Source organism: Cibotium barometz, chromosome 9 (genome assembly GCF_041138505.1).
Source record: "Cibotium barometz isolate CiBa-2024 chromosome 9, ASM4113850v1, whole genome shotgun sequence".
In the NCBI taxonomy this organism is placed as follows: Eukaryota; Viridiplantae; Streptophyta; class Polypodiopsida; order Cyatheales; family Cibotiaceae; genus Cibotium; species Cibotium barometz.
Window position 1 is genome coordinate 46548412 of NC_141054.1, and position 288358 is coordinate 46836769.

General features: G+C 38.6%; 1 protein-coding gene across 1 annotated transcript; it reads left to right on the plus strand.

The window, feature by feature from the left end:
• Positions 1-188166: 188166 nt before the first annotated feature.
• Positions 188167-191037, plus strand: LOC147635638 (transcriptional regulator STERILE APETALA-like). The gene is made up of 2 exons (XM_086802295.1): positions 188167-189000; positions 189871-191037. The coding sequence occupies exons 1-2, from the start codon at positions 188167-188169 to the stop codon at positions 190978-190980; spliced, it is 1944 nt and encodes a 647-aa protein (XP_086658421.1). The 3' UTR covers positions 190981-191037.
• Positions 191038-288358: the final 97321 nt, after the last annotated feature.

The following is a 288358-nucleotide window of genomic DNA, read 5'->3' on the forward strand; positions in this document are numbered from 1 at the left end:
TAAGAAACTTTTTGAGCATTTTTTTAATTTAAAATATATTTTTAATACATTTTTGTAGGTTTTTTTCGCGGGTATGTGATCAAATTTCTATCAATTTTTTGCTGAAATGCAGTAGGGGACAGCATGTTGATGCATGAAATGTTGTCCCGTGTGCGTGGGGTCCTCTCCGCCTCTCAAATCTGATTTTTCCTTCTTTTTTCGTGAGAAATTCTCTTAAAAAAGATTTTTTTAAACATTAATCATAATTAATGTTAATTATGATTAAGTAATGTTTAATTAAAAACTTTAATCAAATGATTAAAGTTAACCCCTCTGTTAACAGAGAGGGGAGGAGAGAGAGAAATGGAATTGAGTAAGAGAGGAGTGAAGGAGTGGAGATGGAGAGGAAATTGTTTTTTTCCTCTCCCATCTTTTCTACACGCAGGCGGGAGGGGGGGACTGTGCAGCGGCCGCGCCGGCGAAAAAAAACGCCCCCTCCCCTAAAAAAATCAAAAGGTTATAAGCTAATAAAAGCTTATTTTATTTTTTTATTTAAAAAATTGAGTTTTTTAATATATAAAAAAAGCTTTTGATAATATTTCAAAAAAAAGCTTGAAAAAAGCCTGAAAAATAGTGAGAAATTATGGGATTTGAGGAAAAATCTCTGAAATTTTTTTGGAAATTTCTTCTTGAAACTTTTTAGCTTTTCATCTTCCGGAAAACCTTTGGCTTTCCATTTTTCCGAAACCTTTTGGCTTTCCGAATTCCAGAAAAACTTTTGACCTTCCGTATTCCGAAAACTTTTGACCTTTCACATTCTGAATTTTTTTTTTGTCTTTTCATTTTTCCAAAACTTTTGGCTTTCCATATTCCGAGAAAACCGTTGGAATTTTGAAATTTTTTGACCGTTCGTATTCTAAAATGCGTTCGAGGTAATTTAAAAATTTTAAAAAATTCTTGAAATTAGTGAAAAATTAGACAAAGGTTATTTTAAATTTCAAAAAAATGTGGGGTTAGTGTTTGGCATGTGGTGTGTCCATTCGGGCGCCCGTGACCATTCAAATTCCTTTAAAATATATTTTTTGACCTAGACACTTAAAAAATCTATTAAAATTAAAAATTTTCATTGGATTTGAGAATTGTCGGGCGGAATTGGAAATTTCGTGAAGAATGATGGGATTCTCTGGAGAAATTTAGAATATTCTAGAAATTATTTTTAAAAATCTTAAAAATTTGATATTTTTAAAATATCAATGGTATTTTGGTAAATTAAATTGCTAAAAATATTCTGAAAAAATATAGGTTTGGAATGCCATAAGATAGGTTTGGTGGAATTCAAAATTATTATATTATGAGGTCCTAGAAAATTAGGATAAATTAGAAAAAAATCATGATAATTCTTTCTCTCGAGAATTTAATATTTTCGAGGGTTATTTAATGTTTAATTTAATATTTTCGAGGGTTATTTAATGTTGAAGTACGTTTTCTCGTGGTGACATTAGATAGATGCGGGTTATTCGCATATTATTAATACGATTATACCTCGTATTAATGGATATTTATGTTTGGATTAATTCTAAACCATGTATTCATGATTTTTTACCATTGTTTAGCTATTCTTTTTGGACATGTTCCTTAATTTCTTTTGATGGCTATAATTTGCGTTCAAAGTGTGTTTCACCTTTGATACTTTTCCATGATAACTTATTTTGTACTTGTTTAAGTGTGGTTTGTGCTTAATTTCTTAAGCCTAAGACAAATTCTATCATGGGTTAGTTGATCGGTTTGTTTTGGTGGATTTTATTAAATGTTTTCCAAGTTTTATATGGACTCATCAGGTGTTGCCTAGATCACTTATGTCTAGGGGTTTTTTATTGAATGCTACACACATGTGTTTCACTTGCTTACTTTGGAGTTTTGCTTGAACGACACAGTGTTCATATACTCCGGATTGATGAGTTGGCCACCAATTTTTAATGCTTCTTTTGGCATGATTAATGTCCATTAGATGGTATGCATTGATTTTTATGATCAACTATGGTCTTTATGGATTCGAGGAGCTTCTATGCTTTTATCGATGGTTTTATAAGGATCTTTTGATCTTTTGAATAATTACATGTGCTTTGAATGTAGCATTTGCCTTCGTTTTTTGCATGTAATTTTGGAATACATTTCTTGTACTCTTGTACATATTCCAACTCGGATACCTAGTTGCTTATATATCTAGGTGAGTTATTTTTCTACCCTAACTTTATTGTGTTTTGGGTAGTTATCATTAGAAAGGTGCCAATAATTCAAATTCTTTTCTAATGATGTACTCAGAAGGAGTTATTCCTTGATGTAGTCTCAAGTATATGGAGACAGGTTTAGTATGTGAAAGTCTGGATAAGGCCATCTTATTCCTTTTATACAGGATTTTATTCATATTTCCTAGACGGCATACTAGGGAGTTTCAAATTGTTAAGGTATGTATGGGTGGTATCATGGTGGTATGGGACGCTAGTGATCCCTCACATATATTATCTTATGGGATAATTTGGGCTCAAGATTGTTGCTTTGCTTACATCACTCAGCATGTTGTCCTCAACATTCAAAGACAATCTCATTTTCTAAATTCACTAGAAGTTATAGTGTGGGCATTCTTCTAGATTGAAAGGGAAACTGGGAGGTGAGGATAACACAGTTACTCCTCAAGAACTCGTTGAAGTCAAAGATTTATCATATGTTCCACATGAACCTGATAAGGTTCTTGAATTCAGGGAAAGGAAACTTTCTAGTTGACTAATCCATGAGGTTAAAATTAGGTGGAAAGATAGGAAAATTGAGGATTCGACTTGGGAGTCGTTGAGATTGTTCAGCGCAGTTCTCCTTCTTTTCATTGCAAGAGTGCAATGTTTTGAGAGAGGGAAAGTATGTTATATGTACATTATGTGTGTTATGTTATATGCACATTATGTGTGCATATACTAGGAGGCTAACCCACATTAGGCTTGTGAGCATGGGAGCATGGGAACAAGCTCTAGTGGAGCATGGGTTAGGACTAACCTTAAGGGTTAAGGTTAGGGTCAGGCATCCAAGGGTCACACATGGGAAATGGAGAGTCAAGAGTCACTTGAGGGCCCTCCTATATAATAGGGGCATGGGGCACACTCAAGGGAGGCTTGGAGGCTTGGGCCTATGAGGCCAAGGCTATGTTATGATCTCTTGTGTAGAGGTTCATATCTACTCATCTACCATTTCACACTATAGCTACATGCTATTGGATTGGAGTTATACCTCTTGATGGTATGGGACATCAAGGCAGAGGTATGATGTATTTCATTATTATTCATGTGTGCATCCCTTGGGCTCGGGGGTGGTTGGGTGGTTAAGTTTATGCCTGATTTATGCATGTTTATGCATAACAATTATCTAGAGAGATCTTAGGGTTTTAACACTAACCTTCTAGGCCAATGCTTCATTTATAGACAGATGGGTCATCTAGCTTGCCCTCGACGTCAATCTAGGAGACCACCCCCAGGGGGTCAAGGGAGGAGTAGGTTCCCAGGCAAAGAGCACTAGCTTGCCCTCGACGTCAATCTAGGAGACCACCCCCAGGCAAAAGAGCACTAGGTACCAACCATGGATGACCCACTAGGGAGGAGTAGGTTCCCAGGCAAAAGAGCACTAGGTACCAACCATGGATGACCCACTAGCCCCGCAAAGTGGTGGAAGGTTGGCCCCCGCTCGGGTCACGAGCCGAGCACCAGAGCTTAACGTCGATGCGTACCATGCGTGCTAGGCTAGTAGCATGCAGGAGGATTCGATTCTATTAGAGAACCATTATGCGCATTTATCTCAAGATTTTCCCATTGGTGACATGCCCTTGCCAGTCCCGGAGCGCAGTCCCGGAGCGAGCCCCTCTAGACCCACCAGTATGGCGACCGTCCCTCATCGAGATCCCCCCCAACCCCTAGTGTTTTAAGAGGCTGATCCTCTTACAGATACCTTTATTGTGATAGATGGAGTTCGGAGCATGCATACGCCTGCGCTCATATAGAGTGGCATCACATGGAGGATAGGATTAGTGCCCACTAAGCATGCTTTCGCCCCCGCACCACAGATTGTGAGTATTCCCTGTCTAAACCCTTGCCCAAAACTCTTCAAGTGAAGGGCAGTTCCGCTAGTGCCACATCACACATAGACTGATATGTGGATTGTTACATCATTAGGAGACCTTTGGACATCTTTTGGGCCTTATAAGGATCCTAATTTTTAGGAATTAAGGCTAGTTTTGTGCTTTCTTAAGGAGACAAGGTCAATCAAGAGGGCTACTTGGAGCCTATAATTTGAGCTTTCTAGCTCGTAACTCCCCTACAAAAAGAGGGTCTAATGTTGTCATTCTCTCTCCTCTTCTCTTTCTAGTAGCAAGCTCGTAACTAAGGGGGGGCCTAAAATGGACATTTTTTTTTTCCATTTTGCAAGTTTTATACTTTGAACCCCAAACCCATATATATGTAAAACATTCAATTTTTAACCTTGATTTCTCCCTAAAACCCACTCTATCTCATCATTGAATGCCTCCACCTTTTTCTCCTTCATTTAATGCCTCCACTTCCCCACACCAAATCAACCAAATTAGAGATCTCTTGTCACTTTCCACATCATCAATCTCGCAACTAAGGGAGGGCCAAAAATAGTGATTTTTTTCTCTCATTTTTGAACTTTTTTGCTTTAAAAGTTATCCCAAACCCATATATATGTCAAAAAATTAATTTTCAATCTCTTTTTCCCCCCAAAATTGAACCAACTCTCTCTCTGTCTCTGTCTCTCTCTCTACTCATCTCTCTACTGTGAGCTAGCCTACATAGCCTCACACTATCCCTCTCTCTACAATCCTCTCATCTACTCTCAACTCTCTCTTTCTCTCTCTACTGTGAGCTAATGGCCTGCAAACTCTCTCTCTCTCTCTCTCTCTCTCTCTCTCTCTCTCCTGTGACTACATCCTCCCTCTCTCTAATCTCATCTCCTTGGAAGGTTATGGAATGCACTCACTCCCTCTAATCTCAACTCCTATCCCTCTCTCTCTCTCTCTCTCTCTCTCTCTCTCTCTCTCCCTCTCCCTCTTTTGATCTTAGGGCCTCCATCTTCTTTTCCACTATTGACTCCTTTTAAGCATGGCATTACGTGAAATCACTAACACACTAATATGCCATTGCATCGATGCAAGATGGATTTGCATGTGAGGATGTTGGAAAAGTATGCAACTTCGGGCAAGGTTCATCTCATAGAATAGGAGATGAATGTACGTAAACAAGGGGGTCACACTAATGTGAATCTATGGGTTGATGGGCATCTATACCCAGCTGACCCGGAGAGCGTATTACCCACCCACTTTCAAAGACTTACCATCATTTATTCACAGTATGTGGGAGATGGTGAGAATGGGATGCTCAGCTACTGTACTTGTCATCACAGTTGCATACGCTCCAAATTAACCTTGCTAAGGCCTACTTCAGGCTCAAGCAAAAATCAAGGAGGGTGTACATAAAGAGAGAGCAGCGTGTGTGGAAAAGCTTACGCAAACCATCTCCCACATGAAAGGCACTCCTATTGGAGCTAAGGAGCGTAAGAGGCCACTCAACCACATCGAAACACTTGCCATTGGGGGGGGGCGCTCGTAAGTGGAGAATTCAAGCAGCGTGGTATGGCTCCTCTTTCTTATTCTCTAACACTTTCAATTCAAAATGCCAATGTAAATTATGTGTGCACTTGTGTAATGTCAATGTAATTTTGATGGTTTTAGAGTATTACTTCAAGATGCCACATGTTCTGATTAAACCGAGGATTGTAAAAATGAGCTCTTGCACTCTTTCACAATGAGGGATCATGTGCTTAAAATGATTAGGGATCCCCATTTGCAAGAAGATACGTATGGCTGTTTCCAAGAAATCATACAAGAGGTTTCCCAAAGTATTAGTAGTGTTGATGTTGTTAATGTATGTGATGAGATAAGCATTAGCACACGAAGGGCTGCAAAGCTCTTCATCAATTTCTAGGAGATGCCCTTCGTAAGAAAGGTATCATGCACAACCTTTTCCCACCACCAAAGAGGGTTCGTCTAGTAAAGGGAGTGAGTAATGAAGATGTAAAATGCAAGATTGGGGATTACTCTACCACACCAACGATACACTTTCCATTGCAGCATGGGGAAAGAAGAAGACCGCGGATGGTAATGTTTCATTCAAATTCAATGAGTTTAATAACATTTTTGTTGAAATGTGAAAGCTACAAAAGGCAATGATATTATTCTATGGGTTGCCTATTCTGGATGTAAGTAGGTTTCATAACATTGCACGCATTATGTCTGTGCTCATTTATAGGGAATGACTTAACATTTTATTTGATTTCCGTCTTTTATAGGTTCTAAGGTCTCCTTCGTGCTGAAGTTGGACGAGTGCCAAATTGTGAAGGGAAGAAGGCTAGAAAGAATGAGTGTCACACTCATGAATCACGCTACGGCAGTAGCCTTTAAGTTTCCATTTGCTACCACTGTTGCAGAAGGGCCCGATGATGAGCGAGAGAACACAATTGATTTTCAAGAGCAAGGGAATGACAATATTTCACACACTAAACCATCGTTTAGTGTTCGATCAGAGAAAGATATGTGGTGGTTAGGAGCATTTGAGGTTCCCAAAAGGAGACACACGAGGTGTTAACATGGGTCTTTGAGAGGTTGCCTTGGGTTAGTAATGAGATAAAGTCACAAATAGGAGGTGAGAAGCTGGATGTTGATGGTTTAGGGAGCTTTGACATTGATTGGCATCTTGGCGGGGATTTGAAGACAATAAAGTTTATGCTGGGTTGCACTCAAGGTGCAAATACAGCTCACCTATGCCCTTGGTGCATGCATGGATTGAAACAAAAAACCAAGAAGAAGCGCAGGGGGACGGCCAATGGTGAAGAGGAATGCGAGGGAGAGTGGGACGGTGGTGTCCTTTCATCACCTATGTTGGCTCCTCCAAATAGGGACTTAAGGGATAATATCTGGAACCCCATAATTCCTTTCCCTCTTAAGAATGTTCACTTTTGTACTTTGCATGCTTTCATGCGTATCTTTGACCACCTCTTGAAGTGTCACATAGACTATGCGTTCACTATGCCTGGTAAAACTCGATAGGATAAGGCGATTACTAGAGTGGAGAAGATTTTAAATGACATTGGTTGCCATGGGGGAAACGTGGAGATACGAGTTAACCAAAAGACCTCTGGAGTTTCACATATGGTTGCTCAAAAGGTTTCAATGAGTGGAGGCAAGGCGAGAAGGTTTCTCTAGAAGCCTTTCAACAAACGGGACAAGGTTCAGAGAAATGCAGACAAGCAACATGTCGAGGAAGGTGAAATTGTTCCTGCGAAGAGATGGGCGCTGTGGGAAGACCTTTGTGCTTGTACTACTTTGGATTGCTTGGATGCAAACATTGTTGTTTTGTGTGAGCAAGTGTGGGAAAATTTCAATAAGGTAGTGCGATTGATGAATCAAAGCAGAGTTGCAAGCAATTTCAAGCAGAGTTGCAAAGCTTCATTGAAGCTGTGGTCCGCACATGTGGTGAATTAAATATTGTGTATTACATGGTAATATAATGCTTTTAAAGGTTTTACAAAATAGATTTCCTCTTCTAATGCACTTTTCCTGAATGGTGGTTTTGTTTGGTATCTGTAGCACATCTTGTACGCTCATGGTGCATATTTCATGAACATCTACTGCTCGCTTGACATGTGGAGCACCCAAGGAATGGAGAAAAGTCATTACCGTGCAAGGGGACTTTATTTCAAGAACACAAGACATGGAGGTGGCAGGACTCGATCAAACTATCTCAAAGAAATGTTTGATTGGTTCTTCCTTTATACCTTTGGAAGAACACAAGACATGGAGGTGGCAGGACTCGATCAAACTATCTCAAAGAAATGTTTGATTGGTTCTTCCTTTATACCTTTGGAAGAAACCTTTCAAGGGAGAGGACTCGAATGTCCAAATTGGCTCAAATTGCCAAAATGAAAAAATAAGGGTCAGAAAACATCAAGGTGGAGGGCAGGGATAGGACCTGCATGTCATGCGGCATGGAGGGTTACACGTAGGAGAGTTGGTAAAGTATGGTCCCTATAGACTTGAGTGAGGCGTAGGGTTGATGTGTAGCTGATCTATGGGGATATTATCTATTGAATGTAATCACGTGTTATAATTGAGAATGTAAATGGTTCTTTTTTGCCGAATATGAAACCATGTTATCTTTCCTGTTTAAAAACCCGTTTTTTTGTTGCGTGACATTTCTCTAAAAACTAGGGTTTTATGTAATGATTATGTTGGCCACTATAAATGAGCACCCTCTCTCTTTTTGTCCATTTTGTACAAGCACTTTAAGAGCACACAAGCACTCAACTCCTTATGGGCACAATCACTGCTTCTGAACTTGCACGATACTTATTCTCTATTGAGGTCCCCATCCAACCTGATGAGGATGCCCTCTCAGCCCAGGAGCTAAAAATCAGGGATTTACACAACCTTGCCGCCCAGATATCGACAATTTTATTTTTACATGTAGCATTAGCAGAGGGCTTAGTTTCCATGCTGACGAGCAAGAGGCCACGTAATGACCCCTCCATACCACAAGCGGACCGCACGAGGGCATTACAGTTTGCTAGGAACATTGCAGAGCACCGACAGTCTATGGTGCAAATTTTGTTGCAATTTTTGGAGTCCCCCTTGGTTTCGAGGACCATGAATTCATGCATCATTACCAATATTGCTAGATTGATATACTTCCCTTTGGTAGTAAAGGAAGCTTTGTAATACCTTCAAATATAGTTTTTTGTTTTTGATGACTTGAATTGTATCCCAAAGATATACATTGCTTTGTAATACTTGAAGAAGTCTCAAGATGTTGATTTTTGAAATATAACACATGTTGTATTCCACATATTCGGTCGTGTGTTTTGATGCTTTGTGACAAGTGTCCAAAAGGGTGCGAAAATTCATTGTGCAATTTGGCTGGAAAGGCTATTTTCGCACCCTTCTAGACCAATAAAAAATTTCCTCGATTTTTTCAATAGTCTCCAGTGAACACTTATTCGAATGATGTGCCATGCATTTAGCATGCGTACAATTTGTTTGCACGTGTGGTGACCTCTTAAAATTAGGGTTTTTTTAGGGTTATTGAAATGATGGCATTTTCTTGTATAAATAAAGGTTGACCTCTATTTTTGCCCATTCCTTACCAGCGAGAGCCTTCCCATCCTTATCTCAGCTCTCTCACCATGGCGCATACAAAGCAAACAATGAAGAAGATGACCGAAGAACGACACACCCGATTGAAGGCCAACGCAAATAAGAATTTGGAGCGTTACAATCACAGTCTCAAGAAAAAATTGACAAAGCAAGCTAGCTCATCCCAGCCAAGCAAACAGGTAAAGTTGGTGGATTATGGCACGGAAGATAGCAACACAACAGACACCGACAGCACAACACCGACTAGGGGGAGCCTACATGGGGTCACACATGGAGATTCCCAACCACCCAACCGTAGGAGCAAAGACCTTACCATGCATCACCACATAACAGTAAGAGCAGCAAGGGGAGCAAGAGGAGCAACAGCAATAGCAACAGCAACAACAGCAACAGCAGCAAGGGGCAAGGGGAGCAAGAGGAAGAAGCATTGGCCCCAAAAAGAAACAGAAGGAAGTCGACCTATTACAAGCCTGACCCGCTACAACCACATCTTGTCCATCATCTTTCTTGTGGCCCCGCTCGCCAGGGGACGCTCAGGGGACATGGCTTTCCAGGAGATACAGCACTACCAGAAGTCGTAGAGCTTCTCATTTGGAGCGAACCTTTCTCACGAACGTGCAAATAAATTTTATGGGAATACAAGATGGAATGTTGGATGTAGTCGGTTGCCCTTGAGGCCTTGCAGGAAGCTCTTGAAGTGTATCTTGTTAGTGTATTTGAGGATACCAACTTGTGCGCTGTCAGGTAAAATTTTGCAAAAATGTTTTTGGCCTGTGTACATATGGGATGCATGGCATGCAAAAAAGCTTTGCCCTGAATGCCCTGGCAGGTGTATAGAGTAGATGGTTTTGTAGTAGGCTAGTACATGCATGGTTTTTTTCTAGGAGTAGGTGCTTGAGGTTCTTGAGTGTTGTGGAAGGCTTGTTCAAGAAAGAGAATACAGGGAGCCCTTGTATTTGAGCCACGTGTTCTCTTGCAAGATGTAAAGAGGATCTCACAGTAAGCGTGGGAATGTGCCTTTGGATAGAATAAGTTGAGGACCCTTGTGTTAGGTGGGAACGAGGGCTAAGGCGCACTTAAAACAAATGTTTTGTTACTAAGGCTTAAGCCTTATCCAAGGCTCGATCTTGGGTTGAAGATTGATGCCTCCACGTGGAAGTATATGGGAAGTGCAATTGGCATGATGGCTGGTTGATCCTGGGCTAATTCTGGATGTCGTTCTCTGGCACCTATAGTATGTGGGTGTTGGCCATGTTTAGTAAGCATGTGATGATGGTCGGTAGTGCATGGCACCGACTGCAGTAGCCATATTTGGTATTTTATGGTGTAGCTGATCAAGAACGTGTGGCGGTTCATCTACATGGTGATCCTTGTTGTATTGAGACTATGGGCTACAAAGGTACTCCTCTCCTATAAAGGGAGTGATGGCGATGGCAATAGGGCTACTGCTCTCAGCCATGGCCTAGGTATATGTGCCTTGATGATTGGGTTGTTTGGAAGGTTTTTTGTATGTGAGATGGTGCGAAGCAAAGCTTCTGTGTGTCGAAAGAAGCTTGTATGGAAGTGTTGGTTGGGAATTCAAAAATGGATGATATTGGTGATGTATTTGGCTATGGTTTGTGTGTTTTTTTCTTGTGTGTGTTGATTTGAAGGAGAAGGCATGATTGACGTGTTTGGTGGTGTAGTCCACGGGTTTACACTCTCACAGTGCACCTTGTGCCAGCCTTCGACTACCTCGTCATGCACACAGTGGAAGCACATGTGTTTGTTGGGTGATTACTTTGTCTATGTTGCCCCTGTTTTGTGCTAGCGGTTCCAAGGTTGGGGGAGTGGGAAGCTATAGAGGCCTGTTTCCTTGTTTTTTTTCCACTCCATAGCGCCATCCATGCAAAGCGGGTCACCATAATGGTAAAGGATATGCAATTGGCCCACCGTAATGGTAAAGGATATGCAATTGGCCCACCGTATTTGTCCACGGAGAAAAGGGGAACAAAAAATGAGGAGTGTTCAATTTTCGATGTATCTCAATTTTTGATATTAATGAATTTTTGATGTGTAATATATCTTCTAATTGTCGATGTGTATGTCTTGAAATTGTCGAATGTGCACTCTATCTTGCTATTGTCTATTTGATTTAAGCGTGTATGTGCTTTCCATCACGTTTCAATAAAGGGCCAGAAGGGTGCAAAAAGGCCCCTCTGGGCCGCGTGCAATGGCTATTTTTGCACCCTTTTGGCCCATACGGTTTTTCTAGTAAGATGTGTCAATTCAGGATAAACTCTCATCGCGAAGGGCATGGGGTGGCTCAAATGGGGTTAAAAGTAGGAAAGTCATGATGGCTAGAGGGGTGCAAAAATGTTGTGTATGGGGGCCTCGTACGGGCCACTTTCGCACCCCTCTGGCCCTCCTTTCTTGTGTGGCACATTGTCTTGTGGTGGTAGGTGGAGCTAAGGATGGACGTGGAAGAGAGAAACAGAGGACTTTTTCGAGCAATAGGGCCATTTTTCCCAACAATTCGAAAAACCTTTAACCTCAAATTTTTGTAGTTTTTTTCCTAAAATTTGAAGGTTTTTATCAAAATTAAAACTCAAATCCCTTAAAATCAAACATGGTATAACTCAAGCTAACTAAAATTTAAAGGCACATATTTCTTCGGGGCCTCGGACAGCCCTTTCTCGCACCCTTCTGGCCCTCCTCTTTTTTACATTACAAATCAAACACATGTACTTAAAAGCAACTTTCAACATTGTATTGATATAAAAATTTACATGTGGGATTTGCGATATTTTACATTATCTAGCAAAGCTAGTGAGCAATGTGCTCTTGAGAATGAGTGAAAAACACGCCACTTATACAAAGATTCTCTCAACAAGTCACTTACAAAGACTGCACACATTCTCGGCGGCCATGTCATCAAGGGAAAACACATTTATTTCACTTGAAAACAACCTAAAATTAAATAGCAAATATTTTTACATTACAAATCAAACACATGTGCTTAAAAGCAGCTTTTAGCATTGTATTGATATAAAAATTTACATGTGGGATTTGGGAAGACTCTTTACAAGAGAGGTTCGTCGCTTAGCTACGGGGAGCTCGCCGTCGCCGATAATAACAGTGGCAATTTCTCGATGTGAATCATGGCCAAGCGACTTGGCAATTCCTAATTAGGCAAGCACCTTGCCTCTATTGCCACTCCCAAAAGTGGTCATGATGACTAACACCTTTTTAACCAGGATTACAAAACTGACCGACCGACCAATAGTGGCCACGTAGAGTTGCTTTGAGAAGGTCTTTAATGCAAAAAGGGGGGAGTTGGCATTAGGTGTGAATTCTTTGTGAATAATCACAAAGTCATTGGGTGGGAGGTGTACGATGTAGTGGGCAAGAGTCGGATATGGTCGTGTAGTAGATCACATTCCCCTGCCCCGCATAATAGCATAACTGTCCATCTCTAGCACCCTCTCTTATCATCTTTGCCTGCATCAGCCTTTCGCCTCTCCAAGTCAATGTTGGACTTGGAGTCATTGTCGATATTTTGTGTTGGAGTGAGTGTCCAAGGTACAATTGCACGGGATACACTTTGTTGCGTCGCTTGGAACTCCTCCTCGGTGACATTTGCTTGCTCTGCATTCCTGGCTGCCTCTAGAGCAATGACCACCATCTCCTCCACCGAGTCTGTGAGTGGGAGGAGGTTCTTTCCATGTTACCTATGTTAGAGTCGTCCAATGGGAACTCCGGCTTCACCTTGAGCATGCTCAAGCACTCATCCATGCGGAGGCCACATGACTTTTAAATGTCATGCAAAAAAATGAACAGCTCTCCCCCTACCACAACCGGACATAGAGTCAATCTCTATCTCACGAAGGGGGGTAGAGTCATCTTCATCTTCAATTGCTGTGCCACTTCCACTAGCCTCAAAACGGCGCGGATTTTCTGCGAGCCCCAGTGCATCTCCTGGAAATTGTTTTGCGAACGATCATGCTTTCACTCACACCTGTGTGCGCTACACCCTGAGACTCTTCTTTGTCGTCGTGGATGAATCCTCCAAGGCATAGTTATGGCATTTCGAACTCCTCTTCCTGCTCTCCTTCTGAAAGGAAGAAAACAAAGTAGGCCAGCCATAATAGGAAGCGATGGCCAATGGCACCTATGTTGAGCTTGTGTACTTGCTTCTTGTCAAGCTCTAGGAAGTGTCCAGATTTCATTGCCATTGCTTCAAATCTTCTGAGCCGCTTTTGGAAGGGCCTTTCTTTGTGGTTGATGTACTCTAGGAGGTTGGAGGAGGGCAAATACACCCAATCTCCCTTTTGAAATTGTTTTTCAACCCAAGCACCATTTTTATCCCTAGTATTGTGCATGAGCAGAGCCCCAACCTTGTCCCTTGGCCTTCTCCTCGACAAAGATGCATTACCCTCCATAGTGTGTTCTACTAGAAAGGTTTTAGAGGGGAGATAGAAAGAAAGAAGCTTGCACACTACAGATTAGAGGTTATTGGGGAAAGGGAGGTAGATGTGGGTGTGAGGAAATTCGAATGTGTGCACGCGCGTGTGATAGAGATAGAGAAGGCTGAAAATATGAGCACAGTAGAGAGAGAGAGAGAGAGAGAGAGAGAGAGAGAGAGAGAGAGAGAGAGAGAGAGAGAGAGAGAGAGAGGGTTGCACAATAGAGAGATACGTTGAAGATCTACTCACATTATTTATATATATATATATATATATATATAGATAGAGAGAGAGAGAGAGAGAGAGAGAGAGAGAGAGAGAGAGAGAGAGAGAGAGAGAGAGAGAAGGTTGCACAGTAGAGAGAGAATGAGCTATGGAGATTTGAGGTTTGGGGTGAAGAGGATGATGTTGGAGAGAAGAATAATGTGTAGGGAGAGAAATCTAAGGTGAAAAAAGAAGTTTTTTAATATAATATGGTTTGGGTTAGGTTTTGAGAGGGAAAAATGCACTTTTGATTTTTTTTTAAAAATCCCTATTTTTAAAGGGTTTTTTACCCACGAGATTGATGGGGATAAAATTGGTGGAGCCCTCTAGTTTTTAGAAGCTACCCCCTTGCTTTATGGCACCCTCCTATTTTTTGCACTCCACCTCCCTAATTTATGAAGGCCACTCCCTACTTTTTGAACCCCACAAATGTAGTAATGAGGGAGACAAGCCTAGTTACCCCCTACTTTTGGAGGAGACCAAATGTGCACACTCCTCTCTTCCTATTGGTCCAGTGCTAATGAAGGTCATTAGCAAAGGGCCCAAAAGATGTCCAAAGGTTTCCTAATGTGTAACATTTAGGGTTTAGGGGGGTCTCAGTGCTTTTAGAGATGAGGTGTCCTACGAGCCGAGCTCTAGAGAGCCATGGTTGGGGGACCCATAGACATTTTATTCCTCCAAGAGCATCACCTCTCAGAGGGGCGCACCTGCAAATGTGGGAAGATTCTTCCAAGCAGGAGTCACACTTTTCGGTCCCCATCTTTCGGCCCCTTCGGGACGCAGGGAGGGGTGTGTATTTTTGTCAATGAGCAGCTGCTGTAGTGAGACTGGCTCAGGAGTCATTGTCCCCGGGCGTGCACAGTGGATTACCATTACTATTGGAGAGGATAGCGTTGCTTCCTTAGTGTTTACGCTCCGAATGCTGATACAAGTAGAGCCCTCTTTTGGAGCTCACTTAGGTAGGCCCTCCCTCAGGGTGACTTTTGGTGCATTCAACATGATAGAGGCAGCAGAGGATAGACTTGGGAGTGGCACGGCCACAGTTTTAGAAGCAGAGTATTCAGCCTGGGGAGGAGATGGTTCTTGCAATCATGGGACAAGACCCTTGGCATCTTCCAGAGTTTGGGCGTAGCCTTGGGAGCCTTCACTTCTCGAGATTAGATAGAAGGAGCATCGGTCCCAACCTCTCTAGACTTGACAGATTTTACGTGGATGAGTGCGCTTGCAACAACCGGGGTGTATGATTGGTATTTTGGCAGGCACTACATTTTCTAACCACACCCCAGTTATTTTGTCCTTAGGACCCCTGGAGGCAGGCAGATGAGCTCGAGGATCTCGGACAACCTCATTCAAGACCCAGAGATTTGCAGCACGATAGAGCAGATATGGGAGGGATTGGATTTTCTTTTAGGCTCTGCTTGCGTGCATAGTGGATGAGGGCTTAGGGGAGATTAGTTGTTTCTTATTGTAAGAGGCAGCCCAGAGCCAATTAGAGGGATTCCGGTAGTAGGAGAGGAGTTTGCAAAGGAGTCTTACCTCTCTTCAAGCGGCTTCAGGAGAGGTCCCCGGATAGTCAGTGGATCAAGAGTCAGCTTGATGCCGCTCGCACGGAGATTAGATCCATAGAGGAGAAGAGGGTGGAGTACAGGTATCATGCCAGGGCCTCTTTCTGGACTCAGGTAGGCGATAGAGCCACATGGGATTTCTTTGAGATAGTCGACCCCCACAGGAGGAGAGACAGTATTCGCAGGTTGCGTGGCCAGGATGGAGCTATTTTTTCAGATCCCCCCCAGGTAAGAGCCATCGCCGTGGACTTTTTTTGATCCCCCTAGGTAAGAGCCATCGCCATGGACTTTTTTTGATCCCTCCTCATTGGTGCCCCAGTATCTCCACAGGTCGGGGAAGCAACTTCAGCCTATAAGATCTTGGCCAAGGCCATCAACACAGGAGACTTCATCCTTTTCTCCCAGACTTAATCCATGACACTCAGATCGGCTTTATTCAGGATCAGAGCATTGTGGACATCATCTTCACCTTCTGGGTCTCCTCTTGTGGGGGTCGACTATCTCAAAGAAATCCCATGTGGCTCTATCGCCTACCTGAGTCCAGAAAGAGGCCCTGGCAGGATGGAGCTATTTTTTCAGATCCCCCCCAGGTAAGAGCCATCGCCATGGACTTTTTTTGATCCCCCTAGGTAAGAGCCATCGCCATGGACTTTTTTTGATCCCTCCTCATTGGTGCCCCAGTATCTCCACAGGTCAGGGAAGCAACTTCAGCCTATAAGATCTTGGCCAAGGCCATCAACACAGGAGACTTCATCCTTTTCTCCCAGACTTAATCCATGACACTCAGATCGGCTTTATTCAGGATCAGAGCATTGTGGACATCATCTTCACCTTCTGGGAGTGACAACTTTGGCCAGGATGCGGTAGCAGGACCTCATTGTGCTACTCTTAAGACTTTGAGAAAGCTTATAATAGGGTGGATTGGAGCTTTCTGGAGGGCACTATGAGCCGGATGGGATTCCCCATGGAGTGGTGGAGTCTTAGGACTTTACTCACAGCCTCATGTAGCTAGGTTCTCATTCAGGGAGCCCATGGCGAGACAGATTTCCCCTCTCTCGCTTAGTTAGACAGGGCTGTCCTTTGGCACCTTACCTCTTCCTATTCGTCATTGAGGCCATGAGTAGTTTTCTCTTTGCCCAGGAGACTGGGCTTTAGGGATTGTGTCTTCCCCCTTGCACGCAGGAGGAGCTGCTGGACTCAGAGTTTGCAGATGACACAACAGCTTTCCTTGTAGGAGGTGTGGGGAATCTACAAAGATTTGCGGAGGTGATCGAGGTTTTCTGCCACGCTTTAGGAGAACAAATCAATTGGCACAAGTCTTGTGGTTTTTGGGTAGGCTCAGCACCCGCCCCAACTTGGGGACTAGTTGAGGATTTTCAATAGATCTCGAGGGGCACTCCAGTTTGATATCTCAGTTGCCAGGTTGGCATAGATATCTCTCCCGAGTAGCAGCTTGCCCCGCTTCTTCTGAGTATTTGGAAGAAGCATTTATATTGGAGCTCGGCGAGGCTCTCTCTAGGAGGGAGAGTGGTGGTGGCGTACAGGTATTGTTAACCACCATGTGGTACATCACTTCGTCCTAGGCCTTTTCTCGGGCATGCATTAGCAGGGAGAGTGGTGGTGGCGTACAGGTATTGTTAACCACCATGTGGTACCTCACTTCATCCTCCTAGGCCTTTTCTCGGGCATGCATTATCTAGGTTCAGCGAGAGCTAGCCAGGGCCAAGGTGGCATGGCAAGTGATCATTCAGCCACGTAGAAGAGGGAGACTTGGCCTCATTGATCCTGCTATTCAGAGCCGTTCCCTAGTCATATGTTATGTACACATTATATGTGCATATACTAGGAGGCTAACCCACCCTAGGCAGTGAGCATGGGAACATGTTATAGTGGGGCAAGGGTTAGACCTAACCTTGGGTTGAGGTTAGGGTCAGGAAACCAAGGGTCACATGTGGAAATGGAGAGTCAAGAGTCAATATGTTATGTGCACATTATATGTGCATATACTAGGAGGCTAACCCACCCTAGGCATGTGAGCATGGGAGCATGGGAACATGCTCTAGTGGGGCAAGGGTTAGACCTAACCTTGGGTTGAGGGTAGGGTCAGGAAACCAAGGGTCACACATGGAAATGGAGAGTCAAGAGTCACTTAAGAGCTCTCCTATATAATAGGGACATGGGGCACTCTCGAGGGATGTTCTCTTGTGTAGAGCATTGTATCTACTCTCTTGCCATTTCATACTAGAGTCATGTGCTGCTGGATTGAAGACTTACCTATTGGTGGTATGGGACACCAAAGTTAGGTATGTGGTTCTTCATTATGTTGATGTGTGTGCGTACGCACCCTTGGGCTCGGGGGTGGTCGGGGGTGGATGAGTATATGCCTGGTTTATGTGTGTTTATGCATAGTGATTAACTAGAGAGATCTTTAGGGTTTGAACATCAAGGGACTCCTTCCTGATGGTGAGCCCTGTAAGGATTTCTTATTGGCCTAGATTTTAGCCCCCCGCACCTCGAGCCTTGGGGGCCTGTGGCCACAGAGTGCCCGATGGATCTTCACAGAGATGAGAGCCCGTGGTTTTAGTCCAGCTTTTGAGGACAGATTTGTAGCCAATTTACTTCGAGCTTAGGATTGTCTCAGGCTAGCCCTTAGATAGATAGTTCTAGTTACCTAAGAGGAGTGGCTCTAATAGCCTTTGGTCACAGGAATCCCTTGATCCGTTTACCTAGTGGCCACATGTTGGGGGCCCAACCACATGTATCTTGGGGAGCCTTAAGCACGGGACCAGCCAGGTCTCTTGGAGATTGGATTGCACATAGGCAGCTACCCCTAGAGGAGCAGGAGAGAGCCCTGACAAGGATCCGGGGTCGAGATAGGCTCAGCATCGACATTGACTCAGCTATCTCTGAGGAGTGGTTGATGCCTATTCCAAACCTGACCCCCAGTGTGGGGTTAGGAGTGATGTGATGTGATGTGATGTGAATCGGGATAGATGTGAATGGATGAGATGTGATGTGGATATGGGTAGATGAGAATGGATGAGATGTGATGAGGATAGATGTGGATAGATGTGATGGGATGTAATATAATGTGATTGGATGAGAGTGGATGAAGGACGATGGGAATACATATGATTGGATAGGGATTAAGCAAAGTGAATTGATTTAGAAGAATGTGGAATAACGGGAAATGATGTGGAACGATGTGAAAAGATGAGAGTTTGTTAGAAACTGTATTTATGACCTGTTTTTAAATGACTGTTTTATGTCAAGAATGCTGGGGAAGCATTTTGACCATCTTGTTGAATGAGGTCGTGTGATGAAGACCTAAGTGATAAAGTTACAACAGCTGATGGAGAGTCAACGGAGGACGTCTCGCGTAGCAATGTCGGCCAAGGTCTTGACTAGCCTCGGTTCGATTTAAATGGTGAGCTTCCGATACGGTGGATGAGGGACCAAGGAAGCGGCCTATGAGTGAAGCGCTAGGTGACCTGCGAAGGATCCTAGAGGGTGCTGACCATATGGTGCTCGAGCTCTGGGTTGCCGAAGATACCCACGCATGCATTGAGGAAGAAAATGGAACAAGGTGTTAGAGTTGTTTTCTGAACTCGGTCATGGATTTGGTTGATTGACCTTGCTGGTTCTCAACGGATGAGTCCATGGCTCTTTTATATGGATCTGTTGGTTGATCTTGCTGATCTTCACGGAGATTCCATATGGATTTTCTTATGTGATTATATTACTGGGTACTATGAGCTAGGAACTATTGAAAAGGCCCCTGAGTGAACAGGTGGTGAGCGTTCTGGTTACCAATGATGCCATAGGTACACGGATGAAGAAATGATTGGAAATTAGAATTCAACTAGATATTTTGGAGGATTATGATCAGTGATACTATGGTTTCATTAAAATATTATTTTAAAGACAGCTGAATCTGTGAAAAAGGCAATTTCATATTGGGTGTGTAAGTGGTGTGACTATCTTGAAGTTTGCATGAAGCGCCCGCTAGGGGACTTGGGAACTCTTTCCCCTAGTACCTGGGAACTCTTTCCCCTAGTACTTGGGACAAATTCCTAAATGGATCCTACCACTACAGTGGTTAGGCGGTTGGCTAACCCATGGGACTGGATGGGGTTAGGCTAGACTGATAGATCCCTAAAATGAGACTCAATTCTGTTATGGTATGATAGATGAAGTAAATCTTGGATAGTCCTTATTCTATGGAAAAGAATCAACGGCTGTGCCTCTCGATGAGGAAAAAAGCATTGGTCTCTATGATCAAAGTGTAAGTTTCTTCCTTGATCTGACCATGAGACTTACGGGTTCAGTCTGATCAGTTTGGTTAGTGAATGACCTTGACTACATTAGAATAAAAATATCCTGGAGGAATCGCCCGTGCTTTCTGGGTTTTTGTAATAGAACAACATAATTGGTAATATGCTTACCTCTCAAATGTGGATTGGATAGTGCGTGTTCGAAGTAGATCTGCAAGGTAGGACACACGTGGAAGAAACAAATCTACACACACATTGCATACATTAGTAATAGATTCACATACACAAGCTCTCTCACTCTCTACATCTCTCACAACACACACATACAAATCTTCTCTCCATACATAATTAAGAAGGTAAGAAGAAGGATAGAGAGAGGGGAATGAGATATACACACACATCACACATTTAACCTAATCTCCATTTACCCTAATCTCTCCACACACACACACACACACATAAGAAGATGAGGAGAGAGGGAGAGGCAAAACGCCATAAGAAGATGAGGAGATGGGTAGAGGAAAACTGCCCAAGGAGAGAGAGAGAGAGAGAGAGGGAGATCTACACACACACTTCACTAAGTCTCTCCACACACACACACACACACACACACAACAAGAGTGGGTTGAATGGAAGAAGGCGAACGCTTGAGGGAGATGGACGCATACCTTCTCTGGATGCAGTTCGACGCCCAACACTGGCCCCAACCAGGCTACCTTGGACAATGTCTATCTTGTCCCTAATTTAGGTCTCAACCTTCTTTATGTATCCCAGCTGACCCAACTCAATCGTGGTGTTTACTTCAACAAACGAGTTGTTGAGGTAACTGATGAAACTACTGGTCTTGTTGTTGCCGGAGGTCAAGCTCAGAAGGATGGTTAGTTATGACAGGTTTTTTTGAGCCCTTCAAATTATTCAAATGGTTATGAATTGATCCAAATATGTGTGGTACATATGCAACTCCATGCCAACAAGCTCCATATAGCATATCAAGCCCATATGAGATGTGCACATACCATAAACATTAAAAATGTTGCTGTCTGTTTTGCTTGGACAAGGCTATACACCTGATAATCCTCTTCTATTTTCTTCAAATATGGTCCAAATACTGGTTGTAGGCACTCATTAGCTCCGTAACACTTTGCTCCATCACCTTGTAAAAGAAATTTAACTAATTTTGAGTAATGTGAGAGTAATTGCTTAATTAGTGATGCCTTGTTTCACTAATTACAATATACAACCCTATTAATCTTGCTTAATCCAGATCCTTTTTGATGTTTCTAGATCCTAGATGCTCTAGGAAGATTCTCCACACTCACAGACACGTGTTTACAAAAATGTATACTCCATTTGGTGGTATAGCTCAAATGAGCTCCAGCGGCAATGTTAGCAAGGCCTAGATTCCATTGGGAAGCTGGAACTTGCTAGTTTGGTGAGAACTATGGATACTACCTAGTTCTATGGGCCCATGCTAGTGCAGTAAATAAGCCCACCCTAATGCATAGACATCCCTTAGAGGAGAGGGAGGAGCAAGAAACAGAGCTTGGTTGAGAGGGAGATAGGTCAGCTTACGTTCTTGCCACCTACCAAATGATGAGGTGTAGGGATTGCCTAGTCTATGGAGACCGGAATGCCAAATTCTAGATCATCAGTAGAATAAAACATAGAATTAAAGAGCCTAGATTTGGCTATAGTTGGATTTGAACCTTTGTAATTAATTTATTTATTAATTCCTTTGTTTTCTAGTATTGTTGTATCATTGTTTTAGGTTAAGAGGTTGTCTTACTGAACATCATGTTAGATCCCTTATTAATGAACTTGTCTATATATATATCACACAGTGTAGTAGGATTAATTAGAAAACAAAAATGACGGGTGAGTTGGGTGGAAAGTGGGAGAGTGGATCACCTTGATGGAACCATCATATGGACAGGTGGACCCGATTAGTCGGGTAGCTTTCCAACAAATCTAATCAATCGCACTGTGCTAGGTAAATAAGTTCCTAGGCAATTCTATTCTTGAGGACTAGATCAATGGCAGTGTCTCTCATAGATGGAAAAAAAGGCATTTCTAGGAATCAAGGATAGAGGTTTCCCAAGATAGGTCGATCACTCTATTGGTGATTCTATTTTTACAATTATTTAGAAGACCAGGCTTCCCCTGCGGACCTAGTAGTCATATCCTCTTATCTCTACACGGTCGAGGTGTCGATGACTAGGAAATTCTTTTAAAGACTTAGTAGGCTATCTAAAGGATTCTGCTTTTTAGGTTGGGGACCTTACAAAATACGTTGCATCACAAATACATACTCACTTCTATCATCACTACCCTATTTACTTGATGATGCATAGACAACTTTCCACTTTAATATCGTTCTACTTTTTACTTGATAATGCATAGACAACTTTCCACTTTTAATATCTTTCTACTTTTTACTTGATGATGCATAGACAACTTTCCATTTTTTATAGTAGTCCTTTGCCATGTGTTGTGGTTTTTCATAGTATAATAACACTCTATATCTGCATTTTGATTCCTTTGCCAACAACCACCTTAGCCCCTTTGGCTCCCCTTGCCTCTAGAGTGGCCTCTGCTACCTGTTTGTACATTTGAATCATGTTATTATTTTATAACCATGATTTATGTTTCCAAAATGGCATCCACCTTAGCCTCTAGATGATGATCTCCCTCTTCCTCTACCTATATCTGAGTAGGATCCTTGTACATTTGAATTTCCAGAGGATGAACCTCCTTAATATTCATCTCCTCACAGATGAGAAGAGTAATCAATTCTTGAAAATCAGGAAAGTTCTCTTGAGCTCCAATTGAGGTCTGAAACTGGCTATATTCTTCTTTAGCAAGACCATTCAAGGTCATGGTGGCTGCTAACCAATCCTAAAATGGGATTGATCATGGTGATAGACATAGATTAAATAATATAATTAAGGTGGATTAAGCCACACTAAGAACTCCATAAATGAGAGAGAGATTGCACACTCAACACAAATTCTCTTGCATATCTCAAGTGAACCATACAATGATATAGGCTTTCTAGCCTTATCCCACTTTACATGTCATAATCCATGTGGCAACTCGTTTTCCACTCTTTTGGTCAACACTCACACACCATACAATATCACATATGGCATTCTTATCTTACCACAATATCTTGCACCTCTAGGGTGCTTTCTCACATACACACAACACCGCGATTATATCTCTCAACACCCCCTCTTAATCGAGGTGTTCTACAACTCACCCATATCGATGTAGCATTGCACAACCGCAATCGCTATCTCTCAACACTCCCCCTCCAATGATACATCGGAGTGTCCATCAAACGAACATGTGTGTGCTTGTCTACTATCTTAGACACCTAGTCCATTTTGAGCCAACTCGCTTAGCGGAACCACTGAGTCTGATTTGAGCATAGAAGTTCGGGTAGGAACCAACCCATGCGCATGCACCTCACACGTGCATTGCTCACGCATACATCATGATAACCATTTCGAGCTTCTCGGTAAGCTTGGGCAGGGCGGAAACCCTCATACCAATGGGTGAGAAGAAAAAAATACATATCTCTTTTTGAGCCTCATGGGCAAAAAAATACAATCATTTTGGCCGAAGCTAGATAGAGGACCCAATGTAAAAAATCATCCACGGCTTTGTTTTTGCAAGCCGGTATTTGCTCGATTTTTCAAGGCTATTGAGAAATTTTCTAAAACAAATATTTCAAAACCGTCGCAAAACACATGTGAACAAAGGCTTAAATTTGGCCTCTTTACACCACAAAGTTTTCATATTATCGCTTTTTAAAATAAACCTTATCTTAATATAGTTTTTTTTTTCTTCACACCAGTGACTGCACGTCTAGACTTGCAGTCTGCGTATGTCATGTTAAACATCTTGCGTTGTAGCTTTAGGACCCGATGTCAGTCTTCATCTACACTCTTCTCTACTTACAAATGTCATATAGCCCAAGAGCTTGCATTACCGCCATAGATAGACCTTTTGGACTCATGCTTCTCAACTTGTGTCTTGCTACCTTGTAGCTGTTGGCCATCTTCTTTTGACTGGTACCAGCTGGTTCGTGGCTATGGTAGAAGCATTATTAGCCTCTCCGGCTGATCGTCAACAAATCTTTCATAGTTTCACACCAACAGATTCACGCTGCCTGAACCTTTGTATCCTGACATGGCTGCCACACGCCATGCTCTCTACTATATAAGTTCCCTTCTCCCCAGATCAGTAGTTCTACTACTCTTTGTTTCCACGTGCTTGTGTTTTTCCCAACACTAGCTTCTACACTCTTGATCCCTTCTTTAACTCCACAGTTAGAGAGATCTTGGTCTTCCTTGCCACCATGTGAAAATGGGCGGTAGAAGAGGCGGTGAGAAGAGCCATGGGAGGTGCAAAGAAACCCTTCCATCACTGCGACAATGGACAAAGATCTTAATGCACCTGCTCTACTCTCTTTTCTTGTTGTTGCTACTACTTAAAGCGTTCGCCTGCTCATCTCTCAATTGTGCTAGTTGCCACTGTGTTTGATGATGGTTTTGGCGCTACCTGCAAGGCCAAGCGCTTTGCTTCTTGCTTGCAGTTTGCAGCTTGCCTTCATTGCAAGTTCCAATATCTGTTCTCTCTAGTATAGCCCTTGAATCTCTTGCGCTCCTGATCCTTAGGACATAGATTCTTTTGGCTTGTTGTCCGCCATGGCTTAAGCATGGCTCCAATATGATGCTGAGAGCTTCTCCATGCTACAATCATGTCTTTAATTTGCCTCAACAAACCTCCCATTTGAGGTTTACACACAGCTATCATTATGGCTATAGTAAGCTTCTCATTGAGCTCAAAAAACTGCATGCTTCTCCCTTGCATGCACCACTCAAAGGTGCTTCTCTAAAGAAACCAAGGTGCAAACCAATGTGAAAACTCCAAAAGCTTCTACCAAACATTGCCTATCTACCATGAGTAGAACCATGAGAATCACTCTTTCCAATGTGCTCAACCATGGACTTCTTCCAAGCCCATAACTGCTTGTCCCTTCCTAGACATGCATTGCACCTCTACACTCTTTGCCCAAATGCAAAGAACCATGGGATCTTCTGATCCCATAAATCAACAACCCTTCTTTAGAATTTCATGAGGCAAAATTCATAAAACCAATCTTCTTGAGACACCTTTGTCTCCTTAGCATCTTCCTTGTTGATACTAAAGACTCCATAGTCTTCATACTTGTTGAAAAGTCCTTATTTCAGCTTGTTGATACCAAAGACTCCATAGCCTTCATACTTGTTGAAAAGTCCTTATTTCAGCTTCTTTGATGATGAGAAGGCTCTCCATGTTGTAAAACTCCCATTTGCAACTCTTTTGGGCAGCTTCTATGTAACCTCCTTGTTGCAAATCTCCTCTCAAACTTGAGAATGGCAGCTCTAAATCTCTCTCAAATCCTCACAAATTCAAATCCAAATGATAATATGAGTGTGCTTAATTTTTTTCATAATAAACTGAAAATAATGCTTAATAAAATAAACACATAACACAAAAATCTATACATAAATATTCACCATGACCAAGAGCCCACCCAAGCTCTCATACCATGCTAAACAATCCTAAAATGGGATTGATCATGATGATATACATAGATTAAGCAACATAATTAAGGTGGATTAAACCACACTCAGAGCTCCATAAGTAAGAGAGAGCTTGCACACTAGTCAAAACAAATTCTCTTGCATATCTCAAGTGAACCATACAATGATATAGGCTTTCTAGCCTTATCCCACTTTACATGTTATCATCCATATGTGGCAACTCCTTTTCCACTCTTTTGGTCAACACTCATACACCATACAATATTACATGTGGCATTCTCATCTTACCGCAATATCTTGCACCTCTAGGGTGCTTTTCCACACACAACACCGCGATTACATCTCTCAACAATGGCGCCATATCATCATCATCAAACTAGTGATCCAATAGATGCAAGGGTATATGCAAGACCTTTGATCTTCATTGATTAAGTAATCATTTATACTTAGATTTCCTCTAGTCACATTATATAACCCTTGCTTTAGCTACATCTTTCAAGCTTGGGAGTTTGTGTTATGTTGAGATATCGAGCTCGTCTAGTGAGGCGATGGACACTGATGACCCGCCTGGGGGATAGGCCCCACACTTACACCACTGGCATGGTTGGTGAGATCATGGGAGATATGCGGCCAGTGGGATGACAGGCTGTGTGACAGCCATTCTAGAGACTGGGATAGTTATAGCACCAGCTCATTTAGTCGGGTTCACACTATAGAGAACCCGTGTATGTATTTGGTTGAGTATCTTTCATATTGTGAGTACTCTTATTCTTGTATATGGTGTGTTGAGTGTTGAGTGAAGAAGAAGAAGATTTTCAGCCTCTCACCTTGTGTGTTCTCTATTAGGGTTTTGTGAGTATGAGTGTGTGTGTGCTTGCAAGAGCTCAAGCTCTCTTCCCCCCTGCATCTTTTCATGGTATCAGAGCCTGGTTCGTGCTAAGGGCTGAGCTGCAAGCAAGAGAACCACAGGAAGCGGTACGAGGGTAAGAGCTTCAACTACTCTTCCCTATTTGTGTTGGTGACTACACCCTTGTCGGGAGCTCTACGGGAGGCACCGGCAATGATCTCTGATTGAGGAGCTTTCTTCGCGGGAGTAAAGCTATAAGGCAACTATATTGTCCTATCGGACTTAATTTTCTAGGCCGAAAACGCGTTTCGGGCGCGTCTGGACCTCCGTTTCTCAGAAAGCAGGCGATTTCGAGCACTGCGAGTAAGTCATCAATTCTTTGCAGAACTCTGTTTTAAGAACTGCAGGAAGACAGATTGACTGTGCAGACACTGTGGGTGCTGCAAAGAGGTCTACAGTTGCCATTGGGTGTATGTATGCACATTGAAGTCACTGGTTGTGACATTTGAGAGTACTACAGTACCGCTGCAGAAAATACAGCAGTTTGTGCAGAAAAACCAGAGTGCTGTTTCTGGTAAATTTGTGTGTTTGGCAAGATGTCAAATGATGGGATAACCCAGATTGTGGCTGAGAAGCTTGATAAGAATAACTTCCATGCTTGGAGGTTCAGGTTAACGAATTTCCTAATGGGAAAAGGCTATTGGGACTACATAGAAGGTGAGCATGAAGAGGCACCGGAGATACCGGATATAAATCCGACTGCTGCAGATGTGAAAGAATTTAAAGACTGGAACCAAGGAGCCAGGAAGGTTATGTATTGGCTCTCCATTATAGTATACAGGACACTATGATTGGGCACATTCAGGATGCCAAGTCCCCCAAGGAGGCGTGGGACACCTTGGTAAAGCTTTATGAAACAAATACCAAGGCACACAAGATACAGTTGAAGAATGAACTTCATACTGTGGAGAAAAAGAGCATGTCTGTGAATGACTATGCATTGAAGATAAAGGGTATTGTGGAATCCCTTGCATCTATTGGTGTGTCAGCAGATGATGATGATAAGGTGGAGGTCTGTCTACGTGGTCTCGGGCCACAATACAAGGCGTTCAAGACGTCTATTCAGACTCGGGAAAACATTCCCAACTTTACAGATTTGGTGTCTATGCTGATTATCGAAGAGAAGAGCTTGGGAGAAGACCAACAGTTCACAGAATCAACAACAACAACAACAAGCACGCAAGTGGAAGAGGCAAATTCAGAGGTAGGGGGAGTCAGAGGCCGTGGAAATTGGCAAAGGCAGTATAATGATGCACGTGAATGCTATTATTGTGGTAAGCCTGGACATGTGCAGGCAGAATGTTATAAGAAGCAAGCTGACATGCAAAATGGGAAAGTGCAGCAAAACAACTATGCATCCTCAAGCAAAAATAATGAGGATAATGAAAGGTTGTTTGTTATGCAGCATGTCGTGAATGCCATGTCTGAAAATGTTGATGCAGCACAAAAAGATAATGTATGGTATATGGATTCAGGAGCTTCGAACCACATGACAAGTCATGGGGAGTGGTTCAAGGAGATGAAAAACCTGGAAAGACCAGGTTTTGTAGAAACAGGGGATGACACTGCTCATCCAATTGCCCATGTTGGAGATGTGCCATTGTCTATGCAGGATGGCAAAGTGAAGTACCTTGCAGATGTACTTCATGTACCGAACATAACAAAGAATCTGGTTTCAGTTGGCCAGATGATTGAGCAGGGTTTGCAGGTTCGGTTTAACCCTGATGGTTGTTATGTTGAAGACTTTAAAGACAAGTGCAGGTTGGTTGCAAAAGGCAACAGAGTGGGCAGAATGTTTACATTGAATGTAGACATGCCTGAAATGAGTGCTGCGATGTTTGCAAATGGTTCAGGAATCATTGCAGACACAGATATTTGGCATAAAAGGATTGGACATGTAAATGTGCAGAGATTGAAGTCTATGCAGACAAAAGGAATTGTGACAGGGCTGCCAAAATTTAAAGTGGAAGGTATGCAAAAAATATGTGAAGCATGCCAATTTGGGAAGCAAACAAAGCATGTGTTTCCACGTAACAGATATGTGAGCAAAAATGCACTAGATGTTGTGCATTCAGATGTATGGGGTCCTACGAAGACCATATCTATGGGAGGCTGCAGGTATTATGTGACTTTCATTGATGACCACACAAGGAAAGTGTGGGTATATTTCATGAAAGAGAAGAGTGAGGTGTTCACTCACTTTCAAAATTTCAGAGTTTTGGTTGAAAAGCAAACAGGGAAATATGTAAAGTGCCTAAGGTCAGATGGAGGGGGAGAGTACTTCTCCAATGAGTTCTCTGAATTTTTGAAGAAGAATGGTATTCGGAGACAATTTACATGCAGATACACTCCGCAGCAAAATGGAGTTGCTGAGCGGAAAAACAGGCACATTGCTGAGATTGCGCAAGCATTGATGGAAGAGAAGAATATGCCGCATTGCTATTGGGCTGAGGCTGTTTCTACAACAGTATACATCATGAACAGAACTCCAACTGCAGCCATACATGATGTAACTCCAGAGGAGAGGTTTACTGGCAGAAAACCAGATTTGTCTCATCTGAAAGTCTTTGGATGCATTGCATATGTGCATGTGCCAGATGAGCTGAGAACTAAGCTGGATCCGAAAGCTGAAAAATGTGTGTTTATTGGATATTCCCTTGAGCAAAAGGGATACAGGTGTTATAACCCTGCTACACGTGAGTTGAGGGTAAGCAGGGATGTTGTCTTTGATGAGATGAGCAGCTGGTATGCTACTGAAAAAGAAGCTGTTGGGGCTTATGTGAGTGGAAGTGTGGTTGCACAGAATGCAGGTTAGCAATCACAGTCTTTGAGTGGACCAGGAGAGTCCTCATCTAGTGGGTCTATTGATAGACCATGGAGTGGCAGGCTGCGTCATAATACCAGCCCTGCAAATGTGATTACTACATCACATAAAGCAAAAGAGAAAGTGGTTGAGCCCCTTGCTATGCCTGACATTTTTGCAGGGCATTCTCATGTTGATGGAGAGTCTAGTGGCTCAGATATGAGCCTTGATGAGGAGCTTGGGATCCCAGCTATGAGAACACCTGGTGTAAAGAAGGCTATGGAAACCATGAATGAAAAGCTGCGAAGATCTGGGAGAGTGAAAAATCATGTGCAGAGATTTACCTATGATGGTTATGTGGCACATCACTATGCATATATGGCAAAGGTTGTGCAGGTTGTTGAGCCCACATGCATTGATGAGGCTGTTGGAAATGTGTGTTGGGAGAAAGCTATGGATGAGGAGATGGATGCACTATATGGAAATGAGACTTGGGATTTAGTGCAATTGCCTGAAGGCAAGAAAGCCATTGGATGCAAGTGGGTGTACAAAGTAAAACATAACAGTGATGGAAGCATAAACAGGTACAAGGCTAGATTGGTAGCCAAAGGATATGCGCAGACATATGGCATTGAATATGAGGAAACTTTCAACCCAGTTGCCAAGATGGCAATAGTGAGAGTTGTGATAGCAGTGGCTGCGTCAAAGCAATGGTCTTTACATCAGATGGATGTAAAGAATGCATTCTTGCATGGGGATTTGCAAGAAGAGGTGTACATGTTGCAGCCACCTAGTTATGAGGATGTGGGTCACCCTGAGCATGTTTGCAGATTGAAGAAAGCCTTGTATGGCTTAAAGCAAGCACCAAAGCATGGTCTGACAAGATTTCTGAATATCTTGTCACTATTGGCTTTCATGTAGCCAATGCAGATTTCTCGCTGTATGTGAGACATGGTGATAGAGTTGTGCTTGTTGTCATCTATGTAGATGACTTGATCATTACGGGGGACCATGATGCAGAGATCTTTGATGTAAAGATCTTGCTTAGACAGAAGTTTGAGATGAAGGATCTGGGGGAGCTCAGATATTTCTTGGGCATTGAGGTGATTAGGTCACCACATGGTATTGGATTACTGCAGAGACTGATGACCCCTGGATCGAAGCCATTTTTAGCAATTTTTAGGGTTTAAATAGGGTCAATTGTGGTTATTTTAGGTACATTTCCATGGTATTTGAAAGCATGTGTGTGTGGAACGTCATGGTATTTGCATGCATCATGATTGTCGATGTTGTCCATTGGTGTAAGCACATTACATGGATATGGTGACGATTAACATTGTATTGTACATAAAGAGGAGGTTGTATGTAAGAGTGAAGAGAGAAGAGAGAGATCGAGGGGAAGAGAACGAGGGCTAGTATGATGAGTTTCGAATTCAAGCTTTGAGGATGGTTAGGTGGGAACGCAAGTTTGGAGACCTTAATGTGGTTACAAATGAAAAGTTTCAAATAAAAAATGGAAGGGTGGGTAGTTTTAGCACCTGTTGGTACTCGTCACCCTCTTGAGAGCATATAAAAGAGAGAGAGAGAGCGCTTCTCTCTCTGGCAAACGAGCAAGAACAGGAGGAGGAGGAGGAGGTAAGCCTGCTTATTTGTTTGTTGATTAATATGTGTGTGTGAACTCTGTACATAAAGAGAGAGAGAGAGGCATAAGCATACAGAGAGAGAGGTATAGGCTACAAGCATAGGAGGGCTTGCGTAGGTGCAGGCAGAAGGAGGCGGAGGCCTATGTGGTCGACGACTGCCATGGCCAGAGATGGCAGGTGCATGAGAGGGCCCGTGCCTTGAGCACGTAAGTCAGGCCGATGCACAGAAGGCGCAGAAGGCACCATGGCCTTGCGCCTAGCTACTAGTACAACATGAAAAGGGCCGAGCCCATCATTTGGGAGTTGGAGTGTTGGCCTCTTGCGCATCACAACGAGGAGTCGGCCACATGAGAGCGCTAAGCGCTGAAGTGTGGTGCCGACTAGAGATGAGTGTCATGCACCTCGTAAAGCAGCAGTGTGCTAAAGGGCTTCAGGCCTAGGGTTGAAGGTCGTGAGGTGGGGCGCCTCATAGAGCCGACAAAGACCTATGAACACCAAAAACGTAGGGCATTGGCCAAGCCCAATGGATGGGGCTGGCCAACTTTGCAATGCTCAGGCGTGCTTGGAGAACAGGCATGGGGTAGCTAGAGCGGACCGCCTACTAGATAGGAAGAGCGTCGTGGTCATGAGGCTAAGGCCAAGCCAACGGATAGGCTGGCCGCCTGAGGGTGGCACTCGTGTGCATTCACAAACGCTAGAGAGCAATGGCTTGCCAGGCGCCATACCTCATAAACGGCCAAGAGCCAAGCGCCTTGCACATGGGCTTGGAGCCTTGCGTTTGGCCTATGCTTGATGGGCTCGACCCAAGGCGTGTGTGCCTTACGGGCTGGTTGACAATTGGCTGTGTGTGGAGGCAACCATGTGGGCCTTGAGTGCTAAGACAAAGAGATGGCTGGCGTTGCATGGAGTTGGCCGACCATATGCTAGCGTCGCCATGGGATTGATGGATAAAGCCAAACCGTGATTCTCATGGAGTTGGCTGACACATGTTAGAGCTCAACGGAATGAGCCGGGCATAGGCTTTAAGTGCGGGCTGAGGCCGAGTGGTCTTAGGGCGGGATGGCCTACACATGGGCAAGGCACTGTGGAGGCGGTCCTTTGGCTGCACTGCTAAGAGGGCCACATGGGTAGCGGACTAGTCGTGTGGGCAGTGTGTGTAAGCAAGGGTAGAAGAGAAGAGAGAGAGAGGGAACTATGGTTGTTAGTGGCTGGTCACCTGTAGGAGTAAAAAAATAGATAGAAACGTGGCTCTGCAAATGTGTGTAATGCAAGAAAGGAGGTAGTGTGGCTATGCTATGTGTGTACATGCAAAATAGGAAAGAGAGAAAACTGCCTTTTCATCAGAAACTGCATTTGCTGAATCTTCCACACACTTGTCATAAGAATTGAGCCTATATAGCCCACGAAACAAGGTGCCAGATACAATAATCGTATCACCAGAAGTCAAATCATGAACAGTACATCTGTCATCCACAAATTTGATTACAAATCCAAGTCTAGCAAGCGCAGAGACAAACAATAGATTCTTCTTTATCCCTGGCACATACAAAGCATCTGAAAGTGTGAAAGCGCTACCATTTGCAGCAGTAAGCATAATTTTACCAATGCCCTTCACTGGGTGAGAAGCATTATTGGCACATGTGACAGTATTCCCATTAGGGACAGCCTCAAGAGAAGTGAACATATCACGATGCGAGGTAATGTGCTTTGTAGCACCACTGTCAAAATACCAAACATGAGAGTCAACAGAAACTGCCAAACATGCATCATGTACAGATGGGTCATACTGGCAATACATGCTAAACGCCCATTCTGTATCCTGCACAACATTTGCAGAATCTGCATTTGTAGAAGCATCCGCTATTGTGGCTGCATTTGACTCTTTCTTCTTTGCCTCTTTAGCCTTTAGCTTAGGGCAATTCTTAATGACATGATCATTTGCCTTACAATAGTTACACCTGGTCTTTTTCTTGCCTTTATCAAGAGCCTTCTCAGACTTATTGTTGCTACCTGTGGAAGGAGAAGAAGTTGCAGACCTACTAATAGGAGAAGAAACAGTGGAAGGGGCTGCCTTACCACTTCTTCTCTGCTACTGGGCAGTAATAAATGCTTGATCAACTGCACGCTGCCTGGCCCTGTTTTGCCTGGACTGTGCTTCTTGCAAGAGCTTGTTGACTAAAGTATCATACTTGACAGCATCAGGTCTGTCCTCATTAAGAAGTCTCCACATGGAAGCAAAAGTTTGATATATCTCAGGTAAAGCATCAAGAACAGTCTGCACAAGAGAATGATTAGGAATAATCTCACCTGTAGAAATCAACTGTTCTTTGAGATCTTTAATCTCAGCAAGAAAAACATTCATGTCATCATCTTCTTGCATAATCTTCAATTCTAGCTCTTTACGCAGGTAAGCGATTTTTGCCTCGTTACGACCTGCATACAAACCAGCTAGAATATCCCAAGTTTGTTTTGCTGTTTTAGCTCAACGAATATGTGGGGTGATGTTACGTTTGACAGAAAGTGCAATCAAGGCATGAGCCTGCGCATCTTTACCATCCCAACGAGCTTGTTCAGCAGTGGGTAACAGCAACAGTAGAGCTGCTAGAACCTGCAACGTCCTCAACAGATCCTACATCCACAGAACCTGGACGTACATCCGTACCCTGCACAATGTTCCACACTCCTTTTGCAACCAAAACATGCTGCATCATGTATGCCCAAAGTGGGTAGTTGCTGTCTCCATCCAGTTTGTCTTCAGCAGACAACATGCGAAATACATCATTACTGTTATCAGCCATGGCCACTGACTGAAACTGATGCAAAAGCTACCTGTAATGAAGCAAAGACTGAACAGAAGACAACTTGTGCTATGTAGCACGGTCCACAATAGAACACGTATGCCTGTTTTGCAGAAAACTGTACTGTCGAAATTTCTGTAGAAAATGAGGAAAACACCTGTGCTGCAGAACTTGAAATGCAAAAATGGAGCCCGAAACGACCTCAGATGCAAATTCTGAGAACGCAAAGCCCTATAGGCTAATTTGCAGAGTATAGGGACCTGCAAGCACTCGTGAAAACTCACCTCAATCGGAGAACATGAATCGGAGGGTGCTGGCGATGTAGCCCTGGGAGCCGATGCTGCTTTGATACCAATTGTTGGAATTAGGGTTGCAAGAAAGCACACAAAGCTTGGAGAAGAAGAAGCAAGAATGCACACAACACAAAGTGTATTAGATTGTGTCAATGTACAAAAGATAAGTTAGCCCTAGAATGACGGGCGTATATACAAGCCGGGGGAAAAAACCTCCTAAAGAGGGAAAAAGTGCCCCGGCGGTCCTAAGTGTGTTCACACACATCACTGCCTATATATGTAGCAACCGAGAGAGCAAGAACCGAACGTGACACAAGGAAGATCCTTGGATAGCGGTCAATTTCAGGTTAGCTTTCTTTCTAGTCTAAGTGGGGAAGATCTTTCGTGTGATGACCAAACAATAAGGGATTTAGGAGTCAGCAATCGACCTGTACAAGTTGATAGCCCAATAAGAGAAGAAAGAGAGACTATTGCAGGCACTAGTGGTAGTGTGCCTAGAGGACTTAGAAGCTATCCGCGATTACCTAGGGTAAGACCTAGAGCTTTAAATTTCTGGGACGAGGTATTACCATTTTTCCAAATGGCTGTTCCAGCACAAAGAGCAACAATCCGGTTAGCTGACTTTGTGCAATTTGCGGGACTTTGGGATGAGGATCCTGATGCGCATTTACAAAAGTTTGAGGTGACATGTGTTGCTAACGAGATAATTGATCAAGATCAAAAGCTGCATATCTTTCCGGCAACTTTTAAAGACGAAGCAGCAAGTTGGTATGGCAACTTGGATGCAGCCTCCAAGGCCACGTACCAAAATCTATCAACATCTTTTTTGGCCAAATTTAGAAGGCAAGGTTTTCAAGATAGATTGGCCCAGCAATTAGACTACTTGTTGCAAGGAGTGAACGAGAGCATTGACCATTACATACAACGCATGGAGACCATTGTGAGGAAGATGGGAGTAGCAGCCCCTAATGATGACACACAAAAGCGTCGTTTGATTGATGGTCTAAGGGATCCAGAGGCTCAGAAGTATGTTGGGCTTCGTCGGCTTGTTGATTTGAACGCGGCCAAACAAGAAGCTAGAAACTGGGAAGAGGTACAGTTGGGACAGCAAAACGACGGAGGGAATTACTTTATGGCCCTATGGCGACATCACCTATGGTTAGCTCTATGAGACCCCAGGAGGTCTCAACAATTGCCGGTCCCTCACAACCACAAGTGGTTGTTAATACAAATCCAGCATCATACATGCCTCCAAACCCATATATGACTACACCGGCATACATGCTTCAGACCGGAACACCACCACCACCTTTAGTGAGCGAGGCAAGGGTGGGGGACATTGTGACAAGTGTGTTGGGAAAATTTAAAGAGGAGATCTTAAGTGTTGTGCGAGCTCCAGTAAGGGACGTTATGGCTATAGAGCCACAGCTGCCTACTATGCACGCCAGTGCGCAAAGTCCACCCCAATCGAATATATGGTGTGGGAAATGTCATGGCTATGGCCACTTGGCTACAGAGTGTCCTACTGTATCTCGAGTCGTACCTGATCAACCACAAATCTTGTTTTGTACTTATTGCTTGAAAAACAATCATACAGAGGAAAATTGCTTCATTAAGCAAGCACATGAGAGAAGGCAAGCGTAAGGGATGAACACTAATTTTAATTGCATGGATAAGAATAATATTACTTATGAAATTGGACCTCCACCTCGACCTTTCATGCAAAGAGGAATCCCAGAACCCTATAAGCAACAATTGCAGCAAGGATTACCCGCACAAGCCCGACCTCCATTTCCACGAGGGCGAGGGCAAGGTGAAATGAGGGGACAAAGGCCAGGGTCACCATATCAGCCATATTTTGGCCGGGGTTATCAAGGATATGGAAGTCCTAATACAATTACCCAAGGAACAGTGATTTGTTGGAACTGCCACCAAGAAGGCCACATTGCTGCATATTGCCCGAATGCAAGGGCACACCAAGATTATGTTCCTTTATGCAAGCAATGCAGTGAGGAGGGCCACGAGGAGAAAGATTGCCCTAAAAGTAATGCAAAATTAATAGGGGACAAAGGGAAGCAAATTGTAGATGAGGGTCCAAGTACTTCAGCAAATTTAGTGGAAGTAGTCCCTATAGTAGGTGCTAGGAAAGAATCGGCAGACAGAAAATCTAGAAAGGTGACATTCTCTCATAATCATCCAATGGTGGGAGTTGTCACTAGATCCCAGGGGAAAGTGCAAAGGACTGCGGAAAGCTTGCCAAAATCAACCCAATTAGAAGGAGGAAAAGTAAGCATGCTTAAGGAGGCATCTTTAGAGGAAGTTGCAGAGAGTCAAGAGCCAGTGTCGGATGAGCAATCGTCTGATCAACCTCCCATAGCACGCATAGGAAAAGGCCCTCACTTCCAACTTGGTGTAACACCTTTCCCTGATAGATTAAAAGTACCACGTGCTAAGAAGGTCGGGATAGGTGCTAAAGTTGATCCAAAACCTCAATTTGATTTATGGGATATATTGGGACGGTGTGAGGTGTCTATTAGTCTACCTACATTAGCGGAGATCTCTCCAATATATCGAAAGCAGATGTATCACGTCGACGTTTGCGGGTGAGAAAAGAAGTGACCCCTAAAGAACCTTTGGAAACAGGAGTGCAAGTAATTGATATGTTTATGGATTCTGAGGCTCCGACTATTACGGTAGAAATTGGACATCATCAGGTCATGGGGGTATAGCTAGATGGAGGAGTTGCGGTGAATCTCATGACTGAACACACAATGGAAGAGTTGGGCCTAAAGGGTTTAGAGCCCACAAATATCATGTTGCAAGTAGCAGATCAACGTCGAGTGAAACCATTAGGTCTGCTTCAAGGAGTAAAGACTATAATAGCCGGATTGGAATTTTGCGTTACCTATCTAGTAGTGCGATCGCATTCCTATGGTGCAGCGTTTCCAATCTTGGTAGGACGACCTTGGTTAGTACAAGCTCGATGTGTTCAAAAGTGGCATAAAGGGATAATAACCATAGGTCCACGCACGGATAGAGTTCAATTGAGGGTTGTGTCTAAAGAATTCTTGAGGGAGTTCACTAAACCACCTTCTACAACCAAAGAAATGACGGGATATGGAAGTGATACATCCGTTGAGGAAGTAGTCCAAGAACGCTTTGCATTAAATAAAGATAAGTATGCTCGTTTTCTTCAAAATGGGTATCAAATGCAAATGGTTGATACGGAGGAGCCTATAATGCAAAAGAGAGAGTGCTGTAACTTTGCTTTGGATGCTGGTATGGGAGAATATCGAGTGCATTTTTCTTCGGAGAATGACTCTGACAATGACATTACCGATTGGTTGTCATCACCAAAGGAGTGTGTAGTGGATTGCTTTTGCATGGATACAATCAAGCAGAGGAGAGCAGACGATGGGGATAAAGCAAGGCACCAAGAGCTATATGCCCTTATTGAGAAATTGCAAGAGCAGTTAGAGCTAGAACGAGTTTTTTCTAGTGAGTCGATGGACGCATTATTAAAGAAGGTGAAGCTGCTAGAGGAAGATAAGGGACGAGCTAAGATAAAAATTAGACATTTGCAAGATTTGACCTTGCAACTTGAAGAGTGCCGTCATGAAGAAGAAACTTCTTGGGAAGCCTTACTTCGAGAAAAAGATCGTGAGATTGGTCGTTGTCGACAAGAACTCAAATATAATGCGAGGTATACTCGAAAGTTGCTCAGAGAATGTGAGAGATATAAGCAAAAAGATAACAAGTGAGGATGGCTCGTCGTTGCAAAAGATGAGTAGAAGGAAAAATAAGTCATTTTCCAGAGAGTTCTTGGAAGCACAATACAATGAAACAATAGGAGGTGATAGAGGAGAGTTCAATGATTGGACTGATTCCAAGATGATTGAGGTAGTGAGGGATGCTTTTATGGTCCAAATTGAGGAGCCTATCAATGATGAAGAGGAAATAGACCCTTTAATGGTGATACCTTATACCCATGAAAGTCTGGTAAGTGCTCATTCTTCGCACGAAGAGGAGGAGGAGTGTAACACCAAGCAAAAGTTTCTAGAAAATGTTCGTTTCAAAGTGAGAGACCATCCACCTATACAAGCTAGATCTCGTCGACGATCAGCCTTTGTTTTTGATGCATTAGAAATTACTCAGCGCTGGGAAGTTGAAGAGGGAAAATGCTTTACATTGGGGAGTCAATTGCAAGAACGAACTTTAACTAGATTGAGAGAGGTTCTACAAACATACAAACATGTCTTTGCTTGGTCCTATAAAGACTTGCAGGGAGTGAAACCTGAGATATGCCAGCATTACATCGATTTAGAGCCAAACGCTAGGCCGGTATGCCAACGTCAAAGGCGCACAAACCCTGTCTATGCAGAGCTTGTGAAAGCAGAAATAACAAAGCTGTTAGATGCGGGTTTCATTTATCCTGTGGTATACAGTGAGTGGGTTTCCCCAATTGTAATTGTTCCAAAGAAAAATCGTAAGATTAGAATTTGTGTGGATTATCGAAAGCTAAATGATAAGACTAAGAAGGATCACTTTCCATTGCCTTTCACTGATCAAGTTCTAGACCGAGTAGCAGGGCATAAATTGTATTCCTTCTTAGATGGTTTTAGCGGTTATAATCAAATACAAATCCACCCAGATGATCAACCAAAAACCACTTTTACAACAAAATGGGGAACTTATGCTTATCGAGTGATGCCATTTGGATTATGTAATGCTCCATCTACTTTCTAACGGGTGATGATGGCTTCATTTCAAGAGTTTTTACAAAAGTGGATGGAAATCTTTTTGGACGATTTTTCAGTTCAAGGGGATGAGGAGGATATGCCTGAGAAGTTGGCTAAGGTCTTTGATCGTTGTCAGCAAACCGGTATTTCCTTGAATCCGGAGAAATGTGTTTTTGGCATTAAGAAAGGAATCTTGTTAGGTCACGTGATTTCATCTGAGGGCATTACTGTGGATGATAGTAAAATCAATAAGATACGTCATCTGCCTGCTCCTACAACCATGAAGCAATTACGAGGGTTTTTGGGACATGCTAATTATTATCACCGAAACCCTTTAACTACTCTTCTTTGGAAGGATGTACCCTTTGAATGGTCACAAGATTGTCAGGAGGCTTTTGATACGATCAAAGATCGATTGATAAAAGCACCAGTTTTGATACCCCCAGATTGGTCTAAACCTTTTCATATTCATGCAGACGCTTCACACACAGCTGTAGGAGCAGTTCTTTGTCAAGCGGACGATAAGAAGGTAGACCATCCGATTTATTATGCGAGTCGCAATTTGACAGAGACAGAGAGAAATTACACTACAACGGAGAAGGAATGTTTATCCATGGTATTTGCCATGAATAAATATCGACATTATTTATTGGGCAAGTTTTTTACAATTTATGTGGATCATCAAGCACTAAGATACCTTTTGAACAAGACAAATCTTGCGGGGCGAGTAATTCGATGGATGTTACTTTTTCAAGAGTTTGATTTTGAGGTGGTTACTCGTCCTGGAAAATCTCATGTATTGGCGGATCATCTTTCTCGGCTTTTGACTGAGGATATTGAGGAGGGAGTGGATGATGAATTGCCTGATGTAGCATTATTTTTGACCAATTGTACACTTCCTTGGTTTGCGGATATTGCAAATTTCTTGAGCACTGCTCATTATCCAGGAGGCACCAGCAAGTATGAAAAAAAGAAAATTTTATTGCAATCTCGCCACTACACCCTCTTTGGTGGTTATTTGTATCGTTATTTTCCTAGGGAGGGGGTGTATCGTCGTTGTGTGCGAGAGGATGAGATACCTTCTATCTTACGTGCACTTCATGATGAGCCATGTGGAGGTCATTTTGCGGGGGAATTAACCGCTCGCAAAGTATTGCTAGCAGGGTATTGGTGGCCAACTGTTTATAAAGACTCTTTTGAGCATTGTAAACGTTGTGATAAGTGTCAACGGGTTGGTCGACCCACACCACAATTTGCGACCCCTTTAAATCCAATCTTGGCTTTAAAACCTTTTGAGAAATGGGGAATTGATTTTGTGGGTCCGATTGATCCACCCACTCATTATCGATCCAATCGATACATTCTTGTGTGCATGGATTATGTGACCAAGTGGGTTGAAGCTAAACCTTTGAAAACGGATAGGGCATTGGATATCGCCAAATTTTTATATGAAAATATCATTACTTGTTTTGGTTGTCCGTTGGAGTTGGTGAGTGATCGTGGTTCTCATTTTTTAAATGAGACCATTACGGAATTAATGAAACTTTACAAAATCAAGCATCGGAAATCCACTCCGTATTATCCTCGAGCTAATGGTCAAGTGGAGGTGACCAATCGAATACTGGGAACGATTTTAACCAAGACAGTATCAGAAAATCGACGGGATTGGGATGAGCGATTGTTTGAGGCTTTGTGGGCATACCGTACCACATTTAAGGTTACGACTCAAAATACACCTTTCACTCTAGTGTATGGTACAGAAGCAATTTTCCCAATAGAGAAGGAAATATCCACATTACGCATTGCCTTGGAATCTCGACTAGGTGAGAAGGAATCTTTAGAGGCTCGATTACTGGCCTTGGTGAGGTTGGATGAGATATGTTTAACGGCTCTGCAAAATGTTGAGGCGATGCAACATAGACGAAAGGCTTGGCACGATCGTCACATTAAGGTGAGGGAGTTTCAAAAGAATGATCAGATTTTAGTCTATGACAATCGATATTATAAGTTTCCTGGAAAATTACAAATGAGGTGGTTAGGCCCTTTCAAGGTGTTAGAGGCCTTTAATAATGGTTCTTTGATTGTCCAAGACCCTGATACTGTAATAGCTCCTTTTCGTGTTAATGGTCTTAGGGTGAAACATTATTTTGTTTAAGTTGGTAATTACGTGGGTCAAGTTGGTTCATTGTATATTTTTCACATGAGTTTTGCTCTTTATTATTTTGCGTTGTTTTGATGGGATTGGTGGGTTTATCAGGTTTTGGTGCGATCGATTCGATCTTCTTTCATACAGGTGGTATGGAGTTTTCTCTCAATGCTTTGTTTTATTTTCTTCATCCTTATGTGGTTTGGTTTGGGTGGGATGGTATTTTAGCATTAGTTGTAGACCTTGATTGGGTTGATGAGTTGGAGTGGTTGTTTCGGTGGTTGGCTGCCGGGGAATCTCTTCCAATTGCCGAGAGCGACTTTGGTCGCATGGCCCAATCTTTGGCTGTTATTGCGCCAGAGATTTTTGGTTCAGGTGTGGACACCTTAACCGATGCGTCCGATGATTCTTCGGATGATTCTTTTCATCCTGAAGATGTTGTGGTAGACTATCTTGATGAGGAGGATAAGGATGAGGATTTGGGCTTTGGCCTTCCTCATGGCTTGTATCGGATACTTCTACCTAGAGAGAGTAGTTTTGTTTCGAGAGCTGTACTTTTAAATGAGATGGAGGGCCATGGGGTGACACCTCAACTTTTGCCTTTTCGTGTAGTGAATGCGCCTGTGAGTTTTCGCACCATTTTTTCTGAGTCCCATGATGTCAATTAGTTTTGTTTTTCTTGTTATTTATTTCAAAAAAAAACTTTAAAAAGAAACAATTGTTTTGTTTGTGTGATTTGTTATGTGTTTTTGTTGTTTGTTTTGGTTTGCATGTGGATTGGTTTTTTGTGTTTGTTTGTTTTCAATTTTAGGTACATTATGTTTCTTGGAAGTTGTAAGCTAATTGTTTGAATGGTTAATATGTGCAGATATGGTATTTTCTTTGTATTTTTGCATTGCTAGGTGCAAGGAGATGGGGGAGTAACTTGGGAACAATGATATCATAGTATTGAAGATTGTTTTTGGACATGCAATTTTTGCTACTCAGAGGATATGCAGTGTTCCACAGGTGTATTTTGTCCAATATATTTGGTTATTTTTTTGGTATCACTTGCATGGTGTGTGTAATAATGGGGATTGTGAGTTGTGTTAATCCAGTTGTGTTAATCCAGTTGCAATTGCTTGGTACTTGACTTATATGATTCTTTCTTTTGGAAAGATTTGGGGTTTATTGGTCAAGGATACTAATTCTATGAGTTTCTTGCTGAGCTCTGTAGTAGAAATTGGTCATTACCACATTCATCTTAACTAGGCATGTGCTGCATTGACTATATTTTTTCTCTTTAATGGTAGGTAACAGCTTGGAAGTGCTTAAGAACTCTAGTGGAAGGAACTTTTCTCCCTTATTCCTGGGTTATAATGACCATAATAGTCGCGATTTTCATGATGAGCCTGGGGACGGTTTTCAAATCATTGTCTTTGAAAAATGATTTAAAAAAAAGAAAAAAAACGAAAGGAAGAAAAATAGAAATTCAAATGTATGTAGGTGGTATATGTGGTCTATCGCCTTAATGGTTCTTGGTAGGTGAGGAGAGTCATGCTGGCAGGGTTGTTAGTACTCTAAACCGATGCCTTGGGCTATTTTGGGAGGCTGTTTTGGGATAGCCATCGTCATGTGAGCTTGGTAGGTTCTTGGAGTCAACCTAGCGGGGTGGCAAGGTCTGAGAATCGCAGCCTAGTTTCATATGGGGTGGTTGCCATTATGGTGTGCATTTGGTTCCAAAAAAAAAAAATTAAAAGAGAAAAAAAATTGAAACGAGAAAGGCATGGTTCTGATATAAGGGAATTACAATCAGGCAATGACTTCCATGGTTAGTTGTGCTACTATTGTCTTTATGAAATATGGAAGTGAGTGGAAGGTAGTTTTCCTAGAGTTTTGTAGTTATGGATGGGTTGTTTCCTATTTGTTAAAGTGGAAATATTATAGACATAGTGAGGATGTTGTGGTAGTTGCTAATTTTTACTGTTTCTTGGGATTTGATGTTTGCTTAATAAACCTTTTTGGTTTATCTATTGGTAAGTGTTATATAAGTTCTTGTAGTGGTGTTTGCAACTTGGATTTTCATTCACTCATTTATGTGTGCTGATGTGAAGGTGTTGAAGGTTTGTTTTTGTTTTTGTTTGTTTGTTTGGTACGGTGTAATTCTAGTGTATGGTTGGTGGTTGTTTTAGAGTGATGAAGTGGAGATGTGATGCTAGGCAGTGATGGTGAAGAAGTTAAGTGTGGGGAAAGCTGTAAAGTGAAGTTGCTGCTGTGTTCGCGAGGACGCTCACATTTCAGTGTGGGGAAAATGATGACCCCTGGATCGAAGCCATTTTTAGCAATTTTTAGGGTTTAAATAGGGTCAATTGTGGTTATTTTAGGTGCATTTCCATGGTATTTGAAAGCATGTGTGTGTAGAATGTCATGGTATTTGCATGCATCATGATTGTCGATGTTGTCCATTGGTGTAAGCACATTACATGGGTATGGTGACGATTAACATTGTATTGTACATAAAGAGGAGGTTGTATGTAAGAGTGAAGAGAGAAGAGAGAGATCGAGGGGAAGAGAACGAGGGTTAGTATGATGAGTTTTGAATTCAAGCTTTGAGGATGGCTAGGTGGGAACGCAAGTTTGGAGACCTTAATGTGGTTACAAATGAAAAGTTTCAAATAAAAAATGGAAGGGTGGGTAGTTTTAGCACCCGTTGGTACCCGTCACCCTCTTGAGAGCATATAAAAGAGAGAGAGAGAGAGCGCTTCTCTCTCTAGCAAACGAGTAAGAACAAGAGGAGGAGGAGGAGGTAAGCCTGCTTATTTGTTTGTTGATTAATATGTGTGTGTGAACTCTGTACATAAAGAGAGAGAGAGAGGCGTAAGCATAGAGAGAGAGAGGTATAGGCTACAGGCATAGGAGGGCTTGCGTAGGTGCAGGCAGAAGGAGGCGGAGGCCCATGTGGTCGACGACTGCCATGGCCAGAGATGGCAGGCGCATGAGAGCGCCCGTGCCTTGAGCACGTAAGTCAGGCCGATGCACAGAAGGCGACATGGCCTTGCGCCTAGCTGCTAGTGCAACATAAAAGGGGCCGAGCCCATCATTTGGGAGTTGGAGTGTTGGCCTCTTGCGCATCACAACGAGGAGTCGGCCACATGAGAGCGCTAAGCGCTGAAGTGTGGTGGCCGACTAGATGAGTGTCATGCACCTCGTAAAGCAGCAGTGCGCTAAAGGGCTTCAGGCCTAGGGTTGAAGGTCGTGAGGTGGGGCGCCTCATAGAGCCGACAAAGACCTATGAACGCCAAAAACGTAGGGCATTGGCCACCTTTGCAATGCTCAGGCGTGCTTGGAGAACAGGCATGGGGTAGCTGGAGCGGACCGCCTACTAGATAGGAAGAGCATCGTGGTCATGAGGCTAAGGCCAAGCCAACGGATAGGCTGGCCGCCTGAGGGTGGCACTCGTGTGCATTCACAAATGCTAGAGAGCAATCGCTTGCCAGGCGCCATACCTCATAAACGGCCAAGAGCCAAGCGCCTTGCACATGGGCTTGGAGCCTTGCGTTTGGCCTGCACTTGGTTGATGGGCTCGACCCAAGGCGTGTGCGCCTTACGGGCTGGTTGACAATTGGCTGTGTGTGGAGGCAGCCATGTGGGCCTTGAACGCTAAGGCAAAGAGATGGCTGGCATTGCATGGAGTTGGCCGACCATATGCTAGCACCACCATGGGATTGATGGATAAAGCCAAACCGTGATTCTCATGGAGTTGGCTGACACATGTTAGAGCTCAACGGAATGAGCTGGGCATAGGCTTTAAGTGCGGGCCGAGGCCGAGTGGTCTTAGGGCGGGATGGCCTACACATGGGCAAGGCACTATGGAGGCAGTCCTTTGGCTGCACTGCTAAGAGGGCCACATGGGTAGGACTAGTCGTGTGGGTAGTGTGTGTAAGCAAGGGTAGAAGAGAAGAGAGAGAGAGGGAACTATGGTTGTTAGTGGCTGGTCACCTGTAGGAGTAAAAAAATAGATAGAAACGTGGCTCTGCAAATGTCTGTAATGCAAGAAAGGAGGTAGTGTGGCTACGCTATGTGTGTACATGCAAAATAGGAAAGAGAGAGAAAGAGATTTGATCGCTTGACATGGTGCATACTTAAAAGTAAAAGCATGAGAGTGTGAGAGAATGTATTAGATTGTGTGCATTATTCTTGTGTTTGTGTTTTAGGAGGAGGAAGAGAAAGAAAGAAGAAGAAGAAGAGAGTTCACGAGAATAGTGAGTAGAGAGAGAGAAGAAAGAAAGAAAGAGTTTTGAAGTGTGAAAGAGAGAGAGTGAAGAGTGGAGTGAAGTGAAGATTAGCCAAATGTTGAATGCAGTAATGCTGTTGTTGCAGATTGACTAAAACGTGGAGGTGTTGGAAATATTGGTTCTTTTTCATTAAATTCTTGGAAACAATTTACACAAAACCATTTTGACATTAAATTTATTTATTCAGTTTAGAATGGTGAAGTTGTGTCTTGATGATCTGTTGGGTCATAGTAGTTTGTTCTTTTCCATTTGTGTGTCTGTGTGGGTGTGTGTAAATAAAACATTGTAAATTATTTCATACAAAAAGATGTCTTTTCGGTGTGTGTTTCTAGGATTTAGGCTATGTGTGGTTGTTATTTAGGACGCATTCACTGTTTTAGTGGGTATTTAGTGCGTTGGACTAGAGAGTAGGAAGGCCAGACAGAGACAGTATGGCTTGGACATGTTGTCCAAGTATGGTATGACAGGCTGTAAGCCTATTTCTGTACCATTGGATCAGAATGGCAAGTTGAGTGCAGATTCAGGAGAGATCTTGGAGGATCCTACTATGTATAGGCGCATAGTAGGAAACTTGATATACATGACGATCACCAGGCCAGATTTGAGCTATGCTGTTGGGTTGGTGAGTCAGTTTATGCAGGTTCCACGGAAACTGCATTTGGATGCAGTGAGACGCATACTGAGGTATGTGAGGTCTACTTTGCATTGTGGACTATTCTATGAGACTGGGACAGAGATATGTGTACATGGGTACACAGATGCTGATTGGGCTGGTAGTATCTCAGACAGAAGATCTACCAGTGGCTTTATGTTTTCTTTGGGGAGTGCTGCTGTGACTTGGAGCAGCAAGAAGCAGCCTACGGTTGCTCTATCGAGTACAGAGGCCGAGTACAGAGGAGCTACTATGGCAGCATGTGAGGTAGCTTGGTTGAGGAAGCTACTTGCAGATTTGGGTCTATCAGTGGATAGACAAGTTGTCATCTTCTGTGACAACATTAGCAGTATACAGTTGGCCAGGAACCCAGTCTTTCATGCTCGTACGAAGCACATAGAGGTCCACTACCACTTCGTCAGAGAGAAGGTCTTGGCAGGAGATCTTGACCTTGTTTATGTCAGCACCACAGAGGATCAAGTAGCTGACATCTTCACCAAAGCATTGGGTACAGAGAAGCTCCGCAGATTCAGGGCTTCGCTTGGTGTACATGAGATGGAGTTGAGCTCGAGGGGGAGTGTTGAGATATCCAGCTCGTCTAGTGAGGCGGTGGACACTGATGACCCGCCTGGGGGATAGGCCCCACACTTACACCACTGGCATGGTTGGTGAGATCATGGGAGATATGCGGCCAGTGGGATGACAGGCTGTGTGACAGCCATTCTAGAGACTGGGATAGTTATAGCGCCAGCTCATTTAGTCGGGTTCACACTATAGAGAACCCGTGTATGTATTTGGTTGAGTACCTTTCATATTGTGAGTACTCTTATTCTTGTATATGGTGTGTTGAGTGTTGAGTGAAGAAGAAGAAGATTTTCAGCCTCTCACCTTGTGTGTTCTCTATTAGGGTTTTGTGATTGTGTGTGTCTACTTGCAAGAGCTCAACTCTCTTCCCCCCTGCATCTTTTCATGTTATACATCTTTACACCAAGGTGTCTCAAGCCTCCTTAGGCATTTGTGCATCTTATATATACACAATTATAGAACCTGTCACATTAATAGACAACCAACACAGTAGCTTTCTTGCTTTTTCATGCCATGCTTTATATTCTTGCACTTGTTTGCTGAGGAATCAAATTTTCTTTAGCAATCCCCAACTCCTTCTCATTACCTGTGCTAAACTCCTAGTATCCTTTTCTCATAAGGAACTTGGTCATCCTGAACTTGCATGCTTGGAGGTTATTCTTGTCTACCTTTGCACTCACAATCTGTGATAGATTGTCAGACATCCTTACTTGCAAAAACTTACCAAATAGTGCCTGCAAAAAATCTTATGCACTTGCAACAAATATGTAATCTTCTATAGCAGTACTGTAAACCTGTTATAATGCCACTCTAATGTGAACCAGTCATATACACATACATCCATCAATAGTTGTTATAATACTTAGATTCTCTACATAGATTGTCGTATAAAACCAAATTTCTACTACAACTTTACACCAAACTTGAAATTGGGCATATATAGTCAAAATCAACACTTCATAGGGTGTCTACAAAAAACTTGTAGAGCCAAAATAGGGCCCGAAAAATGCTTGAATCATGCCAAAATGCTTAAAAATTCACCGTCACAATAGGACATAGTGGATTGTTCATACATAGTTGAGCTTAAATGCTATGTGGGTGATCTTGTATACATAGTACGAGCTAATTGAAGAGTTTTGGATGTATTTCTCAGATTTTGTGAGCGGCGCCAAGTTGTTTTCAGCTTTTGCAAACAGTGTTTTTGAGTCTTGGAAGTTATTGCCCATAACAATTGTGGGATGCATGGACAGCATTGGTGCCGAGGTATATGTATGTATGTGTAAGTCTGAGTTGATTGTTGGAAATCCTCAATGAATATTGTGCTAAGAAAAATGAGTGACAATCTCGATAAAATTGTTGGTGAAAAGCTTGATAGACACAACTTCCACATCTAGAAGTATCATATGACAAATTTCCTCAAAGGCAAAGGACTATGGAACTTGGTGACAGGCGAGAAGATTCTGCAAAGTCTTCTACATAACAGCCATCAGGGTTAAAACAGACCTGCAAACCCTATTCAATCATCTGGCCAACATCATCTGGCCATCTTTGTAATGTTCACAACATGAAGTATATATGCAAGGTACTTCACCTTACCATCCTGCATGGACAATGGCACATCCCCATTTCAACAAAACGTGGTCTTTCAAGACTCTTCATTTCCTTGAACCACTCACCATGACTTGTCATGTGGTTCAAAGCACCTGAATGAACATTCTATACGTCATCTTTACATGCTACTATATCATTTCCAGACACAACATTAACCACATGTTGCATAACAAACAACCTCTCATTATCCTCATTATTTCTGCTAGAGGATGCATAGTTGTTTTGCTGCACTTTTCCATTTTGCATGTCACTCTGCCTCTTAGCAATCTGCCTACACATGTCCAAGCTTACCACTGTAAAAACACCCTCGTGTATCATTATACTATCTTTGCCAATTACCATGACCTCTTTGACTCCCCCTACCTCTAAACTAGCCTCTTCCACCTGTGTGTTATTGTTGTGTGAATCATGGGACTGTTACTTCTATGGTGACCATAATTGTGAGTACCTGTTCAGTCATCACTACCTTGGCCACGTCTACTACGACCTCTACCTCGTCCTCTACCTGCACTTGTGTAGAACGCATGCTGCTCTAAATTGTTTTTGTTTTGTGAATACGGTTGATCTTCACCCAAGTTCTTCTCTTCAATGATCAACATTGACACCAAATCTGTGAACAGATGTCTTGAATGCCTTGTATTGTGGCCCGAGACCACGTAGACACACTTCCTCCTTATCATCATCATCAACAGAAACATTAATTGATGCAAGGGATTCCACAATGCCCTTGATCTTCAAGGCATAATCATTTATAGACATATTCTTCTTCTCCACAGTATGAAGCTCATTCTTCAACTAAATCTTTCATGCCTTGGTGTTAGTTTCATACAGCTTCACCAAGGTGTCCCATGCCTCCTTAGGTGACTTGGCATCCTTTATATGCCCAATCATGGTGTCCTGTATACTAATAGAAAGCCAATACATGACTTTCATTACTCTTTGATTCCAATCCTTAAACTCTTTTACATATGCAGCAGTTGGATTAATCTCCGGTGCCTCCTCATGTTCACCTTTAATGTAGTCCCAGTAACCTTTTCCCATCAGGAAATTTGTCAATCTAAACCTCCAAGCATGGAAGTTTTTCTTGTCAAGCTTCTTTGCAACAATCTGGTTTATTCCATCATTCGACATCTTTTCTGCAACACAAATTTATCAAAAATAGCACTCTTGTTTGACCTGCACAAACTGTTGTATTCTCTGCAGCAACGGTACTATACTGCACCCAAACTGTCACAACCAATGACCTCTGCATATATACACACAATGACAACTTGAGACCTCTTTGTAGTACACACAGTGTCCGCACAGCCAATTGCCCTTCCTGCAGTTCCAAAAACAAAGTTCTACAAAGAATCAAAACTTACCCGCAGTGCTCCTGTGAATGCCTGCAAGCTGAAAAACGGAGGTCCAGACGCACCCGAAACATGTTTTTGGCCCGAAACTTTTTGTCCAATGGACTGTCCAACAAATAGTTTCTCTATAGCTCTCCTCTCCCACGAAGAAAGCTCCTCAAACAAAGTTTGTTTGCCGGTTGCTTCCAAAGAGCTCCCGACAAGGGTATAGTAGCCAACACAAAGGGGCAAGAGTAGATAAATCTCTTACCCTTGTACCGTTTTCTGTGCTTCTCTTGCTTGCCACTCAGCCCTTAGTATGAACTAGGCTCTGATACCATGAAAAGATGCAGGGGAGATGAGAGCATGAGCTCTTATTGCAAGCACACACACATTCACATAAACCCTAGAAGAGAACACAAGGTGAGAGGCTGAAAATTCTTCCTTCTTCTTCACACAACAAAAGAGGTCTACAAAGAAGATAAAGTTACTAACACACATAATAGAGTATATACAAGCGGTCCATAATGTGAACACGCTAAGAGAGGTGGGTAGGTGTGGACTAGTCAGTGTAGTCCAGCTATAGAATCTCTGGTGCACGAAGATATGTCGGTGCCAACTACCAAATCTGCCAGTGATGTAAATGTCGAATGGTCATGCGCGCCTCGTGAGTGTCAGGTCACGTGATCCTCTTCTGCAGAGATCCCACACGATCTTCGCAAGAGAGATTTCACTCGTTGGATTAGAGCAATTGCCTTAGTGTGACAACAACGAGTGCAGGAGGATAGCGGCAAACGAGCAGCTACGATGGAGCCCTTGAGCCTACTCAAGCTCGGCCGATAGGCAACTTCCCACGGCATGTTATGGTAGAGTTTCCTTAACAGTTCTGCTGAAATTTTTTAGATTTTGGGGAAAGCCTGCAAAATTCATGGGAATTTAAAAATTCCAGTGATACATGACTGGAATGACTCAAGATTTGGAATGACAGCCCGTTATCATATTCCACACAAGCATGCACAACCTTGTCCCTATCTAAGACCATTCACTTACATAAATTTAGATAGAGTGCATAGTACAAATGATGTGGGCTCATCACAAAGTGAAATCACATTTATGTCAGTCTCGGTACCCTCCAAAGGCCTACCAAATCTCATACCTATTGAAAGTAATTTTGTATATCCTATGCATGGGTATCAACTCCAACTCATTTTTCTTCCCCGATGAACCCTCTAGGCTCCTTCATCACAGGTCACCTAGCGCTTCACTCATAGGCTGCTTTCTTGGTCCCTCATCCACTGTACCGAAAGCTCACCATTTTAATCCAACCAAGGCTGGTCAAGACCTCGGCCGACCATGCCACACGAGATGTCCTTCATTGACTCTCCGTCAGCTGGTTGCAACCTTATCACGTAGGTCCTCATCACAACCTTATCACATAGGTCCTCATCACAACCTTAATCTACAAGATAGTCAAAATGCTTCCCACCATTCTTGACATAAAAACATCTTTTAAAAATAAGTTTCATATAAAATTACAGTTTCCAACAACTCGCATCTTTCCACATCGTTCCAGGTCATTTCTCATTATTCCACATTCTTCTATATTAATTCACATCGCACATTCCACATCCATTTATATCCATTCCCATCATCCTACATCCATTCTCATCCATTTACATCCACTCACATCATATCACATCCATTCAAATCCATTCATCTCACATCACATCTATTCACATCACATCTATTCACACCATTCAGATCCATTCACCTCACATCACATCTATTCACATCCATTCATATCTATTCACATCACATCACGTCCATTCACATACATCCACATCACATCACATCCATCCATATCTCATCACACATCACATCACATCCATTCACATCCATCCACATCTCATCACATCCATTCACATCACATCACATCCATTCACATCCATCCACATCTCATCACATCCATTCACATCCATCACATCACATCACATCCATTCACGTCTATTCACATCCATCCACATCACATCACATCACATCCATCCACATCACATCATGTCCATTCACATCCATCCACATCTCATCATTCACATCCATCCACATCACATCACGTCCATTCACATCCATCCACATCTCATCATTCACATCCATCCACATCTCATTACATCCATTCACATCACATCACGTCCATTCACATTCATCCACATCACATCACATCCATCCATATCTCATCACATCCATTCACATCACATCACATCACATCACATCACATCCATTCACATCACATTCACATCACATCACATCACATCCATTCACATCCATCCACATCACATCACGTCCATTCACATCCATCCACATCACATCACGTCCATTTATACCCATCCACATCCATCCACATCTCATCACATCCATTCACATCCATCCACATCTCATCACATCCATTCGCATCCATCCACATCACATCACGTCCATTCACATCCATCCACGTCTCATCATTCACATCCATCCACATCCATTTACATCTATCCTGATCCACATCACATCACATCCATTTACATCTATTCAGATCCACATCACATCACATCCATCTACATCTATTCAGATCAACATCACATCACATCCATTTAGTACGGTTACTCTGCTTTCGATATTGATATAACTTTTCTAAGTTTCTGCCAATTGCTTGGCTTAGTTGAATGTAACTTTTTCTTGATCCCATTAAATCTACATATCAGAGTGTTGTTAAAGGTTTGAAAAGGAAAAGTGAACTTTATCAGAAATTTATAGTAAAAACTCAGAAAGAGCATTTACGTATTGTGTTTTCATTCCTTAAGCGTCATTAATGAAAACTAAACCTAAACTTTTGTTTACTTATTGGATTCTTGATCCTCCTAGGATTCCAGATTCCCTTTTTCTAATTAAGAATTATCCAAGTTTTCTCGATGGATATTTTCACATTCTTTCTCAAATTTCTCAAAATAAGATATATTCAATATTCTTTTTTTTAATAAAAGATTCATGGAATTTACAAAAATTAATTATATTTATATTTCTTAATAAAAATGATAATACTTAGAATTCCACTTTTGATAAATACTCATATTTTGAATTATGCCAAAAATTCCTCTTTTAACACTTAATTGTTTGGATCTCGAATATCATGGGAAATCCTCTTTTTACATCAAAATTCTTATGCATAAAAATAAATTTATCAAAATTACCTCTTTTCTCTTAATTAAATATTTATGTGTAAATACTAAAAAAGTATTTTTCCATGAATATGAAAAAATCATTCTTTTTGCATAAAATATCTAAACCTAGAATATGGTAGGCAGTCCTCTTTTAGTATTATGCATAAAAATAAGATATGTATTTTTTTCTGAAAAATTGCCATAGCTTCGCTCTGCTATTACTGATAATTCTCAATTTTTCTACTTGAATAAAAACTTGTAATGAAAATATGATAGAAGTTCTTCTTTTAAGCTTAAAATTAAATTATGTATACATATCATAATTTTAACCATAATTAAGCATAAGTTTAACCATAATTAAGCATAATTATGGTTATTCTTCTTGATTAAGCTAAATTAAATATTTCTCTTTTTCCAATCATAATTAAGCATAATTATGATTATTCTCCCTGATTAAGCTAAGTTAAACATTTCTCTTTTCCCAATTTGTTAGGATAATCCTTTTCTCATTTTGAATGAGTTAAAGTAATTTTTATCTACTTATAAACAATCTAAAAAGAAATAACCATTATTTTTACTAACACAAAATCATGAAAATATCAATTCTTAATCTCTAGCTCATCAAGCCTAGAGTTTAGTTTTGAAATAAGAGATTATCATTGAGAAACAATCTTTTGCTAAAGATTTAGCCATAAAGATGACTACTCTTTTTAAGAGAGAGATTTACGTAAGGAAATCATTACAATTAAGCATAAAGATTAACTTAATTCTAATTAGACATTAAGAATCTTAGGGAAAGCTTGATTTGAATAAAAACCATCATTTGGATAGCTTCTCAAGCTTGAGAGGGGTTAAGAAGAAGAAAGTCATTGAGATAATTGAAAAAAACGTAAAAATTAGTCTTACCTCTAAGTTTGGCTTGATTCTTTAATTAGCAGTGAAGCCCCTAACCAATCAATTGGCCACCAAGAGGAGAAGAGAAAACTTCAAGGAAAATTAGTCTTACCTCTAAGTTTGGCTTGATTCTTTAATTAGCAGTGAAGCCCCCAACCAATCAATTGGCCACCAAGAGGAGAAGAGAAAACTTCAAGAGTTGTTGGAGAGAGAGAGAAGCTCCAAGCTCCCCAAGAGAAGAGGAAAATTAAGGGGGATAATAGAAATATACTTATTTTAAGATAATACTGGCATGGCATAGCTCAAAGATGAAAATACAAAGGAATGAGGGTTTATTTATAGGTGAGGGAGGCCACTAACCAAGTCCAACTGGGTTCCAGAGCTTTCCAGCTTCAGTTTGACCCAATTTGGACAAGATTTGGATCAGTTTGGCTCCATTTTTTATCTAGTTTCTCCAGGAGAGAGGAGAGATAAAAATATCACATTTTTTTGAATTAAAAAACCCAAGCACTCATGAAGAAAAAGGCACCTACCTCAAGAGTCTCCCTCTCCTTTACCAAGGTGTCAAAAATGCATCATTTCATCAAAATATCTCATTTTTTTACTAATATACCTTAGTTTTTAACTAATAAACCTTGTACTCAGTCATGCATTTTTTTTGGGTATTTTCTTTTATTCTTTGCATTTATCTCATATCCCAACACTTGGATTAATCCTATTAGCCCATTGGAACCTTAATTTGGACCAAAATCTAATTTTTTTTGAAAATGTAGACCCTTAGGCTAAGGTCCCTTATACACATTTTCAATTAGTTCCTAATGCACATTGGAAAGTTCATTTTGAACTTATGTTTCAAGGGAATCCATTTTAGACATTAGGAGAATTTTTGTATCCAAAGATATCTCAATTTTGAATTACCTCTCTGTAGACATTTTCTCTCTCAATGCCAAAACTGGTAAAACAAGATCTTTTTCCATTTCTGAGGAGGGGATGATTACAAGAGACTAAAGGGGAGGTTCTTACACCTGTACCTCTCAAAAGCTTGGGGGAGGAATCTTATATATACGAAGCAAAAATTTTGACTGCCTATTTTTAGATAGTATCATTTTTGGACCAAAATTCCATCTGAAACTGGTCAGAAAAGTACCTTTTTTTGACTACCTCCTGCTTTGGAGCTATCATTGTTTCCAGAAGACTTTCTTTCGAAACCCAATCTAAATTCTTTACTTGCACACCCGTGGAAGAGTGTGAAACATTTAGGCAGGGGGAGGGGTATCTTGTGAGTCTCCAACACTCAAGATTTTTGACTACCTTCTTCAATTAGAAGGGTAAAGGGCCATAAGAACTCACCACACAAAAGTGGAAAAATTTTTAAATTTTATATAAAATCCCTGTCCAATTTCTGTGGGTTTTGGGGTAGAAGAAACTTTATGGGTTGCATCTCATTATCAGTACTTTCTCACTATGATTGAAATAAGAAAATTGTTGACAGAAACTTGTGAGAGAAATCATGTCTACCAAGACTTACGAAATCTGCCCGTCAGGCGTTTTTCTGAGAGGTATTTCGGGCTCGTGTATATATGTGTGCATGGCCTGTGTGGAGAGTTTGGTTTTGAGGGCGTTGCCAGGTGTACAGGGTGGACGGATTTGTCTTGGGCTTGTTGCAAGCCTGTCCGGAACGTGATCAGTTGCAGGTGCTATTAGCCGTTTGATGGCTCTGAATTTATGTACGCATCCCTTTAAATGAGTGGGCATGTTGGGCAGCTGCTGGGCGAGAGGAAAAGACCCTTGAAGTGGAGGGGGTGAGCGTGAGACGCAAAGTGGGCACGAGGTTGTATTTGAAGTATGTGGAGATTGGGGAAGCAACTATTGATGTGGCCAAGGTAGCAAAGCATGGTGTGAAAGCTATTTTGGGCGGCCACCTTGTAGGCCTTGAAAAATAAAGAAATAATAGTAAACATGGCAACTAGTGGAAATAGCCACGTGGGAGCTTAGCAGTGCTGCCAACGTGAATTCTTGAAGGGTGGCAAAGAAGCCGTGGGAGGCACGAAGGCGAGCTGGCGGGTTGAAAAAGAGGTGTGGCCGCCTCGTATGGGTGCGCCCTGTTCATTCTGCAGAGAACACAGTGGACAGAGAGTAGCCGGGCTACAGAGAAAGTGAAGAAGGGTTGCTGGTGGGGCGCCCTCTGGAGATTGCAAAGACCGGGAGATAGAGGCTTGGTTGTCAGACGCAAGGGGGTATTCCCTTGGCAGTAAATCCTGGTCAGAGTCCTGGTTTTTGGTATATTTGCTGAGTTTGTACAGTGTGGTTGATGCTGGGTATCTTTTTGCTGGATAATCAATTGTTTTTCGGGGTTTTGAGCTGTCTTTATGGTGTGGGTGGGTGGTGAAGAGTAAGAACTGTTCCAGCCGGTGGGGCTAGAACAGTGGTGCCCCTTGTGTTTGTTGTGTCTTCCAAGGCTATTGGGTAGGTAGCTGTAGAGGCATTTCTTCTTTTCCCAGCCTCCCGACACCGGCAAGCTTAAAAGCAACTATGAAGAAGAGGAGGCCAGAATTACCTGATCCGTCTACCTTGGATGCTAAAGGATGGGCTGTCAAACACAACTATTCAAAAACCTAGGCTAGGTGATGCGAGTGAAAGCGGAGAGAGAAACCATGTGAGACTGATGAAATATGGTCCTCTCACCAGCAATTATGGGTATGTATGCTACTCAATTCTACAAGAGCCTAGAGTACAAGAGAAGCTACAAGCCATTGGACTTGGTCATTTAGCAAGCTCCTAGTCAGAAGATTATGATCCTATTCAAATTTTAAAATTCCTCAGCACGTATGATGCAAATTTGAATATAGGGACAATGGAATTGGGAGGTCACACACTAGAAGTTGCCATTGATAGAGAACTCATCTTAGAAGCCCTGTAATTGCCAACTTCACCACCCTGATACATAAAACTCATAATGGAAAGCTTGGATTTAAGCAGGTACTTAAGGAATCGGAAAAGGTCAAATGCAGGAGTACCTTTTGACGTCGTCACAGATCCAGTGCTTACAAAAGCAAGCCAGTCTCTATATATGGTTTTGCAAGTTAAGTACACAAACAAACACAATAGAATTAATCCAAGACCACTATACATGTTAGCAGCTAGAAAAGTAGATGACTGGGATTTTCAAATTCACAAGGATCTACAAGCTTACTATAGATAACATAAGAATACTATAGCCAATCCATTCTTACACTGCATAAGATTTTTTATCTTTGGAGGAGCAAAGGGGTCTACAGATTATACCAACTCCTAGGATGGAAATCCAACACAAGAAGAAGCTGCTGAGTAGGTGAACTTTCTAAGGAAAATCCATAAGAGGAAAAGGGAATAGAAGCTACAATTGATAAAGGAAAGGGCAAACATGTGGAAGAAGATACAACTGTCTTAGGAACTTTGCAAGGTGGAGGAGCAAAAGACACACAAAGGCTTGACATCCGATGGATTGAAGAAGTGGAAACCTCTACAAGACCTTGGAAGAGGCTAAGGACTAGAGACAACAATGAAGATCCTGAGGTGGATAGGATTCAAGAACAAGTAATAACTCTGCTGGGATTGGAAAGCAAGGATTCATAGGAGTATCCAAATAAAAAGCTATTGAGGTTAATGAAATCCTTAGTGGAAACTATAGAAATATTTTACAAGCAAAAAGTAGACAAAGATAAAATTATACAGCACAGCAGGAGGAACATATTACCAGGTTGGAGGCAAGGATAAGGGATATTGAACAACAAGATCAACTCATAGTTGACCTCCTGGCACATCTTGAAAAGAAGAAGAAAAAAACATCTACATTATGGGCTACAAATTGCAATAAGCTTAAGGGAGATAAGGAGCGACTTGAAAGGAGAAATGCAAATTTGACAAAAGAGAAAAAGGCAACAGGTAAGGAGGTAGTTGCTGTGAAAAGTGAAAGAAGTCAGCTCCAGGAGGTATAGCAAAAATCTCTCAACATCAACTCAAAGAGACAGAAGCCAAGTTAGCAGAGGAATCACTCAACACACAGAGACTAACTTCTCATTTTGCAATGAAATGGAAAAACAACTTCGTGAAGCCAAATAAAACTTTATCACACACAACTACAAAAACATCATGAAGAAGAAAAGAAGGATATATTGAGAAGTATTGAGAAGTATTGAGAAGTAGAAGGCACTTTCTTCCCAACTAGAAAGAGCACAAAAATAATGCCTCAAGTTCAAAGCAGAAGTAAAAGAAAAGAGCAAAGAGCTGGAGTCCTCTCAGCTAGGACTAGCAAAACTCAATGAAGGAGACGTTGAGATATTGAGCTCAACTAGTGCTAGGGCGGCCATTGACCCACCTAGGTGTGCCAGCTTCCACACTTATGCCACTGGCATGGTTCAGAGATTTTGGTCAATATGCCGCCAGAGGATGACAGGCTGTGTGACAACCACTTTGGAGTACTAGAGTTATGGCATAGATATAGCGCCAGATCATATAGTCAAGTTCACACTGTGTAGAATAGACAAGTTTTCTTTAAAAAGCTTGAGACCTTTTGGGGTCTCCATCCTTTGTACAATAAGAAAAATACATTAATAATTGATGATAGCTACTATAAGGTGTTTAAGAATGAGCGAGGAACCTGGTTAATAGTCCCAGAATTGTACCATCAACCTTCCAAGGAAAGGTATAGTTTTTTGATAGAAGATTTAAGAAATTGGTTGTTTTTATGGCTACAGAATGAAGATCGGCAAGAGTATACATGGGATAACGCCTTTGAAGAAAAACCTAACCAATTCTCAGATGATGTGATGAAGAAATGGCTTGAAGAAGAGAAATTGGGAATTAGAGAATAGGAAAAAGGCATAGGTGTGGAAGCGACAGCAGGAGGCTGATGCTGAGGCAGAGAGGCAGAAACAACTTGAAATTCAAAGAAAGCAACAAGAGGAGGCTGAAGCTGAGGCAGAGAGGCAAGCAGAGAGTGAAAATCAAGCAAAGCAACAAGAGGAGGCATCATGAAAGTAATACACCACCATGAAGCTCATTTTGTTTGTCCCTAATATAATCAAATGTAGAGGATGCAAGTAATTTGGCCTTTTTTTAATGTAATAAAAGTCCATATATTGAAATATGATATTGTAATCAGGCCTATTATGGAGCATACTGTTCAAATGTTTGCCTTTGCAAAGCATTGAACAAATTCTAGCACAAGCAATAAATTCATGTTCATTTACAATGTCTTATTATAATTGAGTCATAAATGGAGTGCATCCTTCTCTAAGGGGACTTCTTTTATCCTTTTATCTTTTGGTCAAACTTTGCAAATTATTATTTTTTTAGTAGAGTAGGTGAAGACTTTTAACTATCATTTTGACAAAGGGCATCCTACTGCAATAAATTCATTTTCATTTACAATGTCTTATTATAATTGAGTCATAAATGGAGTGCATCCTTCTCTAAGGGGACTCCTTTTATCCTTTTATCTTTTGGTCAAACTTTGCAAATTATTATTTTTTTAGTAGAGTAGGTGAAGACTTTTAACTATCATTTTGACAAAGGGCATCCTACTGCAAGGAGACTCTTTCTATCTTTAATAATGTTAATTTGTAGTAGTTGTGTATATAAGGAAACTTTCACCATGTCAAATTATTTAGTCTTTGTTCATTACAATGCAGTCTTAAAATTGGAGAGTGTATCCTACTCTAAGGAGACTCTCAATATACAATCTCTTGTATCAATGTTTTTACTTGGGGGTCTAGATTGAACAAATAGTAGATCTTGGTTCTTTCAATGCGTGCTGGCTCCACGTGGTAGAGCTAGCTCAGAATTCTAGCTCTACCATGTGGTAGAGCTAGAATCCCTTAAAATCAAGCTCCACCATATGGGATGGTAGAGCTAGAATTCTATGTCTATATCTACCATGTGGAGCTACCATCCATTGAAGTCTAGCTAGCTCCACCATGTGGTATCTTATTGAGCTCTAGCTCCACCATGTGGTGGAGGTAGCAAGCATGGTCTCTTCATGGAATTTTGGCCTTACCACATGGTGGAGCTAGTATCCATGTGTGGTAGACCTAAACCTTTGGAAGTCATACAATACGACTAGAATTTTGAGTCTAGATCTACCGTTTGGTGGAGCTTGCATCCACTGAAGTCTAGCTCTATAATGTCCAAGTGGTGGAACAGGATCTAGAATGGATAAGTCATGGATTAAGAAATCCTTTTCAGCTCTATAATAGACAAGTGCTAGATCTAAAGTGAAGAGATAAAGTGATTGACGTTGGACTGCTGGCCATGCTAGACACCTCAATATGAGCAACAAGGCAAATATCTCGCTACATTGTCCATTTCAGACAAATAACTACACGAGTTTTCTTAAAAAAAGTTCAGATGCGATGGGGTTTCCATGTTTTGTACAACAATAAGAATACATTGAAACTCGATGATAGCTACTACAATGTGTTCAACAATCAAGATGATAATCAAGATAATAATTGAGAGAATAATCTAAGTGTGTGATCTTGTGAGTACACAAAATGAACATGCTTAAAAAGAAGCTCAATACCTCATTCAACCAATACACCCCCATGACACTAGCACATTTTGTTACTCCCTTTTGTAATTGAATGTAAATGGTCTTTGTAAATGGTCTCTATTATAATAAAATATAAAGGGTCTTTGTAATCTGGCCATCTTTGGGAGCGTGCTGTTCAATTGTGTGCCTTTTGCAAGGCATTGAACATATTTTAACACAAAAAAATAAATTCATGGGAGGTTGCAAGATGAGGGTACTCACTTTCGTTCAATCTCTCTAAAATTGGGACATCCATGCATCTTGGGCGGAGTACCTCGATTGTGATAGTGCCATGAATTAAAACACGACACGTGCCTCCCGAGCCTAAATCGACATATCTCGATCGAGATGACAACTAATGCCACACTAGCAGGTCCGGGTTTCCAGGCGTCATCCATGTCACCATTACATGTCACCCACCACATTATCTCGATCGAGATATCTATGCCACTCGGATCCACATCAGGGCCACGCTGTATCCCCCTAGGCGTATTTGACTAGCACATCTCCATCATCCACGTATCTCGAACGAGAAATTAACATCAAATCGCGACCATTCATTGTTCGAGGTAATGGGATACAATCTCCACCGTCCCCGTATCTCGAACGAGATACTGAGATCAAATCTCCAACATCCAAATAGCTCGTTCGAGATACAGAGATACAATCTCCACCGTCCAAATATCTCGTTCGAGATACAGAGATACAATCTCCACCGTCCAAATATCTCGTTCGAGATATGTAGATGCAATATCCACCGTCCAAATATCTCGTTCGAGATACGTAAACGCAATCTCTACCGTCCATTCAGGTACATTGGAAGATGCGATCTCAGCCGTTTAAATATCTCGATCGAGGTATATAATGAATCTTGACCGTCGACATACCTTGGTCGTGGTAATAACTTTAAATCGTAGCCGTCCATGTACCTCGAACGAGATAGTAATACCAAATCTCAGCCGTCGATCCTTCACCAACCCTAAAATTAAGTGTGTATCTTGGCCGTACGTTGCACTAACCCTAGTATCCAGAGCGTTAATCTTGCAAACCCTAAATTGCATGATGCTACCGAACCTCGATCGAGGTTATAAAATCGAAAAACTTTTTTTTTTGCCTCATTGTCACAAGTCGTTTTCACTCTCCTTGCTCTCTTGATTTGGATTAGCATTAGTGAGCCCATTAGCATTATTTTATAGCTTCATTAGTGCTACTTAGCATTTAGCATTAGACCCTTTACATTAGACCCTTTAGCATTAGACCCTTTACATTAGACCCTTCACATTGGACCCTTGTGTTTGGCTTAGGTTTTAGCATGGAGGGCCACGAGGAGGGCCGCTCATCTATTTGCGGACCTCATCGCGAAGATAGACCGCGAGTTAGCGGCTATCCGTAGGAGTGCTAGAGACACACCGTCTACATTACATATCGTGGCAGACTTGGAGGCAATGCTTTCGTCCCTTCGTAGCCTTCACGATATTGTTTATGTAGATGAGTGGATAGCCCACCATCGCACTGCTCCTGTGTCACATGGCCTGACATATCGTCAGGTCTGTGATCTTGCTCCGATTAGGGATGGAGCGTACTTAGATCTTTTCCTCGATAGTCGTGGGATGAGGCCTGGGGTGGGCAAGCCCCTTACTATTTCACGGTGTTCGCATCCTCGTATGGTGGCACATATCTATAGTCGATATGTTGCCGCATATGGGAGGATGCCGAACAACCGCCAGATTCCCATATACTTCGCAAAGCAATTATATGCGGAGTTTGTCTTAGGGGAGGAGGTGGATTACACCAGCCCCATCGGCCGGGTGGTGGTGCTGGTCGAGGTCGTCTCTAGGACCAGGGTAGGCGGCCTCCACCCGCCCTTCGTGTAGCACCTACTACAGATCCTTCATTTGTGCCATTGTCGACAGTAGAGGCTCTTGGCACCCAGGTCGGCATCGACGTATGAAGTACCACGGAGAGCATCCAGCACGTGCTGCGCCTGTTCTCACGATCTATACCGACGACAGATGTCGAGGTATTTACATATATATTACTTCTTAAGTTTTTTTAGTCATTTATTTACATGTTTATATGTACTTTTCTATATTTTTACATGAGCGGCATGGTTGATTGTGTCACGTAGGGTCCCACACCTACCACTGAGAGACTCACTCAGGAGTTGGTAGAGGCGAGAGCGGAGATTGACCGCCTCAGAGCTGCATTACAAACGACAGAGGCAGCTACTGCAGAGGCACAACATCTGAGAGAGTCCAACATCCAGCAAGTAGGTTTCTCTTGCACGTAAAAGAGTTATAATTAAGGTCCTAAGTTATTAATTTCTTTAAGTAATACCTAATGAGAGACTAATGAATTATTTTAATGCTTTACTTTTTTTGTGTAGGCTCGGACCGAGGTAGAGAGCTCTAGAGCTGAGGCACAGCATCATCAGATTATGGAGCAGATTGCCCAGCATAGGGCAGAGCAATTGATGCTGCATGTTTGAGAGTTTCGCAGATCCTCGGACGTGACAGTGCCTTACCTACCTTTATATCCACGGCCCACAGAGGTTTTTCGACGACCTCTCCCGCAGGATGCACCACCTTTCGTACGTGATGCGTGCTGCACTTTATGTATCGAGGACATTGATAGTACTGACGGATATGCCCCGGGATGTGGACATTTTTTCCATTTGTCTTGCATCACCCAGGAGCTAGTACGTTTCTCAGCATGCCCCTCCTGCCGTGCACGCATCGACCTAGCGACATACAGAGTTCTGGGCATCGATGATCTTCACCCAGGCCTCGTTCGAGTAGATGCTAGGACAGGCAGGCCTATTGATTTTACATCAGCTATTGACTTGGGATTTGACGCCTTCGACGATAGAGATCAGGAGCCTGAGGTGCCTCCAGAGATTGAGTGGAGCTCACATGAGTTTGATGCATACCAGAGAGTCCTACATGAGAGCCAGATCACAGCATATGAGCACGTGGGTGGTGCTGGTCCTAGTGGCACCTCGGGTGATGGTGCTAGCAGCAGTGCTGCTTCTCATGAGCAGCGTGTCCTTACAGAGCAGAGGAGCTTACACGAGCAGAGTGGCAGACACGTACTCTTGTAGATTATAGATTTTGGGTTTACAGACAGAGACGTCTTGCATTAGCACGACGTAGAGAGAGAGAGAGGGCTATAGCAGCTTTTGGGACTCGTGAGCTCTCGAGTACACCGGCACCAGCTCACGATCTTGCCTTTGAGGCAGACCTCCCCGCGCAGACATTCGACGACCCCCGCAGCCGGCACAGCCTCCTCGACGTGCACAGCAGCCTCGACGCGCACGACGTCGATCGGCAGTTAGAGATGACGATTTTGATTGGGTTGCCGTTGATAGTGACTAAACTCAGACTAGTTGGGTTAGCTCACTTACATTGTACTTAGATTTTTGGGCAGTGACTAACCTCAGACTAGCTGGGGTAGCTCATTTTCATTCTGATGTACTTATTTGATGTTTATATCATTATGAGTTTTTTCATTATTGAGTATCATTACATTTTAGTTGATGTTCTTGATTTTATTATATTTTTTAACACTTTGGCTATCATATTGCTTGTTGAAAATCTCCATGCCATCGTACCCAAACATGCTCCGATGGGGACCAAACTTTGCAAGCATGGGGGGGGACCCACCCCCACATGCTTGCAAAGTTTGGTCACAATCAGAGTATGTTTGGATTGGTAATTAGTGCCCAGTGTGGGTTTTTGAGGTCTCTTGGTGCTTAAGAGGCCAAGGAAAATCCGGGCCTTTCCCATACGATCGTACCCAAACATGCTCCGATGGGAACCAAACTTTGCAAGCATGGGGGGGACTCACCCCCACATGCTTGCAAAGTTTGGTCCCCATCGGAGCATGTTTGGATTGGAAATTAGCGCCCAGTCCAGATTTTTGATGTCTCTTGGTGCTTAAGAGGCCATGGAGAATCCGGGCCTTCCCCATACCATCGTACCCAAACATGCTCCGATGGGGACCAAACTTTGCAAGTATGGGACCCACCCCCACATGCTTGCAAAGTTTGGTCACAATCAGAGCATGTTTGGATTGGTAATTAACGCCCAGTGTGGGTTTTTGAAGTCTCTTGGTGCTTAAGAGGCCAAGGAAAATCCGGGCCTTTCCCATACGATCGTACCCAAACATGCTCCGATGGGGACCAAACTTTGCAAGCATGGGGGGGGACCCACCCCCACATGCTTGCACAGTTTGGTCCCCATCGGAGCATGTTTGGATTGGAAATTAGCGCCCACTACGGATTTTTGAAGTCTCTTGGTGCTTAAGAGGCCATGGAGAATCTGGGCCTTCCCCATACCATCGTACCCAAACATGCTCCGATGGGGACCAAACTTTGCAAGCATGGGGGGGGACCCACCCCCACATGCTTGCACAGTTTGGTCCCCATCGGCGGAGCATGTTTGGATTGGAAATTAGTGCCCAGTCCGGATTTTTGAAGTCTCTTGGTGCTTAAGAGGCAATGGAGAATCCGGGCCTTCCCCATACCATCATACCCAACAAACATGCTCCGATGGGGACCAAACTTTGCAAGCATGGGGGCGGACCCACCCCCACATGCTTGCAAAGTTTGGTCACAATCAGAGCATGTTTGGATTGGTAATTAGCGCCCAGTGCGGGTTTTTGAAGTCTCTTGGTGCTTAAGAGGCCATGGAAAATTCAGGCCCCCCCACATGCTTGCAAAGTTTGGTTCCCATCGAAGCATGTTTGGATTGGTAATTAGCACCCAGTCCCGATTTTTAAAGTCTCTTGGTGCTTAAGAGGCCAAGGAAAATCCGGGCCTTCCCCATACTATCGTACCCAAACATGCTCCGATGGGGACCAAACTTTGCAAGCATGTGGGGGTGGGTCCCCCCCACATGCTTGCAAACTTTGGTCCCCATCGGAGCATGTTTGGATTGGAAATTAGCGCCCAGTCCAAATTTTTAAAGTCTCTTGGTGCTTAAGAGGCCATGGAAAATTCGGGCCTTCCCCATACCATCGTACCCAAACATGCTCCGATGGGGACCAAACTTTGCAAGCATGGGGGGAGCCCACATGCTTGCAAAGTTTGGTCCCCATCGGAGCATGTTTGGATTGGTAATTAGTGCCCAATGTGGGTTTTTGAAGTCTCTTGGTGCTTAAGAGGCCAAGGAAAATGCGGGCCTTTCCCATACGATCGTACCCAAACATGCTCCGATGGGGACCAAACTTTGCAAGCATGGGGGGGGGACCCACCCCCACATGCTTGCAAAGTTTGGTCCCCATCGGAGCATGTTTGGATTGGAAATTAGTGCCCAGTCCGGATTTTTGAAGTCTCTTGGTGCTTAAGAGGCCAAGGAAAATCCGGGCCTTCCCCATACCATCGTACCCAAACATGCTCCGATGGGGACCAAACTTTGCAAGCATGGCACATGCTTGCAAAATTTTGTCCCCATTCGGAGCATGTTTGGATTGGAAATTAGCGCCCAGTCCGGATTTTTGAAGTCTCTTGGTGCTTAAGAGGCTATGGAGAATCCGGGCCTTCCCCATACCATCGTACCCAAACATGCTCCGATGGGGACCAAACTTTGCAAGCATGGGGGGGGACCCACCCCCACATGCTTGCAAAGTTTGGTCACAATCAGAGCATGTTTGGATTGGTAATTAGCACCCAGTGTGGGTTTTTGAAGTCTCTTGGTGCTTAAGAGGCCAAGGAAAATCCGGGCCTTTCCCATACGATCGTACCCAAACATGCTCCGATGGGGACCAAACTTTGCAAGCATGGGGGGGACCCACCCCCACATGCTTGCAAAGTTTGGTCCCCATCGGAGCATGTTTGGATTGGTAATTAGTGCCCAATGTGGGTTTTTGAAGTCTCTTGGTGCTTAAGAGGCCAAGGAAAATCCGGGCCTTCCCCATACGATCGTACCCAAACATGCTCCGATGGGGACCAAACTTTGCAAGCATATGGGGATGGGTCCCCCCCCATATGCTTGCAAAGTTTGGTCCCCATCGGAGCATGTTTGGATTGGTAATTAGTGCCCAGTCCAGATTTTTGAAGTCTCTTGGTGCTTAAGAGGCCAAGGAAAATTCGGGCCTTCCCCATACCATCGTACCCAAACATGCTCCGATGGGGACCAAACTTTGCATGCATGTGGGGGTGGGTCCCCCCCACATGCTTGCAAAGTTTAGTCCCCATTTGGATTGGTAATTACTGCTCCGATAGGGACCCACACCCATATGCTTGCAAAGTTTGGTCCCCATCGGAGCATGGAGATTTTCAACAAACAATATGATAGCCAAAGTGTTAAAAAATATAATAAAATCAAGAACATCAACTAAAATGTAATGATACTCAATAATGAGAGAACTCATAATGATATAAACATTAAATAAGTACATCAGAATGAAAATGAGCTACCCCAGCTAGTCTGAGGTTAGTCACTGTCCAAAAATCTAAGTACAATGTAAGTGAGCTAACCCAGCTAGACTGAGTTTAGTCACTATCAAGATAGAGATCTAGTCAGCAGCAGCTACCCCAGCTAGTCTGAGGTTAGTGACTGCCCAAAAATCTAAGTACAATATAAGTGAGCTAACCCAGCTAGTCCGAGTTTAGTCACTATCAAGATAGAGATCTAGTCAGTAGCACCCTCTCTAGCTCTCAACTGCTCTAGAATGCTCTCATGGTCATCCACTCGAAGCCAAAAACGAGGGTGAGAACTGTGTTTTCGGCTTTGTACTCGAACAAGAGTGAGCCTGGTAGCAACCACTAGATGAGAGAACTGAAATGCCTCTAACTCCCACTTCCACTGCTGGAACCGATGAAGTCGAATCTGCTGGTAGAACCGGCCTGCCACAATCATGCTATGGGCGTCATAAGAAAACCCATGATCATCCACTGTATCCTGGTTAAGGATGCACTTTGGCCTAGTGCAACTCATCAGATAGTAGTCTACTCCCTCGCTATTTCCCTCACTAGCAATAACAACAAATACATCACCCTCCTGTAGCAAATCTGTGAGGTCATCATAACTGACCATGAACGCAGGACCCGTGTGCTCATCAGACAGCACTGGATGTGAAGGATGCTCGGGGGAGATTAATGTCTGTATCCATGCATCTGCCCATCCTCTCGAGGCACAATGTGACCAATCGCCATCCATACATGCTCCACAGAAGCATGCAAACCGTCATGTGTAAATAGTGGGGGCTGCCATGCACGTGCTCCTGATGGAATGTAAGCCCAAGGTGCAAGCTACTGTGTCACAATCATGGGAGGCTCTACGGTCAATCATGCCACCATCCACATGCCAAAAAAATCTCCTGACAATTCGAGCATCACGTTTGGGGTACAATGATGCTGCACTCCCACACAAATGTTGGGAGCACCACTCGACTACGTGGCCCGCATCTCTGAACCGCTGAGCATCCTGCCCGCAGCAGCTGATGACGCCTCAAGGCACGTTTCACACACGCGCCCGCACCATCATGCTCTCCCTTCCCGTGATCAGTCTCAAAGAATGACCAAATCACTGGGATACTAGACTGCATATGCCACCTATAAATCCATAAAAAGTTAGTCTTCGTTATTGTTTTCTTTAAGATGTTCTAGTGAATTTAGTTTAATTGTAAATGTAAGAAAACCATAAGTACTATCTGTAGAGCCAATAGAATTGTCGTGATGACTTGAACTGTGCGCCACAACCATCCGACCAAACCCATCGCTGGACATGTTTGATCCCACAATCTCCTAAAAAATCGTCATGGAGACGAAAACAGTGTTGCACAAAATGTGCATCATGTGAACGATCATCACTGATATAGAAATGATACTCTCGAATAATGACACGGGTCTCGGGGGTACTCGCTATCCCATCTACATGAGCCTCTGCATGTCGATAGCTAATGTGGACCATAATAGCAACCTGGTGAGATAAGCAATACATATGTTTAGGACACAAAAAATCAAATGAGTAATGTAGCTCAAACATAAAACAAATATTACAAAATATAACCATTACCTGCTTTGAGAAGTAATACTCAGATTGTATCTCCTGAAAAGGTGTGAAAGTGTAGTTCTCTGCAAAATCAATCACAGAGATGACCACACCAATAGGAAACTCTGCGAGGCATGCTCGGAATTGACGATCCTGCCACTTGGTACAATGACTGTGTCGTATGTAGGGGTAGATCTGCTCCCTAAATGTGGCTGTGAAGTGACAACGTGGTGTATGTTTGTCCACGAGCGGCAACTTCCTGGACTGTCCACCACTCTGGAGCTGGTGTGTCACATACTCATAACATTGCCATGCCACTATCTCTTGGTCACTTGCATCAAGATCTACCATCTAAAGATGTGCAAGTGAACCACATGATGTGCAATTGCTCTCCACACAAGGCATCCTATGGAACTGGGCATCCTCCGTGCGTGCACACAAAAGAGAGTGGATGAAATCACGTGGACTACGAGGCAACTCTCCATGCCCACTAAGAGAACGGAACACATCATAAAAAAGTTTGAACTCAACATGGTAGCGACAACAACATGTGTCACGCTGACGTGAGTACCTCACAAACCAGGCTTACACCCCTCAAATGACCTTTGCCCAATTTTAAGCTCTGGATACGAAGCCACAAACTGAGAATACAACTCAGTTTGGGTCATTTCAAGAAAGCAAGCACCGTGCTCAATGAACACTCCTCTTGTCACTCTCTTACGCAAAGCTTTCTTGAAAACTGGCGAGGCACGACAATTCTCCTCCCAAAAACTTTCTATCAAGGTTCTAGTGGTTTCATCTAGTAGGCGATCATGCCTAGCTACACGACCACTACTCGCCCACAAAGCACCAACCTCATTGGCATCTAAACTTTGTCGTCTAATAGACCCAACTCTAGGTGCGTGTGGTGCTATGGAAAGGATGCGAGATGTGGCACTAACCTTACCCTTCATTTGGGAGCTACTTATGGCTGCCACAATAGCCCGTCGAGCAGCCAAAGCGTCCGCAGAGTTCCTCTTCTTGTTAACTATATAGGAATGACGAACACTTTGTAGCACCGCCATGCCAGCTCTCCTCTCTCTTCGACCTCCAATGTCGGAAAGCGCCCTGCAGTTGGCCATGTTGGGCAGATCAATCAAAGCATCAAGCACACATGCCTGTGATGAAGGCGTGAGGTCTTTGAAATAGGAATGGAAGATTGCATGGGCACGACGATGTGCCCCTGACTTTGATAGTTCTTTCCTATCCACACGAAGGGTGCCCAAAGGAGGGGGGGTGGGTTCTTGTAGAAGAGAGGACTCAAGAAGGGCGGGTTCATGTGGATTATCTAAACTAAGGGGTAGTGGGGGGGAAGAGGGCGAAGGGAGAGGAAGTGGAAGAGGAGGAGCAAGGCTTGGATCATCGCCAAAACGGAAGGTGTTGCTCGTTGACGTGCTCTCCACTCTCTCTTTCTCTCACGAGCTACCCTTCTCCTCTCCTCCTCTTGAACTTGGTGGATGGGGGGGAGTCTAGTCCTATCATGTTTCCGACTCTTATGACTTTGAGAACCCATTCTCAAGGACGCTAAGAGAGAAAATATTATAAAGGCTCAATGATGGGATAGTACTAGAGATAAGTGTGGGATAGTACTAGAGATAAGTGTGGGATAGTACTAGAGATGTGTGATTATATAGGAAAAATAGGTTATCCACTTCAAATCTCATTGGATTTCCTATCTAAGATTGATTGGATAACTAAGATAAACATAAAGATAAACTACTATCCACTTAAAAATCAATATTATTAATAATATTTATTAACAAGTCTAAATATTTATCATTACTAGATATATAAATATATCTTTAAAGATATCTTTTATTTTATAATTATGTAACTGCTTTTTTTTAATAAAGTATTTTTTTTAAATTTTATTCAAAGGTTTATTCTACATAAAAAATTTTCAAGAAATATTAAATTAAAAAATTTATTATTTTTAAATTAGTAATATGATCTTTAATAATATTATTATTGATCTAATCCCAAAATATAATCCTTTAAAATTAGTGATTTTAAATTCTTTTATTTAATAAGCTACATATATTTTATTATTTAAATTTCTATATTCTATTTCTCTAAATTACTAAATTAACTTTTTCAAAAATATGTTTTTGAAAAAAGAGGGGAGGTGGGAAGGAGGTGCCACATGTCACATGCGTGCATGACACGTGGCATTCTCTTGACATGTGGCACTATTATGGTTGATGTGGCAATTCCATGATGTGGCATGCCATGTCACAAAGTGCGAGGTGGCATGCAAAGGTGGCAAGATGATGTGGCATTAATGATGACTAGGATGATGAGGTGGGGAGTCAACTAGGTTGACCATGTTGACATGGAGGGTGGAGGTGGCAAGCTGAGGTGGCAAGCTGCTTATGTGGATCCTCTCGATGCTCATGTGGACATAAAGTGGCATGCATATATAAGATTTGTGCCTACCCAAGCCTCACACATGGAATGAAACCTAAGCTATGAAGTTTACCAAGCCTAGATTTCCAAACCTAACTAGGATTGGTTTTAGACTTGAAAAGGGGAGAGTGGACACAATATGGGAATTTTCACTTGGGAGGATTGAAAATGGACCTTCCCATACTCAAATCAAGCCAGTTTTTTTTAAATAAATTCATGGCAACAAGAGTATTGATCCCTTGAGTTTTTAGATTGAAAGATTCAATATTTAATTTTTTAGAATTAAATTACTATTGATTTAATGGGCCTCTCACAGTCATAATAAATTTTCCAAAGTAAATCTACAAAAATCCAACCGTTAGATTTGTAATTTTACCTTATACCCACATTATACTAATCTTTCCCAATCTAATCATCACTAGATCCATACAATTTGAGCATTTTAAACGGTAGATGTGGTGGGAGGATAAAATAGTATATTTTTTAACAATTCTAATACCTTTTAAATAATATATAAAATAGTAGAACACATCAAAAATTACTCGATAAATCAAGTTAAGCTCTATGTTATTTGTATTTGTGATATGCAAAGTGGGAACATCAAATGAGTAATAATGTAAAAGTTATAGGCAATTTACTCACATTCACTGTACCTATCTAAACTTACGACAGGGCCTGTATACAAACTTGGTTCCCAAAGAAAAGGGGATTTGCAATTATTGGATATTCGATCAGATTATATTTTTAGGTGCCCAAATTTGCATATGATGTTTCATTAGAAGACCTTGAAGTGAAACTCCTTGGCTAACTATGAGAGATTGGCTATTCTTCTTGAAAAAATGCCTGTTTTCCAGAGCTAAAGCCAAGGGTGCCCACTACATGAAACTAGATAACCTCATCTTGCAACCACCCTCATTTTCATTTACAATGTTTTATTATAATGGAGTCGTAGATGGAGTGCATCCTACTCTAAGGAGACTCCTTTTATCTATTGACAAAGTGCATCATACTTTAAGGGGACTCTTTAGTAGAATAAGCTTCATCAAAATGAAATCTTTTAACCGTAATTTTGACAAAGTGCATCCTACTCCAGGAGACTCTTTCTATCTTTAATAATGTTGATCTGTAGCGATTGTATATATAAGTATACCTTCACCACCTCAATTTATAAAATCTTGTTCATTTTGTCTTGTTCATTACAATGAAGCTTTAAAATTGGAGAGTGCATCCTACTCTAAGGGGACTCTCAATATACAATCTCTTGTATCAATGTTTGTAATGGGGGTCTAGATCAATCAAATGGTATATCTTGGTTTCTTATGGACTGTAGAATGGCCAAGTGGTGGATCTAAAAATCTTTAAATCCTGCACATGCTATGCTTACATATTTATGAGTGACCCCCCGAAGCAGTTTCCAGAATGTTGACTTCTTCTCATCCTCTAGGTGAGTTTTGGTCATGGTCATGGCAGGTAGATCTTGGACTTTGAGATCTAGAACGCAGAAATTGAAGGATACCTTCCATGAGATGAATTCTTGGAAGCGAAAATTTAGAAGAAAGATCCTGGGTTAGTACTTACTTCTTCCCATGCTGCTTGGCTAGTGGTGGATGTCATCCCTTTCTTGGCTGGTTGCTTTGTTGTTTGTTGGAGGACATTATAATGGTGAATAGTTGATTTTGGAGTTGGTCATAGTCCTTTTGGAGAGTTGTTGAATAATTGTCCAGAGCTTCCACAATAGCTAGAGCCTCCTTATGTTGGTAGGTGAGGGGATGCTTTCTTCGGGTTAAGGTGAGGATGGCTCTGCCTCTTCTAGTGATATACCCGCTACATCTAGTAGGAGTATAGAGATGGGCAGCAGAGGAGTTGCCCATGATCTTTGAATATGATCCGTCTTGTGTTTTTGTCCTTTAGCGATTGTAGTGCTATTGGTACCCATACTGTCTTCTTTATACTGTTTTGCTGGTGTCATTGGTAATTTGTATCTTCCTCGTGCAGGTTGCTAGTTTCTTTGCCATCTCCTTTCATGGTAACTATCTTTGTCATTCAAAATTTGACTATCGAGGTATCCAAAAGTGAGTTTTTATACTTCATGCCTTGATCTCCTGTGTGGTGAGAAAAATGGTTTTTTTTCTAGTTGCTTGTGGCTTGTCCCTTTGTTGCAAGGATACTGCTTGGCGTCCCTTGATGGTTGTCCTTCATTAAAGAAACTGCTTTGAGATTGTGGACAACCTTGGTATATGTGGTGGGTTTCTTTTTAGGTTGATGGTAAGTGTGGCTTGGGGGAAGAACAACAGAAGGAGCTATGGACTCTGGGGATGTGGGAAGTGTGGGGTTCTTCAGGAGGGGTGGGTGTACATTCAAATGGTACTTTAGTTGTAGGTTTGGGGGTGAGATTTTCTAGAGTTGGAAGATGGCTCTTGGGGACATAGATGGTATTCTTCACATGACTGTGTGTGCAGAGCAGATGGAAGGGAAGGGAAAATGTAGAGTATGGTTGGAGGTGAGGGCTTATAGCTTGTGGTGGAAAGGGTTGTTGGAAGATGGCTCTTGGGGACATAGATGGTATTCTTCACATGATTCTGTGTGCAGATGGAAGGGAAGGGAAAATGTAGAGTATGGTTGGAGGTGAGGGCTTATAGCTTGTGGTGGAAAGGGTTGTTGTATGAAAAAAAACAAAGACATTTGTATTAGTTGTATTCTATGGAGGTTTAAAAATAGCTACCATGTAGCATTGGCATGGAGTGAATGTCGATTCTTGATGGGATTGCATTATGTCGGTGAGCACTTGAGGTGAATCTTCCATGATTGTTCGGAGAGGGGCGACGTTATTGAGGTGATGGACACCCAACTAGTGGATTATTGGGGTTGTCGCATTGATGAATTGATTCAGACTGAGTGGAATAAGTGCATGGTAGGGCCACATGTGATAGCCGTTGAAACTGTCTTTTGAAACTGCTCACTGTTGAGTGTGTCAAGAAGAAAACTGCCATCATAGAACTTTTTGACGATCCAAAATGGTCTTGTCCATCTCGAAGCTCTAATTTTTTGGGATGGGGTCCATTCGAGACTAAAATAAGAGAACTGGATCTTCTTCTTTAAATATTTGAAATTGGATCTTCTTCTTTAAATATTTAGAACTTGGAGTGATGGTCAACCCATTTCTTCTTTCTTTTCTGGATGACCTTGTTGACGAAAAAACTTTGGAAGCGTGCTTCATCCAAGGCAAGGAGTTGATCCAGGCAATGCTGTAGGGATTCTTTTGGGCTTAGCTTTTCTGAAAGAGCAATGCGGAGAATTGGTACTAGGAATTCCATTGGGATGACTGCTTCTGTGCCATAGACTAATTTGAATGGAGTCATTCTGGTAGAGATTTTGTATGTTGCTATGCAGAAAGCCCATAAAGCTGAATATAGCTTTTCATCCCAATCGTCGTGGTTTTCATTGACCAATTTTGTGAGAATCTTCTTGAGAATTTTGTTGGTTGATTTAGCTTGACCATTGGCATGGGGATAGTACACTGTGGATCATTTGTGGATGATGAGATGTTGGGTGACCAACTATTTGATGACATCATTAACAAAGTGTTTACCTTGGTCACTAATCAACTTGATGGGACATTCAAAATGAGTGACGATCATCTCATAGAGATATTGGGCAGTTGATTGTTCTGTGTTATCCCGGAGATCATGAGCTTCTATCACTTGGTGCTGTAATCTATGGCTACTAGGATATACTTGTGACTAGTAAAATGGGATGGAGGCTTGAATGGCCCAACAAAGTCAAGGCCCAATTTTTGGAATGGTTCTAATGGGAGTACCAGATTATGTGGCATTTTGTCCCTATCTGTTGGCTAGCCGAGACGTTGATAGATGTCATACTGTTTGGCCCATTTATAGGCATCACCAAGTACTATGGCCACCAGAGTCCTGCTTGGAGGATTTTCCTTTCGGTGATATCTCTGGTGTAGTGTCCTCTGCTAATCCCTTGTTGATGAGCTTCTCTGAGCACAGCTTCCTGCTCATGTGGTGGTATGCATCTTTGAATTATTTGGTCAATCCCTTTCTTCTATAGCTATTCAGCTATTCTATGACTTGGAAATGCCTGCTCTCTTGAGAGCAATCCGCTTCCACTAATCCCTGGACAAATCATTGTCCATCAGACTTGGCAAAAAATGTTAGCATTTCATCATACCATGTGAAAGATTCCTGTCCCCACTCCGCAACGAATTCAGGGGTGCTAGCAGTGGAAGTAGCACTTCTTGCATGGGGCAGGGTCCCTCACTCGGGGCCTCGCCCACGAATATCCGAACAAGAGACTAATCCCTCAGTTCTTCCAAAACCGAACCCGAAAAAACTTCCCTCACCCGGAAAGCACGAGCGATTCCTCCAGGATAATTTTACTCTAACATAGTCAAAAGCCTTAACTAACTGAACTGATCTGACCGAACCCGTAAGTCCGATAGTTAGATCAAGGAAAAGATTGCACTTGGATCATAGAGACTAATGCTTTTTTTCTCATTGAGAGGCACAGCCGTTGATTCTTTTCCATAGAATAATTTTTATTAGGGATTTACTTCATCTTTCATACCATAACAGAATTGAGTCTCATTTTAGGACCCATCAATCCAGCTGTAAGGTTCCCCCCTTCCAAAAATAGGGGAAACACTTAAGATAGTCCACTAAGTCTTATCTTAGAGGAAAATTTCCTACTCATCGACACCTTGGCCATGCAGAGATTCAAGGATATGATTCATAGGTAAGACCTAGTTCTATCCCACAGGGGGAGCATGGTCTTCTAAAAATCAAATCACCCATAGGGTAATTGATCATAAATTGGGCAACTACAAGACTTGATTTCTAGAGGCAACACTTTTTTCCTCATCCATGCAAGCCACAGTTCGCTGGCCTAGTCTTCTAGAATAGAGTTGCCCAAGAACCTATTTATCTAGCGTAGGGCTTTCACTTAATCTGTTGGAAAGCTACCCGACTAATCGGGTCCACCCGTCTATAGGATGGTGCATTCCATCCTCCCACTTTCCACCCTACTCACACGTCAATTTGTTTTCTAATTAATCCTACCACACTGTTTGACATAAATAAACAAGTTCCTTAATTAAGGCCCTTTTCACAAGGTTTGTTAAAATAGCCTTTTTACATAATACAATAATGCCAAGACAAGATTTATAAAAAAAAAGTTTATACATGAATCAATTTCATACAAGCCAAACTGGCTCTCTTATTCTTTTCCTTTATACCGCCGATGATCTAGAATTTGGCCTTCCAGCCTCTACATGCTGGGCAAAACCCTACGGGACCATACACCTCATCGTCGGCGGTCGGCCGGCGAGGACTCCAGCCGGCTTGTCGCCCTCTCAGGCTCCATCGCTCGATCCTCCCACCCCTCAGAGGGATGTCTGCGCACTAGGGTGGGCTAATTCACCGCACTAGCCTGGGTCCTCAGAACTAGGCAGCATCACAATCACTCGCCTCAATCGGCAAACCTCATTCTCCCAATGGTATGAGGGGTACCATGGGCCAACTCCGGGCCTTACTAACATCTCCGTCTCATCGGCGGGCTACACAAGCACAAGAACGAGGCAGCGTCAAGGCAGGGAGAAGTTGTACCTGTACCTTAATTTAACCAAGATAACAATCCATTTACTCAACTAAACCATAGGACTAGAATCCATGTGACCTTCTTAAGAAAATAATCCTTTTCACAAAGATTTTTGCATTTCAACTTGAGATTGCGAGATAAGACATTCTTTATTAAGGCATATGCTGTTGTTTAAAAGAATGCAAACTTTAAATAGTAAATCAATCAAATAGATCACTATTAACAATTAATAGAAAAGCCGGGGCCATACCTCAACCCCTAAGAATGATATATAATTGAAAAACAAAATATGTATATACCTTATAGAAATTTGTCGTTTATCGTTGTCTTTGCTCGTTAACAAGAGCTTTAGAACTTGACATATGAGAATAGAGTCTTCTAATACCTTGTCTTACGATTGAAATCATCCAATCATCCCCAAGCTTTATCTCCTCTTACTCGTACTCTGACTCTTCTCTCTTTCTAAGGTCTATGGCAAAATAGCCTTCTCTTGCTACTATGGCATACTACTCTTTCTCTAAAAGAAAAGCTATGGAGTTTTGGTCTCTTCCTCCAAAAGACCACAGAAATCTAACCTTCTCTTCTAAGATATTAGATAAGAATGAAGGGATATATACATCTCAAGCTCTAGGATTACCTTGAGACTACTTGCTGCCTTCTTACAGTTTTTCCTGTGTAGAGACCCTGACAGAATCAGCAAATTGTTTTGGCCATAACTCTCTTGTAAAAACTCAGAATATGGTCATACAACCAGTCAAAAGAACGGGAACATATCTGGTCTATAAGCTATCGTAGGCAGAATAGGCAAAAACGTCTGTATATAGCCACAAACGCACGATATTTAGAAACACATTATTTTTCCACATTTTTAGTATGCATGGACTCTAAATGTGTACAAGTACTCTAAATATGACCTCTTATTACCTAAATTCGGAAATCTATTTCTGGGGATACTTATCTCTTAATAGAACTATCCTTATGTTCTTATTTCTTTTAGGATTTTTGGAGCTAATATTTTTATTCTAACACTTTCCTAATGTTTCTAGCCTTGTTGTCTCACTCTTCTCTAATTACACTCTCTTTCCTTATTGAAATCTATATTGAAAGAGACACATATATACATGGCTTGGGAGGGACCTTACAATCTCCCCCACTTAAAAGATTCAAGATGTCCTCATCTCGCAGTTGGGGTAGTATCTAAGTAAATCCTCCTGTCTCTTTCAAAGTGGTGTCCCCACTAGGTAACAATCTTCTTTTATCTAAATATTATTCTTAAAGATTCATTTATTTCATGTGCTTGGCTCGTTTTGTTGTGCCTCCAAAAGGTCTTTATTATTCTAAAGTTAATTGGCCTTATTATCCTAATTTCATGTATCCATATACCTCTCATATGGTATGAACCTTCAAATTCCTTATTCTATACCCCCATGTAATATGGTACTTAACAAATTATCATGGAAAAACGTAAGAGAATCAATCCTTTACGCAATCTAACCTATGATAGCAATTTCATAATCTTAGTATCGTCTTGTAGAATACCTCTATTCATCATACACATTACTTCACATAAATCTTGCACCAATCCTCTTCTATTTACTCATAGAAATACTTGTTAAATTTGATTATCTTTAACCCTGCTATCTCTATTTCTTGACCTAATTTTTGATCTAGCTCATGATTCCTTGTAGCCAAGGGTGGGCTTGACGTTCCTCTTGAATTAGGGGATCTCTTCTTGATTAACATGGAAGGACTCATGTCCTTCTCGACACTTTCTATATAAAAATTTTATCATAGTCTCTGGCTATAATTATGGCTTCTGAAATAGAGGATGGTTTCACATTCTTGATGAGTTTATTCAAAGGTAGATTAAGCTTCCAAATGAATCGATGGAGAAGAGTTACTTCATCTATCTCTGGAGTAAATCGGAGAAGTTTAACAAAAATTTGGTGGTATTATTTTAGAGTCTTTCCTTCTTGGGTTAGCTCCAAAAATTCATTCATTTTATCCTCTCGAAATCCTAGAGGACAAAACCTTTCACAAAGGTGTACTTTCATGGCATCTCATAACTGATTCTAGCTCCAGTGGTTAGATTGACAACAATGCTTCTAACTTTTTAGCTCCAATGGTTAGATTGACAACAATGCTTCCAACTAACTTGGCATTTTTTACGATTTTTAGACACGAGCAAGGGTGAGCTTGCTTCTTTCATTGTATCCATTAAAAGTTCAAAACTATCAAGTACTTATCATAGCATCACATTTGAAGGCAGTCAGGATTAATACATCTGAGATCTTTATTTTTTTGAGAATAACACATCTGGTGCCTTGGGATTGACACATCCAAAGATTATCAGGACTGACATATCTGAGATGATTAGTTTTCTAAAAATTACACACCTAGTATCTTGGGATTAACACATCTAAGAGCATGATCCTCTAGGAATTACACATCCGTCTGAGATGGGTTCTAGATCTTGGATAATCATCCTAGTGTAAAGCATCCAATGGATGACATTCACATGTCAACTATTCAAATCTTAATGGAGTTATAATCTTAATAATTTATAATATACAAATTAATGAGATATCCTGGGATTTTTGGAGCTAATATTTTTATTCTAACACTTTCCTAATGTTTCTAGCCTTGTTTTCTCACTCTTCTCTAATTACACTCTCTTTCCTTATTGAAATCTATATTAAAAGAGACACATACATACATGGCTTGGGAGGGACCTTACACCAGCCTAACCCCATCCAGTCCCGTGGGTTAGCCAACTGCCCAACCACTGTCGTGATGGGATCCATTTAAGAATTTGGTTAGGTTTTGTCCTAGGTAGTAGGGAAAAGAGTTTCCAGGTCCCCCTACCCGGATATTCATCATGCAAACTTAAAACTAGTCACACCACTTACACACCCAATATGAAAATGCCTTTTTTACAGAATCAGTTGTCTTTAAAACATTCGTTTAATGAAACCATAGTGCCTAATTTCTAATTTTTCCTTCATCGGTGTACCTATGGCATCATTGGTAACCAGAACGCTCACCACCTGTCCACTCAGGGGCCTTTTCGATAAATCGTAGCTCATAGTAACCAGCAATATTTTCACTTATAAAAATCAAAATGGAATCTCCGTTGAAGATCAGCAAGATCAACCAACAGATCCATATAAAAGAGCCATGGACTCATCCGTTCAATCAACCAGATCCATGCCCGAATTCAGAAAACAACTCTTACTCCTTGCTCTAATATCTTCCCCGACGCACGAGTGGGTATCTTCGGCAACCCAGAGCCCAAGCACCATATAGTCAGCACCCTCTAGGATCCTTCGCAGGTCACCTAGCACTTCACTCATAGGCCTCTTCCTTGGTCCCTCATCCACCGTACCAAAAGCTCACCATTTAAATCGAACCGAGGCTAGTCAAGACCTTGCTACGCGAGACGTCTTCCATTGACTCTCAGTTAGCTGTTGCAACTTTATCAGATTAGGTCTCCCACGACCTCATTCACAAGACGGTCAAAATGCTTTCCCAGCATTCTTGACATAAAACAATCATTTAAAAACATGTCATAAATACAGTTTCTATAACAAACTCTTGTCTTTCCATATTGTTCCACATCAATTCTCATTTATTTCATATGTATTCCTATTCTCATCACATCATTTTCCATCTTTTCTCATTTATCCGCATCAGATCTTATCCACTCGCATCTACCCATATCCACATCTCATCACATCATATTCGTTCACATCACATCATTTTCCATCTCATCACATCTTTTCTCATTTATCCACATTAGATCTCATCCACTCGCATCTACCCATATCCACATCTCATCACATCATATTTGTTCATACCATATTCGTTCACATCACACATAACATCTACCCATATCCACATCTCATCACATCATATTCGTTCACATCACATATAACATCTATCTCCATTTACATCACATCACATTCATTCATATCCATCACATTCATTCGTTCATATCCACCATATACATTCTCATAACCATCTCATCATATACATTCTATCCACATTATATCACATCACTTCTATCCACATCATATCTTATTCATACACATCTCATCTTATTCATCCACATCCATCCAATCGTTCATATGTGTATGACTTCTCACATCTATCCATACATTCATATCTATCACTTCACATCCACATATATTCATGTCACATCACATTCTTTCACATACACATCTATATCCATTCTTTCACATACATCCATATCCATTGTTTCACATACTCATTCAGATCCATTCTTCACATACACATTCACATCCATTCTTCACATACACAGTGGTTGACATCTCCATGAAGGCATTGGCATAGAGAAGCTCCATAGGTTTAGGAGCTGACTTGGAGTGCAGTGTGTGGAGTTGAGCTCGAGGGGGAGTATTGAGATATCAAGCTTAACTAGTGCTGTGGACATTGATGACCCACTTATAGCTTCCACACTTATACCACTGGTATGGTTGGTGAGATTGTAGTTGATATGCCACGAGTGGATGACAGGCTGTGTTTGGAGTACTAGAGTTATGGCATAGTTATAGCACCAGCTCATATAGACGGGTTCACATTATGGACCGACCATTGTATGTTATTGTAGGAGAGTACTTTACCTTTATGTATGTACTCTTATATTTTAGTTATACGATTGTAGAGAAGAGAAGAGGATAGAAGAAAATTCAGTCATCCATCTCTCTCTTATTTCTTGCACTCTTCTCTATGTGTATGTGTGCTTTCCTACAAGGAACTCAAGCTCTCCATCTCCCCTGCATTCTCTTTAGGCGCATGGTCAAATAAGATTGGGAAGTATCTTATTACTATTGGATTTAGATATCCAATGTAAATTTTTCACTTTATATAAAAAAGATAGATAGAGGGGTCATGCTATTAGCCATTTATGTGGATGATTTTATTACTTTATTCACTGGTGATATTGATGCTCACATACATGATGTCAAGATTATTTTGAAGTAAAAGTTTGAGATGAAGGATTTGCATGTGCTACGGTATTTCTTAGGTATAGGTGGTGAGATCACATCAAGGCATTTTGTTGTAATAGAGGCAATATATCTTGGACATGTTGTGGACATATTGTCCAACTATGGTATGATAGACTATAAGCCTATTTTCACAGATAAGGTGAGCCCCTCACCCACCCCAGATATCCGGACAAGAGACTAATCCCTTGATTCTTCGAAAACCGAACCCGAAAAAACTTCCCCCTACCAGAAAGCACGGGCGATTCCTCCAGGATATTTGTACTAGGATATTTGTACTCTAAAGTAGTCAGGGTTATTTACTGACCAAACTGATCCAACCAAACCTGCGAGTCACTTGGTCAGATCAAGGAAGAAACTTGCATTTGGATCATAGAAACCCACGCTTTTTTCCCCATCGAGGGGCATAGCCGTTGATTCTTTTCCATATAGAACAATTACTATTTGGGATTTACTTCATCTATCGTACTATAACAGAATTGAGTCTCATTTTATGGGTCCATCAGCCCATCCAGTCCCATGGGTTAGCCAACCACCCAACCACTGTAGTGATGGGATCCAATTAGGAATTTGGTTAGGTTTTGTCCCGAGTACTAGGGAGGAAAAGAGTTCCCATGCCCCCTAGCTGGATATTCATGCAAGTTTAATGCCAACCCCTATGGAAAAAGAATTAATGGCTGTGCCTCTCCATGGGGAAAAAAGCGTTGGTTTCTATGATCCAAGTGCAAGTTTCTTCCTTAATCTAACCAAGTGACTCGTAGGTTCGATCGGATCAATTTGGTCAATAATGATCCTGACTACATTAGAGTACAAATATCCTGGAGGAATCACCCATGCTTTCATGTAGGGGAAGTTTTTTCGGGTTCGGTTTTTGAAGAACCAAGGGATTAGTATCTTGTCCGGATATCCGTGGGCGAGGTCCTAAGTGAGGGATCCTGCCCCCCACGCAAGAAGTGCTACTTCTGCTGCTAGCACCCCCAAATCCGTTCGCGGAGGGGGTAGGGATCTTTCAGCTAGTATCAGAGCGAATTGACTAAAGTGGATCAACTGAAAAGCCAAAAATGTCAAAAATTTGTGAAGTAACAGTAAAAGGTTGTAATTGTGTGACAAAATTCATACAAATTGATATTTAGAATGAAGATTCATAAAATTGAAAGTGGGTCTTCAGATGAAGTACCGCAATTGTATGGAAATCCCTGACTTGTTTGAGGCCTAGTCTCATGATGGTATTTCCCTTATAATTCCAAGGATCGTGACTACCCATATATACCGAGGGTATAATTGTAGCTCTTTACTAGCAGTATACGAGTAAATCTAAGACCTTGAAATTATAAGTAAAAATGCTATCCAGATGATGAACTCGAATGTGGTTGATATGATTTTAAAATTCTGGTTGAGAATTGATGAGTTGATTTGGATTCTGATTGGAAAAAAAAAAAGATGATTCCTGAATTTTGGTTGAAAAGTGATCAGTTGAACAAAGCCACGATGAGGATGAATGGGAGGACGAGTCCCTGTGATGATGCTCGTAACTGGGAATGACGATAATGACTTTAGCAAATCACTACGATATTAGTGGATTGTGTGGACAGATTACTACTGTTAACACTTGACCTAGTGGATCCAGTTAAGGGATGACAAATTAAAAACCTACATAATTGAAACTTCCATGGAGGAATGGTCAGATGGAATTTTCGGTCTGATGGACCATTATTGTGTTAAGAATATGAATGATATGTTCTGAATGAATTGTTATCTGATAATGAGTTCTATATAAGGGATCTTTATCCCATGATTCTGTGGAGAGCTGACCAATCTAAAGAACCCCAGAATCAATTGGATCTAAAATCGGATTTGAATTGTAAATAAAAGGACTTAACAAGAATTTTTATATTGATAGGATCAGATCACGGTCGTCGTGGTAGGAATGATAACCCCCAACTCGATGAGGAAGAGCTCGACTTGGATGTTTGTAAAACTCTTCATAGATCGTAGCCTGGAGCTTTCAAGGGTGAAGGGGAAAACTTGGGCGGCGAGACTGTGGAGAAGTGGATCGAAGCAATGGACGAGTACTTCAATGTCATCGGGTACAATGAGAAGAGCAAAATGGCTCTTGCAAGGCTAAAGATAGTAGAAACAGCCAAAGTAACATGGAGAAACCACTGCAAGACAAACCGTGTGGATCAAAACACTTAGACATGGAATGATCTCAAAATTTACCTAAGGAAGAGTTTCTGTCCTCCCGGCTTTTTGGAAACAAAGATGAACCAATTCTTAGAGTTAACCCAAGGGAGCATAACTATTGAAGTATATCACCAAGCGTTCGCATGGATCAAAACACTTAGACATGGAATGATCTCAAAATTTACCTAAGGAAGAGATTCTGTCCTCCCGGCTTTTTGGAAACAAAGATGAACCAATTCTTAGAGTTAACCCAAGGGAGCATAACTATTGAAGTATATCACCAAGCGTTCGCTCTCCTCTTCAAATACTCGCCACCACCGGGGATGAAGAACAGCTGATGTCCAAGTTCATTTAGGGGACTGAACGATCCTTTGAATATCCTAGTGAAGAATTCCAAGCTAGTTTCCATGGCCGAAGCAGTGCGGATGGCGAAGAATTTTGCCAAGGCCTTTGATGTCAAGGTCCCGCTTAAGCCAGTACCATCACCTTTCAAAAGGTGATGTCAAGGTCCCGCTGAAGCCAGCACCATCACCTTTCAAAAGGTTTTTAGCTCCAGAAGGTGATTCTAACCTTCCACCGTCTAAGAGATATAAGGGTCAAGCCCAGGATATGGGAAGTTCCAGAATGGAAGAAATGTCCTTTTCTCGGAACTCAATCCCTTGGAATTCAACTTCAAAAGTTCCACCCTTGAACAAGGGAGTGAAATGCTATAACTGTCAAGGATTTGGACATTGCAGTATGGATTGCCCAACTCCTTTTGGAACAAGGTTTTCAGGTTAGGAAAATCAGGGATCAAGATTCCAAACTCCAACTCCTTCCTTCTAGAGTAATCAGGTTTCTTTCTGCCAAAATCAGGTTAGGAAAATCAGGGATCAAGATTCCAAACTCAACTCCTTCCTTCTAGAGTAATCAAGTTTCTTTCTGCCAAAATCAGAGAAATCCCAGAGGTAGACCCTCTAACCAACCCGCAGTTTTAATCCAAAGTAATGCAAGAACTCCGCCTCAGAATAGGGGAAGTCAAAGAGAGATGTTTCCAAATTGGCCGTCCACTTTCAAGGCAGTAATGCTGGAAGTGATTGAAGAAGAAGAAGAAGAAGATGAAAGAGATCATACTCCACCTACGAGATGAGGACATCTCGCATTTTTTTTAAGTGGGGTAGGATGAAAGATTCCTCCCTCCAGCTTTTGAGGTGTACAGGTGGTGTAAGAATCTCCCCTTCTGATCTTGTAATTATTCCCCTCTTTGAAATATTAGAAAGATTCTATTTTACCTTGTTTTGACCTAGAGAGAGAAAATATCTAGAGAGAGGTAATCCAAAATTGAGATATTTTTTGATATAAAAATCCTTCTAGTGTCTAAAATGTTTTCCCTTGAAATAGAAATTCAAAAAAAACTTTCCAATGTGCATTTAGAATTAATTGAAAATAAGTATAAAGGACCTTAGCCTAAGGGTCTAGATTTTCAGAAATTTTTGGATTATGGTCCAATTAAGGTTCCTATGGGACAATAGGATCAATCCAAGTGTGGGGAGGAGATAAATCCAATTTCTACAAGAAAAATACCCAAAAATGAGTAAATGCACACTTAAGATGAAGAGCTGACTAAGTACAAGGTATATTAGTCATCAAAAACTATGAATATTACTAAAAAAAATGAGATATTTTGGGTATAATGATTCAATTTTGACACCTTGGTAAGAAGAAGGGGGCTCTTCAAGGAGGCGCCTATTGGTAAAATCATTAAATGGATATTTACCCAAAACTAGATGTTTATCTGAAAGGAATCCTTGTAGAACTAAACCGAATGAATTTGGTTAGACTACCAGAGGGACGGACAGTAAACCTACTTATCTATTTCTCGATCTGAATCAAGTAAAAACTTTGTGACCACTTCTAGTTTTTAATCAAAGAAGACTACCAGAACTAAACTAGTTTTTTCTGATCGAACTCACCAAGAATCTAGTTGGACAATCAGACTGAATGATGGGTAGATTACCCTGATGAGAGATCAAGGATCTCAAATTGGAACCTCTGTTTTTTAATTCAAAGGAATGTTTTATGCCAGAATGTTGGAGGAAGCATTTGGCTTATATTTTTCTAAGAGGAGGTTTGTTGGAACAGCTGGCGGGGAGTCGTCAAGGGACGTCACTCGTGGCAAAGCCTTCCGAGGTCTTGACCAGCCTCGGTACGGTTAAAATGGTGCGCTTCCAATACCATGGGCAAGGACCGACGAAGCGGTCCCTGAGTGAAGTGCTAGGACACCTAAGGAGGATCCTAGAGGGTTCTGACCGGGTGATGCCCGGGCTCGTGGTTGCTAGGACACCCATGCGTACGTCGAGGAAGATTTCAGATGGACTAAAAGGAATGATTTTTGGGAACCAAATTTTGATACTGGATCTTGTTGGTTGGCCAGCTGGAGAGTCCAGAGGATATTATTGTAATACAATGGACTTAGAATTTTGGAAAATGAGATCAGAAACATTATGATTTCTATTGAAGGATTGTTTTAAAGCCAGTCAAATCTGTTATAAATGGTAATTTCATATTGGGTATGTACGTGGTATGCCTACCTTAATTTTTGAATGAATCGCCAGCTAGGGGGCCTGGGAACTCTTTTCTCGGTTCCCAGGCAAAAACACAACCAAATCTTTATAAAGGAATCCCGCCAATACAGTGGTCGCTCGGGTGGTTGGCTAACCCATGGGCCGGATGGGGTAGGCTGGATCAGAGGATTCTTGAGAATGTACTTCGGGGGAAAGGTCTTCCTTCATTTCGGAAGCTTCCCGTCTCCACATTCTGGTTAGGACCTTGGTGTCTCTTTGGAGGCGGAAAGTTGGAAGAACTTCCCGGTGTCTGAAATCTTTTAAAGGATGAGGGAGATGGCTTTGGCGGGACTTTCACGATGAAGGCTTTGGCAAAGTCCTTCGCCATTCTGATAGCTTCTGCCATGGACACTGGCTTGGCATTCTTAACCAGTGTGTCCAAGGGTTCGTTCATTCCCCGAATGAACCTGGCCATGAGTTGCTCTTCATCTAGAGGTGTTGAATATTTGAGTAGAAGAGCGAAGGCCTGGTGATATTCCTCGATGGTTTTGCTTCCCTGCTTTAGCTCTAAGAATTCATTCATTTTGGTTTCCAAAAATCCAGGGGATAAAATCTCTTCCTCGAGCGAATAGGTTTTAAGGTCGTTCCAAGACTAAGTATTCCTGTCCAGATGGTTGGTGTCGCAATGGTTCCTCCATGCTACCCTGGCTGTTTCCACTATTTTAAGCCTGGCAAGAGCCATTTTGCTTCATTGTAGCCTGACGTCAAAATATTCTTCCATAGCTTCCACCCATTTCTCCATAGCCTTGCATAGGTTATCCCCTTCTCCCTTGAAGGGTCCTCGCTGAGTTCTATGAAGAGCCTTGCAAACGTCGGGGTCAAGCTCATCATCTTCAGAGAGAGGGTATGGCTGACAGCCGGTTTCCTCGTCTCATGATTTTGCCAAAAATGATATATTATTAAATTTTTATTTTGATATCATCCACGAGATCCTAAGACTTAAGGGATTTGAAAAAAAATTCTTAAACAAGATAAATGATCTTATTGGCAGGGATTTCATATTCACGTGATCACAGCCTTTTTTCTTGTGATCACAGCTATTGTTCACAAATCTCAATGTTCACAAAATTCACAGTTCTCAAATCCTAGAGGGTGGGATGACCTAGTAACCCACAATTGGCCCGCCGGGCTACAAGTCTGGACCGCCGGGCGCGCAGAAGCCCGCCGGGCCCGCCTCCCAGCCCGGCGGGCTATATTGTAGTATAAAAGGGTGGTCCAGGGGGTCACTGTTCACAGAATCTTCCTTGTACTTGGTGTAGGTGGTGCTAGTGTGATCAATTTGAGGTAATTTTTAAGTTGAAAGTGTTGGTGTCATTTAATTTTTTGCATACGCTTAAGTTTAACGTTGTTTGTGATGCATGTGCATGTGTCGTTAAATGTTAAGAGGCCCGCTTGCAGATGGCCGAGCGATTGGCTAGGTCTGCTGATGTGCACTCTTAATATTTAACTTATGTAGAAGTTTTCGTTGTGGCACGGTATCTGCAAATGGTCGGTTTACTGACATGTGTGATGCTTTGCTACTTAGTACGGTATCTGCAGATGGTCGGTTTACTGACTAGGTCTGCTGACACCAAGCTATGTGGTGAAGTTTGTTTTTGTTATTTGGTTTGATAGTCATCTGCAGATGGTCGGTATACTGACTAGGTCTGCTGATGATGTGTCAAAGCATTTAACTTGTGCCATAGTTTTCATCTTAATGCGATATCTGCAGATGGTCGGTATACTGACTAGGTCTGCTGACGTCAAGTTAAGTCGTAAACTTGTGTTTTGTGTTTGTTTTTGACGATGAATGTGATTATTTAGTTTGCATGACATGAGTCATAAGTGTGTTGGATGTAGAAATCTCTTAGTTAGCTTACAAATAGCATTTTTTGTGGTTATAAATGTTGCAACAATTTGTCAATTATATTGTGCAGATTGATGGCGACGCTTGCACTTACTCCTGAAATCAAGAAATCAATTCGTATCAAACTCGTTACCTTCATTAGTTGCTTGTCACCTAATCACATCGAGGGTATTGTGTCTGATAGGAATCGATTTGAGCAAATATTAGGTGAGGTTGTCCGCGCAGTGAAAAATATCCATGTGGGTGCTGATGGAGCAGCCATCAAGCATTTTGTTACTAGCATTGTGGGCAACATGCCTAGATGCGCTGTTGACCTAGGTGACGACAGACCAGCGAAAACAAATGAATCCAAGCTGGAGCACTTCCACACAAAATGGAAGGTAGAGAAAGAGAGGTCCAAGCGTGCAAAGGCCATAGACACCCAAGCTATCCTGAGCAAGAGAGCTCACAAAGAGCTGGACCGGCCTGCTGATGAACAAGAAGATTTATCATCTGGTGCACGTGAGGTCTCTAAAGGCACCCACTTGCAGCGCACAAAGCATAATACTAACTGCAGCATGACAATTGGGTTGCCTGCAGAGACCATCATCACAGAAAAGAAGATGGGCTCTGGATCGTACGGCGTTGTACATAAATGCCATATTCAAGGTGTCTCCTGGTTTCCAGAAGGCATTTCTTATTGTGCAAAGCAATTCCTTGGTAGTCGAAGGGCTCAATTGAAGTCTTTTGCTCAGGAGGCTTCAATCGACCTAACCCACAGGGGCATAGTGCGCAGCATTGGGCACACAAGGAAGGAGCCATGGATACTGCTCTTCCCCCTCTTTAATGGGGGAAGTCTTGGAGATATAATGGAGTGTGTTCCGCCTCCTAAGGGGACCCTCAGTTCCATGCTTGCTGCAGGCAAAGGCAACAGATACAAGAAAAAACAAGTGGCTCCTCATGAAATGGAGCGATACAAGTCTTTGATTTTTCATGCTCCCGAGCTTATCTGTGCCCTTGTGAATACCATGGCCTTTGCACATGCTGAAGGGATCATCCACAATGATTGCCACCCCTGGAATATAATGATAGATTTCACCAAAGAAGGGGTGCCACGGGTAGGCATCATTGACTGGGGTCTTACATTGAGGGATGGGATTGAGTTCAAACCCACAAATATCGCCAACAAAGCAGAGCACGATCAACGCCCCTGGAGAGCCCCTGAGCTCGCAGATGTAAGGTCCCCTTGTCCATGGAGCAATGCATCAGATGTCTTCTGCTTGGCTTGGGTGATTGAAAAGTTTACATTATTTTGTGCTGAGTTTGCAGAAATGACCAAAGTGCCGTGGGTGGGTAAAACTGCCATCCACACAAATTTGATTAAGGAATGGACGGCTGCCTATATGACGCCATCAAAGGAAGATAGGAAGACCATGGCAGATTTTGAGGAGCAATTGAAGAATTTGGAAGTGTCACCTGCTGCATGCTTACGTCCACTATCTGAGATGACACCACACTTATTATAAAGCCTCTTGTAAATGATATGTTTTGGTTGGCTATCTATTCCATGACCTGCCTTTAATCGACTGACACTATTTTGGTCCCAATTGTTAAATATTATTTTGATCCCAATTCTCTCTCTCTCTCTCTCTCTCTCTCTCTCTCTCTCTCTCTCTCTGAGTATTTGAAAATAACAAGTTTGCAGTAAATAAACATTGATTTTATAAACTTATACCTAACATCTGAAAATAACTTTAAAGCTATTCCTAAATTAACATTGATTCTATAAACTTAAAGTGTATACATACTTTTTCTCAGATGGCTGATAATAATGAAGCCGCAAAGAAGGCATTTGAACGCTTAAAGCAAATCTCGGGCACTGGCACTGTGAATGATGCGGCACGTATTGCCGGACGCACCTCCAAATGGGCACCGGCCCATGGATTACAGTATGCCCAAGTAAATAAGAATGTGTCCAAAGAGATGGTCAAGAGCATCTAGCCTGACGTCTCCAATGATGCCATAAAAAAAGGGCGCTTGAAGCTAACACAATGTAGTGTTCCTTTAATTATCGAGCATGCGGAGTGCATTTTTGTGGATGTCATGGCCCAACCCATGCATCACGGTGACTGTCCCCTCTGGTTTGCTAAAATGCTATATGCACAATTTGTGCAGAATTCAGTTGTAGACTTTAGCTCTCGACCTCCTCATCTACATGTGGAAGACATTCGGAGTGAGTCAATCACTATGCCTTGAGATGAGTTGCAACTGGCCATTCTTGGAGTCTCAATGGAAGTTCATCACACGGTTGATGAGCTTCAAACTCAAATCAACCAAATTAGAGGCACCCAAGGCCCTCAACAGACGGAAGCAGCACCAGAGCGCGAGCAAGCACCTGAAAGTTCAAGCGCTAGAGATATACTAAGAGAGAACAAGCTCTTGAAGAGACGCATAACGCAAATGGAGGAGCAAGGCCATGCAAACTCTCCTATGACGGCATTTGAACACCCGAATAGTTTGGAGCAACCACCTCTACATGGGCAAGAAAGTGGCGGACCATGCCCTATTTGTTATAGTTTCTTTCACTCATGGTCTGGCCACTACACTGTCCCATGTGGGCACATGTACCACTTGACCTGTCTTTTGCAACACATGGTCAACAGTACTACGTGTGCTTTGTGCGGCAAAGAATTTCACAAAAATTTGTATATATGTTTTAAATTGGGTGCCGACTATGATCGGTTGACCAATGCACGACACATGGACGAGTTAGAGCCGCATTTAAACTTATCTCTCTCTTAAATGCAACCCTGGAATTTAACAAGATTCGGCAACTTTGTTCAAAAGATTTCCAATGCTCTCTCTCTCTCTCTCTCTCTCTCTCTCTCTCTCTCTCTCGCACACACACAAACACATGCACACAGATTACTTTGGAGTGTGTCAAAACTAACATGATTTCGTATTCTAAGTTTAACATGACATGACTAAAAACCATACTCTCTAAATTGACACTAACATGTTTGATATCCATTTGTTGCAAGACGGATTACTTTGGAGTGTCTCAAAACTAACATGATTTCGTATTCTAAGTTTAACATGACATGACTACAAACCATACTCTCTAAATTGATCACCAACATGTTTGATATCCAGTTGTTGCAAGACGGATTACATTGGAGTGTGTCAAAACTAACATGATTTCGTATTCTAAGTTTAACATGACATGACTAAAAACCATTCTCTCTAAATTGATCACCAACATGTTTGATATCCAGTTGTTGCAAGACGGATTACATTGGAGTGTGTCAAAACTAACATGATTTCGTATTCTAAGTTTAACATGACATGACTAAAAACCATTCTCTCTAAAATGTTCACCAACATGTTTGATATCCAGTTGTTGCAAGACGGATTACATTGGAGTGTGTCAAAACTAACATGATTACATCAAACGTGAGGAGCGTCTGCGGGTGGCTTTACTAACACCAAAATCGGGTTGCAAGTTTTCTTCTATCTCTTCAATAAAGCACAAGTTATCGCTCGTATGTGGGACATTAGGCTCTACATCTCCATTCTCTTCTGCATCATACTCATCCTGAGTAATGTCATATGTCCACTTAGGCATCTCTTCGTTGTAATCATCTGACTCAATTGACTTCACCAATTTATCATTACAATACATATACACCAACTTCTCAGCTCTATCACTCAATAAACGATTTCTGCTAATAGAATGCACATACTTGTAACTGCTCCAATTACGTTCAGAACTAGAATTTGAAGCACATTGCGCAAGCACTCTCATAGCTAAGCGTCGCAAAGTTGGAACACTTCCCCCATTCAACATCCACCATTTCCAAGCAGGCTGTTCCTTAGCAAGCTTTTGCACAAACTCCAAGGCAAATCTACCTTCTTTCAATTTATACTTGGTTAGCTCAATTACCGCTGTTGCTTGCTCATCTGGACCTTCATAAAATTGCTCCACAACATCATAGAAATCATCGATTACCTCCTCATCTAGGGCATTCACGTCCATATGCCAGTATTCTGGGTCAAGACAATATGCAACACTATGCAATGGACTATGTGCTCCTACCCACCGAGCGCTTACATACTTGGCCAAGATATTTCTCCTTGCTCTGGTGAATGGAGGACTCCAATGCTTGACAACAGTTTTAGTGGGCTCCTCTGGGTTTGCGAGGCTTTCTTGAATGGACCACCACGCCATCCAAACCTTCCCGATATTTGGCAATCTAGAATCCAACTGGCGCAAAGCAAGCATAACTGGCATCATAACATGATAACAATCTGCTGCTTCCTCCCATAAACTACGATCCGATATCAAAGATCGCATGTACCTCACCTTTTCTTTAACCTTTTTGGACTGGTCAGCCTCCCACTCAGAGAAGCCAGCACACACAAAGGTTTCCATGACTGCATTCCTATTTCTTAGGAGAGATTGAAGCATATAAAAATTAGTGCAAAATCTGGTTTCACAAGGCAACTTTAGCATAGTTTCCATGCGTTGACGATACATATCTAAAACACGTTGCCGTTTGAGCACAAATTTGACAATCTTACTTGCACTATCGATAATCTCCTTGAACCACTCTGTATCAGCATTTTTGTACCAATCTTGTAACACCAAGTTAAGGCTATGAGTGTTACAACCAAATGTATAGATATTGGAAAATCGAGATTCCAACATACGACCTGCTGCTCGACAATTAGCTGCATTATCCATAATCACTTGAAGCACATTTTCAGACCCAACTTGGTCGATAGCATCACCAATGATATCGGCGATAAATTGACCAGATTTAATTTCCCCGGAGCTATCAACAGCTTTGATAAAGCATTCCCCACGAGGACATACCAACATTACATTTATCAATGGACGTCTTTGGGCATTCGACCAACCATCACTGACAATTGTGCATCCAGACTGATTTGTGGTGTCAATTATGAGTCTTTGAACGCTTTCCCGTGTGTTGTCATAGCACTTGTCAAGTAATTGATTTCGCATGTGGTGATAAGTTGGTGGACAAAACCCAGGTCCATATTCTCCAATCTTCTTCCAAGCCATCTTCCATGAATCTTTCGTGACCATAGACAATGAAGAACCAGTAAAGAAGATCGCTTTCGCTAAAGCAAGTTGAGCATCCTCTAAAGCAGTGGCACGAAAGCTGTCAACTAGATTAGTTTGTCTGGTACGAGACATACCCACCTAAAACTCAGGAGATGCATCCATCGGTATTGAGACATCTGGACCTTGGGTGTCATTTTGGCAAGTAGTATGTGTTGGAGTCACTCCTTGGTTGGAGATCCCTCCACTTGATGCTGCCAAATTCGGCGATTGGTGATTTCTTGCACAGAGATTGGGCCTCTTGTTTTGTGATGCTTGTTTACTTATCAAAGCTCTAAGGCGCTTTGCAGCATCATCAGCTCCTGCACCCTTGCATTTACCTCCGAGATTTTTTGTGCTAGTGCCAAGCAAATGCTCCCTTATTCTGGGAGCACCCCCAGATTTTACCAAGCCACAAAAATTACACTTCCATTCGACAAATCTAGAAAGATTGGAAGCAAATTGCCATTCAGGTCCCGGTGATTTTCCTCCGCTCCTCCTCTTGCCACTTTGAGACGCAACATTCAAAGTTTGTGCTGTCATATCTCGTTGCAAGGAAACTCCACTAGTTTCTAATGGTCTGTTGCTTCGTTGGGTTGATGTGCCGCAATTAGAAGCAATCATTGTAACACCTAAACAACAATCATGCAAGATTTGAGATCCAAAACAGCCTGAGTAAAACTAAAATATGCAATTATAAAGTCTAAAACCCACTTCTTGCCAATGCAACCGAACGTTTGGTGAGATGCATTTGAGGCAATCCATCCCTAAATAGAGATGATGTCCCGAACATCTCACCACCTATATCCTCCTCTAGAGAAGCTCCTACCCAGACCAAATGGCACTCGAGTAGACCACCCAAGAGGAGGTATTGCTAGTCGACCTAAAGAAACCAAACATTTGGTGAGATGCATTTGAGACAATCCATCCCTAAATAGAGATGATGTCCCGAACATCTCACCACCTATATCCTCCTCTAGAGAAGCTTCTACCCAGACCAAATGGCACTCGAGTAGACCACCCAAGAGGAGGTATTGCTAGTCGACCTAAAGAAACCAAACGTTTGGTGAGATGCATTTGAGGCAATCCATCCCTAGATAGAGATGATGTCCCGAACATCTCACCACCTATACCCTCCTCTAGGGAAGCTCCTACCCAGACCAATTGGCACTCGAGTAGACCACCCAAGAGGAGACATTGCTAGTCCACGTAACAAATACGATAAACCATTTACAATCAAAATCTTATAAAATACAAAATATTATTAACAAGCTTCAAACAAAAATCCAGAATATTTATACTCACCTCTTGTGTCTTTTAGCCTGAGGTGAGCCACCCAAGTGCTTTGGTAAAGCACATTTGGAAGTGAGGGGAAACCCTTTATATAGGTCCCTCCAAAACAGCCAAGTTTTTGGCGCAAAAAAAAGGCCCCGGGGCCCGCCGGGCTAGATAAGTAACCCGCCGGGCTAAACAGTGGCCCGCCGGGCCAAGCTAGTAGCCCGCGGGGAAAACCGGGATAGCAAGTTTCTCCCGGTTGTGTGAATATCTATGATATTAACAAGTGTGTGAGAGTGTTATTAACTAGTGTTATTACCACTTCGCGGTTAACGTGATCACGTGAATGAAATCCCTGCTTATTGGTGGAGATCTATGACATATGTCCGGTAACAGATTTTTCTTTATCAGTTCATCCTCCATAAACAATCACTTATACAATAGGGAATTTTTCTCCAGAAAACATTTTTTAATTTATATAAAAGTTGTAATATGTACATAGAGTAGCTCGGCCCTAGAAATCAAAATCTCCTCTCGGGAGACGCATAAGACGGCGGTACATAGCCATGCCTTGATACAAATGTTCTCTTACTACCAAGGGAGCTATTATCTTCTCCTTAAGAATAAAGCGACTAAGGAGTCTGTAGATTTGGCATGAAAGTTTAAAATTCCGAGGCGTTGAATGATATAGAATGACACCATGTACCACGTTTAGCTTTATGAGAATCATGGCCAATGAGAGGTTCTGCCTCAGCGTTGCACGCAGGTCGTAGAGGCGTGGACATACTGCCCTGCAAACCACTTATGCTGTCGTCTCTCCGTTGGGTCAGGAAAATATAAATCCTCGAAATGGCATGCGATTCTAACTCAGCTTGTTCAAGTCGCAGCAGAAGAGATGAGATGCTCAAAGGCGAACGCAGTCATGTATTGTGATTGGGTGAGGTCGGGAACACCAGATAAGTATGGAACTTCCATCTTAAAAAATAATTTCTTTGATTAAATTTTTTTATTAATGAGACTTACGGAATGAAAATACATTATGAAAAATGCTTTTTCTGAGTTTTTTTTCAATTTTTGATAAGAATTCGTTTATCCTTATTAGCTTTCAACAAAGCTCTGATACTAGCTGTGAGGTCTCCGTCACTTCTGCTACTGGCATGGGTACCGTGAAGGGGGCAGGGACCTCACAGCTCCCCAACTTTGCGAGATGAGGACATCTCGCATTTTTCAAGTGGGAGAGGATGTAAGATTCCTCCTCAGCTTGAATAACAATTAAGCCTCTACTTCAATCCCTTGTAATCATTCTATGTTTCTAAATGCAAGAAAATATTATTTTTCCTTGTTTGGCCTAGTGAGATAAAAACTTCTAGAGAGTGGTAAATCAATATTGGGATATTTATGCCTTGCTGGAAAGGCTTTCCCCCTCTCTCATTCTTAAATTCAACCCTTCTTTATCCTAGTTAAGTAATCTAATTGTTGGAATTAAACTTTTCATATTGTTTCTCTTTTAAAAGTGAAATTTGATTAGTTTAGAGTGCTTAAAACCAATTGGGGATAATTTTTAAGTAATTTTAAGTTAGGAAAGTTTGAAAAATGGTCAGCCATACAAAGGAGGTTATGGCAAAATTTTCTAAAAATTGGTGAAATAAGTTTTATCTTTTACTATCCAAAAAGAATAATCCCCCACCAATTGTGTATTCTAAAAGTGTAATTTTGATTTTATGCATAGAAAGATGTATAAAGAAATTTATTTTTATTTCAAAAGAGTTATTCTCATCAATTTTCATTTTATGCATAGGAAGATGCATAAAGAAATTTATTTTTATTTCAAAAGAGTTATTCTCATCAATTTTCATTTTATGCATAGGAAGATGCATAAAGAAATTTATTTTTATTCCAAAAGAATTATTCTCATCAATTTTGATTTTATGCATAGAAAGATGCATAAAGAAATTTATTTTTAATTCAAAAGAGTTATTCTCCTTAAAATTGAAATTATGCATAAATAGATGTGTAAAGAATCTTTATATCAAAAATAAGGATTCTCTTGCATTCTAAGAATAGATGTGATGAGATGTGATGTGAATCAAATAGATGAGAATGAATGGATGGATAGATGTGATGAGAATAGATGTGATGAGAATGAGAGGTAAATAGATGTGATGAGATGGGATGCGAATCAGATAGATGGGAATGAATGGATGGATGGATGTGATGAGAAATAGGAGTGATGAGAATGTGAGGTGAATAGATGTGATGAGAAGTAATGTGAATCTGATAGATGGGAATGAATGAATGGATGGATGTGGATGTATGTGAAGAATAGAAGTGGATGTATGTTAAAGAATGGATGTGGATGGGTGTATGTGAAAGGATAGATGTGGATGTGTATGTGATAAGTATGGATGTGGATGTATGTGAAAGGATAGATGTGGATGTGTATGTGATAAGTATGGATGTGGATGTGTATGTGATAAGTATGGATGTGGATGTATGTGAAGAATAGAAGTGGATGTATGTTAAAGAATGGATGTGGATGAGTGTATGTGAAAGGATAGATGTGGATGTGTATGTTATGTGGATGTATGTGAAAGGATAGATGTGGATGTGTATGTGATAAGTATGGATGTGGATGTATGTGAAAGGATAGATGTGGATGTGTATGTGATAAGTATGGATGTGGATGTATGTGGATGTAAATGCGATGGATATGAATGAGAATTGCATTAGGACCTCAATGGAAGGCTTCTTGGGCCCTTTTATTTGGCAGTTTAAGGAGTCAAACCTTTTCTCTTAAGAAGAAACGTTTAAGCTTCAAAACGGCTACTTTATTCGAATTTGAATTTTGGAGGAAAAATGGAATTTAAAATCTAGCGGACAAAACCATATCATGTAACATATCTATGGAAAGCTCTTGATGCGTAGATCACGGATCTATAATCTCCGCTCAAATCGGAGCTTGTATGTAGAAGTTATGGAGGTCCGAAAATTGTAAAATTGCCTCCCCCCTTTTTGGGGGAAAAAGTGCACCCTTTGATCACTCTTACACCTCTCTTACAAACCCAACATTTCAGTCCACATGGCAACCCCCCATTTGGCTATTCCTTAATCACCTTGATTAGGCTTGGGCAAATTAAAAGGCCCAAGAAGACCCCATTGAATGATATAGGATGTGAATGAATGTGATAGCATATGAGTCGGGATGTGAATGAATGATATAAGATGTGAATGAATGATAAGGGATGTGAATGGATGTGATGTGATGTGAATCGAGATGTGAATGAATGATATAGGATGTGAATGAATGATAAGGGATGTGAATGGATGTGATGTGATGTGAATCAGGATGTGAATAAATGATAAGGGATGTAAATGGATGTGAATCGAGATGTGAATGAATGATATAGGATGTGAATAAATGATAAGGGATGTGAATGAATGTGATGTGATGTGAATGGAGATGTGAATGAACGATAAGGGACATGAATGAATGTGTTAGCATATGAATCAGGATGTGAATGAACGATAAGGGACATGAATGAATGTGTTAGCATGTGAATCAGGATGTGAATGAATGAGATGTGATGTGAAATGAATGTGATAAGATGAGATGTAAACTGGATAGATGTTAATGTATGTGAAGTGATCAGATTTATGGGTAGATGCAAGTGGGTGAGATTTGATGAGGATAAATGAGGAAATAAGTGATGAGATAGAAAAAGATGTGATTAGATGAGAATGGGAATGCTTATGAAATGAGGTGGATTGATGTGTGGATAATGTGGATTGATGTGCATGGATGTTTGGATGATGTGGATTGACGTGTGGATTGATGTGGATGGATGTATGGAAGATATAGATGGATGTGTGGATAATGTGGATTGATGTGTGTATGATGAGTGAATGATGTGGATTGATGTGGATCCGACGTGTGGATGGATGTATGGAAGATATAGATGGATGTGTAGATAATGTGGATTGATGTGGATGATGTGGATTGATGTGTGTATGATGAGTGAATGATGTGGATTGATGTGGATCCACATCATTCAAACATCCATGCACATCAATCAACATTATCAATCCACCTCATCCATACATCCATCAATATTGGGATATTTTTGGATAAACAAATTCTACAAATATCAAAAAAAGTTTTTTTGAAATAGAAAATCAAAATAGATTTTTCAAGGTGCAATTGGAATTAATTAAAAATGATTTAGAAGACCCTAACCTAAGGGTCAAGATTTTCTCAAAATTTTGGATTAAGGTTCCTATGGACCAATAAGATTAATATAAATAGACCCTCATTCTTTTGTATTCTCATCTGTGAACTAACCTATGCCGGTATTACTCTAAGATAAGCTTATTTTCTATTATTCTCTAAAAATCCTCTACAAATTGAAGAGATTGGAGCTTCTCTCTCTCTTCAATCTTCCTTGGAGACTTCATCAACATACCAAACCAATTGATTGGTTGGGGGCCTCTACTTTGATCAAAGAATCAAGCAATCTAGAAGGTTAAGTGTGGTTTATGGTCTTTTTTTTTTTAATCTCCAAATGTTTCTCTCTTCTCAACCCCTCTCAAGCTTGAGAAGCATTCAATTGAATGGCTTTTTAATACAATTGAAGTTCTTTAATGAATTGTAGTGATAAAATATATAAATTTTCATTTATGTTTAAATTAAATGTTTTTTTTAAAGCATGTCTCTCTATCCCCCAAAGAATGGTCATTCCTATGACCTATTCTATATTCAAATGAAGCTTCTCATGAAGCAATTCTCTAATCTAAAAGTAATTTCTATGCTTGTCAAATTGAGGCTAAATAAGTGGCTTTTTAATGCTTTTATGCTATTTAATTCATGGAAAAATTAGGAAGCAAGTCCATAATTGGATATTGATCCAGTTAATGGTTATTCTATTATATGATATTACTAAACTTTATGTTTTCAAAATTATTGAGAATTATCAGTAATAGCAGCGAAGCTATGGCAAATTTTTTAAAAAATTAACACATAAATCATTTTCATTCATATATAAAAAGAGGACTTCCTACCATATTCTAGGATTGATCATCCTAGATTACTTGAATGATTCTCATTATAATCATGGAAAAAATGATTTTTATGTTTATGCATAAATAATTAATTAGAAAAAAGAGAAATTTCTAGTAATCCATTTTTATGTTAAAAGAGTAATCCCCATGAAAATGGAAATCCATGTATTCCAATGAAGTAAGAGAAAAACTGTGATGCTAAAATAAAGTATATTTTATTTAAAAATTAAAAAAGGATTCTAGTTAAATTTATCTTTTTGTATAGATAAGTTTAAATGATGACTGTAAGATTCCTCCCCAGCCTCTCAAGATGTCCAGTATCTTCCCTTGTAGTTAAATCCCTCTTCAGAATTATAAAAGATCTTGTTTCTACCAGTTTTGGCCTAGAGAGAGAAAATCTTCTAGAGAGTGGTAATTCAATTTTTAAATATTTTTAGACAGAAAAATATCTCTTCTTATTAAAATAAGTTCCCTCGAAACAGAAGTTCAAAAAGATTTTCAGAAGGTGCATTAGAAATCAAGTATAATCTGTTCAAGAGGCATTATCCTGAGGGTCAAGATTTTTTTGAAATTTTAAATTAAGGTTCCTATGGGCCAATAAGATTCATCCAAATGTGCGGAGGAGATAAATGGAAGAAATAAAGAAAATTCTCCCAAAAATGAGTAAATACTCACATAAGATGAAGAGTTGACTAAGGACAAGGTTATTAGTTAAAAAAGAGATATTTAGAAGAAATGATGCATTTTTGACACCTCGGTATGGGAGAATTTCCCTCATGAAGGAGGCACCTATTTCACATGTGGGGGAGAGTTTTAAACTCCCAAATAATGAGATATTTTTATCTCTCCTGTTTCAACTAGATCCAAAAAGTGAGCTAAACTGACCTAAAAATGGTCAAAAATTGACCAAATTGATCTGGAAAATTCTAGAATCAGTTTGCTTGGTTAGAGGCTCACTTTTTCCTATAAATAGAAGCCTCCCCCTTTGTTGAAGCTTAATAGTGTTTTTTGCACTGTTACCCTGCTTCTCCCAAGAGCCAAAAACTGTGAATTTACTCATAATTCATTAGTTTTTGACCTTCCCTCTTCTAAAGATTGGTGGCCACTCTTGTTTCAAACAAGAGTAGATCCCTCAAACCATCGAGCCAAAGGAAAGCTCTCAAATTCTCCTTGTAAGTTGGAGATTCTTCTTCATTTTATGATTTTTATGATTTTTGTCTTCTCTAAAATGATTATGATGTTATGCCTCATTGGCATTCCCCTCTCTTCTTTAGTAAATCCAACCATTCTTTATCCTAGATGAATGATTAATGGATAAAATCAAGTTTTTCATAATGTTTCGCTTGATAAGTAGAAAAATGTTTACATTAGAATGATTTAAATACTCTTGGTGAAATTCTAATTAATTTTAGAGAATTAAAAATTAAAAAATGGTCAGCCATACAAAGGAGGTTCTGGCAAAATTTTCTAAACTTGTGAAAAATAAGTTTTAATTTTTTAATTCAAAAAGAGTAATTCCCATCGTATATGTATTCTTAAAGTGTTAATTTTTATCCTAGGTAGTATAAGAAAATGCATACTAAAAGTATTTTATTAAAAAAGTGTTACTTTCTTTAGAATTAAATTCCATGCATAGAAGGAAGTATATTGAAATTGTTATTTTGATTATAAAAGTGTGATTTTCATCATAAATGAATTTTATGCATAAATAGATGCATAAAAGAAATTCTTTTATATTAAAAGAGTTATTTTCATCATAAATGATTTGTATGCATAAACATATGCATAAAAGATATTTTTTTTATATTAAAAGTGTGATTTTCATCATAAATAATTTTTATGCATAAATAGATGCATAAAAGAAGTTCTTTTATATTAAAAGAGTGATTTTCATCATAAATGATTTGTATGCATAAACATATGCATAAAAGATATTTTTTAATATTAAAAGTGTGATTTTTATCATAAATAATTTTTATGCATAAATAGATGCATAAAAGAAATTCTTTTATATTAAAAGAGTGATTTTCATCATAAATGATTTGTATGCATAAACATATGTATAAAAGATATTTTTATTATTAAAAGCGTGATTTTTATCATAAATGATTTTTATGCACAAATAGATGCATAAAAGAAATTCTTTTATATTAAAAGAGTGATTTTCATCATAAATGATTTGTATGCATAAAAGATATTTTTTAATATTAAAAGTGTGATTTTCATCATAAATGGATTTTATGCATAAATTAGATGCATAAGAGAAATTCTTTTATTCTAATAGTGTAATTCCTACTAAATTGGATTTATGCATGGAAAGATGCATAAAGAATTTATTTTAATCCAAAAGTGTTATTCTCATCAATTTCGATTTTATGCATAAATAGATGCATAAAGAATTTTTTTTAAATTTCAAAAGAGTTATTTTCATCAATTTTGATTTTATGCATAAATAGATGCATAAAGAATTTTTTTTAAAATTCCAAAAGAGTTATTCTTATGAATTTTGATTTTATGCATAGAAAGATGCATAAAGATTTTTATTTTTAATTCAAAAGTGTTATTTTCATCAATTTTGGTTTTATGCATAGAAAGATGCATAAAGAATTTTGATTTTATGCATAGAAAGATGCATAAAGAATTTTATTTTAAATTCAAAAGAGTTATTCTTATCAATATTGATTTTATGCATAGAAAGATGCATACAAGATTTATTTTTATTTCGAAAGTATTATTTTTATTGAAATGAAATTTATGCATAGTAAAATGCATAAAAGATTTATTTTTATTTTGAAAGTGTTATTCTCATTAAAATGGAATTTATGCATAGTAAAATGCATAAAAGATTTATTTTTATTTTGAAAGTGTTATTCTCATTAAAATGAAATTTATGCATAGTAAAATGCATAAAAGGTTTATTTTTAATTCGAAAGTGTTATTTTCCTTAAAATTGAACTTATGCGTAAATAGATGCATAAAAGGATTTTTATAAAAGTGTTATTCCTACTAAAGTTGTCTTTATGCCTAATTAGATGTGTGAAGTATCTTTATATCAAAAAATTAGAATTCTCCTACATTCTATAAATGGATGTGAATGTGGATGTATGGATGTAGATGCAAATGTGGATGTGGAAGTATGAATGTGAATGTGAAAAATGGATGTATGGACGTAGATGTGGATGTATGGATGTGGATGTGGATGTATGGATGTATGGATTTGGATGTATGGATGTATGAATGAGGATGTGAAAATGGAAGTATGAATGTAGATATGGATGTGGATGTACAAATGTGAATGTGGATATAGATGTATGAATGTGGAATGTGGATATGGATGTATGAATGTGGAATGTGGGTATGGATGTAGATGTGGAATGTGGATATGGATGTATGGATATGAATGTAGATGTGGATGTGGATGTATGAATGTGAATGTGGATATGGATGTAAGAATGTGGAATGTGAAAATGGATGTATGGATGATAATGTGGATGTGGATGTGGATATATGAATGTAGATGTGGATGTGGATGTATGAATGTGAATGTGGATATGGATGTATGAATGTGGAATGTGGATATGGATGTATGGATGTGAATGTGGATGTGGATGTGGATGTATGGATGTGGATGTGGATGTGGATGTGGATGTATGGATGTAGATGCGGATGTGAATGTATGTATGTGGATGTGGATGTATGAATGTGGATGTAAAAATCGATGTATGGATATAGATGTGGATGTATGAATGTGGATGTGAAAATGGATGTATGCATGTGGATGTGGATGTGGATATGGATGTATGAATGTGGATGTGGATGTATGGATATGGATGTATGAATGTGGATGTGGATGTATGGATGTGTATGTATGAATGCAGATGTGGAATTGGATGTATGATGTGGATGTACGAATGTGGATGTGTATGTAGAATAATGAATGCGAATGTGTATGTGAAATGATGTGGATGTGTATGTAGAATAATGAATGCGAATGTGTATGTGAAATGATGTGTCGTCGATGAGTGAATGGATGAGATGTGATGACATGTGAATTGGGATGTGAATATATGATATGTGATGTGAATGAATCTGAGGTGATGAGATGGAAAATGATGTGATTGGATGAGAATGAGTACACATATGAATGGAATGTGGAATAAGTAATGTGGACTGATGAGTGGACTGATGAGGGATAATGTGGAAAGACGACAGTTCAATATAGAAACTGTATTTGTGACCTATTTGTAAATGACTGTTTTATGTCAAGAATGATGGGGAAGCATTTTGACCGTCTTGTGATTAAGGTCGTGAAGACCTAACTGATAAAGTTGCAACTGTTGACGGAGAGTCAATGGAGGACGTCTCGCGTAGTAGCAAGGTCGCGGCCGAGGTCTTGACCAGCCTCAGCTCGATTTAAATGGTGAGCTTCCGGTACGGTGGATGAGGGACCAAGGAAGCGGCCTATGAGTGAAGCGCTAGGTGACCTGCGAAGGATCCTAGAGGGTGCTGACCATACGGTGCTCGGGCTCTGGGTCATCGAAGATACCCACACGTGCATCGTGGAAGATATTGGAACAAGGAGTAAGAGTTGTTTTCTGAAACCGAGTATGGATCTAGTTGATTGACCTTACTGGTCCTCAAATGATGAGTCCATAGCTCTCTTATATGGATCTGTTGGTTGATCTTGCTGATCTTCAACAAGGATTCCATCTTGATTTTTATAAGTGATTATCTACAGGGTACTATGAGCTAGGAACTATAGAAAAGGCCCCTGAGTGAACAAGTGGTGAGTGTTCTGGTTGCCAATGATGCCATAGATACTACGATGAAGGAATGATTGAAAATTAACATTCAACTGGATACTTGGAAGTTTATGATCAGTAACACTATGATTTCATTAAATGATTGAATTAAATACATTTGAATCTAAGAAAAAGGCAATTTCATATTGGTTGTAAGTGGTGCAATTTCATATTGGGTGTGTAAGTGGTGTGACTGGAGTTAAATTTGCTTGAAAATTCGGCTAGGGGGCCTGGGAACTCTTTTCCCTGATACCCAGGACAAAACCTAACCAAATTCCTAATTGGATCCCATCACTACAGGGCGCTAACCCATGGGACTGGATGGAGTTAGGCTGGACTGATGGATCCGTAAATCGAGACTCAATTTCTGTTTAGTTCGATGAAGTAAATCCCGGACAAAAATTGTTCTATGGAAAAGAATCAACGGCTGTGCCTCTCAATGAGAAAAAAAGCATTGGTCTCTATGATCCAAGTACAGTCTTTTTCCCTGATCTGACTATGGGACTTATGGGCTAGGTCAGATCTGAGCTCAGTTAGTTAAGGCTTTTGACTACGTTAGGGAAAAGTTATCCTGGTGGAATCGCCTGTGCCTTCCGGGCAAAGGAAGTTTTTTCGGGTTCGGTTTTGGAAAAACCGATGGATTCGTCTCTTGTCCGAATATCCGTGGCGAGGCCCCAAGTGTGGGACCCTGCCCTGCGCAAGAAGTGCTACTTCCGCTGCTAGCACCCCTGAAATTGTTGCGCGGTGGGGATAGGGATCTAACAGTTGGTATCAGAGCAAATTGACTAATGAGGATCAACCAAAAAGCCAAAAATGTCAAAAATTTATGAAGTAGCACTATAAGATCAGAATTGTGTGATGAAACTCATACAAATTGTTATTTGAACTGAAATTCATAAATTAGTTATTGGGTCTTCAGATGGAAGTACCACAATTGTATGGAATCCTTGACTTGCTTGAGGCCTAGACATGATGGTCTTTACCTTATAATTCTAAGGACCATGACTACCCGTATATACCGAGGGTATAACTACAACTCTTTACTGGCAGTATATACGAGTAAATCTAAGACTTGAAATTATAAGCATTAATGCTATCGAGATGATGAATTTGAATGTGGTTGATATGATTTTTAAATTCTGGTTGTGAACTGATGAATTGATTTAGATTCTGATTGAAAAATGATGATTCTTGAAATTTGGTTGAAATGTAATAAGCCGAGCAAAACCACAATGAGGATGAATGGGACGAGTCCCTGTGATAATGTTCGTAGCTAGAATGATGTTAATGACTTCAGCAAATCACTATGAGATTAGTGGATAGTGATGGCAGATTACTACTGTTAACTTTTGATCAGTGGATCAAGTTAAGGGTTGATAAATTAAAAATCTATAAATTTGAAATCCCCATGGAGGATTGTTTAGATAGAAAAATTCAGTCTGATGGACCATTATTGTGTTAAAGATATGAATGAGATAATTCTGAATGAATTATTAACTAATAATGCATTCTATATGAGTATCTTTATCCCTTGACTCTGTGGGGAGCCGACCTATTTAGAGAACCCCGAAATCAGTTGAATCAAAAATCGGATTGAATCATAAATAAAGAGACTTAACAAGAATTTTCGTATTGATAGGAACATGGATCGAGGTCATCGTGGTAGAAATGTTAACCCCCAACTCGATGAAGAAGAGCTTTTTTGGATGTTCGTAAAACTCTTCATAGTTCGCAGCTTGGACCTTTCAAGGGAGAAGGGGAAAACTTGGGCGAGGCTATGGAGAAGTGGATCGAATCAATGGAAGAATACTTCGATGTCATCAGGTACAATGAGAAGAGAAAAATGGCTCTTGCAAGGCTAAAGATATTGGAGTCAGCTAGAGTGGCATGGAGAAACCACTGCGAGACAAACCGTCTCGACCGAAATACCCAAACCTCGACTGATCTCAAAATTTACCTAAGCACGAGGTTCTGTCCTCCCGGCTTTTTAGAAACAAAGATGAACGAATTCTTAGAGTTAACCTAGGGGAGTAGAACTATTGAAGCATATCACCAAGCATTCGCCCTCCTCCTCAAATACTCGCCTCCGCTGGATGAAGAACAGCTGATGGCCAGGTTCATTCGGGGATTGAACGAACCTTTGAATATCTTGGTGAAGAATGCCAAGCCAGTTTCCATGGCCGAAGCAGTTTGGATGGCGAAGGATTTCGCTAAGGCCTTTGATGTCAAAGTCCCGCCAAAGTGAGCACCATCACCTTTCGAAAGGTTTTTATTCCCACAGAAGGTGATTCCAACCTTCCTCCGCCTAAGAGATATCAAGGTCGAACCCAAGATATGGGAAGTTCCAGAATGGAAGAAATGTCCTTTTCTCGAAACTCAATCCCCTGGATTTCAACTTCAGAAGTTCCACCCTTGAACAAGAGAGTGAAATGCTATAACTGTCAAGGGTTTGGACATCACAACATGGATTGCCCAACTCCTTTTGGATCAAGGTTTTTAGGGCAAGAAAATCAGGGATCAAGATTCTAGACTCCAGCCCCTTCCATCCAGAGTAATCAGGGTTCTATCCGCCAAAATCAGGAAAATCCCAGAGATAGGCCCTCTATCCAATCTACAGTTTCAATCCAAGGTAATGCAAGACCTCCACCTCAGAATAGAGGAATTCAAAGAGAGTTGTTCCCAAATCGGCCGTCCACTTCTAAGGCAGTAACGTTGGAAGTGATTGAAGAAGAAGAAGATGATGAAAGAGATCATACTCCACCTGCAAGATGAGGACATCTTGCATTTTTTAAGTGGGGTAGAATGTAAGATTCCTCCCCAGCCTCTCAGGATGTCCAGTATCTTTCCCTGTAGTCAAATCCCTCTTCAGAATTATAAAAGATCTTGTTTCTACCAGTTTTGGCCTAGACAGAGAAAATCTTCTAGAGAGTGGTAATTCAGTTTTTAAATATTTTTGGATGGAAAAATATCTCTTCTTATTAAAATAAGTTCAACTAGATCCAAAAAGTGAGCTAAACTGACCTAAAAATGGTCAAAAATTGACCAAACTGATCTGTAAAATTCTAGAATCAGTTTGCTTGGTTAGAGGCTCACTTTTTCCTATAAATAGAAGCCTCCCCCTTTGTTGAAGCTTAATAGTGTTTTTTGCACTGTTACCCTGCTTCTCCCAAGAGCCAAAAACTGTGAATTTACTCATATTTCATTAGTTTTTGACCTTTCCTCTTCTAAAGATTGGTGGCCACTCTTGTTTCAAACAAGAGTAGATCCCTCAAATCATCAAGCCAAAGGAAAGCTCTCAAATTCTCCTTGTAAGTTGGAGATTCTTCTTCATTTTATGGTTTTTATGATTTTTGTCTTCTCTCTAAAATGATTATGATGTTATGCCTCATTGGCATTCCCCTCTCTTCTTTAGTAAATCCAACCATTCTTTATCCTAGATGAATGATTAATGGATAAAATCAAGTTTTTCATAATATTTTGCTTGATAAGTAGAAAATGTTTACATTAGAATGATTTAAATACTCTTGGTGAAATTCCAATTAATTTTAGAGAATTAAAAATTAAAAAATGGTCAGCCATACAAAGGAGGTTATGGTAAAATTTTCTAAAATTCTGAAAAATAAGTTTTAATTTTTTTAATTCAAAAAGAGTAATTCCCATGGTATATGTATTCTTAAAGTGTTAATTTTTATCCTAGGTATAAGAAAATGCATACTAAAAATATTTTATTAAAAAAGTGTTACTTTCTTTAGAATTAAATTCCATGCATAGAAGGAAGTATATTGTAATTGTTATTTTGAATATAAAAGTGTGATTTTCATCATAAATGATTTTTATGCATATATAGATGCATAAAAGAAATTCTTTTATATTAAAAGAGTGATTTTCGTCATAAATGATTTGTATGCATAAACATATGCATAAAAGATATTTTTTTATATTAAAAGTGTGATTTTCATCATAAATGATTTTTATGCATAAATAGATGCATAAAAGAAATTCTTTTATTTTAAAAGAGTGATTTTCATCATAAATGATTTGTATGCATAAACATATGCATAAAAGATATTTTTTAATATTAAAAGTGTGATTTTTATCATAAATAATTTTTATGCATAAATAGATGTATAAAAGAAATTCTTTTATATTAAAAGAGTGATTTTCATCATAAATGATTTGTATGCATAAACATATGCATAAAAGTTATTTTTTTATATTAAAAGTGTGATTTTCATCTCATAAATGATTTTTATGCATAAATAGATGCATAAAAGAAATTCTTTTATATTAAAAGAGTGATTTTTATCATAAATGATTTGTATGCATAAAATATATTTTTTAATATTAAAAGTGTGATTTTCATCATAAATGGATTTTATGCATAAAAAATAGATGCATAAGAGAAATTCTTTTATTCTAAAAGTGTAATTCCTAATAAATTGGATTTATTCATGGAAAGATGCATAAAGAATTTATTTTAATCCAAAAGTGTTATTCTCATCAATTTTGATTTTATGCATAAATAGATGCATAAAGAATTTTATTTTTTATTTCAAAAGAGTTATTTTCGTCAATTTTGATTTTATGCATAAATAGATGCATAAAGATTTTTTTTAAAATTCCAAAAGAGTTATTCTTATCAATTTTGATTTTATGCATAGAAACATGCATAAAGAATTTTATTTTTAATTCAAAAGAGTTATTTTTATCAATTTTGATTTTATGCATAGAAAGATGCATAAAGAATTTTATTTTTATTTCAAAAGAGTTATTCTTATCAATATTTATTTTATGCATAATAAGATGCATAAAAGATTCATTTTTATTTCGAAAGTATTATTTTCATTGAAATGAAATTTATGCATAGTAAAATGCATAAAAGATTTATTTTTATTTTGAAAGTGTTATTCTCATTAAAATGGAATTTATGCATAGTAAAATGCATAAAAGATTTATTTTTATTTTGAAAGTGTTATTCTCATTAAAATGGAATTTATGCATAGTAAAATGCATAAAAGGTTTTTTTTTAATTCGAAAAAGTTATTTTCCTTAAAATTGAACTTATGCCTAAATAGATGCATAAAAGGATTTTTATACAAGTGTTATTCCTACTAAAGTTGTCTTTATGCCTAATTAGATGCGTAAAGAATCTTTATATCAAAAAATTAAAATTCTCCTACATTCTATAAATGGATGTGAATGTGGATGTAGATGTGGATGTGGATGTATGGATGTAGATGCAGATGTGGATGTATGTATGTGGATGTGGATGTATGAATGTGTGGATGTGAAAATGGATGTATGGATGTAGATGTGGATGTATGGATGTGGATGTGGATGTGGATATATGGATGTGGATGTATGGATGTATGAATGAGGATGTGAAAATGGAAGTATGAATGTAGATGTGGATGTGGATGTATGAATGTGAATGTGGATATGGATGTATGAATGTGGAATGTGGATATGGATGTATGAATGTGCAATGTGGGTATGGATGTAGATGTGGAATGTGGATATGGATGTATGGATGTGAATGTAGATGTGGATGTGGATGTATGAATGTGAATGTGGATATGGATGTAAGAATGTGGAATGTGGAAATGGATGTATGGATGATAATGTGGATGTGGATGTGGATGTATGAATGTAGATGTGGATGTGGATGTATGAATGTGAATGTGGATATGGATGTATGAATGTGGAATGTGGATATGTGTATGAATGTGAATGTGGATATGGATGTATGAATGTGGAATGTGGATATGGATGTATGGATGTGAATGTGGATGTGGATGTGGATGTGGATGTATGGATGTAGATATAGATGTGGATGTATGAATGTGGATGTGGATGTATGTATGTATGTGGATGTGGATGTATGAATGTGGATGTGAAAATGGATGTATGGACGTAGATGTGGATGTGAAAATGGATGTATGCATGTGGATGTGGATGTGGAAATGGATGTATGGATGTGGATGTGGATATGGATGTATGAATGTGGATGTGGATGTGGATGTATGGATGTGTATGTATGAATGCGGATGTGGAATTGGATGTATGTTGTAGATGTACGAATGTGGATGTGTATTTAGAATAATGAATGCGAATGTGTATGTGAAATGATGTGCATGTGTATGTAGAATAATGAATGCGAATGTGTATGTGAAATGATGTGTCGTCGATATGAGTGAATGGATGAGATGTGATGACATGTGAATTGGGATGTGAAATGATGTGTCGTCAATATGAGTGAATGGATGAGATGTGATGACATGTGAATTGGGAAGTGAATATATGATATGTGATGTGAATGAATCTGAGGTGATGAGATGAAAAATGATGTGATTGGATGAGAATGAGTACACATATGAATGGAATGTGGAATAAGTAATGTGGATTGATGAGGGATAATGTGGAAAGATGAGAGTTCAATATAGAAACTGTATTTGTGACCTGTTTGTAAATGACTGTTTTATGTCAAGAATGCTAGGGAAGCATTTTGACCGTCTTGTGATTAAGGTCGTGGAGACCTAATTGATAAAGTTGAAACTGTTGACGGAGCATCAATGGAGGACGTCTCGTGTAGCAAGGTCGGTTGACAGCCTCGGTTCGATTTAAATGGTGAGCTTCCGGTACAGTGGATGAAGGACCAAGGAAGCGGCCTATGAGTGAAGCGCTAGGTGACCCTGCGAAGGATCCTAGAGGGTGCTGACCATATGGTGCTCAGGCTCTAGGTCACCGAGGATACCCACACGTGCATTGTGGAAGATATTGGAACAAGGAGTAAGAGTTGTTTTCTGAAACCGAGTATGGATCTGGTTGATTGACCTTGCTGGTCCTCAACTGATGAGTCCATAGCTCTCTTATATGGATCTGTTGGTTGATCTTGCTGATCTTCGCGCTCGAGGATTCCATCTTGATTTTTATAATTGATTATCTGCCGGGTACTATGAGCTAGGAACTATAGAAAAGGCCCCTGAGTGAACAAGTGGTGAGCGTTCTGGTTGCCAATGATGCCATAGATACTCCGATGAAGCAATGATTGGAAATTAAGATTCAACCGGATACTTGGAAGTTTATGATCAGTAACACTATGATTTCATTAAATGATTGAATTAAATACATTTGATTTCATTAAATGATTGAATTAAGATATTCCGATGAAGGAATGATTGGAAATTAAGATTCAACCGGATACTTGGAAGTTTATGATTAGTAACACTATGATTTCATTAAATGATTGAATTAAATACATTTGAATCTAGGAAAAAGGCAATTTCATATTGGGTGTGTAAATGGTGTGACTGGAGTTAATTTTGCTTGAAAATTCGGCTAGGGGACCTGGGAACTCTTTTCCCTGTTACCTGGGACAAAACCTAACCAAATTCCTAATTAGATCCCATCACTACAGCGGTTGGGCGGAGCGGTTGGCTAACCCATGGGACTCAATGGGGTTAGGCTGGACTGATGGATCCGTAAATTGAGACTCAATTTTTGTTTAGTTCGATAGATGAAGTAAATCCCGGACAAAAATTATTCTAAGGAAAAGAATCAACGGCTGTGCCTCTCAACAATGAGGAAAAAATCGTTGGTCTCTATGATCCAAGTACAGTCTTTTTCCCTGATCTAACTATGGGACTTATGGGCTAGGTCAGATGAGCTTAGTTAGTTAAGGCTTTTGGCTACGTTAGGGAAACGTTATCCTGGTGGAATCGCCCGTGCCTTCTGGGCAAAGGAAGTTTTTTTGGGTTTGGTTTTGGAAAAATCGATGGATTAGTCTCTTGTCCGGATATCCTTGGGCGAGGCCCCGAGTGTGGGACCCTGCCCCGCGCAAGAAGTGCTACTTCCGCTGCCTGCTAGCACCCCTGAAATTGTTGCACGGTGGGGACAAGGATCTTACAATGAAAGAGGAATTCTCACCATATTGGAATTCAAATATTTAAATGAGGAAAGTGTGATTCCTAGTGTAAAGGAATTAATGGAGATTTTTATTTAAATTTTAAGAGAAAATTTAGTTAAATTTATCTTTTTGCATAGATAAGTTTAAATGATGAAAGAGGAATTCCAACCATATTGGAATTCAAATATTTAAATGAGAAAAATGTAATTCCTAGTGTAAAGGAATTAATGGAGATTTTTATTTAACTTTTAAGAGGAAATTTAGTTAAATTTATCTTTTTGCATAGATAAGTTTAAATGATGAAAGAGGAATTCCCACCATATTGGAATTAAAATATTTAAATGAGAAAAGTGTAATTTCTAGTGTAAAGGAATTAATGGAGATTTTTATTTCAATTTTAAGAGAAAATTTAATTACATTTATCTTTTTGCATAGATAAGTTTAAATGATGAAAGAGGAATTCCCACCATATTGGAATTCAAATATTTAAATGAGGAAAGTGTAATTCCTAGTGTAAAGGAGTAAATGGAGATTTTTATTTAAATTTTAAGAGAAAATTTAGTTAAATTTATCTTTTTGCATAGATAAGTTTAAATGATGAAAGAGGAATTACCACCATATTGGAATTCAAATATTTAAATGAGGAAAGTGTAATTTCTAGTGTAAAGGAATTAATGGAGATTTTTATTTAAATTTTAAGAGAAAATTTAGTTTTTTTTTTTTTGCATAGATAAATTTAAATGATGAAAGAGGAACTCCCACCATATTGGAATTCAAATATTTAAATGAGAAAAGTGTAATTCCTAGTGTAAAGGAATTAATGGAGATTTTTATTTAAATTTTAAGAGAAAATTTAGTTAAATTTATCTTTTTGCATAGATAAGCTTAAATGATGAAAGAGGAACTCCCACCATATTGGAATTCAAATATTTAAATGAGAAAAGTGGAATTTTTAGCTTAATGGAATTAATGGATATTTTTATGTAATTTCCAAGAAGAATTTCAATTAGATTTAATTTATGGTAAAAGAGGAATTTCCATGATAATTGGATTGCACTCATTAAATTGAGAAAGAGAGGGATTTCAAGTTTATTAAACAAAATAGGTATGATATTTAGTTAAAAAAAAGAATTTTTATGATTATGAAAAGATGGATTTGAATTAAATTTTAGTGTCAAAAGATGAATTTCCACCATAATTCTACCCAATGAATTAAGGTTGAGAAATTATGTGATAGAAGGAATATCTTTGGATATGTTAATTGGTAAAATCATTAAATGGATATTTACCCAAAACTAGATGTTTATCTGAAAGGAATCCTTGTAGAACTAAAGCGAATGAATTTGGTTAGACTACAAGAGGGACGGAGAGTAAACCTACTTATCCATCTCTCGATCTGAATCAAGCAAAAACTTTGTGACCAATTCTAGTTTCTAATCAAAGAATAGAATCAAAGAATAGACTACCAGAACTAAACTAGTTTTTCTTAACCAAACTCACCAAGAATCTAGTTGGACAATTAGACTGAATGATGGGTAGATTACCCTGATGAGAGATCAAGGATCCTCATCATGAAACTGGGAAATATAGAAAAAGGGTTTTTGGAACCAATCTCAAATTGGAATTTTACTTGCATTGGAACCCCTGTTTTTTAATTCAAAGGAGTGTTTTACGCCAGAATGCTGGGGAGGAAGCATTTGGCTTATGTTTTTCTAAGAGGAGGTTCATTGGAGCAGCTGGCGGGGAGTCGTCAAGGGATGTCGCTCGCGGCAAAGCCTGCCGAGGTCTTGATGAGCCTCGGTATGGTTAAAATGGTGCGCTTTCGGTACGATGGGCGAGGACCAACAAAGCGATTGCTGAGTGAAGTGCTAGGACACCTAAGGAGGATCCTAGAGGGTTCTGACCAGGCGACGCATGGGCTCGCGGTTGCTAGGACACCCATGCGTATGTCGAGGAAGATTTCGGATGGACTAAAAGGAAAGATTTTTGGGAACCAAATTTTGATACTGGATCTCGTTCGTTGGCTAGCTGGTCTTCAACGGAGAGTCCAGAGGATATTATTGTAATACAATGGACTCAGAATTTGGAAAATGATGATTAGAAATATTATGATTTCTATTGAAGGATTGTTTTAAAGCCAATCGAATCTGTCTCAATGGTAATTTCATATTGTGGGTGTGTACGTGGTATACCTACCTTAATTTTTGCATGAATCGCCGGCTAGGGGGCCTGGGAACTCTTTTCCTCGGTACCCGGGCAAAAACACAACCAAATCTTTATAAAGGAATCCCACACCAATACAGTGGTCGGCGGCGGGTGGTTGGCTAACCCATGGGCCCGATGGGGTTAGACTGGATCGGAGGATTCTTGAGAAACAACTAGATACGATTAGTTACGTTAATTAGTTTAAATCCTGAGAAGACCTTGTTCTGTGAGAGGGGATCAGCGGCTGTGTCTCGTAAATGAGGAAAAAAGCGGTGATTCCATGGACCAAGTGCAAGTCTCTTCTTGATCTGACTAGTGACTTCAGGTTTGGTCAGATTAGTTTATCCAGTTAAGACTTTGACTCGTTAGAGTAATTCCCTCGTTAGAAGATTTTTCCCATGGCGGAATCGCCCGTGCCTTTCGTGCGAGGGAAGTCTTCCGAGCCCGGTCTCGGAGGGACCGCCTGGGCTAGCCTCTCGTCCCGGACATCTCCGGCAAACGAGGCCCTGAGTGTGGATCCCCGCCCCGCGCGGGAGGCCGATGCCACTCCCGTCGCCAGCATGGGTACTCTGGAGGGGGCAGGGACCTCACAGCTGGTATCAACATCACATCTCATTCATTCACATCCTCATTCATATCACATTACATCTCATCCATTCACTCACATTGACATCACATCCTTTTGCATACACATCCACATCCATTCTTTCACATACACATCCATATCCATTCTTCCACATACACATCCACATCCATTCTTCGACATACACATCCACATCCATTCTTCCACATACACATCCACATCCATTCATACACATACACATCCACATCGATTCTTCCACATACACATCCACATCCATTCTTCCACATACACATCCACATCCATTCTTTCACATACACATCCACATCCATTTCCATTACATCACATCTTATCACATCTTATTTTCATCTTATCACATACATTCACATCCATTCACATCCTATCACATCTCATACACATCTTATCGCATCCCATTTACATCTTATCACAGTCTATTTTCATCTTATTACATCCATTCACATGCTATTCCCATTTAGTAGTTTTTTCTAGTTTGATTCCGATAATGGGACTTTTTCTAAATTTCTACCAATTTCTTGGCCTAATTAAAGTTTCCTTTTCTCGAATGACTATTTCTATATTTCTTCTCAATTCTTCAATTGAGAAGGAATATAATTCAATTATTCAATTGAATTATGTTCAATATTCCTCTTTTGAATAAAAGAATTCATGGGGTTTACAGAAATCAATTCTACCCATATTTCCACTTTTGATAAATAATCATTATTTGAATTATACTAAACACTCATCTTCTTTCCATTATTTAATTTCTTGGATCTCAAATACCATGGGAATTCCTCTCTTTTTTTGCATTTAATTAGTTGCATTCCAATGTCATGGAAATTTCTCTTTATCATCAATATTTCTCGTAATAATAAAATACCCATTAATTCAATATGCTAGGAATTTCTCTTTTCCCATTTAAATGATGGAATTCCAAATGTCATAGGAATTCCTCTTTTACCATTTAAATATTTCTCATAGATAAAATAAATTTATCTAAAATTCATCTTTGAATTTAAATAAAATACCATTAATTCCAATATGCTAGGAATTTCTCTTTTCCCATCTAAATTCCAAATGTCATAGGAATTCCTCTTTTACCATTTAAATATTTCTCATAGATAAAATAAATTTATCTAAAATTCATCTTTGAATTTAAATAAAATACTCATTAATTCCAATATGCTAGGAATTTCTCTTCTCCCATCTAAATGATGGAATTCCAAATGTCATAGGAATTCCTCTTTTAATATCTAAATATTTCTCATAGATAAAATAAATTTATCTAAAATTCATCTTTGAATTTAAATAAAATACTCATTAATTTCAATATGCTAGGAATTTCTCTTCTCCCATCTAAATGATGGAATTCCAAATGTCATAGGAATTCCTCTTTTAACATGTAAATATTTCTCATAGATAAAATAAATTTATCTAAAATTTATCTTTGAATTTTAATAAAATACTCATTAATTCCAATATGCTACGAATTTCTCTTTTCCCATCTAAATGATGGAATTCCAAATGTCATAGGATTTCCTCTTTTAACATCTAAATATTTCTCATAGATAAAATAATTTTATCTAAAATTTATCTTTGAATTTAAATTAAATATCCATTAATTTCAATATGCTAAAAATTACACTTTCCTCATTTAAATATTTGAATTCCAATATGGTGGGAATTCCTCTTTCATCATTTAAATTTATCTATGCAAAAAGATAAATTTAACTAAAATTCTTCTTTAATTTTTAAATAAAATATACATTATTTTAGCATCCCAATTTTTCTCTTACTTCATTGGGATAAATGGATTTCCATTGTCATGGGAGTTACTCTTTTAGCAAAAAAATGGATTACTAGAAATTCCTCTTTTTTCTAATTAAATATTTATGCATAAACATACAAATTAATTTTTTCATGATTATAATGAGAATCATTCAATTAATCTAGGATGATTAATCCTAGAATATGGTAGGATGTCCTCTTTTCATATTATGAATGAAAATGATTTATGTGTTAATTTTTTAAAATTTTTGCCATAGCTTCGCTGCTATTACTGATAATTCTCAATAATTTTGAAAACATAAAGTTTAGTAATATCATATGATAGAATAACCATTAATTGGATTAATATCCAATTATGGATTTGCTTCCTAATTTTTCCATGAATTAAATAGCATAAAGGCATTAAAAGCCTCAATTTGACAAGCATAGAAATTAATTTTAGATTAGAGAAGTGCTTCATGAGAAGCTTCATTTGAATATAGAATAGGTCATAGGAATGACCATTTTTTGGGGGGAGGGGGGGGGAGAGACATGCTTAAAAAAAACATTTAATTTAAGCATAAATAGAAATTTATGTGTTTTATCACTACAATTCATTAAATAACTTCAATTGTATGAAAAAGCCATTCAATTGAATGCTTCTCAAGGTTGAGAGGGGTTGAGAAGAGAGAAACATTTGGAGATTTAAAAAAAAAGACCATAAACCACACTTTACCTCCTAGATTTCTTGATTCTTTAATCAATGTAGAGGCCCCCAACCAATCAATTGGTTTGGTATGTTGATGAAGACTCCAAGGAAGATTGAAGAGAGAGAGAAACTCCAATCTCTCCAATTTATAGAGGATTTTTAGAGGATAATAGAAAATATCATTATTTCAGTATAATACTGGCATGGTATAGCTCTCATATTTTTTTGAAAAGGGCTAAGGATCTATTTATAGGTGAGGGAGGCCTCTAACCAAGTCCAACTAGTTTCTAGAATTTTCCAGGTCCAGTTTGACTGAATTTGGACAAGATTTGGACCTAGTTTGGCTCCCTTTTGATTTGGTTTGATCTAGGAGAGATAAAACTATCACAATATTTTTGAGTTTAAAACTCCACCACATATGTGAAATAGGATCCTCCTTGAAGAGCCCCCTTCTCCTTACCAAGGTGTCAAAATTGAATCATTATACCCAAAATATCTCATTATTCATAGTTTTTTACTAATAAACCTTGTACTTAGTCAACTCTTCATCTTAAGTGGGCATTTACTCATTTTGGGTATTTGTCTTTTATAAATTGGATTTATCTCCTCCCCACACTTGGATTGAACCTATTGGCCCATAGGAACCTTAATTGGACCATAATCCAAATTTTTTTAAAAATCTAGACCCTTAGGCTAAGGTCCTTTTTACTTATTTTCAATTAATTCCAAATGCACATTGGAAATTTCTTTTTGAATTTGTGTTTCAGGGGAAACCATTTTAGACACTAGGAGGATTTTTATATCCAAAAATATCTCAATTTTGGATTACCTCTCTCTAGATATTTTCTCTCTCTAAGTCAAAACACGTAAAATAGAATCTTTCTTTTATTTCAAAGAAGGAAATAATTACAAGATCAGAAGGAGATGTTCTTACACCTGTACACCTCAAAATCTAAAGGGAGGAATCTTACAGTCATTTAAGCCTATCATACCATACTTGCACAACATGTCCAAGCCATACTGCCTTTGTTAATAAAAAAAATTCCATGAAGTGATCTCACCACCTCTATGCCCAAGAAATAACATAGCTCACTTAAATCCTTCATCTCAAATTTCTACTTCAAAATCCTCCTAACATCATGCATGTTAGCATCAGTATCATCAACATGATCCCTCTATTTGTCTTTTTCACATAAAGTGAAAAATCCACATTGGATATTTGAAATCTAATAGTAATAAGATACTCCCCAATCTAGGCTTTGGATTCTTGCTTCAAGCTGTATAAGGCTTTACGTAACCTACACACAAAATCTAGGTATGCATCACTCTCATAGCCTGCTCTGTTGCATCATGTATACACCTTCTTTATAGCCATCTAATGTAAAAACCAAGCCTTTGTTGTAGCCATTGAAATGATAGCTCTCACAATTTTCATTCTTGTAACTGGGCTGAATGTCTTCACATAGTCAATGCCATAGGTCTCCACATAACCCTTGGCAATCAATCTTACATTATACGTGCTCATTGATCCATCTTCATTATGCTTTACCAGTTACATCTAATTACCTTATTTTCTTTACGTAAATGCACTAGCTCCCATGTTACATTTGCATCCAATGCTGCCATCTTCTCATTCATGGCATCTTCTTATTTTTATATTTCCAAGTGCTTACTCAAAACACATGGGCTTCAATTCTTGTATTTCTTTAACAATGTAAGCTTAATGGTGATGGGATATATATCCATCATATCACAACCTATCAATAGGGTATCCAACCCTCATAGACTTGCCTACACTTGGTTTACTCCTAGGTGTCCTCAAAACATCCCTGGTGTTCTCCTTACACACCAAGGGTAACAACTAACAAAATGCCAACATCCTTATCAAGGCTCTTCTTAGAGCCTCTACTAGAGTCACCATACACATTAAGTGACCTACTGAGATTAACATATCAAGCATAAAAGTTTTATCTATCTTTTCATTTCCTTTGCGTGATATATGTGTACCTACATCTGTCCCCTCAACCTACCTAACCCCCATGGAATAACATTGGATCCATTGTTAGAGGACTCTCTAGGTCCACTAAGAATGTGTGATTGTGGGGCATCATCATTATTTCTTATATTTGCATCTTCTATTGCCTTCACTAGTGCATACTAGCTACTTATCTCATCAAAGGTAACATCTCTACTTACTCTCCTTCTTATCTCATTCTTAATGGACTCTCTAGGTCCACTAAGAATGTGTGATTTTGGGGCATCATCATTATTTCTTATATTTGCATCTTCTATTGCCTTAACTAGTGCATACCGGCTACTTATCTCATCAAAGGTATTTCTTATATTTGCATCTTCTACTGCCCCCTTCATGGGTGGTAGGGTTATAACATCTATAACCTTTCTTCTCCTCCGAAGCACAACCAATGAAGATGCATTTCTCTACCTTTGGATCTAACTTTATTCTCACTTCATTGGGAACATGCACATTTGCAATACATTCAAACACTATCAAGTGAGACACATGTGGTTCTATACCTTTAATCTTTTGTTTAGGAAACATAACATAATAACTGCTACAGTGAGAGTCCTATTCATAATGTAAACAACAGTTAGTTGCTACTACTTTAGCCCAAAAATAATCTGGCATATTCTTTTATGACATCAAGGCACCTGCCACTTTTGTAATGTTCCTCTTTTTCATTTCCAACACCATCATTAGGAGAAATATGGACTCTCCATTTTTTCCCTTAAGGGATTTCTCTCTCTTCCATGAATCAAGGAAAGTGGTAAAAAATTGTTTAAAATATGGCCATTATCTCTCCTCTTTAAGAATCAAGGAGATCTCTTTATATTATTTTTATAAGAGATTCACCTATTATTTTGTTGGAAAACTATCCCCCGTCTAAAGTTAGGATCACCTGTCCTCAAAATTCTCAAATATGAAATAATAATACTCTATTTGATCTAAAAACATGAAGCATGTAAGATGTGACACTCTTAAATACCCACATGACTTTTTAACTTCTAATTCTATCAAAATAGGATACATTTATTTTTTTCAAGATGGGATAAGTTAAAAAATGAGATAACTTCATGTAGATATCTTATTTTTATTTTTTTAAACCCATGCCTATGGGTTTATGATTTTTTTTCTTCATTTAGAGACTTCTCTAGATTTTAAAAATAAGAGGAGATGGGTTTTTAGTTTAGGACAATTTTAGTACGTTTGATGAGTTATGGATTTAGCGTTTTCAATTTCTCTCCTTTGTATAGAGAAAATTCAAGTCTCTATTTGTTTTCTTTAGTAGTTATGCTCAGAATATTTCTTTGCCTCCTAAACCACATCAAAAACTTTAGATATTCTTAATTTTGAGGTTTCTTCTCTTCTATAATAGATAAATTCAAGGATATGTTGATTATTTGGTGCTATTTAGTTGGAACCACATATTCATCTTCCCCTTCAATTATCTTTATGTTCATTAATCTCTACAAAAGAATCAAAGAACAAGATAGAAATGGACGTATGTCCAGCTTGTTGTGTTATGTTATTTTGTTATGGCTTAATTTTGTTTGAGTTATTATGTTTTCTTTTCTTTTCTTTTTGAGAAAAATATCCTTCTATTAGGTTAATTAAAAAATAGCCACGAAGGGCTAAATACAACCACAAAGGGCTAGACACAAACCTGCCTACATGTACAAGGTGCGGATCAAACCTGCCTACATGTACAAGGTGCGGATCAAATAATCAAAAGGTGGAAAAAGATGCACTTCTCCTCTTCCTAGCTACTCTATGAGGAGAAGGCTATCTCATACAAGCAGAGGGGGGGGAATAACCACACAAGCAATATGTAATGCCAAGTGGGATCTGTTGAGATTACAAACTCGATGACAACTGGAGCCAAGCACGATATGTGATAGCATGGTAGACAGTAGCATGTGTGTGTGACAATAAATGGCTGCGTCCAGCTAGCCACAAGGTGTGGACATTAGATAGGGTTATTTGGTGTGTGAACACAACGTAATCTCTATTAGGGTTTTGTGAGTGAGTGAAGAAGAGGGGAAAATTTGAGCTATCCATTGGATCTTGGAGCAAAGAGAAGCTTGGAGCACACACCTACTCAACATATTTCAAAGCTAAGGACCATAGGTAAGTAAAGCTAAACACCCTTGAGCGAATTGCAGGTGATTTGACACAAGCAAAGTAGGATTTGAGTTGCCCAAAGCAAGTGAAAATTGTGGTTTTTTGCAAGCTTTAATGGAAAGCTTGAGAGATTAATTGGAAAGGCAAATGTATGTAATAGGTGAAGGACACATGTATGTGGCATTGTGTGATGTAATAGCAACTAGGGAGCAAGCACAAGCATTGATTTGAAGCCATTTGATGCATTGAACAAGAGGGAAAATCTTTGTTTTTGGAAGCTTCACAAACCAAAGAGTATATGCCCAAAGTTTATGCCATTGGAGGTGATTCTTGCTCAAATTAGAAGCATCAATGTGTTGGGAGCATACATAGGTGGATTCCTAAGGTAAATGTTCACTCATTCATGATTGAAAAGATTCCCAACTTCACTAGGAGTAGGTGGCACTAGAAAAATAGGCCGTTGGAGCAGATTTTTTACCATTTTGCACTTGTTCGATGACTCTTTGAGCTATATGAGGTGGTTGGATACATATGAAGGTTAGAAAATATGTCTATGTGAGCTTGGAGAAGCTTTACAGAAGTTCATTTGTGAGAAACAACAATATTCGAAAGATCCCTGCCCCCATCGCGCAACAAATTCTGGGGTATCGGGGCCTCACCCACATATATTTGGACAAGAGACTAATCCCTCGGTTCTTCCAAAACCGAACTCGAAAAACTTCCCTCACCCGGAAAACACGAGCGATTCCTCCAGGATAGTTTTACTCTAACGTAGTCAAAAGCCTTAACTAACTGAACCAATCTGACCGAACTCATAAGTCCCATTGTCTGATCAAGGAAAAGATTGCACTTGGATCATAGAGACCAATGCTTTTTTCCTCATTGAGAGGCACATCCGTTGATTCCTTTCCATAGAACAATTTTTATCTGAGATTTACTTCATCTATCAGACCATAACAGAATTGAGTCTAATTTTAGGGATCCATCAGTCCAGCCTCCATTTAAGAATTTGGTTAGGTTTTGTCCCGCGTACAAGAAAAAGAGTTCCCAAGCCCCCTAGCGGGATATTCATGCAAACTTAAAATTAGACACACCACTTACACACCCAATCTGAAATTGCCTTTTTCACAGATTCAGTTGTCTTTGAAACAATCATTTAATGAAACTATAGTATCACTAATCATAATTCTCCAAAATATCCGGTTGAATCCTAATTTTCAATTTTTCCTTCATCGGTGTACCTATGGCATCATTGGCAACCAGAGAACGCTCACCACCTGCCCACAATTAGGGGTCTTTTTGATAGTTCCTAGCGCATAGTAACTGGAAATATTTTCACTTAAAAATCAAAATGGAATCTCCGTTGAAGATCAACAAGATTAACTAACAAATCCATATAAAAGAGCCATGGACTCATCCGTTCAGGACTAGCAAGGTCAATCAACCATATCCATGCCCGAATTCAGAAAACAACTCTTACTCCTTGTTCCAATATCTTTCCCGATGCACGTGTGGATATCTTCGGTGACCCAGAGCCCAAGCACCATATGGTCAGCACCCTCTAGGATCCTTCGCAGGTCACCTAGCGCTTCACTCATAGGCCGCTTCCTTGGTCCCTCATCAAAAGCTCACCATTTAAATCGAACCAAGGCTGGTTAAGACCACGGTCGACCTTGCTACGCGAGACGTCCTCTGTTGACTCTCCATCAGCTGTTGCAACTTTATCAGATAGGTCTCCATGACCTCATTCACAAGATGGTCAAAATGCTTCCCTAGTATTTTTGACATAAAACAGTCATTTAAGAATAGGTCATAAATATAGTTTCTATAACGAACTCTCGTCTTTCCACATTGTTCCACATCAATCCTCATTTATTTCATATGTATTCCCATTCGTATCACATCTTTTTCCATCTCATCACATCTTTTCTCATTTATCCGCATCAGCTCTCATCACTCGCATCTACCCATATCCACATCTCATCACATCATATTCATTCACATCACATCTACCCATATCCACATCTCATCACATCATATTCATTCACATCACATATCACATCTATCCCAATTTACATCACATCTCATTCACTCACATCCCGATTCACATCTCATTCATTCACATCCCGATTCATTCACATCTCATTCACTCACATCCCGATTCACATCTCATTCACATCTATCCCAATTCACATCACATCTCATTCACTCACATCCCGATTCACATCTCATTCATTCACATCTCATTCATTCACATCCCGATTCACATCTCATTTATTCACATCCCGATTCACATCATATCACATCTATTCACATCCATCACATTCATTTACATCACATCCATTTACATCAATTAAATCACATTCATTCATATCCATCACATTCATTCATTCACCTCCACCACATTCATTCTCATAACCATCCCATCACATGTATTCTATCCACATTATATCACATCACTTCTATCCACATCATATCTCATTCATACACATCTCATCTCATTCATCCACATCCATCCAATCGTTCACATGTAGGGCTACTCACATCTATCCATACATTCACATCTATCACTTCACATCCACATATATTCATGTCACATCACATTCTTTCACATACACATCCACATCCATTCTTTCACATACATCCTTATCCATTCTTTCACATACTCATCCACATCCATTCTTTCACATACACATCCACATCCATTCTTCACATACACATTCACATCCATTTTCATCACATATCATCCACTCACATCCCATATCATTCATTTACATCCTGATTCACATGACATCACATCTCATCCATTCATTCACATCTATCTGATTCACATTAATCCATCCATCCATTCATTCACATCTATCTGATTCACATCACATCTATTCACCTCACATCTATTCACATCCCATCCCATCCATCCATTCATTCACATTTATCTGATTCACATCACATCTCATCACATCTATTCACCTCACATCTCATCACCTCTATTCACATCACATCCATCCATCCATTCATTCACATTTATCTGATTCACATCACATCTCATCACATCTATTCACCTCACATCTCACCACATATATTCACATCACATCCATCCATCCATTCATTTATGCATCTTTCTATGCATAAAAATCAAATTTAATGAGAATAACACTTTTGAAATAAAAATAGTTCTTTTATGCATCTTTCTATGCATAAAAAACAAATTTAATGAGAATAACACTTTTGAAATAAAAATAATTCCTTTATGCATCTTTCTGTGTGCATAAAAATCAAATTTAATGAGAATAACACTTTTGAAATAAAAATAATTCCTTTATGCATCTTTCTGTGCATAAAAATCAATTTTAATGAGAGTAACACTTTTGAAATAAAAATAATTCCTTTATGCATCTTTCTGTGCATAAAAATCAAATTTAATGAGAGTGACACTTTTGAAATAAAAATAATTCCTTTATGCATCTTTCTGTGCATAAAAAATTCAAATTTAATGAGAGTGACACTTTTGAAATAAAAATAATTCCTTTATGCATCTTTCTGTGCATAAAAGTTAAATTTAATGAGAGTGACACTTTTGAAATAAAAATAATTCCTTTATGCATCTTTCTATGCATAAAAATTAATTTTAATGGAGAATAACACTTTTGAAATAAAAATAAATCCTTTATGTATCTTTCTATGCATAAAAATTAAATTTAATGAGAATAACACTTTTGAAATAAAAATAAATCCTTTATGCATCTTTTTATGTATAAAAATCAATTTTAATGAGAATAACACTTTTGAAATAAAAATAATTTCTTTATGCATCTTTCTATGCATAAAAATCAATTTTAATGAGAATAACACTTTTGAAATAAAAGTAATTCCTTTACGCATCTTTCTATGCATAAAAATCAAATTTAGTAATTAATATCAGTGATATCCATGCATATTCATAAGTGAATATGTACATGGAGTAATTAGAATATTTCTTTTAGATGCAAAAATGGTGGGAATTACTCTTTTGGAATAACATAAAAACAAACTTTCTTTTCCATAAAATTTTGGAAAATTTTTGCCATAACCTCCTTTGTATCGCTGACCATTTCTCATTTTTATCATTCTTTATTTAACCTAAATTAACCCAAATTAGATTTATAGAACTCTAATCTACACAATTTTCTAAATTAAAGAGAGTAAACAATAAAAAGAGTTTCTAATTAGATTTATAGAACTCTAATCTACATAATTTTCTAAATTCAAGAGAGTACACAATAAAAAGAGTTTCATTAATCCTTTAGTTAATCTTTCTAGGATTAAGAAAGGCTGGAATGTAAAGAACAGAAGGGGTGGCCTTTTCCTCAAAAGTATAGCATTTGAATTTAATTCAATCAATAGTAAAACATGAAAATCAAGAAAACCATAGATTTAAAATTAAATAAGTAAGAAAATTAACTTACATACATGAGCTTATAACTCTCCTTTGGCTTGAGGGATTGAGGGTTCTACTCTTGTTTGAAGCAAGAGTGGCCACCAATTCACTTTGGAGAGGATTAGGCCAAAAACAATTGAATTATTAAAAAATTTAATTTAGATGGCTCAGGACAGGAGCAGAATAATAGTGCATAAACACCATTAAGCTTTTACAAAGGGGGAGGCTTCTATTTATAAGAAAAAGTGAGCCCCTAACCAAGCAAACTGGTTCTAGAATTTGCGAGATCAGTTTGATCAATTTTTGACCATTTTTGATTAGTTCAGCTTACTTTTTGGATCTAGTTTTGAAATAGGAGAGAGGAGAGATGAAATATCTCATTTTATTGATTAAAAATTGGGAGAAATGATGAGAAAAAGGCACCTAATTCATGAGGGGAGATCCCCACACTGAGGTGCCAAAATTTAATTTTTTAATTGTTTTCTTTGGTCCTTAGTCCACTCTTCATCTTATGTGAGCATTTACTCATTTTGGGGGGTTTTTCTTTTATTCTTCAATTTATCTCCTCCCTACATTTGGATTAATCTTATTGGTCCATAGGAACCTTAATTGGACCATAATCTATTTTTTTGTGAAAATTTGGACCCTTAGGTTAAGGTCCTTTATACCTATTTTTAATTAATTCCAATTGCACATTGGAAAGTTCTTTTTGAATTTCTGTTTCAAGGGAAATCATTTTAGACACAAGGAGGATTTTTATATCCAAAAATATCTCAATTTTGAATTACCTCCCTCTAGACATTTTCTCTCTCCAAGCCAAAACAGGGTAAAACAGGATCTTTCTTTTATTTTTGAGAGGGGAATAATTATAAGATCAGAAGGGGAGGTTCTTACAGCTGCACACCTTAAAATCTGGAAGGAGGAATCTTACATCAATCTATTAGGGTTTGGTCTTATGTGTGTGCTCTCTCTCATTATCTGTCTTTTATCATGGTATATCATCAGAGCATGGTAATCTCTATTAGGGTGTTGTGAGTGAGTGAAAAAGAGGAAAAAATTTTGTTTAAGAGCTATCCATTGGAGCTTGGAGCAAAGAGAAGCTTGGAGCACACACCTACTCAACATATTTGAAAGCTAAGGACCATAGGTAAGTAAAGCTAAACACCCTTGAGCGAATTGCAAGTGATTTGACACAAGCAAAGCAAGATTTGAGTTGCCCAAAGCAAGTGAAAATTCTAGTTTTTTGCAAGCTTTAATGGAAAGCTTGCGAGCTTGATTGAAAAGGCAAATGTATGTAATAGTAGGTGATGAAGGACACATGTATGTGGCATTGTGTATTGTAATAGCAACTCCGGAGCAAGCACAAGCATTGATTTGAAGCCATTTGATGCATCGAACAAGAGGAAAAATCATTGTTTTTCGAAGCTTCACAAACCAAAGAGTATATGCCCAAAGTTGATGCCATTGGAGGTGATTCTTGCTCAAATTAGAAACATCAATGTGTTGGGAGCATACATAGGTGTATTGATAAGGTAAATGTGCACTCATTCATGATTGAAAAGATTCCCAACTTCACTAGGAGCAGGCAACACTAGAACAACAGGCCGTTGGAGTAGATTTTTTACTATTTTGCACTTGTTTGATGACCCTTTGTTGAGCTATATGCGGTGGTTGGATACATATGAAGGCTAGAAAATATGTCTATGTGAGCTTGGAGAAGCTTTACACAGAAGTTCATTTGTGAGAAACAACAAGATTGGAGAAGATTAGTAGAGGATTAAGCCTGTAATTAGCAAAACAGAGCTCACTAAATCATCAATTACTCACTCACTACTCAAAATTGGAGAAATTCCTCTTACATGGAGTTGGAGAAACATTACATAGAGCTAATGAATTCTTGGGCCTAGAATTTGGATCTCATTTGAAGCGATTAGAGCGGTATTACCGACTGAAAATCACTGTTTGCAGGTTTGTATCAAAACATAGTACAATATTTGGTAAGTGTTTGGAATGTAATGATGTCAGATGGTGTTTATATGCAACATAGAGTATGTATGGATGTCAATGTACATGGTCCACACTTGATTTGATCATTTCCCAGTGATTTAGAGGATTTGAAGGCTCAGCAAAACCCATCACAACATGGCATAGTGGACTGTTTCGTACATAGTTGAGCTCAAATGCTACTTGGATGATCTTGTATGCATAATACGAATTAATTGAAGAGTTTTGGAAAGTGGAGGACTATTTTGGATGCATTTCTCAGATTTTGTGAGCGGTGCCAAGTTGTTTTCAGCTTTTGGAGATAGTTGTTTTGATTCCAAGAAGTTATCGCCATAAAAATTGTGGGATGTGTGGACATCATTGGTGCTAAAGTATATGTGCATGTTTGAGTTGATTGTTGAAAATCCTCAATGAACATTGTGCTTAGAAAAATGAGTGACAGTCTTGATAAAATTATTGGTGAAAAGCTTGATAGACACAACTTTTGCATCTGGAAGTATCGTATGACAAATTTCCTCAAAGGCAAAGGACTATGGAACTTGGTGATAGGTGAGGAGATACGGAGCCAAGGGTTCCCCAAATGAATGCAACACCCGCCCAGCTTACAACACATCAGAATTAGATAGAGAGGGCCTTCAAAGTGTTGTATTATTTCTTGACTTGTGTAACAAACACCATATTATGCCATATACAGGACACACATAATCCTTGAAAGAAAGTGAAGCAAATAGAAAACACAAATGTAGGCCCAAGTACAAGACTTATAAATTTTGGAAACTGATGTTTATTGTTGAAAATGGAGCACGAGGGAAGCCCATAGGTTCTATACAATGATAAGAAGTAGTAGTAGCTGCTAATGACCTCAAGTGAGTAGCATTTTAAATGTTGAAAAATACCTTAAAAATGGTAGAAAATACTGGATAATATGTGCTAAGATATGCCAATGCAGGGCCTTATAAATGGCCACTTATAAATGGCCAATATAAGAATGAAAACGGTGATGTTTAGACCATCTAGACATGATATAATCCAATAATCCCAAGGATGCATGGGATACTTTGGTAAAGTTGTATAATATTACTACAACACCAAAGAAGATATAATTAAAGCAGAAAATACATGGTGTGACTTGCAAAAATAGAAGTATAAATGATTATGTGCAGGAGATCAAAGAATGTGCTGACGCATAAGCATATATTGGTGCCCCCATGGATGATGATGATTTGATATAGCCATTACATTGAATGCCTTGGATAAGAAGTACAAGTCATTTGAAACCTCTATCAAGGTTAGAGGTGGAAATTCCCTAGATTTTGATGAGCTAATTTCCTTGCTTATTGTGGAAGAGATGAAACTTGGTTTAGGTGCCTCATCTAGCACCAATGAAAATGCAAGGGATCCAATATTTAATACTTATCAAGAGCTACCTTAGCTGACAGGGGTTCTATGTGCCACTCATGTGCCTGAAATCCAATCACCCTCACCCTCTCTAAGGTACAACCCCCCTGAAACCTTCCAAGGGAGGGTCTGATCTCCCTAATCTACCATGGGGACCAATAGAAAAAGTGAGCAAACCACAACCCTCATCTGCTCCATGGACTGCCAATAGAATATCATGCCTAGTAAACACTCCTAGCCACTATGGGGGGTCGGGTTTGGGATAGTGTCAGCCACTCTTGACGGCGGATAGCATAGTTGATGTCGAGGTTGAGTTTGTCTCTACCTTGGATCCCTAACATGCCTCTACCCTGAACCTCTTAGGGTAGCTTCCTATGTGCGAGCCAATCTCTAAGGGACCTGGAAGGTCCTTTGCTCAATGCACCCCATGATACATGAGGTCAGGCCCCCAACACATGGTCACTGGGTAAACGGACTAGGGGGTTCCAAATCAGTGCTAATGAAGATGCTCCTTTGATGCTACTAGAGCTAGCTACCTAAGGGTTAGTCCAAGGTGCTCCCAAGATTAGAGTAAGCTCGCTGTAAATCTGTCCTCAAAAGCTATGCTAAATCCATGGGCTTGCATCTCTATGAAGATCCATATGGTACTTTGGAGCTAGCGCCCCGGTATGGGCTGAAATCTAGGCCAAGAGGGTGTCCTTCCAAGGCTCACCACACCGAGAAGAAGTCCTCTAACAATTAGCTTTCCCACCAAGGTGTGGCTCCTCTGAATAGTAGGTCAATGATGCCTAGGCCCCCTCTACACTGTGGTGGCTAAATGAGTACTCTCCATGCCACCTTGGCTCGAGCAGGCCTCCCATCACTACCAGCCCATAAGAAGTTCATGATCAATCATTGTACCTGGCCAATGCTTGCTTACAAGAAGGCCCAATAAGAAGTAATGTACCACATGGTGGCAAGAAGGACTTGGTTTGCCACCGCCACTTGACCAGCTAAGAAGAGCCTCAAAGAACTCCAATATAAAAGCTTCCTCCAAATGATCAGAAGAAGAGGGCCGAGCCACTGCTTTGGAGAGATATCTTGATGCCCACCTAGCATCCAAGATAGAGGACTAGAGTGATCCACTAGAAAGCCTCAGTTGGGCACCAAGTTGAGGGGCGGGTGTAGAGCCTACCCAGAAACCACATGAGTTGTGCCAGTTGATATGTGCTCTTGATGCACGACAAAAGATCTCGATTGCCTCAATGAGTCTCTAGAGATTCCCCACATCTCCTGATAGGTATGTTGCTATGCAATCTGCAAACTTTGAGTATAGTAGCTCCTCCTGTGTATCAAGGGAGCCCCATCTCATGAGTTGAGAGAAAATTTCTCATGGCCTCGGTGATGAATAAGAAAAGATAAAGTGCCACAGGACAGCCCTGCCAGACCGAGTGGGAAAGGAGGAATTTGTCGCCCCCTTGGGCTCCGTGAACGAGAACCTAATTGTCATAAGCTAAGTACAATCCTGAAACACCACAGATTCACCTTATATAGCAAACCCCATCCGGTGCATCGTGCCCTCCAGAAAGCTCCAATCAACCCTATCATAAGATTTGTCAAAGTCTAGGAGTAGCATTATAAGGTCCTGCTATCACATCCTCACCCAAGTTGTGGTCTCCTAGAAGGTGAAGATGTTGTCCAGAATGCTCCGATCTTGAACAAAACGTGTATGAGTGTCATGGATCAAGTTAGGGGGAGGAAAGGCTAAAGTCTCTGGTTGATGGCCTTGGCAAAGATATTATAGGCGGTCCCAAGAAGGGTGATGGGAATCCCCACTCTGTCACCACCCTTCTTTGGAATCAAGTGTACCAAATCCTCTAAAACTTCTCTAGCATGGCTCCTGTGGTTATGATCTTATCAAAGGCTGCTCTAAGGCCACCTTCCATGAGATCCCAATGGCAAAGAAAAAAAGAAACTGGAAGCCCATCTGCCCTCGAGCATTTGTCCCTAGGGAGAGCCATCAATGCCTCTGCCAGCTCCTTTTTATGTAGTAAAGGGAGTCAAAAATAAGGATTGTAGAGCTTGGGGAACCACCTCTCTCGTGTGCTGCCTAACCCTCTCGCATGCGTTCATCACCTGAGGGGATAATGGGGCATCCGTGAGGGAGGAGAGATTAGAAAAAAAAAATCAGTGGGGGTGATGGATCTCACTTGGGGGGGTCAGAAACAATGGCTCCATCCTAGCCGTGTAACGTACGAATACCATTTCTCTGCATGTGGGGGCTTGCTATCTCAAAGAAGTCCCCAATGACTCTATCACGCTAGCCTAGGTCCAAAAGGAAGCTCTAGCATTGTACCTGTAAAACACACTTCTCTCCTCGATGGACGTGATCTGGGTACGGGTGGCAGCAAGATGACTCTCAATCCATTGGCTATCGAGGGCTCCCTCATGAAGCCACTGGAGAGAAGAAAGATCCCTCCTTAGGCTCCTCTCCTTCTTTCACGAGTCACTCCAATCTATCTGTGCTACCTCTTGGCAAAAATCTACTAATCTCACCTAGGCCCACATCCAAGGTGCATGTAGTAGAGCCCGAATTAAAATCTAATCCCACCCATATCTACTCTATCCTGCAAATCTCGGGGTCTTGTATGAGGTTGTCTGAAAATCCTAGTGCTTGTGTGCTTGACCTATCTCCAGGAGTCCTCTAAGAACATAAAAACTGGAGTGTGATAAAAAAACGTGGTGCCCAAGATTCCGATCATGCCCCCATAGCCACAAGCCCACTCATCCACATAAATCTGGTAAAGTTGGGAGAGGTTGGGATCGGTGCTCCTCCTATTAGACTATGAGAGAAGCACATGCTACCAGGGCTATGCTCAAACTCTAGGAGATGCCAAGGGTCCTATCCTCTAAGTTCCACGATCGACTCCTCCCATTCATAGTACTTTGTGCTTGAGACTATAGCCATGCCTTCTCCGAGTCTATCGTCTGCTGCCTCAATCATGTTATAGTCTCCACCCATGCACTAAAAGTCAACCTAAGGAAGGGACTGACAAACTGTGCTCCAGAAGATGGTTCTACCTATTGCTGCGGTGTTTGGGGCATAAACATTAAGAGGGAGCCCACACAATCCTCTCCAATCATAATGGTTGTTGGGGTTGGATAGCCAGACCAGTTTGGAACACCATAGTCATGGCCAATCGAGAAATTATAAATGAATTCTCCTTAGCCATCATGGGTGTAACACAATCATTGCCTTGAGCATTATAAACTTGTAATGAGAATCAGAACAAGGTTGTTGTTGGTTGTTTCTTTTGGCTGGTTGATCAGTTAAGTGTCATCTTTGTACATCAATCTTTTTGGTAATATATCAATGCCCGATTCATCTCTTGTAATTGTATTTGTCTCTCGTGACTATATTTATGTTTTGTCTTCTGATCTTTTCTATGTATTTCTTTGGTGTTACACTGGTGTATGCTGCGTGCATAACCAGAGAAAATTCAGTAGGTTATTGGGCAGCGATCACCCAATAACAATGGTCACAATCGGCAAGAGCTACTCATCACTCTGTTGTGCTGATAGAAATACAAACTCCCCCAGTGTTCCTCCCGAGGGGCCAAAAGAGGGAGAGCAAAAAGTGTGACTCCTGCCTGGTAAAATCTTCCCACAGAGCAATGGGCACACCCCTTGGAAAGGTGGTGCTCTTAGAGGAAAAGAATGTCGATGGGTCCCCCAACTTTAGTTCTTTGAAGCTCTCCTTTGAGGATGCCTCGCCTTTGAAAGCATTGAGCCCCCCCTAATTCTTGACTATTCCATGAGGCTATCCGCATATCAATCTCTTTGGGAGGTGGAACTATCGGAATTTCCCTCCACTCGAAGAGTCTTGGGCATGGGTTTAGATGGGGAAAAATCACAATTAGTCTTGGGGAAAAGCCATGCCAAGTGGGCATGGATCATATCCTCCATGTGTTGCCACTCTATATGAGTGTGAGAGTAGGCATAATCTGAATTCCATTTATTACAATGGAGGTATCTATATGAGGGGGGGTGGGAATTGCAATTGAGATATGAAGGAACCCAAAGAGTAGCACCTCCATGCTAGGAGGCTACCATCTCCCCGCCAAGGTCTCTATGGCTTGAACCTCCAAGCTCCATCCTAACCAAGGGCTAGAGGTGGTGGGTAAGCATGTCAGTGATGCATAAATTATAATGGTGTGAGAGCTCTATTGCCTGCCCCTAGATGGCAATGAAATCCATCTAGTCGACTCTGAATCCTACTCTCCCCCTAGGGCCACACTCATGAGAAAGGATAAGATCATTGTGCCACTCTCTGTTGTAGAAGGTCTGGAGTGAGGAAACACCACACAAATATGAATGGGATCTACTGTCTCGTCCTAAAAAATTTATATCCCTTTCATCTGAAGACATCAAAAGAAATTGTACTCCACAGGCCCACTTGGGGACTCTGGTGGGAGAGCCCTCACCGAGGAAGTGGCGATGGCCATCTCTACTGGATCCGAGAATAGATGAATCAAATGTTATAAAGAGCTCATCGTGGCTGCCTTTGCTCCGAGTTGGGTGCTGGTTGGGAGGGCGACAGAAGTGCTCTGGTGGAGAGGTGAAGGGAGGGTGAGTGTGGGCTCAAAGGAAGAGAGTGAGGCAGAGAGGATTGTTGTGGCAAACAGAGTTGGAGGTGAGGATGGAGAAGGAGCAGGAGGGGGGGATGAGGCGGAGAAGATGGAGATGGGAGTAGTTGGAAGTGATCCATCGGAGAGGAAGGGTGCTAGGAGGGGCTCACATGGTTTCAATGGGGCTAGCTAGCCTCATTGGAAATTAAGAACTGGAGGAAGAGTCTTGGTGGGGTAGCAGCGGCCAAACCAAAGGGGTCGAAGGGACCCTCGTAGTGAATGGAGGGGGCCATCACCAATGGATGGGTGCTACAATAAATAATCAAAATAGTTCTCTGACAAAACCAAATCCTCCTATACTTTGCCACGTGGCACGTGTGGGGGGCGACTGTGCCTAGCTCTAGTAGTTGGATGACATCCCTGGCACGGGCCAATGGTCTGCCACTCTCCGACAATAGTAGCCGATTCATCCATGGGTGGTTAGGTCCTAGTGCTCAGCTACCTAAGGCCATGCGCTCTCTCTACCCCCCCTTGGTGAGGATCTGAATGGGGACCCGGGGGGACCACTGAAGGCGATCTCTTGGACTAGCACCAAGGGTAGGCTTTCGCAAGGTGTCCCATTTGCCTACACATGAAAAACTATTGGGAAGGTTGGAGTACTCCACTCGCTGAATAATGTGGTCTCCCCAAAGGCAAGGAATGGATATGACATGGGGTACTGTCTCTAGTGAGGCAATACACATGCGGAGGGATAGAATCTCAACTACCCATGTGAGGGATGAAGCAGCAATGGTGGGGGATTCCATCACTCTCCCAATGGCTCCACAAGACTTTCATGAGAAATCCTATAAATGCCAGAAGGAGGTCGAATGTAGGGTCAAAGCCGTGATGCCACCACACAAAGAAGGCCTGGGCTATACGCAATTCAACGGGGCTCAATTGCATGACTCGATCTAACATTGTTGGAAAGTCAAACTCAACGTGGTAGTAGCCATGCCCTAGAGGATGAATGTCTATGATCGTTTACAAGTCCACCAAAAAGGACGCTAGCCTACAAAAAATCTCTGAGTTGTCCACGCGCAAAGTGAATACCAATAATCTTGCATACCAGAGTGGAGGCCTCTAGGGAGTAATAGTTGTAGGCGATAAGAAGCTAAAGGTCCACTTCAGAGAAAAATAAGCAAGCTATGGCAGCCTCAGTTGGGAAGGATAATGGAGTGGCTGCCATGGATTTCTCCTGCGGGTGAAGACTAGAAGAGACTGAGACTTGCTAAATGACAAAATCCCAAGAGCTAAAGACGCTGCCAAAAGAAGATGGAAGGGATGATGAAGAAGTGGTGAGGCTTCGGAAGGGGAGAGATAAAGAAGAAAGGGGGAGAGGGGGCTGGGATTACAAAGAGAGAAAAGAGGGGGGGAGAGGGGGCTGGGATTACAAAGAGAGAAAAGAGGGGGCTGGGATTACAAAGAGAGAAAAGAGGGGGCTGGGATTACAAAGAGAGAAAAGAGGGGGGGAGAGGCTCGGGCTAAGGCAGAAGGGGAAGGCAGGCACTAAAGATGGGGGTGAGAACATAGGGGAGAAGAAAAGGGGGGTGGTGCAGTAGGGCAGTAGGAGGGAGAGGGGAGAGGGGAGGTGCAAGCGGGCAACAGGGGGTGGTAGAGTGAAGGCGAAGAGGGAGGGAGGGTCTCAGGCAACCAAAAGGAGAGGCAAGAGGGGGGGTGTTGGTGGGAGGTGATGGAGAGGGGGGGATATGTATAGAGCATGGTGGCACTAGAGCTAGGCGAGGCAGGGGGAGCTTCAACTTTGCTCAACGTTCTGTCGAACAAGGATTTGTTTTCTTTTTTATTTTAACTATCTTGTTGTTCTAAATGTGATTTAGTCATGTGTGAAATTGAAGATAATAGTCGAGTTTAATGATGTTGTTTTTGTGTTATTTGGATTGTTCATTAGTAATTTTCTAAGTACAACAAGTGTGTAAAATATAGTTGCTAGTTATGATTTAATTCTGGGTTATACTGAAGTCTATGTTATTCCCTATAATGTTATTTCTCTTTTTAGTTTAGTTGTGTTATTTGTTAAAAAATTTAGCTATACAAATGTATAAAAGCTAAATGTTTAATGATGTTTGCTTTTCTATTTTGTCCATCTATTTATTAGTAATTTGATTTACTCATGTGGGAAATTGAAGTCAATAGTTGCATTTAATGATGTGAAACAATTGTGTGAAAGATAATTGTTGATTAAACATTATGATTTAGTTCTAGGTTATATTGAAGTTATTTATGGTTAAAGTTATGCTCAATAATGTTATTTCTAGTTAAAGTTGTGTTATTTGTTGAATTTTTTAGTGATATAAATGTATAAAAGATAATTTTTGGTTAATAACTATGTTTAATGATGATATTGATTTTAGGATGTAGGCCGAAACAAGAAGAGAGACATTTAATTCCAATTCGAGGGCCAGTATGCACTACTATACAAGAGAACGACAACAAGTGAAAAGCAGCGAGACATAAAAACATGTTGATCTTTAGGTTGAGGGGTGTATTTATCCACCTGATCCAATTACCCAAAGACCTCCACAATTTAGTGGGCTTACATCTTTCATTAAGTATGTGTGTGAAAACAATGAGTGTTATTGAGATACACTAGTCTAGGCTTACAAATGCAAGCTCATAGCATTAACACATTTTCTTAGTGCACCATGATGGACATGGATGCAAGGATTAAGGAGCTCACAAAATCACTAAGTGAAAAGGAGAGAGAGTGTCAAAATCTGCAAGATGCGATGCATGTTATGGAAAATGCGGTACACATTGTTGAGGTAGACAATGTAGAGCTACATGGCAAAATGCATGGTTTGGAGAAGGAGAACAAAAAGATGATAGCAATGCTTTCAAAGGCCGTTGTTGCTGGACACTTGACGAAAACCAAAAAGACACATGAGTGCATGAGGTTGCTCAAACCACTTCATGAGTTGACCAAAAGGAGTGGGCAATATAATCGGCGAGTCTATGCACAATATGCAAACATAAAGAATATTTTTGCCAACCTAAGTAATGGCATTCATGATGCAATTGCAAAGGTGCTAAGCAAAGGTATGGTGAATTATGCATCAGAAAACCCCGTGTAAAACCATTGGTAGTGATGCTATAAGAGTATGCTTGAAGGAGGTAACCATATGTGACAAGGTAGAAATTAGCTCCGAATCCTATGCTATGATTTATACGAAATTGGATGCAAGGTTGAAGGTTGTTCTTAACAAGAGATAGGTGGTGCCCATCCCTAAACCGTTCCATGTGAAGTAGGCACGGAAAGATCTTAATGCAAAAGTCTTAGATACAATTGATGAGCCAATGCATTTGGAACATACAAAGATGCTTAAGTTTGGATCAAAGGAATTGCCCTTCAAATCGGGTGTAGACAATAAATTCATATTAGGTGTATGTAAGCCTACAAGCAGCAATGGTGAAGCTCTACAACATGACTATCAAAGAGTGTAAAGGTAAGCTTCAATTTATTTTGAAGCTTGAGAGTGATGTCATTAAGGGCCAAAATCTTAAACATGTTAGCTTGACACTAATTAATAGGGAATTTGATCCCAACTAATTCAAAACATTCAAAATATTTCAGTGTGCAATCAAATAATGAAATATGGTTAACGACTACATTTGAGGTACTAAAGGAGGACCATGACGTACTGAAGATATTTTTTTAACTTAACGAGATACCATATATTGTATGAAGGCAAAACAATGGTGAAGTTTTGCATGTTGATGGGTTTGGTGAATATGAGGTATAATGGCATCTTGCTGGTGATTTGAAAATATTGAAATTTATGTTTGGTGTTTCAAATTCAGTATTAGCTGAGTTTCCTTGCTTATATTACATGAAATCAAGAAAGAAAGGCAAGAATTAGAAATACCCTTCACAAGGGTCCACTTTTGCACCTTGCATTGCATATTAAGGTTAATAGAGAAGTTGGTGTTCGAGTACATGTGTTTTGCCTATAAGATGCAGCCTACTTGAGATGTTGATCCAAAATGCAAGAAGGTAGAAAAAGTCTTATTTGAAGTTGGATTGCACTGGGGCTAAGTAGAAATAAAAAATCACAAGAAAAAGGAAAGAGTGGAAATTTGCCGTAGAAACCATGTTTTTGGGGAGATGACTAGGATATTCTTATCTCCATCATGAGATAAAGATGGTAAGTTACTTGTAAAACAATGAGAGAAGAACAAATCATGGAAAAACTACACATGGCTGTCCCTGGTCGGAGCAATGGGGGACACATGCAGATAGCAAAGGCAAATGTGTGGATTGCACTCAATAAATTTTACAAAAAGATAACATTCAATTCCGATGATGCCAATGCTTTAAAAGAGGCGGTGGTAAAGTTTCATAATTCAATTATGCAAGCATGGACCTCAAATTACATTACACACTAAAATGTGAATGTAGTATTTTGAGCTTAATTGTGGATCTTGTGTTTTTGAATGTAGCACATACTTAAGGCTCATGGTCCATACTTTGTTGAACAAGGAAGTTTGGCGATATGTTCCACACAAGGCATGGAGCGATCTCACTGGCAAGCTCGATGTGGATTCCAAAAAGCAATGTTACATGGAGGTAGAATCAGTGATACCAATTCAATAAGGCAGTTACTCCAATGGTGGTATAAGAGAATAGAGACAAGGTATGAGGAAAATTTAATAAAGCCGAGATCCAATGATAAAGAAGCTATTCATAGGTTAATATATGAAGTGAGGAACGCAAGATATGAAAATAGCATGACTAGAGAACATCATATAGAATGGTTGAAAACCCAGGAGAGTGTTAGTAGAAAATGGAAACATTGAGCAAGCAAAGTGGTGAAATGGAAGTGATTCATAGTTATAATTAAGAAACAATAATAAGATTTTATGTTTATGAGAGTACTAGAGCGATCCAATGTTTTAAAGAAATAGGTATTTTCTAAAGTTAGATTTGGATAACTTTTTCAAAGTGTTCATAGTGTTGATATATTTTAAAAGTAAGTGTCAATAACTTATAGAAAGTCCCGATTACAAATGAAGGAACTTCTTTCATTTCTCTCCATTCCTCCATTTATTTCCATTCCTTCTAGCTTGTGAGTATGGCATGTACCAAGACACCAGTTCATTCATCTGGATCTAGTGAATGTACTATCATTAACAAATGATTAAGGTCAAGCTCCTCCAAATAGGAAAGACACGATAGATGTGTAGATAATGATTTTTTTTATTTCTCTTAAAATATACATAATTCTTAATTACACATAAGAGGAGAAGATGGGGACCAAGAACTGCCACTCTTTGTGAAATAGGAGGTTCCAGAAGAGTCCCGAGTTGAGTATACCCAAGGCATCTTTCTAGAGGTTGGTGCGAGAAATATTGTAAGATCTAAAAAGGGAAAATCACTATAGGTACTTTTCATGAGATCAAGCATGTAATGTGGAGCAGTCTAAAGGCTCACTATCTAAAGGCTCACATGAGAAATCTTGATTGGGGCAGAGGTAGTGCAGAGATGTTTGACATGAGAGAGAGTTGTGCTCACTACCTTCTTGTGGTTGGATCCACTCGTCATACCAAAAAGGAACTCTGAAGGAATGCAACTCAAGGTGGAGTTTGGGATAGAGTAGGTAATGTCATTGTGACTACATCGTAAAATGCAGCAAACAATGAGCTGTTAGGGTCCAAGGTGGAAATGGCAACCTCGAGGTCAAAATCTGGGGTAGATCTGGTCCCGAAGGTGAGCATAGCGAGTGCTGCTAATCCACACAATGAAAGTAGGGGAGGCGGCCATGATGAGTAGTGGAAAGCTAGCACACAAAAAATGGAGAGCTAGAGAATAGATAGTATGAATGAGTTTGATCTAGCTTATACTCATATTTATACTTATAATCAAATTTATCATATTTTTAATAAATTTATACTCATGTTTATTATTGTACTTACAAATAGCTATATACTTATATTTATTTTTATACCTTATATTTATAGACTTAGAAGTTAATGACACTTCATTAAAATATAATAAATCATAAATCCTACTTGTATTTCATGTTATATTATATTATTATTATTATTATATTTTATTATCTACATAGTTACTTATATTAATATTTTTACTTAAATATATACTTAAAGTTATATTTATTAAATTATACTTATATCTATAGACTTAAAATTAGCAACACTTTATTAAAATATAATAAATCATAAATCTACTTCTATTTTATGTGTATTATATTATATTATTTATATAATTACTTATATTATTATTTACACTTAAATATATACTTAAAGTTATATTTATTTTATACTTACATATACTTATATTTATTTTATACTTACAGTTATATTTATTTTATACTTACATATACTTATATCTATAGACTTAAAAATTGATGACACTTCATAAAAATGTAATAAATCATAAATCATACTTTTATTTCTAGCATAGTTAATTATATTATTATTTGCACTTAAATATATACTTTTATTTACATTTATACTTACTTATACTTATCATTATTTGCCTACATATACATGGGCTTAAGACATAGTAGATTTTAAAAACCATAACAATTTATTAAAATGTATAAAAGTTTAAAAACCACAACACTTTAAGAGAGCCGATTTCTTGTATTTACTTAGAAGAATAAAAACTACATTAACTCCACAATCTCAAGGATGTGTAGAGCAATACACTGCTTGCATGTTTTGTAATGTTCACTTCGACTCCCAACCTTCCTACTGTCCAGCTTGAAATAAAAGTTACAAGGGGGATCATTAAACATCAACTACATTTCCTGCCTCAGAAAACTAAGGGGTTGTAAGGTCCCCCCTTTCCTAAATAGGGGAAACCTTATGATAGTCTCCTAAGTCTAACTTGGGATAATTTCCTACTCGTCGACACCCTGACCATGTAAGATACAAGGATACAAATAGTAGGTAAGACCTAGTTCTATCCCACGGGGGGAGTGTGGCCTTTCTAAAGGATTCCTAAAATCAAACCATTCATAGAGTGATAGAACTTAACTCGGGCAACCTCTATTCTTGACTTCTAGAAACAATGCTTTTTTCCTCATCTATGCAAGGCACAACCACTGACCTAGTCCTCTAGAGTAGGGTTGCCCATGGACTTATATATCTAACGTAGAAGCTTCAATTACTTTGTTTGAAAGCTACTCACTAATCGGGTCCACCCATCCATAGGATGTTGCCATCAGGGAATTCCCCTCCCACTTTCCACCCAACTCACGCGTCAGTTTGTTTTCTAGTTAATCCAACCACACTGTTTGACATAAATAAACAAGTTCCTTTATTAATGGCCTTACACATTGTTCATTTAAACAATCTTTATCAATGATACAACAATGCTTACAAGCAAAGGATTTAATTTCCTTAAAAAAGATACAATGTCCAAAATTATTCATAGCCAAATCCAAGCTCTTTACTTTATTATGCAGATGATCTAGAATTCGGCCTTCCAGCCTCTATAAACTAGGCAATCCCCACGGGACCATACACCTCATCTATCATTGGGGTAGTTGGTGAGGACTCAAGTCTACCTGTCGCTCTCTTAGGCTCCATCGCTTGATCCTCCTGCCCCTTAGAGGGATGTCTACGTGCTAGGGAGGGCTTATTCACTGCACTAGCCTGGGCCCACAGAATTAGGCAGCATCACAATACTTGCCTCCATTGGCAAAGCTCATTCTCCCAATGGTATGAGGGATATCTTGTGCCGACTCCAAGCCCTTCTAACGTCGCTACGCAGCTACACAAGTACCCAGCTACACAAGAACAGAAATAGGATTAGCATCAAGGCAGGGAGAAGATGTACCTGTACTTCTTAACTTAATCAAGATAACGATTTCTAAACTAAACCATAGAATATGATAGATAACATCACTTTCTTGAGAAAACAACAATTGCACATAATTTTTGGTATAAAGAAAAGTGGCATTTTCTTTCTTAATTTCTTAAAGTTAACATTAAAGATTAATAAAAAATCTATTTTTAAATGATGACCAAGCTAACCTGGCCATTAATTCCTTGTGGGGCTCCGAAGGGGAGAGATGGGACCGCATATAGAGCAACCTCTCTAGGCTCGTTGTTGTGCACGTCTCTTCTTGAGGTGATATTTTGGTGCTTTTGTGAAGGAGACATTCTACCCACCTTCTTGTAGCCCACGTTGCCCCATGAATCCAATTCTTCAGTCAAATCACAAATCGGAGCTCGTTTGCTCAAGTTATGAGCAAAAAACTCCTAGGTGTGAACCACCTCTAAGAGCCAAAAAGCCCTAAAGTCACCGGCCGCTAATGGGGGGAAGGTGTCCTTAAATTGGATTTTCAAGGAAGAAGGCTGCACCTAGAGGGAGAGAAGGGATATTCCTCCCTTAAGTCTATTCACACACGCGGAGAGAGAGAGAGAGAGAGAGAGAGAGAGAGAGAGAGCAGCTAAGGACACTCTACCCAACACAAGGGTGAGATGAGGCAAATTTTTTTTGCAAAAGGGCTTACTTGGAGATGGGAAAAAGGGGTTGCTGGAAGAGGGGTGTGGAGGGCTGTCGGGTATAGTCCCACACAGAGTGTCGGGTAGTACGGACGGACTACCGGCACAACACAGAGTGTCAGGGTACTAGCCCTAGGGTACTGGGGGGTTTATATAGACACGAGTATGGGTGTAGGAAAAGGGAGAGCAAAGTAGGGTTGCAAAGGATGGTGTATAGGGAAAGTACACCGGCATGTGGCTTGCATGAGCCTGTGGAAAGGGATGGTGCCTATGCGTGGGCAAAAACTGAGGTATGCATGTACCTTCCAGTTCAGTGTGGCAGCATGGGCATCCACATTGTGGTCTGTGTGGACCGTACGCTAGGGCAGTCGGGGCCTTTGGTCCTTACGTGGGCATTGTACAAGAGACTCGGTGTGTATACGACATCTTTTTGGGATGGGAATCCCTAATTTGGGGCACTGGACTTGATATGTGTGCCGAAGCACCTGACAGTGCAAAAATGTTTTTTTAGAAATGTTTGGGGTGTCTTTCGAGTCATAGGAGTGCAGACCGTTCGTTAATCGGACACCCGGTCGTGCATTTTTTAAGGTTTAATTTTACCGCATTTTAACTGAAAATAACTAAAAATTTATGGATAGGCTCAATCCGGTGTTCGTTTTGGATGCTGGAAAATCTTTTATTATAACAAAATCCCACGCAGATTCCAAATTTGGACTCATAATTTTAAGATTCTAAGTGGAAATAGCTCGTTCATTAAAATTGTTGATTTTATACCACAAAAGACCATAAATTCATCTATTAAATAGGCATATGTTATTATTGAAGATGGGCATCTTACAGGGGGGGCCAATGACTCTCTACATTAATGCTAAAAGGGTCATGATCCTCTTGATGTATAACCACATCAATGAGTGTTGAATGCGTGCCATCTTGCATGCCTTGGTCCAAGTTGAGCCACTCTCCTTAGAAGTCGCCACCTCCTATACTTGAAGCGAATGCATAAAGTTTGTCTTGCAATGAGGTTCTTGTCCATTAAAAACAAACAAAAACCAACATAAAAACAACATTGTCAACATCTTTACTTATAAAAACTTGCTAAATAGTGCTTGCAAAAAAAGCTTCTATACTTTCACAAAATTGTAACCTTTTAGCGTTACTGTAAACCTGTTATGCCAATGTATGTGAACTAGTCACATACACATACATTCACCAACACTTGAAACAATTAGATTCTGTGCATTAGAATTTCTTGCAACCAATTTTCTCATGCAAATTTACACCAAACTAGAAATTAAGCATATACAGTTAAATGCAAAAAACTTTTAGAGCAGAAAAACCTTTGATACCATAAAGAGAACACGAGGGAGAGGGAGGGCTTAAGTTCCTTATAAGAAAACACACATATAAGAGGGAACAAGAGAGAGATGAAGGATGGCTGAATTTTCTTCTATATTTTTCTCTTCTCTACAACCATTAACTAAAGAGATAAGAGTGCATACTATAAGGGAAAGTACTCTCTTACTATAACATACAATGGTCAGACCTGACTACATGAGTTGGCACTATAACTATGCCATTTTTGTAGTACTCCAAAGTGGCTATTAGATAGCCACCACCAAGGGCATATCAACCATAATCTCACCAACCGTGCTAGTGGCATAAGTGTGGAACCATAATCTCACCAACTAGTGCTAGTGGCATAAGCAGCTCATCAATGTCTACAGCACTAGAGTTGAGCTTGATATCTCAACAATACATGGCCATAAGTGTTCACACACACTTAAATTGTGGCCGAGAAGGTTTCCAAAGATTTTATTTGGCCTATTTCTTGTATACTACTTTATCTCATAATACATTAATGCATTATAACACTAGGGAGCACATCCTAGCTCCCTACCACATGCTTTTGGAGTGGTGCCATCAGACCTTTATGTATGTCCATCCAAGTTTGAGATTTAGACACCACTGCTTCATGGCTTGTTTGTACATGAGTTGATGTGTCCATCCTTGACATTTGATATAGATTACTCATGTGTTTACATACAATTGGGTGTGGCAACCTATGTTAAACCATAAAATGGGTTAACATCCCCCCTTTCTGATGTCGATCATAGCCTTGTGATCGGATTGAAGACGTTCTCAAGGGGTAGATGTATGGTGGTGTTAATAAGTAAATGTTGCATGTCTTTGATCCTCCATAGGGTTAAAGAAACAATTAGTAAATAAAAATGTTAAAGTAGATGAGATCCTGATTCGGGTGGGGACCAGCAAAACATCCAGCAAGCAGGCTCCCAGGCATACGGCATACCATGATCCTTCCAGGAAAACCTTCGTTCTTGATAGATACATGTGTTTAATAGATGATTACAACAAATTTATCAGCATAAAATCACTAGAAATTACATTAAATCAAGGGTAACCAATTTGTACGGAATGGTTGGAGTATCAAACCAACTCCGAATTGCAATCTGAAGTTATAGGGATCTGTATCAGATACCTAATGGTTAATTTGAACCCTCAATTGTACCAAAATACAGTGATTAGCATTGATTAATCACTGATTAGCAAATTAATGCTCTATTTTGTGTGCAAAAAATAGAGTATGCGGGGAGTCCAGATCTGGTGCCTTAGACTTCAAATGAGCTCAAATGCTTTCAAAGGAATCAATAGCAATGAGTCTAGTAGAGGATTAAGCCAAGAAACACAAGATTTGACCAAATATTGAAAGCTTAATCTCTGTTTTACCAAAGTCACCCTACAGATTTGATGAAGAGCTTGGATCTCACTGTAGACTTGATGAAACTGAATTCTATCTTCACCAGCTTGTAGAGCATGCTTGAAAACCCCGAGAGCTAAGAGGAATTGAAGAGATTTGATTTGATGAAGCAGTAATGGTAGAAACTCCTCAGAAAATTGATGCCAGCGAAAATGACAATTTCTCCTAAACGCTTCGGCGATTTGCTGCGCCGATTTGATGAGCTTGAAGGCAAGTGGGTTGGCTACCATATGCTAGAAGGGTTTAAGCTAAATGTGAGTGTGCAAGGTAAATGAGATCCTTCACTAGCTGGGGGTACAGAAGTGAAGTGAAAAATAACTAAAATTTTGATTAATTATCTACTAATCTTGATTAATTAAATAATGGGCTCATAAACCTGATGGATTCTGGTAATTAGCAAATAGATTAATGTAGGCATGGATACTAAAAAACCAGCAAATTCTCATTAGGGAAATGCCTCAATTTATAGAGTTTACATCAAGCATCAAATCCCACTGATTTCTCCATGATTCACTCCACCTCTTTTCCCTGATTCTCTCCACCTCTTCACTTTTCCCAGAATATCTCCACACTTCCCAGAATATCTCCACACTTCCTAAATCTTCTCATGCTACCCTTTTTTCTCTCCCAGTAGATTCTTCTCACCTTTTCACAAGTTCTTTCACATTTACTCATGCTCTTTTACAGCCTCTAACCAAGGGCTTGTTCCCGCACACACCCTATTCACTTGTATATTTCACTTGAGGGGAGGTGTTGAAATATACAAGTGAATAGGGTGTGTGCGGGAACAAGCCCTTGGTTAGAGGCTGTAAAAGAGCATGAGTAAATGTGAAAGAACCTGTGAAAAGGTGAGAAGAATCTACTGGGAGAGAATAAAGGGTAGCATGAGAAGATTTAGGACGTGTGGAGATATTCTGGGAAGTGTGGAGATATTCTGGGAAAAGTGAAGAGGTGGAGAGAATCAGAGAAAAGAGGTGGAGTGAATCATGGAGAAATCAGTGGGATTTGATGCTTGATGTAAACTCTAAATTGAGGCATTGCCCTAATGAGAATTTACTGGTTTTTGAGTATCCATGCCTACATTAATCTATTTGCTAATTACCCACTAATTATGTCTTAATTATTTACTAATCACTTTATTAATGATGTTGATTCTAGTATTTGATCCACCATAGCTCATCACAATGCTCAAATTTCAACACTTTCTATGCATAGAAATTGAATCTAATGAAAATAACACTTTTATAATAAAAAAATATCCAATATGCATCTTTCTATGCCTAGAAATTGAATCTAATGAAAATAACACTTTTATAATAAAAAATATCCGATATGCATCTTTCTACTCATAGAATTTAAATCCAATGAAAATAACACTTTTATAATAAAAGAAAATCCTTTTATGCATAAAATAGGAATAACACTTTTAAAATAAAAAAGAATTTCTTTTAGAATGCACAAACAGCGGGGATTATTCTTTTTGAATAACATAAAGATAAAACTTATTTCCACAAAATTTAAGAAAATTTTACCATAACCTTCTTTGTATGGCTGACTATTTCTCAATTTTTACATTCTAAATTTACTTTAAAATTTATCCCAAGATGAAATAAAGCACTCTAATCTACTCAATTTTCACTTCTAAAGAGTAATCAATAGGAAAAGTTTAACTTAATTTATTTGTTTCTCATTTTAGGATAAAGAAGGGCTGAAATTCTTAATGAAGAGAAGGGGGAAGCCTTTTCATCAAGGCTTAACATCCATATTCACATTAAAAAGCAAAGAATTCAAAAAACCATAGATTAGAATTAAAAGAAAGTAGAATCATTAACTCACATGGAGTTTTGTGAGCTTTCCTTTGTCTTAAGGGATTGAGGGTTCTACTCTTGTTTGGATCAAGAGTGGCCACCAATTCTTTGTAGAGGAATTAGTCAAAAACAAGTGAATTATCAAATCAATTCGATGTTTTTGGCTCTAGGGAGGAGTGGAGTAACAGTAGTGCATAAACACTATTAAGCTTTTACAAAGGGGGCGGCTTCTATTTATAGAAAAAAGTGAGCCTCTAACCAAGCAAACTGATTCTAGAATTTTCCAAATCAGTTTGGTCAATTTTTGACCATTTTTGGGTCAGTTCAGCTTACTTTTTGGAACTAGACTTGAATTAGGAGAGAGGAGAGATGAAATATCTCATTTTTGGGTCAGTTCAGCTTACTTTTTGGGACTAGACTTGAATTAGGAGAGAGGAGAGATGAAATATCTCATTATTTGAGAGTTTGAAACTCCTCCACACATGTGAAATAGGCGCCTCCTTCATGAGGGGGAATCCCCACTCTAAGGTGTCAAAAATTTATTTTTTTAGTATTTCCTTTGGTCCTTAGTCCACTCTTCATCTTATGTGAGTATTTACTCATTTCTTTTGGGGGAAACGGGTTTCTTTATTTCTTCAATTTATCTCCTCCCTACATTTGGATTAATCTGATTGGCCCCTCAGAACCTTAATCTGAAATTTTCAAAAAATCTAGACCCTTAGGCTAAGGTCTTTTTAGCACATTACCATTTATTTCTAATGCACCTTAGGAAATTCTTTTTAAACTTCTGTTTCGGGGGAATTTATTTAAATAAGAAAGGATATTTTTCCATCCAAAGATATCTAAAAATTGAGTTATCTCTCTCTAGAACATTTTCTCTCTCTAGTATGGATTTTAGGAGCTTCTATGCTTTTATCCATGGTTTTATAAGGATCTTTTGATCTTTTGGATAATTTCATGTGCCTTGAAGGTAGCATTTGCCTTCGTTTTTTGCACATAAGTTTGGAGTATATTTCTTATACTCTTGTATATATTCCAACTCGGATACCTAGTTGCTTATATATCTAGGTGAGTTATTTTTCTATCCTAACTTTATTGTGTTTTGGGTAGTTATCATTAGAAAGGTGCCAATAATTCAATTTCTTTTCTAATGATGTCTCAGAGAAGGAGTTATTCCTTGATGTAGTCTCAAGTATATAGAGACAGGTTTAGTATGTGAAAGTCTAGATAAGGCCATCTTATTCTTTTTATACTGGATTTTATTCATATTTCCTAGACGGCATACTAGGGAGTTTCAAATTGTTAAGGTATGTATGGGTGGTATCTGTTGAGATATCGAGCTCATCCTGTGAGGCGGTGGACACTGATGACGACCCGCCTGGGGGATAGGCCCCACACTTACACCACTGGCATGGTTGGTGAGATCATGGGTGATATGCGGCCAGTGGGATGACAGGCTGTGCGACAACCATTCTAGAGACTAGCATAGTTATAGCGCCAGCTCATTTAGTTGGGTTCACACTATAGAGAACCCGTGTATGTATCTGGTTGAGTACCTTTCATATTGTGTGTACTCTTATCTTGTATATGGTGTGTTGAGTGTTGAGTAGAGAAGAAGAAGATTTTCAGCCTCTCACCTTGTGTGTTCTCTATTAGGGTTTTGTGAGTGTGTGTGTGCTTGCAAGAGCTCAAGCTCTCTTCCCCCCTGCATCTTTTCATGGTATCAGAGCGTGGTTCGTGCTAAGGGCTGAGCTGCAAGCAAGAGAACCACAGGAAGCGGTACGAGGGTAAGAGCGTCAGCTACTCTTCCCTATTTGTGTTGGTGACTACACCCTTGTCGGGAGCTCTACGGGAGGCACCGGCAAACGATCTCTGATTGAGGAGCTTTCTTCGCGAGAGTAAAGCTATAGGGCAACTATACAGTCCTATCGGATAACAATTTTTGGGCCAAAAACGCGTTTCGGGTGCGTCTGGACCTCTGTTTTTCAGAAAGTAGGCGATTTCGAGCACTGCGAGTAAGTCATCGATTCTCTACAGAACTCTGTTTTAAGAATTGCAGGAAGACAGATTGACTGTGCAGACACTGTGGGTGCTGCAAAGAGGTCAACAGTTGCCATTGGGTGTATGTATGCACATTGAAGTGACTGGTTGTGACAGTTGAGAGTACTACAATTGTGTGTTTGGCAAGATGTCAAATGATGGGATAACCTATATTGTTGGCTGAGAAGCTAGATAAGAATAACTTCCATGCTTGGAGGTTCAGGTTGACGAATTTCCTGATGGGAAAGGGCTATTGGGACTACATAGAAGGTGAGCATGAAGAGGCACCGGAGATACCGGACATAAATCCGACTGCTCTGCAGATGTGAAAGAGTTTAAAGACTGGAACCAAGGAGCCAGGAAAGTTATGTATTGGCTCTCCATTAGTATACACGACACCATGATTGGGCACATTCAGGATGCCAAGTCCCCCAAGGAGGCATGGGACACCTTGGTAAAGCTCTATGAAACAAATACCAAGGCACGTAAGATACAGTTGAAGAATGAACTTCATACTGTGGAGAAAAAGAGCATGTCTGTGAATGACTATGCATTGAAGATAAAGGGTATTGTGGAATCCCTTGCATCTATTGGTGTGTCAGTAGATGATAATGATAAGGTGGAGGTCTGTCTACGTGGTCTCGGGCCACAATACAAGGCATTCAAGACGTCTATTCAGACTCAGGAAAACATTCCCAACTTTACAGATTTGGTGTCTATGCTGATTATAGAAGAGAAGAGCTTGGGTGAAGACCAACAGTCTTCACAAAACAAAAATAGTTCAGAGCAACAGGCCTTCTACACAAGTTCAGGAAGAGGACGAGGTAGAGGAGGCCGTGGACACGGTCAAGGAGGTGGCCGAACAGGTAATCAGAATTATGGACAGCAGCAGCAGCAACAACAGTCCCAGAATACACAACAACAACAACAACAACACGTAGGTGGAAGAGGAAAATTTAGAGGCAGGGGGGAGTCAAAGAGGCCGTGGAAATTGGCAAAGGTAGTATAATGATGCACGTGAATGCTATTATTGTGGTAAGCCTGGACATGTGCAGGCAGAATGTTATAAGAAGCAGGCTGACATGCAAAATGGAAAAGTGCAGCAAAATAACTATGCATCGTCAAGCAGAAATAATGAGGATAATGAAAGGTTGTTTGTTATGCAGCATGTCGTGAATGCCATGTCTGAAAATGTTGATGCAGCACAAAAAGATGATGTATGGTATGTGGATTCAGGTGCTTCGAACCACATGACAAGTCATGGGGAGTGGTTCAAGGAGATGAAAAACCCAGAATGCCTGAAATGAGTGCTGTGATGTTTGCAAATGGTTCAGGAATTGTTGCAGACACCGACATATGGCATAAAAGAATTGGACATGTGAATGTGCAGAGAATGAAGTCTATGCAGACAAAAGGAATTGTGACAGGGCTACCAAAATTTAAAGTGGAAGGTATGCAGAGAATATGTGAAGCATGCCAATTTGGAAAACAAACAAATCATGTATTTCCACGTAACAGACATGTGAGCAAAAATGCACTAGATGTTGTGCATTTAGATGTATGGGGTCCTACGAAGACCATGTCTATGGGAGGCGCAGGTATTATGTGACATTCATTCATGACCACACAAGGAAAGTGTGGGTATATTTCTTGAAGGAGAAGAGTGAGGTGTTCACTCACTTTCAGAATTTCAGAGTTTTGGTTGAAAAGCAAACAGGGAAATATATAAAGTGCCTAAGGTCAGATGGAGGAGGAGACTACTTCTCCAATGAATTCTCTGAATTTTTGAAGAAGAATGGTATTCGGAGACAGTTTACATGCAGATACACTCTGCAGCAAAATGGAGTTGCTGAGCGGAAAAACAGGCACATTGCTGAGATTGCGCGAGCATTGATGGAAGAGAAAAATATGCCGCATAGCTATTGGGCTGAGGCTGTTTCTACAGCAGTATACATCATGAACAGGACTCCAACTACAGCCATACATGATATAACTCCAGAGGAGAGGTTTACTGGTAGAAAACCAGATTTGTCTCATCTGAAAGTCTTTGGATGCATTGCATATGTGCATGTGCCAGATGAGCTGAGAACTAAGCTGGATCCGAAAGCTGAAAAATGTGTGTTTATTGGATATTCCCTTGAGCAAAAGGGATACAGGTGTTATAACCCTGCTACACGTGAGTTGAGGGTAAGCAAGGATATTGTCTTTGATGAGATGAGCAGCTGGTATGCTGCTAAAAAAGAAGCTGTTAGGGCTGATGTGAGTGGAAGTGTGGTTGCACAGAATGCAGGTCAGCAATCACAGTCTTTGAGTGGACCTCTTTGAGTGGACCAGGAGAGTCCTCATCTAGTGGGTCTGTTGATAGACCATGGAGTGGCAGGCTGCATCATAATACCAGTCCTGCAAATGTGATTAGTACATCACGTAAAGGAAAAGAGAAAGTGGTTGAGCCCCTTGGTATGCCTGACATTTCTGCAGGGCATTCTCATATTGATGGAGAGTCTAGTGGCTCAGATATGAGCCTTGATGAGGAGCTTGGGATCCTAGCTAGAACACCTAGTGTAAAGAAGGCTATGGAAGCCATGAATGAAAAGCTGTGAAGATCTGGGAGAGTGAAAAATCCTGTGCAGAGATTTACCTATGATGGTTATGTGGCACATCATTATGCATATATGGCAAAGGTTATGCAGGTTGTTGAGCCCACATGCATTGATGAGGCTGTTGGAAATGTGTGTTGGGAGAAAGCTATGGATGAGGAGATGGATGCACTATATGGAAATGAGACTTGGGATTTAGTGCAATTGCCTGAAGGCAAGAAAGCCATTGGATGCAAGTGGGTGTACAAAGTAAAACATAACAGTGATGGAAGCATAAACAGGTACAAGGCTAGATTGGTAGCCAAAGGATATGCGCAGACATATGGCATTGATTATGAGGAAACTTTCAGTCCAATTGCCAAGATGGCAAACAGTGAGAGTTGTGATAGCAGTGGCTGCGTCAAAGCAATGGTCTTTACATCAGATGGATGTAAAGAATGCATTCTTGCATGGGGATTTGCAAGAAGAGGTGTATATGTTGTAGCCACCTGGTTATGAGGATGTGAGTCACCCTGAGCATGTTTGCAGGTTGAAGAAAGCCTTGTATGCCTTAAAACAAGCACCAAGAGCATGGCCCTGACAAGATTTATGAATATCTTGTCACTATTGGCTTTCATGTAGCCAATGTAGATTTCTCGCTGTATGTGAGACATGGTGATAGAGGGGTTGTGCTTGTTGTCATCTATGTAGATGACTTGATCATTACGGGGGACCATGATGCAGAGATCTTTGATGTAAAGATCTTGCTTAGACAGAAGTTCGAGATGAAGGATCTGGGGGAGCTCAGATATTTCTTGGGCATTGAGGTGATTAGGTCACCACATGGTATTGGATTACTGCAGAGATAGTATGGCTTGAACATGTTGTCCAAGTATGATATGACAGGATGTAAGCCTATTTCCGTGCCATTGGATCAGAATGGCAAGTTGAGTGCAGATTCAGGAGAGATCTTGGAGGATCCTACTATGTATAGGCGCATAGTAGGAAGTTTGATCTACATGACGATCACCAGACTAGATTTGAGCTATGCTATTGGGTTGGTGAGTCAGTTTATGCAGGTTCCACGAAAATCGCATTTGGATGCAGTGAGACGCATACTGAGGTATGTGAGGTCTACTTTGCATTGTGGACTATTCTATGAGACTGGGACAGAGATATGTGTACATGGGTACACAAATGCTGATTGGGCTGGTAGTATCTCAGATAGAAGATCTACTAGTGGCTTTATGTTTTCTTTGGGGAGTGCTGCTATGACTTGGAGCAGCAAGAAGCAGCCTACGGTTGCTCTATCCAGTACAGAGGCCGAGTACAGAGGAGCTGCTATGGCAGCATGTGAGGTAGCTTGGTTAAGAAAGCTACTTGCAGATTTGGGTCTATCAGTGGATAGACAAGTTGTCATTTTCTATGACAACATTAGCAGTATACAGTTGGCAAGGAACCCAGTCTTTCATGCTCGTACGAAGCATATAGAGGTCCACTACCACTTCGTTAGAGAGAAGGTCTTGGCAGGAGACCTCGACCTTGTTTATGTTAGCACAGAGGATCAGGTAGCTGACATCTTCACCAAAGCATTGGGTACAGAGAAGCTCCGCAGATTTAGGGCTTCGCTTGGTGTACATGAGATGGAGTTGAGCTCGAGGGGGAGTGTTGAGATATCGAGCTCATCTAGTGAGGCGGCGGACACTGATGACCCGCTTGGGGGATAGGCCCCACACTTACACCACTGGCATGGTTGGTGAGATCATGGGTGATATGCGGCCAGTGGGATGACAGGCTGTGCGACAGCCATTCTAGAGACTGGCATAGTTATAGCGCCAGCTCATTCTAAAGTTGGGTTCACACTATAGAGAACCCGTGTATGTATTTGGTTGAGTACCTTTCATATTGTGTGTACTCTTATCTTGTATATGGTGTGTTGAGTGTTGAGTAGAGAAGAAGAAGATTTTCAGCCTCTCACCTTGTGTGTTCTCTATTAGGGTTTTGTGAGTGTGTGTGCGCTTTTGCAAGAGCTCAAGCTCTCTTCCCCCCTGCATCTTTTCAGTATCATGGTGGTATGGGATGCTTCCCTCACATATATTATCTTATGGGATAATTTGGGCTCAAGATTGTTGCTTTGCTTACATCACTTAGCATGTTGACCTCAACATTCAAAGACAATCTTATTTTCTAAATTCACTAGAAGTTATATTGTGGGCATTCTCTAGATAAATTTCTTTTATCTATAGCCTACATGTTTTGATGAGGGTAATCTCATTGGCATTTTCACTTGTTGAAATCTCTTTCTTAGAGTTCAAACAAGTTTATCTTGTTGTGTTTGGATAAGGAAATTTGGATTCTTCCTTTGTTGGCATTTCTTTCTCTAGTTCTGTACTTTAGGTGATTTATATAATCAACCTGATTGTTTACGGATGGACATATGTCACTCATCGAGACGCTGATGACTCTCTATGTTGATATGGGTAACTCAGAACGTCGATTATTCCATATGCAGATGTGGGTATGTCGGGGTGCCAATGAATCCCTGGTTTCTGCTGTTAAAATGCCATGTTTTCCTACTTTTTTCCAAATGTTTTACAACAAGGAAGTTACTTTGAATGTGAATTGCTTTGATCATCCGCAGTTTGATGGGCAAACAGATAGTATGAATCATATTATAGTGTATATGCTTCGTGCATATGTCTGTAGAAAATCATCATATTGGAAAAAATATCTTCCAATGATGGAATTTGCCTATAACAGTTTTAAATATACGGCTATTGGTTTTAGTCCGTGCATACTTATGTATGGGTATCAACCCAGGGTACCTATTTTGATGTCGGTCTTAATAAGGACATCGAGCTTGATGCATCGAGGGATTTCTTGCGTGATATGTAGGAAATGCTGACCGAAGCTCGGGATTCTATCAGGAGGAGTGCTCAAGATAGGGACGATTTTTTGCTGATAGGGGACGCTCATCTCGGTCTTTTGCACCAGGAGCATTGGTTTATTTTAATGTTCTCAAAGATTCTCAGACTTTATCAATAGAAAAATGCTCGAATTTATCTCCTAAATATTGTGGTCCATTTTTGAGTTATACATCGGATCGGCACAGTTGTGTTTGAACTTAAAACTACCTCCACATGTTAGAGTTCATCCAGTCTTTCATATCAATAGATTGAAAGGAAAACTGGAAGGTGAGGATAACACAGTTACTCCTCAATAACTCATTGAAGTCGATTATTTATCTTATATTCCACATGAACTTGATAAGGTACTTGAATTCAGGGAAAGAAAACTTTGTAGTTGACTAATCCTTGAGGTTAAAATTAGGTGGAAAGATAGGGAAATAGAGGATTCGACTTCGGTTAAGATTGTTGAGCGCAATTCTCCTTCTTTTCATTGCAAGAGTGCAATGTTTTGAGAGAGGGGAAGTATGTTATATGTACATTATGTGTGCTATGCTATATGCACATTATGTGTGCATATACTAGGAGGCTAACCCACATTAGAGGCTTGTGAGCAGGGGAGCGTGGGAACAAGCTCTAGTGGAGCATGGGTTAGGACTAACCTTAAGGATTAAGGTTAGGGTCAGGCATCCAAGGGTCACACAAGAGAAATGGAAAGTCAAGAGTCACTTGAGGGCCCTCCTATATAATAGGGACATGGGGCACACTCAAGGGGGCTTGGGGGCTTGGAGGCTTATGCTATGGTCTCTTGTGTAGAGGTCCATATCTACTCATCTACCATTTCACACTATAGCTACATGCTATTGGATTGGAGTTATACCTCTTGATGGTATGGGACATCAAGGTAGAGGTATGATGTATTTCATTTATAATTCATGTGTGCATCCCTTGGGCTCGGGGGTGGTTGGGTGGTTGAGTTTATGCTTGATTTATGCATGTTTATGCATAACAATTATCTAGAGAAATCTTAGGGTTTTAATAGCTTACCACCCCGAGACCGATGGTCAAACGGAAAGGGTGAACCAAGTAATCAAAGATATACTTCGGTCATGCTGTGGTGGCAGGGAACCCAAGAAGTGGCTAAGCTATCTACACCTAGTTGAATTCGCCTACAATGCTTCTTATATCACCAAAGTATTGGGATGAGGCCTTTCAAAGCTCTGTATGGACAAGATTGCTTAACTCCATTAACTTGGTCCGACCCATTGATTAGGGTCAAGATGTCCAGACAGATGCTTGACGACATGGAGCAGCAGATGTAGTCAATTCGCAAAGATATAAAAGCTGCCCAGGACAGACAGAAAATTCGAATCTTAACTTCTTCAACCTAAGGGGCAGATGGAACTCCAACTTGAAGAAATCCTTGATGTTTAAGAAAAGGTTCTCAGGAATAGAATTCTAAGAGAATTGTTGGTCAAATGGAAGTTTTATCCTTTTGAAGATGCCACTTGGGAGAAAGAAGCCAAACTGTTTTGCAGGATTACCCCCAGTTATAGCGAGATGAGGACATCTTGCATTTTTCAAGTGGGAGAGAATGTAAGATTCTTCCCCAGCCCCTCGAGATGTCCAATATCTTCCCCTATAATCAAATCCCTCTTCAGAAATATAAAAGATCTTGTTTCTACCTGTTTTTACCTAGAGAGAGAAAATATTATAGAGAGAGGTTATTCAGATTTTAGATATTTTTGGATGGAAAAAAAACTCTTGTTATTAAAATAAATTCCCCCGAAACAGAAGTTCAAAAAGATTTTCAAAAGGTGCATTAGAAATCAATTATAATCTATTCAAAAGGCCTTATCCTAGGGGTCCAGATTTGGCCAATCAGATTTATCCAAATGTAGGGAGGAGATAAATAGAAGAAATAAAGAAAATCCCCCCAAAAATGAGTAAATACTCACATAAGATGAAGAGTGGGACTAAGGACCAAAGAAAATACTAAAAAAATGAATTTTTGACACCTCAAGAGTGGGGATTCCCCCTCATGAAGGAGGCGCCTATTTCACATGTGTGGTGGAGTTTTAAATTCTCAAATATTGAGATATTTCTTCTCTCCTCTCTCTTAATTCAAGTCTAGTTCCAAAAAGTAAGCTAAACTTACCCAAAAATGGTCAAAAATTGACCAAAGTGATCTGGAAAATTCTAGAATTAGTTTGCTTGGTTAGAAGCTTACTTTTTCCTATAAATAGAAGCCTCTCCCTTTGTAGAAACTTAATAGCATTTTATGCACTATTACTCTACTCCTCCCGAGAGCCAAAAATTATGAATTTCTTAATAATTCATTAGTTTTTAATCATTCCCTCTTCTAAAGAATTGGTGGCCACTCTTGTTACAAATAAGAGTAGATCCCTCAAACCATCAAGCCAAAGGAAAGCTTTCAGAAATTCATGTAAGCTAGAAATCCTACTTTTTCTTTATTCTTTTTTAATGGTTTTCTAATTTTTATTTTCTTTGAAATGTAAAATGATGATATGCTTTGTTGGAAAGGCTTTCCCCCTCTCTCATTCTTAAATTCAGCCTTTCTTTATCCTAGATAAGTAATCTAATTGTTGGAATAAAACTTTTCATATTATTTCTCTTTTAAAAGTGGAATTTGATTAGTTTAGAATGCTTTAAACCATTTGGGGATAATTTTTAAGTGTCTTAAGGATAGAAAAATTTAAAAAATGGTCAGCCATACAAAGGAGGTTATGGCAAAATTTTCTTAAATTTTGTGAAATAAGTTTTATCTTTTATTATTCAAAAAGAGTAATCCCCACCGTTTGTGTATTCTAAAAGTGTTATTTTCATTCTACGCATAGAAAAATGCATAGTAGAAATATTTTTATTATAAAAGTGTTATTTCCATTAAAATTAAATTCTATGCATAGAAAGATGCATATTGGTTATTTTTTAAAAGAGTGATTTTCATTAGATTTAAATTCTATGCATAGAAAGATGCATATTGGTTATTTTTTTAAAGAGTGATTTTCATTAGATTTAAATTCTATGCATATTGGTTATTTTTTATTATTATAAAAGAGTGATTTTCATTAGATTTAAATTCTATGCATAGAAAGATGCATATTGGTTATTTTTTTATTATAAAAGAGTGATTTTCATTAGATTTAAATTCTATGCATAGAAAGATGTATATTGGTTATTTTTTTATTATAAAAGAGTGATTTTCATTAGATTTAAATTCTATGAATAAAAAGATGCATATTGGATATTTTTTTAATTATAAACTGTTGCTTTCACCAATATTGATTTTTATGCATAAATAGATGCATATAAGAATTTTTTTTCTATTATAAAAGTGTTACTTTCACCAATATCGATTTTATGCATAAATAGATGCATAAAAGAATGTTTTTCAATATAAAAGTGTTACTTTCACCAATATTGATTTTTATGCATAAATAGATGCATAAAAGAATTTTTTCTATTATAAAAGTGTTACTTTTATCAATATTGATTTTATGCATAAATAGATGCATAAAAGAATTTTTTTATTATAAAAGTGTTACTTTCACCAATATTGATTTTTATGCATAAAAGGATTTTTTCTATTATAAAAGTGTTACTTTTATCAATATTGATTTTTATGCATAAATAGATGCATAAAAGAATTTTTTTATTATAAAAGTGTTGCTTTCATCAAAATGGATTTTTATGCATAAATAGATGCATAAAAGAATTTTTTTATTATAAAAGTGTGAGTTTCATCAAAATTGATTTTTATGCATAAATAGATGCATAAAAGGATTTTCTTTTATATAAAAGTGTTATCTGCATAGAAGTTGGATTTTATGCATAAATAGATGCATAGAGGAATTTTTTTCTAATATCAAAATGAGAGTTCTCTTTAATCATTGTTTAAATCCCATGATTATTGGTAAATGAATAAGTAAATACTCTGTGAAGGAAAATTCTACTGCTTTGATGGTAATGGGAAAATTCAGAAGATCTATCGAAGCTAGGATTTTAGATAAATGATTAATTTATTCCTCTCATAAAAATACGTGTTTAGTTTTGAAAGTTAATCAAAATACTCAATGAATGAGATTTAGTAAAGTAGTAATTGAAATATTACCCTTAGAGAAAGATAGTTCAGGGAGGAGAATCTTTCCAGACTCGAACCCTGAATCAGACTATGACCAATCTCCTTTGTCAGTTTCAAGAAAAGATGATGTGACCAGTTCAGGAAAATTCAATCAAATCACTCACCGAATCTGAAACTAAGTTAAGACTCCATAGACAAAAGCATTATGCAGATAAAAGGAGGTCAGAGAGAGTTTGAATAATCAGATATGGTCTTCATTCGAGTGCGACCAAAAAGAAGTTCCTTATCCTTAGGGAAGTACAAGAAGCTCTCTCCCAGATACTGTGGGCCGTATGCTATCATAAAGAAAGTCGACGATCTAGCCTACAAACTTCTTCTGCCTCCCCATGTCAAGGTACATGATGTATTCCATGTCAGTTTGCTTAAGAAGTATGTACCTAGCCCGAGTCACATGCTTGATGATGAACAACTGATCTCTCCGACTCAAGGCCAGATGGTACTCCAACCTGAGGAAATCCTTGATGTTCAGGAGAAGATTCTCAGGAGTAGAGTCCTCAGAGAATTCTTAGTAAAGTGGAAGTTCTTCCCTCTAGAAGACGCCACCTGGGAGAAAGAAGAAGAGTTGGCGAAGGATTACCTCCACTTTGCGAGATGAGGACATCTCGCGTTTTCAAGTGGTAGAGGATGTAAGATTCCTCCTCAGCCTGAATAACAAATAAGCCTCTACTTCAATCCCTTGTAATCATTCAATGTTTCAGAATGCAAGAAAATATTATTTTTCCTTGTTTGGCCTAGTGAGATAAAAATTTCTAGAGAGTGGTAAATCAATATTGGGATATTTTTGGATAAATAAATTCTACTAATATCAAAAAAATGTTTCCCTGAAACAAAAAAACCTTAGAAGACCTTAGACTAAGGGTTAAGATTTTTTGAAAATTTTGGATTAAGGTTTCTATGGACCAATAAGATTAATCCAAGTGTTGGGATAAGATAAATCCAAAGAATAAAAGAAAATATCCAAAAATGAGTAAACGCCTACATAAGATGAAGAGTTGACTAAGTACTAGATTTATTAGTTAAAAATTATGAAGTATTAATAAAAAATGAGATATTTTAGAGTAATCATTCATTTTTGACACATTGGTAAGGAGAAGGGGGTCCTTCAAGGAGGCACCTATTTCACATGTGTGGATGAGTTTTAAACTAAAAAATAATAGGATATTTTTATCTCTCCTCTCTCCTGGATCAAACCAAATAAAAAAGGGAGCCAAACTGGTCCAAATCTTGTCCAAATTCAGCCAAACTGAAGCTGGAAAATTCTAGAACTCAGTTGGACTCAGTTAGTGGCCTCCCTCACCTATAAATAGACCCTCATTCTTTTGTATTCCCATCTGTGAACTAAACTATGCCGGTATTACTCTAAGATAAGCTTATTTTCTATTATCCTCTAAAAATCCTTTACAAATTGAAGAGATTGGAGCTTCTCTCTCTCTCTTCAATCTTCCTTGGAGACTTCATCAACATACCAAACCAATTGATTGGTTGGGGGCTTTGATCAAAGAATCAAGCAATCTAGGAGGTAAAATGTGGTTTATGGTCTTTTTTCTTTAATCTCCAAATGTTTCTCTCTTCAAAACCCCTCTCAAGCTTGAGAAGCCTTCAATTGAATGGCTTTTGAATACAATTGAAGTTCTTTAATGAATTGTAGTGATAAAATACATAAATTTCCATTTATGCTTAAATTATAATGTTTTTTTTAAGCATCTCTCTCTCCCCCTCAAAGAATGGTCATTCCTATGACCTATTCTATATTCAAATGAAGCTTCTCATGAAGCAGTTCTCTAATCTAAAAGTAATTTCTATGCTTGTCAAATTAGAGGCCAAATAAGTGGCTTTTTAATGCTTTTATGGTATTTAATTTATGAAAAAATTAAGAATCAAGTCTTTAATTGGATATTGATCCAATTAATGGTTATTCTAATCATAGGGATATTACTAAACTTTATGCTTTCAAATGATTGAGAATTATCAGTAATAGCAGAGCGGAGTTATGGTAAAATTTTTGAAAAATTAACACATAAATCATTTTCATTCATAATATGAAAAGAGGACTTCCTACCATATTCTAGGATTAACCATCCTAGATTAATTGAATGATTCTCATTATAATCATGGAAAAATTAATTTTTACATTTATGCATAAATAGTTAATTAGAAAAAAGAGAAATTTCTAGTAATTCATTTTTATGTTGAAAAAGTAATCCCCACGACAATGGAAATCCATGTATTCCAATGAATTAAGAGAAAAATTGTGATGCTAAAATAATGTATATTTTATTTAAAAATTAAAGAAGGATTCTAGTTAAATTTATCTTTTTGTATAGATAAGTTTAAATGATGAAAGAGGAATTCCCACCATATTGGAATTCAAATATTTAAATGAGGAAAGTGTAATTCCTAGTGTAAAGGAATTAATGGAGGTTTTTATTTAAATTTCAAGAGAAAATTTAGTTAAATTTATTTTTTTGCATAGATAAGTTTAAATGATGAAAGAGGAATTCCCACCATATTGGAATTCAAATATTTAAATGAGAAAAGTGGAATTTTTAGCTTAATGAAATTAATGGATATTTTTATGTAATTTTTAACAATAATTTTAAATAGATTTAATTTATGGTAAAAGAGGAATTCCCATGATAATTGGATTGCACTCATTAAAATGAGAAAAAGAGGGATTTTAAGTTTATTAAAAAAAAAGGCATGATATTTAGTTAAAAAGAAGAATTTTTATGATAATTAAGAGCACTTAAGGTCATTAGTAGCTATTGCTGCTTCTTGTCATTGTACAACACTTATAGACTTCCCTCGTGCTCAATTTTCAGCAATAAACATCAGTTTTTAACATTTATAAGTCTTGTACCTGGGCCTACATTTGTGTTTTCTATTTGCTTCACTTTGTTTCAGGGATTATGTGTGTCCTGTATATGGCATAACATGGTGTTTGTTACACAAATCAAGAAATAATGCAACACTTTGAAGGCCCTCTCTGTCTAATTCTGATGTGTTGTAAGCTAGGCGGGTGTTGCATTCATTTTGGGAACCCTTGGCTCTGTCTCCTCGCCTATCATCACCAAGTTCCATAGTCCTTTGCCTTTGAGGAAATTTGTTATACGATACTTCTAGTTTTGGAAGTTGTCTATCAAACTTTTCACTGACAATTTTATCGAGACTGTCACTCATTTTGCTTAGCACAATGTTCACTAAGGATTTTCAACAATCAACTCAAACATGCACATAGATACATATACTTCCGCACCAATGTTGTCCACACATCCCAAAATTTTTATGATGGCCATAACTTCTTGGACTCAAAAAAACTGTTTGCAAAAGCTGAAAACAACTTGGTGCCGCTTACAAAATCTGAGAAATACATCCGAAATAGTCCTCTACTTTTCAAAACTCTTCAATTACCTTATATTATGCATACAAGATCATCCAAGTAGCATTTAAGCTCAACTATGTACAAACAGTCCACTATGCCCTGTTGTGATGGGTTTAATTGAGCCTTCAAATTCTTCAAATCACTAAGAAATGATAAAATAAAGTGTGAACCATTACATTGGCATCCATACATCCTCCATTCTCCATATAAACATCATATGAGATCATTACATACCAAACACTTGCCAAATATTATACTCTGTTTTGATACAAACCTGTAAACGATGATTTTTAGTCAGTAATAATGCTCTAATCGGTTCAAATGAGATCCAATTCAGGGACCATGAATTCATTAGCTCTATGTAATGTTGCTCCACCTCTGTGTGAGAGGAAGTTCTCCAATTTTGAGTAGTAAGTAATTGATGATTTAGTGAGCTCTATTTTGCTAATTACAAGCTTAATCCTCTACTAATCTGCTCCAATCTTGTTGTTTCTCACAAATGAACTTCTGAAAAGCTTCTCCAAGCTCACATAGAAATATTTTCTAACCTTCATATGTATCCAACCACCTCATATAGCTCAAAGAGGCATCAACAAACAAGTGCAAAATGGTAAAAAATCTACTCCAACCACCTGTTTTTCTAGCTCCACCTGCTCCTAGTGAAGTTGGGAATCTTTTCAATCATGCATGAGTGCACATTTACCTTAGCAATCCACCTATCTATACTCCCAACACATTAATGCTTCTAATTTGAGCAAGAATCACCTCCAATGGCATCGGCTTTGGGCATATACTCTCTAGTTTGTGAAGCTTCCAAAAATGGTGATTTTCCCTCTTATTCAATGCATCAAATGGCTTCAAATCAATGCTTGTGCTTGCTCCCGAGTTGCTATTACGTCTCATAATGCCACATACATGTGTCCTTCACCTATTACATATATTTTCCTTTCCAATCAAGCTCTCAAGCTTTCCATTAAAGCTTGCAAAAAACCACAATTTCTCTTGTTCAAGCAACTCAAATCCTGCTTTGCTTGTGTCAAGTCACCTGCAATCCTCTCAAGGGTGTTTAGCTTTGCTTACCCGTGGTCCTTAGTTTTCAAATCTGTTGAGTAGGTGTGTGCTCCAAGCTTCTATTTGCTCCAAGCTCCAATGGATAGCTCTAAAACAGAATTTTCACCTCTTCTTCACTCAACACAAACAAAACCCTAATAGAGAGCACCATGCTCTAATACGATGATAAAAGACAGATAATGAGAGGGATCACACACACAAGACCAAACCCTAATACATTGATGTAACCCTAATCATAGAGGGAAGCCATATCCACTCTTACACAATGCATAATAGAAGAAGACTACACACCACACACATGTGATGTGTTCACACACCAAATAACCCTATCTAATATCCACACAACACTGTGGACAGCTGGATGCGGCCATTTATTCTCACACACATGCTACTGTCTACCATGCCATCACATATCGTGCCTGGCTCTAACTGTCATGGAGCTTTTAATCTCAACAGATTCCACTTTGCATTAGAGACCACCTGTGTGGTTATTCTCCCCCTCCCCTTTTTAATTAACCTAATAGAAGGATATTTTTCTTAGAAAAGAAAACATAATAACTCAAACAAAATTAAACCATAACAAAATAACACAACACATAATAAGCTGGACATACCTCCTTTTCTATCTTGTTCTTTGATGCTTTTGTAGAGATTAATGAACATAAAGATAATTGAAGGGGAACATGAATATGTGGTTCCAACTAAATAGCACCAAATAATCAACATAGGTGTTAATTTCTCTAGTACAGAAGAGAAGAAACTCCAAGATTGAGAAGATCTAAAGTTATTAATGTGGTTTAGGAGGGAAAGAAATCTTCTGAGCATAACTACTAAAGAAAACAAATAGAGATTTGATCTGGTTGGATTGGAAATTGCAAATAAAATCACCACAGCTCAAGCACAGCTTTACCCAACACGAGAACACAATCTCATGACCCTCAAGCTATGGGATTTGTTAGGTCAACCAACACTCTCATGGCACATCCTGAAAGGAATACCTTTACACAAGACTTGAACATGCCATGTCTGGGGTACTTTGAACATACAATGTATATTGAAACTAACCCCTCACTTGCAAGTTTTTTATGGTTGAGTATGTGTTGGAAGCAGATTTGATCTTGGGGCATAAATGGACTATTGCTGCCCAAGCACCACTGTGCTTTGCTAGCAATAGAGTCATCATGCTGGTCAATAAAAAGTTGATAATACCATACTGTAAGGAAGAGGATCTAACTTTAATGGATATCTACGATGTTGAATGCAAAAGGATACAAGCCTCTTCCACAAAAGCCCCTCTACACAATGACCTACCATCTGTGTCAAACAACGACCGACTTCGATAAAGTAGCTACTCCTTCAACCCCATCCTCACCTACAAAGTTCGATGCCAAAACTGTGCAATCAGCAGAGCTATTCCTGATGAAGTTTCCAAAGCCAAACCATCTATCTCTAACAAGGAAATCAAAAGAAAGACCTCGGAGCCTATGCATCTTCATCGACAAACCTCACCAAAGGAGACAACCACATGCTCAAAGGCCTCGTCATTGACAACCACTCCACAAGAGACTCTAAGCTCATCACCCCATCAATAATGCCCATGAGTCTCAAACTTATAGCCTCAGTGCCAACCAAAGTCAAGGAGGGCCCCAAACCTTCCACATCAACTCAAAAGAAAACTCCACCAAGACTACCACAATCACGATATCTAAATAGTATCAAAATGTGGGTGGAGAAGCAGCTACTTGCTCAAGGCTACTATGAAGGTGCCAATCAATTTTGGGTGCCTCAACACTCAAAACCTCTTCCTCAACGTAGCACTCACAGGCCAAGGAAAAAGAAAAGTACTCCACAATACAACCTATACAAGTTCCTCAAAAATCTCCGCCAAGTCATCAGGTGTGTGGGTACCAAAAACACTACTGCACGCACAAGGGTACTACCAAAGAAATACCAAATATTGGGTCCCCAAGCACATCACAATGTCCCCTAAGCTTGCATCAAGAAGAAAGCAACAGCACCAAGTTTATAATGTTCATCAAAGATGGGTGCCTATGCATGTGCTTCAACAACAAGGATACAATGATGGTAATTCCATCATATGGTTGTCAAAATCGAACAATGTGAAGAAAGCCTCACCACCTACTTCAACCCCAACAGTTTCACTTAAAGTTCGACAAGAATGGAGGCTCAAGCAACAGCAAGCAAATCACTCAACCACTCTTGTGCATTTAGCATAACACAAGGAGCTTGTCTGTTCAAGCAAACACTTAGCAGTCTTCCCCTACTACCTTGACAACATTTGAGCAACAAATTCAAGAATCATTTTCCACGTCTGCAAATGGAGACTTATGAGTGCATCAAGAACAAACTAACAATGCTCTTGTCACCCTCTGGAAGTGAAAAATGAGTGCACAAGAACCTGTTGATTGCAAGTCACAGGACCTAGTTGCCCCATAAAATCAATATAAAATTTAAAAAAATAGTAATAAAATAATATTTAAAAAAACCCATCGAGATAAAAAACCTACAACTTCACGGGGTCAAAACCTGCAATCTAATGAGTTCAGGTTTCTCAAGAAATACAGTCTCACAACTTAAGAACCTGCACTTTCATGATTTAAGCCTCATCTCATAGATTAAGCCATCTCATGCATTAACACTTTCCCAACGATCTTCAATAGCCATTATATATTTGTTAAGCTTATAGCTTACTATTCTTTTGGCTAAATTAATGTAGCAGTTGCTCCATGAGTACATATCCATACTCATGCACTAGAGAACATTTGCACCAAAGCCTCACTATCGACAACTTCTAGGTACATCCCTTGATGGGGGGGCCATGGTGGGCGAAAGCCTGGTCAATGGTACAACCCTTTGCCTGGAACTTTCCTTCAACTTACAAACTCCTCCAAATGATGCCACCATCTTCATAAATCAATGATCTTCAATCCTTAGTGAAGATATCTATATTAGCCTCGCAAGTCGACGTAATTCTTTCAATCCTCACCAACAAGTATCTACTTCAACACAGAGCAATTCAATAAGAGTCTATATGACTTAATTCTGGTACTTCATGTAAATCGGCTTCATAAGAGCACTTAAATATACATAAAAAAATAAAAAGCACATGGGCAAAAGAAGACAGGAACACGTCCTTCTCAACAACATTTGACAAGAATCCTGCCACACAAAAGGACATCATAAAAAGCCAATTACTTCAAATGATGAACCCGCTTCAATGAATCAAATGAGGAACTGAGAATCACCATCTCATTTTGATGATTAAGTCTACATTCCTCCAAATCCTTCCCTCTCTTCTCTCCCATTATTAACATCTCTTAGTGTCCCCACTAACAAAAATCAAATGTAACCTTGCTGATGATTACCAAAAACAAAGTGAGCAAAAAAAGAGGGGGGGGCTCACACAAATATAAAAAATGCAACCATTTGCAAAAAATCCCACCCCCCACCCTGTTAGGAATTCCCAATAAACCACTAACCTCTTCATTCATTAACTATCTTTTCTTGTTTCCTCCGGAGGAACAAAGTCCATTGAACGTCATTCAACATCAAAACCATCGACAAAGCTTGTTCATTCTTCCCATACAAAGATCTTAAACGTGATCACGCGGATGCGATTGCCATCAGGAAGGGGGGAACGTTCACCCAATTCTAGGGTTAACAAGAGATACTGCCATTGTCTTACATCATCAAGGAGTCATGGTAGATACACCAAGGGGTCATACATTCAAGATATGAAGCAGTAGTGTCTAAAACTACAACTTCGATGGGTGCCTATAATAGTGTGACAGAATATTTATGGTGATTCCCGCTTCAAGAGCGTGTGGTAGCAAGAAAGGATGAAGTCCTAAGTGATGTACTTCATGGATATATTATGAGAATAGTCATTGTAATTGAATTAGGCCTCTTATGACCCTAAAGTGCTCGGCCGGCCATAGTTTAAGTGAATGTGAATACTTATGGCCATGTATATAAGTGAATATCTCTCATAATACAATATACTCTCCCATTGTGCAATTGAGTCTTGCTCTTGCTAATCCTCTTACTAATCTCTCTCCCTAATGCATACTAGTGAGTGTATGTGAGTGAAGTGAGGTGAAAGGAGGGACGAAGACCCATAGTGCGGCGGTGTGACAACGCTCGCGGGAGACGCGGTGGAATTGCTTCTCAAGGCGTTGTAGAGCTTGGAGACCTCAAGGGTTACAAGCTCAGCCATTGGAAAGATCCTCACGCAAGAGTTGTGGTTCACTAGGTTATCTCTTTTTGGATGTGTTTCAAGGGGGCTTAGGGTGACCCCCCATAACAGATTTTATGGTACCTGCGAATCTGTCTAACGTGGCTTCCTAGGGGCCTATATAACTAGCTCATAAGTCTAACAGCATAGCTCAAATCTAGCCTAGTAATGGTCATGTAGATAAAGCTACCCAATATGAGTCTGTACGTAGTGTGATGTCCTCTAAAATCTCACCTATATCTGTGAAAATAGGCTTACAGTCTATCATACCGTAGTTAGACAATATGTCTAAAACATGTCCAAGATATACTGCCTCTACTATAGCAACAAAATGCCTTGATGTGATCTCACCACCTATACCTAAGAAATACCGTAGCACATGTAAATCCTTCATTAATATCACCAGTGAATAAAGTAATAAAATTATCCACATAAATGACTAATACCATGATCCCTCTATCTATCTTTTTCATATAAAGTGAAAAATTTACATTGGATATCTGAAATCCAATAGTAACAAGATACTTCCCACTATTATTTGAGCATGCACCTAAAGAGAATGCAGGGGAGAATAGAGAAATGTCATATTTTATGTCATAAACTATTCTTTCATGTCAAATATACCTTGTCGTCACGTCAGCACATGGAAGTTTGAAAATCGAATTTCTTTTTTTTCCTTTTTTTTTCCTTTTTTTTTGTTTAACTTTTTACTTCCCCTCCTTTTGCATTTCACTACCTTTTCATTTCTCCCCTTTTTTACTGGAATTTAATTTTGCCATATCTTCTGCAACTCTAGTTCTTTCTTCACGAGATTTTACAGATATGTTGTTCTCCACCATAGCTCTCTCCTCATAAAATTTCATCTCATTTAGACAAAACCTCTATGAGTTATGTATGTTTTCTCACATGAACTTTCTCTTCTTTGCGCATAAATAGCTATCTTGATCTGTAGTGGTATCGAATTCTTATGAGTAATGATCATATGTTTAGGGTTTGTCTATGTTTTGTCTTAATGTAAGATAGGTTTGTTTATGTTTTGTCTTAATGTGTTGTTGTTTATTTTCACAGGAGCAAGGTTGTGAGCAACAAGATTATGCAAATCAAAGCAGTAAGTTGTTGTTTATTTCGTGTTGTTTTAATCTTTATTTGTTGCTTATAATCTTCTCTACACCAAAGATAACTATCTTGATTTTAAGTGGCATAAAATACTTGTTAGTAATGATCATAGGTTTAGGATTTGTTTATGTTTTGTCTTGATGTATTTATGTTCATTTTCATAGGTTGTAAGCAACAAGGTTGTGTGAATCAAAGCAATAGGTTACTTTTTATTTCTTGTTGTTATAATGTTTATTTGTTGCTTAAAATCTTAACATAGATATTTATTAATCATGCAGTCTAACTTTGTTAATTTAGTGCTTTGTTTTTTATTGTAGATGTCTTCAAGGAGGAGGAATATCCGTAATATTCACACAGTGGAGGTGTTTAATAGGAGAGATGATAAAGGTAATTGGACCCCTGATCAATACAGTAAGTTAAATTGGATTTTAATGAGGCAAGTACTCATGGGAGTTTCAAGGTCAAGCTCAAAGATGTAACAGACCCCAACAAATAATGGAAAGGTAGAATCATAGAGTTCAAGAGACGCTCCAATGGTGCAATAACAGAGGCTTTCATTCAGCATGTTTATATGCACAAAGAGATTAGAGTGCATCATGATAACTTTAGTGCGAGACATAAGCCTAACAGTAAGTTTATATCTCTGTGCTTTGTGTTCTTGTGCTTTGAGTCCATGGTTATTAGATAGAGTTTTAATATAAGCATGTTTGTTGCTTACAACTTTATATCCATCAACTTTGCATGAATGGCAAAATGCAGAGTGCTTAAGTGGAAAGCTAAATGTTTTACATGCAGAGATAGGTGCCTTGATCTATGACAACAAGAGTGCAAGCGAATTGGCATCTCAGAATGTTTACTTTTATGATTCCACATATGTTGTGGAGAGACATAATTTGGAGTACATTCCACTACCACCATTGTCTAGCCACCCAGGAATGGTATAATCCTAGCTTAGACATGTCAGAAGCATGTAGGGTAAAGATAAAAACTGATGTTCATGCTGCCATGACACCCTCCACAGGCTTTAGAGATGTGCATCTAAGTTGGTTTGTTCTAGTTTTTTTGTTTGCACATTTGTTTGGATCCTGTGAAGTAGTAAAGAAAACTAAGATTACGTGTCAATGCCCATTGAGGATTGGATGACTCAGTTACTAGGTGAGTCATGGCATCTCAAGAGAACTCACCATGATGATATCATTGAGTGCAGAATCACTGTGTCAGATGTTATCTTAAGGTAAGATTACACTGTTGTTGATTGTTTATAGTTTTTATTCATAAGTACTTCATTGTGCAAGACACCGATCGTTGATTGTTGTTATTGTTTTTATGTTTTTATGTTTTTATGTTTGTTGTTGATTGTTGATTGTTGATTGTTGTTTTTATGTTTTTATGTTTTTATGTTGGTTGTTTGTTTTTTATGATAGGTACTTCATTGCAAGACAAACTTTGTGCATTCGCTTCAAGTATAGGAGGTGGCGACTTCTACGATGGGAGTAGCTCAGCTTGGACCAAGATATGCGAGATGGCACACATTCAGCACTCATTGATGTGAATATTCTTTGGGACGGTCATGACCCTTTTAGCATCAATGTAGAAAGTCATTGGCCCCTTAGTTTTCTGAAGGGAGGCAGGGAATCCAACTCATGTCCAATGATCTCCCTTGTAATTTTTATTTCAAATTGGATGGTAGGAAGGTTGGGAGTCGAAGTGAACATTGCAAAACATGCAAGCAGTGTGTTGCTCCACACCTCCTTGAAATTGTAGAGTCCATGTAATTCTTATTTTTCTAAGTGAATATTAAAAATTGTTTCTCTAAAAGTGTTGTAAATTTAATTTTATTTCATTTTCATAAATTGTAGTGGTTTTTTTAAGTCTACTGTGTTTTGAACCCATTAATATGTAAGAAAATAAAGATAAGTATAAGAAGTACAATTGTAAATATAAGTATAAATATATATTTAAGCGTAAACAATAATATAATTAATTATCCTAGAAATATAAATATGATTTATGATTTCTTATATTTTAATAAAGTGTCATTAATTTTAAGTCTATGGATATAAGTATAAAAATAAATATAATTTTGTAAATAATATAATAATAATAATATGTAACAAGAAATAGAAGTATGATTTATGATTTATTATATTTTATTGAAGTGTCCTTTATTTACTAAAGTATAAACATAAGGTATTGAAATAAATATAAGTTTATAGAAATTTTAAGTACAATAATAAACATAAGTATAAATTGCATCCATCCAGCCTCACGAAACCCAAAGTCATGACCCACCACTAGCTTCATTGAGTGCCATCACCATTGAAGGGGTGGAGTACCTCCTCATGTAGGATGTGCTGGAGCTCTTAGAGTTTTATTGTAAGATCCCTGACCCCACTGGGCAACAAATTTGGGGGTGCTAGCAGCGGAAGTAGCACTTCTTGCACGAGGCAGGGTCCCACACTCGGGGCCTCGCCCATGGATATCCAGACAAGAGACTAATCCATCAGTTATTCCAAAATCGAACTCGAAAAAACTTCCCTTGCCCGGAAAGCACGGGCGATTTTCCCAGGATAACTTTTCTCTAACATAGTCAAAAGCCTGAAGTAACTGAATTGATTTGGCCGAACCCGTAAGTCCCATAATCAGATCAGGGAAAAGATTGTACTTGGATCATAGAGACCAACGTTTTTTTCCTCATTGAGAGGCACAACCATTGATTCTTTTCCATAGAACAATTTTTATCCAGGATTTACCTCATCTATCGTACTATACAGAAATTGAGTCTCAATTTACCGATCCATCAGTCCAGCCTAACCCCATGCAGTCCCATGGGTTAGCCAACTGCCCAACCACTGTAGTGATGGGATCCAATTAGGAATTTGGTTAGGTTTTGTCCCGAGTACCAGGGAAAAGAGTACCTAGGCCCCCTAGCCGGATATTCATGCAAACATAAAACTAGTCACACCACTTACACACCCAATATGAACTTGCCTTTTTCACAGATTCAACAATCTTTAAAACAATCATTTCTATCTTTTCTCATTACTCCGCATCCTTTCACATTAGACCCCATCTTTTTTTCATCTTACCTTAATTTTATTTTCATCATCGATCCCTATCACATCACATCATTCCTACATCAAATCACATCCAATCGCATCATTTACACATCAATCCATATCATCCATACATCCATCCACACGTCAATCCACATCATTCAAACATCCATGCACATCAATCCACATTATCCAAACATCAATCCACATTATCCATATCATCCATACATCCATCCACACGTCAATCCACATCATTCAAACATCCATGCACATCAATCCACATTATCCACACATCAATCCACCTCATCCATACATCCATCCACATCATCCACATCATTCACTCATCATACACACACCAATCCACATCAATCCACATTATCCACACATCCATCCATATCTTCCATACATCCATCCACATCAATCCACACGTCAATCCACATTATTCAAACATCCATGCACATCAATCCACCTCATTTCATAAGCATTCCCATTCTCATCTAATCACATCTTTTTCTATCTCATCACTTATTTCCTCATTTTTCCTCATCAGATCTCACCCATTTGCATCAACCCATATATCTCATCACTTCACATACATTAACATCTATCTAGTTTACATTGCATCTTATCACATTCGTTTCACATCACATCTCATTCATTCACATCTTGATTCACATGCTAACATATTCATTCATGTCCCTTATCGCTCATTCACATTTCGATTCACATCCCTTATCATTCACTCACATCCCGATTCACATCACATCACATTCATTCACATCCCTTATCATTCACTCATATCCCGATTCACATCACATCACATCCATTCACATCCCTTATCATTCATTCACATCCTGATTCACATCACATCACATCCCTTATCATTCATTCACATCCTATATCATTCATTCACATCCCGATTCACATCACATCACATCCATTCACATCCCTTATCATTCATTCACATCCTATATCATTCATTCACATCACATCACATCCATTCACATCCCTTATCATTCATTCACATCCTATATCATTCATTCACATCCTGAATCACATCACATCACATCCATTCACATCCCTTATCATTCATTCACATCCTATATCATTCATTCACATCCCGATTCATATGCTATCACATTCATTCACATCCTATATCATTCATTCACATCTCGATTCACATCACATCACATCCATTCACATCCCTTATCATTCATTCACATCCTATATCATTCATTCACATCCCGATTCATATGCTATCACATTCATTCACATCCTATATCATTCATTCACATCTCGATTCATATGCTATCACATTCATTCACATCCTATATCATTCATTCACCTCCCTTATCGTTTATATCTATCCAATTTACATCACATCTCATCACTTCAATTTTCGTTCATTACCATCACATTTACATCCACATATATTCTCCCACATACATCCACATCCATACTTATCACATACACATCCACATCTATCCTTTCACATACATCCACATCCATACTTATCACATACACATCCACATCTATCCTTTCACATACATCCACATCCATACTTATCACATACACATCCACATCTATCCATCCATTCATTCTCATTTATTGAATCATATCACATATCAATCTACCTCTCATTCTCATTACTCCAATTTTCATCACATCTATTCTCTATTCATTCTCATCTATCTGATTCACATCCCATCTCGTCACATCCATTCTTAGAATGCAATAGAATCCTTATTTTTTATATAAAGATTCTTTACACATCTATTTATGCATAATTTTGATTTTAAGGAGAATAACACTTTCGAAATAAAAATAAATCTTTTATGTATCTTTCTATGCATATATTCAATTTTAATGAGAATAACTCTTTTGAAATAAAAATAAATTTCTTTATGCATCATTCTATGCATAAAATCAAAATTGATGAGAATAACTCTTTTGGAATAAAAATAAATTTCTTTATGCATCTTTCTATGCATAAAATAAAAATTGATGAAAATAACTCTTTTGAAATAAAAATAATTTTCTTTATGCATCATTCTATGCATAAAATCAAAATTGATGAGAATAACTCTTTTGGAATAAAAATAAATATCTTTATGCATCTTTCTATGCATAAAATAAAAATTATGAAAATAACTCTTTTGAAATAAAATTAATTTTCTTTATGCACCTTTCTATGCATAAAATCAAAATTGATGAGAATAACTCTTTTGGAATAAAAATAAATTTCTTTATGCATCTTTCTATGCATAAAATAAAAATTGATGAAAATAATTCTTTTGAAATAAAATTAAATTTCTTTATGCATCATTCTATGCATAAAATCAAAATTGATGAGAATAACTCTTTTGGAATAAAAATAAATTTCTTTATGCATCTTTCTATGCATAAAATAAAAATTGATGAAAATAACTCTTTTGAAATAAAAATAATTTCTTTATGCATCTTTCTATGCATAAAAGGAAAATTAATAAAAATAACTCTCCTGAAATAAAAATAATTTTCTTTATGCACCTTTCTATGCATAAAATCAAAATTGATGAGAATAACTCTTTTGAAATAAAAATAAATTTCTTTATGCATCTTTCTATGCATAAAATAAAAATTGATGAGAATAACTCTTTTGAAATAAAAATAATTTCTTTATGTATCTTTCTATGCATAAAATGAAAATTGATGAAAATAACTCTTTTGAAATAAAAATAAATTTCTTTATGCATAAAATCAAAATTACACTTTTAGAATATACAATTGGTAGGGATTACTCTTTTTGGATGATAAAAGATAAAATTTATTCACCAAATTTTAAAAATTTTTTGCCATAACCTCCTTTCTATGGTCATTTTTTAAATTTTCCTAACTTAAAATTACTTAAAAATTATCTCCAATTGATTTTAAGCACTCTAAACTAATCAAATTCACTTTTAAAAGAGAACCAATATGAAAAGTTTAATTCCCACTATTAGATCACTTAACTAGGATAAAGAAGGGCTGATTTTAAGAAAGCCTTTCCAGCAAGAAGGCATAGCATCAGAGTTTTCAATTTAAACAAAACAAGATTAGAAAAACCATTAAAAGAATAAAGAAAAGATAAAATTACTAACTTTCAAGAATTCTAGGAGCTTTCCTTTGGCTTGATGGTTTGAGGGATCTACTCTTGTTTGCAACAAGAGTAGCCACCAATTCTTTAGAAGAGGGAATGGTCAAAACTTAATGAATTATTAAGAAATTCTAGTTCTTGACTCTGGGGTGGAGTAGAGTAACAGTGCATAAAACACTATTAAGCTTCAACAAAAGGGAAAGGCTTCTATTTAAAGAAAAAAGTGAGCTTCTAACCAAGCAAACTGATTCTAGAAATTTTCAGATCAGTTTGGTCAATTTTTGACCATTTTTAGGTCAGTTTAGCTTACTTTTTGGAACTAGACTTGAATTAGGAGAGAGGAGAGATGAAATATCTCAATTTTTGATGATTTAAAACTCCATAACACATGTGAAGTAGGCGCCTCATTCATGAGGGGGGGGGATTCTCATTTTGAGGTGTCAAAAATCCATTTTTTTAGAATTCCTTTGGTCCTTAGTCCACTCTTCATCTTATGTGAGTATTTACTCATTTTTTTGGGGGGATTTTCTTTATTTCTTCTATTTATCTTCTCCACACATTTGGATGAATCTGATTGGCCCCTCAAAACCTTAATTTAAAATTTTTTAGAAATCTGGATCCCTAGGATGAGGCCTCTTGAACAGATTATACTTGATTTCTAATGCACCTTCTGAAAATCTTTTTGAACTTCTATTTTGGGGAAACTTATTTTAATAAGAAGAGATATTTTTTCATCCAAAAATATCCAAAATCTGAATAATTTCTCTCTAGAATGTTTTCTCTCTCTAGGTCAAAACAGGCAGAAACAAGATCTTTTATATTTTTGAAGAGGGGATTGATTACAGTGGAAGATACTGGACATCCTGAGAGGCTGGGGAGGAATCTTACATTTATTGAAATAAATATTACTCCATTAAAAATTTAATAAAATATATATTACTTTATTAAAGTTTTAATGAAATAATATATAAAATTTATATTTATAAGTATAAGTAGGGGTTATTTTCATTCACTTCTATTGCATTCTCTATCTTTCACTTTATATCCACCTTGCTTGTTTCTCCCTTTACGCCTTCACCATAGCTTCTCATCATGATGCGTTCGCACAGTGGATGAGTGAAACCCGTACGGTTAGATGTGGGACTAGATTTACCCTAGGTTTTGTTATAGTGTTGAGCTAGAGAATATATTTAGGACTCTAGAGCCCGATAGCTCAGTGCTTGCATACTTTTGCACGAAATGTGATGATATCACATTTTTTATCCCTGAGTCCACTGCTCGGTGGATACCCCTAGAGTCCCTCTTCTCCATGAAGAGTCGTGACAACCATAGAAAGGTTGTGCAAAGAGAACTTGCACATGTCCCCCCCCCTTCCGATCTACCTCTGTGCCCCTCACTTTTGAGGAGGCAGATCCGATCGATCTCATCAAGCGGGATATTGCCTTTGCTACTTGTATATTATGCTCTGATTTTAAAGAGGAGAATGATGAGGAGCCAGTGGTGCCTCTTCTCACCTATGAAGAGAAGGAGTCAGAGGAGATAGTCCTGGACAAGCAAGAGGAGGAGGCACATAGCTTGTCTTTGGACTTGTCGACTATCCACTAGGATCCATCTCTCTCTTGTGTTTGTGTGTTTTCTTTTGTAAAAAGGAACTCAAGATCTCCCTCTCCCCCACATTCACTTATAGTATCAGAGCTCCGATTTGTGTAAGACCCGAGGAGGCAAACAAGAGGTAAGAACAAGCTAAGCAAGGAAGTGGTACACGGGTGAGTGTATTTTTATCTCTTTCCCTCTTTGATTTTGGAGCAACACCTTTAGTAGCTGATCTGTGAGAGCTACATACAAATAAGGAATTCACTGATTCAGATTGAGGTAAAGCTTGGAGAAAAATAGGATTTAAAATGATGATGTACGAGCTAGAGACGGAATTGTCATGGAAAGCCTTAGACCTTCAAGGATTCATGTGCGGAAGAGAAAGGTGGGGATTCACACTGCTAGAAAAAAAACTTTTTTCCTAGCCAGTGAGAAAAAAGACAAGTTGGAGTACAATCGGTTTCCCCTATTCAAAATCTCATATTTAACTGGTGTTTACAACTAAAAACCTATGAATTTTATTGGTTTTTGTAAAGACAAGAGTGAATTCAATCGGTTTTTTTAATAATTAGCTTGAATTAAAAAGTACATCACAACACACACCCATGCATGCCACCGCTTGCACAATGAAGGCTTGAACCCATAACCTTGGGACTCTCAAGCAACATCTCTATCCACTGCACTAACTCGCGGTCAGCACAATCGATTTTTTTGAATTTTAACCGGTGCAAAATACACTAAAGGACGATTTTTTTTTCTAACAAGGGTGGGGAATGTAATGCAAATACATGTCATGACGAAGAAGGGGCTTTGGACGAGGAATGAAGCATTGAGTGAGGGGCATGCAAAAGGAGGATAAGGGGCGGGGGGGGGGGGAATGAAATCCTTTGTCATTATTGAGCTCCTATGTGTAGGTTAAGACTACTACACGAGTCAGGAAGCATTAGAAGGTTGTGAAGTACTTATAGGGGGCGGTCAGCGGTGAGCGGTCCATGCACAGCGCACATGTACGGTCAACCGTTCTTTTAAAAATTATTGTTCAGAGTAAATAATTTCTGGGCTGCGGGACACACTGGAACACGCAGCCTTTCATTCAGAGAAGGGGGGCGGCGGGCCTTCAAAAACCTTGGGTTTGGGCTTCGGCGGGCGGCCGGGCGGGCTTCAAATTTGAAGGCTCATTTTTCCATTACGCATTATTCGGGCGGGTACTGTCAGCCTTTGTTGCGATTCGCATCTGCAGTATCAGGCCAGTTTGATGGGGCGAGGTATTCTAGGGTTTGCTTGCCCTAGGGGAAAATGGGACAAGGGCGCTCTGCTCTACAAGAGAGCATCAAATCAGCGAGGATCGTGGGTTCAAGGTCAAATGTATCATTTGCAAGATTTGGTTCCCGTCCGGCGTCGTGTCCGTCCGACCATAGAATACTCGCTACTCTCATTTTCTACATCGTACTGTGACCCATCCAAGGGACTCCGCCTTATTACCACAATACACTTAATACATTAGTTTTAGAGCTCTTTCCCACGGACTACATTGCAACTCACCATAGGGCTTCATAGAAATCCAATGCAACCTTTCAAAACAGGTGCCAAACAACGTCACATTGCTAAAGTTCTCAAGGCATATATTATCTTCGCTACAATGCAACATTGTGAATTTTAGCATTAGTTTGTGGAAGCCACAATCCAACCATGTTAATTTTAGCAGAGTCGTCTCTCGCAAATGCATTTCTAACTAGTGAAATCGTGCACCTCAAGGCAGTGACACTCTAGCACGAAGAACCTTTACACACTTACTCCATATATGGTTTACACATTTTCAGCCAATGGTCAAAAGGCACCTCATGAAATTTGTTCTAAAATTAGACCTTCACTTGCATAAATCTTGAAGTGAACTTAAGGTAAAAGTAGGGTAGGTGAGGAATGATTTTGGGGGCCATCACATTCATGGCCCCTCCATACTGGGAGTAATCATGGTTGCTTGAGAGGAAGGGGACAGGCTAAGAGTTGTTTTTTGTTCAATGAGTGAGAATGAAGCTGTATTTTTTCAGAGGCTTTTTGCTAATAAGGAATTTCTTTAAATGAGTTATCTAGGGTATGGGCATGTTTCCATGTGGAGGGTGGATACTAGAACCGCACAAGCTTTGAGCAACCAAATTCATACCAAAGAATTGGTGTTTAAGAAAGATAAAGGCAGAAATGCTTCATAAATGTGATGATTATTAATCTAGGCTCATAACATGACCTACGTAGGGAGTCTCCATAGTTTCTTTAAATAAAATCAAAGCAATCACATAGGTTCCATAAACATGTTAATGCAGTTTTCAAGGAGAGTGTATGGGATTCCCAGTAAACATACACAAGAGGTGTTGGTGTAGAACAAGAGGACTCATATTAAGGGTTGAGGCAATGGAGAGAACCCTTTTATCCTATTTAGTGTGTAACATTGCTACTTTTGCCAAGATGTGTGGGATAGAAAAAAAGTGCTTCCTAAGAGCTACATCATTATGCAGTTTGGAAAATACTTTAGTCACACAAAATGAAAGTAAAAATTCCAATTATGAGTGGAGTTGTCATGATTTCTTTATGAGAATGGGAAGGTCTTAGCAATGGAGTGACCCAATACTAGTGTCTAGCCCCTTACAAAGAGAGAGAGATACATTTTTAATGACTTATTCTTCCATGTTTCAAAAATTGGCAAACTAAAGAATGCCCTATTTTCAGAAAGCAAATTAGAGTACCAAACCAAGGAAGAAAATGGATTTTATGATCCACAAGGGTTTAGAAACAACCCAATGGTAGAGTGGAGCCCTTCATGGCTGAGAAAATTAATTGTGATTTAGCATAGGTAACTTAACAACCCAGAGTATGATTTAAAGTTAAAAGCTCAAATATTTGTTATCTGTGATAAAAAAATCAACATAGTCTCTCTCCATAAACTATATGATGAAGACCTTGCTAAAAATGTGGAGAAAAGGAACCTTTTATCCTTTACTTTTGGACTTTCATCATTGTCTGTGATGGGGTGTTTTGGAAGCTTCAACTTCCCTCCTTTGATGCCTTGAAGTAGCTGAAGATGTTGTAGAAGCACCAAGTGAAGTCTCTTTACAACAATAAACATGCCCAAGTATCTTGATTTTTGATGATTTATGAGCTTGATAAAAGAGGAAAAAATTGGGTTAATGGCTAATTAGGATGGCAATGATTTTGCTTACTAAAGTTATCCTAGGATGCATAGATGATCAAGGGATGCTGGTTGGCTTTGATATCAAGTTAAATTTCCTGCCTATAGATGATTAGGGTGTGTAAAAAAGGATTAGCATCAACATTTTAACATAATACGAATGCAAGAAATTGATTAGGGCTATTAAAAAAACTATGGCATAATGACAAGATAAGAGATTTAACAAAAAATCTCATATTACATTCCATTAGATAAAGGGACTTTACATAGGCTTGAGTACATCTCCATTAGCCAGGCTCAATTAAGCCATCCCCTAATCCTACCTACATTTGAGGACCACCTCCCTTGAAGGGAGCACCTACTTGGGTCTTTTCTCATCTACTTCTAGTAATTTGAGGACCAGCTCCCTTGAAGGGAGCACCTACTTGGGTCTTTTCTCATCTACTTCTAGTAGACGCCTTCTTTTGGCCACCCTTTGGGTTGGACATTCCACATACTCCTTCACATTTGGGCCTTCTTTGAGCCTTTAAACCTTTGAACCTTAATCCTATAACTAGTACAACTCTTACTTCATTTGAGGGTCACATATCACTCCCCCTTGCTCCTAACATTCACTTAACATCACTTGCATTTTTTTAACATTTATTTTTAATATAGATCAGAGTCCTTTCTTATTCAAAAAAATTCCATCCAGTGTGAAAATTCTTAGTACAAACTGTTGTGCAATTTTATCTACATGTGGCACACCTTTACATGTTCATTGGTTTTGGTGATGGTTTCCATACATGGCAAGTAAAGCTTAAATTTGTACTCATGAAGGATGGACTTTGGGAGATTGTGAGTGGAAGAGAGAAATGTCCCAGATTGGAAGGAGAAGAGAAAAGGTTTTTTGCTTGGAAGAGATGAGAGAGCCCTAGCCGTCATTGCATTAGGACTAGGAGATAGTTACATCCTTCATATTGCATCGGAAAAAAATTCAAAAGGAGCATGGGATGAACTAGATTTGTTTTCTGGTGCCAAATAAAAGAACTCAAAAATTAGTTTAAAAATTCAATTTTTGAGATTGGACATTAAAGAAAGTGAGTCACTTCAAGCTCACTTAAACAAAGCGAAAAGTGTCATGCAACAACTTACATTTTTTGGAGCTCCAGTAGATGAGAACACTGTTCAGACAAAATAGGTAATATTTCCTGAAAACGAGAAACATTTGGCATCTTTCAAAGATTCCAAGCAGAAAGTTCAGTTTGTTACCTCTTTTTAAAAAGTGGTCTACGCATGCGTACAACACTGCCAAAAAACAATAATATTTTGGGCACTTCACATGTTTCTTACAAAAATTGACATGATAAAAAAGACTTCGTTTTGCTTACTTTTTGAGATTATAGTTAAAGATCTAACAATAAGTTTTAAAAAAACATGCCAAAATAGAAACAATGTTTATTATTTCCATCTTCAATCCATTAAAAAAAATGATATGTACAACGGTAAAAAGAAGCCATTTTCTAAACATATAGCTTATGGGGCATAGGTATGGTTCCTCATAATCATTGCTACACCATCACTAGTCGATGTGCCTTTCCCTGAGAATGTAGACAAGGCATCCTCTTCTTCTATCCACAAATACAATTTTTTTCTTCTATGTGTATACTTGAAGCTTAGACTCCTTGGGTCATCTGCCATGTTAGCATGATTGAGGATGCGCTATAGAGTGCAACTATAAAAAACTATTTGTATAATTATATTACAAAAGCGTTATCTTGATATAATTATTATCTTAATTATAAAACCCTATTTTGGCTCTCGATGAGAGTAGTATTAAAATCCATTTTGAAGCTCTTGAGTATCATAATTTCTTAATTGATAATATATACTTTTTTAAAAAGAGTTCGTTACGTATATATGAATTTTAAAATATCATGAATAAGATATTTAAAAGTTATCTAATTTTAAAAAATAATTCCACACTCATTTTTAAAGAAGATGTGTCCTCGATGTGACAAAAAAGGGTTAAATGGTAATTTTAGTTATTAAATGAGTTTAAAAAGTATGAAAAAGGTCTCTTTAAGAAACAAAATTTATACTTTCCAAAATACTTTTTTGTAAAATATCAGGCAGGGACTTAGGTTCGAATCCTACTGGTTACCAGGATGTTTTAGCTACAACATTTGCGGGGCCAACCTAATGCTAAGTAAGAACTTCTCAGCTAAGAGTTGATGTTTTCCATCAACTTGATACAAAACATCAACTTTTACAAAAATTTAATATTTTGCATCAAGTTGATGTAAGACATTAACTTTATATTCAAAACATTAACTTTCTATGCAAAGATCAACTTTTTTACAATACTTGATGTTTTGTATCAACATTCTGCAAAACATCAACTTCCCACAAAACTTGATGTTTTACATCAACTTTGATGCAAAACATCGTTTTATGGAAAAGTTAATGTTTTGCATAAAATCAATGTAAAACATCAACTTTTTCATAAAACTTGATGTTTTGCATCAACTCGATGCAAAACGTCAACTTTTCCACACAACTCGATGTTTTGCATCAAAGTTGCAAAACATCAACTTTTTCACATAACTCGATGTTTTGCATCAAAGTTGATGCAAAACATCAACTCTACCACAAAACATGATGTTTTGCATCAACTTTCAGACGCTCTGGAGAAGAAAGTTGGAGGATCAGAGGTCGATTTTCACAAAAGGCTTGTTTTAGCAATTCCATCCACATAGTCGTGTTGGTACTCAAAATTTATGGAATAGGTCGTCTGAGCACGCTAACGTGGACGAAATCGCTAAAACAGGTAGTTTGTGAAAATCGACCTCCGGTCCTTCAACTTTCTTCTCCGAGCATCTGAAACTTGATGCAAAACATCGAGTTTTATGGTAGAGTTGATGAGTTGATGCAAAACATCAACTTTTCCACACAACTCGATGTTTTGCATCGAGTTGATGTAAAACATCAACTTTTATGAAAAAGTTAATTTTTCACATCGATTTTATGCAAAACATCAACTTTTCCATAAAACTTGATGTTTTGCATAGAATTAAAGAAAAAATATACCTAGGATAAGGTGATATAGGTAGAACATAGGTTTATGGCTAAGGACCTGAAAAACACATATGGTCCCAACCTTTGATTGACTACAAATTTGAGAGAAGGTCATTAAAAAAAATGCTTGTCTATGTAACCATGTAACCTTTGTCTCATAAATAATATCGCTACATAGTAGATGCCAAAAAATCATGATAATAGAAGACCTAGATGAGATAATCCATGATGACTTGTAATCCATTGGTTTTAATCCAAATGTGCAAGGCTCCATTGATTTGGAATACCACGAGTCAATTGATTTGCCAATCTTGATTTTTGTTCTACAATTCAATTTTAAAGCTAAAGAACTATAAGTAAATACACGTGGTGCGACTATCTATGTCAAGGAGGGGGGTGCATGTGAGCCTGGACTCTGCCATGCCTATGTGTAGTAGTATGCTCTCCAGCATAGGGGACCTTGAATCTACCGTCACCATGAAAGCTCTAAGCTCTTCTCTACCACCATTCCAGAAGCCCTAAGCTCCTCTCTACCACCATTCCAGAAGCCCTAAGCTCCTCTCTTTTCTATTTGTACACAAAGACAATGTTGCGAGCGAAGATTGCATCTCTCAGCATCCTTTGCATGGGCCTCCAAATAATTATAACCAGAGTTCATTCTACACTACCCTTAGACGTACCATCTTTCAACATCCTTCACATGTACTATAAATAATTATAACTAGAGCTCATTTCTACACTACTCTTAGATATACCATCACCTATGTTCATGATAATGGCTATCTGGATCAAACATCAACATATGCATACTATGAATTTTTGCCACCACCATATATGTACATGATATCGGCTACAATTTCTTCCCACCACCCTTATCCATATTGCATAACAAAAATTCCCTTGAGGAAAACAAATGCCTATGTGGGTCGAAATTTACACCCATAGTATATGATGTTTGCCTCTAAGATTGTCCTGCTGAAAAAATATTTCAATTTTAAACTCTTTTAACACACTTAGGTTTACTTAGAGCCTCCATAGTTACCATCTTCTATATATATATATATATGAATACAAGTCTACCTTTGCACACCTACTATAAGTTGACCTCTTTAAACTCTTAGCATTGGTTGTATATCATACCCACTATCTGCTTATAAATAATAGAGCAAATAATTATGTCATGCAAACTGTCAAGGTAAGTATATACTAAAGGCTTTACTATTCGGGTCTAGAAATAGACTCAAGGATGTTTGTATATTTTTTCATAAATTATGGAGCTTATATTGTTACGTATTCTAATATTTTTTGAGTAATGTGCATATTTATGCATAGTAGTAGAATTTGTCCCAAGAAAGTCCATTAAAAAAAGTGTCTTATATTCATGAAATTCATAAAATAATTGTTTATTTGAAAAAGATTGATACTTCTTTAAGTTATGTAGACTCCTTTGTCATTTTGTAAGTCAAGTTTATTTTTATGTCACAAACAACAGTTTATAAATCTACGAAAATCACACGTGTTTTCAATCTTGGAAAAATAGAAAAATTCATGTATTTTTTAAATTTATACATGGAATTCTAGATGTGTTTTCAAAAAACTATGTTTTTAAGCCATTTTTGAGATTTCACACATTTTGGGAGGGAATCTTTTTAGGTAAGCCTCGTCAGTTACCTGTTTTGCTCACAACAGTGTTTGAGGAGGGTGCTATAACAATCCTTCTCAAGAGCATGACCTTAGAAGCATTTAGCCCATTGATGGGCTACCTTGAAAAATCTACTTGACATGACCTGGCATTGAAGCAGTCTTGATTGAAGAGCCTAAAAGACTCAAAGTCGACGTGAGTGGATGTTCATCACATTATGGAGGAGAAAAAATTCTTCACCACCACATAGGGAAGAACCAAATGAAGGGGCTTACCAAGATGGAGGCCAATTATCAAAAAATCTCTTATAAATGATGGAGGTCAAAGGGCATGGAAAGACAGAAATCAAATAGATCTCTCAAGCATCTCATGAGCGCTGGCAAGAACCCATGTATACACGCAGCCTGAGGTTTGTTCTAGTCTTCAATTGGAACGAAATGGAATTAGAGCAAAGGTGTACGGAGTACCCCAATGCTCCAAGCTTAGCGAGGGGATGTCATGTGCATCCATTAATCCCCATGCTCATGGACATGAGTATCTTTCCTAGCAAGTATGTGTTTAAACCCACTCATTATAAACCTACCCTTGTGTGAAACTTCAAGCCCTAAGCCATCATTGTAGCCTATGAGGCACCTATGATAGACCACTCTAGCAAAACTGACTAACCAATGAATGTATGGTGATAGTAGTTGATCACTTGAGGGGGAGTGTTAAAAAAAGAAGTTGATGTTGTGTAAATGTTAACAGTAAGGCTATGTGATCCTCAAATGAGTAAGACTTGTACTAGTCATAGGACTAAGGTTTAAAGGCTCAAAGGAGGCCCAAACGTGCAGCAGTATATGCAATATCCTGTCCAAAGGGTGGCAAAAAGAAGGTGCCTAGAAGTAGATGAGAAAAGGATCAAGTGGGTGCTCACCTCAAGGAAGGTGGTTCTCAAATCTAGTTAGAATTAGGGAATGGCTTAATCAATCTTATGAGTCACAACAGGTTAATGGCTAATTTAGATGTACTCAAGCTTATATAAATGCCCTTTATCTAATGGAATGTCATATGATCTTTTTGCTAAGTCTCTTGTCTTGTCATTATGCCATAGTTTTATCATTAGCACTAATCGCTTTCTTGCATTACTATTATGTTAAAATGTTGATGCTAATCCATTTCTACACACCCTAATTGTCTCTAAGCATGGGATTTAACTATGAAGGGTGACATTTTTTCTAAGAAGGCTACTTGCATTAGTTATTATGTGGTAATACGGGTGAGTTTTGTAGAAGAACGCATTCGATTTCACTCCCCTTCTTCTTTTGGTACATGGTAGCATATGGTGAAGCTCTTATTACCAAAACAAACACTTGTGTACTCCCATTTCTATTATAAAAATCTCAATAATGGTATGTAAACCATCTAACCTTAGGGGGGTGGTGTGAAAGCTACGTGAAAATCATCAACTATTGAGATTGCAATGTTGAGGTATAATGTGGGTATGCTTTCTAAGGTTTGGTGAGATTTTGGAAGTCCAATTGTTTTTAGTGATGATGATTCGTAAATGGGTAGAAGAGGACTTTATAATGTGGGTATGCTTTCTAAGGTTAGGTGAGATTTTGGAAGTCCAATTGTTTTTAGTGATGATGACTCATAAATGGGTAGAAGAGGACTTTATAAGAATTAAAAAATACATATACTTGGATTCCCTTAATCATGTTTCATCATCATTATTATGGACAATAGGGTACACTCATCACATGATTTTATAATGACAAAATATCCAACAACAATTACACCAAATTTGGATTGTAAGATATCACAATGATGTGGTGACCCCAACTCTACAAAATACAATGCTGAGTTATAGTTTAGTTACGATTTCTAAGGTTAGATGAGAGGTTGAAGGTCCAATAGGTGAGTGATGATTTGTAGAAGGATAGAATAAGACATTGGAAGTAAAAAAGTTATGGAGTAGACTATGATGATGTTAAACCTATATAGCCACATAGTTGGTAGGCTAGGAGCCACATTTCATTATGGTGATTGAAAGCTCACTAAAGCTATATCACGGTGTACTTGGAGATCATTTGAATGAGAGTTAATTTTCAATGCAAGGTATGCCCTTTCCTTGAGTTTATCCTTTGTTATTAAGATTAATTTTTTTAATTATCTTTCATTGTTTACAATGGAGTTTTACTAGTGAAAACATCATTTTTTGATACAATGTTCAGATGTTATAATTTTATTACGTTAATCATGTATTTTGTCTCTAAGTATTGCACTTTACAACTTATAATTAAACACTCTTTAACCATGTGGCACCGTGCATAAGAGGAGTCTATTCAAATCCTTTCTTCACATGGCTCCACATGGCAACTTGGTCCAGTTGACTGGCCATGGGAAGAGGTTGCAAGCCTTATAACTAAGAGAGAGAGAGAGAGAGAGAGAGAGAGAGAGAGAGAGAGAGAGAGAGAGAGAGAGAGAGAGAGGACTTCTACTCTTAATTTAAGCACATGTGAGTTACTAGTAAATTGGTCAATAGGGGTAGGTGAAGGCTACCAAGACTCACCTTGAGACTAGTTTTTGTACCTAATAAGTTGCATTTACATTCTCTCTTAAGGTGTGCCCATTTTGCATTAGTTCTAGTCCTATGCACAATATTCACTTAAACGTTTGTGAGCCTACTAATGGAAATCCCATGGCCACATTAATGTCGCCATGAAGATTTTGGCAATCTTTGTAACGTCTTCCTCTACTGATGCCAAAAGTTGCTTACTTGTTGCAAAATAATGTCTTTGGATGGTACTAGTGACACATGACTTTTGCTCACAAAACTACTCCCTTGAATGGTGGTGACACATGAATTTGGTCATGGTTATATTGACGTGTTTTGCTTTTGATCACGAAAATACCATGCATTCATTTTTATGCATGTAGTGTTCTTCATAATGCGATGTTCTTGGGCATTGGTTGTCAAAAAGCAAGGTCACAAAATGTGATTTGAGAGTATGAGCTACTACTAAAGAAACATTTTGAGTGAGTTGCCAAATGTAGGGTGGAGACACCTCTAATCGATCCAGTCTCAGAAAGCCCATATTAAGCAAGAAAACCAAAAAGCTATTATACTCCAAGATTATAAAAAACATGCATATAGAAAAAAGAAATGGGCACATTTCAATTGAGGAAGAATACACAATGTGTAAGGTTTTTTCTATCATTGGTGCAAGCAATGAAGCGATTGTAAAAGAATTGAATATGTTGTAACATGGTGGTTTTGGAAGGATTTTAGCATGTTTTTGGTCTTGCTTATGATGGTTTCCCCCTACTGGTTGAATGGTAGTAGCGTCTAATGTGGTTTCAAAAGGATTTTAGCACATTTTTAGTCTTGCTTACCATGGAAGCCCTACTAGGTGGCCACTCTATGGGTGAATGGGTAGCCAAATGTCCGACCGTCCATTCAACTATGTGGGTGTGGTCACCAAAATATCAAGCATTGCCCCCACACATGCATTCTTGCATGTCATGCATGAACATGCCCCATATTTAACAAAGCAAGACTATTATATTGGTGCATAAGTATAAGTGGAAACCCTTAAGTATGTGTGAGTTAGGCAGGCGGTAGTGCTTGTCATCTTGGGCATTTTTCTCATAAGTCACAACTAGGTTTCTTAGCATCGCATTAATACTGCATGCACTTAAACCTAAGAGTTTTGGAAAGGGGTGGTGCCTCAGCTTACTATTAGAATCAAAGGAAATTTGAGGTGATTAAAAAAAGAAGACGATAGTATTGTAATTTTGGTAAGTTTTAAACCTTTTTTCTAGTTCTAGAATGCAAAAGAAGAAGGGTGTATGTTTCGGGTAAAATAGTTTCGAAAGGGGTGCCTCAGCTTACTATTAGAATCAAAGGAAATTTGAGGTGATTAAAAAAAGAAGACGATAGTATTGTAATTTTGGTAAATTTTAAACTTTTTTCTAGTTCTAGCTAAGTTGAATGCAAAAGAAGAAGGGTGTATGTTTTGGGTAAAATAGTTTCCCGAACACGCTGCTTCCAAGCACGGGGCTAAAGAAGAAGAGTGTATGTTTTGGGTAAAATAGTTTCCCGAACGCAAGCACGGGGCTTAGGCAGGACGTTCAAGGATAGCATACGATGGCTAACCTTAGACCTACGAATAGGAGACGTGGGGCAAGTGTGGGCGTCCGGACTGCGGGCCGATCGGCGATGGGAGAGCCTAGTCTAGACGGAGCACCGTGGGGTACCAGTCTTTGAGGTAGAAGAATCGCCGGCACGAGAATCGAGGCACAGATCTTGGGTGGACGAGAAGAGGTGATTCGGGGGAAGATCTCGCCCACTGGGGTGTGTGAACGGTGAACCGTTGTCACCTTAAGATGTGGTGTGTATTGGGCCGCGGGACTGGGCCCGTCTTCGGAGAGCGAGCGAGACGGCGTCACACGTATGGGCAGTTACTTAAGCGCAGGCCGGTGGCCAGCGGTGGCGAAGGCGGCGGCCACGCGCACACGCATACACACCGGCTGCATAGGCGGGCGGCGGGAGGTGGAGTGGTGTGGGCCGGGCGGCCGGTCTTGTACGTCGGCGTACGGTGGGCGGGAGCAAAGAAGTTCTTTCTGGACATGGAGTCCAAGCCACAACAGTCGGCTTCGCCATCACAATCACCATCATCACCGTCTTCGCCTTCAAATGGGGTTGGTCGCCAACCTTCTGTTGAGCTGCCGGGCCACCACCTTCAGCCGTTGGACGCCCGCTCTGGTTTGTCTTCATCTGCTCATGCATCTTCGCTGCTGTCTATACAAACACCAGTATCATCGCATTCGCATTCAGCAGAGCAAGCGTCATCACCTCCAGAAGGGCTGCAGCAGCCCGGCGAGCTGCAGCAAGAAGCTACTGAAGGTGAGAGGCTTGCAATTACGGAGCAGCAGCGCCAGCAACCTGGCGCACGTTCGCCTTCGCAACAGCAGCAGCAGCAGCAGCAGCAGCAGCCGACACCGCCGCCGCCCTTACTATCAACACAACAGCAAGTTAGGGAGGAGGAATCTTATCCTGCGTTTCACGAGCCGTCCTCCTCCCGGCTTTCTTTATCAGGCTCGCTGGCGTCCCTTTGGCCTGAAGAATGTATCGAGCGAGTGGCCCATCATCTGGCCACCCAGACCGCCCACACTTCCGGGCCTCTCTCGGCCGGACCTGCTCTGGCCACACTGTTCCAGGTCATTTTCACACTATACACTGTCCCTTCAACCGTGTGTGCTTTCTCATTAAGCTTTTTCTTTTGCTTTTACGGAAACCACGGCACATCACATTCTGATTCTGAAAGCCAGGACTGTTGTCCACTCGGCCTTTCCATTTCTCTCCATGTCTACGTTACCTTTACTACGTCGATGTGTCCAAAAGTGGCTCTCCTCTTCTGCACACTGCAGCCCCTGACACTTCCATTGACAAATTTTAGTCCACGTCTACACATTACTCTCTCTCGCAACGGTAGCTGCATGCCGAAGATTTAGTTTGCTATTAGCGAGATCAGATCCTTGTAGATTTAGTTGATTACTACCTTACTCAAGGTGGTATTCTGTATAATAATCCAAGTGATTAATGTGATTACTGATGACATGTGGAGATTTAGTTGATTAATGCCTTACTTAAGGTGGTATTTTATATAATAATCCAAGTGAATGTGATTACTGCTGGGCGCTTCCAGATACTTAACTTCTGGAGAACCATTATTGAACATTTAAATCTTGATGCTGAAACATCTGGAGATAATTATTACTTTCAAGATACTTAACATTTGGAGTAAATCAATCTTGTAAGTCGTAACCTATAACGAACAATATGATAATGTAAAGTTGTAGTTATTAGTTGCTACGTAAATTAGTACCTAATAATCAGGCTGATAACTTGTATAACTAAGGTTAATCTGGCATTATTAGACGTCAGCTGGTGGGTTGCTTTCGAATATATATTGGCGTAATACATCGGTTTGCTTTGAAGCAGGTTGTGGCTACTTTCTCACGCTGCCTGCATTGGATGGTTTCGTGTCTGAGCGCTCATAATAATGTGGTCGGAACTGCGCTGTGCAGGTATGCACAAGCTGGCGAGCTGTTTCCTATTCGGAAACGCTATGGAGAAGCCTTGCGAGCTCGGTTTGGAATAAGGAGAGACTGATTGGATTCTCATGGCAAGAAACGTACGTGAGGCTACACAAAACAGCCTCCAATTTCCTCAGAGGCGACGCAGAACACTCCATATTAGATTACGAGGTGTCGAGTGATTCCAACAACGGCAGCACGTGCAGGAGGTTAGCATTATCATCCGATTATGTGGCGGGTGGTTTCTCAGACGGAGCAGTGCGTGTGTTCAGCATTGAAACCAAAGAATGCTTGTGTACTTTCAAGCCCACACATGACAGCAGAATAGGCCCCCATTCTAGAACCATAGCAGGCCTTACCCTAGAAGATGATCAAGTTGTGTTTGCATCCATGGATGGCAGCTTGTTCAACGGAAACATAGCTAGAGAAAGCTACAGAAGAGTACTCATCGGCAACTATGTCAATGATGGTATACTAGTGGACTTCACAGGCTCCAACACCAGGTGGGTAGGCCTGTATGCAGGTGTCCTCGGACATGCTCTGCATATATGGAATGCTTCGTCTGAGGACCTCCTGTTCAATGGTGGTGACATGACTGATGCTGATGCATATGAAGGTTGGCATTTGCTTGTAGACAATGCAGACCATATTGGCCGGGTTAGAATCAGCCAAGACAAGCTAGTGGTAGTTGCCACCCGCACTAAACTGTGTGTTGTGGACATGGAGACTCTTGGTGTCCTCTTCAATATGCAAGGCCAAGGCCAAATGCTGTGTGGTAGCCTCGGTGTGAATGAGGACCGTATTCTAATTGTGTCCACTAATGGCACAGCAAGGGTTCTTCGCTCAATGACATTGGAAGAAATTGCAAGGTTTTATGTAAGACTAGTATCACAAGATGCCATGGTCTATGGTGCCATGAACTCATGGCATGTGTTTCTTTGCAATAATGGGGTAATTGACGCATGGGCGACTACATCTGGCTTGCATTTATATGAGTTGCCCGAGAGAATGGGGGATGTGAACGACCTAGTTTCAAGTGATCAGTGTGTGGCTTCTTGTAATCGTGATGAGGGCATACATTTGTGGGATTTCACGCAATAGCCAACCCCCCCCCACATCCACCTTAAGTGTGAAAAGCTTCTCCTTCCCACCTATTAAGAAGAGCATCTCAGCACTGAGCAAATGTGCCTCTTTTTTGTTGAAATCAGCTCCCTCTTTTTGTGTATACATGTTACATGAATCAAAGCACCAAGAAGAAAATGAATCATTAATATAGCCAAGCCAAAGCAGTGAAAAACTAGTCCTATGCACACTACTTACCATGCTAGAGTTTTGGAAACCACGTTTCTTCCCTTTTTGAGGATAATGGTGCCAAGCTTGGAAATTCTAAATGTCTCCTACACTTCTCAGGATTTTGGAGCCCTACTTCCTGCCTGTAGCTGCCTCTTCTAACCATTGTTTATTACCATCTTTCAATCAAACTCCCAACAAGTTGTCTGATCAAGCCTCGCATCTGGGAGACTTGTTTCGAGGTGTTACATATGAAGGTAAAAATGAAGCTTCTACTGTTTCTCAGGGTCGGGAAATTTCGAGGACTACATGCAGCCAATCCATCTTTAGTTAAACTCCCGACTACATCTTTAGGCGACTACACACCATTGGTGACTTCCAAGTGTGCTAATGTACACACCATTGGTGACTTCCAAGTGTGCTAATGTAATTGCTACGCTCATGTGGATGATCTGATCAGTACCTTGGCAGTTAATTTTCATCATTTTGCGCTCTTTCGTAACGCCTCGCATAATTGCTGGCCTAATATAGCACATTAATGTTCCCTATCGCTAAGTTCGAGTACGAGTGTTTAAAAGAAAACCGTCCTTTAGTGTTCAAATTGAGCAAAACCGGTTGTGATTTTCTTTACCCTTGAATTTAAAAATTTAGATTTTATGGTTCAAGTTGTAAAACTGATTATTCTATGCATTTTTTAAAATAAAAATTGGTGGGTTTGAAGCACTGTTCACGGAGAATATTTTTCTTCTCAGATCTTAAAACTTGTAATTTTAAAATTTACATGTTTTTTTCAATATTTACTAGTTTTTCCATTAAAATATAACTAAAATAGTTAGAATTTTGTCGATCTTTAAAATTACAAAAATAAAATTTACAAATGAGATCATGAATTTTGTAGGTGCATTGTAAGGGTTTGCGGGTTTTCTGTGACCATTGGTTTGAAGGTTGTCTTTTTTTCTCTGGTTAGAAAAAAGTTTATTTCCGACATTGATTATAGAACCGGTCAAAAAAAAAGAAACTAGTCAACATATGGAGAAGATTTTTTTATTTTTTTGGAATTGGCTAGAGAGGTATTTCAAAATTTTGTAAATCTATTGGTTTTTTAATTAGAATTCTCAAAATCTACTATTGGTTGTATATATATGTGATAGAGAGACAGTGTTCAGGAAAACAATTTTGAGTTAACTTGACATGAATCCTTCTCACCATGGGTTAAAGACGGAAAGGTGATTTTGAACAAGCATTTTCTTCATACTTCATCTAATTACTATTTTTTTGAAAATTACACAAGGCATTTATCTTTCTCTTTAGATGGGGCACGTTTTTTGGAAATTGAGCAAGCTCCATGATAAAGCGAATCCATCTTTTATCAAACCTAATGGGTCAAAAGTCTTCGATCTTTAAGGCAGATTGTGAGACTTTTGCTTTGAGGCCATTGGATGAATAACGAGGCTAAAATATTGCAACACTGCCTTGGACTTCAATAATGTGAAGGCTTATATGGTAACTTGATCTTTCAAGTAGAAACCTTGGAAGACTGCCTTGTATCAAAATAATAGGTCTACAAGGCCTTCCATTGAAATCTATTACATGAGGAGATTGATTTCTATTCTTGCCCTTCCCACCCTTGTATATACTTCTCTAGCCACAATCTTGTATTTGCCCAAAAGTGGCTTAGTCTTCTACTCGTCGAAAGTATTACATTGTGATTGTAAAGTAGTTACAATGCCAATAGGGGCCTACAAGATGGAAAAAGGAATGCATGGAAATGTGGCTAGGATAGTAGTACTAGCATTAGTTGCTATAAGAACAATAAAATAGAGGAGAAACTTAGGAAGCTATGTAGATGTGTGTGAAGTGCCCTTAACGTGTCTTATCAGTTCATAATAGCTTAATGTCTCTACAATCTAAAAGACTATACATGCTTTATCTTACTTTTGCTTGAGAGATATTCTCTAGCTTCCATCTTGTTCTTAAATCCATTTCCCCTCATAGTCTCTTAATTATATACAAGTACCTCATGTTCTAGAATCACTTGAAGTCATAGGAGCACATGGAAACATGAGTGGATGGCTTAAAGTTATTTTTGCACTTGTTTGTTCAAACTTATTGGCCGTAAAATCTTTTAGATGTGATTCATATGGCAATGAATCTTTAGACAAAAAACCAATAGCACAACATGGAGATGTTTGTCTCCCAAAAGGATCTCACAACATGGAGATGTCCATTGCATAGCCAAGCACACGTATTCCAATACAACATTCTATTTTCCAATGCCTTGGTTCTTTGCAAATGAGAACATTGGAAATCGGAAATTCATCTCATCTACTAAAAAAGATTATCCAATTCTTCCTAAATCACTATAATAGCACTCTTTTACACCTACTTTGTAATAATAGCACTCTTTTGTTCCTAGTTTGCATTCTTTTATTTTCTTGTTTTGGAATTATGAAACCTTTTCTTCATTGTATGATTGGTAATAGCACATAGTTGACCTTGAACTTGAAATTCTCCTTTATATGACCCTTTTTATAGCATCAATTAAAGCATTTTATGCACTATACATCCTTTTTCAAACCTATTTTGAATCCCAAATCTCCAATATTGAAATTTGGTGAATGTTGCTTCCTTCTAGTTTTTAAACCTATTTTATTTTTTGTTTTTTTAATCCTTTAGTTCATTGGAACCACATGCCTCACTGAAAATAAAATACAAATATTTCTTCTTTTTCTTCTTGTTTTTTTGAAATTATTGGAGCCAATCAATCACTCTTGAACTTGCTCCTCAAACCCATCAAAATGAATAAAGTATCATTAGGATGACGTGCAAGATCAATCCTTTTCTTTTTCAAACCTATTTTGAATGCCAAATCTCCAATATTAAAACTTGGCGATTGTTGCTTCCTTATAGTTTTTAAACCTATTTTCCTTTTTGGTTTCTTTTCATCCTTTACTTCATTGGAACCACATCCAAATATTTTTTCTTTTTCTTCTTATTTTTTTTGAACTTATTGAAGCTAATCAATCACTCTTGAACTTCCTCCTCAAACCCATCAAAATGAATAAATTATCATTAGGTTTAGGTACAAGATCAATCCAATTGGAAACTTTGTAACATATTTTGAGTTGCAAGATCAAGCCAATTGTAAATAGTTTGAAACTTTCTAACATATGTTGCTAAAGACAACTCCATAATTTGTGGACTTGATTATAGCTTGTGTACGGATGAAATTTAAAGCTTTTAATATGCAAAACCTCTCCAAAAAGGCATTCCTCAAAGCATTTCAAGTCAAAAAATAAGTATTCCAAAATTTCACAAACCAATTCATGGTTATTCATTCTAGATTACAAGAAAATATAGTTATTCTATGTTTAGTTCAATTCCATTGATTGTGTAATCAGACTCAAATCGCATCACATGAGTGTCTCAATCCTCCTCCCTCTCTGATCAGTGATTACACAATCAATTCCATTGATTGTGTAATCAGACTCAAATTGCATCACATGAGTGTCTCAATCCTCCTTCCTCTCTGACTCTCGATACTAGGGAATCACCATTCTTGTAATTGCAAGGACACTGGGTGTAAGATTGGCTATAGAAGTAAAACTAGGTCAATGATTTTTCCAATCCTACCACTATTAAGAGGTTGATGACTAGAATTTAGACCTATCGCTCCAATCCTAGAACTATAAGCTCAAAGGGTTGTAAGGCCTAATTCTCATGGTTCCAATTCTATCTATTTTTTTGAATCCTACCACTATCAAGAAGTTGATGATGTGAATTTGAACCGATCATTTCAATCCTAGTTGCCACACATGGAGTAATGTTATCCAATGTGGTTAACATAACCCCTCCCTAATCACAATTATGTCCTTAAAATTGGTAGTTAATCTCCTATCAAGAGGATCATGCTAGTTGAATGTCAGTTTGAATGTTAGTTAGGGGGCAGGTGCATCTGCTGCTATTCTTTGATGGGAGCTTCAGGGATCTCACCTTTTTCCAAGATCTATGGTGGGAGAAAGGATTGGTTGGCTTGCAAGATTAAGGGCTTGGTGATTCGGCTAGGGGAAAGGTGCATCTATTATTATTCTTTGATAGGAGCTTTGGGGATCTCACCTTCTTCCAAGACCTATGGTGGGAGAAAGGGGTGAATGGCTTGCAAGGTTGAGGCCTTGGTGAGTCCACTGAGGATATCCCCGAGAGAGTTTGGTGGTAAGGTTGGCTTGGGAGATGAGGGGAAGGGACGACAGAGTTGGAGAGGTAGGTGGGGATCACTACAAGAGAATCATTGTTTTTCGACGCTTAGTTTCCATGCCTGGTCACGTCGTCGAAATAGATGTCGAAATATGCGTGGAAAAAGGCGTCGAAATATGCATCAAAATACACGTGGAAAAAGTAGTCAAAATATGCATCGAAATAACAGCCGAATTTAAAAAAATAAATAAATTTATATATAATATTTACGCTAGTTCCCATCTTGGGGTGTGTTTTAGCCTTCTCTTTCTACCTCTTTGCAAGCATATGTGTCTATGAGAGAGAGAGAGAGAGAGAGAGAGAGAGTGAGAGAGTGACACCCCTTAACTTGATCCACTGGGTCAAGTGTTAACCTAGCAGCAATCTGCTAGCACAATCCACTAATCTCATAGTGATTTGCTGAAGTCATTAACGTCATTCCAGCTATGAACATTATCACAGGGACTCGTCCCATTCATCCTTATTATGGTTTTGCTTAGTTATTACAATTCAGCCAAAATTAAGAAATCTTCATTTTTCAATCAAAATCCAAATCAACTCATCAGTTCTCAATCAAAATTTAAAATCATATCAACCACATTCGAATTCATCATCTAGATAGTATTAATGCTTACAATTTCAAGTCTTAGATTTACTCGTATATACTGCCAGTAAAGAGCTGCAGTTATACCCTTGGTATATACGGGTAGTCACGGTCCTTGGAACTATAAGGTAAATACCATCATGTCTAGGCCTCAAGCAAGTCAGGGATTCCATACAATTGCGGTACTTCCATCTGAAGACGCAATTACCAATTTACAAATTTCAGTTTGAATATTAATTTGTATGAATTTTATCACACAATTACAACCTTTTACTGCGTCTTCATAAATTTTGGACTTTTTTGGCTTCTCAGTTGATACTCATTAGCCAATTTGCTCTGATACCAGCTGTAAGATCCCTAACCCCACTGCATAACGAATTTGGGGGTGCTAGCAGCGGAAGTAGCATGGGGCAGGGTCCCACACTTGGGGCCTTGCCCACGGATATCTAGACAAGAGACTAATCCATCGGTTCTTCCAAAACCGAACTCGGAAAAACTTCCCTTACTTGAAAAGCACGGGCGCTTCCTCGAGGATAACTTTTCTCTAACGTAGTCAAAAGCCTGAACTAACTGAACTGATCTGACCGAACCCGTAAGTCCCATAATCAGATCAGGGAAAAGATTGTACTTGGATCATAGAGACCAACGCTTTTTTCGTCATTGAGAGGCACAGTTGTTGATTCTTTTCTCCATAGAACAATTTTTATCCAGGATTTACCTCATCTATCGTACTATACAAAAATTGAGTCTCGATTTACGGATCCATCAGTCCAGACTAACCCCATCCAGTCCCATGGGTTAGCCAACCGCCCAACCACGGTAGTGATGGGATCCAATTAGGAATTTGGTTAGATTTTATCTCGGGTACTAGGGAAAAGAGTTCCCAAGTCCCCTAGCCGGATATTCATGCAAACATAAAACTAGTCACACCACTTACACACCCAATATGAACTTACCTTTTTCAAAGATTCAACAATCTTTAAAACAATCATTTAATGAAACCATAGTGTTACTGATCATAATCCTCTAATTATCCAGTTGAATCCTAATTTCCAATTCCTTCCTTTATCGGTGTACCTATGGCATCATTGGCAACCAGAATGCTCGCCAGCTGTTCACTCAGGGGCCTTTTTAATAGTTCCGAGCTCATAGTACCCGATAATATAATCACATAAAAATATCCAGATGGAATCTCCATTGAAGATCAGCAAGATCAACCCAATAGATCCATATAAAAGAGCCATGGACTCATCCATTGAGGACTAGCAAGGTCAATCAACCAAATCCATGCCCGAATTCAGAAAACAACTCTTACTCCTTGTTCCAATATCTTCCTCGACGTACTCGTGGGTATCTTCGATGACCTAGAGCCCAAGCACCGTATGGTCAACACCCTCTAGGATCCTTCGCAGGTCACCTAGCGCTTCACTCATAGGTCGCTTCCTTGGTCCCTCATCCATTGTACCGGAAGCTCACCACTTAATCAAACCGAAGGCTGGTCAAGACCTCGGCCGACCTTGCTATGTGAGACGTCCTCCGATGACTCTCCATCAAGTAGTTGCAACTTTAACAGATAGGTCTCCACGACCTCATTCACAAGACGGTCAAAATGCTTCCCTAGCATTCTTGACATAAAACAGTCATTTAAAAACAGATTTCATAAAACAAATACAGTTCCAATAATATTTCCATCTTTTCTCATTACTCTGCATCCTTTCACATTAGACCCCATCTTTTTTTCATCTTACCACAATTTTATTTTCATCATCGATCCCTATCACATCACATCACACCATTCCTACATCAAATCACATCCAATCGCATCATCCACACATCAATCCACATCATCCATACATCCATCCACATCAATCCACACGTCAATCCACATCATTCAAACATCCATGCACATCAATCCACATTATCCACACATTAATCCGCATTATCCACACATCAATCCACCTCATCCACACATCAATCCATCTCATCCATACATCCATCCACATCATCCACATCAATCCACATCATTCACTCATCATACACACACCAATCCACATCATCCACATCAATCCACATTATCCACACATCCATCCATATCTTCCATACATCCATCCACATCAATCAACACGTCAATCCACATCATCCAAACATCCATGCACATCAATCCACATTATCCAAACATCCATGCACATCAATCCACATTATCCACACATCAATCCACCTCATTTCATAAGCATTCCCATTCTCATCTAATCACATCTTTTTCTATCTCATCACTTATTTTCTCATTTATCCTCATCAGATCTCATCCACTTGCATCTACCCATAAATCTCATCACTTCACATACATTAACATCTATCCAGTTTACATCGCATCTTATCACATTCATTTCACATCACATCTCATTCATTCACATCATGATTCACATGCTACCATGCACATCAATCCACATTATCCACACATCAATCCACCTCATTTCATAAGCATTCCCATTCTCATCTAATCACATCTTTTTCTATCTCATCACTTATTTCCTCATTTATCCTCATCAGATCTCACCCACTTGCATCTACCCATAAATCTCATCACTTCACATACATTAACATCTATCCAGTTTACATCGCATCTTATCACATTCATTTCACATCACATCTCATTCATTCACATCATGATTCACATGCTAACACATTCATTCATGTCCCTTCTCATTCTTTCACATGCTAACACATTCATGTCCCTTCTCATTCATTCACATCCTGATCCACATCACATCACATCCATTCACATCCCTTATCATTCATTCACATCCTATATCATTCATTCACATCCTGATTCACATCACATCACATCCATTCACATCCCTTATCAAACATTCACATCTCGATTCACATCACATCACATCCATTTACATCCCTTATCATTCATTCACATCCCGATTCACATCACATCACATCCATTCACATCCCTTATCATTCATTCACATCCTATATCATTCATTCACATCCCGATTCATATGCTATCACATTCATTCACATCCTATATCATTCATTCTTCACATCCCTTATCATTCATATCTATCCAATTTACATCACATCTCATCACTTCAATTCTCGTTCATATCCATCGTATTTACATCCACATATATTCTCCCACATACATCCACATCCATACTTATCACATACACATCCACATCCATCCTTTCACATACATCCACATCCATACTTATCACATACACATCCACATCTATTCTTTCACATACATCCGCATCCATACTTATCACATACACATCCACATCTATCCTTTCACATACACTCATCCACATCCATTCTTTAACATACATCTACTTCTATTCTTCACATACATCCACATCCATACTTATCACATACACATCCACATCTATCCTTTCACATACATCCACGCCCATACTTAACACATAGACATCCACATCTATCCTTTCACATACACCCATCCACATTCATTCTTTAACATACATCCACTTCTATTCTTCACATACATCCACATCCATCCATCCATCCATTCATTCCCATCTATCAGATTCACATTACTTCTCATCACATCTATTCACCTCACATTCTCGTCACTCCTATTCTCATCACATCCATCCATCCATTCATTCCCATCTATCTGATTCACATCCCATCTCATCACATCTATTTACCTCTCATTCTCATCACATCTATTCTCATCACATCTATCCATCCATTCATTCTCATCTATTTAATTCGCATCACATCTCATCACATCTATTCTTAGAATGCAAGAGAATCCTTATTTTTGATATAAGATTCTTTACACATCTATTTATACATAGTTTCAATTTTAAGGAGAATAACTCTTTTGAATTAAAAATAAATTTCTTTATGCATCTTTCTATGCATAAAATCAAAATTGATGAGAATAACTCTTTTGGAATAAAAAAAATTTTCTTTATGCATCTTCCTATGCATAAAATGAAAATTGATGAGAATAACTCTTTTGAAATAAAAATAAATTTCTTTATGCATCTTCCTATGCATAAAATGAAAATTGATGAGAATAAATCTTTTGAAATAAAAATAAATTTCTTTATGCATCTTTCTATGCATAAAATCAAAATTACACTTTTAGAATACACAATTGGTGGGGGTTACTCTTTTTGGATAATAAAAGATAAAACTTATTTCACCAATTTTTAGAAAATTTTGCCATAACCTCCTTTGTATGGCTGACCATTTTTCAAATTTTCCTAACTTAAAATTACTTAAAAATTATCCCCAATTGGTTTTAAGCACTCTAAACTAATCAAATTTTACTTTTAAAAGAGAAACAATATGAAAAGTTTAATTCCAATAATTAGATTACTTAACTAGGATAAAGAAGGGCTGAATTTAAGAATGAGAGAGGGGGAAAGCCTTTCCAGCAAGGCATAGCTTCAGATTATCATTTTAAAGATAACAAAAATTAGAAAATCATTAAAAGAATAAAGAAAAAGTAAGATTTCTAACTTACACAAATTTCTGAGAGCTTTCCTTTGGCTTGATGGTTTGAGGGATCTACTCTTGTTTGCAACAAGAGTGGCCACCAATTCTTTAGAAGAGAGAAAGGTCAAAAACTAATGAAAAGCGAGCCTCTAACCAAGCAAACTGATTCTAGAATTTTCCAGATCAGTTTGGTCAATTTTTGACCACTTTTAGGTCAGTTTAGCTCACTTTTTGGATCTAGTTGAAGCAAGAGAGAGGAGAGATGAAAATATCTCATTATTTGTGAGTTTACAACTCAACCACACATGTGAAATAGGTGCCTCCTTCACGAGGAGAATCCCCCCACACTGAGGTGTAAAAAATTCATCATTTCACTAAATATCTCTTCTTTTTTAACTAATATCCTTGTCCTTAGTCAACTCTTCATCTTATGTGAGTATTTACTCACTTTTAGGGAGATTTTTCTTTATTTATTCATTTATCTCTCCATACATTTGGATGAATCTGATTGGCCCCTCAGAACCTTAATTTAAAATTTTTCAAAAATCTGGATCCCCAGGATAAGGCCTTTTGAACAGATTATAATTGATTTCTAATGCACCTTCTGAAAATCTTTTTGAACTTCTGTTTCGGGGGAATTTATTTTAATAAGAAGAGATATTTTTCCATCCAAAAATATCCAAAATCTGAATAACCTCTCTCTATAACATTTTCTCTCTCTAAGCCAGAACAGGTAGAAACAAGATCTTTTATATTTCTGAAGAGGGATTTGATTACAGGGGAAGATATTGGACATCCTGTGAGAGGCTGGAGAGGAATCTTACACTGGGGTGTGTTTTAGCCTTCTCTTTCTACCTCTTTGCAAAAGCATATGTGTCTATGAGAGAGAGAGAGAGAGAGTGAGAGTGAGAGAGCGAGCGAGAGAGATGATCAGAGAGAAAGAGAGATAAAGAGAGAGAGAGAGAGAGAGAGGGGGGCGAGGGAGAGAGGAGGGTATAACTTCCATCACGCTCTTTGAAGGAGAAAAAATGCTAGCTCTTCCTTCTCATCACTAAGGTGCAATTAAGAAAGTGCTCTATTTTACAATGAAATTAAAGTTCATCATCAACTTGCTCGTCCTCAACGAGATCCATGGCTCCAAATAAATCTACTTCTAGAAATACTCCATCATTGTTGTTGTCAATTGGTGGAACCGGTTGTCTTGTAGTAGTAGATGGTAATTCATCCATGTCGTCATCCTCTTCTAGCTCTAGCATGAAAGCTATCGATGCATCGTGATCATACTCAGCTTGAATCTCTTCTTCTTCTGGATTATCTCTAGTGTCTGTTTCTCGTTCAAGATATATTTACTCAATGAGTACACTTTCATCCGATCCTAATCCCAGGTGAGCCTCACCTACTTCCTCAACTAGTATGTCTTCTTCTTGTTCTTCTTGTTGTTCAATAGGTGCTAGTGGTGTATGCTCAACCATCACATGATCTGGGGGGAGTTCCTCAGCATCTGGCAAACAGTCAACTGCTATTTTCACCTCTTTAAATTTTTTTTTCCACGTGGATTTATTTGGATCACAAACAACCATTTATGATCTGTCGAGTCTTCCACAAAGATGACTTGCTCACAGTGCTTTGGTAGCACAAATGTGTCCCTTTGGTCAGCCCATATCTTTGTGTGGTCTACTTGAAGAAATCCACACTTGTCTTTGCGTACAGCTACTTGCGTCCCTTGAGTTACCAACTTGAACCATTTCACATAAAAAATGAGCATATCAAACTTTCTGAATCCAACCTTGATAATATCTTGGATTGTTCCACAATAATCTAGCATGCCTATTTCAGTATTCCCATTACTTGCACTTGAATACTTGCACTTGAACGACTTTCTTGCATGAAATTTGCCTTCACACCATAATCAAACGTTGTTCTCTTTTTATCCATTCCTTCTACTCTCGAAAGTGACGTCCAAGTGACCAAATTGCCCCAAACTTATGATACTACAAGCACAATAAATAAGTACTTTTACTGTATAAATTCACGAAAGCACAACATAAAAGACAATGCGTAGATATCTCTAACTCATATAAATGGAATCACAACCACATGCAAGCTCCTCCTCCTCATCACTTATTGATTCACCATTGTGTTTAGCTTATAGTATGGTTTGCTTGAATCATTTATTAGAAGGAAAATCTGGAACAAGTGCAAGTTCTGTTGGGTACGGTAGTGTGTAGGTTGTTCGACTTCTTCTAAAACTCAAACAAGCTTGGTCCCTTTCAGCCTTCACCAAGTTATATCTCTCGATCCATTTCTCCATAGCATGTGAGTTTAAGATGCAAAATTTATTGATCTTCTCACGCAATGCTACATCCATTGTTCTCACAAGGCCTTTCCCTTGTGGCTCTTTCCCAAATAGTCGATCATCTTCTTCTTGTGTCCATAATCTTGGCATATTGGGATTAGATGTACTGAGAAATTCACTTATATATACAAGTGATTCTTGAACAAGCCATCTTGCTGCCATACTACCTTCAGGACGAGCTCTTTGATAAAAAAATCCTTTAAGTGTCTTCATAAATCTCTCGAAGAAAAATATCCATCGACTATGGACAACCCCAGCCATAGCAACTTCATCAACCACATGAACTAGCAAGTGCAATTGAATGGTTAAAATACTTGTTGGAAAGTATTTCTCAACCATTGTAACAGCCTCGATGGAGTTTAACCGTGCTGCTTCCAATGTGTCTCTACTAATCTCTTTCCTTGATATCCAACATACCACCACTAATTTTGTAAATTGTTGCTCTAATGTCATCGTTGAGGCAATCCTTGATGGCTATAGGAAGCACGAATTGCAAGAATTTGTGCCAATCATGACTCTTCAAGCACTAAGCTCATCGTCCTTTGTAAATGCTCCCTTAAAGCAATGCATGCATCATGTAGGGGTACGAAACTCACTAATGCACTTCTTTACACGCCGTTGCTCATCCTTTGTCTTATGACCCAAGGTGCTTTTGGTAGCTTCACCTTTCCATCTGCTCTATTTTGGGCCCATAAGTGGTGCATGCGTTGAACCTCTTGTAAATCATCTCGTTATGCCTTGCTCTCCTTTGCTCCTGTGATGGTTTTCAAAATCACCTCAGCTATATTCTTGAAAATGTGCATTGGATCAAGAAGATGGTTCACTAGAAGATCATTCCAGTATGGAAGTTGATGGAAAATGGATAGAGGCTTCATTCCTAGAGGTGTACAGGTTGGATCCAGCTCGCATAAGGTTCTCCAATCACTGCTCTTCCATATGCGAGGAGACCTCCCTAGAAATCCCTCATGCAAAGGATGGTCCACTGGGAGATACTTCTTGTGTCCCTCGTATACTATCTTCTTCATAAAGTTTGAGTATCGAGCCTCAAGTTGCGGCCCACATAATGGACATCCATTATACCCTGACACTGAAAGCCCTATAGAACATCAAAAAAGATTGTAGCAAGTAAGTTTGGATGACAATCATGACTTAACATAATATGTTAACAAGCTACAGTATTACCTGAGCACTCTCCATAGCTAGGCCAATCATGCATAGTCCACATAAGTATTCCTCTCAATGTTGGGGCACGTTGTCCAAACCTCTTGGAAATATCATGAACATCAATGCCCTCCCATAGAACACGAAGCTCCTCAACTAAAGGGGCTAAATACACATCCATGTTCTTCACCTTGTACTTTCCAAAGACAATAAAATATGCCCTTTTTTTAATCGCTAGCCATGGTGGAAGATTATAGTTAACTAGACAAACAGGCCATGTACTCCATGATGAATTTTGTAGACCAAATGGATTCACTCCATCTGTTGAATATGGCGAGCCTCCTCCTGAAAGGCTACCCACTTCTCTTCAATGTGCTTCCATGCAAGGGAATCTATGGGCACACGCATAAAACCATCCGTGGACCTAGTGTTACGGTGCCAAGTCATCAATCCTGCAATGGATTTGCACATGAACATTGTTTTAATCTGAAGGATGACGGTAAAGTGTCGTAAAACTTTTGCTGGTACCCTTTCTCCTTGCACATCTTGTCTATATCTCGATGTACCACAATGCGGACATTGTACTGCGTTGTTATATTCTTGATAAAGAATACAATCATTTGGACAAGCATGGTGTGTGTTGTAGTCCATGCCAATCGAGTGCAACATTGCTTTTGCTCAACTACGGTCCACTGGCATCTCATTATCTTCTGGTAATATTTGATGTTTCAATAAGCTGTTACAAAAAATAGTCAGGCTAAGAAAATGCGTATAAAGGTACACAACTCACTAATTGCATATGATATCATCACTTACACAAAAAGTTTTGATATGCTCATATCAAACCATGCAAAAAAAAGTTCAATATGGATAGGCAAGCGCATAAAACAGACACATGTGCTCCATGATATAGTGGAAGACGAGCAAGCCTGCGTAGCTGTTTCTCTTCTTGGGAAGCATATTCCACACGTCGTGTTTTTTTTTCTACCCCTTCGTGTTCCAAACCTTGATCTTCTGTTCCATCATGTAAGGCATTTATCATGTCATCCATGTCATGTTCTAGTATTTGCTCCGAATCCGCCTCAAGTTCTTGGAGTTGTTGGATCACCTCATTTGTGGTGGCTACTCTTGTTGTTCTCCATCGTTCAGGCCGGATATCCATTGGTTTGTCATTATTGAAGCACGCATTGCCACTAATTAGATGTTCCAATTGCTCCACCGAAAATATTCCCCATTTCTTTGTATGATCATTGCAAATTCGTCGACGTCGAGCCACTTGGTATTTGCAAAGCGAGTACATGGGCAAAGTGTCTTCTCCTCTAAATCAACAAAATTTGAGGGTGTGGCGTCATCCATGGTTTCCATATTGATTTGCAATGGGAAGGAATACTTATTTTTGGAGGGGAATCCTCCCTTAAGTATTTGTGGAGGGTGGCAGTCGGTGATAGGTAATTTGAAATGTCGGGGGTGCACAAGATCTAAAAAGATTTTGAATTTGAATGAAAAGTAGTGATCGTCGAAATAAGCATTGAAAAGGTTGTTTGTGAAAGAACGTCAAAAAGAACATGGGAAATTTATTTTTTCGATGCTTATTTCCACGCTATTTTCTCGACACTTTTTTCCACCGTGATTTCGACACTTTTTTCCACGGTTATTTCTCTGGTCTCATGGAAAGGGAGAGCATGATGGTGCAGGGGATGTAGTGAAGAGAGCACTAACTCATGATGAACAACTCAAACTAATGGTGCTAAGCTCCAATGTGCAGATGATGTCGTAAAGTTTTTGCAAGAAACACTCACCACTAGAGTCGAGTCCACATATGCATCACAAGCTCGGTATGTTACTAGAGTCTTTTGGGAGATGAAGTTGGGTGATATAGATAGAGATGAGGCATGGGATGTCAAGGCTATAACAAACACAAGATCCCTACATTTAGTCTTTGCATACTCTCAGTACGATCCAACAACATTAAGAGTGCATCAGTTATCATGCTGTTGTATTAATTATATGGAACACTTATGGCGTAGATGCAGAAATCAGTCTCATATTTATAGCTGGGACTACATTGCCCTTAAACCATTGGTAGATGGCACTAAAGAAGACAATGTTGACATTGATGTTAACATCACAAACATTGAGGAGGCCACCTATGAAGGGCACCATGATACCTTTAGTGATGTCCTTGTTGTAGGAGACAATTTTGCGGTTGAGAGAGCTGAAAAAGGAAATCCAGAGAATGAAGACTTCTACATCTTGAAATGCACAAAGGAGAAAGAGCTCTGTAAGAGACCTACAAAGGACGGATGGGGGAAGAGACCTACAAAGGACGGATGGGGGAATGCCATTACACAAGAGACCTACAAAGGACGGATGGGGGAATGCCATTACACAAGGTTGTTTTATTATGAAAGGGTTCTTCTATGCACCTAAAGATGAGCAAACCTACGAGTTGTGGGATGACAAGTTGGAGGCCTTCATAGTGACACATCTTGTAAGAGAAATCAAATTTCCAATAGACCCACATCTAGTTAACAAAAATCTATTTGTCCTATCCCTTGAGGTACAGGTTGTGTACAATAGTATGCCATTCAATTTTAAGCATACTTGCTAGATACCAAGCTGTGTAAAACAATATGCCATCCAATTGTTAGCATACTTTACATGTTTCTAATGAAAAGAAAAGGGACAACAATATTCAATATCTTGTGAATTTCGGCTGATGTATTCATATATTTCAGAAAATATACATGTGTTCACTCTGTGTATACATGGGTGAATTTTAGGGGCTGATGTATTCATATATTTCAAAAAATATACATGTGTTCACTCTGTGTATACATGGGTGAATTTTAGGGGCTGAATGTAAACACTAATATCCGAAGTCCTTCACCTGATACAGGCATACACATAAAATGCCTAAGATCAAAATGGTGGAGGAGAATATTTCTCCAACAAATTCAATAGTTATCTAGGAGAGCATGGGATAAAGAGTTAGTTTTTGTAGAAAAATGGGCTTGTAGAAAGGAAACAGGTAATGGTCCTTCATCATGGTTGTATTAAAATTTTTGAGGTTAATGTAGACCCAGATCTTCCTGTTTTTCTTAGGTACTATGACTATTGGGGATAGCTATTCTTTGTGATCTATCTCATAATGAATCTAAATTCAATGTGTCTATTGATCTAGTTCTTAACCATTCTTGAGTACTTCGGATTCATTTGGTAGTCTTATGCCTTGATGGTTGGGTTCCTTCTATAATAGTAATTAAGTGCTTGACCACCTATAAAGGTATGCCCTTCATGTCAATGTATTTCCAAGAAAAGCTGTTCTAGAATTTCGTCAGTAGGTCAATGAGGTCCTTTTCTTCATCAAGGAGATAGGCCCTTCCCAATGTAGATAGGTTTGGGAGGGATGCTTGTCAGATCCTACTAGATTAACCTCTTTAACCTTTGCTATTCCATTGTATGATATCCCAAGGTTCCCATTAGGGGGTTCCCTTCATCTTCTCAAAGTTTAAAAAGTAGTCACCCCCATTGTATGTTTTGAAATGCTCATGTACCTGTATAAGGTCTTCAACACAATCACTCTCTTGTTAGGTGCACTTAGCTTTTTTAAAGCTTCCGCTAAGGATTTGTTCTTTGCTTTCTTGTGGAGAGAGTTTTTGGACTCGTTTGATCATGTAGGTTCCTCTCTCTCTTTGTGGCCATTATCCTAGCTAAAATTTCCGAAAGATTGAGCTCTTTTCATTGATGGAAAATGTCTACAAGGGAGTCTATGGTTTCGATGGCAAAGCCAATGGTCTTCATTCCCTATCTAGAAAAGATAAATGTCATCCCTTTTTAATCTTTTTGGGCCCTAGGCTACCACCTCTTGGTCACAGATATCACCTTCAAATTCTAGCACATGTTGTTGCTACAATGCTCAATATATATATGGAAGTTATTTCCTTGTATCGTGACATATCGTGTGCATGTTCTTGTTGGAAGGATGTCCATAATTGCAAGGATGTGTATCCATATTTTTGAGTCTTGCAACTCTAGAAGTGAGGCAAACTCTAAGGTTTTGCATTCCTCATCCAATGTTCTGTGATAGGTTTGGCACATGTTTAGCTCAATGGTATTATTGGTGGTTATGATAAAAGACTGATAAAGAGAGAGCACACACACAAGAGAGAAAACCCTAGTCAATTAGTGTAACCCTAACTAAATATGGAAGCCATATCCACTCTCACACAATGCATAACAGAAGAGAACTACACACCACACACTAAATGTGATGTGTTCACACACCAAATAACCCTATCTAATGTCCACACAATGTGGCCAGCTGGACGCAGCCATTTATTGTCACACACACGCTGCTATCTACCATGCCAGCACATATCGTGCCTAGCTCTAGATGTCATCGAGCTTGTAATCTCAACAGCTCCTCTCAAGCTCATGATGTACAACCATAGATGAAGAAGATGAGCTTGGGCTATCAACACTCCCTCTCAAGCTCATCATATCCATCTCTCATACTCTAAGCCTATCTCGGAGGTGCTCAAACTTGTCCTTTCCAAGTGACTTAGTGAATATGTCAGCCACTTTCTCATCTGTCGTTACATAAGACAAATCAATCTGTCCATCCAGTACTTTCTCCCTGATGAAATAATAATGGACCTCTATGTGTTTGGTCCTTGCATGATAGACAAGGTTACTAGTCAGCTCTATACTGCTCATGTTATCTGAAAGATCCTTGCATGATAGACAAGGTTACTAGTCAGCTCTATACTGCTCATGTTATCTGAAAGATCCTTGCATGATAGACAAGGTTACTAGTTAGCTCTATACTGCTCATGTTATCTGAAAGATCCTTGCCCCCTCTGCGCATCAAATTGTGGAGTGCTAGCAGTAGAAGTAGCAACTTCTTGCACAGGATAGAGCTTCCCACTCGGGGCCTCACCCCCACGAATGTCCGGACAAGAGACTAATCCCTTGGTTTTTCCAAAACCAAACCCGAAAAAAACTTCCCTTGCCTAGAAGGCATAGGAGATTCCTCCAGGAAAATTTATTCTAATGTAGTCAAGAGCCTTAATTACCCTTTTGCATTCCGACCAAACCCACGGGTCACATGGCTAGATCAAGGGAGGAGCTTGCACTTGGATCATAGAGATCAACACTTTTTTCCCTGTCAAGAGGCACAACCCCATTGATTCTTTTCCATAGAATTTCCATAGAACAAGGATTATCCGTGATTTACTTCAACTATCGTAACTTGAACAGAATTGAATTTTATTATAGGAATCCATAATTCCAGCCTAACCCCATCCAATCCCATGGATTTATCAACCGTCCAACCACTGTATTGATAGGATCCATTATAAAAATTTGGTTATATTTTGTCCCAAGTACCAGGGAAAAGAGTTCCCAGACCCCCTATATGGCACTCAAGTAAATTACAAAATAGACACACCACTTTTGCACCCAATATGAAATTACCTTTTTCACAGATTCAGCTGTCTTTAAAACAGAGTTAGAACGAAACCATAGTGTTTCCCATGAGGATCTTCAGTATTTCATTTCCTACTCCAATTTCAAATCATTTCTTCCACGGCATACCTATGGCATCATTGGCAACTAGAATGCTCACCACATACTCACACAGGGGCCTTTTCAATAGTACCTAGCTCATAGTACCTACTAGGAATATAATCACATAAAATCTATATGGACTCTCCATTGAAGATCACTTAGAACAACAACAACAAGATCCATGTAAAAGAGCCATGAACTCCTCCATTGAAGACTAGCAAGGCCAATCAACTAGATCCATGCCCGTGTTCAAAAAATAAATGCAACTCATTTTCTTCCCCGATGCATGCGTGGGTATCCTAGGCGACCCAGAGCCCGAGCACCGTATGGTCAGCACCCTCTAGGCTTCTATGTAGGACACCTAGCGCTTCACTCATAGGCCGCTTCCTTGGTCCCTCATCCACCGTACCGGAAGCTCCCAATTTTAATTAAACTGAGGCTAGTCAAGACCTCAGCCGACCTTGCCATGCGAGACGTCCTTCATGGTCAGCTGTTTTTGCAACCTTTTCACTTAGGTCCTCATCATCATCACGACCTTATTCGACAAGATAATAAAAATGCTTCCCTAGCATTCTTGACATAAAACAATCTTTAAAAATAGATTTCATATACAAATACAAATACAGTTTCCAACAAACTCCCATTATTCCACGTCATTTCTACAAATACAGTTTCCAACAAACTCCCATTATTCCACGTCATTTCTAATTATTCCACATTCTTCTACATCAATTCAGATCGCATCATTCCACATCCATTCATATCCATTCACATCGTCCTATATCCATTCATATCATTCCACATCCATTGACATCATATCACGTTGTTATATGTACATTATGTGTGCATATACTAGGAGTCTAACCCACATTAGGCTTGTGTGAGCATGGGAGCATGGGAACAAGCTCTAGTGGAGTATGGGTTAGGACTAACCTTAAGGGTTAAGATTAGGGTCAGGCATCCAAGGGTCACACATGGGAAATGGAGAGTCAAGAGTCACTTGAGGGCCCTCCTATATAATAGGGGCATGGGGCACACTCAAGGAGGCTTGGGGGCTTGGAGGCTAGGTTATGTTATGCTCTCTTGTGTACAGGGTCATATCTACTCACCTACCATTTCACACTATAGTTACATGCTATTGGATTGAAGTTATACCCCTTGATGGTATGGGACATCAAGGTAGAGGTATGATGTATTTTATTATAATTCATGTGTGCATCCCTTGGGCTTGGGGGTGGTTGAGTTTATGCCTGATTTATGCATGTTTATGCTGCATAAGAATTATCTAGAGAGATCTTAGGGTTTTAACAGTGGTATCAGAGCAATCTCTAGTTAATTGTTGTTGATTTTTTTTGAAGTAAATTTTAATATTTACTAATAAAAATATTATTTTATTGATTTGTGTTGATGATTTGCATGTGGATCATCGATATGGCGATTGGAACCCGTGTTACTACAATTCAATGGACGAATCGATGTTGCGGGGGAATACTGTGAGTTTAATGCTATTTTTTTCTAGCATTTCAAAAATACCACATACTTTACTGTGGATATTTTTGGTAGAATGGATTCCCTAAATTTTTTAAAATTTTTAGGATTTTTTTGAGTATTTTTATAGTTAAAAATATATTTTTTATACATTTTTGCGGGTTTTTCCACGGGTAGGAGATCAAATTTCTGTCGATTTTATGCTGAAATGCAGTAGGGGATAGCATGTTGATGCATGAAATTCTCTCCCTTATGCATGGGACCCTCTCCGCCTCTCAATTCTGATTTTCTCGTGTGAATTTCTCTTAAAAGGGATTTTTTAAAATTAAACATTAATCATAATTAATGTTAATTATGATTAAGTAAAGTTTAATTAAAAACTTTAATCAAAAAGATTAGTGTTAACCTCTCTATTAACAGAGAGAGAAAGAGAGAGAAGGAGGAAGAATTGAGTGGAAAAATGGAGAGGAGAGGAGTGGAGATGGAGATTCCGTCTCTCTCCCACTCCTCTTTTGCGCACAGGGGGGGTGCGGGGGCAGGGGCGGGGGCGGCTGCACAGCAATCGTCGGCAGAAAAAAATGCCGCCCCTAAAAAAATCAAAACCTTATAAGCTAATTAAAGCTTATTAAACTTATTTTTTAAAAAAAATAAGTTTTTAATTATTATAAAAAAAGCTTTTGAATTTTTTCAAAAAAAGCTTGGAAAAAAGCCCAAAAAAGAGAGGAAAATCTGAATTTCAAGAAAAAAAATTTCTCTAAAAAATTTTGGAATTAATTTTCTTGAAAACTCTTGGCTTTCCATTTTCCCAAAACCTTTTGGCTTTCCGAATTCCGGAAAAACTTTTGACCATCCGTATTCCGAAAACTTTTCACCTCACATTCCGATTTTTTTTGTCTTTTCATTTTCTTGAAATTTTTGGCTTTCCGTATTTTGGAAAAACTGTTGGAATTCTGAAATTTTTTGACCGTTTGTATTCTAAATGCGTTCGGGGTTAATTAAAAATTTTAAAAAATTCTTGAAAATTAGTGGAAAATTAGACAAAGGTTATTTTAAATTTCGAGAAAATGTGGGTTTAGTGTTTGGCATGTAGTGTGTCCATTCGAGCACCCATGACCATTCAAAGTCCTTTAAAATTAAAAAATCCATTAAAATTAAAAATTTTCATTGGATTTGAGAATTATCGGGTGGAATTGAAAATTTCGTAACGATGGGATTCTTAGGAAAAATTAGGAATATTCTAGAGATTATTTTTAAAAATTCTAAAAATTGGTATTTTGGTAATTTAAATTACTAAAAATTTTCTTAAAAAATATAGGTTTGGAATGCCATAAGATAGGTTTGGTGGAATTCAAAATTATCATATTTTGAGGCCCTAGAAAATTAGGGAAATTTTGAAAAAATCATGATAATTCTTTTTCTCAAGAATTTAATATTTTCGAGGGTTATTTAATGTTGCAGTGCGTTTTCTCGTGCTGACATTAGATAGATGCGGGTTATTCGCATATTATTAATACGATTATACCTCTTATTAATAGTTATTTCTATTTGGATTAATTCTAAATGATGTTTTCATGATTTTTTTACCATTGTTTAGCCATTCTTTTAGGACATGTTCCATACTTTTGATGGCTATAGTTTTCATTCAAAGTGTGTTTCACCTTTGACACTTTTCCATGATAATTTATTTTGCACTTATTTAAGTGCGGTTTGTGCTTAATTTCTTAAGCCTAAGACAAATTCTATCATGGGTCAGTTGATCTGTTTGTTTTGGTGGATTTTATTGGATGTTTTTCAAGTTTTATATGGACTCATTAGGTTCTCCCTAGATCACTTGTGTCTAGGGTTTTCTTATTGAGTGCTACACACATGTGTTTCACTTGCTTACTTTGGAGTTTTGCTTGAACGACACCATGTTCATATACTCCGGGGAGTGATGAGTTGGCCACCAATTTTAATGCTTCTTTTGGCATGATTAATGTTCATTAGATGGCATGCATTGATTTTTATGATCAACTATGCTTTTCATGGATTTGAGGAGCTTCTATGCTTTTATCCATGGTTTTATAAGGATCTTTTGATCTTTTGGATAATATCATGTGCTTTGAAGGTAGCATTTGCCTTCGTTTTTTGCACTTAATTTTGGAGTATATTGCTTGTACTCTTGTACATATTCCAACTCGGATACCTAGTTGCTTATGTATCTAGGTGAGTTATTTTTCTACCCTAACTTTATCGTTTATTGGGTAGTTATCATTAGAAAGGTGCCAATAATTCAATTTCTTTTCTAAATGATGCACTCGAAAAGAGTTATTCCTTGATGTGGTCTCAGGTATATAGAGATAGGTTTTAGTATGTGAGTCTGGATAAGGCCATCTTATTCCTTTTATACAGGATTTTATTCATATTTTCCTAGATGGCATACTAGGGAGTTTCAGATTGTTAAGGTATGTATGGGTGGTATGGGACGCTAGTGATCCCTCACATATATTATCTTGTGGGATAATTTGGGCGCAAGATTGTTGCTTTGCTTACATCACTTAGCATGTTGACCTCAACATTAAAAGATAATCTCATTTTTTAAATTCGCTAAAAGTTATACTGTGATCATTCTCTAGATAAACTTCTTTTATCTATAGCCTGCATATTTTGATGAGAAAAATCTCGTCGGCATTTTTACTTGTTGAAATCTCTTTCTTTAGAGTTCAAACAAGTTTATCTTGTTGTTTCGGATAAGAAAATTTGGATTCTTCTTTTGTTGGCATTTCTTTCTCTAATTCCATACTTTAGGAGATTTATATAGTCAACCTGATTGTTTATGGATGGACATATGTGACTCATCGAAACATTGATGACTCTCTATGTTGATATGGGTAACTCGAGACGTCTATTATTCCATATGTAGATGTGGGTATGTCGGGGCACCGATGAATCCCTGGTTTGTGCTGTTATAATGCCATGTTTTTCTACTTTATTCCGAATGGTTTACAATAATGAGGAAGTTACTTTGAATGTGAATTGCTCTGATCATCCGCAGTCTGATGGGTAAACATAGTGTATGAATCAGATTGTAGAGTATATGCTTCGTGCATATATCTCTAGAAAATCATCATATTGGGAAAAATATCTTCCAATGATGGAATTTGCCTATAATAGTTTTAAATATATGGCTATTAGTTTTAGTTCGTACATACTTATGTATGGGTATCAATCCAGGACACCTATTGATGTCGGTCTTAAGGACATCAAGCTTGATGCATCGAGGGATTTCTTGTGTGATATGCAAGAAATGCTGACGGAAGCTCGGGATTCTATCAGGAGTGCTTAAGATAGGGCATGGTTTTATGCTGATAGGGGACGCTCATCTCGGTCTTTTGAACCAGGAGCGTTGGTTTATTTTAATGTTCTTAAAGATCTCAGACTTTGTCAATAGAAAAATGCTCGAATTTATCTCCTAGATATTGTGGTCCATTTTTGAGTTATACATTGGATTGGCACAGTTGCGTTTCAACTTAAAACTACCTCCACATGTTAGAGTTCTTCCAGTCTTTCATATCAATAGATTGAAAGGGAAATTGGGAGGTGAGGATAACATAGTTACTTCTCAAGAACTTGTTGAAGTCAAAGATTTATCCTATGTTCCACACATGAACCTGATAAGGTACTTGAATTCAGGGAAAGGAAACTTTCTAGTTGACTAATCCCTGAGGTTAAAATTAGGTGGAAAGATAGGGAAATAGAGGTTTCGACTTGGGAGTCGGTTGAGATTGTTCAGCATAGTTCTCCTTCTTTTCATTGCAAGAGTGCAATGTTTTGAGAGAGGAGAAGCATGTTATATGCACATTGTGTGTGCATATACTAGGAGACTAACCCACATTAGGCTTGTGAGCATGGGAGCATGGGAACAAGCTCTAGTGGAGCATGCATTAGGACTAACCTTAAGGGTTAAGGTTAGGCTATTGGATTGGAGTTATACCTCTTGATGGTATGGGACATCAAGGTAGAGGTATGATGTATTTCATTATAGTTCATGTGTGCATCCCTTGGGCTTGGGGGTAGTTGGTGGATGGTTGAGTTTATGCTTGATTTATGCATGTTTATGCATAACAATTATCTAGAGAGATCTTAGGGTTTTAACACACATCCATTCATATCATATCACATCCATTCACATCATATCGCATTCATTGATATCCATTCACATCATATCGCATCCATTCACATCACATCACATCCATTCACATCCATTCACATCATATCGCATCCATTCACATCATATCGTATCCATTCACATCTATTCACATCAAATCGCATCCATTCACATCATATCACATCCATTTACATCCATTCACATCATATCACATCCATGTTTTCTCGATGTATTCATATGAATATTTTCACATTATTTCTCAAATTTCTCAAGATAAAATATGCTCAATATTCTTCTTTTTGAATAAAAGGTTCATGGGATTTACAAAATCAATTATACCCATATTTCCTCTTTCAGTATAAACACTAATCCATTTATCTAAATGAATCATTTCCATAATTCTCATAAATTGAATGATTCTAGAAAATTTGTGCATAACCTTCTTTATTTTTTTGCCAGTTGAATAATGCTCAAAACTCCACTTTTATCATAAAATTTATTATGCATAAATTCATTCTCTAATGATATAAAGTTTTCCATAGCTTCCCATATTCTCTAAGAAATGATAATACTCAAAATTCCACTTTTAAATAAATAAAAAAATACCCATATTTTGAAATATGCCAAAAAATCCTCTTTTAATATTCAAAATGTTTCTACTTAGAATATCATGGAAATTTCTCTTTTTGCATCTAAATATTTATGCATGTAAAAATAAATATAACAAAAGTTTCTCTTTTCTCTATTTAAACAATTATGCATAAATACTATAAAAATATTTTCCATTAAAAAAATCATTATTTTAGTATAACAATGTTAATGCCTATACTATGATGGGAATTCCTCTTTTCACATTAATAAATTTATGCATAAAAATAAGATTCATCTTTTTTTAAAAGAAAATTTTACCATAGCTTCGCTGCAATTTTAGAGAATGTTCAATTTTCTAATCTTAAATAAATACTCATAATCGAAATGTGATAGGCACTCCTCTTTTAAACTAAAATTTTATTATGCATACATAGCATAATTATAAACATGATTATATTTAAACTTTTTGATTATTTTTAAAATATTTATTCATCATTACTATCTGAAAATACTTACAAAAATATTAGCATAACTTTCTTTCATTCTTAAAATGAATTAATATGATTTTTCTTAATCATAAACAAGCTTAAAAGAATTAATCATCGTTTTTAACTAGATTAAAATCATAAAAATATTTAATCTTCTCTAGCTTATCAAGCCTAGAGTTTTGATTAAGATAATGAGATTATCATTAAGATCCATCCTTCTAACAAGGATCTAATCCCATAAAGATGATAAATCTTTCAAAAGGAAAGATTTACCAAAAAAAAATATGATAATTAAGCATAAAGATTAGCATTAATCCATTTAAACATTATCAATCATTAAAAAGATTGATTTCAAGAAAAAACCATTGATTAAAAAGCTTCCCAAGCATTAGAGGGGTTGGGAAGAAGATTTTCATTGAGAAAGATAGAAAAACACCATGGATTAGGACTTACCCTTGATTTTTGTCTTGATTCTTTTAAAAAGAAGTGAAGCCCACAAGGCAAACTTGGCCACCAAGATGGGGAGGGTAATCTCCAAGAGAGAATGGAGATTTGTGAAGCTCCAAAGCTTCCCAAAGAAGAGGCAAAATAGAGGGATAATAAAATTACACTAAAATGAAGGTAATACTGGCATGTAAATACACAAAGATGAAAATACAAATTAATTATGCTCTATTTATAGGTGATGGAGGCCACTAACCAAGTCCAACTAGGTTCTAGAGGTTTCCAGTTTCAGTTTGATCCAGTTTGGACCAGTTTGGCTCACTTTTTGATCCAATTTGCAAGAGGAGAGATAAAAATATCTCATTTTTTTTAAAAAATGCAAGGTAATGATGAGCAAAAGATGCCTTCTTCATGAGCCCCCTTCCCCACTCCCGATGTGTCAAAAATTGATTTTTTAGACTAAAAAATCTCAATTTTTAACTAATAAAAAATCTCAATTTTAACTAATAAACCAAGTACTTAGTGAACTCTTCATCTTATGTGAACATTTACTCATTTTTGGGGGGATTTTCTTTTATTCTTTGTATTTTTGTCATCCCAACACTTGGATTAATCCTATTGGCCTTTAGAACCTTATTTGGACCTTAATATAAAATTTCTGAAAATGTGAACCCTTAAGCTAAGGTCTCTTATACACATATTCAATTAATTTCTAATGCACATTGGAAAATTCTTTTTAAACTTCTGTTTTAGGGGAGTTCATCTTAAATATAAGGAGAACTTTGTATCCAAAAATATCTCAATTTTATATTATCCCTCTCTAGAATATTATCTCTCTCTAGGTTAAAAACAAGAAAAAACATTATTTTCTTGCATTATGAAATAGGGGATAATTACAGGAACTAAAGGGGAGGCTTTTACACCTTTACATCTCAAAATCTGGGGGGAGAAACCTTACATCCTACCCCACTTAATAAACGTGAGATGTCCTCATCTCACAAAACAACTAGAGGATAATCGCTTTCATCTCTTTCTTCTTATATTACTTCCAGGGTTACTGCCTTGGAAGTGGACGTCTGGTTTGGGAACTTCTCTCTTTGATTTTCCCAGTTTTTTGACTCAAGTCGTGCACTACTTTGCATTGAAGCTGAGGGTTGGTTAGGGGGTCTACCTCTTGGGTTTCCCTGATTTTGACGGAAAGGACCTTGATTACTCTAGAAGAAAGGAGCTTGAATTTGGAATCTTGGTCCCTTACTTCCTTGTTCCGAAAACCTTGATCCAAAAGGAGTTGGGCAATCCATACTACGATGACCGCGTCCTTGGCAATTAAAGCATTTAACTTCTTTGTTCAAGTGCGAAAATTCTGAAGTTAAATTTCGGGGGATTGTGTTGTGAGAAAAAAACCTTTCTTCCATTCTGGAATTTCCCGTATCTTGAGTTTGACCTTGTTGTCTCTTAGGAGGTGCAAAGTTGGAATCACCTTCCGGCGGTAGGAATCTTTTGAAAGATGATGGTGTTGGCTTCGGCGGGACCTTGACAACAAAGGCCTTGGTGAAATCCTTCGCCATCCACACTACTTCAGCCATGGAAACTGGCTTGGCATTCTTTACCAAGGCATTCAAGGGTTCGTTCATTCCCCACATAAACCTAGCCATCAGCTTTTCTTCATCCAACGGTGGATATTGGTCACTTGAAAGTCTTTGGATGTGCTGCATATGTTCATGTACCAGATGAGAGAAGAAGGAATTTGGATCCAAAGGCTGAAAAATGTGTTTTCATTGGGTATGCGCAAGAGAGAAAAGCATACAAATGCTATAATCCAGTGACAAAATAGGTTGTCATTAGCAGAGATGTGATCTTTGATGAGATGGAAACTTGGTAGAAAGAAAGTGAGCATGTCATAGTTGATGAAATAGATGCAAATGAGGATGTGAATCTTCCTATGTAGGAATCTACGATTATGAGTGGACCACTTGAGTCATCCACTAGTGATAATGTGAGTCCATGGTCATATGCAGCACATCCAAAGACTTTCAAGTGACCAATATCTGGCCTAAATCTTGTCATCCTCATAAAACACTATTGCGAGCAAAATAGGTAACTGACGAGGGTTACCTAAAAAGATTCCCTCCCAAAATGTGTGAAATCTCAAAAATATAGTTTTTTGAAAACACATCTAGAATTCCATGTATAAATTTAAAAAATACATGAATTTTGCTATTTTTTTCAAGATTGAAAACATGTGTGATCTTCATAGATTTATAAACTGCTGTTGTTTGTGACATAAAAATAAACTTGACTTACAAAATTACATAGGAGTCTACATAACTTAAAGAAATATCAATCTTTTTCAAATAAAAAATTATTTTATAAATTTCATGAATATAAGACACTTTTTTTAATGGACTTTTTGGGACAAATGTGTGATCCCATTATTGGTGAAATTGTCCATACGAAGTGCTCAAGAGAGAAAACCCTTGTAATAAATTGTAAGGTAAGTGCCGAATCTAGCACATGTCCAAAAAACCAATCCTTTTTTCTTTAATCCATCGCCTAAGGGTATGTGGGCATCATGAAGATGACTATTTAACCATGCATTAGGACCTCAATGGAGTCTTCTTGGGCCCTTTTATTTGGCAGTTTAAGGGAGTCAAACCTTTTCTCTTAAGAAGAAACGTTTTTTAATTTGAAGCTTCAAAACGGCTACTTTATTCGAATTTGAATTTTGGGGGGAAAATGAAATTTAAAATCTAGCGGATAAAACCATATCATGTAACATATCTATGGAAAGCTCTTGATGCGTAGATCACGGATCTGTAATCTCCGCTCAAATCGGAGCTTGTATGTAGAAGTTATGGAGGTCCGAAAATTGTAAAATTGTCCCCCCCCCCCCTTTTTGGGAGAAAAAGTGCACCCTTTGACCACTCTTACACCTCTCTTAATCACCAATGGTTTTTGCTTACATGGCGGGCTCCTATTTGTCAAAAAGTTAAACGTTTCCATAACCTCATGGCAAATTAAAGGGCCCAAAAAGACTCCATTGAGTTCCTAATGGATGCCACTGTTTACGCACCCACGAGACCATGATGGGGAGGTGGACTGCTGCTTGATTGATTGGATATTGATAGGGGCATTACGACTTTCCATTCCTCGCTAATCGGAAGTATTTTGTGCAATTTACAAAGATTATAAGTTGTAACGTTTATATACTAAAATTAGCTATTTTAAGTTATTTATCTCTACCATAACATTAAAAGCTCTTAAAGTGAGTAAAAACTTCAACTTTATCTTTGAAAAATTAAACCTACTTTACACTTATGCCTTTAAGTTATTTATCTCTACCATAACGTTAAAAGCTCTTAAAGTGAGTAAAAACTTCAACTTTATCTTTGAAAAATTAAACCTACTTTACACTTATGCCATTGGCATGGTTGGTGAGATTATGATTGATATGCTACCAATGGTTTATAAACTATATGATAATAACTTTGGTTTATTAGAGTTATGGCATAGCTCGGGGGGTTCACTATATGTGAGTCCTCTATATCACTATATGTGAGTCCTCTATATCACATGCATTCAATGCCTAATTTAAAAACCCCTTATCTATAAATTTTGCATGAATAAAAAACACCCTTTGTCTATTCAATCTATAAATACCCTCTTTAAATGGTACCCTTTTGTATGTAAAAAATGTGTAAAAATGGGAATTTAAAAACTCCTTCTGTTGAACCCACGTGCTACGCTTACATATTTATGAGTGACCCCCTCCCCCCCCCCCGCGAGTGGCATGGTTATAGCACCAGCTCATATAGTCAAGTTCAAACTATGAACCTTGTATTTTTTCTTAGTAGAGTACTTTCTCTTTTAGTATGTGCTCTTAAGGAAATTTATCCATCCATCTCACTTATGTGCTACCTACTCTTATGTTTGTTTGAAGAGGTTGCTTATAAGGATCTCAAGCTCTGTCTCTCTCCTATATTTCAAGGATGCATTGAATAAAATGCAACATCATAAAAAATTTGGTGTTTATGGAGCAACATACATTTGCACGTGTTTAATATGTGCTCATGGGATAGGCACACTCATTTATAAAGCTCCCTAGGATGTAGCCAAGACTATTACATGTCCATGGGGTTGTGTACCAAATTTGTTGGAGCTACCTTCCACTAACACAAATTTAGATTTGGTAAATGTAACGCTTGTGGCATTCCAAAAATGTTTTTGTGAACATGGCCAAAATAAACCTCTAGGCCTTTGTGAATGTATTTAAAGACATGGCATCGATGATGATAAAGCCAACAAATTGGGCAGTGATGACAGAGTTGCAACAACTAAGGACAAAGAACAGAAGAAGAAGAAAAATGATGTGGGCTATCAGAACCAACTGGGAGAAGTGAGCAGCACTGATGTGACAAGAGGAAGAAGCAAGGAAGATAGGATCAAGGGAAGAAGAAGAAGAAGACAAAGAATACACTTTACGAGTAGCTCCCAGTCAAGGATTTTCTTCAAATGTACGAGACACATCTTTAAAAGTTTATAAAGCATAAATTTGTTTATAGACTACAAGATGAACAATTTAAGGAGTGTGTATTAAGTTTTCCTTGTGATACAGTAGTGTCCATGGTTGACTTTGCTAAGAATTATTCATTCAAAGAGGAAATGAAATTCAGTCAATGTATTGGTATTCCAACCAAGTCATGATTTTTGTGCATATATCGACCATTCATTTTTTAATTTCTAATGATAGGGTGCATGACATGCTCTTTGTTTGCACTACTTCATGTTGCATGATGGATGGCTGAAAGATCAAGGACTTGCACCAAAGCACCAAAGGCAATGCAGAACACTCCATATTGGATTACGAGGTTAGCATTATCATTCGATTCTGTGGCTCTGGTGGTTTCTCAGATGGGGCAAAGAATGCTTGTGCACTTTCAAGCCCACACATGACAACAAAATAGGCCCCCCATTCAAGAACCATAGCAAGCCTTACCCTAGACGATGATGAAGTTGTGTTTGCATCCATGCATGGGAGCTTGTTCAATGGAAACATAGCTAAAGTTTTGGAAACCACGTTTCTTCCCTTTTTGAGGATAATGGTGCCAAGCTTGGAAATTCTAAATGTCTCCTACACTTCTCAGGATTTTGGAGCCCTACTTCCTGCTTGTAGCTGCCTCTTCTAACCATTGTTTATTACCATCTTTCAATCAAACTCCCAACAAGTTGTCTTATCAAGCCTCGCATCTGGGAGACTTGTTTCGAGGTGTTACATATGAAGGTAAAAATGAAGCTTCTACTGTTTCTCAGGGTTGAGAAAAATGAAATGAATCTCGGGGGTGGTCTGTTGTATTATTTTCAAGTTTTTCGAGGACTACATGCAGCCAATCCAAACTCCCGACTACATCTTTAGGTGACTACACACTATTGGTGACTTCCTAGTTGGAGGTATTAAGATCAGATGGTGGTAGTGGGGATCACTAAGACCTAATGAAGAACTCACACATAGGTGCGAGTTCTTGTGGGGATCACTATAACAACCTAGTGAAGAACTCGCACACATAGGTGCATCAGAGTGTTGCCCCCAAGTATGAGAGTTTGGTGGCCTCACTAAACATGTAGGAGTCCAACTTGACTCTTACTTTTAAGACGTCTCGCATAATGTTGTAAAGGAGGAAATGCATTTCAAAGAAAGAATGGTAGTGATGCTACATTCTTTACAAATGCAAAGAAAGATAAGGGAAGGGAAAAAGCTACAGTAACCCAGTGCTTCTAAAAGAGGAAGAAATCTAAGGCAAAGTGTTTCTACTATGACAATGCTAGTTATGTGATCAAATCATATAGATTGAAGGAAGTAGATGAGAAGAATCATATAGGTTGAAGGAAGTAGATGAGAAGAATGGCACTTTGAAGCCTTGCAAGAATGAGTTTAGGAACAATGTTGAAGCAAAATTGAAGCATTTTGAATTTTGTGTGTAGGTTGAAGGATAGGTATACGTGTTGCATTCAACATGTGCAGATGGACTTTCTCAAGGATGCATTATATAAAATGCAACATCATAGTTTGGTCTTCATGGAGCAGCATGTCGTTACACATGGCCTTTCTCAAGGATGCATTGAATAAAATGCAACAATTTGGTGTTTATGGAGCAACATACATTTGCACGTGTTTAATATGTGCTCATGGGATAGGCACACTCATTTATAAAGCTCCCTAGACTATTACATGTCCATGGGAGTCTGTATTGTGTACCAAAATTTTTTGGAGCCGCCTTCCACTAACACAAATTTAGATTTGGTAAATGTAATGCTTGTGGCATTACAAAAATGGTTTTGTGAATATGGCCAAAATAAACCTCTAGGCCTTTGTGAATGTATTCAAAGACATGGAGGTGGCCATCGATGATGATAAAGCCAACAAATTGGGCAGTGATGAGACAGAGTTGCAACAACTGAGGACAAAGAAAAGAAGAAGAAGAAAAATGATGTGGGCTATCAGAACCAACTGGGAGAAGTGAGCAGCACTGATGTGGGCTATCAGAACCAATTGGGAGAAGTGAGCAGCACTGATGTGATAAGAGGAAGAAGCAAAGAAGATAGGATCAAGGGAAGAAGAAGAAGAAAAAGAATACACTTTACGAGCAGCTCCCAGTCAAGGATTTTCTTCAAATGTACGAGACACACCTTCAAAAGTTTATAAAGCATAACTTTATTTATAGACTACAAGATGAGCAATTTAAGGAGTGTGTATTAAGATTTCCTTGTGATACAGTAGTGTCCATGGTTGACTTTGCTAAGAATTATTCATTCAAAGAGGAGAATGAAATTCAGTCAATGTATTGGTATTCCAACCAAGTCACGATTTTTGTGCATATATCGACCATTCATTTTTTAATTTCTAATGATAGGGTGCATGACATGCTCTTTGTTTGCACTACTTCATGTTGCATGATGGATGGCTGAAAGATCAAGGATTTGCACCAAAGCACCGGAGGCAATGCAGAACACTCCATATTGGATTACGAGGTTAGCATTATCATTCGATTCTGTGGCTCTGGTGGTTTCTCAGATGGGGCAAAGAATGCTTGTGCACTTTCAAGCGCACACATGACAACAAAATAGGCCCCCCATTCTAGAACCATAGCAGGCCTTACCCTAGACGATGATGAAGTTGTGTTTGCATCCATGCATGGGAGCTTGTTCAATGGAAACATAGCTAAAGTTTTGGAAACCACGTTTCTTCCCTTTTTGAGGATAATGGTGCCAAGCTTGGAAATTCTAAATGTCTCCTACACTTCTCAGGATTTTGGAGCCCTACTTCCTGCTTGTAGCTGCCTCTTCTAACCATTGTTTATTACCATCTTTCAATCAAACTCCCAACAAGTTGTCCGATCAAGCCTCGCATCTTGGGAGACTTGTTTCGAGGTGTTGTTACATATGAAGGTAAAAATGAAGCTTCTACTGTTTCTCAGGGTCGGGAAAAATGAAATGAATCTCGGGGGTGGTCTACTGTATTATTTTCAAGTTTTTCGAGGACTACATGCAGCCAATCCATCTTTAGTTAAACTCCCGACTACACACCATTGGTGACTTCCAAGTGTGCTAATGTACACACCATTGGTGACTTCCAAGTGTGCTAATGTAATTGCTACGCTCATGTGGATGATCTGATCAGTACCTTTGGCTGAAACCTATCTTTGAAAATTGGGTTTCCTAAGAGAACTACCAAGGAACTTTGATTAAGGCCAACTAATGTAGCTTAGCTACTATGACTTGGGGAGGGGAGGTCCCAGGTTAAGATCCTTGTAGCCCCCTATTGGCATTGTAACTACTTTACAATCACAATGTAATACTTTCGGGTAGAAGACTGAGCCACTTTTGGGCAAATACAAGATTGTGGCTAGAGAAGTATATACAAGGGTGGGAAGGGTAGGAATAGAAATCAATCTTCTCATGTAATAGATTTCAATGGAAGGCCTTGTAGACCTATTATTTTGATACAAGGCAGTGTTCCAAGGTTTCTACTTGGAAGGCCAAGTTACCATGTAGGCCTTCACATTATTGAAGTCCAAGGCAGTGTTGCGATATTCTAGCCTCGTTATTCATCCAATGGCCTCAAAGCAAAAGTCTCACAATCTGCCTTAAAGATCGAAGACTTTTGACCCATTAGGTTTGATAAAAGATGGATTCGCTTTATCATGGAGCTTGCTCAATTTCCTAAAAATGTGCCGGGCCATCTTAAGAGAAAGATAAATGCCTCGTATAATTTTCAAAAAAATAGTAATTGGATGAAGTGTGAAGAAAAATGTTTGTTCAAAAACACCTTTCCGTCTTTAACCCATGGTGAGAAGGATTCATGTCAAGTTAACTCAAAATTGTTTTCCTGAACACTGTCTCTCTATCACATATATATACAACCAATAGTAGATTTTGATAATTCTAATTAAAAAACCAATAGATTTACAAAATTTTGAAATACCTCTCTAGCCAATTCCAAAAAAATAGAAAAACCTTCTCCATATGTTGACTAGTTTCTTTTTTTTTTTGGACCGGTTCTATACTCAGTGTCGAAAATAAACTTTTTTCTAACCAGAGAAAAAAAGACAACCTTCAAACCAGTGTTCACAGAAAACCCGCAAACCCTTACAACGCACCTACAAAATTCATGATCTCATTTGTAAATTTTATTTTTGCAATTTTAAAGATCGACAAAATTTTAACTATTTTAGTTATATTTTAATGGAACAACTAGTAAATATTGAAAAAAAACTTGTAAATTTTAAAATTACAAGTTTTAAGATCTGAGGAGAAAAATATTCTCCGTGAACAGTGCTTCAAACCCACCAATTTTTATTTTAAAAAATGCATAGAATAATCAGTTTTACAACTTGAACCATAAAATCTAAAATTTTAAATTCAAGGGTAAAGAAAATCACAACCGGTTTTGCTCAATTTGAACACTAAAGGACGGTTTTCTTTTAAACACTCGTACTCGAACTTAGCGATAGGGAACATTAATGTGCTATATTATTAGGCCAGCAATTATGCGAGGCGTTACGAAAGAGCGCAAAATGATGAAAATTAACTGCCAAGGTACTGATCAGATCATCCACATGAGCGTAGCAATTACATTAGCACACTTGGAAGTCACCGATGGTGTGTACATTAGCACACTTGGAAGTCACCAATGGTGTGTAGCCGGGAGTTTAACTAAAGATGGATTGGCTGCATGTAGTCCTCGAAAAACTTGAAAATAATACAGTAGACCACCCCCGAGATTCATTTCATTTTTCCCGACCCTGAGAAACAGTAGAAGCTTCATTTTTTCCTTCATATGTAACAACACCTCGAAACAAGTCTCCCAGATGCGAGGCTTGATCGGACAACTTGTTGGGAGTTTGATTGAAAGATGGTAATAAACAATGGTTAGAAGAGGCAGCTACAAGCAGGAAGTAGGGCTCCAAAATCCTGAGAAGTGTAGGAGACATTTAGAATTTCCAAGCTTGGCACCATTATCCTCAAAAAGGGAAGAAACGTGGTTTCCAAAACTTTAGCTATGTTTCCATTGAACAAGCTCCCATGCATGGATGCAAACACAACTTCATCATCGTCTAGGGTAAGGCCTGCTATGGTTCTAGAATGGGGGGCCTATTTTGTTGTCATGTGTGCGCTTGAAAGTGCACAAGCATTCTTTGCCCCATCTGAGAAACCACCAGAGCCACAGAATCGAATGATAATGCTAACCTCGTAATCCAATATGGAGTGTTCTGCATTGCCTCCGGTGCTTTGGTGCAAATCCTTGATCTTTCAGCCATCCATCATGCAACATGAAGTAGTGCAAACAAAGAGCATGTCATGCACCCTATCATTAGAAATTAAAAAATGAATGGTCGATATATGCACAAAAATCGTGACTTGGTTGGAATACCAACACATTGACTGAATTTCATTCTCCTCTTTGAATGAATAATTCTTAGCAAAGTCAACCATGGACACTACTGTATCACAAGGAAATCTTAATACACACTCCTTAAATTGCTCATCTTGTAGTCTATAAATAAAGTTATGCTTTATAAACTTTTGAAGGTGTGTCTCGTACATTTGAAGAAAATCCTTGACTGGGAGCTGCTCGTAAAGTGTATTCTTTTTCTTCTTCTTCTTCCCTTGATCCTATCTTCTTTGCTTCTTCCTCTTATCACATCAGTGCTGCTCACTTCTCCCGATTGGTTCTGATAGCCCACATCAGTGCTGCTCACTTCTCCCAGTTGGTTCTGATAGCCCACATCATTTTTCTTCTTCTTCTTTTCTTTGTCCTCAGTTGTTGCAACTCTGTCTCATCACTGCCCAATTTGTTGGCTTTATCATCATCGATGGCCACCTCCATGTCTTTGAATACATTCACAAAGGCCTAGAGGTTTATTTTGGCCATATTCACAAAACCATTTTTGTAATGCCACAAGCATTACATTTACCAAATCTAAATTTGTGTTAGTGGAAGGCGGCTCCAAAAAATTTTGGTACACAATACAGACTCCCATGGACATGTAATAGTCTAGGGAGCTTTATAAATGAGTGTGCCTATCCCATGAGCACATATTAAACACGTGCAAATGTATGTTGCTCCATAAACACCAAATTGTTGCATTTTATTCAATGCATCCTTGAGAAAGGCCATGTGTAACGACATGCTGCTCCATGAAGACCAAACTATGATGTTGCATTTTATATAATGCATCCTTGAGAAAGTCCATCTGCACATGTTGAATGCAACACGTATACCTATCCTTCAACCTACACACAAAATTCAAAATGCTTCAATTTTGCTTCAGCATTGTTCCTAAACTCATTCTTGCAAGGCTTCAAAGTGCCATTCTTCTCATCTACTTCCTTCAATCTATATGATTCTTCTCATCTACTTCCTTCAATCTATATGATTTGACCACATAACCAGCATTGTCATAGTAGAAACACTTTGCCTTAGATTTCTTCCTCTTTTAGAAGCACTGGGTTACTGTAGCTTTTTCCCTTCCCTTATCTTTCTTTGCATTTGTAAAGAATGTAGCATCACTACCATTCTTTCTTTGAAATGCATTTCCTCCTTCACAACATTATGCGAGACGTCTTAAAAGTAAGAGTCAAGTTGGACTCCTACATGTTTAGTGAGGCCACCAAACTCTCATACTTGGGGGCAACACTCTGATGCACCTATGTGTGCGAGTTCTTCACTAGGTTGTTATAGTGATCCCCACTACCACGATCTGATCTTAATACCTCCAACTAGGAAGTCACCAATAGTGTGTAGTCGCCTAAAGATGTAGTCGGGAGTTTGGATTGGCTGCATGTAGTCCTCGAAAAACTTGAAAATAATACAGTAGACCACCCCCGAGATTCATTTCATTTTTCTCAACCTTGAGAAATAGTAGAAGCTTCATTTTTACCTTCATATGTAACACCTCGAAACAAGTCTCCCAGATGCGAGGCTTGATCAGACAACTTGTTGGAAGTTTGATTGAAAGATGGTAATAAACAATGGTTAGAAGAGGCAGCTACAAGCAGGAAGTAGGGCTCCAAAATCCTGAGAAGTGTAGGAGACATTTAGAATTTCCAAGCTTGGCACCATTATCCTCAAAAAGGGAAGAAACGTGGTTTCCAAAACTTTAGCTGTGTTTCCATTGAACAAGCTCCCATGCATGGATGCAAACACAACTTCATCATCGTCTAGGATAAGGCTTGCTATGGTTCTTGAATGGGGGGCCTATTTTGTTGTCATGTGTGGGCTTGAAAGTGCACAAGCATTCTTTGCCCCATCTGAGAAACCACCAGAGCCACAGAATCGAATGATAATGCTAACCTCGTAATCCAATATGGAGTGTTCTGCATTGCCTCCGGTGCTTTGGTGCAAATCCTTGATCTTTTAGCCATCCATCATGCAACATGAAGTAAAGCAAACAAAGAGCATGTCATGCACCCTATCATTCGAAATTAAAAATGAATGGTCGATATATGCACAAAAATCATGACTTGGTTGGAATACCAATACATTGACTGAATTTCATTTCCTCTTTGAATGAATAATTCTTAGCAAAGTCAACCATGGACACTACTGTATCACAAGGAAATCTTAATACACACTCCTTAAATTGTTCATCTTGTAGTCTATAAACAAAGTTATGCTTTATAAACTTTTGAAGGTGTGTCTCGTACATTTGAAGAAAATCCTTGACTGGGAGCTACTTGTAAAGTGTATTCTTTTTCTTCTCCTTCTTCTTCCCTTGATCCTATCTTCCTTGCTTCTTCCTCTTGTCACATCAGTGCTGCTCACTTCTCCCACTTGGTTCTAATAGCCCACATCATTTTTCTTCTTCTTCTGTTCTTTGTCCTTAGAACTTTGTTGCAACTTTGTCATCACTGCCCAATTTGTTGGCTTTATCATCATCGATGCCATGTCTTTAAATACATTCACAAAGGCCTAGAGGTTTATTTTGGCCATGTTCACAAAAACATTTTTGGAATGCCACAAGCATTACATTTACCAAATCTAAATTTGTGTTAGTGGAAGGTAGCTCCAACAAATTTGGTACACAACCCCATGGACATGTAATAGTCTTGGCTACATCCTAGGGAGCTTTATAAATGAGTGTGCCTATCTCATGAGCACATATTAAACACGTGCAAATGTATGTTGCTCCATAAACACCAAATTTTTTATGATGTTAACAACAGTCCCAAGCTTCTGATGTAGAAAACGCAGCACTCTTGAGGAAGCCTCTGCTCCAAGAAGAAAAACGCAGCACTTTCCTACTTATAGGTCAGCTTTGGCTTTGATACCATGAAAGAAAGAGAAAACACATGTTGTAGGCCCAATTACAAACTGTAGAAGGCTATGAACAATTGATTATTGCTGAAAATGAGCATGAGGGAAGCCCGTAGGTGCTTACAAGCATAAGAGACTGTTGCTACAGCCAATGCCCTCTAGTAGATATGTGAGAATGAGATGGAATATGAGGGGAAGGGTGTGCACCCTTATATATCCCTCCTATGAGCTGGTCAGCCAACTGTAGAGCAGGCCGACAAATATCATGTAGCATAAAAATGCTATAAAAAACCTAAAAATGGTAGAAAAATCCTAAATAATATCTACTACTCCACCATATGCATGCCATCGTGGCATTCAAGCCACTACTCAAGCAATAGACACTTCTATTATCCCTCTATGTGAAAGGACATCCATGATTATGTAGAACAATGCATGGTATGTCAAAAGGTCAAGCATGATAGAATAAAATTCCCTAGATTGTTGCAAACCATTGCCAATTCTAGAAGCTCCATGGGAGAGTATTTCAATGGACTTTGTCTATGGATTGCCCAAGTCCATACATGAAAATATGGGTATATGGATATTGGTAGATCGATTTAGTAAACAGGCTCATTTCATACTTGTTAAGAAGACTATTAAGTCACACCACATGGCTACCGTATTCATATCCCAAATTTTCAAGTATCATGGGATGCCAAGCTCAATACTCTGATAGAGACCCAAGAATGATAAGTCTCTTTTGGAGATGTGAATTCCGTCATCCTTGATCTTCTCAAAAGCTATGTTAGGGAAAAAGATCAAACTAAACAACGGGAGAAATACCTTTGGTAGAGTTTGCATATAATAACACGGTGCATACCTCTATAGGGAAGCCTCCATTTGAGATAGTTAAAGGCCACCCAAAGGCTCCAGCCATTTTAAAGATGCATTCAAATATACTCGCCATGAGTATGTGCATGACATCAAGATAGATTTTCAAAAGATAAAAGAAGCAATTAGCTCAAAGAAAATAGATCCCACCACGCTTGAGAATGCTCGAGTTATGTCAGTGGAGGTGGTTTGTTTAGTGGAGGAGACATTTCCACGTTCTATTCTCACAAGCCAACTACATCTCATAGTGTATTTGGTGGATGAGATTGCTATATGCTGTACTATACATGCATGATGGTTGTTCTTCCTCGAGCGCTTCAAGAAGACCTTGAAGGGTTTCGTGACACAAAATGCAAGACCCGAAGGTAGAATGGCCAAGGGTTGGTTTATACAAGACTCACTTGTATATATTTCTGAGTTTCTTGTTGATGTGGATAGCTCTCTCCCATGACTATGGAGAGATGATGAAGACCTAAGGATGAACTCTATTGTGACTCAAGGAAAAGGACGCAACAAAGTAATAGACACGGAGTTGCTTAATAATATCAACCTCTATTGTGTGCTTAATAGTGATGTGATGAAAAGATGGGTGACAAGATACGAGGATGCGAAGGCAAGAAGATAAGAAGAAAGGGCCCTCTTTCGTACACACCACGGATCTCGTGTGCCATACCCTCAGTATCTAAGAGCACTTCCAAAGGATATTCATGTGGATTGGCTACTTGACGAAATGGAGAAAGCAGAGAAAGACGAGGGGATGCATATCACAATGGAAGAATGGGAGTATACTAGGGGATGCATGAGCAAGGTTGGTATATAGAATGTTATATGCATAAGTTAGGAGCTTTCAATAATTTAGATTGCTTATTTAATTGACTTTGTCTTGGTGTAGTGCACTATGTTCAATGCTATATGGTGTCAGGGTAAGCATTTTCGAACACAACGGATTGATGATAAGAGAAACACACAAGATTGCGGCGTCATTGCTAGCTTTGAGGGAGCCAATGGAGCCATGGATGATTATTGTGGCATAATCCAAGATATTATTAAGCTTGACTTTCGACGCTTCTTTGTGTATGTTTTGGATGTAAAGTGGTTTAAGGACGTGGTGGAAAGAGGTCCTAATGCAACAATCAAACGCCATGCAAGTGGCTTTGTAAACTATTGACTCCACCACAAAGTTTTGGCAAAGTAAGAAGGACACACTAGTACTACCGCAACAATGTGAACAGGTACTGTACACACATATAAAAGTACTCACTTATGGTTTTATAAAGGATCTTTTGATCTTTTGGATAATATCATGTGGTTTGAAGGTAGCATTTGCCTTCGTTTTTTGCACTTAATTTTGGAGTATATTGCTTGCACTCTTGTACGTATTCCAACTTGGATACCTAGTTGCTTATATATCTAGGTGAGTTATTTTTTCTACCCTAACTTTATCGTTTATTGGGTGGTTATCATTAGAAAGGCGCCAATAATTCAATTTCTTTTCTAAATGATGCCCTCGGAAAGAGTTATTCCTTGATGTGGTCTCAGGTATATAGAGACAGGTTTTAGTATGTGAAAGTCTGGATAAGGCCATTTTATTCCTTTTATACAGGATTTTATTCATATTTTCCTAGACGGCATACTAGGGAGTTTCAGATTGTTAAGGTATGTATGGGTGGTATCATGGTGGTATGGGACGCTAGTGATTCCTCACATATATTATCTTATGGGATAATTTGGGCTCAAGATTGTTGCTTTGCTTACATCACTTAGCATGTTGACCTTAACATTAAAAGATAATCTCATTTTCTAAATTCGCTAGAAGTTATACTGTGGGCATTCTCTAGATAAACTTATTTTATCTATAGCCTGCATGTTTTGATGAGGAAAATCTCGTCGACATTTTCACTTGTTGAAATCTCTTTCTTTAGAGTTCAAACAAGTTTATCTTGTTGTGTTCAGATAAGAAAATTTGGATTCTTCTTTTGTTGGCATTTCTTTCTCTAGTTCCATACTTTAGGAGATGTATATAGTCAACCTGATTGTTTATGGATGGACATCGAGACGCTGATGACTCTCTATGTTGATATGGATAACTCGAGACGTCGACTATTCCATATGCAAATGTGGGTATGTCGGGGCGTCGATGAATCCCTAGCCTGTGCTGTTATAATACCATGTTTTTCTACTTTATTCCGAATGGTTTACAATGAGGAAGTTACTTTGAATGTGAATTGCTCTGATCATCCGCAGTCTGATGGGCAAACAGAGCATATGAATCAGATTGTAGAGTATATGCGTCGTGTATATGTCTCTAAAAAATCATCATATTGGGAAAAATATCTTCCAATGATGGAATTTGCCTATAACAGTTTTAAATATATGGCTATTAGTTTTAGTCTATGCATACTTATGTATGGGTATCAACCCAAGGCACTTGATGTCGGTCTTAAGGACATCGAGCTTAATGCATGGAGGGTTTTCTTGTGTGATATGCAAGAAATGCTGACCAAAGCTCGGGATTCTATCAAGAGTGCTCAAGATAGGGCACAGTTTTATGCTAATAGGGGACGTTCATCTCAGTCTTTGGAACCAAGAGCGTTGGTTTATTTTAATGTTCCTAAAGATCTCAGACTTTCTTAATAGAAAAATGCTTGAATTTATCTCCTAGATATTGTGGTCCATTTTCGAGTTATACATTGGATTGGCATGGTTGCATTTGAACTAAAAACTACCTCCACATGTTAGAGTTCATCTAGTCTTTCATATCAATAGATTGAAAGGGAAATTGGGAGGTGAGGATAACACAGTTACTCCTCAAGAACTCGTTGAAGTCAAAGATTTATCCTACGTTCCACATGAACCTGATAAGGTACCTGAATTCAGGGAAAGGAAACTTTCTATAGTTGACTAATCCTTGAGGTTAAAATTAGGTGGAAAGATAGGAAAATAGAGGTTTCGACTTGGGAGTCGGTTGAGATTGTTCAGCACAATTCTCCTTCTTTTCATTGCAAGAGTGCAATGTTTTGAGAGAGGAGAAGTATGTTATATGCACATTGTGTGTGCATATACTAGGAGACTAACCCACATTAGGCTTGTGAGCATGGGAGCATGGGAACAAAATGGGAACAAGCTCTAGTGGAGCATGCGTTAGGACTAACCTTAAGGGTTAAGGTTAGGGTCATGCATCCAAGGGTCACACATGGAAAATGGAGAGTCAAGAGTCACTTGAGGGCCTTCCTATATAATAGGGGCATGGGGCACATTTAAGGAGGCTTGGGGGCTTGGGGACTTGGAGGCTAGGTTATGTTATGCTCTCTTGTGTAGAGGGTCATATCTACTCACCTACCATTTCACACTATAGCTACATGCTATTGGATTGGAGTTATACCTCTTGATGGTATGGGACATCAAGGTAGAGGTATGATGTATTTCATTATAATTCATGTGTGCATCCCTTGGGCTTGGGGGTGGTTGGGTGGTTGAGTTTATGCCTGATTTATGCATGTTTATGTATATTAACATTTATCTAGAGAGATCTTAGGGTTTCACACACATCCATTCACATCCATTCATATCATATCACATCCATTCACATCATATCGCATTCATTGACATCCATTCACATCATATCGCATCCATTCACGTCATTCCATATCCAATCACATCCATTCACATCATATCGCATCCATTCACATCATATCGCACCCATTCACACCCATTCACATCCATTCACATCATATCGCACCCATTCACACCCATTCACATCCATTTGCATTCACTCATATCGCATTCATTCACATCCATCCACATCAATTCACATCATATCGTACCCATTCACATCCATTCACATCCACTCTTATCATATCGCATCCATTCACATCCATTCACATCATATCATATCCATTCACATCTATTCACATCATATCACATCCATTCACATCATATCACATCCATTTACATCCATTCACATCATATCACATCCATGTTTTCTCGATGTATTCATATAAATATTTTCACATTCTTTCTCAAATTTCTCAAGATAAAATATGCTCAATATTCTTCTTTTTGAATAAAAGGTTCATGGAATTTACAAAATCAATTATACCCATATGTCCTCTTTCAGTATAAACACTAATCCACTTATCTAAATGAATCATTTTCATAATTCTCATAAATTGAATGATTCTCGAAAATTTGTGCATAACCTTCTTTATTTTTTTGACAATTGAATAATGCTCAAAACTTCACTTTTAGCATAAAATTTATTATGCATAAATTCATTCTCTAATGATAGAAATTTTTCCATAGCTTCCCTATATTCTCTAAGAAATGATAATACTCAAAATTTCACTTTTTAATAAAAATACCCATATTTTGAAATATGCCAAAAAAATCCTCTTTTAATATTCAAAATGTTTGTACCTAAAATATCATGGAAATTCATCTTTTTGCATCTAAATGTTTATGCATGTAAAAAATAAATATAACAAAAATTTCTCTTTTCTCTATTTAAACAATTATGCATAAATACTATAAAAGTATTTTCCATTAAAAAAATCATTCTTTTAGCATAAAAATGTTAATGCCTAGACTATGATGGGAATCCCTCTTTTCACATTAATAAATTTATGCATAAAAATAAGATTCATCTTTCTTTTCTGAAAACTTTTGGCATAGCTTCACTGCAATTTTAGAGAATGTTCAATTTTCTAATCTTAAATAAATACTCATAATCTAAATGTGATAGGAACTCCTCTTTTAACCTAAAATTTTACTATGCATACATAGCATAATTATAAACATAATTATATTTAAACTTTTTGATTATTCTTAAAATATCCATTCGTCATTACTATCTGACAATACTTACAAAAATATTAGCATAACTTTCTTTCAATCTTAAAATGAATTAATATGATTTTTCTTAATGGGTCTCTTATACACATATTCAATTAATTTCTAATGCACATTGGAAAATTCTTTTTAAACTTCTGTTTTAGGGGAGTTCATCTTAAATATAAGGAGAACTTTGTATCCAAAAATATCTCAATTTTATATTATCTCTCTCTAGAAAATTTTCTCTCTCTAGGCCAAAAACAAGGAAATAGGGGATTATTACAGGAACTAAAGGGGAGGTTTTTACACCTTTACATCGCAAAATCTGGTGGGAGGAACCTTACATCCTACCCCACTTAATAAACGTGAGATGTCCTCATCTCGCAAAACTAGAGGATAATCTCTTTCATCTCTTTCTTCTTATATTATATCTAGGGTTACTGCCTTGGAAGTGGACGTCTGGTTTGGGAACTTCTCTCTTTGATTTTTCCAATTTTTTGACTCAAGCCTTGCATTACTTTACATTGAAGTTGAGGGTTGATTAGGGGGTCTACCTCTTGGGTTTCCCTGATTTTGACGGAAAGGATCTTGATTACTCTAGAAGGAAGGAGCTTGAATCTGGAATCTTGGTCCCTTACTTCCTTGTTCCGAAAACCTTGATCCAAAAGGAGTTGGGCAATCCATACTATGATGACCGTATCCCTGGCAATTAAAGCATTTAACTTCTTTGTTCAAGAGCGGAACTTCTGAAGTTAAATTCCAGGGGATTGTGTTGCGAGAAAAAGACCTTTCTTCCATTCTAGAATTTCCCGTATCTTGAGTAACCTTGTTGTCCCTTAGGAGGTGGAAAGTTGGAATCACATTTCGGAGGTAGGAATCTTTTGAAAGATAATGGTGTTGGCTTCGGCGGGACCTTGACATCAAAGGCCTTGCCAAAATCCTTCGCTATCCACACTACTTCAGCCATGGAAACTGGCTTGGCATTCTTTACCACGGTATCAAAGGGTTCGTTCATTCCCCACATGAACCTGGCCATCAGCTGTTCTTCATCCAATGATGGGTGGCGAGTATTTGAGGAGGAGAGCGAACACCTGGTGGTGGTAATCCTCCGTGGCTCGACTTCCCTAGGTTAGCTCCAGGAAGTCATTCATCTTAGTCTCCAGGAAGCCGGGAGGACAGAATCTCTTCCTTAGGTAAGCTTTGAGATAATTCCATGTTTGGGTGTTCCGATCCAAACGGTTTGTCTCACAGTGGTTTCTCCATGCTACTCTGGTTGTTTCTCTACGATCTTCAACCTAGCAAGAGCCACCTTACTCTTTTTGTTGTACCTTGTGACATCGAAGAAATCCTCCATATCCTCCATGCTACTCTGGTTGTTTCTCTACGATCTTCAGCCTAGCAAGAGCCACCTTACTCTTTTTGTTGTACCTTGTGACATCGAAGAAATCCTCCATATCTTCAATCCACTTATCTACTGTTTCTCCCAAGTGCTCCCCTTCACCTTTGAAAGGTCCAAGCTGAGATCTATGAAGACCTTTGCAAATATCTGGGTCGAGCTCTTCCTCATTGAGTTGGGGGTTAACATTCCTACATGATGACCTCGATTCATGATCCTATCAATACGAAAATTCTTGTTAAGTCTTTTTTTTCCAACTTAACCAAGATACTCTGGTGAAAAGACCACTTTATAATTTGAATCCAACTTTAGATCTAACTGATTATGAGGTTCCTTAAAGTTTGGTCAATCCTCACAAAATCCTGGGATAAAGATCCCTTCTACAAGAAGAACATACAAAACTCATTAACAGAAAATAGTTCATTAACTATCCTTAAACACGATAATGGTTCATTAGACTAGTAATTCCATCTGAACATTTCCCATGGAAATTTAAGTTATACAGGTTCTCAATTTGTCATTCCTCAATTGGGTTCACTGGGTCAAAGGTCAACTGCGAATAATATGCCAGCATGATCCACTAATCTCATAGTGAGCTGCTGAAAGTCTTAATCATCTTCCACGTTACTAACATCATCACTGGAATTCTCTCCATTCATCCTCATCATGACTTTATTCAACTTATCTCTTTTCAACCAGAATTCAAAAATCATCATCTTTCAATCAGAATCTAAATCAATTCATCAATTCTCAACTAAAATTCTAAAATCATATCAACCACCATCCAAAATCATCATCTAGGATAGCATTTTTGCTTATAACTTCAAGGTCTTAGATTCACTCGTATATATTGTCAGTAAGGAGCTGTAATTATACCCACGATATATACGGGCAATCATAGTCCTTGGAGTTATAAGGTAAATACCATCATGTCTAGGCCTTAAGCAGTCAGGGATTCCACACAATTGCAATACTTCTATCTAAAAACCCAATTCCCAATCTATGAATCCCCATTCTGAATATCAATTCATATGAATTTTAACACACAATTATAATCTTTTATTGGTAACTCATAGATTTTTGACATTTTTTACTTCTTGGTTTATCAATTTTAGCTAATTTGCTCTGATGCCAGGCTGAAAGATCCCTGTCCCCTCTATGCATCGAATTCTGGGATGCTAGCAGTGGAAGTAGCAACTTCTTGTGCAAGGCAGAGCTTCCCACTCGGGGCCTCGCCCACAAATGTCTGGACAAGAGACTAATTTCTCGGCTCTTCCAACTAAACCCGGATAAAACTTCCCTTGCCTAGAAGGCATGGGTGATTCCTCGAGGAAAATCACCCATGCCTAGAAGGCATGGGTGATTCCTCGAGGAAAATTTATTCTAACATAGTCAAGAGCCTTAATTACCCTTTTGCATTCCGACCGAACCCGCGAGGGTCACATGGCTGGATCAAGGGAGGAGCTTGCACTTGGATCATAGAGACAACCGCTTTTTTCCCCGTTATTAAGAGGCAGAACCGTTGATTCTTGGAATTAATTTTTGAAATTAATTTTCTTGAAAACTCTTGGCTTTCCATTTTCTCGAAACCTTTTGGCTTTCTGAATTTCGGAAAAACTTTTGACCTTCCGTATTTTGGAAACTTTTGACCTTTCACATTCTGATTTTTTTGTCTTTTCATTTTTCCGAAACTTTTAGCTTTTCGTATTCTGGAAAATTTGTTGGAATTCCGAAATTTTTTGACCGTTCGTATTCTAAATGCATTCAGGGTTAATTAAAAATTTTAAAAAATTCTTAAAAATTAGTGGAAAATTAAACAAAGGTTATTTTAAAATTCGAGAAAATGTGGGTTTAGTGTTTGGCATGTGGTGTGTCCATTTGAGCGCCCATGACCATTCAAATTCTTTTAAAATTGAAAAATCCATTAAAATTGAAATTTTTCATTGGATTTGAGAATTGTTGGGCGGAATTGGAAATTTCGTGAACGATGGGATTCTTAGGAAAATTAGGAATATTCTAGAAATTATTTTTAGAAATCTTAAAAATTGATATTTTGGTAAATTAAATTGCTAAAAATTTTCTAGGAAAATATAGGTTTGGAATGCCATAAGATAGGTTTGGTGGAATTTAAAATTATCATATTTTGAGGCCCTAGAAAATTAGGGAAATTTTGAAAAAATCATGACAATTTTTTTTCACAAGAATTTAATATTTTTGAGGGTTATTTAATGTTGCAGTGTGTTTTCTCATGTGCTGACATTAGATAGATGAGGGTTATTCGCATATTATTAATATGATTATACCTCACATACATCCACATCCATCCATCCATTCTTTAACATACATCCACTTCTATTCTTCACATACATCCACTTCTATTCATTCTTTAACATACATCCACTTCTATTCTTCACATACATCCACATCCATCCATCCATCCATTCATTCCCATCTATCAGATTCACATTACTTCTCATCACATCTACTCACCTCACATTCTCGTCACTCCTATTCTCATCACATCCATCCATCCATTCATTCCCATCTATCTGATTCACATTCCATCTCATCACATCTATTTACCTCTCATTCTCATCACATCTATTCTCATCACATCTATCCATCCATTCATTCTCATCTATTTAATTCGCATCACATCTCATCACATCTATTCTTAGAATGCAAGAGAATCCTTATTTTTGATATAAGATTCTTTACACATCTATTTATGCATAGTTTCAATTTTAAGGAGAATAACTCTTTTGAATTAAAAATAAATTTCTTTATGCATCTTTCTATGCATAAAATCAAAATTGATGAGAATAACTCTTTTGGAATAAAAAAAAATTTCTTTATGCATCTTCCTATGCATAAAATGAAAATTGATGAGAATAACTCTTTTGAAATAAAAATAAATTTCTTTATGCATCTTCCTATGCATAAAATGAAAATTGATGAGAATAAATCTTTTGAAATAAAAATAAATTTCTTTATGCATCTTTCTATGCATAAAATCAAAATTACACTTTTAGAATACACAATTGGTGGGGGTTACTCTTTTTGGATAATAAAAGATAAAACTTATTTCACCAATTTTTAGAAAATTTTGCCATAACCTCCTTTGTATGGCTGACCATTTTTCAAATTTTCCTAACTTAAAATTACTTAAAAATTATCCCCAATTGGTTTTAAGCACTCTAAACTAATCAAATTTTACTTTTAAAAGAGAAACAATATGAAAAGTTTAATTCCAATAATTAGATTACTTAACTAGGATAAAGAAGGGCTGAATTTAAGAATGAGAGAGGGGGAAAGCCTTTCCAGCAAGGCATAGCTTCAGATTATCATTTTAAAGATAACAAAAATTAGAAAATCATTAAAAGAATAAAGAAAAAGTAAGATTTCTAACTTACACAAATTTCTGAGAGCTTTCCTTTGGCTTGATGGTTTGAGGGATCTACTCTTGTTTGCAACAAGAGTGGCCACCAATTCTTTAGAAGAGAGAAAGGTCAAAAACTAATGAAAAGCGAGCCTCTAACCAAGCAAACTGATTCTAGAATTTTCCAGATCAGTTTGGTCAATTTTTGACCACTTTTAGGTCAGTTTAGCTCACTTTTTGGATCTAGTTGAAGCAAGAGAGAGGAGAGATGAAAATATCTCATTATTTGTGAGTTTACAACTCAACCACACATGTGAAATAGGTGCCTCCTTCACGAGGAGAATCCCCCCACACTGAGGTGTAAAAAATTCATCATTTCACTAAATATCTCTTCTTTTTTAACTAATATCCTTGTCCTTAGTCAACTCTTCATCTTATGTGAGTATTTACTCACTTTTAGGGAGATTTTTCTTTATTTATTCATTTATCTCTCCATACATTTGGATGAATCTGATTGGCCCCTCAGAACCTTAATTTAAAATTTTTCAAAAATCTGGATCCCCAGGATAAGGCCTTTTGAACAGATTATAATTGATTTCTAATGCACCTTCTGAAAATCTTTTTGAACTTCTGTTTCGGGGGAATTTATTTTAATAAGAAGAGATATTTTTCCATCCAAAAATATCCAAAATCTGAATAACCTCTCTCTATAACATTTTCTCTCTCTAAGCCAGAACAGGTAGAAACAAGATCTTTTATATTTCTGAAGAGGGATTTGATTACAGGGGAAGATATTGGACATCCTGTGAGAGGCTGGAGAGGAATCTTACACTGGGGTGTGTTTTAGCCTTCTCTTTCTACCTCTTTGCAAAAGCATATGTGTCTATGAGAGAGAGAGAGAGAGAGTGAGAGTGAGAGAGCGAGCGAGAGAGATGATCAGAGAGAAAGAGAGATAAAGAGAGAGAGAGAGAGAGAGAGAGGGGGGCGAGGGAGAGAGGAGGGTATAACTTCCATCACGCTCTTTGAAGGAGAAAAAATGCTAGCTCTTCCTTCTCATCACTAAGGTGCAATTAAGAAAGTGCTCTATTTTACAATGAAATTAAAGTTCATCATCAACTTGCTCGTCCTCATCTATCCAGTTTACATCGCATCTTATCACATTCATTTCACATCACATCTCATTCATTCACATCATGATTCACATGCTACCATGCACATCAATCCACATTATCCACACATCAATCCACCTCATTTCATAAGCATTCCCATTCTCATCTAATCACATCTTTTTCTATCTCATCACTTATTTCCTCATTTATCCTCATCAGATCTCACCCACTTGCATCTACCCATAAATCTCATCACTTCACATACATTAACATCTATCCAGTTTACATCGCATCTTATCACATTCATTTCACATCACATCTCATTCATTCACATCATGATTCACATGCTAACACATTCATTCATGTCCCTTCTCATTCTTTCACATGCTAACACATTCATGTCCCTTCTCATTCATTCACATCCTGATCCACATCACATCACATCCATTCACATCCCTTATCATTCATTCACATCCTATATCATTCATTCACATCCTGATTCACATCACATCACATCCATTCACATCCCTTATCAAACATTCACATCTCGATTCACATCACATCACATCCATTTACATCCCTTATCATTCATTCACATCCCGATTCACATCACATCACATCCATTCACATCCCTTATCATTCATTCACATCCTATATCATTCATTCACATCCCGATTCATATGCTATCACATTCATTCACATCCTATATCATTCATTCTTCACATCCCTTATCATTCATATCTATCCAATTTACATCACATCTCATCACTTCAATTCTCGTTCATATCCATCGTATTTACATCCACATATATTCTCCCACATACATCCACATCCATACTTATCACATACACATCCACATCCATCCTTTCACATACATCCACATCCATACTTATCACATACACATCCACATCTATTCTTTCACATACATCCGCATCCATACTTATCACATACACATCCACATCTATCCTTTCACATACACTCATCCACATCCATTCTTTAACATACATCTACTTCTATTCTTCACATACATCCACATCCATACTTATCACATACACATCCACATCTATCCTTTCACATACATCCACGCCCATACTTAACACATAGACATCCACATCTATCCTTTCACATACACCCATCCACATTCATTCTTTAACATACATCCACTTCTATTCTTCACATACATCCACATCCATCCATCCATCCATTCATTCCCATCTATCAGATTCACATTACTTCTCATCACATCTATTCACCTCACATTCTCGTCACTCCTATTCTCATCACATCCATCCATCCATTCATTCCCATCTATCTGATTCACATCCCATCTCATCACATCTATTTACCTCTCATTCTCATCACATCTATTCTCATCACATCTATCCATCCATTCATTCTCATCTATTTAATTCGCATCACATCTCATCACATCTATTCTTAGAATGCAAGAGAATCCTTATTTTTGATATAAGATTCTTTACACATCTATTTATACATAGTTTCAATTTTAAGGAGAATAACTCTTTTGAATTAAAAATAAATTTCTTTATGCATCTTTCTATGCATAAAATCAAAATTGATGAGAATAACTCTTTTGGAATAAAAAAATTTTTCTTTATGCATCTTCCTATGCATAAAATGAAAATTGATGAGAATAACTCTTTTGAAATAAAAATAAATTTCTTTATGCATCTTCTTATGCATAAAATGAAAATTGATGAGAATAAATCTTTTGAAATAAAAATAAATTTCTTCATGCATCTTTCTATGCATAAAATCAAAATTACACTTTTAGAATACACAATTGGTGGGGGTTACTCTTTTTGGATAATAAAAGATAAAACTTATTTCACCAATTTTTATAAAATTTTGCCATAACCTCCTTTGTATGGCTGATCATTTTTCAAATTTTCCTAACTTAAAATTACTTAAAAATTATCCCCAATTGGTTTTAAGCACTCTAAACTAATGAAATTTCACTTTTAAAAGAGAAACAATATGAAAAGTTTAATTCCAACAATTAGATTACTTAACTAGGATAAAGAAGGGCTAAATTTAAGAATGAGAGAGGGGGAAAGCCTTTCCAGCAAGGCATAGCTTCAGATTATCATTTTAAAGATAACAAAAATTAGAAAATCATTAAAAGAATAAAGAAAAAGTAAGATTTCTAACTTACATAAATTTCTGAGAGCTTTCCTTTGGCTTGATGGTTTGAGGGATCTACTCTTGTTTGCAACAAGAGTGGCCACCAATTCTTTAGAAGAGGGAAAGGTAAAAAACTAATGAAAAGCGAGCCTCTAACCAAGCAAACTGATTCTAGAATTTTCCAGATCAGTTTGGTCAATTTTTGACCACTTTTAGGTCAGTTTAGCTCACTTTTTGGATCTAGTTGAAGCAAGAGAGAGGAGAGATGAAAATATATCATTATTTGTGAGTTTACAACTCAACCACACATGTGAAATAGGTGCCTCCTTCACGAGGAGAATCCCCCCACACACTGAGGTGTAAAAAATGCATCATTTCACTAAATATCTCTTCTTTTTTAACTAATATCCTTATCCTTAGTCAACTCTTCATCTTATGTGAGTATTTACTCACTTTTAGGGGGATTTTCCTTTATTTCTTCATTTATCTCCTCCATACATTTGGATGAATCTGATTGGCCCCTCAAAACCTTAATTTAAATTTTTTCAAAAATCTGGATCCCCAGGATAAGGCCTTTTGAACAGATTATAATTGATTTCTAATGCACCTTCTGAAAATCTTTTTGAACTTTTGTTTTGGGGGAATTTATTTTAATAAGAAGAGATATTTTTCCATCTAAAAATATCCAAAATCTGAATAACCTCTCTCTATAATATTTTCTCTCTCTAAGCCAGAACAGGTAGAAACAAGATCTTTTATATTTTTTAAGAGGGATTTGATTACAGGGGAAGATATTGGACATCCTGTGAGAGAGGCTGGGGAGGAATCTTACACTGGGGTGTGTTTTAGTCTTCTCTTTCTACCTCTTTGCAAAAGCATGTGTCTATGAGAGAGAGAGAGAGAGAGTGAGAGTGAGAGAGCGAGCGAGAGAGATGATCAGAGAGAAAGAGAGATAAAGAGAGAGAGAGAGAGAGAGAGGGGGGGCGAGGGAGAGAGGAGGGTATAACTTCCATCACGCTCTTTGAAGGAGAAAAAGTGCTAGCTCTTCCTTCTCATCACTAAGGTGCAATTAAGAAAGTGCTCTATTTTACAATGAAATTAAAGTTCATCATCAACTTGCTCGTCCTCAGCGAGATCCATGGCTCCAAATAAATCTACTTCTAGAAATACTCCATCATTGTTGTTGTCAATTGGTGGAACTGGTTGTCTTGTAGTAGTAGATGGTAATTCATCCATGTCGTCATCCTCTTCTAGCTCTAGCATGAAAGCTATCGATGCATCATGATCCTACTCAGCTTGAATCTCTTCTTCTTCTGGATTATCTCTAGTGTCTGTTTCTCGTTCAAGATATATTTGCTCAATGAGTACACTTTCATCCGATCCTAATCCCAGGTGCTTCCAATGTGTCTCTACTAATCTCTTTCCTTGATATCCAACATACCACCACTAATTTTGTAAATTGTTGCTCTAATGTCATCGTTGAGGCAATCCTTGATGGCTATAGGAAGCACGAATTGCAAGAATTTGTGCCAATCATGACTCTTCAAGCACTAAGCTCATCGTCCTTTGTAAATGCTCCCTTAAAGCAATGCATGCATCCTGTAGGGGTACGAAACTCACTAATGCACTTCTTTACACGCCATTGCTCATCCTTTGTCTTATGACGCAAGGTGCTTTTGGTAGCTTCACCTTCCCATCTGCTCTTTTTTGGGCCCATAAGTGGTGCATGCGTTGAACCTCTTGTAAATCATCTCGTTATGCCTTGCTCTCCTTTGCTCCTGTGATGGTTTTCAAAAGCACCTCGGCTATATTCTTGAAAATGTGCATTGGATCAAGAAGATGGCCCACTAGAAGATCATTCCAGGATGGAAGTTGATGGAAAATGGATAGAGGCTTCATTCCTGGAGGTGTACAGGTTGGATCCAGCTAGATAAGGTTCTCCAATCACTGCTCCAGGAAATATCAAAGATAATAAAATATGTCCTTTTTTTTAATCGCTAGCCATGGTGGAAGATTATAGTTAACTAGACAAACAGGCCATGTACTCCATGATGAATTTTGTAGACCAAATGGATTCACTCCATCTAGTCCGAGTCGAATATGGCGAGCCTCCTCCTAAAAGGCTACCCACTTCTCTTCAATGTGCTTCCATGCAAGGGAATCTATGGGCACACGCATAAAACCATCCGTGGACCTAGTGTTACGGTGCCAAGTCATCAATCCTGCAATGGATTTGCACTTGAACATTGTTTTAATCCGAAGGATGATGGTAAAGTGTCGTAAAACTTTTGCTGGTACCCTTTCTCCTTGCACATCTTGTCTATATCTCGATGTACCACAATGCGGACATTGTACTGCGTTGTTATATTCTTGATAAAGAATACAATCATTTGGACAAGCATGGTGTGTGTTGTAGTCCATGCCAATCGAGTGCAACATTGCTTTTGCTCAACTACGGTCCACTGGCATCTCATTATCTTCTAGTAATATTTGATGTTTTAATAAGCTGTTACACAAAATAGTCAAGCTAAGAAAATGCATATAAAGGTACACAACTCACTAATTGCATATGATATCATCACTTACACAAAAAGTTTTGATATGCTCATATCAAACCATCCAAAAAAAAGTTCAATATGGATAGGCAAGCACATAAAACAGACACATGTGCTCCATGATATAGTGGAAGACGAGCAAGCCTGCATAGCTGTTTCTCTTCTTGGGAAGCATATTCCACACGTCGTGTGTTTTCTTCTACCCCTTCGTGTTCCAAACCTTGATCTTCTGTTCCATCATGTAAGGCATTTATCATGTCATCCATGTCATGTTCTAGTATTTGCTCCGAATCCGCCTCAAGTTCTTGGAGTTGTTGGATCACCTCATTTGTGGTGGCTACTCTTGTTGTTCTCCATCGTTCAGGCCGGATATCCATTGGTTTGTCATTGTTGAAGCATGCATTGCCACTAATTAGATGTTCCAATTGCTCCACTGAAAATATTCCCCATTTCTTTGTATGATCATTGCAAATTCGTCGACGTCGAGCCACTTGGTATTTGCAAAGCGAGTACATGGGCAAAGTGTCTTCTCCTCTAAATCAACAAAATTTGAGGGTGTGGCATCATCCATGGTTTCCATATTGATTTACAATGGGAAGGAATGCTTATTTTTGGAGGGAAATCCTCCCTTAAGTATTTGTGGAGGGTGGCAGTCGGTGATAGGTAATTTGAAATGTCGGGGGCGCGCAAGATCTAAAAAGATTTTGAATTTGAATGAAAAGTAGTGATCGTCGAAATAAGCATTAAAAAGTTCGTTGCGAAAGAACATCAAAAAGAACATGGAAATTTTATTTTTTCGATTATTTCCATGCTATTTTCTCGACACTTTTTTCCACCGTGATTTCGACACTTTTTTCCACGGTTATTTCTCTGGTCATGGAAAGGGAGAGCATGATGGTGCAGAGGATGTAGTGAAGAGAGCACTAACTCATGATGAACAACTCAAGACTAATGGTGCTAAGCTCCAATGTGCAGATGATGTCGTAAAGTTTTTGCAAGAAACACTCACCACTGGAGTCGAGTCCACATATGCATCACAAGCTCGGTATGTTACTAGAGTCTTTTGGGAGATGAAGTTGGGTGATATAGATAGAGATGAGGCATGGGATGTCAAGGCTATAACAAACACAAGATCCCTACATTCAGTCTTTGCATACTCTCAGTACGATCCAACAACATTATCATGCTGTTGTATTAATTATATGGAACACTTATGGCGTAGATGCAGAAATCAGTCTCATATTTATAGCTGGGACTACATTGCCCTTAAACCATTGGTGGATGGAACTAAAGAAGACAATGTTGACATTGATGTTAACATCACAAACATTGAGGAGGCCACCTATGAAGGGCACCATGATACCTTTAGTGATGTCCTTGTTGTAGGAGACAATTTTGCGGTTGAGAGAGCTAAAAAAGGAAATCCAGAGAATGAAGACTTCTACATCTTGAAATGCACAAAGGAGAAAGAGCTCTGTAAGAGACCTACAAACGATGGATGGGGGAAGAGACCTACAAAGGACGGATGGGGGAATGCCATTACACAAGAGACCTACAAAGGACGGATGGGGATATGCCATTACACAAGGTTGTTTTATTATGAAAGGGTTCTTCTATGCACCTAAAGATGAGCAAACCTACGAGTTGTGGGATGACAAGTTGGAGGCCTTCATAGTGACACATCTTGTAAGAGAAATCAAATTTCCAATAGACCCACATCTAGTTAACAAAAATCTATTTGTCCTATCCCTTGAGGTACAGGCTGTGTACAATAGTATGCCATTCAATTTTAAGCATACTTGCTAGATACCAAGCTGTGTAAAACAATATGCCATCCAATTGTTAGCATACTTGACATGTTTCTAATGAAAAGAAAAGGGACAACAATATTCAATATCTTGTGAATTTCAGCTGATGTATTCATATATTTCAGAAAATATACATGTGTTCACTCTGTGTATACATGGGTGAATTTTAGGGGCTGAATGTAAACACTAATATCCGAAGTCCTTCACCTGATACAGGCATACACATAAAATGCCTAAGATCAAAATGGTGGAGGAGAATATTTCTCCAACAAATTCAATAGTTATCTAGGAGAGCATGGGATAAAGAGTTAGTTTTTGTAGCAAAATGGGCTTGTAGAAAGGAAACAGGTAATGGTCCTTCATCATGGTTGTATTAAAATTTTTGAAGTTAATGTAGACCCAGATCTTCCTGTTTTTCTTAGGTACTATGACTATTGGGGATAGCTATTCTTTGTGATCTATCTCATAATGAATCTAAATTCAATGAGTCTATCGATCTAGTTCTTAACCATTCTTGAGTACTTCGGATTCATTTGGTAGTCTTATGCCTTGATGGTCGTGTTTCTTCTATAATAGTAATTAAGTGCTTGACCACCTATAAAGGTATGCCCTTCATGTCAATGTATTTCCAAGAAAAGCTGTTCTAGAATTTTGTCAGTAGGTCAATGAGGTCCTTTTCTTCATCAAGAGATAGGGAGGAGATAGGCCCTTCCCAATGTAGATAGGTTTACTAGGTTTGGGAGGGATGCTTGTCAGATCCTACTAGATTAACCTCTTTAACCTTTGCTATTCCATTGTATGATATCCCAAGGTTCCCATTAGGGGGTTCCCTTCATCTTCTCAAAGTTTACAAAGTAGTCACCCCCATTGTATGTTTTGAAATGCTCATGTACCTGTATAAGGTCTTCAACACAATCACTCTCTTGTTAGGTGCACTTAGCTTTTTTAAAGCTTCCGCTAAGGATTTGTTCTTTGCTTTCTTGTGGAGAGAGTTTTTGGACTCGTTTGATCATGTAGGTTCCTCTCTCTCTTTGTGGCCATTATCCTAGCTAAAATTTCCGAAAGATTGAGCTCTTTTCATTGCTGGCAAATGTCTACAAGGGAGTCTATGGTTTCGATGGCAAAGCCAATGGTCTTCATTCCCTATCTAGAAAAGATAAATGTCATCCCTTTTTAATCTTTTTGGGCCCTAGGCTACCACCTCTTGGTCACAGATATCACCTTCAAATTCTAGCACATGTTGTTGCTGCAATGCTCATTATATATATGGAAGTTATTTCCTTGCCATCTATCGTGACATATCGTGTGCATGTTCTTGTTTTGAGGATGTCCATAATTGCAAGGACGTGTATCCATATTTTTGAGTCTTGCAACTCTAGAAGTGAGGCAAACTCTAAGGTTTTGCATTCCTCATCCAATGTTATGTGATAGGTTTGGCACATGTTTAGCTCAATGGTATTATTGGTGGTTATGATAAAAGACTGATAAAGAGAGAGCACACACACAAGAGAGAAAACCCTAGTCAATTAGTGTAACCCTAACTAAATATGGAAGCCATATCCACTCTCACACAATGCATAACAGAAGAGAACTACACACCACACACTAAATGTGATGTGTTCACACACCAAATAACCCTATCTAATGTCCACACACTGTGGCCAGCTGGACCAGCCATTTATTGTCACACACATGCTGCTATCTACCATGCTAGCACATATCGTGCCTAGCTCTAGATGTCATCGAGCTTGTAATCTCAACAGCTCCTGTCAAGCTCATGATGTACAACCATAGATGAAGAAGATGAGCTTGGGCTATCAACACTCCCTCTCAAGCTCATCATATCCATCTCTCATACTCTAAGTCTATCTCATAAGTGCTCAAACTTGTCCTTTCCAAGTGACTTAGTGAATATGTTAGCCACTTTCTCATTTGTCGTTACATAAGACAAATCAATCTGTCCATCCAGTACTTTCTCCCTGATGAAATAATAATGGACCTCTATGTGTTTGGTCCTTGCATGATAGACAAGGTTACTAGTCAGCTCTATACTGCTCATGTTATCTGAAAGATCCTTGCCCCCTCTGCGCATCAAATTGTGGAGTGCTAGCAGTAGAAGTAGCAACTTCTTGCACAGGATAGAGCTTCCCACTCGGGGCCTCACCCCCACGAATGTTCGGACAAGAGACTAATCCCTTGGTTTTTCCAAAACCAAACCCGAAAAAAGCTTCCCTTTCCTAGAAGGCATAGGCGATTCCTCCAGGAAAATTTATTCTAATGTAGTCAAGAGCCTTAATTACCCTTTTGCATTCCGACCAAACCCACGGGTCACATGGCCGGATCAAGGGAGGAGCTTGCACTTGGATCACAGAGATCAACACTGTTTTCCCTGTCAAGAGGCACAGCCCCGTTGATTCTTTTCCATAGAATTTCCATAGAACAAGGATTATCCGTGATTTACTTTAACCATCGTAACTTGAACAGAATTGAATTTTATTATAGGAATCCATAATTCCAGCCTAACCCCATCCAATCCCATGGATTAACCAACCGTCCAACCACTGTATTGATAGGATCCATTATGAAAATTTGGTTATATTTTGTCCCGAGTACCAGGGAAAAGAGTTCCCAGACCCCCTATACGGCACTCAAATAAATTACAAAATAGGCCCACCACTTTTGCACCCAATATGAAATTACCTTTTTCATAGATTCAGCTGTCTTTAAACAGAGTTAGAACGAAAGCATAGTGTTTCCCATGAGGATCTTCAGTATTTCATTTCCTAGTCCAATTTCAAATCATTTCTTCCTCGGCGTACCTATGGCATCATTGGCAACTAGAACGCTCACCACATACTCACACAGGGGCCTTTTCAATAGTACCTAGCCCATAGTACCTACTAGGAATATAATCACATAAACTCTATATGGACTCTCCATTGAAGATCAGCTAGAACAACAACAACAAGATCCATGTAAAAGAGCCATGAACTCCTCCATTGAAGACTAGCAAGGCCAATCAACTAGATCCATGCCCGTGTTCAAAAAATAAATGCAACTCATTTTCTTCCCTGACGCATGCGTGGGTATCCTAGGCGACCCAGAGCCCGAGCACCGTATGGTCAGCACCCTCTAGGCTTCTTTGCAGGACACCTAGCGCTTCACTCATAGGCCGCTTCCTTGGTCCCTCATCCACCGTACCGACGGAAGCTCCCAATTTTAATTAAACTGAGGCTGGTCAAGACCTCAGCCGACCTTGCCATGCGAGACGTCCTTCACGGTCAGCTGTTTTTGAAACCTTTTCACTTAGGTCCTCATCATCACGACCTTATTCGACAAGATAATAAAAATGCTTCCCTAGCATTCTTGACATAAAACAATCTTTAAAAATAGATTTTATATACAAATACAGTTTCCAACAAACTCCCATTATTCCACGTCATTTCTAATTATTCCACATTCTTCTACATCAATTCAGATCGCATCATTCCACATCCATTCATATCCATTCACATCGTCCTACATCCATTCATATCATTCCACATCCATTGACATCATATCACGTTGTTATATGCACATTATGTGTGCATATACTAGGAGTCTAACCCACATTAGGCTTGTGTGAGCATGGGAGCATGGGAACAAGCTCTAGTGGAGTATGGGTTAGGACTAACCTTAAGGGTTGAGATTAGGGTCAGGCATCCAAGGGTCACACATGGGAAATGGAGAGTCAAGAGTCACTTGAGGGCCCTCCTATATAATAGGTGTTGGGAGAAAGCTATGGATGAGGAGATGGATGCACTATATGGAAATGAAACTTGGGATTTAGTGCAATTGCCTGAAGGCAAGAAAGCCATTGGATGCATGTTGAGAGATATAATCACGGTGTTGCTGCAGCGAGACAGCCGGGCAGTAGCGCAGCAGCAGGAGCCGAAGCAGGCTGATTGACGCCTAGGACAAGGCGGCGAGAACTACTGTGTGCAATAGAGAATAAGCAGCTTGAAGAACAAGCTAGAGGAGCTGATCAAAGTACGCATGGCGAGCTCAGATTAAAAGAAACGGCTGTTGAAGAGTGATGAGGACGGTGGAAGCTGCAGAGCAGAAGCCCAAAGATGGCTTGGCACTGGGTAATGCAATTGGATGCAAAGCAGGAGATACAACACAAGTAGAGGCATCGTATAGCCAGTAAAGAAGAAGGCGACGCAGTACTGGTAGCCAGGCGATGCAGGCAGAGAAAGGCTTCCAAGCTGTGGCTATGGCGAATAGCTGCAGCAGCAAAGACTCGAAACAGAAGAACAGGTCGAGGAAGGAGAAGAGAACGACCCTGTGTGTGTCAGGGTCGTCGGCGTTCACGCAGGCGGGGGGCTGAGTAAAGCTGCAGGATGCCGCGTGGGTGGATGAGATATCGTTTTTTTTCATAGTATAAATGCCGAGTGGATGATTTTTTTATTAAAAAAAACATTAATGGAGCTAAGGTCACAATGCCACATAAAGATGGATTCACACACACCTTAATGGTTCCCACTAGGTGGTGTTAACATGGTTCTAAAAATGAATTTTATAGAGATCACTCATCCGCATAAGGGTCCGCTACCTGGCTTTGGCCAAAAAGGCTTTGTAATTTTGTATTTTTCACCCAAACATGATGATGGACAATTCATCCACGAGCATGCGTGCTCAAAAACAATAAAATTTTGTAAATCATCCATGGTATGAAGGTCGCCCTGCCTGAGCTCACCTAGAAGCTCGAAATGGTAGTTGTTGTGATGTGTGCATGAGCGATGCACATGTGAGGTGCATGCGCATGGGTTGGATCCTACCCGAACTTCCATGTTCAAATCGGACTCAGTGGTTCCGCTGTGAGCGATGAGTCGGCTCAAAATGGACTAGGTGTCTAAGATGGTAGACACGGGCACACATGTTTGGTTAATGAACACTCCAATGTATCATTGAGGGGGAGTGTTGAGAGATAGCGATTGCGGTTGTGCAATGCTACATCGTATGGATGATGAATGATGGGTGAGTTGTGGAACACCTCGATTAAGAGGGGGTGTTGAGAGATATAATCGCGGTGTTGTGTGTATATGGGAAAGCACCCTAGAGGTGCAAGATATTGTGTGTATGTGGGAAAGCACTCTAGAAGTGCAAGATATTGTGGTGAGATGGAATGCCGCATGTAATATTGTATGGTGTGTGAGTGTTGACCAAAAGAAGTGGAAAAGGAGTTGCCACATGGATGATGACATGTAAAGTGGGATAAGGCTAGAGAGCCTATATCATTGTATGGTTCATTGTGATATGCAAGTGAATACAAGGGAATAGTGTTGAGTGTGCAATCTCTCTCTCTCTAGTCATGGAGTTTTTAGTGTGGTTTAATCCACCTTAATTCTTATGCTTAATCTATGTCCTTCACCATGACCAATCCCATTTCTAGAATCTTAACAATAGGGGCATGGGGCACACTCAAGGAGGCTTGTGTTCTTGGAGGCTTGGGGTCTTGGAGGCTAGGTTATGTTATGCTCTCTTGTGTAGAGGGTCATATCTACTCACCTACCATTTCACACTATAGCTACATGCTATTGGATTGAAGTTATACCTCTTGATGGTATGGGACATCAAGGTAGAGGTATGATGTATTTTATTATAATTCATGTGTGCATCCCTTGGACTTGGGGGTGGTTGAGTTTATGCCTGATTTATGCATGTTTATGCTGCATAAGAATTATCTAGAGAGATCTTAGGGTTTTAACAGTGGTATCAGAGCAATCTCTAGTTAATTGTTGTTGATTTTTTTTGAAGTAAATTTTAATATTTACTAATAAAAATATTATTTTGTTGATTTGTGTTGATGATTTGCATGTGGATCATTGATATGGCGATTGGAACCCGTGTTACTACAATTCAATGGACGAATCGATGTTGCGGGGGAATACTGTGAGTTTAATGCTATTTTTTTCTATTTTTGTGGTTTAAAATAAGCATTACAAAAATACCACATATTTTATTGTGGATATTTTTGGTAGAATGGATTCCCTAAATTTTTTAAAATTTTTAGAATTTTTTTGAGTATTTTTATAGTTAAAAATATATTTTTTATACATTTTTACGAGTTTTTCCACGGGTACGAGATCAAATTTATGTCGATTTTATGCTGAAATGCAGTAGGGGATAGCATGTTGATGCATGAAATGCTCTCCCTTATGCATGGGACCCTCTCCGCCTCTCAATTCTGATTTTCTCGTGTGAATTTCTCTTAAAAGGGATTTTTAAAAATTAAACATTAATCATAATTAATGTTAATTATGATTAAGTAAAGTTTAATTAAAAATTTTAATAAAAAAGATTAGTGTTAACCTCTCTATTAACAGAGAGAGAAAGAGAGAGGAGGAAGAATTGAGTGGAAAAATGGAGAGGAGAGGAGTGGAGATGGAGATTCCCTCTCTCTCCCACTCCTCTTTTGCGCACAGGGGGGTGCGGGGGCGGGGGCGGGGGCGGCTGCACAGCAGTCGTCGGCAGAAAAAAATGCCCCCCCTAAAAAAATCAAAACCTTATAAGCTAATTAAAGCTTATTAAACTTATTTTTTTTAAAAAATAAGTTTTTAATTATTATAAAAAAAGCTTTTGAATTTTTTCAAAAAAAGCTTGGGAAAAAGCCCAAAAAAGAGAGGAAAATTTGAATTTCGAGAAAAAAGATTTCTCTGAAAAATTTTGGAATTAATTTTCTTGAAAACTCTTGGCTTTCCATTTTCCCAAAACCTTTTGGCTTTCCGAATTCCGGAAAAACTTTTGACCTTCCATATTCCGAAAACTTTTCACCTCACATTCCGATTTTTTTTGTCTTTTCATTTTCCTGAAACTTTTGGCTTTCCGTATTTTGGAAAAACTGTTGGAATTCCGAAATTTTTTGACCGTTTGTATTCTAAATGCGTTCGGGGTTAATTAAAAATATTAAAAATTTATTGAAAATTAGTGGAAAATTAGACAAAGGTTATTTTAAATTTCGAGAAAATGTGGGTTTAGTATTTGGTATGTGGTGTGTCCATTCGAGCACCCGTGACCATTCAAATTCCTTTAAAATTAAAAAATCCATTAAAATTAAAAATTTTCGTAACGATGGGATTCTTAAGAAAAATTAGGAATATTCTAGAAATTATTTTTAGAAACTCTAAAAATTGGTATTTCAGTAAATTAAATTGCTAAAAATTTTCTAGAAAAATATAGGTTTGGAATGCCATAAGATAGGTTTGGTGGAATTCAAAATTATCATATTTTGAGGCCTTAGCAAATTAGGAAAATTTTAAAAAAAATCATGATAATTCTTTTTCTCAAGAATTTAATATTTTCGAGGGTTATTTAATGTTACAGTGCGTTTTCTCGTGCTGACATTAGATAGATGCGGGTTATTCGCATATTATTAATACGATTATACCTCTTATTAATAGTTATTTCTATTTGGATTAATTCTAAATGATGTTTTCATGATTTTTTTACCATTGTTTAGCCATTCTTTTAGGACATGTTCCATACTTTTGATGGCTATAATTTTCATTCAAAGTGTGTTTCACCTTTGACACTTTTCCATGATAATTTATTTTGCACTTATTTAAGTGCGGTTTGTGCTTAATTTCTTAAGCCTAAGACAAATTCTATCATGGGTCAGTTGATCTGTTTGTTTTGGTGGATTTTATTGGATGTTTTCCAAGTTTTATATGGACTCATTAGGTTCTGCCTAGATCACTTGTATCTAGGGTTTTCTTATTGAGTGCTACACACGTGTGTTTCACTTGCTTACTTTGGAGTTTTGCTTGAACGACACCACGTTCATATACTCCGAGGATTGATGAGTTGGCCACCAATTTTAATGCTTCTTTTGGCATGATTAATGTTCATTAGATGGCATGCATTGATTTTTATGATCAACTATGGTTTTCCTGGATTTGAGGAGCTTCTATGCTTTTATCCATGGTTTTATAAGGATCTTTTGATCTTTTGGATAATATCATGTGCTTTGAAGGTAGCATGTGCCTTCGTTTTTTGCACTTAATTTTGGAGTATATTGCTTGTACTCTTGTACATATTCCAACTCAGATACCTAGTTGCTTATGTATCTAGGTGAGTTATTTTTCTACCCTAACTTTATCGTTTATTGGGTAGTTATCATTAGAAAGGTGCCAATAATTCAATTTCTTTTCTAAATGATGCACTCGAAAAGAGTTATTCCTTGATGTGGTCTCAGGTATATAGAGACAGGTTTAGTATGTGAAAGTCTGGATAAGGCCATCTTATTCCTTTTATACAGGATTTTATTCATATTTTCCTAGATGGCATACTAAGGAGTTTCAGATTGTTAAGGTATATATGGGTGGTATGGGACGCTAGTGATCCCTCACATATATTATCTTGTGGGATAATTTGGGCTCAAGATTGTTGCTTTGCTTACATCACTTAACATGTTGACCTCAACATTAAAAGATAATCTCATTTTCTAAATTCGCTAGAAGTTATACTGTGGTCATTCTCTAGATAAACTTCTTTTATCTATAGCCTGCATGTTTTGATGAGGAAAATCTCGTCGGCATTTTTACTTGTTGAAATCTCTTTCTTTAGAGTTCAAACAAGTTTATCTTGTTGTTTCGGATAAGAAAATTTGGATTCTTCTTTTGTTGGCATTTCTTTCTCTAGTTCCATACTTTAGGAGATTTATATAGTCAACCTGATTGTTTATGGATGGACATATGTGACTCATCGAGACACTGATGACTCTCTATGTTGATATGGGTAACTCGAGACGTCGATTATTCCATATGCAGATGTGGGTATGTCGGGGCACCGATGAATCCCTGGTTTGTGCTATTATAATGCCATGTTTTTCTACTTTATTCCGAATGGCTTACAATAATGAGGAAGTTACTTTGAATGTGAATTGCTCTGATCATCCGCAGTCTGATGGGCAAACATAGTGTATGAATCAGATTGTAGAGTATATGCTTCGTGCATATATCTCTAGAAAATCATCATATTGGGAAAAATATCTTCTAATGATGGAATTTGCCTATAATAGTTTTAAATATATGGCTATTAGTTTTAGTTCGTACATACTTATGTATGGGTATCAATCCAGGACACCTATTGATGTTGGTCTTAAGGACATCGAGCTTGATGCATCGAGGGATTTCTTGTGTGATATGCAAGAAATGCTGACAGAAGCTCGGGATTCTATCAGGAGTGCTTAAGATAGGGCATGGTTTTATGCTGATAGGGGACGCTCATCTCCGTCTTTTGAACCAGGAGCGTCGGTTTATTTTAATGTTCTTAAAGATCTCAGACTTTGTCAATAGAAAAATGCTCGAATTTATCTCCTAGATATTGTGGTCCATTTTTGAGTTATACATCGGATTGGCACGGTTGCGTTTCAACTTAAAACTACCTCCACATGTTAGAGTTCTTCCAGTCTTTCATATCAATAGATTGAAAGGGAAATTGGGAGGTGAGGATAACATAGTTACTTCTCAAGAACTCGTTGAAGTCAAAGATTTATCCTATGTTCCACATGAACCTGATAAGGTACTTGAATTCAGGGAAAGGAAACTTTCTAGTTGACTAATCCCTGAGGTTAAAATTAGGTGGAAAGATAGGGAAATAGAGGTTTCGACTTGGGAGTCGGTTGAGATTGTTCAGCATAGTTCTCCTTCTTTTCATTGCAAGAGTGCAATGTTTTGAGAGAGGAGAAGCATGTTATATGCACATTGTGTGTGCATATACTAGGAGACTAACCCACATTAGGCTTGTGAGCATGGGAGCATGGGAACAAGCTCTAGTGGAGCATGCGTTAGGACTAACCTTAAGGGTTAAGGTTAGGCTATTGGATTGGAGTTATACCTCTTGATGGTATGGGACATCAAGGTAGAGGTATGATGTATTTCATTATAGTTCATGTGTGCATCCCTTGGGCTTGGGGGTAGTTGGATGGTTGAGTTTATGCCTGATTTATGCATGTTTATGCATAACAATTATCTAGAGAGATCTTAAACACACATCCATTCACATCCATTCATATCATATCACATCCATTCACATCATATCGCATTCATTGACATCCATTCACATCATATCGCATCCATTCACATCACATCACATCCATTCACATCCATTCACATCATATCGCATCCATTCACATCATATCGTATCCATTCACATCTATTCACATTTTTCACATTCTTTCTCAAATTTCTCAAGATAAAATATGCTCAATTTCTTCTTTTTGAATAAAAGGTTCATGGGATTTACAAAATCAATTATACCCATATTTCCTCTTTCAGTATAAACACTAATCCATTTATCTAAATGAATCATTTCCATAATTCTCATAAATTGAATGATTCTAGAAAATCTGTGCATAACCTTCTTTATTTTTTGACAGTTGAATAATGCTCAAAACTCCACTTTTATCATAAAATTTATTATGCATAAATTCATTTGCTCAAAACTCCACTTTTATCATAAAATTTATTATGCATAAATTCATTCTCTAATGATATAAATTTTTCCATAGCTTCCCATATTCTGTAAGAAATGATAATACTCAAAATTCCACTTTTAAATAAATAAAAAAATACCCATATTTTGAAATATGCCAAAAAATCCTCTTTTAATATTCAAAATGTTTCTACTTAGAATATCATGGAAATTCCTCTTTTTGCATCTAAATATTTATGCATGTAAAAATAAATATAACAAAAGTTCCTCTTTTCTCTATTTAAATAATTATGCATAAATACTATAAAAATATTTTCCATTAAAAAAATCATTATTTTAGCATAAAAATGTTAATGCCTATACTATGATGGGAATTCCTCTTTTCACATTAATAAATTTATGCATAAAAATAAGATTCATCTTTTTTTTAAAGAAAATTTTACCATAGCTTTGCTGCAATTTTAGAGAATGTTCAATTTTCTAATCTTAAATAAATACTCATAATCGAAATGTGATAGGCACTCCTCTTTTAAACTAAAATTTTATTATGTATACATAGCATAATTATAAACATAATTATATTTAAACTTTTTGATTATTTTTAAAATATTTATTTATCATTACTATCTGAAAATATTTACAAAAATATTAGCATAACTTTCTTTCATTCTTAAAATGAATTAATATGATTTTTCTTAATCATAAACAAGCTTAAAAGAATTAATCATCGTTTTTAACTAGATTAAAATCATAAAAATATTTAATCTTCTCTAGCTTATCAAGCCTAGAGTTTTGATTAAGATAATGAGATTATCATTAAGATCCATCCTTCTAACAAGGATCTAATCCCATAAAGATGATAAATCTTTCAAAAGGAAAGATTTACCAATAAAAAAATATGATAATTAAGCATAAAGATTAGCATTAATCCATTTAAACATTATCAATCATTAAAAAGATTGATTTCAAGAAAAAACCATTGATTAAAAAGCTTCCCAAGCATTAGAGGGGTTGGGAAGAAGATTTTCATTGAGAAAGATAGAAAAACACCATGGATTAGGACTTACCCTTGATTTTTGTCTTGATTCTTTTAAAAAGAAGTGAAGCCCACAAGGCAAACTTGGCCACCAAGATGGGGAGGGTAATCTCCAAGAGAGAATGGAGATTTGTGATGCTCCAAAGCTTCCCAAAGAAGAGGCAAAATAGAGGGATAATAAAATTACACTAAAATGAAGGTAATACTGGCATGTAAATACACAAAGATGAAAATACAAATTAATTATGGTCTATTTATAGGTGATGGAGGCCACTAACCAAGTCCAACTAGGTTCTAGAGGTTTCCAGTTTCAGTTTGATCCAGTTTGGACAAGATTTGGACCAGTTTGGCTCACTTTTTGATCCAGTTTGCAAGAGGAGAGATAAAAATATCTCATTTTTTAAAAAAATGCAAGGTAATGATGAGCAAAAGATTCCTTCTTCATGAGCCCCATTCCCCACTCCCGATGTGTAAAAAATTGATTTTTTAAACTAAAAAATCTCAATTTTTAACTAATAAAAAATCTCAATTTTTAACTAATAAACCGAGTACTTAGTGAACTCTTCATCTTATGTGAACATTTACTCATTTTTGGGGGGATTTTCTTTTATTCTTTGTATTTTTGTCATCCCAACACTTGGATTAATCCTATTGGCCTTTAGAACCTTATTTGGACCTTAATATAAAATTTCTGAAAATGTGAACCCTTAGGCTAAGGTCTCTTATACACATATTCAATTAATTTCTAATGCACATTGGAAAATTCTTTTTAAACTTCTGTTTTAGGGGAGTTCATCTTAAATATAAGGAGAACTTTGTATCCAAAAATATCTCAATTTTATATTATCTCTCTCTAGAATATTTTCTCTCTCTAGGCCAAAAACAAGGAAAAATATTATTTTCTTGCATTTTGAAATAGGGGATGATTATAGGAACTAAAGGGGAGGCTTTTACACCTTTACATCTCAAAATCTGGGGGGAGAAACCTTACATCCTACCCCACTTAATAAACGTGAGATGTCCTCATCTCGCAAAACAACTAGAGGATAATCGCTTTCATCTCTTTCTTCTTATATTACTTCCAGGGTTACTGCCTTGGAAGTGGATGTCTGGTTTGGGAACTTCTCTCTTTGATTTTCCCAGTTTTTTGACTCAAGTCTTGCACTACTTTGCATTGAAGCTGAGGGTTGGTTAGGGGGTCTACCTCTTGGGTTTCCCTGATTTTGACGGAAAGGACCTTGATTACTCTAGAAGGAAGGAGCTTGAATTTGGAACCTTGGTCCCTTACTTCCTTGTTCCGAAAACCTTGATCCAAAAGGATTGGGCAATCCATACTACGATGACCGCATCCTTGGCAATTAAAGCATTTAACTTCTTTGTTCAAGAGCAAAAATTCTGAAGTTAAATTCCAGGGGATTGTATTGCGAGAAAAAGACCTTTCTTCCATTCTGGAATTTCCCGTATCTTGAGTTTGACCTTGTTGTCTCTTAGGAGGTGGAAAGTTGGAATCACCTTTCGACGGTAGGAATCTTTTGAAAGATGATGGTGTTGGCTTCGGCGGGACCTTGACAACAAAGGCCTTGGTGAAATCCTTCGCCATCCACACGATTTCAGCCATGGAAACTAGCTTGGCATTCTTTACCAAGGTATTCAAGGGTTCGTTCATTCCCCAGATAAACCTAGCCATCAGCTTTTCTTTATCCAACGGTGGATATTGGTCACTTGAAAGTCTTTGGATGTGCTGCATATGTTCATGTACCAGATGAGAGAAGAAGGAATTTGGATCCAAAGGCTGAAAAATATATTTTCATTAGGTATGCGCAAGAGAGAAAAGCATACAAATGCTATAATCAGTGACAAAATAGGTTGTCATTAGCAGAGATGTGATCTTTGATGAGATGAAAACTTGGTAGAAAGAAAGTGAGCATGTCATAGTTGATGAAATAGATGCAAATGAGGATGTGAATCTTCCTATGTAGGAATCTACGATTATGAGTGGACCACTTGAGTCATCCATTCTTCCTGACCATGGACTCACATTATCACTAGTGAATGACTCAAGTGGTCCACTCATAATCGTAGATTCCTGCATAGGAAGATTCACATCCTCATTTGCATCTATTTCATCAACTATGACATGCTCACTTTCTTTCTACCAAGTTTCCATCTCATCAAAAATAACGACAACCTATTTTGTCACTGGATTATAGCATTTGTATGCTTTTCTCTCTTGCGCATACCCAATGAAAACACATTTTTCAGCCTTTGGATCCAAATTCCTTCTTCTCTCATCTGGTACATGAACATATGCAGCACATCCAAAGACTTTCAAGTGACCAATATCCGGCCTAAATCTTTTCATCCTCATAAAACACTATTGCGAGCAAAATAGGTAACTGACGAGGGTTACCTAAAAAGATTCCCTCCCAAAATGTGTGAAATCTCAAAAATATAGTTTTTTGAAAACACATCTAGAATTCCATGTATAAATTTAAAAAATACATGAATTTTGCTATTTTTTTCAAGATTGAAAACACGTGTGATCTTCGTAGATTTATAAACTGCTGTTGTTTGTGACATAAAAATAAACTTGACTTACAAAATTACATAGGAGTCTATATATATTAAAGAAATATCAATCTTTTTCAAATAAAAAATCATTTTATAAATTTCATGAATATAAGACACTTTTTTTAATGGACTTTTTGGGACAAATGTGTGATCCCATTATTGGTGAAATTGTCCATACGAAGTGCTCAAGAGAGAAAACCCTTGTAATAAATTGTAAGGTAAGTGCCGAATCTAGTACATGTCCAAAAAACCAATCCTTTTTTCTTTAATCCATCGCCTAAGGGTATGTGGGCATCATGAAGATGACTATTTAACCATGATGCCACTGTTTATGCACCCACGAGACCATGATGGGGAGGTGGACTGTTGCTTGATTGATTGGATATTGATAGGGACATTACGACTTTCCATTCCTCGCTAATCGGAAGTATTTTGTGCAATTTACAAAGATTATAAGTTGTAACGTTTATATACTAAAATTAGCATTGTTTATATACGATGACCGCATCCTTGGCAATTAAAGCATTTAACTTCTTTGTTCAAGTGCGAAAATTCTGAAGTTAAATTTCGGGGGATTGTGTTGCGAGAAAAAGACCTTTCTTCCATTCTGGAATTTCCCATATCTTGAGTTTGACCTTGTTATCTCTTAGGAGGTGCAAAGTTGGAATCACCTTCCGGCGGTAGGAATCTTTTGAAAGATGATGGTGTTGGCTTCGGCGGGACCTTGACAACGAAGGCCTTGGTGAAATCCTTTGCCATCAACACTACTTCAGCCATGGAAACTGGCTTGGCATTCTTTACCAAGGTATTCAAGAGTTCGTTCATTCCCCACATAAACCTAGCCATCAGCTTTTCTTCATCCAATGGTGGATATTGGTCACTTGAAAGTCTTTGGATGTGCTGCATATGTTCATGTACCAGATGAGAGAAGAAGGAATTTGGATCCAAAGGCTGAAAAATGTGTTTTCATTGGGTATGCGCAAGAGAGAAAAGCATACAAATGCTATAATCCAGTGACAAAATAGGTTGTCATTAGCAGAGATGTGATCTTTGATGAGATGGAAACTTGGTAGAAAGAAAGTGAGCATGTCATAGTTGATGAAATAGATGCAAATGAGGATGTGAATCTTCCTATGTAGGAATCTACGATTATGAGTGGACCACTTGAGTCATCCACTAGTGATAATGTGAGTCCATGGTCATATGCAGCACATCCAAAGACTTTCAAGTGACCAATATCTGGCCTAAATCTTGTCATCCTCATAAAACACTATTGCGAGCAAAATAGGTAACTGACGAGGGTTACCTAAAAAGATTCCCTCCCAAAATGTGTGAAATCTCAAAAATATAGTTTTTTGAAAACACATCTAGAATTCCATGTATAAATTTAAAAAATACATGAATTTTGCTATTTTTTTCAAGATTGAAAACATGTGTGATCTTCATAGATTTATAAACTGCTGTTGTTTGTGACATAAAAATAAACTTGACTTACAAAATTACATAGGAGTCTACATAACTTAAAGAAATATCAATCTTTTTCAAATAAAAAATTATTTTATAAATTTCATGAATATAAGACACTTTTTTTAATGGACTTTTTGGGACAAATGTGTGATCCCATTATTGGTGAAATTGTCCATACGAAGTGCTCAAGAGAGAAAACCCTTGTAATAAATTGTAAGGTAAGTGCCGAATCTAGCACATGTCCAAAAAACCAATCCTTTTTTCTTTAATCCATCGCCTAAGGGTATGTGGGCATCATGAAGATGACTATTTAACCATGCATTAGGACCTCAATGGAGTCTTCTTGGGCCCTTTTATTTGGCAGTTTAAGGGAGTCAAACCTTTTCTCTTAAGAAGAAACGTTTTTTAATTTGAAGCTTCAAAACGGCTACTTTATTCGAATTTGAATTTTGGGGGGAAAATGAAATTTAAAATCTAGCGGATAAAACCATATCATGTAACATATCTATGGAAAGCTCTTGATGTGTAGATCACGGATCTGTAATCTCCGCTCAAATCGGAGCTTGTATGTAGAAGTTATGGAGGTCCGAAAATTGTAAAATTGCCCCCCCCCTTTTTGGGGGGAAAAGTGCACCCTTTGACCACTCTTACACCTCTCTTAATCACCAATGGTTTTTGCTTACATGGCGGACTCCTATTTGTCAAAAAGTTAAACGTTTCCATAACCTCATGGCAAATTAAAGGGCCCAAAAAGACTCCATTGAGTTCCTAATGGATGCCACTGTTTACGCACCCACGAGACCATGATGGGGAGGTGGACTGCTGCTTGATTGATTGGATATTGATAGGGGCATTACGACTTTCCATTCCTCGCTAATCGGAAGTATTTTGTGCAATTTACAAAGATTATAAGTTGTAACGTTTATATACTAAAATTAGCTATTTTAAGTTATTTATCTCTACCATAACATTAAAAGCTCTTAAAGTGAGTAAAAACTTCAACTTTATCTTTGAAAAATTAAACCTACTCTACACTTATGCCTTTAAGTTATTTATCTCTACCATAACGTTAAAAGCTCTTAAAGTGAGTAAAAACTTCAACTTTATCTTTGAAAAATTAAACCTACTTTACACTTATGCCATTGGCATGGTTGGTGAGATTATGATTGATATGCTACCAGTGGTTTATAAACTATATGATAATAACTTTGGTTTATTAGAGTTATGGCATAGCTCGGGGGGTTCACTATATGTGAGTCCTCTATATCACTATATGTGAGTCCTCTATATCACATGCATTCAATGCCTAATTTAAAAACCCCTTATCTATAAATTTTGCATGAATAAAAAACACCCTTTGTCTATTCAATCTATAAATACCCTCTTTAAATGGTACCCTTTTGTATGTAAAAAATGTGTAAAAATGGCAATTTAAAAACTCCTTTTGTTGAACCCACGTGCTACGCTTACATATTTATGAGTGACCCCCTCCCCCCCCCCCCCCCCGCGAGTGGCATGGTTATAGCACCAGCTCATATAGTCAAGTTCAAACTATGAACCTTGTATTTTTTCTTAGTAGAGTACTTTCTCTTTTAGTATGTGCTCTTAAGGAAATTTATCCATCCATCTCACTTATGTGCTACCTACTCTTATGTTTGTTTGAAGAGGTTGCTTATAAGGATCTCAAGCTCTGTCTCTCTCCTATATTTCAAGGATGCATTGAATAAAATGCAACATCATAAAAAATTTGGTGTTTATGGAGCAACATACATTTGCACGTGTTTAATATGTGCTCATGAGATAGGCACACTCATTTATAAAGCTCCCTAGGATGTAGCCAAGACTATTACATGTCCATGGGGTTGTGTACCAAATTTGTTGGAGCTACCTTCCACTAACACAAATTTAGATTTGGTAAATGTAACGCTTGTGGCATTCCAAAAATGTTTTTGTGAACATGGCCAAAATAAACCTCTAGGCCTTTGTGAATGTATTTAAAGACATGGCATCGATGATGATAAAGCCAACAAATTGGGCAGTGATGACAGAGTTGCAACAACTAAGGACAAAGAACAGAAGAAGAAGAAAAATGATGTGGGCTATCAGAACCAACTGGGAGAAGTGAGCAGCACTGATGTGACAAGAGGAAGAAGCAAGGAAGATAGGATCAAGGGAAGAAGAAGAAGAAGACAAAGAATACACTTTACGAGTAGCTCCCAGTCAAGGATTTTCTTCAAATGTACGAGACACATCTTTAAAAGTTTATAAAGCATAAATTTGTTTATAGACTACAAGATGAACAATTTAAGGAGTGTGTATTAAGTTTTCCTTGTGATACAGTAGTGTCCATGGTTGACTTTGCTAAGAATTATTCATTCAAAGAGGAAATGAAATTCAGTCAATGTATTGGTATTCCAACCAAGTCATGATTTTTGTGCATATATCGACCATTCATTTTTTAATTTCTAATGATAGGGTGCATGACATGCTCTTTGTTTGCACTACTTCATGTTGCATGATGGATGGCTGAAAGATCAAGGACTTGCACCAAAGCACCAAAGGCAATGCAGAACACTCCATATTGGATTACGAGGTTAGCATTATCATTCGATTCTGTGGCTCTGGTGGTTTCTCAGATGGGGCAAAGAATGCTTGTGCACTTTCAAGCCCACACATGACAACAAAATAGGCCCCCCATTCAAGAACCATAGCAAGCCTTACCCTAGACGATGATGAAGTTGTGTTTGCATCCATGCATGGGAGCTTGTTCAATGGAAACATAGCTAAAGTTTTGGAAACCATGTTTCTTCCCTTTTTGAGGATAATGGTGCCAAGCTTGGAAATTCTAAATGTCTCCTACACTTCTCAGGATTTTGGAGCCCTACTTCCTGCTTGTAGCTGCCTCTTCTAACCATTGTTTATTACCATCTTTCAATCAAACTCCCAACAAGTTGTCTTATCAAGCCTCGCATCTGGGAGACTTGTTTCAAGGTGTTACATATGAAGGTAAAAATGAAGCTTCTACTGTTTCTCAGGGTTGAGAAAAATGAAATGAATCTCGGGGGTGGTCTGTTGTATTATTTTCAAGTTTTTCGAGGACTACATGCAGCCAATCCAAACTCCCGACTACATCTTTAGGTGACTACACACTATTGGTGACTTCCTAGTTGGAGGTATTAAGATCAGATGGTGGTAGTGGGGATCACTAAGACCTAATGAAGAACTCACACATAGGTGCGAGTTCTTGTGGGGATCACTATAACAACCTAGTGAAGAACTCGCACACATAGGTGCATCAGAGTGTTGCCCCCAAGTATGAGAGTTTGGTGGCCTCACTAAACATGTAGGAGTCCAACTTGACTCTTACTTTTAAGACGTCTCGCATAATGTTGTGAAGGAGGAATTGCATTTCAAAGAAAGAATGGTAGTGATGCTACATTCTTTACAAATGCAAAGAAAGATAAGGGAAGGGAAAAAGCTACAGTAACCCAGTGCTTCTAAAAGAGGAAGAAATCTAAGGCAAAGTGTTTCTACTATGACAATGCTAGTTATGTGATCAAATCATATAGATTGAAGGAAGTAGATGAGAAGAATCATATAGGTTGAAGGAAGTAGATGAGAAGAATGGCACTTTGAAGCCTTGCAAGAATGAGTTTAGGAACAATGTTGAAGCAAAATTGAAGCATTTTGAATTTTGTGTGTAGGTTGAAGGATAGGTATACGTGTTGCATTCAACATGTGCAGATGGACTTTCTCAAGGATGCATTATATAAAATGCAACATCATAGTTTGGTCTTCATGGAGCAGCATGTCGTTACACATGGCCTTTCTCAAGGATGCATTGAATAAAATGCAACAATTTGGTGTTTATGGAGCAACATACATTTGCACGTGTTTAATATGTGCTCATGGGATAGGCACACTCATTTATAAAGCTCCCTAGACTATTACATGTCCATGGGAGTCTGTATTGTGTACCAAAAATTTTTGGAGCCGCCTTCCACTAACACAAATTTAGATTTGGTAAATGTAATGCTTGTGGCATTACAAAAATGGTTTTGTGAATATGGCCAAAATAAACCTCTAGGCCTTTGTGAATGTATTCAAAGACATGGAGGTGGCCATCGATGATGATAAAGGCAACAAATTGGGCAGTGATGAGACAGAGTTGCAACAACTGAGGACAAAGAAAAGAAGAAGAAGAAAAATGATGTGGGCTATCAGAACCAACTGGGAGAAGTGAGCAGCACTGATGTGGGCTATCAGAACCAACTGGGAGAAGTGAGCAGCACTGATGTGACAAGAGGAAGAAGCAAAGAAGATAGGATCAAGGGAAGAAGAAGAAGAAAAAGAATACACTTTACGAGCAGCTCCCAGTCAAGGATTTTCTTCAAATGTACGAGACACACCTTCAAAAGTTTATAAAGCATAACTTTATTTATAGACTACAAGATGAGCAATTTAAGGAGTGTGTATTAAGATTTCCTTGTGATACAGTAGTGTCCATGGTTGACTTTGCTAAGAATTATTCATTCAAAGAGGAGAATGAAATTCAGTCAATGTGTTGGTATTCCAACCAAGTCACGATTTTTGTGCATATATCGACCATTCATTTTTTAATTTCTAATGATAGGGTGCATGACATGCTCTTTGTTTGCACTACTTCATGTTGCATGATGGATGGCTGAAAGATCAAGGATTTGCACCAAAGCACCGGAGGCAATGCAGAACACTCCATATTGGATTACGAGGTTAGCATTATCATTCGATTCTGTGGCTCTGGTGGTTTCTCAGATGGGGCAAAGAATGCTTGTGCACTTTCAAGCGCACACATGACAACAAAATAGGCCCCCCATTCTAGAACCATAGCAGGCCTTACCCTAGACGATGATGAAGTTGTGTTTGCATCCATGCATGGGAGCTTGTTCAATGGAAACATAGCTAAAGTTTTGGAAACCACGTTTCTTCCCTTTTTGAGGATAATGGTGCCAAGCTTGGAAATTCTAAATGTCTCCTACACTTCTCAGGATTTTGGAGCCCTACTTCCTGCTTGTAGCTGCCTCTTCTAACCATTGTTTATTACCATCTTTCAATCAAACTCCCAACAAGTTGTCCGATCAAGCCTCGCATCTGGGAGACTTGTTTCGAGGTGTTGTTACATATGAAGGAAAAAATGAAGCTTCTACTGTTTCTCAGGGTCGGGAAAAATGAAATGAATCTCGGGGGTGGTCTACTGTATTATTTTCAAGTTTTTCGAGGACTACATGCAGCCAATCCATCTTTAGTTAAACTCCCGGCTACACACCATTGGTGACTTCCAAGTGTGCTAATGTACACACCATCGGTGACTTCCAAGTGTGCTAATGTAATTGCTACGCTCATGTGGATGATCTGATCAGTACCTTGGCAGTTAATTTTCATCATTTTGCGCTCTTTCGTAACGCCTCGCATAATTGCTGGCCTAATAATATAGCACATTAATGTTCCCTATCGCTAAGTTCGAGTACGAGTGTTTAAAAGAAAACCGTCCTTTAGTGTTCAAATTGAGCAAAACCGGTTGTGATTTTCTTTACCCTTGAATTTAAAATTTTAGATTTTATGGTTCAAGTTGTAAAACTGATTATTCTATGCATTTTTTAAAATAAAAATTGGTGGGTTTGAAGCACTGTTCACGGAGAATATTTTTCTCCTCAGATCTTAAAACTTGTAATTTTAAAATTTACAAGTTTTTTTTCAATATTTACTAGTTGTTCCATTAAAATATAACTAAAATAGTTAAAATTTTGTCGATCTTTAAAATTGCAAAAATAAAATTTACAAATGAGATCATGAATTTTGTAGGTGCGTTGTAAGGGTTTGCGGGTTTTCTGTGAACACTGGTTTGAAGGTTGTCTTTTTTTCTCTGGTTAGAAAAAAGTTTATTTTCGACACTGAGTATAGAACCGGTCCAAAAAAAAAAAGAAACTAGTCAACATATGGAGAAGGTTTTTCTATTTTTTTGGAATTGGCTAGAGAGGTATTTCAAAATTTTGTAAATCTATTGGTTTTTTAATTAGAATTATCAAAATCTACTATTGGTTGTATATATATGTGATAGAGAGACAGTGTTCAGGAAAACAATTTTGAGTTAACTTGACATGAATCCTTCTCACCATGGGTTAAAGACGGAAAGGTGTTTTTGAACAAACATTTTTCTTCACACTTCATCCAATTACTATTTTTTTGAAAATTATACGAGGCATTTATCTTTCTCTTAAGATGGCCCGGCACATTTTTAGGAAATTGAGCAAGCTCCATGATAAAGCGAATCCATCTTTTATCAAACCTAATGGGTCAAAAGTCTTCGATCTTTAAGGCAGATTGTGAGACTTTTGCTTTGAGGCCATTGGATGAATAACGAGGCTAGAATATCGCAACACTGCCTTGGACTTCAATAATGTGAAGGCCTACATGGTAACTTGGCCTTCCAAGTAGAAACCTTGGAACACTGCCTTGTATCAAAATAATAGGTCTACAAGGCCTTCCATTGAAATCTATTACATGAGAAGATTGATTTCTATTCCTACCCTTCCCACCCTTGTATATACTTCTCTAGCCACAATCTTGTATTTGCCCAAAAGTGGCTCAGTCTTCTACCCGAAAGTATTACATTGTGATTGTAAAGTAGTTACAATGCCAATAGGGGGCTACAAGGATCTTAACCTGGGACCTCCCCTCCCCAAGTCATAGTAGCTAGGCTACATTAGTTGGCCTTAATCAAAGTTCCTTGGTAGTTCTCTTAGGAAACCCAATTTTCAAAGATAGGTTTCAGCCAAATGTTAAATTAGGCTTTAAAGCCTACTGCATTTTTAAATTTTCAATGAAGTACTAGAGTTTCACAATCTACCACTTGAGTTACAAGGTTATGTTATATTCTCATATGAATAACATGTCAAACAGTTGTAGCACTAGTATTAGAGTTTCAAAACCTACCGGTCATGTCCAATCATAGATTTTGAAAAAGGATGTGAATTCAACCTCTATGTGTGTGTGTGTGTGTGTGAGAGAGAGAGAGAGAGAGAGAGAGAGAGAGAGACAGAGAGAGAGAGAGAGAGAGAGAGAGAGAGAGTTCAGCCTATGTGTGTGATTGTGTGCGTGTGCGCGTGTGTGTGTGTGTGTGTGTGTGAGAGAGAGAGAGAGAGAGAGAGAGAGAGAGAGAGAAAGAGAGAGAGAGAGAGAGAGAGAGAGAGAGAGAGAGTGCGTGTGCGTGTGTGCATGTGTGTGTGTGTGTGTGTGTGTGAGAGAGAGAGAGAGAGAGAGAGAGAGAGAGAGAGAGAGAGAACATAGAGGGGGAGAGGGAGGGCATGTTAACATGCCCTCCCTCTTGTGCATGTTAACATGCACAAGAGCTAAATCATAGCCATGGAACCAAAGCAAAGCATTACATCATAAGATCTTACACATGATTGAAAGAATAAAGAAAAGGCTACCATAATTCTTTTATAGCATCATGCTCTTACATAAGGATCTAGTGTGATTTGTTTTTGGGGGTATGTAATTCTTGGATGATGGCTCTGCCCTCGTGAATCACGATTTTCAATTGCATGCCTTGTAAGCTTTTCCAAAGCTCTAACAAAGCTCCCTTAGGCTTTAGTTATGCTAGTGTGAGTAAAAATAAATTTATGTCATTTGTGCTTGAGTTGTGCTGTGGTGTGAGTATGTATGATATAAATAAAGCTATGCACTATTGAGAGTGTTTGTTTTTTGAAGGACTCTAAGATTATCTTCCTTAGTACCAAAGTACAAGGAATGATTTAATTTTGTAATTCCTTTGTTACAAGCCTAGGGTGTCAATGACTATTCCATCACTCTTTTATCAATTAATAAAGTCAAGTATAGTGCCAAATATAATAAGGCCCCTAATATTTTAAAAAAGGATTTAATTTTCTTGGAAATTTCCCCACGTGTTGGCAAGTCAACAATGAAATAACTAAATAGGCTAGAAAGCCCACCAACATAGATTAAGATGTTGTCCCAATTTATGCCATTGATGAGTTGACCCATTTGGCTAACATGGTGGTTGTTCACATAGTAAGTGGGGATGCCACATGCAATTTATCATTGCAAGAAATAGTTTCAATCAATTTACAATGGAAAGTTCATGCAAAGACAACATAATTTTATGCGTATCTATTGCATAGAAGCCCAAGATGGAAAAAGGAATGCATGGAAATGTGGCTAGGATAGTAGTACTAGCATTAGTTGCTATAAGAACAATAAAATAGAGGAGAAACTTAGGAAGCTATGTAGATGTGTGTGAAGTGCCCTTAACGTGTCTTATCAATTCATAATAGCTTAATGTCTCTACAATCTAAAAGACTATTCATGCTTTATCTTACTTTTGCTTGAGAGATATTCTCTAGCTTCCATCTTGTTCTTAAATCCATTTCCCCTCATAGTCTCTTAATTATATACAAGTACCTCATGTTCTAGAAGCCCTTGAAGTCATAGGAGCACGTGGAAACATGAGTGGATGGCTTAAAGTTATTTTTGCGTTTGTTCAAACTTATTGGCCTTAAAGTCTTTTAGATGTGATTCATATGGCAATGAATCTTAAGACAAAAAACCAATAGCACAACATGGAGATGTTTGTCTCCCAAAAGGATCTCACAACATGGAGATGTCCATTGCATAGCCAAGCACACTTATTCCAATACAGCATTCTATTTTCCAATGCCTTGGTTCTTTGCAAATGAGAACATTGGAAATCGGAAATTCATATCATCTACTCAAAAAAATTATCCAATTCTTCCTAAATCACTATAATAGCACTCTTTTACACCTACTTTGTAATAATAGCACTCTTTTGTTCCTAGTTTGCATTCTTTTATTTTCTTGTTTTGGAATTATGAAACCTTTTCTTCATTGTATGATTGGTAATAGCACATAGTTGACCTTGAACTTGAAATTCTCCTTTATATGACCCCTTTTTATAGCATCAATTAAAGCATTTTATGCACTATACATCCTTTTTCAAACCTATTTTGAATCCCAAATCTCCAATATTCAAATTTGGTGAATGTTGCTTCCTTATAGTTTTTAAACCTATTTTCTTTTTTGTTTTTTTAATGCTTTAGTTCATTGGAACCACATGCCTCACTGAAAATAAAATACAAATATTTCTTCTTTTTCTTCTTGTTTTTTTGAAATTATTGGAGCCAATCAATCATTCTTGAACTTGCTCCTCAAACCCATCAAAATGAATAAAGTATCGTAAGGTTGACGTGCAAGATCAATCCTTCTCTTTTTCAAACCTATTTTGAATGCCAAATCTCCAATATTAAAACTTGGTGATTGTTGCTTCCTTATAGTTTTTAAACCTATTTTCCTTTTTGGTTTCTTTTCATCATTTACTTCCTTGGAACTACATCCAAATATTTTTTCTTTTTCTTCTTATTTTTTTGAACTTATTGAAGCTAATCAATCACTCTTGAACTTCCTCCTCAAACCCATCAAAATGAATAAATTATCATTAGGTTTAGGTGCAAGATCAATCCAATTGGAAACTTTGCAACATATTTTGAGTTGCAAGATCAATCCAATTGTAAATAGTTTGAAACTTTCTAACATATTCTGCTACTACACACAACTACATAATTTGTGGACTTAATTATAGCTTGTGTACAGATGAAATTTAAAGCTTTTAATATCCAAAACCTCTCCAAAAAGGCATTCCTCAAAGCATTTCAAGTCAAAAAATAAGTATTCCAAAATTTCACAAACCAATTCATGGTTATTCATTTTAGATTACAAGAAAATATAGTTACTCTATGTTAAGTTCAATTCAATGTAATCAGACTCAAATTGCACCACATGAGTGTCTCAATCCTCCTTCCTTTCTGACTCTTGATACTAGGGAAGAGGGCTATAAAAAACAGCATAGCCTCCTCTCAAGCTGTGCACAGCAAGAGGAGGGAAAAAAGAAAGGGAGGGAGGGTAGGAAACAGAAATAGAGAAAGCAAATCTTTCAAGAACCTTGTCCTCAACACCTAGAAGAGGGCCTCAACCTCCAATAACAAAAATGCAACAATCCCAAGCTTCTGATGCAGAAAACGCAGCACTCTTGAGGAAGCCTCTACTCCAAGAAGAAAAACGCAGCACTTTCCTACTTATAGGTCAGCTTTGGCTTTGATACCATGAAAGAAAGAGAAAACACATGTTGTAGGCCCAATTACAAACTGTAGAAGGCTGTGAACAATTGATTATTGCTGAAAATGAGCATGAGGGAAGCTCGTAGGTGCTTACAAGCATAAGAGACTGTTGCTACAGCCAATGCCCTCCAGTAAATATGCAAGAATGAGATGGAATATGAGGGGAAGGGTGTGCACCCTTATATATCCCTCCTATGAGCTGGTCAGCCAACTGTAGAGCAGGCCGACAAATATCATGTAGCATAAAAATGCTATAAAAAACCTAAAAATGGTAGAAAAATCCTAAATAATATCTACTACTCCACCATATGCATGCCATCGTGGCATTCAAGCCACTACTCAAGCAATAGACACTTCTATTATCCCTCTATGTGAAAGGACATCCATGATTATGTAGAACAATGCATGGTATGTCAAACGGTCAAGCATGATAGAATAAAATTCCCTAGATTGTTGCAAACCATTGCCAATTCTAGAAGCTCCATGGGAGAGTATTTCAATGGACTTTGTCTATGGATTGCCCAAGTCCATACATGGAAATATGGGTATATGGATATTGGTAGATCGATTTAGTAAACAGGCTCATTTCATACTTGTTAAGAAGACTATTAAGTCACACCACATGGCTACCATATTCATATCCCAAAATTTCAAGTATCATGGGATGCCAAGCTCAATACTCTGATAGAGACCCAAGAATGATAAGTCTCTTTTGGAGATGTGAATTCCGTCATCCTTGATCTTCTCAAAAGCTATGTTAGGGAAAAAGATCAAACTAAACAACGGGAGAAATACCTTTGGTAGAGTTTGCATATAATAACACGATGCATACCTCTATAGGGAAGTCTCCATTTGAGATAGTTAAAGGCCACCCAAAGGCTCCAGCCATTTTAAAGATGCATTCAAATATACTCGCCAGTAGCTAGTGAGTATGTGCATGACATCAAGATAGACTTTCAAAAGATAAAAGAAGCAATTGAAGTGTCACAACAAAAACAAAAATGGGCTGCTAATAAGCATCGAAAGCCTTTAGAGCTAAAAGAGGATGAATGGGTCTTGCTCAAGTTTCCCAAGGCTCATTTACGTCAAAAGATGGGCAAGGATTGGCAAGGAAGGCCCACAAGTCATCATCAAAAGATCTATCCTAAGCTTGCTGGATGCTAGGCTATGGATCTGATAATAGCAAAGCAAGCCCGTTAAAAGTATGTGAAGAAAAGCAAGCGCGCTAAAAGTAGGTTTGAAAATGAAAATCGCGTCTATAGGAGCGTCTAAAGGAGCGTCTAATATCGCGTCTATAGGAGCGTCTAATATCGCGTCTACTATCGCGTCTAAAACCGCGTGTAAATGCATGTTTACAACAGTTTAGACGCGCCTATAGACGTGTACCACACAGAACAAACGTGGTTTTAGACGTGCAAATAGACGCGCCACAGAGTTTATAGATTAAATATTTGATACAAGAGTAATTTTTTTGGGTTGTTTATTTGTAGGATGTCTTCATCTTCAACAAGTAGCTCCAGTGAGAATGAATCCCTCAGTATCCACCATCGTGAAATGTGGTTGGAGCAAAAAATCAAATGTATGTGTGATCGATGTCGAGGAAACATGTATCGTGCACGCAGGATTACACTCAATCACATCTCAAAGTATGGAGAATGGGATGCAACCGTAAACATGGTAAGTGTTAAAGAGTTAAGGTTGATTGAGATACCTATGGGTGTTCATATGTTTGAGTTATGATCCCGTTTTAATTTGATACAGGATGTAGTGCCACACCCGCATATGTTGCCCTATGCTCGTCGTGAGGAGGCAAAGCGTCGGCGATATGAGGTGGGATCTTCAGGAGGGATCGTTACGGATGCATGGAGTGATGGTGATAGTAGCCCTCCGCCATTACCTCATGAAGTCGTGGAGGAGGAGGTGTTTGATGATATGGTGCGGGATTTATACATCCATCAATCCGAAGGGAGGGATGATAGCATGGAGCAGGACGATCTTTTTACCGCAGCATCGACTCCACTGTTTGGGGGGTGCACATTCTCTGTTCTACGTGCCTCCCTTGAGTTACTAAACTTGCAAACCATCTATGGATGGAGCAATGCAAGTTTGAATGCATTACTCAAGTAAGCTTTAAAGTCTTTTTTTGCAAACATGGTGAATTATGCTAGTGGGTCAATTACTCGAATGCTTTTCCTCATTTATGGTCTTCACGTGCAGACTATTGTGTAAAATGCTTCCAAGGGAGAATAAATTACCGACCTCAAGAGATATGGCAAGGCTACATGTGACCTCTCTTGGAGGATTAGATTACAAGCGTATCCATGCATGCGTAAACGATTGCATTTTGTTTCGTGGACTACATAAGGATGCAAGAGAGTGTCCTACTTGTGGAGAGGCAAGATATAGAGCAGATCTCAAAACTTTGGACGTGCCTCGTAAGGTTCTGTGACATTTTCCCATAATCCCTTGCATCCAACATATGTTCAAGTGCAAATCCACCTCAAGATTACCCGCTAACACCAGCTTTTGTTTAGATACTCCATCTTTTATCGTTTACCATATTGGTCCCACCTCAAGATCAATCACCTGCTTGATCCCATGCATATCTTCAAGAATGTGGCATCTACCATTTGGGAACATTTGAATGGGACACGAGATTGCGTAGGCATAAGGGAGGATCTACATACCATAGGGAGGATGCGTGAAGCTTGGCCACAAGAGAGAGCAAATGGGTGTGTTTTTTTACCTCATGGACCGTGGAGGTTATCAAAGCTAGAGATGGTCATGGTGAAGCGTGCTATTACTACAATTCGTACTCCCACTGGGATGCATGAGGTGTTTGAAGGGGGCCTTTACAAAGAGCAAGAAAAGAGGTGTAGAGCAATTATATGGCTTGAAATCTCATGATTGGCACAAGATGCTCCAAGTAAGTATTTTATGTGCATAATATCTTTTTCCTTTCAAATTTGTGAGTGAATTAGAAGCAACTAATCAACCATTCCTCGTGTGTTTAGTTCATCCTACCTACTAGCATTTCTCGTAGTGCATCGAAGGACGTGAAAGATTGTATTTACAAGATGGGCAAGCTTGTGAGGTACTTTACATGATACAAAATGTGATGCGTATCAATGCTTCATGCAAGGTGTTCATATTGCTAATATGGTGTACTTTTTCATTTCTAGGTATGTGAGCTCAAAGGAAATAGATCCCACCACGCTTGAGAATGCTCGAGTTATGTCAGTGGAGGTGGTTTGTTTAGTGGAGGAGACATTTCCACGTTCTATTCTCACAAGCCAACTACATCTCATAGTGTATTTGGTGGATGAGATTGCTATATGCGGTACTTTACATGCATGATGGTTGTTCTTCCTCGAGCGCTTCAAGAAGACCTTGAAGGGTTTCGTGACACAAAATGCAAGACCCAAAGGTAGCATGGCCGAGGGTTGGTTGATACAAGACTCACTTGTATATATTTCTGAGTTTCTTGTTGATGTGGATAGCTCTCTCCCACGACTATGGAGAGATGATGAAGACCTAAGGATGAACTCTGTTGTACCTCAAGGAAAAGGACGCAACAAAGTAATAGACATGGAGTTGCTTAATAATATCAACCTCTATTAGACAATCTCATTTTCTAAATTCGCTAGAAGTTATACTGTGGGCATTCTCTAGATAAACTTCTTTTATTTATAGCCTGCATGTTTTGATGAGGGAAATCTCGTCGACATTTTCACTTGTTGAAATCTCTTTCTTTAGAGTTCAAACAAGTTTATCTTGTTGTGTTCGGATAAGAAAATTTGGATTCTTCTTTTGTTGGCATTTCTTTCTCTAGTTCCATACTTTAGGAGATTTATATAGTCAACCTGATTGTTTATGGATGGACATATGTGACTCATCGAGACGCTGATGACTCTCTATGTTGATATGGATAACTCGAGACGTCGACTATTCCATATGCAGATGTGGGTATGTCGGGGCGTCGATGAATCCCTAGCCTGTGCTGTTATAATGCCATGTTTTTCTACTTTATTCCGAATGGTTTACAATGAGGAAGTTACTTTGAATGTGAATTGCTCTAATCATCCGCAGAGTCTGATGGGCAAACAGAGCATATGAATCAGATATAGAGTATATGCTTCGTGCATATGTCTCTAAAAAATCATCATATTGGGAAAAATATCTTCCAATGATGGAATTTGCCTATAACAGTTTTAAATATATGGCTATTAGTTTTAGTCTGTGTATACTTATGTATGGGTATCAACCCAGGGCACTTGATGTCGGTCTTAAGGACATCGAGCTTGATGCATGGAGGGATTTCTTGTGTGATATGCAAGAAATGCTGACCGAAGCTCGGGATTCTATCAAGAGTGCTCAAGATAGGGCACGGTTTTATGCTAATAGGGGACGTTCATCTCGGTCTTTGGAACCAAGAGCATTGGTTTATTTTAAAGTTCCTAAAGATCTCAGACTTTCTCAATAGAAAAATGCTTGAATTTATCTCCTAGATATTGTGGTTCATTTTCGAGTTATACATTGGATTGGCACGTTGCATTTGAACTAAAAACTACCTCCACATGTTAGAGTTCATCTAGTCTTTCATATCAATAGATTGAAAGGGAAATTGGGAGGTGAGGATAACAGAGTTACTCCTCAAGAACTCGTTGAAGTCAAAGATTTATCCTATGTTCCACATGAACCTGATAAGGTACCTGAATTCAGGGAAAGGAAACTTTCTATAGTTGACTAATCCTTGAGGTTAAAATTAGGTGGAAAGATAGGAAAATAGAGGTTTCAACTTGGGAGTCGGTTGAGATTGTTCAGCACAATTCTCCTTCTTTTCATTGCAAGAGTGCAATGTTTTGAGAGAGGAGAAGTATGTTATATGCACATTGTGTGTGCATATACTAGGAGACTAACCCACATTAGCAGGGATTTTATATTCACGTGATCACAAGATTTTTTTTGTTAATAACACTTGTGAACATGTTATCAACATGTTCACATGTTTTCATGTTCTCAAAATAGCAGGTTACCAGTGACCTGGTAACCTGCCGAAGCCCGCCGGGCTTTTTGTTTTCCCGGCGGGCCCGTCGGGAAAATCCATTTTCCCGGCGGAAAAAAGAGTTAAAAAAATGGTCAAAATATATTCATGTTCACAGTCATTCCTACCATTTTTGGACCTTCTGGACTCATTTATGATGTCAAAAGTTCTAAATTCTTTGTACAAAAAAAGTTATCTCTAAATTTATCACCTTAAGCTCGATTACCATCAATTAGATCTTATTATACTTCCAATTGAGTCTAATTGACATCAATTAATATCCAATTGAGTCTAATTGGTATCAATTAAGTCTAATTGGGTGTCAATTGATCGATTGGGCTCAATTGACATCAATTGACACCCCATTGGACTCAATTGGGCTTAATTGAACTTAATTGGATTCAATCAATTGACACCCAATTGGACACAACTGGGCTTAATTGGACTCAATTGACATCGATTAACACCCAATTGATGTCAATTGATCTCAATTGACATCAATCCTAGTCAATTGATATCCAATTGATGCCAATTGAGCCGAATTGACACCAATTGCACTCAATTGGTACCCAATTGATGTCAATTGAGTCCTCAATTAACATCAATTAACATCCAATTGAGTCCAATTGACATCAACTAATACCCAATTGAGTCAAATTGATATCAATTAAGTATAATTGGGTGTCAATTAATCAATTCGACTCAACTGATATCAATTGATATCCAATTAGACTCAATTGATATCAATTGGGTGCCAATTGAGTCCAAGTGACACCCAATTGATATCAATTGCATCCAATTGGACTTAATTGACATCAATTGGGTGCCAATTGAGTCTAAGTGACACCCAATTGATATCAATTGCATCCAATTGGGCTTAATTGACATCAATTTACACCTAATTGATGTCAATTGAGTCTAATCCAGTTCAATTCACACCCAATTGATGTCAATTGGGCTTGACATCCAATTGATGTTAATTGGACTCAATTGACATCAATTAACACCCAATTGATGTCAATTGAGCTCAATTGACATCAATCGTAGTCAATTGACACCCAATTGATGCCAATTGAGCCGAATTGAGCTTAATTGATATTAATTACACTCAATTGGCACCCAATTGATATCAATTGAGTCCGATTAGACTCAATTAACATCAATTAATACCCAATTAAGTCTAATTGATATCAATTAATACCTAATTGAGTCAAATTGATATCAATTAAGTCTAATTGGATGTCAATTGATCAATTGGGCTCAATTGGTACCAATTGACATCCAATTGGACTCAATTGACTTCAATTGGGTGCCAATTGAGTCCAAGTGACACCCAATTGATATCCATTGCATCCAATTGGGCTCAATTGACATCAATTCACACCTAATTAATGTCAATTGAGTCCAATCACGTTCAATTCACACCCAATTGATGTCAATTGGGCTCAATTGACACCCAATTAACTCAGCTCAATTGATATCAATTGAGTCTAATTCAAACCCAATTGAGTCTAATTACATCTAATTGGACTCAAGTGACATCAATTAACACCCAATTGATGTCAATTAAACTCAATTAACATCAATTAACACCCAATTGATATCAATTCAGCTCAATTGACATCAATCGTAGTTAATTGACACCCAATTGATATTAATTGAGCCAAATTGGGCTTAATTGACATCAATTGCACTCAATTGGCACCCAATTGATGTCAATTGAGACTCAATTAACATCAATTAACATCCAATTGAGTTCAATTGACATCAATTAATACCCAATTGAGCCAAATTGGGCTTAATTGACATCAATTGCACTCAATTGGCACCCAATTGATGTCAATTGAGACTCAATTAACATCAATTAACATCTAATTGAGTTCAATTGACATCAATTAATACCCAATTGAGTCAAATTGATATCAATTAAGTCTAATTGGGTGTCAATTGATCAATTGGGCTCAATTGATATCAATTGACATCCAAGTGGACTCAATTGACATCAATTGGGTGCCAATTGAGTCCAATTGACACCAAATTGATATCAATTGCATCCAAGTGGGGTCAATTGACATCAATTCACACCTAATTGATGTTAATTGAGTCTAATTAGGTTCAATTTACACCCAATTGGGCTCAATTGACACCCAATTAATATCAATTTGGCTTAATTGATACCTAATTGATATTAATTGGACTTGATTGACATTAATTAACACCCAATTGATGTCAATTAAGCTCAATTGACATCAATTGTAGTCAATTGATATCCAATTGATGTCAATTAAGCCAAATTGAGCTTAATGGACATCAATTACACTCAATTAGCACCTAATTGATGTCAATTGAGTCTAATTGAGCTCAATTAACATCAATTAGTATCTAATTGAGTCTAATTGATATCAATTAACACCTAATTGAGTCAAATTGATATCAATTAAGTCTAATTGGGTATCAATTGATCAATTGGGCTCAATTGATATCAATTGACATCCACTTGGACTCAATTGACATCAATTGGGTGCCAATTGAGTCTAATTGACACCCAAGTGATATCAATTGAATCGAATTGGGCTCAATTGACATCAATTCACACCTAATTGATATCAATTGAGCCCAATTGATATTAATTGAGTCTAATTCACACCCAATTGAGTCCAATTGCATCTAATTGGACTTGATTGACATCAATAAACACCCAATTGATGTCAATTAAACTCAATTAATATCAATAAACATCCAATTGATATCAATTGACTCCAATTAGGTTTAATTGACACCCAATTGATGTCAATTAAGTCCAAATAGATACAATTAGGCTAAATTGACACCTAACTGATGTCAATTGAGTCCAATTGGATTCAATTGAGTCTAATTGGGTTAAATTGGATGCAATTAGGCTTAATTGATGTCAATTGAATTAAATTGGATGCAATTTGTCCAATTGATGTCAATTGAGTTCAATTGGATGCAATTAGGCTCAATTGACACCTAATTGATGTCAATTGAGTTCAATTCATACCCAATTATTGTTAATTGTGTCCAATTGAGCTCAATTAACACCCAATTGTCAATTGGGCTCAATTAACATTAGTTAACACCCTTTTGAGTCCAATTGATGTCAATTGAGTCCAATTAGGTGTCAATTGATATCAATTGAGTCCAATTGATCAATTAATACCCAATTAGACTTAATTGATGTCAATTGGACTCAATTCATTCAATTTAGCATCAATTATAATCAATTGACACCCAGTTGATATTAATTGACATCAATTAGGTGTTAATTGATGTCAATTGAGCCCATGTGACATCAATTGTGTGTCAATTGAATCCAATTGATGTCAATTGAGCCCAATTGACATCAATTGTGTGTCAATTGATACATAATTAGCTTCAATTGGGCTCAATTGACATCAATTGACACCCAATTGATGTCAATTAGGCTCCATTGACACCCAATTAGACTCAATTTGGCTCAATTGATATCAATTGACACCCAATTAGACTCAATTTGGCTTAATTAAGTCTAATTAGACTCAATTAGACTCAATTTGGCTCAATTGATATCAATTGACACCCAATTATACTCAATTTGACTCAATTGACACCCAATTAGACTCAATTTTACTCAATTGACATCAATCGACACCCAATTGATATGAACTGATGTGAATTGAGCTCAATTGCATCGAATTAGGCTCAATTGACATCGATTGATACCCAATTAATATCAATTGAGAGTAATTGATGTGAATTGATGTCAATTGAGCTCAATTGCATGGAATTAGGTTTAACTGACACCCAATTAATATCAATTGAGTGCAATTGAGCCCAATTCAGCTCAGTTGTAATTAATTGACATCCAATTGATGTCAGTTGCATCCAATTTGGCTCAATTGAAACCTAACTGACGTCAATTGAGTCCAATTGATGTTAATTGGCACCCAATTGATGTCAATAAGGTTCAATTGATGTTAATTGACCCCCAATTGATGTCATTTATGTCTAATTGAGCTCAATTGACATCCAAATTATCCAATTGAAGTCAATTAGACTTAATTGACTTCAATTGTGTTAATTGGATATTAATTGATATCAATTAACACCCAATTGCTATCAATTGAGTCTAATTCGGCTCAATTGACACTCAATTTACATCCAATTGGACGTGAATTGAGCTCAATTGTATCATATTAGGCTCAATTGACATTAATTGACACACAATCGATCACACAATTGAGTGCAATTGAGCCCAATTGATATCAATTGTGATCAATTGACATCCTATTGATGTTAATTGCATCCTATTGGGCTCAATTGAGCACAATAGGATGCAATTAACACCCAATTGAGTGTCAATTGAGTGCAATTGAGCCCAATTGAGCTCAATTGATATCAATTGACACCCAATTGATGTCAACTGAGCTCAATTGAGCTTAATTGATATCAATTGACACCCAACTGATGTCAACTGAGCTCAATTGACACCCAATTGATGTCAACTGAGCTCAATTGAGCTTAATTGACATTAATTATAATAAATTAACACCCAATTGAAGTCAATTGGACTTAATTAATATCAATTAACATCCAATTATTATCAATTGAGTCCAATTCGACTCAATTGATACTTAGTTTACACCCAATTTTTGCAAATTTGGTGTAAATTGGACTCAATTGCGTCGAATTAGGCACAATTGACATCAATTGACACCCAATTAATATCAATTGAGTGTAAATCAAGTGTAATTGAGTCCAATTGGGCTCAATTGAGTGCAATGATGTCATGGACAATTGAGTCAATTGATGTAAGTATAGTTAGATTTAATTGGTGTGTCAATTGAACTTAAGGCCAGCAAATTATACAAAACTTTTTTTGTGCCAATAATTTTGAACTTTTGACATCATAAATGAGTCCAGAAGGCCCAAAAATGGTAAGAATGACTGTGAACATGATTTTTTTATTTTTTTTATTTTTTTATTTTTTTTATTTTTTTAATTTGCCCGCCGGGAAAATGGGTTTTCCCGGCGGGCCCGCCGAGAAATGAACATTTTCTCGGCGGGATTATTGGCAGAGAAGGTTTTTGCAGGTCATAAAAAATGCCCGTGAATATACATTGTGATCACAAGAATTTTTATGTTAACAATAGGTTTTGTTAACGTGATCACGAAATTGTGAAGACGTTAATGAAATCCCTGCACATTAGGCTTGTGAGCATGGGAGCATGGGAACAAAATGGGAACAAGCTCTAGTGGAGCATGCGTTAGGACTAACCTTAAGGGTTAAGGTTAGGGTCATGCATCCAAGGGTCACACATGGGAAATGGAGAGTCAAGAGTCACTTGAAGGCCCTCCTATATAATAGAGGCATGGGGCACATTTAAGGAGGCTTGGGGGCTTGGAGGCTAGGTTATGTTATGCTCTCTTGTGTAGAGGGTCATATCTACTCACCTACCATTTCACACTATAGCTACATGCTATTGGATTGGAGTTATACCTCTTGATGGTATGGGACATCAAGGTAGAGGTATGATGTATTTCATTATAATTCATGTGTGCATCCCTTGGGTTTGGGGGTGGTTGGGTTTATGCCTCATTTATGCATGTTTATGTATATTAACATTGAGAGATCTTAGGGTTTTCACACACATCCATTCACATCCATTCATATCATATCACATCCATTCACATCATATCGCATTCATTGACATCCATTCACATCATATCGCATCCATTCACATCATTCCATATCCAATCACATCCATTCACATCATATCGCATCCATTCACATCATATCGCACCCATTCACACCCATTCACATCCATTCACATCATATTGCACCCATTCACACCCATTCACATCCATTCACACCCTATCGCACCCATTCACACCCATTCACATCCATTCGCATTCACTCATATCGCACCCATTCACATCCATCCACATCCATTCCAATCATATCGTACCCATTCACATCCATTCACATCCACTCTTATCATATCGCATCCATTCACATCCATTCACATCATATCATATCCATTCACATCAATTCACATCATATCACATCCATTCACATCATATCGCATCCATTCACATCATATCATATCCATTCACATCTGTTCACATCATATCGCATCCATTCACATCATATCACATCCATTTACATCCATTCACATCATATCACATCCATGTTTTCTCGATGTATTCATATGAATATTTTCACATTCTTTCTCAAATTTCTTTAGATAAAATATGCTCAATATTCTTCTTTTTGAATAAAAGGTTCATGGGATTTACAAAATCAATTATACCCATATGTCCTCTTTCAGTATAAACACTAATCCACTTATCTAAATGAATCATTTTCATAATTCTCATAAATTGAATGGTTCTAGAAAATTTGTGCATAACCTTCTTTATTTTTTTGACAATTGAATAATGCTCAAAACTTCACTTTTAGCATAAAATTTATTATGCATAAATTCATTCTCTAATGATAGAAATTTTTCCATAGCTTCCCTATATTCTCTAAGAAATGATAATACTCAAAATTCTACTTTTAAATAAATAAATAAAAATACCCATATTTTGAAATATGCCAAAAAATCCTCTTTTAATATTCAAAATATTTGTACCTAAAATATCATGGAAATTCATCTTTTTGCATCTAAATGTTTATGTATGTAAAACATAAATATAACAAAAATTCCTCTGTTCTCTTTAAACAATTATGCATAAATACTATAAAAGTATTTTCCATTAAAAAAATCATTCTTTTAGCCTAAAAATGTTAATGCCTAGACTATGATGGGAATCCCTCTTTTCACATTAATAAATTTATGCATAAAAATAAGATTCATCTTTTTTTTCTGGGAAATTTTGCCATAGCTTCACTGCAATTTTAGAGAATGTTTAATTTTCTAATCTTAAATAAATACTCATAATCTAAATGTGATAGGAACTCCTATTTTAACCTAAAATTTTACTATGCATACATAGCATAATTATAAACATAATTATATTTAAACTTTTTGATTATTCTGAAAATATCCATTCATCATTACTATCTGACAATACTTACAAAAATATTAGCATAACTTTTTTTCAATCTTAAAATGAATTAATATGATTTTTCTTAATCATAAACAAGCTTAGAAGAATTAATCATCATTTTTAACTAGATTACAATCATAAAAATATATAATCTTCTTCTCTAGCTTATCAAGCCTAGAGTTTTGATTAAGATAATGAGATTATCATTAAGATCCATCCTTCTAACAAGGATCTAACCATAAAGATGATAAATCTTTCAAAAGGAAAGATTTACTAATAAAAAAAACTTGATAATTAAGCATAAAGTTCAGCATTAATCCATTTAAACATTATCAATCATTAAAAAGCTTGATTTCAAGAAAAAGCCATTGATTAAAAGGCTTCCCAAGAATTAGAGGGGTTGGAAAGAAGATTTTCATTGAGAAAGATAGAAAAGCACCATGGATTAAGAGTTACCCTTGATTTTTTTCTTAATTCTTTTAAAAATAAGGCAAACTTGGCCACCAAGATGGGGAGGGTAATCTCCAAGAGAGAATGGAGATTTGTGAAGCTCCAAAGCTTCCCAAAGAAGAGGCAAAAAAGAGGGATAGTAAAATTACACTAAAATGAAGATAATACTGGCATGCAAATACACAAAGATGAAAATACAAATTAATTAGGGTCTATTTATAGGTGATGGAGGCCACTAACCAAGTCCAACTAGGCTCTAGAGGTTTCCAATTTCAGTTTGATCTAGTTTGGACAAGATTTGGACCAGTTTTGCTCACTTTTTGATCCAGTTTGCAAGAGGAGAGATAAAAATATCTCATTTTTTTAAATTAAAAAATGTAAGGTAATGATGAGCAAAAGGTGCCTTCTTCATGAGCCGCCTTCCCCACTCCCGATGTGTCAAAAATTGATTTTTTTAACTAATAAACCTCAATTTTTAACTAATAAACCGAGTACTTAGTGAACTCTTCATCTTATGTGAACATTTACTCATTTTTGGGGGATTTTCTTTTATTCTTTGTATTTTTGTCATCCCAACACTTTGGATTAATCCTATTGGCCATTTAGAACCTTATTTGGACCTTAATAATTTTTTTTTGAAAATGTGAACCCTTAGGCTAAGGTCTCTTATACACATATTCAATTAATTTCTAATGCACATTGGAAAATTCTTTTTAAACTTTTGTTTTTGGGGAGTTCATCTTAAATATAAGGAGAACTTTGTATCCAAAAATATCTCAATTTTATATTACCTCTCTCTAGAAAATTTTCTCTCTCTAGGCCAAAAATAAGGAAATAGGGGATTATTACAGGAACTAAAGGGGAGGTTTTTACACCTTTACATCGCAAAATTTGGTGGGAGGAACCTTACATCCTACCCCACTTAATAAACGTGAGATGTCCTCATCTCGCAAACTAGAGGATAATCTCTTTCATCTCTTTCTTCTTATATTATATCTAGGGTTACTGCCTTGGAAGTGGACGTCTGGTTTGGGAACTTCTCTCTTTGATTTTTCCAATTTTTAGAATCAAGCCTTGCATTACTTTACATTGAAGTTGAGGGTTGATTAGGGGGTCTACCTCTTGGGTTTCCCTGATTTTGACGGAAAGGATCTTGATTACTCTAGAAGGAAGGAGCTTGAATCTGGAATCCTGGTCCCTTACTTCCTTGTTCTGAAAACCTTGATCCCTGGCAATTAAAGCATTTAACTTCTTTGTTCAAGAGCGGAACTTCTGAAGTTAAATTCCAGGTGATTGTGTTGCGAGAAAAAGACCTTTCTTCCATTCTGGAATTTCCCGTATCTTGAGTTTGACCTTGTTGTCTCTTAGGAGGTGGAAAGTTAGAATCACATTTCGGAGGTAGGAATCTTTTGAAAGGTGTTGGCTTCGGTGGGACCTTGACATCAAAGGCCTTGCCGAAATCCTTCGCTATCCACACTACTTCAGCCATGGAAACTGGCTTGGCATTCTTTACCAGGGTATCCAAGGGTTCGTTCATTCCCCACATGAACCTGGCCATCAGGTGTTCTTCATCCAACGATGGGTGGCGAGTATTTGAGGAGGAGAGCGAACACCTGGTGGTAATCCTCCGTGACTCGACTTCCCTAGGTTAGCTCCAGGAAGTCATTCATCTTAGTCTCCAGGAAGCCGGGAGGACAGAATCTCTTCCTTAGGTAAGCTTTGAGATAATTCCATGTTTGGGTGTTCCGATCCAAACGGTTTGTCTCACAGTGGTTTCTCCATGCTACTCTAGTTGTTTCTCTACGATCTTCAGCCTAGCAAGAGCCATCTTACTCTTTTCGTTGTACCCTGTGACATCGAAGTAATCCTCCATATCTTCAATCCACTTATCTACTGTTTCTCCCAAGTGCTCCCCTTCACCTTTGAAAGGTCCAAGCTGAGATCTATGAAGAGCTTTGCAAATATCTGGGTCGAGCTCTTCCTCATTGAGTTGGGGGTTAACATTCCTACATGATGACCTCGATTCATGATCCTATCAATACGAAAATTCTTGTTAAGTCTTTTTTTTTCCAACTTAACCAAGATACTCTGGTGAAAAGACCACTTTATAATTTGAATCCAACTTTAGATCTAACTGATTATGAGGTTCCTTAAAGTTTGGTCAATCCTCACAAAATCCTGGGATAAAGATCCCTTCTACAAGAAGAACATACAAAACTCATTAACAGAAAATAGTTCATTCATATCCTTAAATACAATAATGATTCATTAGACTAGTAATTCCATCTGAACATTTCCCATGGAAATTTAAGTTATACAGGTTCTCAATTTGTCATTCCTCAATTGGGTTCACTGGGTCAAAGGTCAACTACGAATAATCTGCCAGCATGATCCACTAATCTCATAGTGAGTTGCTGAAAGTCTTAAT

Excerpts from the sequence above, each read along its gene's own strand:
- LOC147635638 (XM_086802295.1), top strand. The coding sequence starts at position 188,167 with ATGTGGTGTGTATTGGGCCGCGGGACTGGGCCCGTCTTCGGAGAGCGA. Across the intron at positions 189,001-189,870 it reads CTCTGGCCACACTGTTCCAG|GTATGCACAAGCTGGCGAGC; the intron begins GTCATTTTCACA and ends TGCGCTGTGCAG.